Below are 288,358 nucleotides of genomic sequence, written 5' to 3' on the forward strand. Positions count from 1 at the left end.
GTTCCACAGAAGCTTTGCCGACCAAAAAATTTAGTCCGGTTTCTTTTGGGTACCCCCTCGTAGGTTGCACACCATGCGGAAAAAGCCGATGCCAAGTCTGCAAACACATGGAAACCACGGCACTGGCTAAAAGCACCCATTCAAATTTCAAGCATTCTATCCGGGAAGACCTATATTGCGATTCCAGCAACGTGATTTACATGCTCGCGTGTGGTGACTGTCGAATGCAATACATAGGCCAAACAGACAATTGCTTCCGATTCAGATTTAATAATCACCGCTCACATACCCAATCCCTCCCTAACCTCCCTCTTTCGCTACACCTCCGCGATAAAGGCCACGAGTTTGACGAACTTAAAGTAACAATACTACAGAGTGGCTTCAAAAACACTCGTGAGCGCGAGCAACAAGAATCATATTTTATTTTTAAATTTAACACAGTGCAAAATGGCATTAATGAAACTTACGGCACCCTCACCTCTCTTCCGAGGTCAGAGGCGTACGAAACTAAACAAAGCACATTGACCCTGTCGTCTGAGGTCATACCCCTTTCTGCATGCCACATTTGTGCCGTTCCTCCCCCCCGGGTCTACTCACCTTGTCGTCCCGCGAACGCCACATTCTTTTTTCTTTTTTTTTCTTTGTTAATTTTACTTTGTAAGTTTAAATTTTTGACATTCCTTCCGATATTTTCGCTCAACCGGGGGTGGCTGCATTATTGCTGAGTGCGAAGAAAAAGCACTGCTTTAAAGTTTTTTTCTTTCCTGTTTCATTTTTTTTCTTTCTTTCGATGTTTCTTCCCTGCTCTTTTTCTTTTCTCGTTTTCTTTCTCTTCATTGCACACACTGTTGGAGAGTTAGGTTCTCTTTTTCCCTCGCGACCAGGAGAAGGAACTAGTTCCCGTATTTTTCTACGAAAATTACTGTACGGCCACGCACCCTGTCGAGCATCTCGGAGCTGGACACGCCTGTCAATCAAGCTGTGGTGCTTAACAAAGCAGAGGCCGCATCTGGACGTGGTATTTTCTTACTGAGTACCTGTACCTCGCACTTTTTTTTCGTGTGGGTCGCACGTTCTGTAATAATTTTTTATGCGTATTTTTCTGCTATGTGCTTTGTGTTTCTCACTTACCTGTTCTGTGCCCAACCCTATGAAAGGGGATGCATATAACAAACTAAAATCACTCCTGAAGAAGATCGGTCTCCCGATGGAAACGTCGAGTCGAATAAATATGTTTCCTTTAACGAAGCGTATACTTCGCTATATACTCTTGTATGCAGTCAAGTACTTCATGCTTTCGCAGCCTATACATATATATACATATACATGTGTGTGTTTGTAATCTTCCTCGTTACGCTATATTAGAGTTTTGGAAAGTGAAAGCAACTTGAAGAAATAAGCACGAAGAAACCAAGACAAGGTCTAAGCAACTAGGTTCAGGTCTCAAAGGAAGCTGTCCTATGTAGGTCCAAAAAAACAGATGGCTTGATAATGCAAGACGCCCGTTGTGCCCGATAATTTATAGGCCTAGGAAAGTCTGCGTTCCCTCAAATAAGTGTTATCTTTGAAGATAGCTTTTTGAACAAAACGGCAGTACACTCACACGGCATGCATCGCAGTTCCTGGCTGCCTTATACGACGCTACTCCGAGAAGAAAGAGGGCCTCTGAGGAGATACATCGCTGCATCTGACCAGTTACCAAGCCCCGCCCGAAAGCAGGGCACCATGGACATCTTGCTTCGTTCTGCGGTCCCAGTGAGGAGCTTCAATATTCGGCCTTTCCCACGATCGATTAAGACAGTGTCGAGCGGAAAACACTTGGGCTCGGACATCTCTGGAGCACTGCCGCGGTGTTCTTACTCTGATCTTCCAGTGCCGGGCTGGTAAGAATTGCGGCAACCATCCAGCAACTTTCGGGAAAGCTCAGCATTGGCGATTCGGGAAAACCGTTTACAGACAGGCTGCGCCTGATATTTTTCTTACGTCGACGCACCTAGCCGATGGCGCCCCTGTGTTCTTCAGAGATAATGGTGTTATCGAACGCCACCAGGAGGACTCTTCATTAGGTAGGTGCCAGTTTCGTTGATGCACCAGGGGGTGTGCTGTTCTACACAGCTGAGCTGAAGGTCAGCGCTGCCCACACTTGGCTCTTTATATTGTTGTTTATTTCCTCTGTTGGTGTGATAGCTTTCGCGAGGATTTAGAACGGGCTGAAGCGATAGATGTATCAATTTGAGTCAGTGCTCATGTGCTGTAATAATAATAATAATGTTTCTTGCCGAATTCCGTTTCAAATTTCAAGTTATTATGGTTACCGAAACGTGGTATTCTTCTACAGCTGATGTTTTGAATCTCCCAGGATACGAGAGTTTTTTTCTGAATAGGTCCCACCGACGTAGTGGCGGTGTACTACAGCTGGTATCAAAACAGTTTGCATGTGCTGTACAGCCAGACTTTTCTGAAATTAATGCTGATTACGAGGTTATAACGACTCAAAGTGAAAATAAGTTGTTTGCTGTCATTTACCGACCACCTAATGGGAACATAAACCGCTTTTTTAAGTTTTTAGAATCGCTCTTGAATTTCACAATTACAAATAAGCTGCAAATCATTATAGGTGGTGACTGTAACATTAATCTGTTGGGTAACACTGCTGCCTCGCGTGAATTTCAAATTTTGCTTACTTCTTTATCTTGTGGCAATGTTATAAAAGAGCCAACACGAATCACCGATCATTCAGAGAGCCTTTTAGATGTATTTGTGACTAATAATATGAGTGACTGTGTTAAGTCGGGCCGAATAATTACGGGACTAAGTGATCACTTTCCTATATACATGATCTACAAATGTAATACATTTCTTAAGAGAAAGATTAGCCACTCCGATTCGTACACTGTCAGAGATATAAGTTCCAGGACCCTAGAGGTGTTTAGGAATGAAATAAGCAGTTTAAACTGGAGTCCGGTTTTTGCGTGCAAAACTGCTCAGCAAGCATATGAAATATTTCTCTCATTATTTAAGTCATGCTATCACACATGTTTTAGGCTGAAAACTGTAAACAAATCTAAAAAGTTACGCAAGCCTTGGATGACAGATGAGTGCTTTAAAATGATTAAGAGAAAGGAACAACTACACGCAAAGTTCGTGAAGACAAGGAGCTTAGATGACCTCTCAGCTTTCAAAAAATACAGAAATTCTGTCACAACCACTTTGCGTAAAACAAAAAATCCATATTTTGAAAACTTATTTAACAATTCAACTAGTCAGACTGATGTTCTATGGCGCGAACTTAACAAACTATTCAATACTGGCACACGTAACAATCAAGTACTTCAACTAACAGTAAATGCTAAAACACTAGAAGGGAAGGACCTAGCGGACAAGTTTAACAAACACTTTACAAATCTTTCCTCGGGAACACTTGTACAAGACAGCGCTGAAATTAAAAAATATTTAGGTGCACCCAATCCTAAATCTGCCTTTTTTGAACCGACTACTGGTGAGGAAATTTACTCTACCTTTATGTCCTTAAAGAATAGTAAAGCCCGGGACATTGATGATCTTGAAATTAAACCCGTTAAATACGTCTTAGACCTGCTGACTCCAGCTCTTTGTCACATTTACAATACGTGTTTACATACTGGTACCTTTCCAGATATTATGCAGTGTGCAAGAGTAGGAGTGATATATAAATCAGGCGATCAAAATAACTTTTCAAATTATCGACCGATCTCAGTGTTACCCGTTTTTTCCAAAGGTCTAGAAAAAATAATATGCAAGCGAATCACCGGTTTCTGTGATAAGCACAAGCTTTTATCTCCACAGCAATTCGGGTTCCGTCGAGGTATGTCCACTGAATTTGCTTTGTTGACGCAGAAGGAATTAATACTTAGAGGGTTTGAAAATAACAAAATGACCCTAGGTATTCTGATCGATTTCTCGAAAGCATTCGACAGAATTGACCACAAAATTTTATCTACAAAGTTAGAGCATTATGGATTTCGAGGAGTTTCTGGTAACCTTCTCAAGTCATATTTAAACCACCGTAAACAATGCGTCGTGATTAACAAAGCTCACTCTTCCCTATTAAATGTCACTTTAGGTGTGCCGCAAGGCAGTATACTCGGACCGGTTTTATTTAATATTTACATAAATGATATAGTAAACACCAGCACACTTGCATCTTACATCATTTATGCAGACGACACAAGCATTTTTTTCCAGTCAGCCAGTATTGAAGAACTCACTGATTTCGCAAATGTTACACTTGAAAAATTCTCTCAATGGACTCAAATAAATAGTTTACAAATTAACGTTGCTAAAACAAGAGCCCTATTATTTACTCCTGTACAGAAGGTTATCAGTCGGGATATCGACATAAAACTCGGTTCCGAACAAATAAAAGTCGTTAAAGAAATAAAAACATTGGGTGTGACGTTCAATCAACATCTAAACTGGAATGCCCACGTGGAACGCGTGGCGGGAAACCTGGCAAGAGCTTGTGGCGTACTGTGTAAGTTTAGAACGATGCTTCCGACTAAAATTAAGTTAATCCTTTATAATTCAATTTTCGCTCCCCATATTAACTACTGCAGTCTTGTATGGACAGACACAACTCAATCCAACCTTACCAAATTGATGCTATTACAAAAGAAAGCAATTCGTCATGTAGCAAATGCCTCATATGACGCCCATACAAGAGAACTTTTTGCTTCGTTTAATGTACTCCCCATACACCACATACATAAACTTAACCTCGTTATGAAGTACAAACACAGTATTCAAACTAACAACGAAGCTTTCCTCAACTTATGTAATTTACATCGACCTTTAGAAGTGCCCTACATATTCAGAAACAGAGAACACTGGTCTATACCTTCTTCCCGCACTAATCAGGGTCGGCACATGCTGCAGTACCACATGCCTACATATTTGAATTTCCTACAAAATAAAAATATAGATATACATAACCTTAGCAAATACAAGTGGCAGAAATACCTTATTCTTGAAGACATATGAGTTTAATTATGTTTTTCCGACACAAACTGCTTTTGTACTGCGGATGTATTGTATCTTTTTATCATCGTCTATTTTCCTGCTTCTATTATGTGAACTTGTGTACACCCGATTATATTTGACCCTTTGGAGCTGCTGACGCGATTTTTTTTTTGTTTGTTTTCCTGCTAGATATGTTTCTTTCATTTTCTGTGCGTTGAATTGTAATCTTAATATGTATAAATAGTCTGCGACGAGTTAACACAGATACATGTTCATTTCTCACATCAAAACTATTTCAGATATAGCACCTGTCTTACTGCACATTCCATTGCATACTTTTTTTCTCACTGGTTGTAAGTCCTGCATGTATATATATATATATATATATATATATATATATATATATATATGTGTGTATGTGTGTCTGTATATATATATGTAATAACGTGACAGTCTGTTGGCCTTGTCAGTTAGGGGTGGGAGCCTCGTCAAGCTACTGAGTTTGTGGCTTTTTGCTCCTACCCTAGCATTTCTTTTCTGTTTCAGGACAAAAATGCTGAATAAAGTTGATTGATTGATTGATTGAATTGTTCGCACACGTTTCTGCTATTTTTTGCTGCGTTTGGTCGGCATATTGGGCTAAAAACCGTCCCAGCAACGTTCAACCTTCACTTAAGGCGTGCTTAAGTACCGCATAAGAGAGCACTTATGGCATCCCTAGAGACGAAAATGACATATACTCGAAGGCAAAGTTCCGTCTCGCCAAAGAAAGAGTTAGTATCAATGTGAGGGCTGCCATAGGTCACCAATAACGCCCCTGAATGGAAGCCTCTCTGCCCTGTACACCTTTCTCTAGTGATGTACCAAGGGCACAAAATTAACTAACCACCCCTTCCAAGATCTGTACTCCATGCGGGGCCACCTGACCATGAAGTCCTAGTGTTGAGACCAGCCCACTGTTGAGAGGGATCAGTTACTTCTGTCTCCGATAGCACTTCTATGTCATAGCACTATTGTTGCGGAAGAAACACAACGCTACGTGTGGGCGATTTCGCGGAGCCCTGGTGAGCCCTAACTGCGCATGCGCGAGGAGCGAGCGTGAGACAGTTCCTGCGTAATTTCCTTTCATTAAATACAATTTTCTTTTTTTTCATTGCGACCCTCTTCTTTCACTCCGACTTCTTACCCTCCTGTACCGTGTAGTTCAGGTGTCCACCGAGGTGACCAAACTCCCAGCAAAATGAAGCGGGGCACTGCATCCGGGCGCGACAAGGTTACGGTCAAGCTCTTGGCCAACCTTCCCGACGCAGCCTACGCCGCGCTCCTGAAATACATCAATAGCATTTGGGACGGAGAGACTCCTCTCCCTCTCGATTGGAAATCGGCTCTCGTGACCTTTATTCCGAAGGCCGGAAAACCTATTGATGTGGAGAACCTTCGCCCCATCTCACTCACGTCTTGTGTCGGCAAGCTGATGGAGACGATGGTGCGCGACAGACTCTCCGATTTTCACGAAACACAGCACACTTTCGCGGACACCATATTCGGTTTTCGCCCTCACAAGTCAGCACAGGATATACTTCTGCAACTTCACCACGACATCTTAGATCCTGTCGAATGTCCCCACAACGACAAGGTGGTCCTGGCCTTGGATCTTAAAGGCGCATTCGACAACGTCAAACGCGAAGTAATCCTGGACCACCTCAGTAACACCAACTGTGGCCACAAAACATTCAACTACATAAATAATTTCTTACAGACCGTCAAGCCTACATACGCATACAAGATGCGGAACACGGGCCATACACCATCGGCTCGAGGGGAACACCTCAAGGCGCGGTCCTGTCTCCCCTCCTCTTCAATTTGGCAATGCTTCATCTTCCCTCCAAATTGTCTTCTTTGCCCGGGATACATCACGCTCTTTATGCGGATGACATTAAAATCTGGGCCACGCAAGGTAACCTGGGCCACATGGAATCCTGCCTGCAAGCAGCGGCGACCCTAGTCGACGACTACGCGGCCTACTGCGGACTCCAGTGCGCCCCATCTAAATCAGAATTTGTGCACATACGTCCCTCCCCTCGGGACACAACTCCGCTTTGCATCAGTCTCCCCTCGGGACCGATCCGGGAGTCCAAGGAGATCCGCGTCCTTGGTCTCTTCATACACCATCAACGCAGGGTCGACACTACCCTAGCAAACTTCGCACAGTGGGAGACCAGGTGGGCCGCATGGTCCGCCGAGTCTCCAACAAGCGGGGCGGATTACGAAGCAAGGATGCACTGCGGCTTGCCCATGCTTTCGTGACGAGTAGAATCCTCTACTCAACCCCCTACTTGCACCTGCGCAAACATGATGATGACCAACTGGAGGTCATCCACCGGAAAGTCATCAAGCGGGCTCTCGACCTACCGGTCACCACGTCCACCCAGCGACTTCTGGCCTTGGGCGTGGTAAACACATTCCGGGAGCTTCGAGAAGCCCACTTAGTCAACCAATACACGCGTCTTGCACAGACCACGTCCGGTCGCCGCCTCTTGGACCGGCTATACATCAAACATGACTACCATATTGAGGAAAGGGAGAGAGTGCCAGAACCCTGGAGACGCGCCCTCCGGGTCCGACCCCTTCCCCGCAACTTGTCCAGAGAAGACCATAGCGGTCGTCGCCAGGCGCGCGCGGAAGCGTTGGCGCGATACTATGGCAACCAACAACATGTGTATTAGGTGGACGTTGCCGGCCCACACCACGGGGTGTGGTACACGGCCGCAGTCGTACACAACACAAACACAAATAACGGGCTCACTTTCAAAGCCTACAGCGCAACACATGCGGAGGAGATTGACATTCCTCTGGCTCTCACTACTCCCAAGTCGAAACACATCATCACCGACTCGCGAGGGGCCTGTCGGAACTATGAGTTGGGCTGGGCTCCCCCGCTTGCCTGGCGCATATTGGAATATAGCTGCCGATGCGAAGATCCAACTCCACGCAACCTGATTTGGGTCCCCGGTCACCAGGGCCTACAGTGAAACGAACAGGCTGATCAGGCCGCCCGCGCACTCCCTCCCCGGGCTATCTCCCTGTCCTTGGAAGCCTACTCCCAATCAGACAATCTGGCCCTTACATTCAAACACATCACCGATTACTACAAGGAGGAGCACCGGCGCTACCCGGCCCCTTGTAAGGGACTGGATCGCGCTGACGAGCGCCCCAATCCCCAACCCAACCCGGGAGGACTGGGAGGCGACCCTGCTCGGCTGCCACGACTTACAGGCCCAACAAGCCTTAGTCGGGCGCGCCCGGGCGGCGGCTACCGCCACTGGGGTCCCGAACTAGGGACCTCCACCTAGTGTTTGTAAGAATCGGTCCCTTACGGGCCGATCCAAACACCTCCTGTCCGTTCTGAATAAATGTTTTCACCACCACCACCACCTCATCAAAATTCTTACTAACACTTTACTGTGCCCGGCGGTACTTAAACATTTCAACGCATCCTTTGATGGCACGTGCCAGTTCTGTGGGGAGGTGGCTGGCACCTTCCACATGGTTTGGGCGTGTCAATTCAACCCATCTATCAACCCCAACCCCAACCCCACCAGAGAGGACTGGGAGGCGGCCCTGCTCGGCTGTGACGACCTAAAGACCCAGAAGGCCTTGGTTCACCGGACGCGGGCGGCGTTGCTTGCCAATGGGGCCCCGGAATAGGGGCTCCACCTAGTATTGTTAGGGGAAAGGGCCAATAGGGCCTACCCCAATCACCTCTCTAAAAATTTATTGCACTATAATTGTTTTTCACCACCACCACCACCCCAGTTGTAAATAAAGTTTTCACCACCACCACCAGAGAATTTCTGCACCATTTCCTTTCCTGAAAAAGCGTTGCGTTCAAAGGGCAAGGCATCGCGCCAAACGGATGGTGGCGTTCCAGTTCCGTGGACTCCTTGGCAGCGCTACAACACGCTGTCGCGTTCCACTCCTAAAGGCGAAGCTTAAGCGTCTTTAATGGGCAGTTAATGTGTATTTAGTCATTACTCAGTAATTTCTTAGTAATTTACATAACTTAGCAATTAGTGCTTATGTGTGACAGCATCCAGTGGTGACGTCACCAGTGCCATAAAGGCAGTCAAAGTGGTGCGGAGAACGCTTCCACCTCTACGCACTTTGGACAGTCAAAGTGACCCCTTTGATGCCGCCGCTGCGATTGCCGCACCGTTGCTTCCGCAATTCTACTCGGGATGGCCATTGGTCAAACCACAGCCAATTTTCTTTTACCGTATTTCGTTTCGTTTACTGCGTCAAGACTGTGGTCCTCTTTCAGCCATATAGACGTGGAGCATGCATGAGAACGTATCTGTCACGAGCCTCCACATCTCGGAAGCACCCACTTGACGAAGCCTTCACCTACCCATTACCCTGCAGAAACTCCTTAAACCCTCAAGATGGCATCCGCCCACCAGAAGCCCACGCAGCAGCCAAGCAAAAAGCGACGCTGAAATAAAATTCAAAGATGCAGTTGTAGCCGCTCACCACAAAAGCGAAAATGAAATGGCGAGCTGTTTAATCAGAACGGCTAACAGATAAATATCAGCTCTCATAATACACCGCCAGCCAATTCTTTTTCCTTTTATTGTTCCAATTACAAGCAATATTTTCATAACTTTTTTATAAGCACGTCTCTAGGAATTCGCCCTCGGCACTTCGGCGAACCATTCACAAAAGAAGGGGGGAGGGGATCAGTGATGCATCAACCAGAGTGGTGTGAGCCGCACTTATTATTGGTCCTGTTCGAAATATTTACAGGGGTGTTATAGGCGTATAGCTCAAGAGAGTAGCCAGAAGACTGAATGTGTAGCGAGAGCTTCCTCCTCGCTGCAGGATAAAAAAAATGGCTGAGGCTTAACTTGGTTAACCCTGGTCAGATGCGAAGCATATTGATGGCTAGGCTTGTTAATACATGGCTTTCCTTGGTTAAATACTTGATCATTTTAATACAACCACTAGAAGCCTTCGTCGTGGGGGAAGACAACGGCATGGCTACAGCGGAACGCCGACTAACCCCGAGACGCGCGTAGGGTGTGCGCCTGGATTGCCACGGAAGCCGCGTCCGCCTGCCCGGTGGAGCGAGCGTTTCACCTACACCGAGTGTGAACGCGCATTCGAAATGCGCGGGAATGCCGCTCGAGGACATTCCGGTGTCTGGGCGATGGCATCGTTCTCCCTCTCCCAGCGCGTGACGGCGATCTGTCGTGACGTCATGTGTCACGTGGTATGTCACGTGGTGTGTCGCCACTGTACCACGTGGTCTGCACGGCGTGCAACCACAGCGACGGCGCGAGGTGGACCCTCATCTTCCTCTGTCGTGACGTCATGTGTCACGTGGTGTGCACGGCGCGTAACCACGGCGAAGGGCTGTAGTGTACCTCTAGTAATATGCTTCGCATAAAAGAAACGTGCCGACAGTGCGGAGGCAATGAGAGGGAAAGGGAGCAGCGCGACTAGATTTGTTGATAAATTACGCGGGTCTTAGGGAAACTTCCATATCCGCTTGCTTCAGGGGGTCGAGGGCGACGATTTCCTGCCGCGCTCCCACATAACGGTTGCTGCTTTACCGCACAGCCGCAGCAGCCGAAACGGCCCTTCAAAGGCCGGGGTAAGTGGGTCTTTCACCATACCGCAGCGCCCAAACATGTGCTTTGCACTGCCCAGGGGGAGGGGGGGGGGGGGGGGCACGCGGTGCAGCGGGTGGTCATAACTGCTGTAGCCAAGATTGTGGTCGCTCTACCTGCTGTGCAGCGGTTGGCGTGGCGCAAGGCTCCTCTCTGAAACATTTTGTGGGCAGTCGTCGGACAGGTGATCCATGCAACATTCATATTGCACTCAATCGAAGGTCATCCTTTATTGTAAACCCTGAGGGGGTCTAAGAGCATGAGAGGGAGCTTTCAACCCAGTACTGCCCATCGATCTCTGCAGTCAAACCGGCTTTAAGCTGCCGGTGCAGACACCCCACCATGCATTTGCTTAATGGGTTGTCAGTGGTGGATTCTGGAATGAAAGTAAGTTGTAGAAGTTAACGGTCAGAGCGGCAAGAGCTGTTGTTTTCTTGCGAAAGCAACACTACGCTAGTCGCCAAGCCATTCCGCGGAGCTCTGGAAAGGTCAAGCTGCGCATGCCCGAGGACCGGGTGACGTCACACGGCGCACAGCTGGGCGCCGGGGCTGCCGCCGCCGCCGCAGCAGCCGCAACCGCACGCTCTCCATTGCCTCGCCGACAGTCTCCCTCTCTCTCCCTCTCTGATACGCAGTACTGATTGAACAGCGCCATCTGCGTGGTTTATGGTGTATATGGTTGGTTGGTTATGGGGTTTAAAGTCCCAAAGCGACTCAGGCTATGAGAGACGCCGTAGTGGAGCGCTCCGGAAATTTGGACCACCTGGGGTTCTTTAACGTGCACTGACATCGCACAGTACACGGGCCTCTCGCATTTCTCCTCCAAAGTAATTGAACCGCCGCGGCCGGGATCGAGCCCGCGTCTTTCGGGTCAGCAGCCGAGCACCATAACCACTGAGCCACCGCGGCGGCGTTTATGGCGTATATAAAATTGGCAGTGGCTTAACTCCGCTAGCCAGGATGTAGGTAGCGTGAGGTGAGAGGGAGGTGTCCACATCTCGGTGGACACCTGAACCAGAGGGGAGGCGCATAATTGCTCTCTTGGAACAGTGGACACCGCAACCATGCTTTAAGCTAAGATTGTAGTGACAGGTGTGCGCTGCATGCGTTGGCATTGACAATGTTATGCCAGAAGCACGGCGCTGAAGCCATAGGCCGTCGACGTTCACTATGTGCACTGGCGTTGGCGTTGACCACGTTTTACAGTACGATCATTTTAAGGAAAGGAAGTGCGCATAATGGCTCCCTGGGTCAGTGGGCGCTTCAGTCATGCATATAGGCACGTGGGGTGATGATAGAGAGATGTATACGGGCTACAGGCATTGACAAGGTTTTGCCAGAAACGCGGCGCTGAAGCCATAGGCCATCGGTGTTCATTGTGTTCATTGGTATTGGTGTTGTCAACGTTTTACACTCCGGTCATTTTAAGGAAAGGAAGGCGTACGCGCACGGCGAGGCACGACTGCTGTGCGTAGTGACGTCACTTGCTCCACGCGCATGAGCACGCTAAACGGGGAGGCTGTGGGCAGTGTAGCTCACGCAACAATATATGGCTACCCGAAGATGTTGCTTTCGCAATCCTCCTGGTTTAACGAGAGCTAAACCAAAGCCAATTTTTTTTAACACGAAGGGCAGAGGCTTGTGACCGGTTAGAGAAGAAAGCTACTGGTTTCTACGCACAGCCGTTGTACTGCTAAGGAGAGCCTCTAATGCCGTTGTTGAAGCGTCTGCCATAAGGCATCGCAAGTGGGTGCATCAGGAGTGTTTCGCCGGCCAACGGGTGCTTTGCTCTGAGAAAAGCGTCGGCGTGCTCCTGTCTCCAGCAGAAATCTTAGGTCTTCTTTGAGTCACCGCGGAGGAGATCACTGAGTGGTTAGAGAATTTGGCCACAGGTCAATAGAAGTTGGTGAGGCCGAGAAACTTCCGAAGCTTGCGGAAGGAAGTTCAGGCTGGAAAGTCCTTGTTTACTTGTACTCGTGAATCCAGGGACAGCATGCCTTGATAAGTGAGGGGATGGCTGAGGAAGTCTAGGCTTTCCACGCCGAAGGTGCATTTTTGAAGTTTTAACAGTAGTCTGTGTCCATCGACACGTTTAAGATGAGCCGAAGGTGGCTCTCGTGTAGAGCCGGTTTGTTGCTGGCCAACAAAATTTCGTCCAGATAAATGAGCACAAAATGCAGCCTGCAAGTTACATCGTTCATGAAGCGTTTTAATCTTTGTGCCGCATTTTTGAAGCCGTATGGGATGCGCACAAACTCAAAGAAGCATAAAGTAATCGTTCAGCCGTCTTGGGGATGTCACTAGGTTCGACGGGAGTTTGGCGCGAGGCGGTCATCAAAGCAATTTTGGTATAGATTTTGGTTCTGGCGTGTCCGTAACTGAAGTAATGGATGTGAGGCAGTGGATACTTATCGGCTCTAGTCCTAGCGTTTAAGGCACGGTACTCAACATAAGGCCGCCAGTCTTCCGAGTCCCTTTTTGGCACCATATCTAGCGCAGATGACCAGCTCGTGGAAGAAGACCGAAATATGTTGAGCTGGAGCTTATGTTCGAACTCTCGGTGAGATATTTTGAGCATCTATTCCGCAAGCCGTCCGCGTCAGGCTGCGCAGATGGCGACAAAGCGGTGCGTCACCTTCTGCCTCACGGGGAGCTCTCGGTTGCACGGCTTCTTGAGTGCGAGGCATACGGCCAGAATCTTTTCATACGTTGAGGTGGGATGGAACGAGCAGTTGTCAGAAGAGGACAATTTTGACTTCTGTCCGAGGACTGCGAGCGATGTGATATTGTCTTTCAGTCGACCGTCCCGAACGCTTACGTCCATGTTGAAGTAGCTCAGGAAGTCTGTCTCAAAGTATAGCAAACCTGACGTCGGCCACCGCGAACACCCATCTACACAGGCGCCCGAGTCTAGTGTCCACCGCCATTGACCGAATGCCATATCATGCCATCCTGACTTTGCTGACCACGTGCAAAGCAGATGCGGACTTGCCGCGTTGGCGATCTCCTGCCGTTGGAAGAACGATTGACAGCTTTCCCCGGTGTCGAACAGAAGGCGGTGCAAGTGATGCTGGCCGATGTCACATGCGTCCGTTGGTTACTGGCCGCACCGTTTTCCGTCCAGCAGCAAGAATGAGTGCAGCGGGCCGCTCGTTACCCAAAAAGTTAGTGGTACCAGCAGACGCGGCGATCAGCTTCGCTGGACTGGCTGTGCGACTGCGTTCTCTCCCCATGTGATGGTTGAGATGGTTTAGAACATTGGAGCACTAATGGAGGTTGTTGGCTTCTCAAATGTTGAGGGTAGCTGATTAATGCTTGCCTTCAGATGCACCAGTCGGCCTGTTTTCGCAGCAACCCGTGCGGAGGCGATGGGCAGCGTGGCTGACGAACTATAGTCAGCTATACAGTGAGCCATTTGAGCGAGCCGGTCGTGTGTCACATCGTCCGAGCAAGCTGAGAAAGCTGTATAGCTTTCCTTTGTAGCCGTATGGCTGCGCTCGGGTGGACGTCATTGAGTAATTACTCCCTTATTAAAAATCTACTCCACCTTGGGGGATTCCCCTAAAACATTTGGTCAAACAAGACACCTTGTTCATTCAAGATGCTTAACCAACTAGCCCGCCAATACGTGTTAACGCAACTTAGTTTTTGGCCGGCCTTTGGACGCACATGCATTTTCGTCTTTTTATTCTGTGCGCTCGCTTCTATACAGGCTGAAACCTATGGGCGATAATAAACTAGGCTGGAAACTAAAAACAACAGAGCTCCTCACAAGCAAATTAAAATCTTGTGTATATCAACAGCCATTTTTGGAACTGATTTACTAGGCTGTTCATTTTGTAATCCTGTAAAACAATCGTTGGCGCTACAAGAAAATTAAGTGTTCATAGCAGGAAGCCTCACTTCCTTGTCAGTTGAAAATTCACAGGTGTTTGCAAAAGCGTCGAAGTCGTAGACGTTTTGTCAACAATATATTTTTTGTACACCTCCTTTACATAGAAAAAAGCAATCTTTTGTTAAAATATATTTGATTCGTTTTGTGATATTTTTGAAGCCATCAATGGGTTTTACCACAGAAAAGAAGCACGCTTGAGCTTCTCGGCATTTACCCACCGAGCTTCGCTGCAAGCTTTCGAAGAACCGTACAAATGACTAGTAAGGAGGCCTCATTCCAGTATTTGACTTCAGGACCTCCTTCTGCATGATATGCTGTACTTATGAAATGTATATGCAAATAAATACTGATTCTGGTTCTGAAATATCGGCACCATTGCCACACCATCCTGAAGAGCCGGCGAGTGTCCGCTCCACGCCATGCGGGGCTGGAGTGGACTAGATTGCTTGGAAACATCGCCGAATTTGAGGCAAGGGCTGATATTGGGAAGTACTCTCATATCGCCCAGCAGATCCGCTTCGTTGCACAGCAACCGATAGCGGATGCTGCGTGCACCCGGACACCCACTGGCGCAATAAACATTCGCCCAATCTCTTCTTGATCTGTCACCGCGCGCTTGTATATGCACAGGCAACTGTGAAGACAGAAGCAAATTCAACTTACGCAGTGTCTGAAAGTTGAATAAGAAGAAGCGGTAGGGTAAATTTGAAAGGAGCAAAAGTTGCAACGAAAAAAAGAAGACTGATTCGCGTATCTCAGCAATAGGTAAGCATGACTTACCGGCCGTGGACACCTCTGTGACAAAAAAAAAAGAAGCGACAAGTGAATTGAGGTTAGCAGAAACGACGCGGAATTCTATTTCGCGGTATATCCTAATTATATTATTCACACGGGTTCTTCTGACACTTCATTTTAAGAGCACCTACACGTATTACACACATTTATAAAGACGGCAGTCACTTAAGTTTCCCCATTTCCCACCTCAATGCGCAAAATCTCGTAGGAGCGTTAGGCTGTTATTGTGACTAGGTAGAGAAATAAGCTTCAGAGCTTAATGCACGTGTGATAATAGCCATTGATATCGGAAATCGATGAGTATTCTTCCACAAAGCCGCTCTAACCTGCTTCTTCATCACTCTCATTAAATATTACAAGCCAATAATCACAATAAAGGTCACGTACATTCACTGTTTTATAAGCTTTGGGCTGCCGGAACACGCTTGTGTGTCTAAGTGAGCGTGACTGTGCATTGCTTGTTCAGTAGGCATGCAAGGGGAGGCGCCATCCGCAACTAAAGTATATGAAGGAACAGGGATGGGATATGCATACAGATTTCAAGGAACCGCGTCCGCCTCAGCCGAGCAAGCTTAGTGAGACTGGAAATCAGGGAGGAAATAGGAGCGAGAAAGCCAAGAGTCAATAATTGCTCAAGGTGAAGAATCAATACACGAAAAAACTATGAGAGCACATACGCTCCGCCTCAAATCTCACCGACTCCACTTGATATCGTTAGCATATTGCCCGATAACGTGCTCTGGTAAAGTTACGAGATAATATTACACACTAATGTTATGTGACAATAATATACAGACGGTTGCGTATACTCACCCATCTCCAACACGAACCTTGCTACTCGTTTAATCACTAGTAATTATTTGGTGAATCTCTAGCTGCGTACATAGTCATTAGAATGCAGTCGTAAGCTACCATATTATGTTAAAGTATGCACGGCATACATATACAAATTCCCGCTTTAAAAGGTAGAGTCGCAGTAAAAAAAAATAGATAGCACTGCAGGGACCCGCACTGGGAGAATGCGAAAGCATTGAGGTCTCCTCGGCACTCCTAGCCTCTCTTTGCCCCTCTTTTATCATTTTCTTTTTGTTTGTTATCTAAATCAACTTCTGAATTAGCGTAATTATCTCATGCTTTAATTAAATTTGGGTTTATTCACTCTGATTATACCTTCTTTTATCTCAATCAACCATTTTGGTTTTTTGACGCCGTGGTTGCTTTCTCGTCCACTTACAATATCCCCGTCCAGCCTATTCAAATTAACTAAATATTCCGTGTCAATTAAACTTTTGTTCGATTAATTATCTCGCATGAAATACATTTCAATTCATTCCGAACTTGAGTTTCACTCCCTTACCTGTTTTTCACTCTTTTGCCATCCACGGCTGTTTTCCCGTCCACTCACTATATCGAAGTCCGCGCTATTTCGACGTTTTTTCGACATTTTTGGCTTTAATTAACTAATCATCCTATCGGCATAATTTTTTTCGCAACATCCTCACACCGTCCTCTATCGATCACAACCATCCGTTCGATGATACCTCTTTTCAAAACGTCACAACTGCTGTGGACACGTTTTGCGGAGAAGTTTCGGTGACATGACCCTGCCGACATAGCCTAGAAATACTTTCGCATTAAAAAATTAGCACTAGTGACATGCCGCCGGTGCGGAATATAGCGACGCTAGGCGCTGGGGTTAAAAATACATCGATAACGAAAGTGCCAGGTCTGTTCGCAAGCACGGCGCCGCGACAGCCGCACGGTGCGATTTTCGCCCCTCCAGTGACGTCATTTTGGTTATCTTTCTTCTACAAGGGCTCTACAAGGGCTACAAGGGCTACAAGGTTCTACAAGGGCTAGATGGTGTAACAATACCTTGGTAAAGAAGTTTGTGCGCTTCTTAGGAATTTACAAAGCAGCGCAGAACCTTGCTGAACGCTATCTGCTCATCAGCTTCCCTTAGTTCTATCTCATTTTAGTCTTCTAAAAACCAGTTGTTCCTTTGGAGCTAATAACATCAGAGGTTGAAGCAGTGAAAGCTGCAAGTGACATTACCGCACTTTTGTTGTCACGTATACGTAATCAAATGCTAAAAGGTACGTTTCCAGAGCAGTTGAACATAGCCAGATTTTGCGGGATACATGAGAGAGGAAACTATAACGACCCTAATAATTGTCACTCAATATCTACGTTGCCGGTGTTCTAAAAAACTGGTGAACAGCCTCGTTAAGACGGTAGCTATTGAGAAAGTAAATGTGCATTTCAGAAAGATAAATCTGCGCGCAAAGCTTTACTTCACATTAAGGACAAAATAATCAACAACATAGGAAACAAAATTTCTACACTTGGACTATTTTTACACTTCATAAATGCCTTCGACTCGGTCTGCCAAGGATTACAGCTCTACAGGAAGCGAGGTTCCGCCCTGAGTCTTTTCAAATAACTTCTCGTCCAGAATGCGATTCACAATCATACCCTCCAGCCACAGCCTTACACGCGCTGGTTTGCCACAGGGCTCAAAGCAGGTCCCATTGTACTAATTGAACACATAAATGATATTGTCAATATTTCTCCCTTCTCCGAATATGCCTTACACGCAACCGAAACAGATGTTTTCTTTAATAACCCCAGTTTACATGATATTGAAAACTGAGCAAATCTGTGGTTAGAAACGACATAATGGCTTAGTGCCAACAGTTTACAATTAAACAGCACAATGCGAAGTATGTAATATTCAGACATAAAATAAAGTCATAAAAGGCGAGCGAATGATATAAACATCTGAAATATTATACGACTGTAGCCAATAACATTCCTTGGAGTAATATTTTATGATCAGCTGTTGTGGACTGACCATGTTAATTAAAGAAAATTTCGCGATCAGTGAGCCTCCTAATGATATTTAGGTTTTTATTACCCATATAGCTTAAAAACAACTTCAATTGGATCTTCATTATTGATTCTGATATGGACGATACCGCACGCAATAAATAATGTATTTTTTTATGCTACAGAAAAAACATACATCAACTGCTAACTTGGGTTACTTAGAAAGCTCGTACCCGTCGCGGAATAGTTTGCGGCGATTAACCATAATTGACTTAAAAAATCTTGGGCTATCTCTTGAGACATAACGCAATTCATCATGAACCACAGTTTCAGAAATATACACGAGAAAAGTTATTGCAGTGCTGACTGCATGGTTGTTTGGTACATCCTGTGATATACTGTAAAATATCAGAGAATGAACAAATGTTATGTTATGCTAAGCTATAGTTGTGTTATGATATGCTACAGCTACAGCTTGCATATGCTTAACAAATCTGCAGCTACTGTAACAAGTACTGCACAGTTTTCATTTTTATACGTTTATCGTAGCCGGCTGTTTCGGTGCTTGTGGTATGCGACGGTTCTGTATTTTTGTTTCCCTAAGTTCAGGTATTGTTCAGTTTCTTCAGCGAATTTTCTTTCTTGGTTTGTTTTCGTGGATTTCACTGACTTTGGTTTCACTGTGGTTCGGTTTGGATTTCTCTATGGTAACAAATGTCGACGTGAATGCTACTCTAATTGTATTTGTTTCATTTGTATATATGCGCCAAATGCAGCCTGTATACGAAAGGGAGAAACGCCTTCATCAGGCATCGTGGCTTTTGGCTCCCTTCCTAAAGTGTATGCAAATGCACTTTATAAAGTTCCAAGTTCCAAGAGATGTCTTTGCCGTCGCGCCAGCGTTGCCTTCGGACTACTCTAAAGTTTGGCTTCGTAAAACACCTGTCGCCAAAAACTGAGGCCTTCACTGCCGCAGCGTGTCCTATCATTTTTTATTAAACGTGCTTTCTACAAGAAACGCGCATGGTCATACTAAGCTTTTTTAACAAATTCTAGCGCCTTGAAACAATGCAAGAGAATGGCAAGAGCAGATATGCATGCGCTTCGCCATGTTAACTTTCAGCATGCGTTTAATAGCCACATGTATCACACATCGAAAGTGACCAAACTTTGCACCTGTCGCAGCGGTCACACTTGCGTATCGTCGCGGCGGCCCTAGGCCTAACGCCTACGCTGACGCTCGGCCGTGAGTGAGTCGCTCACACACGGCAAGATGGTTTCCCGAAGCCTACAACGTGGCTACGCCCCGGACGCCATGGCCTGGTCCGAGGTTCCTGCAAATCCAACGCCCGGGTTCTGCGCCCATTGAGAACTTGAAGTACTTAAAGATAGTGGAACGCCGCTACCGCAAGCGGAACGCAACCTCCAAGAAAGCGGACGCCTCGTCGGCAGGTCGCTCAACACGGCACAACGCTGTTATCAAGCGGGCTCTCGACCTTCCGGTCACCACGTCCAACCAGTGACTTCTGGCCTTGGGCGTGGTAAACACATTCTCGGAGCTTCGAGAAGCCCACTTAGTCAACCAAAACACGCGTCTTCCACAGACCACATCCGGTCGCCGCCTCTTAGAACAGCTACACATCAAACATGACTACCATATTGAGGAAAGGCAGAGAGAGCCAGAACCCTGGACACGCGCACTCTGGGTCTGACCCCTTCCTCGCAACATGACCACAGAAGACCATAGCGGTCGTCGCCAGGCGCGCGCGGAAGCGTTGGCGCGATACTATGGTAACCAACAACATATGTATTACGTGGACGTTGCCGGTCCACACCACGAGGGGTGGCACACGGCCGCAGTCGTACACAACACGAACGCAGTTAACAGGCTCACTTTCAAAGCCTACAGCGCAACACACGCGAAGCAGATGCCGTTGCTCTGGCTCTCACTAATCCAGGTCGAAACTCATCATCACCGAGTAGCGAGGGTCCTGTCGGAACTATGAGTTTGGCTGGGCTCCCCTGCTTGCTTGGCGCATACTGGAATATCGCTGCCGATGCGAAGATCCCACTCCACGTAACCTGATTCGGGCCCCTGGTCACCAGGGACTCCAAGGAAACGGTCAGGCCGCCCGAACACTCTCTCCCCGGGCTGTCTTCCTCTCCTTGGAGCCTACTCCGAATCAGATAATCTGGCCCTTACATTCAATCACACCAGCGATTACTAGAAGGATGAGCACCGGCGCTACTCGGCCCCTTGTAAGGGACTGGTTCGCGCTCACGAGCAACTCCTCATGAAAATTCTCGCTAACCCGGCGATGCTTAAACATTTCAACACATCCTTTGATGGCGCGTGGCACTTCTGTAGGGAGGCGGCTGACACCTTCCACATGGTTTGGGCATGTCAAGCAAACGCATCTATCCCCCCAACACCAACCCCAGCAGAGAGGACTGGGAGGCGGCCCTGCTCGGCTGTCACGAACTAAAGACCCAAAAGGCCTTGATTCACCGGACGCGGGCGGCGTTGCTTGCCAATGAGGCCCCGGAATAGGGGCTCCACCTAGTATTGTGAGGGGAAAGGACCAATAAGGCCTACACCAAACACCTATCTGTAAAAAAAAAAATTCATACACGATAAATGTTTTCCACCACCCACTAACACGTTGTATCGCTTCACGGCGGGCCCCAATGTAAGACCAGACCCTGTTGGAAGCCAAAGCCACATCCGCGGCTTAATCCCGAAGACATCCTACCACTCTGCCGCAGGGACCCGCCGTTGCATATACTCAACGTGTAGTGCTCTCCCAGCCTCAAGCGAGTGTCTTTTGCGGACGTCTTTAGCCGCGCGTTAAGAGTAGCGGGTCTCGGTCTCCTGCTGATTGTGGACGACTTTAACGCTCCCTGTCAGCTGTGGACGTATCGCAAGGAGGAGTCACGCGAACGCAAGCTGGCGGAACTTGCATCCACGTTGGGCCTCACCCTCCACACGGACCCCGTCCACTCAACACAGCTAGGGAATTCCGTGACAGGGGATACGTGTCCGGACTTCACCTTCACTCGCAACATAGGACGCGCAGACTGGATCAACACCGAGGAGACCCTCGGTAACGACCACTCCATCCTTAACACTACACTACGCACACGCCCCCTCACGCGTCTCAGAACAAAAGCCCGTACCCCAGATAGGACGAAATTCAGGCAAAATTTTCGATCACTTGATAATACACCCATTTCCGAGAAAGGACATCTAGCATGGTCCCAACAGCTGCCGACACACCTTTGCTTGCATGAAGCTCAGATCCAGCTCTCAGAGGCGGTCACGGACGTGGATAACCACCTTCTACATCTCTGGGAAGCCCGTCTCCGCCTCGTCCGCCGTTGGCGACGCCCAAAACGTAACAGAAAGCTTAAAGCTCGAATGACCGAGCTTACCCAGAAAGCGGCAGAGTACGCGGCCCAACTCGCCGACTCCAGCTGGGTAGATAGATGCAACACGGCCGCGCGACAAGTGTCCAGCCGCAACACGTGGCGTCTCTTTCGAGCCCTAATCGACCTAACTCAAACACGAACCGAAGCACAAAACATTTGCAGCGAGCCATGCAAGGTTTCCCTAGCAACATGCAGGGTTTGTTCTGAAAGTGGTAGGCCTGTTTTTTTCCTGGGCGAACGGGCGGACGAGATGCGGTCTGTGCGTGCAGGGTCGTTGAAGGGGGATATTGGAAATACCGGGGAAAATGGGCAGTCGACTGTCGGCCGTTTAAGACAGCAGGTTGTTTGTACAGTGAACCCCTGTCGAAACGTCTCGTCACGCAGAATCTTAGAGCGTTTACAGGATCAGCGATACGCGATCAAATTTTGTGTGAATCTTGGTAAAACGGGCAAAGAGACTGACTATATTATTAAGGATGCCTACAGCGAAGCTTCCATAGGTAGATCAGGTGTTTTTTGAGTGGCACAAGCTGTTCCGAGAAGGTCAGAAAAGAGTGGCAGTCGACGACTGCTCCGGACGCCCTTCGACCAGCAAGACCAACAAAAATGTGTTCCGAGTGAAACATTTACTGAAGAGTGATTGTAGGATGAGTATCAGAATGATTGCTGATGACTTGAGCATTCTTCAAACCCAATTTTTTGATATCGTGACAGAAAAAATTAGCCATGAGGAAAGTGTGCGCGAAGTTGGTGCCGGGAGTGTTGTCAGAGGAGCAAAAGCCCAACCGGAAAGTGATCTGCCAGGACCATCATCATGTGAATGAGGACCCCGATTTTTTGCCCAGCACAAGGCGGCAACGCTGCCTCAGGCCCCCTACAGCCCCGACTTGGCCGCGCCAGACTTTTTTATGTTCCAGAGAATAAAATCGACGCTCAGTGGGAAGCATCACGGATCGATGGAGGCGGTTCAACAGGCCGTGACGAGGGAGCTAAACAGCATTCCGGTCCAGGCGTTCCTGGAGGCGTACGGAAACTGGGAAACTCATTGGCAGCAGCGTGTAGGTGCGGAAGGGTACTACTTTGAAAAATTCTAATCGTTTGTCCTACTACTTTCAGAACAGACCCTGTAACTCAACTGGCAGAGAAACTTCGGTACCAGTATCTGTGTACTGCCCAAGACCCCCGTGGATCTGCGTACTCTTATGCAGGCAAAGAAAACACGGAGCTGGATCAACCTTTCCAGCTCCATGATCTGCGGGCGGCTCTGGCCAAAATAAAACGGTGCACTGCGCCAGGAAGGGATGAATCACCGTCAAGCTTTTGACGAGCCTGGCCGACCTAGCATACCAGTCCCTCCTCGACTACATGAATGCAATTTGGCGCGGGGACACAACCCTGCCAATCGACTGCAAAGCGCCTCTGGTCACTTTTATTCCTAAAGCAGGCAAACCAATTGACACAGATAACCTTATCCCCTTATCTCTCACCTACTGTGTGGGCAAATTAATGGAAACGACGTGCGGGATCGGTTAACTGCATACCTTGAACATAACATATCTTTGCAAGCACCATGTTCGGATTCCGCCCACACAGATCCGCACAGGATGTCCTCCTGCAACTCAATCGGAAAGTCCTTGACCCCCTCGAATGCCCCCATAATGACCGGGTAGTACTCGCCTTGGATCTTTAACGGGCATCTGATAATATAACACATGAGATCATACTCACTAACCAAAGACAGACCGACTGTGGCCTCAACACATTCCGATACATATGCCAATTTTTGATGGATCGTCAATCATACATACGCATCAAAGATAGATAGCATGGTCCTTAACTACTAGGCACGCGGGAAACCCCCCAAGGGTACTTTCCGTGCTGATCTTGAATCTGGCTATGATGCACCTGCCGGCCCAGCTGGGTGGGGTCGCCCTGGACGCCGATGACATCATCCTATGAGCCACGGCGGGCAGCACAGGACATATTGAAACCAGCCTGCAAACAGCGGCGACGATAGTAGACCGCTACGCCCGCCACTGCGGTATTCAATGTTCCCCTTAAAAATCGGATTTTGCGCACCTCCGCCCTCACAGAAGTGCACAACTAAAATCTCTCTTTCTCTTGAGAATGGTTCCATGTGCGAAAATGACGAGATACGGGTACTCGGACTCTACATCCACAAACACAGACGGCCACACACTACATTGGCTGAACTCCGTAAGGTGGGAGACCAGGTGGACCGCATGGTCCGCCGAGGTTTCAACAAACGTGGGGGATTATGAAGTAAGGATGCCTTGAGGCTGGCAAACGCCTTTGTAACCAGTCGAATTCTCTATTCGACTCCTTATCTCCACCTACGGAAACAAGAGGAGGATGTGCTTGAGGTCATCCTTCGCAAAATTATTAAGCGCGTCCTTGACCTCCCCATCACTACTTCAAACAGCCGGCTTATGGCTCTTGGCGTAGTGAATACTTTCCGAGAGCTCCGGGAGGCGCACCTTACAAACTAGTACACGCGCTTGTCGCTAACAGAGTCGAGTCGCCGCCTTCTTGCTCGACTCCATATCCAGCACTCCACTCCCATGGACGACAGGTTTCACATCCCAGAATTGTGGAGACGTGCCCTCCTCGTGCGGCCTCTTCCAGCCAACATGTTGCACGAAGACCATAATGGTCGGCGCTTGGTAGGAGCGGAAGCCCTAGCCCGATATTATGGCAACAAAACAGGTGTATACTACGTGGACGCCTCCTGTCCTCACCACGGCGGATGGTACACGGTCGGGGTAGTTCACGACAGCAAAACAATTAACGGCCTCACCTTCAGAGCCCACAGTGCAACACAAGCAGAAGAGGTCGCGATTGCTCTCACGGCCTCACATTCCGATTCAAAATACATAATCAATGACTCGCGAGGGGCCTGTGGGAACGTCGAGCAAGGCGGCACTCCCTTGCTAGCCTTTCGAACCTACCAAAATTGCATACGGGATAAGGACCCCGCACACCGTTCCCTTATATGTGCCTCTGCTCATCAGGGGTTGGCAGGAAACGAGGCACCAGACACAGCCGCTCGCGCGCTCTCTCACCGAGCTGTTTTCTCCTCCCCACCCGATCAGGAACCCGACCCTAATCCGATCTATACCTTCAAAGATGTCAGAACCTACTATCAAGACAGTCATCGCCTTCACCCTCGCCCATGTAAAGGCTTGAAGAAGGTGGATGAGCGGCTCCTTCTCCACCTTCTCACCAATACATTGCTGTGCCCGGCCGCACTAAAACATTTTGACCTCTCCTTAAGCGGCAGCTGCCCGTACTAAAGTGTGGTGTCTTCTGACACCTATCACATGGTGTGGGCCTGCTCCTCCAGCCCGGCTATTCCCCCCATCCCCAACCCAACCCGGGAGGACTGGGAGGCGACCCTGTCCGGCTGCCGCGACTTACAGGCCTAACAAGCCTTAGTCTGGCGCACCCGGGCGTCGGCCACCACCACTAGGGTCCCATACTAGGGCCCTCCACCTAGTGCTTGTAAGGATCGGTCCCTTACGGGCTGATTCAAACATACCTCCTGTCCCTTCTTAATAAATGTTTTCACCACCAGCCCCTCTGGTTCTTGAAGTGCCATGCATTATGACAACACTTTGAAGCGGTCCGGACACCTGAACCGTGCATCGGCTATGCACGTTGTGTTCGTCCAGGAAAATTTTGCTGCATTTTAGTTTTTACTGAGAGGGATGGCTAGGCGTAATCAGTTTTGATGTGCTTTTGGTGTGGCGGGGCGAGTGGGCTACAGAAGGCGCATCCTTTTGTTGGGTGTGGCTTGGCGTTTGTTGTCGTGTTTGGCTCACCTTCCAGAGAAATTCCGAGAGCTGGACACCGACAGCCGATGCAGAGATGCCTGGAGGAGCGCAGAACGAGAGCGCCTTCTCGCACATCCAGTCAGCCGAGCTGTGTAGGAGCGTCTCATCTTCCGGACGCATTGTCTGGCGGCGGGGGTACTGTTATGCTTGGGGTGCCTTCCCCCCCCCTCTCTTGCCTAAGTGGGTTAAGGCAGCGGACGCCCTTACCGGGGTGACCACGGCAGCGGCGGCGAAGGCCAAGTACTGGCGAAGGTCGACGACGGCAACGGCCGAAGGAGAACGCACACCCCTCGGGCAACGACCTGCAGACCCGCGGAGCCTATGCGCAGCCGTCTTTGACTGAAAGGGACGTCGGGCCGAAGTTTCGGGTACAAAAGCGCGCAATTTCCTGTGTCGCCCCACGTGCCGACAGCCACCGCGGTGAGCATTCGGGCGTTATCTTCCCCAATGACCGCGGTCAGGTTTGAGAAGAAGGTCTTGTTTCGGGTGTTGCCCTCCTGCGTGTCTGCCCCACGAGTCGGGTGTTATTAAGCATAGGTTTCGGCAACCAGTGCCTTCCATCAGCTGGTCATGGAACAACCCGTGCTGACCTACCACAGCCTACGCGACCTCGCCGGCATTCTCCTCACTCATGCTCTATCATGTGACAGAGGCGTGGCTACAAGTGAGAGAAATTGTGAGATTGTGCGCGAAAGTGAACGTTCAGGCCACTCCCTCCTGGGCGAGGCCGTCCTCTGTTTAGGGACTCTAGGGAATGAGAGCCCTATTTAACTCGGCTGTGTGTGTGGCCGAGAGACTGCCGTTGGCGAAGCTCCCTTACACTGAGAGTCATTCTCAGTTGCTCTTTTTGTAAATCATGTAAACAGCCTGTATAAAGTTTTCCTTTTCTCCTCGTAACACCGTCTCCCGCCTTCCTCGTCGCCTTCTCCAGCCCGACCACGCTACCCGATCCTAATAGCACTAAACCATGCGTAAGTGCAGAGGGGGGATAAAGGTCGTCTTGTGGACTTTTTTGGCCGAAAAGGCGTGTGGACGGGACCAGTGCGAAAACAGGAGCCGTGAGAAGAAGACGTGTGTAACATTTTTTGAATACACCCACCGTTTTTGTTATCGTTATTCAGTTTTTGTCCCCGTGTGGTTTTTCCGCTGTCATCTGAAACCTAAAATTTACAGTTCAATGTTGTAGTATCGTTATGGCTAAATTAAGACGCAACTGCAATGGTGCCGAAACGCGGCAGGAGAAGACAGCGGTAACATCCGAACGGAAGAAACGACGACATGGAAACAGCCACATAATCAAAGAGGCCACAGCAGCACTGCCGACAGCCGACGTTAAACAACTGACAGCTCTGCTGCACAGACTACAAGTAAGCAGTGATGAACTACGGAAGTTAAACGACGACTTGGAGGACGATCTACCAGAGGAAGCTTTCAAGACCGACTTCACAGAGGCCATTCAATACGACGATCGGGCCGTAAATACCATCGGTCAACTCAAGGATCGGATAGCAGCCTCGCAACCGACAACGTCTGCAGTACACAGCGCCGAATCGACGCACACGTCACTGCCGATTCCAAGGCGCAATGGATTAAAGCTCCCGAAGCTGCATCTAGAATCACTCAACGGTGAGCTTGCCAATTGGCAGACTTTTTGGGAATGCTTCCGCAAGAAAATCGGGAATGAAAATCGGGGCTTACCGAAACCGGGGAAGTTCCATTATTTAAAGAGCTCCCTCATCGGGCCCGCCTCATCGCTAATAAGAGGATTGCAGGCAACAGAGGTCAGAGGCCTGCTATGACGACGCAGTACAGATAATGCAGCACCGTTTCGGTGACAAGGGAGGAATAGAGCAGGAACACCTTGCCAAGTTAAGGATGCAGCGGTCTGTATGGTCTTCAGGAGATGTGAGGGGACTCCGCCGGTTTTACGACCATGTGCAAACACACAATTGCGGACTCACGCGACTGGGAGTGACCACGCATGTTTACTCTACAATGCTTTGCGACATCCTACTAACAGCGCTGCCGCGACACATGGTAATAATAATTTCATCGCCTGACAAGCAGAGATACAAAGGGGTGTGCGTCGGCACCAGCCGATAGCAGCCCCGCCTCGCCAGCGCAGCAGTCCGCCTCTACGCACAAAGCAGACAGATCCGACAGCGGGTTCAAGGAGACAGAGTTCCTGCAAGTAGAGACCGAGTGCAGAGAAAGGTGCAAACAAGATAACGGCTTTGCGACAGAAAGAAAGCCATATCACAAGGACCGTTTTGGTAAAGGCCCAAGTGATTATACCATAGTGCCGCTGTTCTCTAAGCGCAATCGGGAAAGACTGAGAAATGCGTTTTTAGGATACGCGCCAGCACGGCAATGAGTTTTCCACAACTGCGCTGACAAACGAAGAAAGGACATAGAAGCTAGCCAGGGCTAAAAGGTGCTTTCGGTGCACGAAGTGGGGGCACCGATTATTAACTACCGGAGGAGAATAAGCTGCGTACACTGCGAAAGACGACATGCCACCTCAGTGTGCAATCTCAATTAGACTGTAGACAAAGCGAACGCACCAACTGAGGTCACCGACACGAACGTGCATGCAGCCGGCAACAGAAAATAAAATCAATAGACGGCACTGCAAACTTTCCGCGCCCATGTTGTGGGGACACAAAATACGGCTACATCCGAGGTGTAATGGATGGCGGAAGGCAAAAAACAATCAACCAAGAGGATTTCTCAAAACCCTTGATCTGAAGACTTTTGGACGAAGCAACTTCCATTTCAGCACCTTTGGGAAAGCTCCCGCGCAAATGCAAAGATGCCGGCTCGTAGTACTTCGCCTTCGGAGCCAGTATAGCGGCCAAGAAACCACAATAGAGGCTATTGATGAGCCCTTTATATGCAGGAACGTGCGGCAAGTGCCAGGCGATCAGTTTTGCGCAAAAGATGGAAGCACGAGGAGCATTAATTGCTGACGAATTCATCAATCCAGTCATCTCTCCCAGGAATTGGAACAATGGCGACCAAATCTGGAAATTTCAAACTGGTGAAGTGCAACGAAACGACGAAAACGAAGGGTTGCTAGCTGTTAACACCACTCTTGGTTGGATCATTCAACGGCCGTTCAATGTGACCTCCAATTCACATTAGCAAACAATGTTTGCATATTACGAATAGGTTAGGAAACCGCTGACAAAGTCCACTCGACACTGCAGAACTCTTGCAGCTGGACACAATTGCTGCAAAAGAGTCCCAAAAGACGCCGAATGCACGCGATATGGAGAAAATACAAATTGAAAAGAAAGGTCAGCGTTATGAAGTTGCACTACCGTGGAAAGACTCATCTTGAGAACTCAGTGACAACAGAAACATGGCAATGCAACGGCTAAAAAGCTTGACGAAGCGAGTTGGGTGTAACAAAGAACTTTTGGAACAGTATGTCAAGGATCTTCGGTGAACACACGGGACGAGAGGATAGACTAGGCGACATGTGTACCCACACAGGCACACATTTAATAAACGCTACGTGACACAAACACCAGCACACAAAACTAACACAAAACACAATGACTACTAATACAAACGACCCGGGAACACGCAGTCTACTAGCGTCCGGCGTTCGGCCTCACGGTTCGGTGCTGATGAAGCGTTGCATGGGTCCAGTCAGTGGCATCCAGGTAGCCGGCGTCGAGGCGGTGTTCGAACTGCTCAGGCTGGCGTCGCTGGCGGCGTCGTATGCGGCGTCGCACGGGCCCCCGGTCTAGGTGGTCTAAGTGCCCGTGGAGGCGAAGTTGACGCTGTGGGCGCCACCCGGATGAGTGGCAACAAACAGCACTGGAGGCACCCCTGGCCATAGCAGGTTATTACGTCAGCCACTGACTTTCTAAAACAGGCTCAAGAACGGCAGGAAGTATACTGTGCGACGCCGTAGAACTCAAGATCACCGGGGCAGTAGCCGGCCTTGCTCTCTTCAAGTCGAGGTGTTCCTGATCCGCCGGAATCTCCGTTCCTCTGCCCTCCCCCCCCCCACCCCCCTGGCCACGCTATCCCTGGCGCTTTTATAACTTTAGCGTTGGTTTCACGTCATCCTTGACGACGTCGTCTTCGTGTTCTCTTCTCCACCAATCATCTGTTCCCACCTCATTAATACTTCATCATCTTTTTTAGTCTTGGGCAAATAAACGTCATGATTCCTCGTCCTCGTGCTTCCTCGTGATCCTCGTCGTCTTGTCCCAATTTCTTGAGTTCATTCTTCGCTTTCAAACTTCCTATTACATGTGACAAGGGCCCCCTCTCTCAAGAGCTTTTTCCATAAAAACTGCTCACATCATCCCCATCTTCAAGCCTTTTAGCCAACCGACTATCTCATGTGGCGATCCTCGACCCATCCCACAACACACCGCAGATGTCAAGCACACACGTAAAGCGCACCACTGACACAGCACACCAAATTGCATTTACGGAACTTTAACACACCACTGCCGTTGTCCGTACGGTGTCAAGAATAAACATATTATTGTCTGCAACACACTTCCTTGTATAAGCTCACATCAACAACAAAAATATACATCCTAGAGATAGCTAAAGCAGTTTACTTGGAAATCTTTCTTCGTATTTTTTCAACATATTTGCATGGAAAACCTTCTTGGTATTATTTATCAATAATTCTTAATTCTTGTCATTTTCCTTCTGCGTCACAAGGTAAGGGCCCTTCCATTGCATCAGTTACTTATTATGATCCATGGGTAGCAGGATGAGAGCCCTGTCGCCCGGATTCAGATTTCTGTGAGTGGTTTTCTTGTCATAGTAGCCCTTATAGCGTTCGCGCGCCTTTTGCAGGCCTTGATACGCAAGCCTGCATGTTTTCTCCAACTTGTCCCGCAATTCATGAACGTATGTATATGCTGTGTTGAGATCTGAAGCGTTCTTTTTATTAGCCCACAGCTCCTTGAGTTTGTAAGTGGACCTCCAACGGTTCTCCCATACAAGATCTCGAAGGGGGAGAAACCAATACTCATTCGCTGTACTTCGCTGTAAGCGAACAAAAGAGCTGGGATGTTTCTACCACAATCAGTAGGCCTCTCCTGGCAAATTTTCCTGATCATATTTTTTGGAGGTGCCGTTGAACAGCTCTACAAGCCCATTACACATGGGATGGTATGGCGTTGTTAATAACTGCCTTACTGACAAAATCTGTTAACCTCCTTCATTAGTTCCGAGGTGACGTTCGAGCCCCGGTCACTCAAAATTTCCCTCAGGAACCCGAGGCAGCAAATGGCAGCAAATGGTATTAAACATCTCCTTGTCAGACGCAAGGTAGCCCGCCTATCCTTCGCTCACCAACTAATTCATGGAAAACTAGACATCTCTCCAGCCCCCCATGTGCAGTTTTCTGAAACGCGTAGAACTCGTCGTCATCATAATCACACTTTAGCACCATGCATCACGCATACTAACGCTTTTAACTTTTTTTTTTCCCGAGAACTATTGAGGAATGGAACACCCTGCCTTACAGGTGCTATCGACTGTTGATTTTGACAACGCACTTTGTGAGATTATTTTAGATTGTATATGTGCTACAATAGACAATTTTATTATTCTGTGTTTTAGGATGCAGCTGTATTTAGTGAATGTATTTTTCTGCCCTCCCTGCCTGGACCCTAATGAGGGTCTGCATTATTGTGAAAATAAAAATAAATAACTAACGCGACAACACCTGTGTAGAACCCTCCGCCACTTGGATACTGTCAATAGTCTTCAATGGAATATCGTCAGCATAAAGAGTTCACACGTCGACCAAGGTAAGCACATATGTATTGCCTGTGGCAGATACTGGAGATATTGGCCACACAATGTCAATAGCCATTCTTTGAAACGGTAGGTCGATGGCTGGCATCTTGTCCAGAGGTACGGGACCAACCCTTCGCTTTAGAAGTGTGCGCTGGCACACGTCACACGAGCGAACAAAGCATTTAACATCACTCTGGACACCTGACCAGAAGAGCGCATTTTATCATTGAGCAGTCACACCTCCAGATAATGCTGCATCTGGTTTCCCCAACGGGGACTTCGGGGCTGGTCTCAACCTGGGGAACTGTAGCGATGCGGAGATGGTGATCGCGAGAAGCGGGGCTGTACTGAGCCCGCTTGTGAGATGTAATCCGCGATCTCTGGCGGTCGTTGTCCCAACATCGGGCGGGGACAACCGACGGGGAATCCTCGAAGGCCCTTCTCCTTGTATGGCCAGCGGCGCCAAACATATCCAGCCTCACCGCCGTGGTAGTACAGCGGCTGACTGTCTGGCGCTCTCCATACATTCGTTCTGCGTCGTCCCAGGCGCTGTGGAGAATTGAACTGGAGAGGTTGACTACATGCAGCCGCGGAGGCAGGTGCGTCGTAACGTGAGCGCGGCTGGGACGGAATGAAACGACGTGTGACGGCGGCGTACCTGAGATTGGGGTTCTGTGGCTAAACAGGGAGAGGTAGAGGTGTACTCGTATCTAAAGCTTGTTGCTCCTCCTCGCAAACAACATCAGCCAGTTTGGTAACCTGAGGCTGTACCTTAGCTGGAAAGAGCTTCGCCAGTTGTTCTCGCATGATAAATAGAATTCAGCGCAAAAAAAAACGGACAAGGGACGAAGGGACACAGAAACGTTCACGAGCGCTAACTACCAACTGTTTACTCATGGTGAAGTACAGGGGATATATAGGAAGGGAATGGAGATCATGCGCGTAGAAATGTACAGAAAATGCACATCCGTCAAGCAAACAAGTTAATCAAAAAACGAATCTAAAAAAGCACATTCAGCTGAGTATATGTGTACAGACATGTCACGCACACAACGTTCGGACAGCTTTCTGATATAACAAGATTCTAAACCGAGCCTTGCCCTGTCTCTGCAGCTCTTTCCAAGAATCGTGGTCTTCTCTAATCCCGCCCTACATTTACACGAAGCAAGGTGCCGCACAAGATTCACATTACTGTCGTTATTTTCTATGTTTTTGGCATGCTCCCGTAGCCGGTCATGAATACAGCGGCCAGATTGGCCAACGTATGAAGCCCCACATGAGAGGGGGATGCAGTACACCACACCTATTGAACGTTTGGTGTAGGCGATCCCATGTTTTTTATTGCTGCCCCTGCCAGAACAACCAGTGATGCGTGGACATAGCTTGGACAGCTTGTTAGGCGCTGAGAACACCAAGGGCACGTGGTGCCTGCCAGCCACCTTTTTGATGTTGTGAGAGAGTTGGTGTACATAAGGGACCATCACCGGTTTAGAAGAAGGGGTATCATATCTTTTCTGGGCGCCTTTATGCTTCTGCAGGAGGGTTTCAGCAACAGCTGAAATGACCGGGCCAGGGAAGTCTGCTGCTGAAAGTCGCAAAACCTGTTCATTCAAACTCTAGCATTTTGTGTGTACAGGACTATCGAACCGCAGATTCCAGGCAAAGCGGCACAATAGCTCGCTTTACCACTTTGGAATGAGCGGAATCATAGCTGAGAAACTCTTTGTTGGTTCGGGGGGAGTACTATCCCGCTCAATATGAGTTGCAACGCGCGGTCATCGACCGGGGCTCGTTCCGTGGTGTGCCTCCTCCAAACAGTCACTCGGAAATCTGGGAGAAACTTTTTCCTTAGCGGGGGTGCTGTTCTTTCCTGGAACAGCAGTTTCGCCCAGTATTCCGAGCGACTGTTTGGAGGAGGCACACCACGGAACGAGCCCCGGTCGATGACCGCGCGTTGCAACTCATATTGAGCGCGATAGTACATCCAGCAAATATGGCCTCGGCAGAACATGAGCTTAAGGTCTAAAAAACGCAGAGTCTGACTTTCAGGTAGTCTGACTTTCAGGATGGAATAATCTCACGTAGAGATTTTGCCGAATTGATTGTGGCTCCCTCTGCAGCCGCCGTGCGCATCGATGCTCTTGTGCGGTAGTACTGCGGGGCCTTCATGTCAAGAGTCTTTTTGATGGAGCTCGCCTCCTTCACGAAGTCAGCTACAGTAACTAGAGGACTTCGAACCAGGCTGGCGAACAGCTGCTCCTTAACCCCTTTCATCAGGAAGCTCACCTTGCTCTCCTTCGACATTCTTGGGTCCGCCCGTCGGAAGAGTCTCTTCATTTCCTCGACATACATCATCACATTCGTTGGGGAGTTGGTGCCAAACCTGCGAAAGCAGGTCAGCCTTCCCCTTGCGTAACATGCTGTCCTCGAAGACTTGGAGGAACATGGTTTTGAACGTATCCCATGTGCGAAGGCCAGATTCATTGTTTAAAAACCAGGCCTTCGCGTAATCAGCCAGGTCGAAATAAACATGACGCGTCTTGCAGTCAGCGTTCCAGCCATTGCAGACGGCAATCTGGTCGTACTGGTCCAGCCAGTTTTCGGCGTTTTTGTGCGGTTGGCCTTGGGAATGGGGCAGCTCCCGCTGGTGATGGAGAAGGACCGGCGGGACTGTAGCTGTAGGATTCATTGTGGTAGCACTGGCCCTTCGTGATGGAGAAGGGGGCTGATAAATTCGGGAGGTAGGCATTGCTATCGGCGACTGTCCTGGTAGACTGGCGTGTCTAGCTTAGGTATTTGTACGCGCTTTAATTGCGGATTGAATTGCGCGTATGGTACATTAACAACGTACCCGGCACCAGCACCACATGTCTCGTTGGTGTTAAGCGGGCGCAGATTAAAAGCGGCGTATTCCTGGACGTGCGCTTCCAACGCACTTCTGACGTCGCACATTACGTCCACACTTGCCGCGAATGCCAGCGCAGTAAGGTTCCGCCAGTGCAGCTATCTGGATAGCTCAAGCTCATAGACCCGCCTTTGCAAGCATTTCAACAGGTAGGCATCTACATCCGCCGACCCTTTCCTACATCAGGCTCCGGAAAAAGTGGGTAATAGTCGCCACTGATTCTCTCACGAGTTATGCGGAGGCAGCATCTCTTTAAAGCAGCAGCGCCGTCGATGTAGCCTAGTTCTTTGTTCATCAAACCGTCTTACGTCGTGGTGCTCCGCAAATTTTGATTACAGACAGAGGGGCTGCCCTTTTCCTCGGAGCTCCTGCATCATATTACAATTTTCAGTCACACCAGTAAGCGTGCTAAAGTGGCTGTTTGGGCTTGTTGCTCAGTGATGATGGTTAAAGAATGCAGCGCGAAAAGACAAGGGCAAACGAAGAAGTGCACGGGACTGGCGCTGACTACGAACGCATGTATTCAGAGAAACGAGCAGCTTTTATAATTTCAAGGCAAGTACAAGGCAAAGATGCAGGCAAGCCCCAGCAGGCTAAACGGCCTCACCTGGCCGTAATCCCATATCTACACAAGCTGTCCCATAACTTAAAAAAGTCGCAAAAAGAAACAATGTTTCAGAGAATTTGTTCGTGCTCCCACTGGCGCGAACAAATTCTCTGTAATGGTCATTAATGCTAGAAGCGTTGCAAATAAAACAGATGATCTTGAAGGGCTACTTATTGCATATGATCCAGATGTCACCGTTCTTTCCGAAACATGGCTGCATGATGGAATTCCCGATGAAGAGGTAATACCGAACTGGCATGAATTAATTCGCCGCGATCGTAATTCCAGAGGTGGTGGTGTCGCAATTGTACTCAAGCAAGGCATCAAATACTCATTGATACCGCATACCACCAATGTTGAAATGCTTTGGATACTTGTTCATTTATGTACTCGCAGTGTTTTAATTGGTGCAGTGTACACGCCACCAAATGCTGATCTTTCTGTATTACAATCGTTGCATGATTTTATGGTGGCGCACTGCAAGCGTGACTCCCATATTATTCTGTGTGGGGATTTCAATGTGCCCAAAATCGACTGGAGCGCGCTTTAAGCGTCGCCGTCTTGTCTACATTCTCAACAAATGCTAGAGATTGCATTTTCTCTTAATTTACCACAAGTCGTCGATACACCGACACGCGTGACTTCCAAAGCCAGTTCACTACTTGATCTCGTTTTGATTTCCGACAAAATGTCTGGATTGGGCTACTCGATAGCTACTATAGCTGGAATATTGGATCATAAAACTGTTCTTTTCACAAGCCACATGGCGCATTCTGTGACCCGCAAGACTTCCAAGTCATTCTTCAATTTCAAAGACTCCCAAGATGAAAGCATTCTCGATTGCTTAGAAAGAAATTTCGATACTTTTGAGCACAAACAAGCAGATGGAACTGCGAATGTTAATCAGCTGTGGCTTTTCTTTAAGAGCGTCGTACACGAGTGCCTTGAAAGATATGTACCAATGAAACACAGAAAGCAGACAAGGCATAAACCGTGGATTACGCGTGAAATCCTTCGCTTGAAACGCCGCGTAAAACGTCTATCACGTTTGGGCAATAAAAATGGCAGCGATAACATCCAGCACCTGCGCAGTGAACTGCGCTCGAAGATTAAACTATCTAAATACTCTTTTTTTAACATTCGAATGCACAATTTCCTCAAAGCTGACCCGAGAAAATTTTGGAGGTATTTAACTCAGAAAAAGGATCGTGTATCTAAACTAACAATTAACGCCTCTGAAGAAACTGACAACTATTCAATAGCTGCTGCGTTTAACGACTATTTTTCGTCTGTGTATCTTCCTTGTAATCACAACGTCAATGTATTTGATCACACTGGTTTTGAAATACCGAATCTCATCATCACTGAGGAAGGTGCATTTTCAGCCCTACTTAACCTGAACACTAAGAAGTCTTCAGGCCCAGATGGCATACCAAATATGTTCCTTTACAGATACGCAGTGTGGTGCGCGAAGTATCTTTTTGTTATATTTAACGAAAGTCTGCGGAAAGCAGAAATTCCCACAGACTGTAAAACTGCTAAAATAGTACCGATTCATAAATCAGGCGACAAACTCAGTGTAACGAATTATAGACCAGTCTGCTTATTGTGTTCTTGTAGCGCAAAATTATGGAACAAATTCTTTTCAAGCACTTATCTTCGTTTCTGGAAGCTAATGACTTCTTTTCTAGCGCTCAGCATGAGTTTCGCCGCGGTCTGTCGACGGTAACTCAACTTATTCACACGACAAATGAACTGATGGAGCTACTAGATAAAGATGAGCAAATTGACATGGTTTTCCTCGACTTCGAAAAAGCTTTAGACCGAGTCTCCCATAGTAACTTATTGTCAAAGGTACGCAGTCTCCTAAAAAATGACCAAATCATGAACTGGATCCAGGCGTACGCCACCATTATGTTGAGATAAATAATATTCCTTCGCATCTAGCATCAGTTATTTCCGGGGTTCCTCAAGGTTCGGTACTTGGCCCGCTACTCTTTCTTATCTACCTTAATGACCTGCAGTTTAATTCATCAGTTCGCTGTCAATTTTTCGCCGACGACTGTCTAGTGTACCTTAGGATACAGACTCCGGCTTACCAACTCGTCCTGAATGACTTCTTGGACTTAATTAATAGTTGGTGTGCTACGTGGCACATGAAACTAAATATCTACAAATGCACTCAAATGACCTTAACTCGCAAAAAGAACCCGCTAGCCTATACTTACAAAATAAACCATGTCGCAGTTAAAACCGTCACTGAGTTCAAATATCTGGGAATCCATATTACGTCAACGCTAAACTGGAGAAGCCACATTAAGCATATTGTTTCGGCGGCGACTAAGATGCTCTGGCTGTTGAAACGTCGCCTGAAACATTGCACATCTGAAACCAAGTAAGCGGCCTACATATCACTAATAAGACCTTTATTGGAATATGGCGATATTATTTGGGACCCACACACTAAATCAGATATCAATGCCATTGAAAGTGTCCAGAGAAGAGCGATAAGATTCATCTATAACGCGTATGGCAGGCATATATCTGTTAGTAATTTTAGGGACAGAAACGGTATTCCAACACTCGAAACAAGACGTAGGATTCATCGGTTGCAGATGCTTCATAACATAATCAACAATAGAACAAAAATGGATGTTAACACCTACATACAGTTTAACAGAACCAGATTAACCAGATGGAAACATGAGAAAACAATTGTTATGCCACTAACTAGAACTAACGCGCACCGCTTCTCCTTCTTTCCGCGAACCATAGCAGAATGGAATGCACTGCCACCTGAAATAGTGAACATGCCATCAATCGACTCATTTTCAACTGCTCTAAAAAATCATGTCACATAACGCGTCATATCGTAGCTTCATTTTTCGCGCACATAAGCATTTCAGAAAGTGTTCCTTCCGTTAGCTGGCAAAGCGATGCCTATCACTCTACAGTAAATTTTGTCTTTTTTTTGTGCATGTGTTTTCTTCGTGCGTCATCACAATTCTTGCTGCTCATATCTGCTCTCCGCACAGCATATCTGCCATGTACTGCTTAACTTCTTTTGATGTTGTTCTTTTGATTATGCAGTGTTCATTTTGTAACTTCATGTGAACGCCAAGAGTGTATTTCTTATTATCTTTTGTTGGTACTCCCTCCTGCCTTGGCCACCGAAGGGCAGCCGGCAGTATTTGAGAAATAATAAAAAAATGTTAATCTTGTCTTTTCAGCCCCGTGCAAACTATCACAAGTTTGTACCTTGCTGGCAAAGCAGAAGAAATAGGTTTGCCCTGTAAGACATGTTTATCTATTTACGCAATGTGCTACATGTGTCGTCTATAAGTGTGGGAGCGTGTATATCGGGCAAACCGACAGGTGCCTCAGCAGGAGACTGCTTGAGCACCGCCGGAAGGTACGCAACAAAAGCGGCGGGCACCTGGACAACCATTGCAAGATCTGCAAAGGGTGCGAACCATTCTTCAAGCGCACGGATATCAGAGCACGTACGAGGACCGAAATATAAAGGGACATTATTGAGGAACGGTTGATCGCCAAAGCAGGAGGCAAGTGCGTCAGCATTCCTTCAATTTTACTTTCTGACAAGGAGTTGAGTTTTCTAGGTCCGCTATAATTACGTCTGTCTTTTACTTGACATTTATTTAGTTAGTTTATGAGGTTTAACGTCCCAAAGCGACTAAGGCTATGAGAGACGCCGTAGTGGAGGGCTCCGGAAATTTCGACCACCTGGGGCTCTTTAACGTGCACTGACATCGCACAGTACACGGGCCTCTAGAATTTCTCCTCCAAAGAAATTCAACCGCCGCGGCCGGATCGAACCCGCGTCTTTCGGGTCAGCAGCCGAGCACCATAACCACTGAGCCACCGCGGCGGCTTTTACTTGACATTTGCTGCAACTGTTGTTCTAAATAACATTTTAACCTGTTCTTTAGAACTTTTTATCTTTCTTTTTGACTCTGTATGGCTTTCAGCATTTGACACAGCTTTGGCGTCGCGTTCTGTTTTGTGGCGTTTACTTCTTTGACTCTGCTTTGCTTCGATTTTTAACACAGTTTTGCGGTATTGCTTTTGTTTTGGCTTTTGTTTTTTGTTCTTTGTTTCTACCAATTGCCTCACGCTGAGTGGACAGCAAGTGTCGATAATCCATTATTTTGTTCCTGGTATCTTTTGCATGTGCCTGGTCATTTTGTAATTTAGTTTTTTTGGTACGGGGGTGACGTTGCGTCGCCTCGATTTGCTGTTTCTTCGATGTTGTGTTCAACGATGTGTATCTGTGTTAGATAGTTTTCCCACGCCTGCTGCTTTATCTGGTCAAGTGGGTCTTGGATGGCATTATAGAAGTTGCTCGTTTCTCTGAATAAATGTGATGGTAGTCAGCGCCAGTCCTGTACACCTCTTCGTTTGTCCATGTCTTTTCGCGCTGCTTTCTTTAACCAGTAACCGTAGGATTACTTTTTATCATCCCCAAACTAACGGACTGACGGAACGTCTAAACAAGATGCTTGCAGGCATGCTTTCACCGTATGTGGACGTGGAACATAAGACCTTGGACGACGTTCTGCCCTACGTCGCGTTCACGTACAATACAGCCCTACAGCAAGCCACCACCATCACACCGTTAGCCTCGTTTACCGACGACAGGTAACGACAACACTATACCATGCTGTCTCATGTCGATGACCACCAATGCAACGACGACGTGCATCCTTCTTATAACGCTGCGAAGCTGCTAACCAACTCGCACGGCTTCGAATTCGGGACCAACATGGCCAGGACGCACAACGTTACATCCTACGGAGGCGCTCTGTTGAATATCCCCAGGTAATCTTGTCTTGGTTTGGTTCCCAATACTACGAGGCGGAAAGCTCTTGCGCCGCTATTTCGGTCCCTAACGAATTGTGCGACGCCTTGGATCTTTGAATTATGAAGTCGTCCATAACGAGACTCAACAATCTAGACGCTGTCATCCCCCGAGGTGGTCCACGCGGTTCGCCTGAAGCCTCACAACGCAAGGACACCCTGACTCCTATCGAGACTCCCTGCTTTCGTTATTAAGTCGGGTCGATGATTCCGAGGAGGGAGGCTACTGACGCCAGCACTCGTGCAGACGAAAGCGCCAATCAAGAAGAGAAAGAAGTGTGTCGTGGGTGCCATTTTCTTATGGTGAAGAAGAAGAAGAAGAAGAAGAAGCTCACGTCCATGAATACGCTGCTTTTGACCCTCGACCGCTTAACACCAACGAGACAATATCTTCAGAACGTTTAAGAAACAACTGTGGACATGTTTAAACTAAAAACTTCGTGTTTTCATTGGAGTTTTGTGCACTCGAAATTGGTCAAGAGCGCCATTGTTTCATCATTTATCCAAGCTGCGCTAATAAAAGGTTGTCCGCACACAATGCAGAGCCGTGTGGAAAGACAGCTCCAACGACTCCATAGAGCAGGTTACCCTGAAGAGCTTGTGCGTAGCGTCTCGGAGACCCTGCCAAAGGTCAAAGGGAAAGTCGGTAACAAGCAAAAGCAAGCCAATAGGCGGCGTCTGGCTGTAGTATGTACAAAAGCGAGGTAAATCATCAGTGACTCCAAAGCCATTCTAAATTACAGCAGGGGCCGGGTCTCCCCTCTAACGAATACAATTCTAAGCCGTCATGTAATAGACAGGAAAATTACACTAGTCTGGACACCAGCACATGCATCCCTGCCAGGTAATGAGACAGCCCACGAGTTCTCCCGAGGCTTTTCCTTCCGGGCGGACCCGAGTGAGGTGGTCTTTACAGATAGGGATCGCATGGTGACCTACAGAGAAATTACACAGCCCTATCGTTTGCAACGAGCTAGACTTCCTCCAGCGGATAGATCCTTGACCAGATACCAAGCCATCAACTGGCGCCGGTCACAAACTTACACCTTTCCTAACCCGGCCCTCTGTAGTCTTATGTATACCCAGGGCAATTTTCAGAGAAATGCGCAAACTGCGAACTTAGGGCCACCTTGGACCACATACTATGGGAATGTCCTCATGTTCCCCGGGAGGGACGAGGTATAAACACAAAAGATCACTGGGAGACCTTACTACTGAGCTCCCACCCGGCGACTCAGTTACAACTCGTCCGACTGGCCGAAGCCGCCGCCGAGAGTCAAGACCTTTCGGCCGTCGTCTAGGCGGGTAGTCCTCTGGCTACCCTCTGTCAGACATTAAAAGTTTTCCTATCCTATCTTATCAAGCACTTTCATAAGTTGTTCCACACTCTAAAGAAGTCGATGCTTTTACTGAAGGTCCCACTTGTGTCATCTATGAAATTACGCTGAGGTGAGGCCACGTTGTAGGTTGTAGGTACGAATTGCACACAAAAGACACACACAGGAAAACACGAGGGAGACTGAAAGAGCCAGAAAAAAAGTAAATCGGCCAAATGGGCAGGTGCCTCAACGAGAGATTGAACAACGAGGGCTTATGCGTAACAAAGTCGGCGGCCATCTGGATGGGCACTGCAAAACGTGCGAAGTGATTAATAAGAAGTGTGAGCCTCTGCTTGCGAAAACAATAATCATAGTACAGGCTCGGACCGAAGTCGAAAGAGTCATCAATCAGGCACTGCTGATTGCTAAAGCCGGAGACCAGTGTGTCAGCGCCCCTTCATTTTTACTGATTGATAACGAGCTAGGTTTTTTAGAACAATTTTAAATTGTGGCTCTGCTTTTGTTTCGATGTATTGACACTGCTTTTGATTTAATGGTTGTTTTTGTTTTGTTTTGGTTGGATCTGCACCGTCTCCGTTGATCCGGCGTCCACACGTTAGACTCAGCTTTTGCTCCAACTTGGTTTCCTTTGTTGTCAATGTTGTTCTTAACTTTTACTTATGACTCTGCTTTTGCTAAGTTTGTCCTGACTTTGCTGTTGCTGCTGTTTTAGTTTTCCGTTTGTTTTTGTTGTCTCCTTCATTGTTTTCTTGCATCCTTCTGTTCAATGGCTCCAGTTACGTTTGGCTGTGCGGCGCTTTCATATTTCTTGCAGATAAGGTTTCAGCGTGCTTTTAGGACAATAGTTGGATGACGTTTTGTGTGTTAATTTCTGTTATGCTACTCTCGGTCTCGTGAGGTCACGTGGCTTGTGTATTGCGTAAGAAGCTTCTCCACTCCTGTTGTCGTCTGTTCCTGCTTGCCTTTTCGCGCTGCGGCTTTTCATCATGCATTCTGACCAAAAAGGCTGAATCAAGACTCTAGTTAAAGAAAGTGGGCCTTTCGCTCCTAGATAAAATCAAGATTGCATTACGTCACAGGGAGCTGTGTACAAGGGAGTTATTTGAAGCGTATATTGTAAGGTAGAAAACGTGCGTGTGTTAGTGATCCGTAGGTTGTACATGCTCATTGTAAGGTACGATTTCTGTGCACGAGGTCGTGACGGCAGCGTTAATTAGAAGTCCACTGACCACTGAGCATGATGGTGTGTATTTTTTTTACTGTATATCTGTCATCTTTAATCCGATAAAATTCATTTGTGAGTCTGCGCGCGTCCTGTCGTCTTCTGCTGTGGTTCTTGTTTGTTAGCACAGTACCCGTTTTCCAAGATGACCATTATTACTAACCCACGAGCTGTCATCTGACGAGGAAATCCGCTTTCTGAAAATTAAGCGTTTTTGGTAACCGCAACCTGGAGCAACAAAACCCATGCTTATAAAAGCCTTTGAGTGCAAGGCAGCGCTCACTCTAAACTGGTAAGGCGATGTCAAGATCAAGCAGCTTTCAGACAAACATCGGCGAAATCGAATTAAGCTTCGTTTCAGGCACGATACGATAGAGCCCATGGGTTAAAGCCCACATTGCGGGATTAGTTATTTTCTTCTTAACATTCATGGACCGCAGAGGGTCCACATTCAACTCCTTGCGCAATGATGCAACGGTTAAGCGATGCGCCACTGCCCATGCTATGGCAGCGGCTGCCATCGATGGGGCTTCTGAGACCCAGGTTCCTCTTCTTGAACAAGCTCTCGCAGCCAATCATTTAGCTACACCTGCCGCAGTGGGCAGTTTGTTCACAATCCGGTGGGAAATTTGCGATGACGTCAAAGGGTCATGTGACCTAGATGGCGCACCTAGGCGAGTTTACTCACAACCGTGTGCAATATTTTTTGCGCGAAATTACAAAAAAAAAACACAAAACGCAGAACACAAATTTCTGACGACGAGGTAAAAAACAAGCATTACTGATAGTGTTTTCACTGGCCACATGCTACTCAGTACATCTCAGCGTTCAGAAGCGTCGAAAATATGTGACAATATACCAGGTGTTTCAGGGAACACTCAGACATTTTCAAAAATGGGCTTTTTGGGGTAAAAATATGACTTTTGAGGCAGAGTATTAACAGTGTTGGCGGACACCAGAAAGCCGGTGAATCGCCTCAAGTAGTAAGCTGGCTAACTATTTATTAGTGAAGAACTTTTGACTAGTACACTTAGCCGCCTAATTGATATTAGAGATATGAAGCCGGCCGTTGGTAATACCCATACAAGTTTTCAGAATTTCGAAAACGAGATTACTCTTGGGGCTCGTAGCTCAACGAAATTTCGCTACATAGTGCCAGAATACATGCGCTTTAGAAAAGCATGCAAGCTAGGCAACCTTTCCAGTGCATGTACCTATTAAAGTACAAATTTTGTCGAGCCACACAGCCACGAGCAATCTCGTTTTCGAAATTCTAAAAACTTACATGGCTATTATTAACGACCGGCTAAAAATCTTGAATTGCGTCTAGGCGCCTAATAGTTCAAAAGCTAAATATTAAAATTTAGTTCACAAGCTTACCAAAGATATTTCAGCGGCTTTCCGGTGTCCGCCACCACTGATAATACTATGACGGAAAAGCAAGATTTTGATAACAAAAGCTGACTTTTGAAAACGTTTGGCAGACTTCCGTGAAACCCCTGGTATCGGCGCTGTAGCAGTCACACCCCTCCAATAAAACCATTGCGCAGGGCTGGGCGCAACATGTGGCTCTGAGGAGATTCCCGGCCTGCCACTTCTGTCGACCGCTTTCAGAGGATCGTTCATGCTCTCGCTAAATTGTGAGGCGCGCACTGCGTACGCTGCGCTCGGCTTGGAAACCGTTGCTTCCTTGCGCTTTCAGCGCACCTTAAGAAAGCACAATTCTCTGGCAGCGTGCACTTAGGCTCCAGGTGAGTTTACAGCAGGAGTACGGTTCACTCACTCGGGAATTAAAAACATAAAAAAAGGTAAACGAATGCTAAATGTCGAGGCTTTAATGCTTCACTGGTGTGGTCATTTTTTTCAAGCAGTGTAGCGTAGTCACGTGTCAAAGAAAACAATAACGAGCTTCACCTGATTGCTTCTATGAATGATTCTGCCAAGAAAGTGCGATGAAATTGCACCATAACAGGTGGGAAGCTAAGGCGTATATAAACACTTGCAAAGAAGGAGCATTGACACTGAGTGGCAGAAGACGACTACAAATCTAAGTAGCAAGCATACTTGAAACCAGAACGGAGACGCAGCGGTCTTTAAAGAACAGGTCAAAAATCCCTAGGTTAAGACGGGACTACGTGAGAAAAGAAGATTTTATACCTAGCTGTATAGAAAACGAAGGACAGATCAGGAAGGAATCGATTTTTGCTGACTGAAGATACAGTGCCCTGCAGTTTGAAGGAAGACCATAATTTGTAGATAGTATCGATAAGTTTAACAGATTGCTATAGGAAAATGTGACGAAGAAAAATGCCGATCACGGTTGCACCTGCCGCCATCCCGTTTTAAAGGCGACACTGCTAACTGTACTATCCGATGACGTCCATAAAATAATGATGTATAGAATGCGGGAAATACTGCACTCCAACTTCTTGGGCTATGTCTGGAGAAGACACAAGGTAATGCTCACCACTAACAATTCGAATGCGCTCGGAACGGGAGCTCTCTATGCCACTTTGGCTTTGCTGAAAGCTGCATTTTTTCTTCCCGATGAGATTCAGACCTACCACTTGCACACAAAAAACAAGTGTCAATATTCTTACGTGCATCCACGATGAGAAAATCTCCGCACAGTTTCGGGATTGTCTGCGACGGTTTGCGCCACGACTGCTACCACGCATGCTTTGTTCTGGGGATCTAGGGAAATTAAGAGTGGTTGTACTCCGAACTGGATATATGTGAGTATATCAGAGCGCCGATACACTGAACAATATGTGGCCAAAGATTAAAATATAAAATTACATTTTTAAAATTGTCGTTAGAAGCTTGTGTTGTGTGTTTTTTTTAAGTCTGCACGACTATATCTCTTATTCATAAGCCGTACAAAACCGAACTTCGGCTGTTTTGTAGACATGTTTGTGTAGGAACCAATGCATAATTATGGCAGCTCCGGAAGACGCCATTCTTCGGGTGAAGGCCATCAAAGCAGACAAAACAAAGTTTTTGGGCCGCGTTTGAAAAATTTTACAAAAAATTTGGCAGTGGTTTCGGTCTGGTTAAACCTGGAGGATTGCGAAAGCAACGAGGAGAGAGAAGCGATGGAGAGCGCGCGGCAGCGGCGGCGGCCCCGGCACGCTAGCTATGAGCCGCTACTGCGCATGCGCAACTGATGATCGCTGCGGCGTGATTGGTCTTTTATGCTCCTATGTTCCCGGCGTGCGCCAGCGCGGCGGTTGTGGTCGGACACGTCACGTTGGCGACGCTGCGCCGGGCTGAAATTCGCCCCCTATACTCCAGCCGCGTCGACGCGAGACAGCGCTATGGACCCCTTCTAGCCACCATAACAGCGCCGAGCGACAAACGGCGCGCATGCGCAGTAATCCATTCATCCGGCCTGCTGCCTCCGAGTAGCGGCTACGCGCTCCGCAGACGACGCGCGCGGTGCATTCTGGGTTCGCGGCTTCGACGCGCCAGCCGCAGAATGGGCATATGTTCCGTTCCGACGCCAGCGCCGTCAGAGCGCGCCGAAGACGTTGGTGGTCAAGGGGCGTCGGAGTATACTGGAGGGTCCCGCTTTGGCCAACGGGACGTGGCAGTGCCGCGCGCGCGTAACTTCGGAGGAGAGAGCAAGCGGACGTCACGCGTCTCCATAGCAACGGAGAGGCTTACGTCACACCATCCGTTCGGCGCGGCGGCGGCTCCTCGAGGAGCAGGGGGGTCCGCGGACTACGCGACGAGCGGTTAGGCCTGGCGTGGTATTGCTTTCGCAATAAACTCTCATTGGATGAGCTGTTGTTGAGAGGCATATTTCAGCGAAGATATGTGCTCTCGGTGGGGGGTTTCTGTGCTGTTCGAGCCCTGCATAAGGCCGCGGCTTCCATGAGTGTGTAAGGATGCACTGCCTTCATCGGACGGAAATAGTTTGAAGGGGAGGGAAGAACGACAGTCACCCATAATAAAGTGAGTACATTGGGTTTAAACGACGGCCAAGAGCCTTTACTGCAACAATATCGCTTGATTTAGAACAGCGCTCACATGGTAACAGGACTATTTAGGTTCTCAAACAAACAGATGCGCTTAGCGGAGTGAGCCGCTCTTCAATCTCACCCCACATCCTCTTCGTAGCAGGTTCTATATCGTATCATACACCAGGTGCAACGCTGTGAAGAGTACGGAAGTAGACCGCATGAAAAAAACAACAAAAATCAAAGGAAGGTGTGTTACTCTGCGCTTTTTCTATGGCCGAATGGTCGGTGGCACGAGAAAGGGACAGCATGTTGCCAATAAAAGCGCGTTTATTCCACCTCATGATATATCTGTCGCGTAAAAACCCAGCAGAGGAAGTATTCACTTTTTCGCGCTCATCATAATCAGCGCACTGCTTTTTTTTAGCGTGGTTGTAGGCAGCGCAAACGAAAGCGCCAACTTCAAGAGCGTTTGCACATGAAGCATGAAACGGAGAATAGGAACGTCCTCTTGAAACCGGCCGCCAGCGGTGTCCACGAGTCGATAGAAAATGAGCTGCAATGGCAACCGCAGAGCAACGCGCAAGGTGTTTGCTGCTCCTCACCGAGGCCGCCTTTTCCTCCTGAGTTCGCCCTTTCGGAGGAGATTGGCAGGGGAGGAAGAGGGAGTACTCCGAAACGAAGGCACGAAAACATACAAGTATCCCGCGGGAGGTGGACGGGGAGCAGCGAGGCGGGGGGGGGGGGGGGGGGGGAGAGGGTTTTGCTCAAGTGCCTGTCCATTACGACGACTGCGGATAATTTGTGGCCAAAGCCTGCGTCGGGGTTCATTTCCTCTCATTAGCCCCTTTTCGCTGTAGAAAACGGCTTTTGTAAAAGGCCGAATAACAAGGCGAAATATTACAGCATTCATAATTGTGCTCCAGAATTTTTCAGGTACAGAGTATTATTCTTTAATTTATTCACAACCGAATTTCACCAGAGCAGCACAGCATAAGCATGGCAGTCAAATTTTTCCCTTGCTTCGAAATAACCTTGAATGACAAAATTGATTGCAGATCTCCGAAATTTTAATCATATGATAAAGAGATATACAAATGTCGAGTACATTTAGGAGACCAACCAAACACTCTTTATCATCATCATCAGTCTGACTGCGCGCACTGCGGGGCAAAGGTCTCCCCATGTCTCTCCAATTAACTCTTTGGGTGACCTTATGTGGAATCAGCTCGCGGCCAGTATGCCTGTGGCTTTTGTTGGTTACATAAAGTAATAAATCCGATACACTAGCACCAGAACGGGCAGATGAACAGGAATGCGTAATCCAGGTTTCTATTGCGACGTTCTAGAGGCTTGGCGCCTGCTCGAATCAGCGTAGACCTCTAGAAGTTGGCCAGTTGCTTGCAGCTAAATGCGAGTACTGTTGCGCCGTGTGTATGTTTACGACGCTGAATGCCACCACGCGAGATGCGCTTGCATTTCAGGAGAATCGCGCGGGGGATCAGTTACAGGAAAGAATGAAGAAGCTTACCGGACATGGAGCTCATCTCAGAAGCCTCTCCTGCGAACGAAAGAAAAAAACAATCAGTCGCCACTAATTGTTTAAAATCTCATTCCGAGCAAGTGTGTGCGATATAGATGATATTCGTCACAATACTACGGAAATGCAAACAACTTCTAGCCTCGGTGATGCTTTTTTCCCTGAAATAAGGCTTTGCCCATGCCGGCAACGCGCATGCCCACGTGCATACGTGGTCTACGCGCTCGCGAACTTTCCAATCCCAAGCAGCAACAACAAGTCCGTCAACAACTGTGTGTGTGTGTGCGTGTGTGTGTGTGTGTGCGTGCGTGCGTGCGTGTGTGTGTCTGTGTGTGTGTGCGTGCGTGCGTGTGTGTGTGTGTGTGTGTGTGCGTGTGTGCGTGTGTGCGTGCGTGCGTGTGTGTGAGTGTGTGTGTGTGTGTGTGTGTGTGTGCGCGCGCGTGTGTGTGTGTGTGTGTGTGTGTATGTGTGTGTGTGTGTGTGTACACACACACATATATATACCGGGTGTCCCAGCTTAACCAAACTTTTAAAAAAGGCGAAGTGTCGTAGTGCAGTGAAACCAACTGAGGGTTTTTCATAGTCGCGTGGCCTAGTCTTTAGTATTTTTTTCGCTCTGCAATGTTAATTACTTGTTAAGTCTAAGTAGCTAACTTTTTAATTATTGAATTCAGGACGAAAGAGTAAATGAAAAAGTTTTAGATCGCCTCGATAAACCGCTAGTACTGCTGTTTCCGTCAAGTTACGATTTACGTAGCTTCAATTATTGGCCTTAAAAGAAAGTTGTCACGTGACCAGCTGCTCGCTCACTTCTCTGCCCCAATGTGCACCCAAAGTCTCATCGAGGAGAGGAGTTCAGAAAAATCGGATTTTATTCTTTAAGGCGTGTCTTGGGACGTTGAAGTGGCACAGTTGTCATGTGGAAGCTTTTTCTTATTGCGCCGGTTATGGTTAAAGGCCGGTAAAAAAACTACTTTACGTAAATATTACTTTGCTGCAAATGTCTTAGTAAGCTGTTTCTCAAAACGATCTACAACTTTTCCATTAACAGTTTGTTCAAGTCCATAATTAAAAAGTTAGTTAATTAAGCTTATCTAATTATTCAACCTTGAAGAACGAAAAAATACTGCAGGCTAGGTCACGCGACTCTAAACAACCCTCATTTGGTTTCGGATGGCTAGGACAATCCGTGTTTTTTAAAAGTTTGGTTATATTTAGCTGGGACACCTGGTCTATATACTTTCTGTACAAAACCATGTAAATAAATACCATGAAAGAAAAAGACAGAAGCTGGCATGGCGGAGCGGTTAACGTGCTCGTCTCGCACTCCGGAGGTCCTGGTTCGATTCCTGAACTCTACTACTCGTTTTTTTTAAATTTATTTTACTAAGAGCATCACTATACCATCCCTTTAATGGGTTGCATGGTTTCTACTCAAAGTACAATTGGCCCCGTTTGAAATTCGCGCATTGTGACGTCACCACCAGTTCGACCAATTGAAAAGCCTGACATTTCTGTCGACAACTCCTGCTTACAACGATGAGGCATTAAAGGCTCCCGCCTTAAAAAACAAACATCTTTGTGATATTAAACGACCGAAGAAACGCTAAAACACACGACAACAAGAAAGGGACACTTGCAAGCCCTTTGTTGGCGCTTCTTCGGTCTGGAATATGTACCGACCAGCCCAGCAAAAAATTCAGAGGGGCACTTTGTTGAACTAAAGTGCGGTGAGGCGAAAGCCTTAAGCGCAGTGTTGCTACTTGTGTCACTGATGCGTTGTTAAGATGTTAGCCTTCGCCTCTAAGAGTTAAAAGCGACAGCGTCTTGCAACGCTGTCAGGGAGTCCATAGAACGCCATCGCCCATTCGGCTCTACGCCTTGCTCGTCGGTAAATTGGTTTTTGAGGAAAGGAGATTTATCTGTCTCCCATTTCTGGGTGGACACCTAATTCTCGCCGTAAGAGAAAGGGAGGAAGATGGGAGTGAACAAAGACACTGCATTCACTAGACGCGCCTTTGTCCATTCCAAACCATCGAGCTGGCATGGCGTGCAATAAAGACAAAAAAAAGCTAGCATGGCGTAGTGGTTAGCATGCTCGTCTCGCACTCCGGAGACCGGGGTTCGATTCCCCAACTCGACCAATTTCCTACTCCGTTTTATTTATTTATCTGGCCTGACTAGAAAGGTTAATTAGGCTAATTGGGTGATTAAGCAATTAACTAAACCCAGTGCCGCTTACTTGGAGCGTCACTATACGGTCCCTTTAATTGGTTGCATGGTTAGTAGCCAAAGTGCAATTGGCCCGTTTGAAATTAGTGCACTGAGACGTCACGACCACTTCGACAAACTGAAAAGCGTGACATGTTATTTGTTTTTACTAATGTATTTACCCACTCCTGCCATGTCTCTCCTCAGAGACAGCAGTATTTGTAAATAAATAAATAAATAAATATCTGTCGACAACTCCTGCTTACAACGATAAGTTCTGCTTGTGAGATCGATTTCTCCGGACTTCAGGTGCATCTGAAATTGCTTGACACATGTTGATTTTGCATTGTTCTCTGCTCCTGTTTTCTTTCCGCATTTTCTCTTCTTAATCGGTCTCCATTATTGCACCTTATTTTAGCCTTACAATCCTATTCCCAAACTGCAGTAGTTTAGCGGGAATTTTCCCCAAATGCTCCATAATGTTTGTCCATTATTTTTGCATAAGAGGATTTTGTCCTTAACCCCAGCAGTTTGCTTCTTCCTTTTTCCCCGAGTTGTTTTGTTATTATTTCGGTTTCATCGTATTTCGTCTTCTAACACTTGCCACTCTGCCACATAACTAAATCACGAATCGAAGCTAGCACATCCCCTAGCTGCTCCAGGGGCGTTGCTTGAAGAGGCTGCCGACTCCGAGCATACCACCGAGGCCTCTAAAGTGAATTGAATGCAAACGTTTTATTTCTGCACTGTTGCAGAGGCTCGCTGGTTGTAATCAACATAAGAAACACTCAGAACCAGTCTTCTCACGCTGTTCTTGGCTGATGTTAGCCATGTGCATGGCTGATGTTAAATGACGCCTTGAGAGGCCAACGCTAAGGCAGAGGCTACGACAGACGTATAAACAGCCTCCTGCGGCAGCAGCCACTTACAAGCTGCGGATCACGCCGACCATTGGGTTCCAGCTGCTACTCAAACCCTTAGGGTACGATGCCGGTGCCCCTAACTTTTTTTGTGAAAATTTGTCGTTTTGTCTCGTTCCTGTGTCTAGCAGCTTCTTTTGCACTCTGCAGCCATTTATAGCAATGTAAAGCATGCTGTGACACACTGCGCCAGGTCGGGTGGTGATCGCTTCTTCCTGGCATGGAGGATTGTGCCACGAAGTCGCTCCATGGAGGCAGGCTTTTAGGAGATTCTGTTCCTCCGAGCAATCCCATTATGGTGCATTACCCCCCCCCCCCCCCCCTTCGACTTCAGGTTTCATATCACGTTTTGTCTCGGGGGTACTCCAAAAGGGCCATTTTGGCGCAAAGATATCTGAACATCTGGCTCAAAGTGTAACACACATGCTCAGGAAGGTCCACGGCTGCTGTTAACTTTCTGTTTATGAAGCACGATGACAAGTTCCGTCAGAACTAGGTGTTTTGTACACCAATCATGCACGTTTCGACTTCCAGTTCTATTCTGCTGCGCCACCTAAGCGATGAAAGCGTCCGTATTCAATTGTGTTCTCATAAGTTCGCGTAAAGTATTTTTCAATTTACCGCTTGGTGGCGCTGCTTAACCTAAAGCCCTCATAAAATCCTTCTGACCAATTACGATAATATCTCTTATATACAGGCTGACAATGCAGGAGGTGAAACTAAAAACGCAGGTATGGGCAGAAAGTGAGAAGACCTTCAGAGAACTTCAGAACGGGTTCAGAAAAAGTAGGTGCTTAGATGATAGCCTGTTCGTGCATACTCAATCCATAGAACTAGCTAAGGTGGAAAACAGACCTCTGTATTCAGCCTTTCTGGACATAACCGGTGCATACGACAAAGTTAACAGCGAACTCCTGTGAAACATATTGAAAGATGAAGACATCGGAAATATACTGGAAATATACAGAGATATTAAAGTTTAAATTATATGGGAATGGATAAACGTATGACAACTGTGAAGTACACAAGACATTAAGCCAAGGTTATCCTCTATCCCCGCTGCTGTTCATGTCTTATATGATAAATGTGGAAAGAATGCTACAAAGAAGTAATCTAGCTTATAATCTAATGTCTTTGAGCAACAGCTCCCGGGTTTAATGTATGCCGACGCCATTTTACTGTTCGCAAATAGCAAGGAAGATTAGCAAACTTTGTGGAATTGTTGTAGAGAAGAAGGAGGATTCTGGTGGGGGCTAGCTGGTTCATACCTTAAGAAACAGATGAACACAGCGCAACGGAACGAGGACGACACAGAAGAAACCGAAACACAGAAAGGGTGCTGTACGCAGGCAGCGCCGATCCTGTGTTTCGTGTTTCTCCTATCTTTTCCTCGTTCCGTTGCGCTGTGTTGAAGGAGAGGCTCCAGATTTAAGTTTCAGCGCATCTAAGTCTGGAGTGATGATTTTCAGCGACACAACTAATCAAGTGCTTGCAATGCGAGGCCGCGAGATACCCAGAGTGGCCGAGTAAAATATATTGGGATATTCTTAAACGAAGCGCAGATATAAACGGAAAATTACGAACAGACTCTTGCGCAAAAGGGCGAAGAGATGACAGGATAATGAAGCATAGGGCATTAGAGGGTACCACAAATATTATGCACGGAGGGGTATAACTCAAAAGGCAGTGCCCTACTCTTTGAATCTAGGCGTAGGCGTCATAGAACGCGCAGATAGAAAAAATTTAACGAATAAGACGAATAAGCTCTTTCGTCTGGCCGAGTTGGTTCATAACAGCAAATAAAGGAATCAAATTGCGCAAAGGGATTGAAGAAGAAAAACGCAAGAGGCGTGAGGACTGGACAGAGCGCCTGTCCCTCGCCCAAAGTCGAAGTGGGTGTCAACAAAATCCGTCCGTCCAATTGTGGGATCGTGCCTGCAAGAATCACGCACTCCTGTGCCCCTGTTCTAATGATGGTGGCGCTACCGGAACAGGAGCTCCAGCAAACATCATCAGCGAACCGATTGCACTGCGCAAACTGTCCCGCACATTGCTTGATTTCAAGGAGGAAAGTGAAGTAACGTGAACGAGTTACCATCCCACGTTTGATCGCCATATTCACCTCGCAGCTTTCAACGCCATCAGCCTGACTGCGTCCAGTGTCGTTCAAAGGCTGCTGCCATATTTTTGCAATTAACCCTGTTATGTGCCAGATGCGGCTGTTTTATCGCTGCGAAATTCCCACGCTCATCTGCCCACCGGACTTCCTGAAGCAACGGTTCGCTTTCCGTCGTTTGAATCCACTCCGTTACGGGAAAACACCATTGGTTGTCTTGACTTCGCAGTAGACGCATTGCGCATGCTCATTTATTCATCATTATATTCACTAGAACACCATTTTCCGTGGTCAAGCTGAAACAAGAGATGCACCTAGGAAAGTCGCCCCCCGCTTTACGCTCCATTATTTGGTTGCCGGTCGTGTCCAACTTAAGCTTCATGTTACTGGCACTTACCTATGGGGCAGAAACGTTTAGGCTAATGAAAAGGGTTCAGCTCAAGTTAAGCACAACGCATCGAGCTGTGGAAAAAAATGATAGGTGTGACGTTAAGAGACCGGAGGCAGGCAGAGGTTAAAAGAAGCAGGCAGAGTGGGTGAGGGAACAAACGCGGGTTAATGATATCCTAATCGAAATCGATCGGAATAAATAGGTTGGGCAGGGCATGTATTGGGAAGGCAAGGCAGCCACTGGTTCTCAAGGGTAACGAAGCGGCTTCCGAGAGAAGACAAGCTTAACAGGGTGCGGCAGAAATTAGGTAGATGGATGAGATTACGAAGCTTACGGGATACGGTGGCCGCAACTGGCAAAGGACAGGGGGGCATTGGTGAGACATGGGAAAGGCCTTCTCCCTGCAGTGGGCGTAGTCAGGCTGATTTTGATGAACCATAGCAGGTCGCAGCTGGCTCTTACGTGTACCACCCGTGTAGATTGCGGGTAGTAAAGTGTGCTACCGCCGGTGGGTACACGGGACTTTTATGCCATCGCATAAAAAGGGAATTATGGGCGACGCAACAGCAGGTCGCTGGTGGTCTGCGCGGATCTCTCGAAGCCACACTAGGTCAGGCGCCTGTTCCGACAAATTGGAGCATCCCTTTTAGTTCTTCGTTCCCACTACGAGTTCATAGACCGACTATGTAGCAACAGAAGGACGGAATAAGCTTGAAATAGATACATAATACGCGAGGCGCGTGCGGTTTTCTTCTATTCCTTGGTCCACGCACGAAACACTAGTCTGTCTATATAACAACACATTTTCAAGGAGTCGAAGCTTTCATGCGACGGGAGGGTGTTAAAATATGAACGAGACTATGAAAGCGGTTAAAGGTTGGGAACAAATACGCTAGACAGCAGCGCGATAATTCGTACCGTTTCGCACTAAGCGTTGGCTGTGTTTGTGGTTCCGTCCTAATGCCACTAATGCCAACGCGCTTGGGTACGATGCTGCAGGGCCATCCCGCAGCCTCGCCAAGCCGCATGCTGACGCTGCTGGCACCTGGGCCGGCGGGCACCGAACACACGAGAGTACCGCGCGCAAGTCATGCCCAGGGACACGCATAAAAGACAGCACTCACCCATTGTGCCCCGCTTGTCGCTGGCCGGCTAAGGGAAGAACTGCCTCTTGTCGATGGGCTCTGTCGCAGGGAAGAAGCGCTTGCTGGCGTGAACGGCCCCACACAAAGCACGCGCCCTGTCTCGCTTCTGCTTCTTCCACAACACTGCTCTTTTTCACTTTTGTTGTTTGCGTTCAATAAGATTCATTTGTTTGCCTGAGCAACGAAACACGACAAAAAGTGCCAGTCTAACATAATCGAGGCATTGTAGAATACAAGAACACTCCGAACTTTGATAGCGCCAGGAGTGTTTCCCTGCATAACAGCGCCGCATAACAATCAATTTATTGGAGCGTCCTATCAGACTTGGTCGACAGGCGGAGAAACATCCGAAAGCCATAATTATGCCTTCAGATAAGAATGCAAACCATCGTCTTAGCTTAAACGGAACGAAGCACGTGATTATATTGCCATGCTTCCTTACCAAAAAGGCCGTAAAAAGTCCAGCACGAGCTTGAAACTACGCGAATATCTTAAGAACAGAGTTGGTCAAGCTTTTTTAAAGCAAAAGTTGATTTGTGCACCAGAAGCAACGAAAGAGAAGCACGCTTAAAGTTGGTTTTAATAACCCAGGTGTTGCATTAATCCTGAGGGGTAATAAAAAAATCTCGCTTGTAGACTGCTGGCCTATTCGCGCCAAAATTCGCGCCAAAAGGAGGGGATTACATCTTGTGTAGTTGGACCAATGATTTACCTCAATTACCTCTATAATCTTGCCCCTACCGTGTAGGAGTGTCCCTCGCTCCGGCCATTCTACTCTGTTCTACTACATTCCCTCAAAAGATACTTTAACGACAGTGAAGGAAATGACAAAGCCTATAAGGACTGTAGGTTTTCAAAATGACGTTGGAATTTCTGTGGACCATTTTTTATGGCCATGAGAGTATTATCTTTCTAGTACCATTGTAAATTTCTTGAGCGGGAAGTTTGGCGTGAGGGCATCTGCATAGGTGCGTGCATCGCCTCGTTGCTTAGTGACCTGTTTTTACCGGGTTTGGAGAAACGCATTGAAGAGCGCCCTAAAGGCAAGACTTTCAAGATATTTTTGATAAATAGATAATTTTCTTGTAGTGTTAATGCTCAAGAAGCCAGAAATGAGGATTTACTGCGTCATAGTCCTGTTATAGTACGTCATATGCTGAATTCCAATGGCAGATCGAGACCGCTCCGTCGGATCGCGTACGGAGTGCGTCGGAGCGCGTAGATTTGCCACCTCCCAGTTTGCGATTGGAATGCCAGTGCTCCCTCGGGAGCGCGACGCCAGTGCCGCAGCGGCGAGCCGCGGAAACTAGGCGCGCCGCCGGAGCGGACGCCCTGCTAGCTTCGTGTTCGAGTGCGACAGGAGTTGCGCGAGGCGCGATCTCCGCGTTGACAGACGCCGTCTCGGCGAAACAAAACGGAGGTAGTACGAAGGCCGTAATGTAAAACCAAAACCAAAGCGTATGTACAGGATGGTCCACTCTCCGTCAACACGCGAGTATGCGGCCGCGGTCTTCGGAGAGCCAGTGAGCCTGTCCCTACCGTTCATGAAAGAAGTGGCGGACGACGCGCAGGCAAGTTGCTCGCTGCTCGATTTTCCAGCCTTGCGACTACGAGACGCAAGCCGCTGAACCAGTCAGCGAGACAGTCGAGCTTTCGGCAACGACGCCGCCCGCGGACACGCCGAGCGACGAACTGCGCTGCCCCCCGGCCAACGTTCTCCCTGGCTGCCGTAGTCGTCGCTAAGCCTAACTGTTTTTCATCGATGCCGCAGCTGAGGGCGCTTCGGAATTGGCCAGCGCTGTAGTAAAGGTGCTACTCGCGTCACCGTTTTACTGTGTTCCTCGTCTCATAATAAAATAAAGCCATGATCGATTTCTGCGACGCCTCCAACAGCGGAGCTAGCAGACAGCAGGCCAGCCGCACTGGGCATCAGGAAGAAATTTGCTTGTATCGCAGTTATCACTTCTACCAGCAACTCGGTATTGGCCAACGATCCTCAAAAATGATTCATTTTTTACATTCCTCTACTCCAGGGCTTGTATGAACGCGAACAAAGAATATTAGCACATTTTTCTGACGCCGGCGGCAGGCATATACAGGCCGGCAGCTCCACACTCGCTGTCCGTTTCAGACGAATCTTCACTGCTGGACTCTGAGCTTTCAGTGCCCGAGTCGGAACTGTCACTTCCATGAAGCAAAATTAGTGCCGCACGGCTCGAAACAAGATCATTGCCGTCCACTGTTGACTGGAAAGTGCCCGTCTGTCCCGGCTCGCCCGGCTCACCACGTAGCGACGACAGGAACGAAGCGGCTGCTGCCGGTCGCGACAGGAAGCAGACGCGGCGGAAAAGAAAACGTCACGCGAGGTTCCGGTCAAATCCGCCGATTTCGGCAGATCAAGAATCGCTGCTCCACGGAGCGATCCGGGATTTACGCCTGATCCCGATCTGCCATTGGAACATACAACTCGCTCCCATTTTACCATTGGAATACGACAATAGTCCTGTGCCCATTTTCTGAAATTCGCTCATGAAAGAGATATTAATGGTAGCTCACAGTTTCTGGATATTCATTTTGTCTTTTGTGATTCGCACGGTTGCGACATTTACCAGTCAAGGTAAAAAATAGGAGTTTTTAATTTTGATTTGGTCCACAGGAAATTGGTAAAAAGAGGCATTGGTAGTACATGGCTTCTTGCTGCTCTGGAAAGTCCTACTCGCATAAGATGCAAGGAGATTTACAAAAAGAGGCTGCTCGCATCACAAACGCAGGTTATGTTCTGGAACTGGTGGTATCGATCGCGTAGAGCCTGATAATCAAGATAAAAACTGGGGAACGAACGCAGACGACTAAACGAGAAGCTCATGAACATGCCAGATGCGTAGCACTGCCCTACTTTTACCATCTCACGCACCGCCTTAAAAAGGTGGCGATGGAAGGGAACATCACATTTATGCTTACTGCACAGTACAAACTAATCAATGACTCGAAGGTGCTGTTTTTGTCAACATTATTCTGATTTCGAGTTATTGATCAATTCGCTCTCGCCCTACCATACGCTAGCCGTGCGATTGGCTCAGTTGGTGCAGTGACTGCTGCGATTAAGCGGTGGTCCTGGATTAGAACCCCTGACCAGGACGAGTTTTTTTTCTACTGCGAAGTTTCTGTGGAAGCTGTACAGATTTACTCTGTAGATGTGTGGTTGCGCTTGGGTGGATGACAGTAAGTAATTAAGCCCGTATTGCTAAATATTTCTAAAAGGGGAGAAAGACGAAGGTGAAGGTGAAGATAAAGGCGCCTGGCAGTTTATTTATCCTCCCATAACCCAGAAATAGTGCTCTTACAAGAAAATTCACTCATTCCTGTTAAGTCATTTCCATTAAATAGGTTTCGTGTTTTTCCAGCGGACCGCATAAGTGCACGGGCGGCGGGTTAGTGACCCTGATGTCTTCGAAACTGTGTCACCGGGCATTAATGAATAAAAGTGTAATGCTTCCTGCCGGCGAGCTTCTGAAGAGAGCGCTTCACATCGGGACCTGATGCTTCGATCGCCGGGTGCCTAGTTCTGCCCTTCAGCTCAGTTAGAGGTCAAACCATGGGAAAGAAAAAAAATGGCAGTGGCTTAGCTCTGCTATGCCGGGAAAAGCAGCGTGAGGTGAGAGCGAGGTGTCCACATCTCGGTGGACACCTGAACCAGAGGGAAGGCGCATAACGGCCCTCTTGGAAAAGTAGACACCTTAACCGGGCTTTAAGCTAAGTGGAGGTAGTGACAGGTGTGCGCTGCATGCGTTGGCTTCGGCAACGTTGTAGCAGAAACGCGGCGCTGAAGGCGTAGGCCGTCGGGGTTCGTTGTGTTCATTGGCGTTGGCGTTGACCATGTTTTACACTCCGATCATTTTAAGGAAAGAAAGTGCGCATAATGGCTGCCTGGGTAAGTGGACGCCTGTATCGTGCTTATAGGTACGTGGTTTGATGAGAGATTTGGGCTGCAGGCATTGACAAGGTTGTGCCAGAAACGCGGCGCTGAAGCCATACGCCGTCAGCGTTCATTGTGTTCATTGACGTTGGCGTTATCAACGTTTTACACTCCGATCATCTTAAGGAAAGGGAGGGGAGCGCGCGCGGGGACGCACGCCAGCTGTTCGTAGTGACGTCACTTTTTCCTCGCGCATGCGCAGCACGGCTTTCCAGGAGCCACGCGGAACTGCTCAACCTCGGTTAGTGTAGCTCACGCTACAAAGGAAATTGAATCAATATTCATGACTGGGAGTCGAACTCGCGGCTGCGCGAACTGGTCTCCTTTAAAGGCCTCTAAGCGAGACTACTAGGCTATCTCTGCTTTTTTTTGAACAAGGTATTTATTGCAATAATGTAATGTTTTATGTAAATGAGCTATCTACAAACAGTCGCACATCAATTCACAGGCACGAGAAGGGAGTCAATTCGGAGCACACACCGAATGCATCATAATACGACACATCTAAGCGACAAAGAAAGAGAAAGAAGGCAGTGAACAACACAGCACTAAGAATGAGTACCGCTCTTGTTCATACTCGGTCTGGGTATACAATTCTTTTAGGTGTACAATCATTATACAGAAATGGTCTTTGGCAGAAACAACTGATTCACAATCAATCATGCGTGTTTTCGACAGGCTGTGTAATCCAACTAAACATAGCATATCTAAAAGGTCATCAACAAATGGTAGTGCAGTGAGAAATCGTACAGAATGCGGCGTCAAATCAAGTCTTTTTTTCAATGTCCGTTCAGGGACATCATTGTCCCAGAAGAGTACTGCATCCTTACAATGAATGAAACAATGCTCAATCGTTTCAGGGCATCACAAAGGCTACAGTTCACCGTATTCTCTAGCCATGTTTTAACTGTTACTGTCCCAGTATGTAGCTTAAAGAAAAGGTTTGTGCACGTGCCGAGAGGGGCATTTTACGTACTCTCTTGAGTATGTCATGTCCCGGTAAACTAAAATGCACAGAGAGATACAGTGGCGGAGGAAAAAGCATAGAGATTAAGTCCTTGTACAACCGTTTCTCCGGCGCCGAAAAAAGAAACTCAGAGGAAAAACGAACAAATAGGAAACGAACAGACAAATACATCTCATGCTTGAATCCCCATAAACACGGACGATCAGAAGGATTAGAAGACACCGTGATGGTCGGCAAAGCATGAACTAAACTTGCAGGAATGCCCGCATTATTTGGTGCGAAGTGTCCCTGAAAAACATGAAACATGAAACCACCTGTCGAACATAGAGATGGACTAGACCGAGGCCACAAGCGCTTACAGGCCGGAATAGGTTATCACGTCTCGTTGATTCAAAATACGAACCCCACACAAAAGTTGCGAAAACTCTGTGTAAATGTTGGATATAAATTCTTGTGGAATGAATAGTTCGCGGTACATGATAAATTATAGTGGCGAGAAAGAGATTGCATGCTGTCGCCCTGCCGAAAATCCAGAGACCTTGGGGCACAAAAGTCTCAGTATAGCGCTGAAGAGTTGGCACGCGGTCTTTCCAGTAATGTGCACTGTGCTTATAGGCACTTAAAGGAACGCCAAAGTATTTTGTTGGTGTACGTGTCCATTGTATACCAGCATATTTGGCAGGTGTCATTCCCTACATAAGAAACCAGAGACCGCAACTCTTAAAACGATTAATTCGAGCTCCTGATATTGAACCGAAGTCTTGCGTTAAAAGAATAGCCTCATCGATGCTTGGCTTATCAGAGCAGAAAAACGCGAGGTCATCCGCATAGGATAGCACCTTCAGTTCGTGGCCCATAATAAGAAAAACATGGACAGCTGCACTGTTTATAACACTTAGACAAAGTGGTCCCAAGAATAATGCGAACAGAAGCGGTGACAGCGGGCAGCCCTCTTACACAGAGGACTGAATTTGAGCTGGTTGTGAGAGACAGCCATTGACAATCAAGCGCGTTGAATAGTTTTTGTAACAAAGGCGTATCATAGTAGAAAGAACTGAACCAAGATTGACGTGATTTAGTAGAGAAAAAAGAAACGAATGGGACACCCGATGGAACGCCTTTGCCATGTCAATTTGCAGCAATGCTCATTATTCATGAGCGTCACTGCAATACTGCAGCACTGTGCGCGCTATATGTGGATTAGATTTTATGAACCGACCCCTCCAGTCTCATGTTTGATGAGGTGCAATCAAAGTAGCCATTGCAAGTTATCGCCGACTTGAGACGCCAACACGCCTCGTGCTAAACTGCACCACTCTCTCGCGCTGCGCATTGGAGAGCGTCGTTTTCATCAACTTCCATCTGCTCCGTCCCGCGGCTACTAACGTTTAGAAATCAAGGATGAACCTAGTTTGCGCGAGATGTGAGTTCGAGGTCGAACATAGAAAAAAAATTAATCAGTACCCATGACTGGGAGCCGACAACGCGGCTGCGCGTACAGAACTCCTTTAAGGGCCGCTCAGCGAGACCACTAAGCTATCGCCGCATTTTTTGTTTATTGCATAGAAATACTGCCTAAAAGAAAAATCTAAGCATGCTTGCGCCACAGAATACCAGGCCACTATACCCGACTAGACTATCGCCGCAGCCAACACGGCTTGTGTTGCTGTTGTTGTTGCCTTAGCGTCATGGCACATACCCACGGCGGGCGTTAGGACAGGGTGCAGTGAAGAGAACCAAAAGACGGTAAACTGGTGCCAAGCTAAGGATTAACTTAACTGCTCCGGCGAAGCGGTGATCCTGGGTTCGAACTCCGGACCGTTACGAATTTTCCTTTAACTACGAAGTTTCTGAGAAAGCTGTATACCTTTCCTTTGTAGCCGCATGGCTGCGCTCGGGTGGATGTCAGTGAGTAATTACTCCCTTATTACAGATCTAGTCCATCTTGGGGGATTCCCCTAAACATTTGACCAACTTTGGGTAAAAACTGAACGTAATAAAGAGGAAATTGAAAAACAGAAACCAAAAAGGAAATAGAACAAATAAACAGGTGAAAAGATTAGAGAATTGAATACAAGAAAAATTGCTGAGAGATTTATAAATGCGCTGTGCTTTGGAGAGCGTCGTCTCCATCAACTTCTAGCTGCTCCGTCCCGCGGCACTGCCTGCTCACCGTCGTATTCTACGTGGCACAAATCCGTGCTTTCGCTTCAATTCTAATGTAGCAAACATGCTCTGTAGTTTAGCTGTCGATCTCACTTTACCACAACGTACCACTGTCACAGTTCTTAATGGCTGTTTTCTAGCAGGAGTATGCTGAACAGACTATCCAGACGGCTTACGCGAAGACTCTGATAGGTAAATATTTCAGGGCACTTCAACTCTCATCACGATGTCGGGGTAACTACTTTGACTCAGAAGTAATGGACAGATGTAATGGGCGTGGATGTCGGTAAATAATGTGCGCTTCTCCAATTCTCGGGCCGTAACCTTCATCCGTAGGAATTCGCGTTCAGTTATCGATGTGTCCTTCGCAGCCGGAGGGGTAGGTATAGGGGCATGGTTCACAGGTGACTGTGGTAGATCTAGCGACCATTTTCCAATTACTTTCACCATCTTGGTGAGCCCACTCTGAGATCATGGTTCTGCCCGAAAAGTAGTTAATATTGGAGCCTACAAATCTTCTTTGCTCGCCTCTCTTACATCCAATCCTTGCTCATGTAGGACCGACAGGGCTCAGCGAGTGTTTTCTTCAGTTTCGAAGGCTACGGAGAGTTCCCAGTTCTCTTTGCGGTCTGCTGTTTGTAATAAATCACTGTCCCCACGGTGGAATGATGTGGGTGAGACAGACTTTCGTCACGGGAAAGCAGCATGGAGGATATTTTCGCATAGCCAGATCCGGAAAACTGGATAATCTGCAAATTTTTCTCGGCCTCAGTTAATTAAAAAACTGCTGCAATAGCAAAGGATGACTACGATCAAAATTTGAATGCATATTTGTCAAACGCAGGCAATAGGAAGGTTTTGTATCCTTTTATGCAACGGAATATGAACTCGTCAGCCATGAATTTAAGAAGCTCGGTTGTGCTGTCTCCTCATGTGGCGAAAGGTAAGTTAGAGTGAATTGCATAGGGCTCGCATTACCTTTTCAGGAGCAGCGTATAGTCCTTCTGTTCGCCCCCCACCTCTGATCAGGTATGTAGCGGTTTAGATGTCACAGCTAATAACTATGGTTTCTTCGAAGCAATCCTCGGCTCCGGGTTGGGACGATGTCATGGTCAGTATGCTGAAAATCTTAGCTCAAGAGCACTCAAGACCTCCTCGATCTGTTCAATGAATCATTGAAAACTGCATGGCTGCCCCACTCCTGGAAGGTGGCGAAAATAATATTACTCTTCAAAGATTTGAAGAAAGGTTTCCACAGTGATAATATTCGGCCGATAGCTCTAACATCCAATTAGGTAAAGCGCATAGAAAGAGCTGCGCATAGCCGCCTATCGAAGCATGTTTCAGAAATCAACGCATTGAGTTATGCCCAGGTCGACTTTAGCTGCGGACGCTCAATATGATCTGCCAACATTGATCTAGACAGAAGAAGCCGCCTTGCGATGCGCTACAACGAAGTATCAGCGTTAGTGACCCTTAACATTGCTAAAGCATGCGACAGTGCTGAACGTCGCTCCATTTCACCAAATTGTCATTGCTACACCCGCCGTTCTATCTACATTTATGCGTGGATGTCTGAATTTTTAGCAGGGCAGCAGTTGTTTTGCGCTGACGGCTGCTTCTCTTCAGACACCTATACCCGGACTAGAGGTGTGCCACAAGGCTTTGTGCTTTTGCCACTTCTTTTCAATATGCTGCTGTGTGACATTCGCGGACACCCTGACGACATGGTTTATGTTTACGCAGACGACATAGCCTTCTTTGCCTCTGCAACAGACATTCATGCCCTATTTCTTGCTCTCCAGGCTCACCTCATGCACTGGAGTCTTGGAAAGGTGACATAAATTTTTGTATTAAATATGCACAAACGTAGTATGTTGGTTTTTCTATCCACCATGCCTTTATATATCTCTCTACACTATCGCTCGTACGACATACCACAGGTAGGATCCTTCAGGCATATAGGCGTTCTTTATGATGCTAGTATGGACTGCAAGCCCCGCATCAGCACTAACATTGAGAAAAGGGACCGTGACCTCGGTAGGCTACTACGAATAAGTAATAGGAAATTTGGCATGCGTCGGGGAACGCGCCTACTTCTTTAGAAAGCCCATGTCTGACCCATTCGAGAATTTGGCTGCATACTCTTTTCTGGCTCCCTTAAATACAAGCTTCATCCGTTGGTGCTGTTAGAAAGGCGCGCACAGAGTCTCTGCCTAGGTCTCCCTTAATTTCTACCGCAGTGCTGTACCTGGAGGCTCGTATTCTCGACTTTTTCGACGTTTTAGCTGCCAGTACTTTCTTGCGGCAATTTCAATCTGCTTCTGGTGTGCCTACACATATTTTTTCTCCCGCCCAGTCTTCTTTCTCACTCATCATTGCCCAAGGTTTTTATCAGAACTATGCATCGAACATTGGTATGGATCTCAATTTTGCACGTAGAGTAGGTTACGCAACTTCACCTGTGAATATTGCTTTTGATTAAATTTTTCCGAAATAATGAGAAGTATCTGCCTGCCAGGGCACTAACGGCTCTCCTCTCTGACCACCTTAACAAAATTCCCACACCACACTGTGGTTGCTCAGGATTCAACTGAGGCCGCAAATGAAGCGGCGGTTGGTATTTTTGTTGAGAGAACAACACTCCGCCAGCCAAAGCGAGACCTCGGGGTGGCCGCCGTCGCGCCGTAGCTACCCTGACCTTGAGCCGCCGCCGCGCCTAGCAGACGGCGCACCGTTGCCCAGCAACGCGATAGCGCGCGCTCGCTCCGCCCCCTGGCCGACGCCTAGCATCGCGATAGAGGGCGCTAGCTCCTCCCTCTCGCTTGGATAAAGCTGAGAGGGCAAGAAGACAGACGGAGGCGAGGAAGCAACGTGCTTTCGCATTAGTTTTGGTCAACCAGAGTTAAACCACAGCCAATTTTTTCACTATCTCTCTCAGGAGCTTTAAGGTTCGACTCTCGGTTTACACACCCATATTAATGTCGGAGTTTACGGCTCTTAGGCTGGCTGCTTTGAGAATTCCCACCACTCTTTCCCAAGTGATATTCCTCTGAGATTGTCTCTCTGTTTTGTGGTCTCTGGAGCCCGCACGGGACGTTCTTTTGAACCGCTCAAGAAAGTCTTTTATTCCTGGACGGGTGAATGAGGTGCGGTTCGCTTGAATTCCAAGTCACTGCGGTATTTTGCAAGATGATGCAGCAGATTTCTTGGAAAAATCAGCTCTCAATGAGCCTCTTGCCTGTAGGGTCGCTAATCTCATCCTTTTCGGAATGTCTCGTTTCCAGCGTTATCAGTACGTAACCGCCACGTTCAACGATCCCTCGCTCTCTACCGCTGACTACCAACATCTCAAGTACACATGGAAGGCTCGTGCGTGAAAACCACAGCAGTGTGAGGTAGCGATGACGCTCATGCGGTGCGGAATGCCCCGCTTAAATTTTTACTTATCTAAAAGCAGGTTCAGTCCCACAAACCTTTGCGCGGCTTGTGAAGAAGTAGAAACACTGGAGCATTTTCTACTCTCTTGCCGGAGGTTTGTGCATCAGAGAAGGACGCATCAAGAAATTCCCATTACCAAGTTGGGACTCACTTTGTCGGTCCCGCTTCTTCTCTCCTTCGGTGCAAGCGCCAGAGGTTTTGCGTTGCATCAAGTTTGAGTATGAGTTTATTTATTCTACCACAGTCACAAAAAATTTACATGCTAGAAACATACACGGGACAAACGTTTTACAGGCAACTGATAAGGAAAGCACGAAAAAGGCACGCTGTTGTGGCTTGGCAGTCCCCACCTCTCGTAAAAGAAAACATCCATATCGACAGCGGCAGCAGGGTAAAGGGGAATTTCACCAACAGCACATCACCACCAAACAAAAATCCTTTAGAGGCCGAAAATAAAAAGACAAGGAAAACAAAGTAAATACTTTCTTTTAACTTGAAAAATTATACACTCAAAGAAACATGAATCGCAGTTTCCTGATTTGATCACAATGACCAACTTTTTTTTTTGTAATGCACGCAGGTTTTCTGCGGTAAGCTGTAGTTTTTGTAGTGTTTGTGGGAGACAAACAAATCATATGCATGACGTAATTTGTGCGAGGTGTCGGCACGAACCAAATTTATGGATATCGATTAAGGCGAGACGAACTGTTTTCTCTTAATTTTGTTATTTTTGCAGTGTTGTGCCCCTTTTATGCATTTTTGATTTCAGAGCTACCAGAAGCTTGTACAAACCGAACATACTGACTTGAATTGCTTGATATTTTGCGAAATGTGAACGAAAGAGGGAGTGACTAGACTGATTTTCAAGTGCATGTGGGGAATTTCTCTGCATAATGACCAGGTTTTGGAGAGCTCTTTTAGTGCTGTTCCCCCAGACTAGATGGCAATAATGCAGCTGTGAGTCATAAAGTGCGTTGTAGAGTAAGCGTATGAGATGTGCTGGAAGCAAATGTCGACATTTTCTGAGCATAACTAACTCGAGAGAAAGTTTAGTGCGGAGAAAATTAGTATTATGGTCCCACAGCATGAACTGAAGGAAGAAAATTCCGAGTGATTTAACAGTGAAAGAAAATTTGATTACAGAGTCATTTATACGGAAGACAGTGGAGATATTACATAACGTTGATTTCGAACGGAAAAGAACAGGTTTGATTTTGGCATTATTGATTAGTAATGAATTCTCGAGTGACCACGATGTGTGATTTACTGTGTGTTCTGTTTAACTTTTCACGAGGTTGTGTGCATTGCTTCCAGTAAAAAACAAAAGGCTACTGTCAGAAATTTCACGAGGCCACTCTACGACTTCAAATGCACGGATGAACAACTCGCGGACTAACTCAAAGCAAGATACTTTGTACGACTGTAGACGATTATGAGGAGATTAGGTCATAACCGGAGAGGAAAATTCAAAGTTGGATGCAAAATTTACCATCGAGGAAATCGAAGCCACACTGATGAAGATAAGGCGAAGGACGGCACCGGGAGATGACAAGACAACGATCGGCCTTCTGGCCAGCCTCAACGATCCAGCTCTAGAAGATTTTACGCACTACGTCCACTAATAGTGGGACTTGAGGGAGTTACCAAGCAGCTGGAAAACATCGGTAGTGAAGTTCATCGCCAAGCACGGTAAAAAGATAAGTAGAAAATTTTAGGCAATATATCTCACGTCCTGCGGCGACAAGCTTATTGAGGCGGCAGTGAGGCTAAGGCTCTCGAACTGTTCTGCTTGAGACCGCATTTATCAGCGCAGTACGTGCTGCTCCAAATTAATAAAGAAGTTATCGGCCCCCTTTCGGGAATCCGGCAGAGAGCACTATTTTGGCTCTGGACCTGAAGAAGGCTTGGGACAAAGTTAAACGTAGTAAATTTTTGGAGAATTTGAATGCCATCAATTGCGGCGAGAAAAGATTGCAATGTATAAAAATTATTTTAGAAAAGAGGAAAGCTTACATCAGACTTGACAACGAAAAATTCGGGCCTATCAAGGCCTCGAAGAGCAATTATCTCTCCGCTGCTTTTTAACGTTGCCCTCCTGGGCCTCCCCGATTGGCTCAACTCCGTGGATAGCTTACGCCTCGCCATCTACGCAGACTACTTTATTATCTGGTCGTCCAGGGGAAGCGTGGAGCAGATGGAGGGGACCTCCAAGAGGCCGCCTCGGTAGTACAAGATTACGCAGGAGAGTGTGGTCTGGAATGCGCTCGGAACAAATCTGAACTCCTACACATTAAAACGGATAAAAACTTAGGTGAGAACATGCAAATTTACTTTAACGACTCCCAGATACCAGTGGTGGAGACGCTGCGCGTATTGGGATTACTAATTAATGACAGGGGTAACAATGCGACGGCCTTGCAAAAAATCAAGCCCACCTGAGAACTAATTAGTAGGATGATTGGCAAGATATCCGGCAAGCATGGTGGACTTCTCGAATAAGAAACCGTTCGCCTGGTTCAGACGTTCATTGTCAGTCGCGTGGTGTATGCGGCGCCCTACCTCTAGTTGAGAACACCGACGCGATGGCTCGGGTGGCGGTTTAAAAGGCTCTAGGACACCCTGCCAAAGCGTCTACTGAGCGCCTGCTTCAACCTGGTGTCCATAACTCGATGGAGGAGCTGACTGAGGCGCACAGAAGAAGTCATATTGCCTGGATGTCGGTGAGCAGCGCCGGCAGACAAGTCATCCGGGAATTCAGCCTCGCGCAGCTCACCACCACCGAACGCAGAGTCGACATCCCGGAGGCATGGAAAAACACCTTTACAGTTAAATCGCACCCCAAAAATGTGAATTGAGAGTATAATCAGGGGAGGCGTGAAGCCAGGCCAAAATTTATTCAAAATTACTGGGGGATTAAGACAGGCATATACCACGTGAATGCAGCGGGTCCAATTGAGGAGGGCATCTCCACCCCTGTGCTGGTGCACGAAGGGAAGGAGGTGAGCGAGCTCTCGGTAGAAAGTAGCGACGCGCTAATTTTGGAGAAGTGGCGATTGCACTGGGCGCACCCACTCCGACGCAGCGTACATACTGTGGACTCGCAGCAAGCCTGCCGAAATTACGTGCGGGGTAGGATAGCGCCATTCGCCCGCAGAATACTATTGGCATATGAGAGCAATTCGGATTTGGCTATGAGTAAAAAAACATAGAATGGCTGCCCGGTCACCAGGGGGTTGAGGGGAAAGAGGCCGCTGAGGCGGCTGCCCGAGCGTTCCTTCGCCTGGATTCCGCTTATTCCCCCGGTCCTGCCGCAGCAATCATATCGATTCCGCTAATCTCTTGCGCGGATATTACAAACCATTTACGCCTCTGCAGGAGGGTACTCCCGGGTCCCGCCAAGGGTCTCCACAGAACCGAGGAGTTCCACCTTACACGGCTCCGAACCGGGTCTTTCTTAAATTCCGCTGTACTAAAACACCAGGGCACGGCATTCACGGGCAGGTGCTAATTTTGCGGGGAGTATGCTGACCCATACCTCAACGTGTGGGCCTGCCAGTACAGTACACATATATAGAAGTCGGCCTTCTAGGGAGGGCTGGGAGGCGTCCCTGTCTAGCTCGAACCTGGAGGCCCAGCGGGCCCTGGTCCAAAGAGCTTGGGCAGCGGCCGCGACCAATGGCGTCACGGAATAGGGACTGGCACCCAGCGCAACGAACATGCCCACCTCCCTTTCGCAATTCTGTACAGTGCTCTGTTAAGTGCTTTCTCCTCCTGCTATTCAATTCTGTGATCTTATCTCCGTTTTTTGTTTTTTTTCTTTAAATTCTTTAATTATTCTCCGACTTATTTCCCAGAGCTTGGCACCAGCTTACCTCTTCTGTTCGCCCCCCTCTCTTAACCCTGGCCAATCCCCCGTCATTGAATTGTGCCATGCTATTTTTTTCCGCCATTAAAGCAAGATCTATGAATGAAGCTCTTGGTCGGGTTCGTTTTAATTCTAACAAACGCTGATTCTAACGAACAGGATTCTCACAAACGCCGAAGCACAAGACACTGGCTCAGAGCAGCAGAGAAGAGAGCGGAGAGGAGCAGCGGAGCTACATGGAGGAAGCAAGGAGGCCGACCATGCAGAGTAAAGCCCGAAAAGAGAACAGAGCTGGGAAACAGTGAGGGAGTCCCTTTCACAATTTCTGTCATGAACAAGGACTTATTCGTATCAACGAGAAATGTGTTACGAACGCAGATTACGTAGCTTGTCACAACGCAAGTGCCGATCGTTGGAATAGCACAGTCTTAAAGTCAATCAGCAAATGGAAGAGCACCTGACAGAAGAGGCTGCTAAGGCGAAGTTTCAGAGATTCATTGACTATGACATCAAATATGCTTCACACTCTCACAGCTGTCCATGCATTTTGAGGAGCCGGGTGAACGCCATGCAGCATTGTCAACAGAGCGAATGAAAGTGACGAAGAGCGCTAGTCAGGCTGGAAATGAATTGGTGAAGCTACCTAAAATTGAGGTGATAATATTTGATGGAGACATACTGAAGTGGCAAAGGTTTTGGACTGAGTATGAAAGAGCTGTCCACCTGAGAGCGAACATGAGTAATGAAAAAATTCAATTATTTAATGGAGTCAATCACGGGGACAGCAGCTTCTGCTGTTGAAGGCCTTCAGTTTTCTGCCAACTACGAACAGGACATGATGATTTTGAAGAAAACATTTGGGAACCGGGAGGAATCGGTGGACCCACACATGAACGAAGGGCTTCGGCTTGAGCAAATTCGTTCGAAAAAAAATAAAGAGGGACTTAAGCGTATCATGCAGCAAATGCCAGTCCACACTTTAGCACCAGTATCACTGCAGGTAAAAGAAGACTGCTATACACCAATGTTTATGCCCGTGCTGAGAAGATTTATTCCTTCGGATTGGATAGTGGAGTTCAAATTAAAAGAAGATCTTCAAAAGGCCAAGAAAACAAGCATCGTTGAAGCGCTTTCTAGAGTTTCTTAAAGCGGAAGAGAAGAGCCGCGAAGAAACATAATGGCAACCAGGACTAACGACAGGGTTAATTGGAGAGACATGGGAGAGAGAGGCCTTTGCCCTGCAGTGGACGTAGTCAGGCTGATGATGATAAGCTAATATTTTGTCTGATTCGCTGTATGTTTTCTCACATCATGTGCCTAATCTTCAAGGCAGGCAACTTTTCTAGCAAACTAAAAAAACTAAACTATTACCTCTCTTTAAAAGAGGCAAAAAACAAAATTATCAGCCCTTTTCTGTTCTTTTCTTCAGCAAATTGAAAAAATTTTTGTCTTCCGTCTTACAAATTAGCTTACATAAAATAACATAATATTCTTATCACTTCGGTTTCCAGTCTGGTTTTTCAGCTATTTTAGCGGTTGCGGTAATTTTAGTGGGACATTATTGATTGATCTCTCAAATGAGCTGAGAAATAAAATGCCGAGACGCTGGTCATGCCTTGTTTTCGCTTTGCTCTTTGTCTCAATTTTCCATATGCCGTGATTCCCGCACTTTCCTTTTGCATAGTGCTCAATTTGATCATTGGTTTATACATCTTCCTGCTTCCAGCTGCTCCAAGGAAACGAAATCCACCTAGAGACAGAACGCAGCCTGTGCCCACATCCGCCAATGAAGAGGTGAAGAACCCCGCTGAAGGACGCATCAGAGGCAGATTTGCTCCCCGATTAAACTCAAATGGTGTCCCGAGATACGTCATCGGCCAACCTTCAAGTCAGCAGCTTAGATGTAGGATCTTCGAACGTCAGAAGTCCAAGCTCGACCGATGAAACACCTACAGCTAGTCACGCACACACGGATTGTGCTGAGTTGAGAAAGCGGTTCGTAGCCATGGAAAGAAAATACGCCACGCTTCAAGAACATCACACAATTGCTAAGAACACAATCCAAAAGCTCAAAGAGCAAGTTCAAAAGCATGACAGCAAGGCTGATAATTTCGCAAAAAATACACGGTTCTTGAATGCAGACCAAATTTCTCCTCTTTCTAAATATAGCACTCAGGGTCGCACGTGGTCTGCGGAGACGGTTAAGCAAGGGTTGCAAATTAAGTTTGCTTGCGGAGCGACCGGATATGAGTCATTGAGGAAGTTGGGTTACCCTATTCCGTCCAGCAGGACGTTAGCACGGAGGATCCAGGGACTGAGGTTCCTTCCAGGTATTCTTCAAGAAGTTTTTGACGTCATGAAGTGCAAGACTGACACAATGAAAAACGTGGAAAAAAGACTCTGTGCTGTTTCTAGACGAGATGGAAATTGATACAGCGTTTGAACTGGATCGAGGTGGAGACGTTCTCCTTGGAAGTACAGCACTTCCTTCGAAGCCAGAGGAGCCTGCCAATCACGCTTTGGTATTCATGCTGGGAGGAATCAATCAGCGGTGGAAGCAGGTCATCGGGTATGAATTCACTGGTCAACACATGGAAAGTGCCCTGCTTAAAGACTATAAAGACTGGCCAGATTTCCCTGAGAGTCCGTGCTGTCACATGTGACATGGGATCAGCAAATCGAGCGATGTGGCGACAATTAGGATTTTCAAGCCACAGAAATTCTACCAAATGTGCTCAATACCGCATCCATGCTTGGACGGGAAAGAGCTTTTTTTTCATTGCTGATGCACACATGTGTTGAAAAACCTACGAGGGCAACTTTTAAGCTCGAAAGTCTTTGCACTGAGCGATGCCACCGTGCTCGACAACAACCTCCCGTCACCAAACGTGAAATTGGAGCACATCCAGGCAGTGGTGGACTACGACGCAGAGAGGGAACTTAAAGTAGCCCCTCCCCTATCGGAAGTTTAGGTCAGCTCTGGGCACTTTACAAAAATGAAGGTTGGAGTAGCTCTTCAATTCTTCAGAGAGGCTGCACCGGCTGTCCAATTTTTGGTGAAAGAAGAGCTGCTTGACCCATCTGCCGAAACGACAGCATGGTTCTTCGATCTGGTGTCAAAGTGGAATGCCCTGACGTCATCACGCCATCCCACTTTAGCTTTAAGCCACCGAAAAATGGAGAAATATTACGCTGCTGTGAAAACCTTGCGCCTTGCAGCAGAAACAATACAAGGGATGAATATGGACGCCACCTCTCAGTGGAAACCATCCCAAGCTGGGCTGCTTATTTCTACGACAGTTGTCCTTCGCCTCCAAGAAGTTTTCCTGGGCAATGAACGCTACGAGTTTTTCTTAATAAGCAGGCTACTTCAAGACTGCCTCGAAAATCTTTTTCGGTAAGCCAGTGCCGACGGCATATGATTTAAAATGTGCTCTGAGGCTTGTTAGTGTCAGCCAATTTCTACATACGCCACGAACAACAAGCTATGAGCTTGATGATCGAGAGTACATCGTCGATCTGCTTACTCAAGCAAAGAAGCAGCACTCAGAAAATTTGCCTGAAGAAGTAGACGACTCTGAGATTTTGTTCATTGAAGAACTGACGTCAACGGAATGTTCCATTTTATACTACCTTGGAGGGTTCATCCTGAAAAGCGTCTTAAAGTCCGTATCTTGCTCCCAGTGCAAAGATGCTCTCATCGGAACAGCAAGTAATGAATATGCCTCTTTGACAATTCTCAAGGAGTATGTGAGGGATGGAGGCAACTTCATTTATCCGAGCAGTGAAGTGATACGCACTCTCAAGAACTATGAGGGGTACTTCACAGGCGCTGTCGCGCGGTGTACAAACAAAATACACGCGATGCAGTCCCCGCTGAAATCGCTCACAGAATACTTTGCGAATATAGACCGGCCAGGCCTGAACACATGTGCAGGCCACAAGGAGGCAATAACGAAAATGCTGATAGCCACCCACACAAGACTGCGGCTACGTATCCATTAAGCGTAGAAATTTGGGCTAGTTGGTTGGTAGTACTATTGTGAGACATTCCAGCGGCTAAAAAGACAGGGACGAAGGTAGACGAGACAGGACGAGACAGTTGAAGTCCGGCGTTCGTCCTGTCTCGTTTACCTTCGTCCCTGTCTTTTTAGCCGCTGGAATGTCTCACAATAGTACGTATCCATCTACGTCAGTACCCAGCCACACGTGCTGGTGGTCACGGAAGCAGAACTTGTGCTGGTGTTTTTCTTCCTTAAAGACGCTGTAATAAGTGTGAACTTTTCGGGTACATGCACATAAGCGTGAGACAAATCAAAGCGTAAGACACATAAGCTGCATAACGCTTGCAGTGAATCGTCGTTCGCAATCATTTTGTATATAATGTATTTGTGCATTAAGTTATTAAATCATTGTTCTTGCGTTTGCCTAAGCCTTTAAGTTTTGATTGCAAAATGTATGCATGCCACAGTTTGCCACCATTGCATAATAGTGTAAGTGGATGTAAGTATGCCATGCGTTTGTACTTGAATATGCACTGTTCACTTGGCGTACTTCACCTTCTTTCCGCTATATCCACTCGTAAGCGTAATGATAGCAGCTCCGTAGCGCCGGTATTGACACGACGGCGAGCAGCTACCCGCCGTGATCACCTATCGCAAAAAAAAAGAAAGATATCCGCTATACTTTCGCTAATGTTCTCGAAATAGCGAATGCATCGCCGAATCTTTAACTAGAAAGGAATGATTATCAAGGGTAAAGTCAAATTCAAGCTCCCAATGCAAGCGGGGCCACCTCTTTCTAGGCGCGCCATGCAGCAAACGAGCGCCTCGCGACCAGCGGATGCAAGAAAATGGCGGTCGCGCTAGCAGACGACGCGGTTGTCCTCACCCTAAGCGGAGAGCGGGCGCGCATCGAGGCACCCTAGTCCCAAAGCGATTCAGGCTATAAAGAAGGTCGTAGTGGAGGACTCCCGAAATTCAGACCATGTGGGTTTTTTTAGCGTGCTCTGACGTCGCGCGGTACACGGGCCTATAGCATTTCGCATTCATCGAAATGCGACCGTCGCGAACGGAATCGAACCTGCGTCCTTCGGGTCAGCAGCCGCGCACCCGAACCACTGAGCCACCGCGAGGCCAAAGAAGTAGAAAGAGTACACCTAGAGAATACACATATCTCAGCCCAAACAAATACCTAATCAAGCCCGATATATACATAGTTAATCTCAATAACTAGTGCCGCACCTCAACTGCAGGCCCATAACATCCTCGGGGTCTCATCCATGACTCATTATTTCATTGGCATTCTCATCATCCTGTTCACGAAAGGATCACTACCCATTCCAAAAATTAATTGTACCCAGTTTCCTCGACAAAGTTTCACTCGCTTCTCATCCAGTGTAATTTTCTACTACTTACTACGGCAAACTCACAGTAAATTTTTCTGCCTCAATTTTCTTGAATTCATTACTATTTTGTACAAGGCACTTACTGGAATTGTTTTGCTCTATCTATGCATTTATAAACCTTTACCCAAATCATGTTTCGTATAGAGTTTCATTATTTTGTATTCTTGTGTGTTTTACTAAATATATTATGCAGTCAGTTTGTGTTATCCGCTGTTGTTTGTAAATAATCATTTTGCAAGTTTAACAGGAGCTTTTCCCTGTACAGCCATTCCCTGTCTGATCTCCTCCTATATTTCTGAAATATTTGCTCGCAATTCACTGAGCGCTTGAAATAAACTTGCTGATTTTGGGCTTTATTGTCGTGTTGCGCAGTCGTGAATATTTGTTGTATAGCGACCATTTAGCTTAGTGCTATCTTTTTGCTGCTTTAAGTCACATTTATTCACTCACTGCGCTCTCTAATGCCCTTGGGCCTCGAGGGTAAAGAAAAAAAATGAATGATGCTAATTATAAACGATCCTCTTTAATATGCATTTCATCTCAGATACAGGAACTCATAATGGTAATTACACATGTTATCACGTCGAAATAAAAGGCTTTTTCGCCACCTATCAAAAGGTCTTTTTAAAAAATGTGCCCACCATTACGCAGATTTTATTTGTATTTCATGAATTAGCTTCGGCCGTTAATTGTGGCGAGCAGGTCGACGCCATATTTCTTGACATACCAACATTGCTGTTCGAGATTATCAAAAAATTGAGATTCCTGACAATCCGAACGGCTGGTTACAACCCTACTCATGCCTCCCGCCGATACAGATGTATTACTCGGAGTGCCACAAGGTTCTGGGTTCGGTCATTCGGTTTTTGATTTACATCAGCAGCATTGCACTACAGCATCGTCGGCAGTGCGAAAGTGAGATTGTCAACAACTGTACCATGTACAGTCTTATAAACAATGCTATACAACAAACATTATAGAATGGACATCATTGCAAACTTCGTGACACTGGTGTTAGGCTTTCTATATCAATAACAAGAGAGGAAAACTGCTGTGATTACGATTATAACATACGGGTCCAAATCATTAACTCTTGGCTAATAAATATTTTTACGTGACAGCCAGCCGAGCAATGAGACGCGTTTGCAGATGGCTATGAGATCATTTAATGGCCGCTGGCCTAGCGCGAGTGCTCCGTCCCGCGCCACTGCCAGCTTCGTATTCTTCGTCACAATATCTAGGGATAATTATTACAGACAACCTCAAATGCGACATGCATATTGGCAACGTTAGCAATAAAGCATTTACTACGCTGGACTCCGTTAAGCTTCAAGCGCTCCGTTCTGTAGTAATACCTGTTCTTCAGTACGCTTCGACAAAGTGAGACCTGTACTATGTCGACAAGATTGTTAAACTAAGGTGCATCCATTGCCTTTGTGCCAGATTTCTTGTCGGATTATCGTGCAACTGCATCGGTACTAATATGGATGGAAAGCTGTACTTTAGAACGCCTTATTGACGCCGCGAATTTTCCAGTCTGAAATTCTTCTATGTGCTGTATGACAAATCTGGTTGGCCACGCGATACATAATTAGACCGTCTAGACTGAACCATTCCAATGTAATACACAAATAGTTTCCCAGGAGCCCACTCTGCCCACACCACCTACTAGTGGAATTGTTTGCCACCGTTGATTGTTGAATAATCGGGTGAAAAAAGGTTCGCCAAATTGTTCCTACCCACATGTAACTCTCTTCTGCTTTGGCAGTGCTGCTGCTTCCGGTATTTTCTAATAAATAAAAACGATAGATTGCAAGAAGCTTCCCGCTCCTGGCATCCTGTCACATAACGCCATCCAGAACTTTCATATTTGTGTCGGCTTTACGTATTCAATTTTGCTCCCAATGCACCCATCGAGTTTTGTTTAAGCTCTTCCAGCTTGGTCTCTGACCTTACTGAGCTGAAAAACAGCGCGAGGTCAGAAAAAAAAAAAAAAATTGGCCGTGGCTTAGCTAAAGTTAAGCCTGGACATCTCGAAGCGAAAAGCTCTCGCTGCTTTTCAGCCAACTCCCAAGCTACCTCTTCTGGATCGGTGTTTCGGCGCCGTCCGACAGTGTTGCTTCTTCTGGACCTTCCATGGCGAGTGTCTGCGCCTGTTCTATGGGCAAGCGCACCTTGTATACTCCTCCTTTCAAATGTGCAGTGCGCACGGCTGCGGTGAAAGGTAAAACGGTGGCGAAGGGGAGAAGCGGCGGCGCACATGCGCAGTAGCCTGCGCCGTGCGTGACGTCACTCGTGCTGGGACATACGCCGGCTCACGCGAAGCGCGGGGTTGACTAACGTAGTGAAGCTTTTCGCTTGAAAATCTAATCTGTTGCACTCACCCTGACACTGCAGCGCCGAGGGGGCGAGTGGCGTAGCGTCGTCTTCTCGAAGCAGACAACGCGGCTCTTTGCGTTCGCAAATGAAGGTATTTCAAAAGTAAGCAATAAGGGTGCTTCTACTTGGTCAGAATTAGGTGCCTGAATAACGAAAACTGGCCTATCTCAAGGTTGTGGTCTTGGAATGTTTATTTATTTATTTATTTATTGATTTATTTATTTACAATACCCCTAAGGGCCCTCGTGCGAGGGTATTACATAGGGGGGGGGGCGATACAAGCATAAAGATATGGCACAGGCACTTGAAACAAAATACTCGTGATAATGAATTAAAGCTAGTAATGTACACAAATAACAAAATAAACAACGCAGAATAAAAAAGTAAATGCAAATAATACAACAAAAATACCAAATCTGTTAGTCCATGGTTTGCTTTAACGAATGCTGAAACGATTGTAGGTTAACCTCAGTAGCTATGTGCGATGGCGAGTTATTCCAATCTATTATAGTGCGAGGAATGAATGATTTCGCGTAGAGCAATCAACGGCATGTGGTGCGTTTTATTTTTATTTATTTACAGATTTACAGCTTATTACAGATTATTTACAGATTATTTATTGACCAAGATCCATAACTAAGCTGATCCATTCGGTTTTGAACTACGATGAAATCTACGTAATATAATTTCTCTTATAGAATTAGTCATCTTTCTTGCTTCTCAACTTTATGTATGTTAATATAGTGCTTGCTCTCCGTTTCTTTTTTATGCTGTATGTTTTTATTTTTATAATGGGTGCATTTTTTAATTTTGTTATTTTAGGATAGGTATACAAATTGCTTTTTAGCACATCCCAAGTGCTTGCATTTAAATACTTGGTGGTATGTGTGGTGCATTTGATGACTTCTTTCTGTGCATAGCTGTGCACTTTATCGTATAGGTTGTTCCCGCACAATATATTTTTTGTTTAATAGGTTGCCTTACTTTATACGTGTCATATGTAGAGGGTGCTGGGACCTCCGTCAGGCACTCATATACCATTAGTTCCAGCCTCTCCACGTATATCGAAAATAATGGTACCAAATATGTATATATTCAAATTTTCTGTGCTCGTGGCGGTGCTCCACAGGGTGCTGCTCCAAGCTGCGGCGCACTCCTCCGGTCAGAGTAAGTCGCCGCCCTATTCAGCTTTTCACATTGCCAGCGGTGGGTGAGCAGGGCTTCTCGGACGTAAGCCGACGCTTCGGCCTTTACGGAGTGCCGTCCTTGGCTGGGGCCGTTCTGTCATCATGGCTGTGTTCCTGCTTGCGTACATCGGCGCCGTCTTGATTGCAGAAAGAGAGAAAGAGAGAACAGAGGGAAAGGGAATGTATTGAAAACGTAAAAAAAATGAAACTACGTCGCAGTAAAGCCCCCCTCCCCTCAAACTTTGTAATGTAATGCCAACCATTAAAGAGTGCCGCCCCGCAGTCACCCTTCCCTCTTCTATTCTCTCCCTCGCTGGGTGCGGCCGTCGTGCGCCTAAAACTGTGCCTCACCAGGCATGCGTTGCACGCCATTTTCGATGTATGCATAGAAGTTTCTGCATTAAAACGAGAGGAGGAAGCGGAGGAGGGGAGGCGATATGTCGCTACGTTACGAAGCTTGCGGGGCTTTACGTCGCAGGGGGTGTTAGCACAAAGTCTCTGCGCTAGCTGCAATTTCCTGCATTTTGTGCCTGCCGTTGCATGGAATCTGCAGCCTATGTGCTACCTGTTGCCCGTGTTTTTTTCTCACAATTCTAGACTGTGACCTCTGCATGCAAGCAACTTTTTATGATGCTGAGCCTATAGTTCATCATGCCATCTAATACACCATTTCGTTTTTCCTCTCCTCGGGCTGCAATTACCCAGCGCAGTGTGTCACGCTAGATGTCTCGATGGCTTCGCTCCAACGCGCACTTGCTTTCTCACATCACACACCACCGCTCCTGCCCGTTACCGCTTTTTTTTTTTTTTTTCAGAACACTATTTGCTGCCAAGCGTTTTTTTAAGCTGAACTGATTCATCTCAGGGCATTCTCATTAGTAATGTAATCTCTGTGCACCTATTTTTCGGAACTTTTAAATACCCCCTCCCTTTAGTGTAATGCGATATGGTCCTGTGGTACACTGATAAATAAATAAAGCTTGGACCGCTCTGTTCCGCGGAGCCACGAAATTTTGCACGTTCAGGCTACACTTTGGCAGCGGAGGCAGATGTGTTTGGACGACGGAGTTTTTGTCTTTAAAGTTTGTTTGTTTATTGGGGTTTAACGTCCCAAAGCAACTCAGGCTATGAGGGACGACCACCTGGGGTTCTTTAACGTGCACTGACATCGCACAATACACGGGCCTCTAGAATTTCGCCTTCATTGAAATTCGGCCACAGCGGCCGGGATCGATCCCGCGTCTTTCGAGTCAGCAGCCGAGCGCTGTAACCACTGAGCCACCGCGGCGGGGCTCAGTGGTTTTCTCCCTCCTTTCCTCTTATTGTTCGTTCCGGAGAGTTCCTTTCAATGTGCCTGAAATTAATTAAAATTCCACGCCTCACGAGGGCGCACCAATGCATGTCATTTTTTTTTGTGACCGTCATCACTACTGCTGCTGAAAACACCTGCAGTCATGATTGCTTTCATGTTCCTGTACAGCCCTGAGATGTCTGGCCGCTCTAACGGAGTAACCCTTGCGGGCCAAAAAGGTGGTACTGCATTGTGAACAGAGCGAAAAACTGACTACCATGACTATTGAAGAAATGTGCGCATACACACGACTAGGCAGAGACAAACACAAGGACGAGCGCTACCATGCATGCGAATGCTCAGGGCTTACTGTACCGGACTTAAGAAGCGATCAGTAGCTGCATACGAAAGCCTTCGTTGCGTTAAGTGCACTGCCGTAGCGAAGCACAACGGTCAGAACGTAGCATGTGGGCTGCCTAGAACACGCAAGGAGCTCGGCGAGGTCATGAACTTCTCATTTCTAAAGAAGCTGGAACGGTCCATGCAACACAGGAATAACCAATAACTTGCCTGAAGTCGACAAGGACGATATAGAGATTTGCAAATTAGGAGGGTGTTTAGCGCATTTTGATGATACAGTCTTGGATACTCAAATATATGAGAGAAAGGCACCTCAACTTACTTCAGAAGCGTGGCATAGCCAAGAATAACCTTACTGTCCTAGCATGAAGACAAATCTGGCAATTCATAGTTCGCACTTGCTTTCTTTCCCGAAAAAAAAAAACACCAATAATATTGCCATCGTCGGTGTTGCGGCTGTTTAATAAATTTAGTTGGGTGTGCTGTAGTGTCTCTCCTAGTGGGCTCCCAAATACAATGCGTCCATGAAGTTACTTTTTCATCAGGTTGCTGGGAGTAGCTGCGAGTTATTGGGTGACATGTTGCTTTTTTACTGTTTTCCAAATAACGATATAAATGCTTCCTTACATCATTTCACATTTTTTAATTTTGTTACAGCTAACAATTACTTTGTAGCTATGGGCGGAGGTGGTGGTTTATAATAATATTAGTAAGGTTGAAGACACCACATTAATGGAAGTGCTACTGTGCCCTCATATCGTTACCGCGAGTTAATGAAGTTTACACGACTAACGCGTCTGACTAGTTGTCACTGCATACCAAAAAAAGAAAGCCATGTACTACAGCGACTCCCACGCCCTTACGTGAGAGGCGTGAGGGAGACGCTGGCTCGCATTCTCGGAAAAGAAGGGGTGCTGGCAACGCACAAACCGACCAGCACTATCGGTCGCCTTCTCACCCGCCCAAAAAACCGAGAGCCCAGAGAAAAGGCCCAAGACGTCGTGTACAAAATTCCGTGTTCCGTCTGCCCGGCGTCGTACATAGGGGAAACGAAGAACTTCGCGGAAAGGATGAGCCAACACAAAGCGGACGTCCGTCGTCAACTGTAGAAGAACTGCAGATTGGGCTAGTTGGTGTAGATTCATAGCGATGGTTCAACAGCGCAAACACACACAGACTAAGAAGGAGGCAAGACACACACAGCGCTGTGTGTGTCTTGTCTCCTTCTTGGTCTGTGTGTGTTTGCGCTGTTGAACCATCGCTATGAATCGTCAACGCAGCGCCGTGGCCGATCACTGCGAAGGGTGCGCCCATCCAATTGACTTCGACAGCACCATTGTATTGGAAACGGAAGCTAACCCACGCAGGAGGCTTCTACTCGAGTCGTGGCACATTCAGCCAACACGAGAGAATGTTAATCGTTCCCTGGGGACACTCCCCTCATCCTACGTCCATGGGCTGCGACCATTGACACGGAGGTTCTCCACGCAGGGCCTTAAAAAGCCAAGCTGCGCTCGCCCGTAGTTACACCGTGAAGAAGGGGCCGAGCCGGTCCCGAAACGTCGTGTTTTTCCTGTATTTTACTTGGTTGGCGTCAATTACCTTCTCCTAACATTAAATTTCCCAACCATACAGACTTCTGTAGAATGTTTTTTTAGTATATTTAATATTGAACTTAAACTTAAGAAAAACCAGCCAAAAAGAGTTTTTTCAATAAAGCACAGTTGATAGTCCAGTCGTTGTGTGTGCCTCGTCTCTGCTTTGTCCCCGTCTTTTTGGCTGGTTTTTCTTAAGTATAATGTACCAACTAACCCAGATTTCAACTCTTCTGCTAATACTGAACGTTTAGCCGTTTAGCACCTAAAAAAAGTATTTCTACCTCCAAAGGGTGTTGAGAACCATCGCTGATTTTTCTGTTATGGAGCCGTATCCGTTGTGTGTACAAGATATCTACGTAATTTCCTCGAAGAAAAACCTTGATGTCCTGGGAATGTAGAAAAATTACCCTACGGACAGCTCGTAAATCGGAGCAACGAACACACGGTGCTTCATTTACACTTTTAAACGCTGCAATGATCATAGTTAAGTTTTCTGAGAAACACTTCCTAACGTTCGAAACACTAGAAATTTACTGAAATTTGAAGACAACTTAGATTTAACTGACGTTTAATTCAGTGCATAAACGCTTCCTCCGGCTGATTTCCAGCTCCTGTCTGGACCGAAGCTTTCTAAGTTCATGAAGCTTAAAGGTGCACTGAAGAGGAACCTGAACTCGTCTTTTTGACGCGGGAACTCGATCTACACGTTCCCAGCATTCCTAGAAACTTCGACTTATTGCCCAGTGTGGGCGACTTCTCTAATTAAATCGAAATAACGTCCAGCTTCCGCATTTATTTTTGAATTCTCCCTCGTACGGTGGGCGGAGTCGACCAACGCGTGGAGTGCCTTTCAGCCAGCTCCGTGGAGGCTTTGCTTTGGCTTTATGTTGTTTTTTAGGTTTCCGTGAATAAAGAGTGTCATTCGCTGATAATATAGCCGCAAAATAAGCCCGCAGAAATAAAAATACACGCGGATTATTTGCTTCTGCGGATTACTACGTAGTACTCCGCCGATGGCAGAGCGGCAAGCCTCCACGGAGCTGGCTGAAAGGCACTCCACGCGTTGGTCGACTCCGCCCACCGTACGGGGAGAATTCAAAAAATAAAGGCGGGAGCCGGAGGTTAATTCGATTTAATTAGAGAAGTCGCCCACACTGGGCAATAAGTCGAAGTTTCTACGAATGCTCGGAACGTGTAGATCGAGTTCCCGCGGCAAAAAGGCGAGTTCAGATTCCTCTTCAGTGCACCTTTAAGCACATATCTAGTCTATTTCTTGCATGTGGAAAGCAAATGAACTCAACGCTATTTCTGCAACTTTAACCCTTCCTCTAAAGTGGGAGGTGCACAGGTACCACAGTTCAAGCATGTTATCAATTTGATTGCCTCCATTGTTCTGTCGTGAATACTAGTTTAGTAAAAAGCTCTCAACCTCACTTTTTCGTCCGTAGAATTTTCAAGAAGTGGTCTGGAGTCTCCAAGAAAGGGAATCAAAAGCAGGAAAATGTGAAAATCCAATCCCATCTACACTGTAAACAAAAATAAACCTAGAAGGGAGTAAAAATTGTGGCGGCCACCCTTTTTACTCCATTTGTGAAAACATTTACTCCATGAGTGGGGAGTAAAAAGGTGGACTGCCCTCCATTTTATTCCCATGAGGAAATAATGGAGTTAAAATGAGGATTTACCAGCATTTACTCCAGTCGAGAAAGAGTGTTAATTGTGCCAGATACTCCACCAGTGCCGCAATGAAGTAAAAAAACATCATTTTGTGCAATCCGCCCCGCCACCTAGCGTCTCGTCTGTTTCTGGTCAGTCGTCTGATAATAGCGGTGAGTGAAAACTGCTTGGTTACCATCGTCGCTGGATCTCCGTTCACTTCTCCTCCTTCACGGGCGCCTGCCGCGGTACAAGATATCGGCTGGTCGCCGTTTTCCGCTACATTACGGTACATAACTGAATTGCTCCTGTGAAGCCTCCAGTTCCCTAATCATACCTAACTTTCCTTTGTTAGTGTCGCCACCCCGTTACAGCCCCCGCTTAGGCCCAATTCTCACAGTCTTTTTTCAGTGTGGTCCTCGCAATATATTGCAGCAGATTATGTGTTTCATGAACATAGAACTGTGATAAAACATAGTGTAAACCCTGACCTCTTGATTGAGCTCATGAGGCTAAATTTTTCCTGAGTCATATTGAAAAGCCAAGCCTTAATGAAGTGAATATGGAAGCAAACACTGCCATTCGAAACTAACATCAGGGGTGTTTTCAACATCTCTGCTTTGGTTTTTAGTCAAATATAGCGTGGTGCATGACCATGAAAACTACCCACGACTCCTTCTCAGTTTTGAACTGCTGATTATAATGTTACATCTCTTTATCTACAAACACGGCCAACCACACGAGCTCGTATAGCAAAGGGAGACGACAAGCAGACGATTCCTGCCGCCTACGCCGCCGCTGGGCTTACAGACGGCGAATAGAATGCGGGACGCGGAGTTACATTAGGGCAGCGCAGTTTCCGAAGTTGGGTTACCGGCGGCCCGCAGAACTACTGTCCGTTTCCACCGCTGTCACTGTAAGAATGAGCCTGAATGAGGATAAAAAAAAATTAAACGTCACGCCATTTTCGGGCTCCATTTCTATAAGGGAGTAAAAAAATTACTCCCTTTTCACTCCTTAATAACTCCCTTATATAAGGGAGTAAATAAAAAACACCATACATATGGAGTAAAAAAATCTCTGCCTCTCCCGTAAACGAGAGTAGAGTAAGCATGAAATGTTTACGGGCCTAATGTCATCTCGGTGGACAACCGAACCGCACCGTACAGGAAGGGAGGAAAGCCACCACCCGTTCAGCGCGATTCCTTGCCATTTGAACGCAAGGTTTTTTGAGGAAAGGAAATGGCGCAGTAATTCTCTGCCATTTCGGTGGACACCCGAACCGCACCGTACAGGAAGGGAGGAACGCCACCACCCGTTCGGCGCGATGCCTTGCCCTTTGAACGCAGCGCTTCTCCCCCGGATCACGTATGAGAACGAAGTGTAACGTGGCATTTATGTGCTTTTTGCACGCGTTATTAGAAATCGGAAATTATAATTCCGTGCATTATCAAACCCACAGCTCCACTGATATCTTGATAAACATTGAGAAGGCACTGGCAGCAGTTATTTTTTGTCTCGTTTGGAGACCAACCGGCGCTTGCATGCCGGTCGCGTAGGAGGGCTTAGAGAGTCTCGTTAAATCTCGTTAAGTCTCGTACGGTGCCCGGATGTTCTCGTTTCAGAGCCCGGATTACTGGAATTCAGAGCCCGGATGACTGGAATTCAGTGCCCGGATGACTGGAATTCAGTGCCCGGATGAGTGGATTTCAGTGCCCGGATGAGTGGATTTCAGTGCCCGGATGATGGCTCTCGGTCTCGGCGTGACGTCACCACACTGCCGACAACGGGAGCTAAAAGCATTTCATGCTTAAAAACCTCCTTTTGCGTGTGCGTTGGAGGACAAGCCATTTACTCCCTTTTGGGTGTTTTCTTTGCTAACAGTGTACGGCTTCTGGAAAATTACAATAGGCTGGCATTAATGTGCTTGACATAACTATCATTAAATTGAAGGAGGTGCCCAAAATCTGATGTACTATCTCGTGTTGCGCGAAAGCGTATACAGCTCGTTAGGTCGAAAAGCTGCCGGCGTGGTAATAATAGTAGTTGTAGTTTTCGACATCGCATGTCGGAAATATTCGGTGGCGGCGCAAAAATTTGATGGCACGCACATTCAATGAATAATAAAAAAGGCGTCTAGGCCAGGAATCGAAAGAGGGCCTTCGGCGTTCGAGAGGGGGACGCTTCCCTCCGCCACGATTGTTGGACGTTTGAATATGAATAAAAGCGCGTCTGGAAAACGTACGGGTTCCTTAGAAACGTATCTTCGAGATCTGTACTTAGTGTACGTGAGTAGTTATGGGCATGTAAATTGATTATGGGGGGGTTTAAGCGAGTACCATGCGTTTTCTGTTAATTTCCTCCGTCCGTGGCGTGCAGTCATAGCGCCATCATGTCGCACCCAGTGAAATCCCCCATTCCATGCTGGGCGCTGGCCCGGCACATGGCGCGCGCGTAGCCAACCTTTCTGTGTCGAAGTAGTGTCGTTCGTTTCTGAATAGGTCTGATGGAACAGCAGCCGTCTACGAGTGCTAGTGTGGAGAAGCGTCCGTGCTTGAAATCCGGATATTTTTCATCGGAGTAGTGTCGTTCCCTTCTGAACAGGTGTGATGGAACAGCAGCCGTCTACGAGTGCTAGCTCGAGCAGTGTCCGCGCTTGAAATGCGGATATACTCTGGCGTAGTAGTGTCGTTCTTTTCTGAACAGATATGACGGAACCGAACCCGTCTACGAGGGCCAGGGTGGAGCAGCGCATGTGTTGCAACTGCGAATATACTGCGTCCGAATAGTGCCGTTCGCTTCTGAACAGATCGGATTGAACCGAAGCCGTCTACGAGTGCTAGTGTGGAGCAGCGTGTGTGTTGCAACTGCGAATATACTGCGTCCGAATAGTGCCGTTCGCTTCTGAACAGATCGGATTGAACCGAAGCCGTCTACGAGTGCTAGTGTGGAGCAGCGCATGTGTTGCAACTGCGAATATACTGCGTCCCAATAGTGCCGTTCGCTTCTGAACAGATCGGATTGAACCGAAGCCGTCTACGAGTGCTAGTGTGGAGCAGCGTGTGTGTTGCAACTGCGAATATACTGCGTCCGAATAGTGCCGTTCGCTTCTCAACAGATCTGATGGAACCGAAGCCGTCTACGAGGGCTAGTGTGGAGCAGCGTGCGTGTTGCAACTGCAAGTATACTGCGTCCGAATAGTGCCCTTCGCTTCTGAACAGATCGGATAGAACCGAAGCCGTCTACGAGTGCTAGTGTGGAGCAGCGTGTGTGTTGCAACTGCGAGTATACTGCGTCCGAATAGTGCCGTTCGCTTCTGAACAGATCTGATGGAACCGAAGCCGTCTACGAGGGCTAGTGTGGAACAGCGTGTGTGTTGCTACTGCGAGTATACTGCGTCCGAATAGTGCCGTTCGCTTCTGAACAGATCGGATTGAACCGAAGCCGTCTACGAGAGCTAGTGTGGAGCAGCGTGTGTGTTGCAACTGCGAATATACTGCGTCCGAATAGTGCCGTTCGCTTCTCGATTTTCCTCGGCCTCGATTTTCCTAGAATGTCGGAGTCGTTTCTACGCGATGTTGACGGAAAGGGCGTAGCCTTGTGTGCGCTAAGACATCTCCCCCTCCTCTTCACTCGCATGTCGGCGGTGGCGGCACGCTAGATATCTCGAGGTTGTCCTGGAGGCGACTCCCGGCTTTTGACTAATGAGTTCGCGCGGCCAGCGCGAAGGAAAAGGAGACTGCATGGCCGATTCTGTGTGTAGATGCGCGCGTACTTTGGGGCGTAGAACAAAACGACGCGGACCAAGCCTATATAAGAATAGCGTTGACCGCTGTCAGTGTAGTCCGAGCCGCCGTTTAAGCTTCAGAGAAGCGCGCCCGTTCGACTCCCGGGAGAACACCGCTCGCCCAGCCACGGACAAACGAGGCAGTGTGCGCCAGTCTGCGGGACGGCATCGTCGTGGACGTCTGGTCGTCGGACTGTCGCAGTGCCCGGTGTACAAATTGTGTTTTGTTTATTAATCTCTCTATTGTGTTAGTGCACTTTAGGTGCAATAATTCTTTTGTGTTTTAGTCTCTCTCTCGAGGTTAACTTTGCACGAGTTGCATTGTTTTGTTAATCACTTTGTATGTGTGCGTACTAGTGATTTTAAAATTCTATGTATCGTCTCATTGCTGTATAAACTTTGTTTTGTTTGTGAACCTTTGGCTCCGACCCATTCTCTGACTTCCGACCGGCGAAAGCTGGGCACCAAGCGACCAAAAACCTCTTGTCACTTGGTAGCTTGTCTCCGCTGAGCTTTCCACGCTGAGTCGAGGGCATCTCCTTTGTGTCCGAGACCGCTACCCCTACACGCTCTAAGGGTGTCACGCTTAAAAGTGCGGGAAGTTGGGTGACAACAACGCTTAGGTAGGGTAAACATGGGAATGCCGCCCGGTCACAATGAGCCGAAAACAAGTGACTTAAAACTGGAGTTATACAGCGGCTGGTACAAATGCCCTGCTTTAGGACGTAGATACCAATACCAATTCCAAAATTTACGAACTTCGAAGTGACGTACAAAGCCCCTAGAATTCTAACAAAGCACCACAGTTTACACCTCACGCACCAGAGGCAGGCCACCACGCATGATAGTTGTTCATTGAGCGGCAAGCAATAATAAAAATCTTTGGTGTCCACAGAAAGGTCATATATCTGCCTTCTGTCAATTGCCTTAAGAAACTCAGGAACATCATCATAATCTGTCGCTCTTACTGGGTTAGGTAGTGCTAATGTTTTGAAAAAAAAAAAAAACGGGCATTCTACTTTGTGTGGCTTTGCGCTTAAAATCATATCGGCCCCGCCGCGGTGGGTCAGTGGTTACAGCGCTCGGTTGCTGGCCCGAAAGACGCGGGTTGGATCCCGGCTGCGGCGGCTAAATTTCGACGGAGGCGGAATTGTAGATGGCCGTGTACTGTGCGATGTCAGTGCAAGATAAAAGATCCCCAGGTGGTCGAAATTTCCCGAGCCCTTAACTACAGCGTCACTCATGGCATGAGTCACTTTGGGACGTTAAACCCCAGTAAATTAAACCAGCAAATCCTATCGAGGCTGTCTTTCTTACTTTCCTCAATGCTCTGGGCAAGCCTGTAAATTTCAAGCTGCTTGCTTAGTTTCTTTTCTCTGAATTTAACTTTTGGAACCGACACTTTGTTGATTCGGTCGAACAATGTTTCAGCTGCACATTTCGCCTTTGGCAAGAACTATTCATGGCTGAAAATGGCAGATCCACCTTCCTTCTTCGAATTTACAAGACATAGGTTGTGTGATTTCTACTTATCTGCCCATTTTAAAAGCGAGGCATCACTTCGTGACGGCCTACACCACGCTAGGACATCTACAGCCTGCGACACGCCACCCTTACTTGAGATAATCGCACACACCTGGAAACTTGCCCTTTACTCTCAGCAGTTCCGGTGAATTCTTTCTTGGCTCGACGGCGTACATCGGTATAAGGCTGAGGGTGCGGCGAATTGTTTCAGGCAGGCTTATTCCTTCATGGGTTGTGAAGCGTGCCTTCGGCGTGGGACTTCCTCTCCAGCTTCATACTCCTCATCGCTGTTAACATTTGCTGCCAGACAGCTTCAATGCAGCCCTCGAATAGGCACAAAAATTCCAATCTCAAGTGAAGATGGCATGTCGCAGGCTGTAGATGTGACAGCGTCTTGTAAGCAGTCACGGAGTTATGCCGCAGTTTTGAAATCGGCAGCTACGTTGAAATCACACATCATATAATTTTCAAATTGGAAGCAAGAAGGCGGTTATGCCATTTTCAGCCACAAATAGTTCTTGCCATAGGCGAAATGCGCAGATGAAACATTGTTAAGCCGAGTCAACACAATGTCTGTAGCAAAACGAAATCCAGGGCAACGATTTTTGCAAGCAGTTTGAAATTAGCAGGCTAGCACAGAGTATTGAGAAAAGTGAGAAAGGTCGTCTCGTTATGATTTTAACCGCAAAGACAAACAAGTTAGGATACCCGTTTCGTGCAGCAGTATCCGAAGCCGGAACCTGGCGAAAGTTCGTCGCTTTGTTTTTGCTAGGAAATTTGAAAAGCTTAGAACTACATAACTCAGTAAGGGCGAGAAATTATGATGCTCTTATGAGTTTCTTCAGAAGAATAACAAAAGGCAGTTATATGACCTTTCAGTATACACCAAAGATCTTTATTATTGCTTGCCCCAAAATGAACTACTGTTGTCCGTGGCCGCGCCTCTATTGTTTCGTTGTCAACACCTTGTAGGAGCCCTGGTGCGTTCTGAGAATTATTGACTGTGTACTTGACTTCCGCGTTTGTAACTTTTCACAATGGTATTGGTGTTTATTTGTAAAAACAGGGCATTTTTATTGCCACTGTATAACTCCTCTTTTAAGTACATAGTTTTCAACACATTGTGACAGAGCCGTATTCCCAAGTTTACCTGAAATAAGCGTTTAAGATTATTTTGTTTTGTTGGCGATTTTGAGTTGATTTATAGGGAACTTTTAAGAACACTGTCGCACAGATAGGAAGTATTTTAACACGTTTCAAAAGTTGCCTTGAGCAGTTGTCTTTAATTCACGAGGGCTCGAGCACAACAGCCTTGTTTCTTAATCTCAGAATTGTTTCTTGAGCCAAATCACTATTGCTGAATATATGAACCCCGAGGAAGCAAGCCTTTGTCGGTATATCCATCTGCACATTACACACTTGTAAAAGGAAGTATAGCGTAATCCCGCTCCGCCAAACCGCTTGACAAGTCACGCCATCATTTAATGCGCGAAAGGCTTCATTTGCACGTTTCGCGTTTCGAAGGAGCAGGCGCAGCCGCAGGTAGAAGCAGACAAAAGGGAAACTGAGGCAAAGATGAGTGAAGAGCAAGCCGCGGATCTGAGAAAAAAACTGAAGCCAGAATGAAGCAAAAAATGGCTGTCATACCATGCATTCACACAAACCTCAAACAGGTGGGATCTCGGTGCTGTGGTAAAGGCCTGTTCTCGTCCCCGAGGAACCTTGCAATGTTGTGCAAAACGAGCTGCCCAATAAATCATGCGACTGGAAGATGCACGATAAGCCATCAAATGTTCGATTACGCGTGTACAGCGCGCTTAGTGTATGACCGTATGTGCTGCATGTGTAGCTGCAGAATCAATATTTGTGATCAGCGCGCGCGTTCGCCGTCTTCTTGTTTAGCAAGAGTTGTTTTTGGGCTAATTTGTCAGATTCTTCATTTGCCATAACTTTTTCGCGCAAAAAGACGACACATTGACAAGACGAAAGTTTGCATTCGTACTGTCGTCTTTTTGTGCAAATAATTTATAGCGAATGAAGGGTCTTGTTGTTCTTCGTTTGCGCTATATAGGGCATTTCCCCTAAGACTTTTTGAGTTACAAGGGGCTTTTTTCGGCATAGCATTGTGAGAGATTTAGCACATCAGAATGCAGTTAAGACGTGCTAACTAGCAGGTTAGTTAAGTAATAATGAAGAGTTAACTTTTAGGTATTTCTGTTAGGCTCCTTAGTTACTGAGAGGCGTGCACACTCTGTGTAAGTTTCTTGAACTTGAAAAACGTGGTTAGCCTTGGCGCTGTGGCCTAGAGAGTGTGGCTATATCATGCGAAAATACACGCACTTTCGAGTGGCTAGCAGGCAAAGCAGCCTCTCCAGTACACGTATCTAGTCGAAACAGGCAAAATTGTTTGGACAATAGCGGCGAGGGTAACCGGGTGTTCGAAATTCTAGGACTGGTGTGAATTCTAAAACTGCTTTGCATATTGTTTATGGCGGGCTACACTCCTCTAAGAAATTAGGTTTGGTTTATGGGGTTTAACGTCCCAAAGCGACTAAGGCTATGAGAGACGCCGTAATGGAGGGCTCCGGAAATTTCGACCACCTGAGGTTCTTTAACGTAGCACCCTAGCAGTAATTGTCACAAAGTTAACTATTCAATATTAGTCAACCAGCCTCCTAGTTAGCACGCCTTAGCTGTACTCTAAGCACTGAACCGCTGAGAGCGCTATTCCGAAAAAAGCGCTCAACTCACTCAGAAATGTTGGGCATGGTTTAATCACGGTTAAACCGAAAGGTCGAGCGATACCTTTGGCATGGCTACACAGACGGTCCCGACTCCTTTTATTGTTAATGAGGAAAGCGCAGCTGCATGTCGTTTATATATGCGCCATATACGTTCACATAACATCGCGTGACGTGACTCTAGCGCCACCTGGACGAAACACGTTTAAAGTGAAATGTGGAAGGTGAAATCAAAGGTCAAGGGGTTGATGAGCAAGCCAACATGGTGTACCTTTCGTAGAAATGATAGAGAAGTGTTGGTCAGGTAGTTCTTGATAACCACAAAATGAGCAAGGGAGGGGAAAGCGCGAGGGTGTTTGCCAACGCTTCGTCTTCTGCATTGAACACTCTAGGGTTTTAATTAGGGTTAGCCTATTGTAGTTCGAAAGATATCCTAAAAGGCCAAGGCCAATGTTTGGCCATGGCGCGGGACAAATTTGAAGGTCGCCATGTATCATGGCACGCTAAATTATCGTTCCACGATGATTTGGGTCCAAATCGGTCAAGATAAAATTTTGGAGGCTGGCCGGGACAAATCTGGGAAATGACCTGGAACAAATTCAGAGGTCGCCATCTTGCTGGGCATGGTCAGTTATGGTTGGACATCGATATTTGTCCTAATAGGTAATGGTCAACTGTTCAGGAACTAGGACTAGTTTTTCAAGGGTTAGGTTCCTTTATAACTCGGGCAGTCATTCGCAACGACTGGCATTGAACATGCTCACTGTTTGGGTAAATATAATAAAAACACCGCAGGAAATGCTTAAAATTCGCGCATTCAAGTACAACGAGCTTGTCTTGTCGTCTGGCGAGAAACTTCAAGGAAATCCATTTTCCAACCGAGAAATCTGAGTCCGTCTGTGCAGTCCAACCCTGTTCCTCATGCGCGCTCACTTGACACACCCTTCAAGTTGCGTTTCAAAAAGTTATACGTCAAGAATCAACGATTCGTCTATGAGGCCCCCTCAGAAAAGGTTGTCCACACTGAAAGATAGCTGGTCGTTGATCGGCACCGGCACGTGTGTTTACGACCCCTAGGCCTAGTCGATGGAATCCGGCAACCGATGAGCTCGCTTTCCACGTTTTCTATTGCTGGAGCCTAAAAATGAAATTGGTTATTTTCCCACTTTTGCATCCACATTACAGCCGGACGTCGTACTTGGAACCGAATCCTGGTTACATGATTCCATTGGTGACGCTAAGGAGTGACAAGGACCGTCACGGGCTGGTGTTTCCGCGCTTAGAAGGGCTTGCTTCCGTTCGAAGCCCATAGCAGCGGCTCCATCGTGCAGGAACTCGGTGTGGTAGAATATCCAAAAACGCAGTGGTGGAACCTGAACAGTGGGGTCCTTCTACCATCAACCTGGCCTAAATAGTGCTAAGTGCTGCAAAGAGCTGTCAAAGTTCCTTTCAGCGCTGAACCATGATGTTATATTCGGGGGGATTTTAATGGCACAACGTTACATAGAAGGATGGAAAACCTTTTTTCCGGAGAAAGCCTTGAGGAACTTGAGGCCACGTCAAACGCATGGCTGCATGAGCTCAGTTTATGGGTATCAACACACAAGCTTCAAATAAATACAAAGAAAACAAAATACACGATATTTTCTTCAAAATATAAGCCCAATGCCTTCATTATAAACCTGAACTTTAATGATGCATTGCTTGAGCGCGTAGATTGTCATTCCTTTTTAGGTGATCACAAAATGAACACGGGAGGGTAAAACCTCAGGTTGCTTGAGCCAACGTTTCGACAAGGGGACTTGTCTTCGTCTGGGCAAAGCGTTCATCATTGGCAGGGATTAAATAGGGCCTTCGCTCCGAGGAGGAAGGCCCCGGGGGTGGGGAAGGAAAATGGTGTGAGAGGGGATGCGTGTCAGGAAGGGGAGGGAGGTGAACCTTGATTCGTTAAGCTGCAATGGTGGAAAAACTTATATCCGGGGGGTGTGTAATGAACAAAGGCTTTGAAGGGGCTGCGACGGGGGGGGGGGGGGGGGGGGACACGCTGTAGGACCTGAAAAACTCAGATAACAGGATTAGTCAGCGTGGTACAGGAAAATGAGAAGAAGGTAAACAACATAGGCGGGCACTGGAAGGAGGGGCATTTCCAAGGAAGGGGAGGGGGCATTTCCAAGGAAGGACAAGGCAAGGGGGGGGGGGGGGGGGAATGGCTCGAGTTCAGAGAAAGCCAAAAAGGTGGGGCGGAGGGGGTAACAGGAATGTCATGGTTTCCGAGAACTGATAGTAGGGAATTAGGAGAAAAAAAAAAGGGTGAACAAAGGAAGAGGGTGAGACGGTCGGAAATGGGGTGGAAGATATGACGTGGGAAGAGTGCAAAGAGCGATAATATACTTATGCGAGGTTCTAGGAAATGGTCAGTTTTCAGTCGAACCTAACATGGCCCTATCATGTAGAAAATATAAAAATGCAAGTAGCGAGATGTATTGGAATGTTATGCTGCCTTCGAAATATTGTCCCTGCCAAGCTCAAAAAGCAGCTTTATTTTTCACTTGTACACTCACACTTTAATTACTGTGCCTTAGTATGGGGAACCGGAACTAAGACCGATAGCAATAGACTATCTGCACTGCAGCGGAGGACGAAAGGCAAACAAAACTTTAGGTGTCCGGATCATGGAAAAAAAAAATGTAGTGCACAAAGCTGGCTAAGTATAAAAAATGCACGGCACGAAAGTGAAGGGAAGAAAAAACGAGAACAAAATAACGCACATCTCTGTAACCGTGCTTATTTCACAAACAAAAGATGCGACAAGAAAAAACGAGAACAAAATAACACATCTCTGTAACAGTGCTTTCTTCACAAACAAAAACAAAGAAGTTCACTTTATCGCCACGTACAATTTTTTTTATTACAGAAACATGCTGCGTAGATCCCTGAACGATTTGTTGAGGACGTCTCGGTTATCATCACCGGAGAGTTCGTTCAGGATAGCTGGCAGACGATGTTTCAACATTTGTTTCCCATAATTTGTGCGGCATACATCAACTTTCCATTTTTCCGGATTTCGTGTACAATACACAGCATAGTTCGCAGCAAGTGCGGCTAGCACTGCTAAAGAATTGTCGTGTTTAATTATTTCTGATTTGTAGTGACGGATTAGTCTATAGGAATATAAAGACTCTATACTGATTATGTTAAATTTCTTAAACAATTCGGCTGTGTGTGAATAACGAGGGACTTTTGCAATAATGCGGATAACACGTTTCTGTAAACGCAAAAGTTTATTAATATTATCAAGCGTTGTGGTTCCCCAGACAAGCGCGCCATAATTCATAACCGAGGAAAAAAGGGAATTGTATAACATTACGTTAACTGATGTAGGAAAAGATGAAGAGTAGCGACGCAAGTAGCCAGTCGTACGCGAGAGCTTCCCGGAAAGGAAGGTAATGTGGTCGTCCCACGACATATTTTCTGAAAAAATGACCCCTAATGTTTTAAAATGGGGAACCACTTCAATTGTAGTGTTGTTTATTGCAAGGGATGGAATAGAAATATCTTTTTGACGTGGATGAAAGATCACTGCTTTTGTCTTTGCAACGTTGATCTTTAAATCATTCTCCGTCGCCCAAGTATTTATATGTCCCAGTGTCCTGTTTGCACGATCGGCTAAACTGATGCTCGATTGTCCAGAAAAAAACACACTTGTGTCGTCGGCGTATATAATATAGTTAGCAGATTTGTCAATATTAACAATTTCATTGACATAAATTAGAAACAGGAAGGGCCCTAAAATACTCCCCTGAGGGACACCCGAAACTACTGGTTTAATAGCTGAGCGTTGTCTATGAATATCGACAAATTGTGTGCGATGCTGTAAGTAAGAAGATATTAAAGAAAAAACTTTGCCGCGAAAACCGTAGTATTCCATCTTTTTAAGCAGGATGCGGTGATTGATGAGATCAAAGGCTTTCGTGAAATCTAAAAAGAGGCCCAACACGATATTTTTATTTTCAAAATTCTGTAATATCAGCTCCTTTTGAGCAAGCAAAGCTAACTCGGTTGATTTATTTTTTCGGAAACCGTACTGAGCCGGAGTTAAAATGTTATATTTGTCAGAAAAAGCCATCAAGCGTTGCAGAATTAATTTTTCGAATCCTTTGGAAATGACAGGAAGAATAGAAATAGGACGATAATTTGCCTAGTGGGCAGCTGCGTTTTCTGCGTTTTCTGCAAATTCACTGCCTGTATTTTAAACATTCTGCGTATTCCACTGTATGCCTTGTAAGGGGCACGGACCTCGTCAAGCCACCATTGGCTTTTTGTCCGTGCCCCTAAGCATCTCAGGATGTTTGAATAAATTTGATTTGATTTGATTTGATTTGAACACTATATAAAGAAAATCTACACCCTGTAACCTTAATGAGAACACAAAATATTCGACCTTTTCATGAAATACACAAACAGAAATTACCTGCGTACATATTCCCTGAAGTGTCAAGCAATTAAAGTCGTTTTGTTTGTCACTACCTAAATAGAGATACTGGTCACAATTGGCGTAGGACTTTCATTGTGATAGAAAACCCAAGGACAAATTATGCTAAACAGACAATTGGTCATCAAATTATGAAACTATGCAATAATTATCCAGAAATTCTCGACATAGCAAAATCATGTAGAAGTCTGGTAACTTTCAAACGCAGAATACAACTTCTGTTCAGTCCAAATAGCAGGCCAAACACATTTGTATAATGATTTCTAATTGCAGTTATTGTATTCTGGTTTCTATGTTTGTGTACAAAGTGTTAACAGTAACATGTGTTTCTTTTTGAACTTGCTTCATGTCCATTTTTGCACGGTGACGATTGTTATATCTATTTGTATGTGTACTGTGTACATGCATTCTGTAACCACTGCTGTTGCACCCAGTGGGGCCAGGGGCTCGTCAGGAGACTAATTACCTCCTTTTCTCCTGCCCCCACGGGCAGTACCATGTATTTCCCATCCAATAAATAAATAAATAACAAGTAAATACTCACCCGCCAGCCTACGCTGGCATTAGCGTTTGCGGCGCGCTCATTGCAGTCAACAATCTAACTCACCGCGTAAATGAGCCTACAATACAGCACCACTCGATATCTGCTATTTCGGATTCAGTTTTTTTCGAACATAACTCCGCCAGCAGATAAATATTAATAATAGCTGATCTAAGTGATCATGCCTACGTCTATGCGCGTTTTACGCTGTCGCTTGCACGGACTACGCACAAATAATAATCATCATCATCAACCTCACTACGCCCACTGCAGGATGAAGGCCTCTCCCATGTATCTCCCTCTGCCAGTAGCGGCCACCGTATCCCTGCAAACTTCTTAATCTCATCCGCCCACTCAACTTTCGGCCACCCCCTGCTACGCTTGCTTTCTCTTGGAATTCATTCCGTTACCCTTAAAGACCAGCGCTTATCTTGCCTTCACATTACATGCCCTGCCCAATCCCATTTCTTCCTGTTGATTTCGGCTGGAATGCCATTAACCCGAGTTTGTTTCCTCCCCCACACCGCCCGCTTCCGATCTCTTAACCTTACACCCATTCTTTTTCTTTCCACAGCTCGCTGCAATGCCCTTAGCTAAAGCTTAATTCTCTTTGTTAGCCTCCACTTTCTTGCCCCATAGGTGAGTACTGGTGAGATAAACAATCAAGGAAAGTATTTACAACAAGGCTCACTACTGATCCCTATCACGTGATCTTACTTTCTTCTTGCCTCATATTTAAAAAGCAGTCGGCGATCAGACTTTGAAAAGCACTTGGATGCTAATTAATAACAGCTTTGATTATCTTGCTAATATACATGTACTGTCAAAAGCGCTGTCTTGCATACAAAGAAACGATAAGTCTTGATTCAATCGGGATACCCTTGCAGTGCTCAACAAGCTGCGCCGTCTTCTCTCCCCATGCTCAAAAAACGGCTGCTTGCGTATGCTCCAAGCAATTAAGGCTCTCTCGCGTGATTCAAAAGCTAATGTAAAGAAATATTTCGCTTGTTTGGGTCAAACAACAGCGTAATCTTAAGGAACCATGGAAAATTTTAAAATTGCATGGTGAACAAGTTGTCACTCCACACCTATCACTTGACGGAGTTGACTTCACTGATTATGGCAAGCCTTGTTATTTTAACCGCTTTTTTTCTATCTGTTTTTTGCGTGCCTTTTATGCAGAACTCCCTGAAACCACCCATGTGATTTCTGTGTCTATACACCTATTATTGTTAAATTCGATGGCATTTTGAAAGAACGGAAAAAGCTTAGTGTTCAAGCTGTTAATGGTCCTGATTTTACCTCGTCTTATGCTTGGAAGCATGGGCTGAGGTGGCAGGTTATACTGTATAGAAAATAGTTTGACTCGGCGTTTCTGCCGGCGCAATGGAAAATAGCAAACATAGACCCAATCTACAAAAGTGGCTTGAAAGCTGAAGTCTCAAATTACCGTCCAATTTTCCTTACAACCACAAACTGCAAAATGCCCGAACATATTACAGTGCCCTAATAAAACATTTGGAACATAATTATTTATTTGCGAATGTATAGCATTGTGTCAGCTCTAGTATTTCATATACCACGATATTGCTAGAATTCATTGATAAAATTTTTACTCGTTACGACCGTGGAAATCAACTAGTCTGCACATTTTTGGATTTCAAGAGCGCATTAGACTGCATACCACATGCTCCTTTATTACAATAATGAGCTTTCATTAGGGTGCACCCAACTGAGGATAAATGGTTATGTGAATGCCTGCCTGGTGGATCTGAGTACGTCGTAATTATTGGTACTACATTCCGCCCTGATGATCTTACACCGGGTCTACCTTAGGGTTCTGTTTTGGCACCGTCATTGTTTTTAATTTATATTAAAGTCATCGTTTAGAAAATTCTATGCAGAAACTGCATGTGCGCAGACGACTGCGTCGTGTATAGCGCGATAGTGAATACGACGTTCGCGCTTTACAACAAAATCTAGACAGCATCCACCAATGGTGCATCACGGTGAAAATGACGCTGAATTTAAATAAACCCAAACATAGTTCTTTTACTCGAAAACGCAACCCGATAAACTCGGTGTGCTGTTTAAAATCTACTCCTTTACAAAACTTTTCCGAATTTAAGTACCTGGGTGTCTATTTCCAGGACCTTTCACGGCGAACTCATGTTGAATATGTAACTGTCAAAGCATCTAGGATTTTTGAATTTCTTGAGACGAAATTTTCACGAGGACTCAGCTAAAGTAACATAACTGCCCTAGCTCACGCACACTAGACCCATCCTTGAATATGGCAGCACGGTGTGGGACACACATATGGCTCTATTATCAGATCTCTTAGAATGCGTACAGGACCGTGCAGCCCGCTTTGTCGCCAATTACAATAATTCCCAACGCAGCGTTTCAGTAATGAAGGAATTTTTGGTTGAGAACCTTGTAGCACTAGGTGCGCGCGCAATATATTACATAATCCACTGCATTTATTTCGACAAAACCGGGATTGTTGAAGATGTGTACGTCCTCCTGTCACATTTTGTATCTGCATGCTGTGGTCACACTTTAAGGTACAAGAAATCAGATGTCGAAATAAAGCTTAGGAGAGCTCCTGTTTTCCGCATCTGATATCTAGGTAAAACAAATTGCCTAAAAACATGGTTGACGGCACATTTGTGATAGCGTTTCATGCATTTATTCATAATTTGATTTTATCCTAAGGCTTCAAAATTCAATGTACACCAGTGTGGGCATGTTTTTGTTGTTTGCATGGCTGTTTCATGTGGTGTTCGAATAGTCCCATCATCTGACTATGGCACTTGTAATGCTTGATTTTGTAGTACGTCCCCCTGCAATAAGCCTTCGGGCACTGCAGGAATCCTTGAGTAAGCAAAAGAATAAATAGAAATCAGTTTTGAGGGCATCCCAGCCCAAATATGGAAAACCGACACCAAATTTTGAGGTCACTATTGTGTCGGGCACGCTCAATCATGGCTCGACAGCGATTTCGGTACAAATCGGCCCATGTTAAATTTCGGGGGTGGACCGAGCCAAATTTTGGCAATGGGCCAGGATATATTACAAAGTAGCCATTGTGTGGTTACGGCCAAATATGGTTCGCCATCTGAAGTTTAACTTAGGGCTTATCAAGGTCAGTCATGGTCAACGGTCGCACAGACACGGCGATCGACTTTTGCATCTAATATAGCTATCACTATAGAAGCCTATTTTTGCAAATCGATATTCTTAGATGAAGCATGCAGTAAATATGAACGCCTTTCAACCCATACAAAATAGCTTTGTATCTTTAAGATGCGCAATAATTGAACGGAAGAGCCTAAATAGGCATTGAACACTTCACTTTTTAATTTAAACAAGCGAAAATTAAATTAGTTCTGCTTAGGGGAATCTCCGTCAAGAATAAGAGCAGCTGACAACAAATATCAAATATTTCGTGCTCGCCTCGTTTCCAGGGTTGGCAGGCAGTCACTGACCCATCGTGTAGGCGGGATCCTTGCGGACGACAGACTTTATCACCTTGCCGGTATCGGTGTGGGGCAGCGTAGAGGGAAAGAACACGCCCCCGAGGAGGTGTTTGTGTTTGGCCAGGTTATCTGCGAAGTAATCCCGATGAGAGAGTCAGGATGGGCTCGTGCGATTGATCGCAAAGCTAGCGAGAGTAGCATAGGCTATTACATGCGTAGTCATACGGCTGCCTCCTGTAGACCGCAGGAAAGCCCCGCACGCCCAAGGAAACTGCACTGTGAATACCCTCAGCGTCGCGCCGAGCTACATTGCCCAAATTCTTGCCGTTGCGCATGCTCTTGCACGACCATACTGCGCATGCGCGAGGAGCAAGTGACGTCACTACGCACATCTGGCGTGCCTCGCCCTCGCGCGCTCGCCTTCCTTTCCTTAAAATGATCGGAGCGTAAAACGTTGCCAACGCCAGTGAACACAATGCACGCCGATGGCCTATGGCTTCAGCGCCGGGTTTCAGGCACAACCTTGTCAATGCATGCAGCTCACATCTCTTTCTCATCACTCCACGTACCTACAAGCCCGACTCAGGCGTTCACTGACCCAGGGTGCCATTATGCGCACTTCCTTTACTTAAAAAGAACTGAGTATAATACCTTTGTCACACGGGCGTTTGGAAGGCCCTCGAACCGATAGTCTATCGACTCAAAGGCGATCGAGCGCTGCTACACGGCCAGTTTGAATGGCCATCGAGTCAATAGTCTATCGAGTCAGCGGAGCAGCCCGGAACTCTATCGAGATTTCGAGGGCCTTCAAGCGTTGCCCAGTGTTGCTAGCATTGCTTCGACCGACAAACATCACGGTGCCCTTCAAAGCCGGACTCCTCGCTTCGGACTGAATTCTCGTTGTTGCTGCCTTTCTCAGTCTGCTCGCTGGTCATAAATGGGGCACCGGTCTTTCGCTTCGTCTCACCTTGCCTATAAGAAAACGTATAAGTGATAAATTTGCTTTATTTTTTATTTAGAGTGATGATTCTGCCGCTGCTAGGCTTAAGAGGAGAGTCGGTTTGTTGACAGTAATCGTTCCCGTCCTGACAACCAGATGGCACCACTATAGGCTGCGTTTATTTTTGCGTCTGTGCTAGCATACGCTGAATTAAAAGTGGGAATGCGCCTGCGTTTAGCGTACGTAAGCATGCATACGCGTGTGGCACGTAAACAGCGTAAATTTGTGCTCTTTTCTCACAGTATCCGTGTACGCCGCGAGCGGCGACGCGGCGTGCAGAAGCGAGAAACAGCAGCGGCGCGGCGGTTCCACCTCCTCCGGGTGTCAACACATGAGAACAAGTCCTAGTTTTCGCGACTAGAGAATCCGCTTCGCTCGCCGGCTATTTGGACAAGTGTGAACGCGCCTTATGACTTCAAAAAAGTGTATTTGAATATTTGGTTAGGTTTTATAAAAATATTTTTGTTATTTGCTCGAAACCGAACGTAGCGATTGTGGTGCCACACGGCTCGGCGTAAGACACGAGAGCTATTTCAATGGCTATTGAGATTTGCCGAGTAGCAGTACCACAACTCCTTCGAGTTCGATGGCGATCGAAAACCTCGAAGGCCCTCGACTCGATGGCCATTGAAACTGGCCGTGTGACAGGGGTATAAAACGTGGTCATCACCACGCCATTGAACACAACGAATGCCAGTAGCCTATGGCTTCAGCGCCGCGTTTCTGCAGCAACGTTGTCAATGCCAACGCATGCAGCGCACACCTGTCATTAGCGCCACTAAGCTTAAAGCATAGTTTAGGTGTCAACTGTTCCAATAGTTTAGTTATGACTCTTCCCATTGATTCAGGTGTCCACCGAGGTGTGGACACCTCGCCCTCACCTCATGCTACGTATATCCTGGCATATCAGAGCTAAGCCACTGCCAATTTTATATACATCACAAACCACGCAGAAGGCGATGGACAATCGTTACTGCGCATCAGACAGAGAGGGAGGGAAACTGTCGGCGAGGCGATGGAGAGCGGGCGCCCCCGCGGCCCCGGCGCGCCAGTTGTGCGCCGTGCGACGTCACCCGCTCCTCGCGCATGCGCAGCTTGGATTTTCCAGAGCTCCGCGAAATTGCTCGGCGACTAGCGTAGTGATGCTTTCGCAGCAAAATTACAGGCCAGTATATACCATAACGCCAGAAAAACACGGCGACCGTCAAACAGTTGGCAACTAGTACGCAGCAGATAACGAGTATGCTCAGCCGCATCTGCAACAAGCACCACCGTATAAAAGATAGGGAGCAATTCACCTTGTGCAAGCTTTGGTTGTCACACGAATGATGTACGGGACTGCCTACCTCCACCTCACCCACACTGAAATAGCAAAACTGAATCACTAACAAGGGTAGCCTACAAAACGGCACGTGGCCTCCCAAAAACACCTTAAACATCGCTCGTCATTTCTTTCGTCATCTACAACACGCTCCAAGAAACCTGGGAGGCAGAAAGATTGTCACAGCTCAACCGTCTAGCCATCACTAGGACAGGCCAGACCCTCCTGAGAGCGGCACCTCAGGGTACCCTACACAGTCGTCCAAAGGGCAGAACTTCCTCTATCCATCCACAGGAATATCTATGTCCTTTAAATACCCAAAAATATGCATACGACATTTATCGCAGACAGAACACCAGAGCCGAAAGCCTGCGCAAGATATGGGATGGTCGCCCGGACACGTTCTACGTGGACGCAACCGTTCCGATCTAAGGTCGGATGACTATCGCCGTAACGAATCCTGAGGGTAATCTGACCAACTGCGCGTCAGTGCGCACGTCCAGCCTCAATCACGCATAGAAGGCAGCCATTGCGCTAGCTCTAGCTACCGATCCAAATGCTAATGTGCTGAAAGATTCACAAAATTATTGCAGACATATAAAAAAATGACTAATCCAGGTTTCACATTCCTAGCCAAACATCCTCCTAATAAAGCCTCAATCATCTGGTTTCCATGGCACATGGAACACGCGTGAGAAAATAATGCCACCCACCGGCACGCCCGAACCGGGATTCCCTCTTAGCCAACGAGGCAGAGGAACACGTTACACAGCATATAATCTGTTTTGCCGAAAACCTAGAGGCCTACAGATATTCCATTCAAACATACCGCACACCTCAGAAAACTCTTGCAAGGCAGAACACACCCTTCGCCGACTAGAGACACTATCCTAACACCGCTTACACTCCACCAATGGTACCCCTCACTGTACGAGCCACAGTTTCCACAATGGGGAGAAATTGGTACGGCAATTTTCATGGTACGGCCATTCCAGTTCAATACTGCTATTGACAGACTTCTTAATCCCGATTTGGAGCAGCGGGAGGCCATTCTGTACATCGGGGACCCCCACCAGCCACAAGGAGTCGTTCACAGGGCCCACGCTACGGCGCAGTCCAATGGTCTGCCGGAAAGGCTGATCACACAACGGTCCGATAATTGCTGTTCTTTAAATAAAGGTTATAATCAAGGAATTAATTAATGCTTTTCACAGCTAGTGTGCAACGCTTTCAAACCTAGCGCGCCACTCTTCAACTCATCCCTGGCCCCCTTCTCTCGCCGCACTTTTGAGTTCAGTTTTGGTGTCCACCGAGAAGTGAGGCAGTTACTTCGCCTTACTGTTCCCCAAAATCAATTCTCTTGTTTGTGCTGCCTACATCCGCGATCGGAAAATAGCGATTTTCTTGTAGTTAGTGAAAAATATTAAGTGCTTTGTCTGGTGACTTATTTGATACATTTGCCTTGAGTTTGACTAAAGCGACTTGATTGAGTTTCATTAAATGCACTGAAAATGCCGACGACGCGCTGCCGTTTTCTCGTGCCTTAGAACACTCGGCCGCAAAGCAAGCGCGGAGGAACACGCCACCCTTTTTTTTGTTGGGCTGGCCAGTTCCATACTTTCACAGCGTTGCGCGCTATGCATGATCGCGTTTACATGAATGCGACCAAAGCCGACTCCAGGCCACTTTTTAAGGCAAAAATCTTTATAGACTCATCACTCACCAGCGTGTCCATCCGTTAGCGTGAACCTGTGAATCAAGCATGTGACGTCTAAAGTCGACATCATGTGAAGTCACGCGACCTGTCAATCAAACCTAGTTAAACAGCGCGGCAGCCCGCATATGGTAGTACACCTCGGAGTTCAAGGCGGGCATTGGATGGTACCATCATCATCATACCTGCCTCACTACACCAACTGCAGGGTAAAGGACCTTCCCATGTCGCTCCAATTAACCCGGTCCTTTGCCAGTTGCAGCTGCTATATCCCCGCAAATTTCTTAATCTCATGCGCCCACCTAACTTTCTGGCGCCCCCTGCAACGCTTGTCTTCGCTTGGAATCCGCTCCTTTACCATTAAGGACCAGCTCCTCTTTCCTTCCCAATACATGCCTTGCGCCAGCCCATTTCTTCCTCTTGATTTCACCAAGGATTTCATTAATCCGCGTTTGTTTTCTCACCCTCTCTACTCACTTGCGGCCTTAATGTTACACCTATCATTTTCCATTCCATAGCTCGCTCTGCTGTCCTTAACTTAACCCGAACCCTCTTCGTTTGCCTCCACATTTCTGCCCATCCAACTGCCGCCTCTCCGGCGCCAGTGATCCTTAACGCCCTCCGATGAGTCACAGGTCTAAGCGCCGCCCCGCTCAGTTGCTCTGCGGCTGCTGGTGACTGAGGGACGAGGGTTAATTGGTTCGTTCATTGAAGACTGTGGAGAAGTACTACTCCAGGGGAGCCAAATTATGCTCTGATCAGGGAGTGCGTTGTCGGTTCTGGTTACCGAGATGAGGCTGCACCTCAGGCATGGTCGTGCAATTGCATCGACGTGCGGCGTTTTCTTTTTATTAATGCGAAAGTATTTCTAGGCTATGTCAGCGGGGTCGTGTCACCAAAACGTGTCCGCAGCCGTTGTGACGTTCTCAAAAGAGATTACCATCAAACGAACGTTTGTGGTCGACAGAGGAGGATGTGAGGATAATGTGCAAAAATTGTCACTGAGATAATAAGGTAATTAATTAGAGCCAATAATAAAAGTTCGAAATGGATTGAAACGGGTTTGGTGCATGAAATCCAAAGTGATAGGTTAAAAAGGCTTCATAATTTGCAGTAATTAAATAATTAGAAGCAAGAGCAATGGAAGGTTCAATGGTTTGCACGGGTGTATAGCAACTGGTGTATAGCAGCGATGGCGTCGAGGTAGAGCATCCGCCTCGCGTGCAAGATGACCGGGGTTCGAATCCCGGTGCCACGCAATTCTCCACCGGATAAAAAAAAAACTCCGCGTGTCGATGGAATTGCATAACCAGGCTTGGAGTGCGGCCTGATTTCGGTGACCAGAACCGACAACGCACTTCCTCATCAGAACAGGATTTGGCCACCCTGGTGTAGTACTTGGCCACAACCTTCTATGAACAAACCAATTAACCCTCGGCCCTCAGTCCCCAGCGGCTGCGGAGCAACTGACCAAAGCGGCGGTCAGATCTGTGACGCAGCCGAGGGTGCTAAGAATCTCTGGCTCCGGACAGGCCGCCATTGGAAACTGAACCTGGCAACGTTTAACGCAAGAACCTTATCAAGTGAGGCTAGCTTAGCAGTGCTGCTGGAGGAATTAGCCGGTATTAAATGGGATGTCATAGGGCTTAGTGAGGTTAGGAGGACAGATGAGGCGTATACAGTACTAAAGGGCGGGCATGTACTGTGCTATCGTGGATTAGCAGATAGGCGAGAACTAGGTGTGGGATTTCTCATCAATCAGGATATAGCTGGCAACATCGAGGAGTTTTACAGTATTAACGAGAGAGTGGCAGCTATCGTAATTAGGTTTAATAAGAGGTACAAGCTGAAGGTGGTGCAGGCCTACGCGCCTACATCAAGCCATGATGACCAGATAGTAGAAAGCTTCTATGAGGATGTGGAATCGGCAATGACCAAAGTAATATCACAGGACACTGTACTGATGGGCGACTTTAATGCAAAGGTAGGTAAAAAGCAGGCTGCAGATAAGGCGGTAGCTGACTATGGCATATGTTCTAGGAACAGTAGGGGAGAGTTATTAGTAGAGTTCGCAGATAGAAACAATTTACGGATTATGAATACCTTCTTCCGCAAACGAGCAAACAGGAAGTGGACGTGGAAGAGCCCCAATGGTGAGAATAAAAATGAAATAGACTTCATACTGTGTGCACACCCTGGCATCGTAGAGGATGTGGATGTCCTCGGTAATGTCCGTTGCAGCGACCACAGAATGGTAAGGTCTCGTATTAGCTCAGATTTGAAGAGGGAACGGAGGAAACTGGTGAAGCAAAAGACTATTAACGAGTTAGCATTAAGAGGGAAGGTAGAGGAATTCAGAATGTCGCTGCAAAACAGATTTTCTGCTTTAACTGAAGAAGATGACCGTAGTGTTGAAACAATGAATGATAATCTTACAGCTATCGTTACAGAGTGCGCCGCAGAAGTAGGTGGTAGGATGGTTCGACAGGATACCAACAAGCTATCTCAGGAGACTAAAGATCTGATTAAGAAACATCAAAGCATGAGGACGTCTAACTCCACAGACAGGATAGAACTAGCAGAGCTATCTAAGTTAATAAATAAGCGCAAGGTAGCCGACATAAGAAAGTTTAACATGGAGAAAATCGAGCATGCTCTAAGGAACGGAGGTAGCCTAAAATCAGTGAGGAGAAAACTGGGCATAGGTGAAAACCAGATGTATGCGTTAAAAGACAAACAGGGCAATGTCATCAGCAATATGGATACGATAGTTGAATTAGCCGAAGAGTTCTACACAAATCTATACAGTAGCGAATGTAATCATCAAGTTACTGAGGGAGGCTGTCGAGCACAGCAATGGGACATCCCGCCAGTAACGAAGGAGGAAGTAAAGAAAGCCTTAGGAGCAATGCAAAGAAGGAAAGCAACTGGTGGGGATCAGGTAACAGCAGATTTGCTGAAGGACGGAGGAGAGATTGTTCTACAAAAACTAGCCACCCTGTATACGCAATGCCTTCTGACCTCGAGAGTACCAGAAGCTTGGAAGAACGCTAACGTTATCTTAATTCATAAGAAAGGAGACGTCAAGAGCTTGAAGAATTACAGACCGATCAGCTTATTGTCCGTTGCCTACAAGGTATTTACTAAGGTATTTACTAAGGTAATAGAGTCAGGACAACCTTGGACTTTAGTCAACCAAATGATCAGGCAGGCTTTCGTAAAGGATACTCGACAATAGACCACATTCACACTATCAATCAGGTGATAGAGAAATGCGCAGAATATAACCAACCCCTATATATAGCCTTCATTGATTACGAGAAAGCATTCGACTCAGTGGTAACCTCAGCTATCATGCAGGCATTGCGGAATAAGGGTGTGGAAGAGTGCTATGTGAAAATATTGGAAGATATTTATAACGATTGCACAGCTACTATAGTTCTCCATAAAGTCAGCAACAAAATTCCAATACGGAAAGGTGTCAGGCAGGGAGACACGATCTCGCCAATGCTCTTCACTGCCTGCCTACAGGAGGTATTCCGGTGACTGGAATGGGAAGAGTAGGGGATAAGAGTTAATGGAGAATACCTGAGTAATTTGCGATTCGCTGATGACATTGCCTCGCTAAGCACTCAGGACAAGAACTGCAAAGCATGATCAATCAGCTAGACAGGCAGAGTAGAACGGTGGGGCTAAGAATCAACATGCAGAAAACCAAAATGATGTTCAATAGCCTTGCAAGGGAACAGCAGTTCGCAGTTGGTAGCGAGGTGCTGGAAGTAGTAAGAGAATATGTCTACTTAGGGCAGGTAGTGACCGCAGATCCGGATCATGAGAGGGAAATAACTAGAAGAATAGGAATTGGGTGGAGCGCATATGGCAGGTTCTCTCAGATCATGAATGGTAGCTTACCAATATCCCTGAAGAGAAAAGTATACAACAGCTGTATCCTACCGGTACTCACCTATGGGGCAGAAACGTGGAGGCTAACAAAGAGGGTTCAGCTTAAGTTAAGAACAACGCAGCGAGCTATGGAAAGGAAAATGATAGGTGTAACGTTAAGAGATCGGAAGAGGGCGGAGTGGGTGAGGGAACAAACGCGAGTTAATGACACCCTAGTTGGAATCAAGAGGAAGAAGTGGGCTTGGGCAGGGCATGTAATGCGAAGGCAAGGTAACCGCTGGTCCTTAAGGGTAACAGAGTGGATTCCAAGAGAAAGCAAACGTAGCAGGGGACGGCAGAAAGTTAGGTGGGCGGATGAGATTAAGAAGTTTGCGGGGATACAGTGGCGGCCACTAGCAAAGGACAGGGTTAATTGGAGAGACATGGGAAAGGCCTTTGCCCTGCAGTGGGTGTAGTCAGGCTGATGATGATGATGATGATGATGATGATAGCAACTGGACGAAAAATCAATCAAGGCGTAGAATGTGAATAATTAAATTAGCAATCAATCATCGACCGATAAGAACAAATATCAATAATTCGTTAAAAAATCAGAAAAAAGCAATGGAGGGTTGAGAGGTTTAGACGGCTATATAGTAAGTGGATGGCAAAGCAATTAAGGCGTTGAACTTTAACAGCGAAAGTGGGTAATCAACCATCGACCAATAAGGTTAAAAAATCTATAATGAAGCACTTTACCTATAATTAATCAATTAACCGATAAATAATGAGTTCGCCGACGAGTAATCGAACGATAATTAATCAATTCAATGATAATAATCAAGTCATCCATAATTAATAAAGAGAGGAAAAGAGAAGCGACGAGTACCGAGGAGGCATCAGTGCTTTCGCATTCTCCCATTGGGCGTCGCCGCAGTGATCTCTCGTTTTTTTTTAAACCGGTGAGAAATTACGTGGCAATGGGATTCGAACCCCGGTCCTCTTGCACGCCAGGCGCATCCATCCATCCATCCATCCATCCATCCATCCGTCCATCCATCCATCCATCCATCCATCCATCCATCCATCCATCCATCCATCCATCCATCCATCCATCCATCCATCCATCCATCCATCCATCCATCCATCCATCCATCCATCCATCCATCCGTCCATCCATCCGTCCATCCGTCCGTCCATCCATCCGTCCATCCATCCATCCGTCCGTCCGTCCATCCATCCATCCATCCATCCATCCATCCATCCATCCATCCATCCATCCATCCATCCATCCATCCATCCATCCATCCATCCATCCATCCATCCATCCATCCATCCATCCATCCATCCGTCCGTCCGTCCGTCCGTCCGTCCGTCCGTCCGTCCGTCCGTCCGTCCGTCCGTCCGTCCATTCATCCATCCAATGGTTCAATATGTGTGCCATTCGTCAACAGATCCTGTACCACCTAATTAGCGTGGGATGTTCGGAGTGGTATGAAACGATTCAGCGTGGTATAGAACATACGATTACACGTATAATCAAAGCGCAACTTATCATAGGAATTCGCACCGACCACCTTTGGTTCCCCAAACCGGGACTTCTTCAAAATTCAATGTCCATTACGGCCAAACTAATTCAAGTAGGACATTCGAAGTGATGTCAGACGATTTGTCTTCTTGCGCTGAATACGATGGCAATCAAGGTGCAGTATGTCATAACTTGAAATGCGTTATAATGAACACACCGGATATAACGAAGGTGTAGTATGTCGTTACTCGAAATCGGTTATAATAAAAACACCTGGTATAACGAAGGTGCCACCTGCCAACCATGGCAAATGAAAATTTCATTTAATTAACCTAAAATGCAGTACAGTAATCACGTTAAGGTATTTTACTAAGCAATAAATGTCTTTCGGCCTACGCTGTAGATCCCATGTGTAATGCGGGGCTATATGGCTTAACCAGCTACAATTAGCCAACATAGCTATGCATTCTACAAGCCCTAATCGCTGGACCTCACAGAAATATCAGGTACCCTGAAGCCCATGCTAGTTACCCTTCGTGGTAGAGCAGTGGTTATGAGACGAGGCGCGCATGTACGGACTACTATATGAAGAGAGTCTGCCAGATATATAGGGATCAAAGCTGCTCTGGCAAAAGATCAATCACTAAATGCAAAAGGAAGCTGTTGCAGAAATCAATGAAATTCAATCTATTAAATTTTGCACTGGTTAACCAGCCCACTAATTATCACGTCTTAGCTATATTGTGACATACTACACCACCGACAATACTGTGGAGAAAACTCAATTTTCTAACCAAAAAGACTATTTAAAGCAATTGTCTAAAATTTTAGGTTAAACACTCTGTATGCTCGCTGCCGGTTTGGCGCTCCTTATCAGAGTTTTCCAGTTGTTCTCGATTGTGCATATTCCATCAGGTACGGTTGATGCGTGCAGAGCTCGCAGTATGTTACTCGAATCTCGTTCAGTTGATGGTTAGCGGCAGAATCGGCAGCTGGCTCAGGCAGTGTGATCGCTGGGATGCTGCCGCCACCCACTACGAAAAAAACAGAAATTTCAGTCAATAGCATACAGTACCACGTGTCTCTAACTTAACAGTAAAGTGTAGCCTGTTTGATACTAATGTACGAAAGTTGATGCGCACTGCACATCATGTCTAGCTGCCTAATCTGTTGAAGGAGTAAAGTTAATGAGGCTGATTTTGCACTTTTAGGATGTGAACAATTGAGTTATCACAATGGCAGCATCTCAGTATATGCTGTGGAATCTTGTGATTGCCTGATAGTTTCTATTGTAAAGAAAAAAGTAGCAAGTTTGCTACTTCACATATGTTAGATATGCCTGATTCATCGTCATCATCAGAAGGACTAAGCGCAGTGCAGGAGAAACGACTGTCCAATATCTCTCCAATTAACCTTCCCTTATGCGAGGTGCGGCCACCCTATCCCGGCAATCTCGGCAATGGATTCTGAATCTCATCCGCAGACCTAACTTTCTGTCGTCCTCCGCTACGCTTGCCATCTCTTGGAATACAGCCCATTACGCCGTCGGTTATCTTGGCTTTGCATTAAATACCCTGTCGAAGTCATTCCTTCCACTTCATTATGACTTGCGTGCCATTAACCAGCGTTTGATCCCTCATTCACTCTGCTCTCTTCAGGTCTCTCAACGCTACACCTATCATTTCTCTTTCCATAGCTCGCTACGTTGTGCTAACTTAAGCTGAACCCTCTTTGTTAGCCTCCATGTTTCTGCCCCATAGGTGAGTACCGGTAAGATACAGCTTTTGTATACGTTTCTCTTGAGGTATATTGGTAAATTGACATTCATAATCTAAGAGGACCTGCCAAAAGGCGGTCAACCCAAATCTTATTCTTCTAGTCAATTCTCTCCCGTGACTCGGATCTGCCGTCACTACCTGCCTCATTGAATAGTTATTCCCTTACCACTCCCAGCACTTCGCCACATGAATACGGCAAAATGAAAGTGTAACGTATTTTTTGGGCTCCGTAAGGAAATTATCTACACAAGATTGCTAGGACGCGCATCTAAAAGATTCCCTGTATTAAGTACCCTCTCTTTAGTGAAATTGACAACAAAGGTTCGCTTACACTCGTTTATGCTGGGTAGTTGTGGTTGTGCAAAATGCGCCCGGAAGGTCCCCCAAATAGGTAAATATTGCACATAGCTTGTTTTGTCCCCGCTGACGCGTTGATCCCGCCGACCCCCGTTACCCTGTCCTACAACTCTGAGATCGAGGAGGAGCTTGCAGGCATTGGACTGCAGTCAGGATCAAAAGAGCGAGGCGTTGAGCTGAGAAGACGGGTAAAAAACTATAACGCAGCCAGGCACTACCAGGACTACCGTCTGGATACTCGTGGCTGTTTTTCCGTCTACCGTGGCAATAATGTGGGAATGTAGGGATTGGAATGGACAGTTTAGACCAGCGAGCGACGAGCAAGCAGTCCACCTGAGACGATCTTCTTGATGTCGTCCACGGAGACCTTTCCCTTGTAGCCCTCGTGGAGAATAACGAAAGCGGTGGCCACTTCTCCGTACTCCGGGTGCGGCATACCCACGACGCTCACTTCGGCCACGCCAGGGCAGCTGCGCGATATCAGGTCCTCTAGCTCGGCCGGAACCACCTGGTTGTCCATGCACTTGATCATGTCCTTGAGCCGCTCCACGTAGTGGATGCGCCCGTTTTCATCGTAGAAACCCATGTCACCTGCGCCGGACAGCGCGTGAAAAGAGGTGCTGCTAGAGAATTCATAGTGCCATTCTCTGCGTCGCTTTTGTCACATTGCTTCTGGTTAAAGATAAGGTTGTATTGCGTCAACGATAGGCGGTGAGCCATCTTCAGTCTCCGAAATATATCATGCCTACGGGGCATAACCACAGAGCGATTCATATGACTGCAGGAAAACCAGGACTGCCATTAGAAAACTTCTTTTAAAGAGTGTGAAAAAAGGTGTGAAATGATTCAATACAATCTGTGAGGTTCATTTCTGCGCAAATTAAACTGGCTTCACATTTGCGGTGGATGTGATGAAATCATTATCGGCTACATAAAACGACGGCTCATTAAAAGATTCGGTGGAGGAGTAATTGACCGTACACCTCACGGTGGCAGCGGCTGCATAGCGATGACGCCACCTTCACGGTCCGCCTTTATAGGTGAATAAGTCGTGGTCATTGTGTGTGTCACCAGTGATCGGAGGCACTCATCAGGCCCGCAAGGTAACGCTCAGAGTGGCCTCCGTATAACGGCTTTCGCCAAAAACAAGGACAGAAATAGAGCAATGACATGAGCAATATGGATAAAATTGTTAAAGTAGCTGAATAGTTCTACACAAATCTCTGCTGTAAACAATGTAATCAGTAATATAATGAGAGGCAGCAAGCAGCGCACAGTACTGGGACATCCCGCCAGAAGAAGGCTTTAGGAGCAATGAAAAGAAGGAAAGCAGCTGGTGAAGATCACGTAAGAGCAGATGTGCTGAAGGATGCCCGAGCAATGTCCTAGAAAAGCTAGCCACGCTGAATACGCGATAGCTTATGACCTCGAGGGTGCTAGAAGCTTACCAGAACGCTAATTTCATCTTAGTCCATAAGAAAATTACATACCGATTACCTTACTGTAAGCTGGCTATCAGGAATTTTGCTAAGGTAATCGGTAATACAGCGAGCACAACCTTAGACCTCAATCAATGAAATGATCAGGCAGGCTTTCGCAAAGGACACTCGACAATAGACCATATGCACATTACCAATCAGGTGATAAAGATACGCCCCTGGTGGCGGCCACATTTGTTGCGCTGAATGGTGCGCCCGTACGGTGAGGCCTTTCCAGCTGAGGAACCAAGCGTCCTAGCGGTTCGCCTACCACGAGAGCCTCGTTATCAAAATTCTCACTAAGACTGTACTCTGCCCGGCGGTGCTTAAGCATTAAAACCCTTCCTTCTATGGCGCATGCAAGTTCTGTGGGGAGGTGGCTGAAAGCACCCACATGGTTTGGGTGTGCCAATCGCAGCCATCTATCTGAACCCCACGAGAGAGGACTGGGAGGCGGCTCTGCTCGGTTGTCACGACCTGAAGGCCCAATAGGCTTTGTTTCAGCGGATGCGGGCGGCGTTGTTTGTCAATGGGGCCCCGGAACAGGGGCTCCACCTAGTATCGTGAGGGGAAAAGGACAGACTGTGCTACCCCAATCACCTCTCTGTAACAATTTATTCGATTGTAAATGTTTTAACCATCATCCCGACAGCTCTCTAGCGTTCGTTGCTCGCGCTCATCAGTGCTAAGCGTTCCAAGCTCGCGCTTGTCAGCTTGGAAGACACGGTGCCGCGGTGATGTACATGGACCCTCCCTGGAGACAACGCCCACTTTCAAACGAACACAGCACAAAAACAACACAAGAAGACGGGAGACGGGATACACAAGAGAGTTGTGTACAAGGCACGAGGTGAAAAAAAAAGTAAAAATTGGTTTCTCAGGAAAGGCAATAACGCAGTAACTGTCTCGCGCATACGTCGGCGGACACCCGAACCGCGCCGTAAGAGAAGGGACAAAGGAGAGAGTAAACGACGAAAGATAGAAAGAAAGAGGGGCCGCAGTGGTGGTCTCCGGAATAATTTCGAACACCTGGTGATCTTTAACGTGCACTTATGTCGCACAGCACACGGGCACATTTGGCGTTTCGCCAGTGCACCCTTTTTTTCGGAAAACAAGAAAAATTAAGGAAGTGGAAAGGGCGCCGTCATGAGCGCTACATCTTTAAGGGTGCAAATTATTTTACTGTGCGGAATTTTGGGCGACGTAGTTCATCGACTAAGCTGTGATTTTTGCTCTTTTAGGTACACCTTTTTAGTTTATCCTGACTTTTGCACTACAAACCGGTGCCGTTGATTCCCAGTAGACCGATGAGTATTTGCTTTTTCTGTTCCTCGTATGCAATTTAAAGGGGATCGATGTCTGTGCGTTGTAGGCTCGCGTCGGTAATTTTTTGTTCGTCAGCGTGGTAAACACACTCATATGTAGGCTGGAGTGAGGCATCCGGGCTAATCCCTATGTTTTGTCAAGGGCTCTCAGTGGTGCTGTTGTCACTTTTATCACTGCTACTACTTTGTTCGGGTGACGTTGCAGTAAATCCTGTGTCAAAGATGAACGATGTTGGGGCAGTTTTCAGTGAATGCCGTTGTGAACCCACTGCCGCCCTAGGTGCCATTAAAGAAGGCCTAATAAGCACAAAAACTCGGGTAAATATCACTGAACCATGCATCGGGACCGTCACCGAAAATAGTAACAATGGCGAAGTAATGAAGTTGGACGCTTCGAAAGCAAATGAAGAACTTGCCGACTTTGCAGGCCATATTATTAATCGCATGAGGTGAAACAATCTCTTCAAAGGCCTCCTCGAAGAAGAACAGGAGGCTCTTGCTGAATGGGAACTCGTTTTAACGTATTTCTTCTCCGCTCATCTCGAAATAAACATCACCGACATTGAGCGTGCGCATCGTATAGGACAGCGCCGCTACGGCGGTCATCGGCTGTTACTTGTTAAATTTCTCAACTTTAAAACAAAAACAAAATTTTTCAGCATTGCACATAAACCGAAGGACTTGAAGTCGATAACAGTGTGGCTGGAGCAGTATTCGTCCCGCAAAATTCAGTTAGCGCGCAAGAAGCTGCTTGATATTGCGAAGGTTGACTGCAACGGAAAGGAACGTTTCAGCATACTTTTCAACAAACTGCGTCTCAGAGGGTGTATATTTATGTATGGCGCAGCTACCAGCAGCGTAGCTGCAGTGAACCAAACTGCGCCAAGCAAGCTAATCAAGCTTCTGCTACAACCAGCTAAAGCTGCACTGAGCCAAGCGAAGATCAGCCTGAAGAAGATCTAGAATGACTTTCCCCACCAAGGCACATCAAGTATTTTGATTCAAATGACGTTTCGGTTCTCTTGGCAAACTTTCGTAGCATACTAACCAAACTTCATTTTCTCCAATCCTCCACGCACAAATGCCCCCAGATGCAATTGCCGGCACCGAAACTTGCCTGTCGGGCGACATCCCTGATTGTGAATTATCTTTTCCACCATCGTTTCAAATTTTTCGTAAAGATAGGGTTGGTTCCCGTGGGTGAGCAGTAACCATAAAACCGAAGAAAGAATATCGTCCGACCATCGTATCCACTGACACAGCACTGGGAATGATTTGTTTATCGGCGCATCTTGGAAATAGGAAACTTATTATAGAAGCACTTTATCGACCACCTGAGTGCGCGTCTGATTTTATTGATTCCCCCAATGAAGTGTTGAAGAAGTTACCCTAAAATTTCCTCGCTAAAATATTGTCCTGTGCAGGGATTTAAACTATTCTTCTACAAACTGTATGAAATGTTCTGTCATCTCTTATAGTAACGGAGCAGAATGTATTTGGTAACGCCACCTATTGCAACTTTTCCAACTAACCCAAATGGTTCATGAACCCACGGGTGACGTTCAGGGGTACCTGCCCGGTGGCGAGATTGAAGACCGCCGGGTTTCCGCTCTCCTTCTTGTTGTAGGTACCCCTGAACAAGAACCAAAGAAAAACGAAAGTACGCAGTGGTGCCCTACGTCCATGGAGTGGAGCATCGTCTGGAAAACGTACGGTCACGATACAGAGTGGAAGTAGTGTTTTCCGTTCCAAGAAAGCTTGGCCAGATCTGCGCGTGGGCTCATACAAGGTTGGTTGGTTGGTTGGTTTATGGGGTTTCACGTCCCAAAGCGACTCAGGCTATGAGAGACGCCGTAGTGAAGGGCTCCGGAAATTTCGACCACCTGGGGTTCTTTAACGTGCACTGACATCGCACAGAAGAAAGGCTGAGTCACAAGCCAATACAGGCTGTAGCGTCCGGCACCAGTTTCGGTATGTAACGTGTGCCATTGGCGTAGTATACAGCATTCCGCTGAAGTGCGCAAGAACGTACATAGGTATAAAGGGCCGGTGCCTCAGTAAGCGATTACGGGAGCATTTCCGTTCCCTCTCACGTCGGCCTGTCAGAAACTTTTACGAGCATTGCAATGAATTCCAAGGATGTTCGCCCCTCCTCGACAGGGCGGTGGTGCTCTTCAAGCACCGAGGTAAAGTGGCCCGAGAGCTCGCAGAAGCGTATCATATAAGGAAAGGAGGAGGCTCATGCGTTAGCAGTACCACCTTGACTCTGCATGATAAGGAATTCATGTTTATGGACAGGTATTCTGATTGACCATTTCCACGTGATGTGCAACTGCTTGACGTACAGAAAAGCGATATTAAAGAGAGTTTTTCTCCGAATAAAATTCAGTTTATAGCACCTTGTTGTGTGTGTTTTCTTGTCCGTCGTATCTGCGCGCTGCCTCGTGGCAATGAAAGTAAACAGCATAGGCTCATCAGAGTAATTATGGTACAGTCGGATGCATAAGGAGTACGGGGCGGAGGGAAAAACTAAATGTAGTTTAACTCAGACGTGTTGGCAAAATGGCTATAGCCACAAATCTACTACACATATATTTGAGGCTATACTTCGAGTGAAATATAGGAAAGGGCAATCTTGTCACTGCAGTAAAGCTGGTTCAGAAGTGTACTTTGCAAAATTCAGTAATGTACGTTGCAAAATTCGTTGGCCATAGATTGTGCTGCATTTCTTAACATTGCGAGGCTTTCCTCTGTGGATGTACTGCATCGTTTTGCTTTGCTCTGACTCAGCAATTGTAATGAAGGTGTCATCTCTTCAATTATTGCAAGTCGATATTTCTGACGCAACCTGTAGTTGTACATGGACCTTATTTGTATATGCTTGTGTTTCTGGAAAAGCCTGGCAATGTGGAATACATTTGCACTGAACATGCGCCGCGTGCAATTTGTTTCTGTAAGACAGTGAGTTTATTAATATTTTTTGCTTTCTTGCCCATGCGGAATACCCGCAGCTATCTGCAAAAGCGAATAAAGAGTTGGAGTACACTGTTAACAAACCTAGGAAGATCTTACGGTTCCGCGGTCTCCTATTGTTTTTCAGTTTTTAATTTTTGCGCCGTGGTCACGTGACGTTGTGCCATAATCGCCCTTCTGACCAATCAGCATTTTCTGTGACTAACTTAGGACGCGAACTCACATGATGTCAGGAGCGTCACTGCCGCCTTAAAACCCTCATTTCGCTTCATAGCGACTGCTCTACAATCGCCCGTTCCTCGGTTTCTCTTTGTAGTAGTGTGTCGTTCTCTGACGCTGCCTGTCGCCATTGTCAGCGTAACTGGTGTGTGCGTTGTCATGGGTGCCACTCGGAGGTTGGCTACCGGACAAGGAGGAAGATGTCACGTGAGGGGACAAATGCGTAACTGATGGGTGGTTGCAGGAGGAACAGTGGGTGGAAGAGGTTATCGGGAGAGAGGGGGAATTCCCAACCAGAGGCCGGTTACCTAGGAAGCAAGAGGGTATGGCGATAGCGTAAGTACTTAGTTTGTGGGGCATAAAAAACCTTGTGGTGAAGAAGCGCGCACGCTTAATGCGAGGCTCTGTCCGCTTTTTCGCATACCTTCATGAGTTTGTATTGTATTATCATGTGATCAAGATAACAAAATAAAGTGCATAACACGCTGTTCATCGCTTTACGCGACATAATTCCTTCCTCGCACCGTAATAGACTGGAATGACCTGCCATCACACATAGGTACTGAGGTTAACTTACAATCGTTTCAGCATTCGTTAAAGCAAACCGTGGAATAACAGATTTTGTATTTTTTTCTTTGTTATGTACCTTTACTGAGTCTTTTATTCCGCGTTGTTTGTTGTGTTATTTGTGTACAATACCAGCTTTATTTCATACTTCGTTATTACATATATGTTGTTTCAAGTACCTGTGCCATATTTTCATGCTTGTGTCGCCCCTCCCTATGTAATACCATCGCACGAGGGACCTTAGGGGTATTGTAAATAAATAAATAAATCACATCTGCCATTTAAAGAGAAATGTTCAGAGCTTGCGCAGTAGCCTCATTCATCCGCTCGCGCGCTGGCGACATAACGGAGCGAAGTCACTGACCGGAAAAGCACCATCCTGCTGGGTCCACAACCTCGGCCGTGGCTTTGGCCTTCTTGTAGTAGCCGCGCATGATGGCTGGAGTTCGGAACACCAGCTCCCCGTTCTCCTTGGGTCCCACCTGCTCCCGAGTGTCCAGTGTGAGGAACTGCGCAGGGACCACGCGACGCTGTAACAGCTCGCGAACGCACAGGTGGCATGGAAAAAATCGTCAACAGGTCAACCCATCCAGTCACACCATGCCAACTCCCGAGCTGCACGCAACCTTTCAGGTCCACGATCGCTACCTCAACACGTACTACATCCCCAGATTCCTCTCTGCTGATCCTGCGGATTTCTTTATCACAGTTTTGCTGGACAACCGCTCAGTCCTCTTTAGCAGCCATCCTGCCTAGAGAAGATTTTCATAAACACGCTATCCCCCCCCCCCCCCCCCCAACATGAGACGATCCTCGCCTATAGGGGGCCTTTATCCTCGGAGTGAAGGCTTTATAACACCACATCAATGATAAACGGATTGCCCATTCGAAGGGAAATCCCTTTGCCGAAACGTTGACAAGCACCCTGAGGCACTTTTTGTGTGTCGAGAAAACACCCGCCTGCCCTCTTCGTGCCCTTCATTTTGTTTTAGTTTTTCCTTTAGTTTGGTAGTTTTTCTCTTCTTGGCAGCACATTCGAGAATTACTGGCGATTTCCAAAAAATCCGATGAATTTGTCAAACATAAATTCTTAAAGAATTAGCACTTTAATATTCGAAGTGAATAACGCTCCCTTGAGTAAACCACCGCTATAGTACCTCATCCATGCCGCTCGCACTGTGAATTAACGGCCTGTGATGATACGTGTGGGCCTTTTTTATCATTTTGTATACCTTCCATGAATCGGCGGCCATCTGTTTCGTCTTATACAGCAAAATGCCTCCTTTATGCCACCTGATACGCAGCCGCTTTTGTTCATTCCGCTAGAACTTATAGTGGCCATTATCCGCATTTGGGCGTTGTGTGTTTAATATTTGATACTGGTCCTTTAGGGACCCAAGATATTAAAAGTATTTTTAGAATTCGGGGGAGTGCTTGAAGCTTGTTTCACCTGCGCCACTGGTTGGCCCGGCATTGCACTGCCTTTATTGTGAAAAATCCAGGCGCTAACAAAAAAAACGACACAGAGGGGACACAGCGCTTACTCGCAACTACAACAATCTTTATTCTAAAATAAAGATTCGTGTTTTGTTAGCGCGTCGATTTTTCACAGTGAACGTATACCAACTAGTTTAGCCGCCGCGGTGGCTCAGTGGCTATGGTGCTCGGCTGCTGACGCAAAAGACGCGGGTTCGACCTCGGCCGCGGCGGCTAGAATTTCTTTGGAGGAGAAATTCTAGAGGCCCGTGTACTGTGCGATGTCAGTGCACATTAAAGAACCCCAGGTGGTCGAAATTTCCGGAGCCCTCCACTACGGCGTCTCTCATAGCCTTAGTCGCTTTGGGTGCGTTAAACCCCACAAAACCAAACCAACCATACCAACTAGCTCATCTTTCTGCCCATTTGCACTGCCTCTGGGATGGGCCCACGAACAAATAAAAAAGAAAAAAAGTGTTTGTCTGTTGGCCTGAAGCCGGTTTTGTGGCAGGCTCCTCTCCTGCCCACCAGGTGGAGGGCAACCTGCCCGCACTGTAAGGCGGCTGCCCATTCAAACCTAAGAGGCTGTTCGGGAAGAGCAACCTTAGTCGCAACCGCACCCAAGAAATCCAAGTCCACCGATGGAAAGACCTGCCAAGGCTCCTGCCTTGTACGACTGCACCCCTGCTCACCTGCCCATCGGGTGGTATACTTGCCAAGGTGTAGCCAGTGGTAACCAGACCGGAGTCTACGGCACTAATTAGACGTCACCACCCCTAAGCACACCGACCCACGTGAAATGAGCAGCAGCGGGGACGAGGGAAACGTCATTATAATGGGTCATTATAAAGTGTCTCAGGGTGCTTGTCAACGTTTCGGCAAAGGGATTTCCCTTCGAATGGGCAATCCGTTTATCATTGATGTGGTGTTATAAAGCCTTCACTCCGAGGAGAAAGGCCCCCTATAGGCGAGGATCGTCTCATGTGGGGGGGGGGGGGGGGATAGCGTGATTATGAAAATCTTCTCAAGGCAGGATGGCTGCTAAAGAGGACTGAGCGGTTGTCCAGCAAAACTGTGATAAAGAAATCCGCAGGATCAGCAGAGAGGAATCTGGGGATGTAGAACGTGTTGAGGTAGCGATCGTGGACCTGAAAGGTTGCGTGCAGCTCGGGAGTTGGCATGGTGTGACTGGATGGGTTGACCTGTTGACGATTTTTGGAATGGAATAAGAAGCTGGAAATGGAAAGAAAGAAATGGAATAAGAAGCTGGGGTTGTATTCGCGTGACAGCCTCTTACTACCTAGATGGTCCTAGCTCTAATCGACTAACTGCTGAAATCGACTAATATATTTTTTCTGCCCTTCAAACTAGTTTTAACTGCCGAATTTGTTTAGACCCTGGCACTGACGAATGCAATTTCCATGCGTGTCGCACTTCTTTGCTCTTTATTTGGTTGATTGCACGTCTAATGTTTTATGCTTTCCTTTTACTCCGAATACCATAATATGCCCCTGTGTGCCATGGGCTCCATGATACACATCATGGGCTCCAGGCCTAGAGTAATTGTATTCCAGGAAAAAGCCCAGAAAGCTCTGGTAGCATTAATGCGTACCAAAACAACTTATAAAACAGTGCGCCGGTGGCGTGAAAAAAAATAATAACCCCATGCTTCATTTCCACAGTGGCCTCATTGACCTTGTCAATACCGCCAAGCGTACCAGAAGCCTGGAAGAACGCCTGCATCATCTAAATTAATAAGAAAGGAGACGTCAAGGAGTTGAATTACAGACCGATTAGCTTACTGTCCGTTGCCTACAAGGTATTTACTAAGGTAATCGATAACAGAGTCAGGTCAACCTTAGACATCAATGAACCAAAAGATCCGGCAGGCTCGCATAAACGATACTCGATAATAGATCATATTCACGCTATCAGTCAAATGATAGAGAAATGCACAGAGTATCACGAACCCATATATATATAGCCTTCAATGATCACGAGAAAGCATTCGACTCAGTGGAAACCTCAGCTGTCATGCAGGCATAGCGGAATCAGGGTGTAGTAGTATATTCTGCGAAAATACTGCAAGATATTCATAACGACTGCACAGCTACCATATTACTTCATAAAGCCAGCAACAAAATTTCAATAAGGAAGGGTGTCAGGCAGGGAGACACGATCTCGCCAATGCTATTCACCGTCTGTTTACAGGAGGTGTTACGAGGTCTACATTGGGAATAGTTGGGGATTAGAGTCAATAGACAATACCTAAGTAATCTGCGATTCGCTGATGAGATTGCCTTTTTAAGTCGCTCAGGAGATGAGCTGCAAAGCACGATTAATCATGTTTTAAAATTAACATGCAGAAGGCCAGAGTAATGTTCAACAGTCTGGCAAGGAAACAGCTGTTCACAGTTGACAGCGAGGTGCTGGAAGTAGTAAGCGAATGTGCATACTTCGAGCAGGTAGTGGCTGCTTATCCAGATCAGCAGAGGGAAAAAAAACTAGAAGGATAAGAATGGGATGGAGCATATATGGCAAGCTCACTCAGACCATGAATGGGAATTAACCGGACTCCCTCAATAGATCAATAACGTGGAGGCTAACAAAAAGGGTTGAGATTAAGTCGCAGCGAGCTATCAAAAGAAAAATGATAGGTGTAACGTTAAGAGACCGCAAGCGGACAGATTAGGTCAGGGAACAAACGCAGATTAATGAAATCGTAGTCAAAATAAAGAGGACGGAATCGCCTTGGGCAGGGCATGGCATGCAGTGCTAAGGCAAGATAACCGCTCGTCCTATGAGTAACCGAGTGGATTCCAAGATAAGGCAAGCGTAGCAGGGGGCGAATGAGTTTAAGAAGTTTGCGAGGATACGGGGGCCACAATTGGCAAAGCGGAGGGTTCATTGGAAGGACTGGGAGAGGACTTTGCCCTGCAGTGGGCGCAGTCAGGATGATCATGGTGATAATTGCGAATTCGCCCGGCATTAGTAACTGATGCGTTGGCTTCGAAATTCAGCTAAAGTTTTTACAGATAAAAACGACCAAAATTAAGAAATACAGGTGCCGGCTCGAGCGTATGTATATTTTCTAACATGTGTCACATTTTGCTCGCAATCACTTAGATATGCGCAGCCAATATCGTCCAAAAGCAGCAGAAATGTAGGGACGTGGAAACTAAACCTTTATCTCGACATTTGGGCCGGGAACTCCAAGATCCTTGAAATCAATCTCGTCCTGTCCAGGGGTTGCCAAAAGGCTGCAACACTCTGTCAATCCGTAGAAGTTGCGGAAGTTGTATAGATTGGGAAACACGTCCATCGTAGCGCGGGCCAGCGACTCGTACACCAGGCTGCCGCCCACGGACACCTTGCGAACCTTGTCAAGCTTTACATTCATGCGCTGCATCTCGTGCACAAGGCTTCGCAGTCGCGTAGGGAAGCTGAACAGCGACGACACCTGTGAGAGAAGGCAAAAGAAACGCTATTTGGATGGATATTGGGCATGCTGTAGGTGCACGCGTGATTTTGGCGAGGTAGACACAAAGCACAGCCTGCTATACCGTCGACGGTAAGTTTCCCCCTTCACAGACACATACACACATGGATGTGCGTACACGCGCACAGACACACACACATGCATGTGCGCGCGCGCGCGCGCGCGCGCGCGTGTGTGTGTGTGTGTGTGTGTGTGTGTGTGCGCGTGTGCGCGTGTGCGCGTGCGTGCGTGCGTGCGTGTGTGCGTGTACAGGGTGTTAAAAGTTAGACTTTAATGATTTTTAAAAAATGCGAAGCGCCGTGCGCTAATGCCGCTTTTGCTGCTTAATAATGCGCGGCCAGGCCGACACAAATCAGGGAATAATTGCCTGCATAAATTCAGTAATTAGCTACAATTATTGATTAACTTTTTATTGCCTCTGATGTAAGCAAGCATATTTATATTGAGAACTTGGAGGCATCTGCTTTTCACGGCTATTCCATTTTGTGCAATTTTAGTAACACGGCTCTGCCCTGAGATACGCACGTCTAAAATTTCGTCACAGTTCCTCTAGTTACGTATGCGAGACCGCGGCTCTCGGCGTGAAGCACCTCCCTCATGTGACGCAGCTGTTGCGTGTGGCACTCTGCCTTGCGAGAGTGTGCAGCGAGCGGCGGCGCGGATGTCTTCTCGTTCTCGGCAGCGTTTTTACTTCGCGGCGCGCCAAACCGACCAATCACTGTGCTGGCGCATTAGATGACTTTCTAACATAGCGACTACACTTGGTGCCACCTGCTGTTAGACGGCACTGTGGCAGCGAGGATATTCGGCACACCCGTCTGTTTTGAGGGCCTTTCATTGTCTTCATATGAGGAACTGCTGGAAAATCGAAAAACGACTGTGAGGTAATGTGCGGAATGCGTTTTTTCTTGATATACAGGACGAACATTTGTACCTTCACGAAAGTGGTGAAAGCGAGGGTCCTCGTTTTATAACCACTAGTGGAAACTTCGAGTTTTTTTGTTTTGTGCGGCCTTTGCAAACGACTGCATCTGCTGCTGCCGTGCCATTGAAAGAACCAGAACCCGCGTTCGAGTCCTCTCCGTTGGAAAATAGCTGGGTAAAGGTACACAACTGCAGATAAGATCGATGTGCTATCGATTGGAGAGATGAATGGGAGCGCCTCATTGGCGATGAGCCTATACGCGTCTCACCATCGGAATCGGCAAGTTCCAACTAAGTCGACGTTTTACAGTATTTTCAGACGTTCTTGTCAATCAGACTCAGTTCACCAAAATAGACAGCGAAAAAAGAACATTATCAATGGGGCTTGCATATGTGAGTGCACGGCCAAATGCGAGTGTCAGGAAGATTTCTGAACAACGCAGGAAAAGTGTCACAATAGTGCTGAATGCCCTCAAAAAGCACTTAGGAGAGCAGAAAGTTAGGCAAGTTGGTTGATATGCCTACTGAAAAAATTGCGCAGAAAAAACGAGGACAAAGAAAAAACAAGACATGGGCGAGCGCTATCCTTGTCTTGTCTTTGCTTTGTCCTCGTTTTTTCTGCGCAATTTTTTCAGCACTCAAAAAGCACAACTATCATCCTTAGCATGTTAGCCTTTACCAGGAATTAGGTGAGGCTGATTTCCAGAAACGAGTAGATTTCGGTAACTGGGTCTTAATAAAACTTGACCAAGATGAACATTTACTGGAAAAAGTGATGTGGACTAACGAGGAACTGATGTGGACTGACGATGTGGACGAGGATGTGGACTGACGAGGCAGAAATGGAACTGTGAACATTCATAATGGTCCCAAGAAAATCCCCATTGGCTGCGGCAGCATAACCACCAAATCCGTTGGGGATAAATGTTTCGTGTGGCATACTTGGGGACGGGCTTATTAAGACGGAAGCCTTTAATGTCTCATCGTTGTAAGCAGCAGTTGTCGACAGAAAATGTCACGCTTTTCAATTGGTGGAAACGGTGGTGACGTCACAGTGCGCGAATTTCAAACGGGGCCAATCGCACTTTGGCTAGTAACCATGCAACCAATTGAAGGGATCGTATAGTGATGCTCCAAGTAAGTGGGACGGAGCTTAGTTAATTGCTTAATTACCCAATTAGCCTAATTAGCTGTACTAGGCAGGCCATATAAATAAATAAAACCGATTAAGAAATTGGTCGAGCTCAGGAATCGAACCCCGGTCTTCGGCATGAGAGACGAGCATGCTATCCACTCCGCCATGCCAGCTCGATGGTTTGGAATGAACAAAGGCGCGTCTAGTGAATACGGTGTCTTCACTCACTCTCATCCTCCTCCATTCCCTTCCGGCGAGGTTTAGGTGTCCACCGACAAATGAGAGACAGACACATTTCCTTTCCTCAAAAACCAATTTACCGACGAGCGAGGCGTAGAACCGAATGGGCGATGGCGTTCTATGGACTCCTTGGCAGCGTTGCAAGACGCTGTCGCATTCCACTCAGGGGCGAAGCTTAACATCTTAACCACACATCAGTGACCACACTTTAGGTCAAAAAAGTGCCCCCTGGATTTTGACGGGTGTCCACCGAGATATGTGAGACAGTTACTGCGTAATTTCCTTTCCTCAAACACAATTTTCATTTTCTTCATTACGGCTCCTCTTTATCTATATTCTTTCACTCCCACTTCCTCCCTTCCTCTACGGTGCGGTTCAGGTGTCCACCGAGATGACAGAGAATTACTGCGCCATTTCCTTTCCTCAAAAAGCGTTGCGTTCAAAGGGCAAGGCATCGCGCCGAACGGGTGGTGGCGTTCTGTGGACTCTCTGGCAGCGCTACAACGCGCTGTCGCGTTCCACTCCTAAAGGCGAAGCTTGAGCGTCATTAATTAGCAGTTAATTAGTATTCAGACATTAATCAGTAATTAACAATTAATTAGTGATTTGCCATCACTTAGTAATTATATGTGATGCCACCAGTGCCACAGAAACAGCGAAGGTGGTGCGGAAAACGCTTCCGCCTCTACCCACTTTAGAGAGTCAAAGTGCCCCCTGAACTTTTTGGCCATACTTCTTCGAAGACAACCTAAATAGAGAAAAGTATGCATGCGACATTCTTGCTGGAGTAGTCGATGAATTCACCTCCAGCGTCTCTCTTGGGGAACTACGGCAACTGTGGTTCCAGCACGACATGTGCCCCACTACATTTTGTCTTCTACTGCAAAGAAAAGGTTAAAAAAATTCAGGGCGCACTTTGACTGTCTAAAGTGCGTAGAGGCGAAAGCGCTCTCCGCCCCACTTTCAGTGCTTCTGTGGCACTGGTGGCGTCACATGTAATTGAGTACTAATTACTAAGTGATGACAAATGACTAATTAATGGTTAATTACTGATTAATGCCTGAATACTAATTAACTGCTAATTAAGCTTAAGCTTAAGCTTCGCCTTTAGGAGTGGAACGCGACAGCGTGTTGTAGCGCTGCCAGGGAGTCCACGGAACGCCACCACCCGTTCGGCGCGATGACTTGCCGTTTCAACGCAACGGTTTTTGAGGAAAGGAAATGGCGCAGTAAATCTCTGTCATCTCGGTGGACACCTCAACCGCACCGTAGAGGAACGGAGGAAGTGGGTGTGAAAGAAGAAAGACGAAGATGGACCGTAATGAAGAAAATGAAAATTGTATTTGAGGAAAGAAAATTACGCAGTAACTGTCTCACATATCTCGCTGGACACCCGTCAAAATTCAGGGGGGGGGGGGGGGGTGCACTTTTTTGACCTAAAGTGTGGTCACTGATGTGTGGTTAAGATGTTAAGCTTCGCCTCTAAGAGTGGAACGCGAGAGCGTCTTGCAACGCTGCCAGGGAGTCCATAGAACGCCATCGCCCATTCGGTTCTACGCCTCGCTCGTCGGTAAATTGGTTTTTGAGGAAAGGAAATGTATTTCTCTCTCATATCTCGGTGGGCACCTAAACCTCGCCGGAAGGGAAGGGAGGAGGATGGCAGTGAGCGAAGACACCGTATTCACTAGACGTGCCTTTGTTCATTCCGATTCCGAACCGTCGAGCTGGCATGGCGGAGTGCAATAAATAAAAAAAAAAAAAAGCTGGCATGGCGGAGTGGATAGCATGCTCGTCTCGCACTCCGAAGACCGGGGTTCGATTCCCGAGCTCGACCAATTTCTTACTAGGTTTTATTTATTTATATGGCCTGACAAGAGAAATTAGTTAGGCTAATTGGGTAATTAAGCAATTAACTAAGCTCAGTCTCACTTACTTGGAGCATCACTATATGGTCCCTTCAATTGGTTGCATGGTTACTAGCCAAAGTACAATTGGCCCCGTTTGAAATTGCCGCACTGTGACGTCACGACCGTTTCGACCAACTGAAAAGCGTGACATTCTCTGTCGACAACTTCTGCTTACAACGATGAGACATTAAAGGCTTTCGCCTTAATAAAGCTTTCCTCGGCAGTGGACTGGCAGAGAAGGAGAGATGTTTTGGCCTCCCAGATCACCTGATCTCTCTCCATTGCACTTCTTTCTGTGGGGCTATGTGAAAAATCAAGTGTACGCCGCGGAGCCCGCTGATATCAACGATATGAAGAACCGAATTGTTTGCGGCTGTAGGAGCATCGGACGAGAAGTACTCTGTAGTGTTAACTCGATGCGAGAGCGGCTCATGTGCTGTGTTGCCGTGGACGGCAGGCATTTCCAACATTTTTAACCGTGGGAGTCTCTCCAAAACTTCTCATTGAACACTACTGTAACAAGCATCGTAACTCATGGAATCTGACGAAGATTTGTGCTAAAATTTTTATTGAATGTTTATACGTAAAGCCTGGACTGGCACTACTCTTTTCTCGTGCTGTTTGTACCCCCTCCGCTACTATAATGACGTAAGTCTAGCCGCAGATAGATAAATACGTGGAATGCTTTTCTTGTCTGATGAGCGCTTGCAACTGCTGTTTTACTTCTAAAAAAAAAAAAACCGGTGCAATAAAGAAGACCAGTCCCTCATACTATGCATTACCAGGCAAAAAGCATGCAAAGCCGTCAGGTTAGTATTCCGCATGTGCCCGACGACCAGGAAACTTGAGCTAATAATTTGAGGTAGTGCTCTCTGGCATGTAATTCCCTTAATGTGGGCTGTACACTGAAAAAGTTCAAATAGGTCAAGGCCTTCGATAGCAACAAAAAAAGTGGGCAATGTGGTATGGCTGCGTTTGACTGCCTGCCAAATATAAAAAAGCGGAGCTGCATCGCGGCTTTCCACCATCTGTACAAGCAGTTGCTTAAAGAAGTAGCCTTCCTTCCTCGCGGAACGAACACTGATTCATTGGTTTCGCGCGCCAAGAAGGAAAACGCTGACGAGAACGAGAAGTCATCCGCGCCGCCGCTCGCTGCACACTCTCTCAAGGCAGAGTGCCACACGCAACAGCTGCGTCACACGAGGGAGGTGCTTCACGCCGAGAGCGGCGGTCTCGCATGCGTAACTAGACGAACTGGGCCGAAATTTTAGACATGTGCATCTCAGGGCAGAGGCGTGTTACTAAAATTGTACAAAATGGAATAGCCCTGAAAAGCAAATGCCCCCAAGTTCTCAATATTTAAAGCCCTCATGTAAAGCCCTCACCCGAGGGCCCTTGAGGTATCTGTAAGGCAATAAAAAGTGGATTTTTAGCTAATTAGTGAATTTATGCGGGCATTGATTACCCAAATTTGTGTCCGCCTGGCCGCATTACCAAGCAGCAAAAGCGGCGTTAGCGTACGGTATTTCGCATTTAAAAGAACCAGTAACGTCTAAGTTTTAACACCCGGAATATATATATATAAAAGTGGGGAAGTAACACTGAAACACTTATCAGATTTATTCAAAGTTCCCACCAGGGACTGGTCTTATTCAAGAATTATCATATACTGGACGCGTATTGTTATAGCATTGAACTTGACACACAGAGGGATTGAAAAATAAAATTAACAGGAAACAAAAAGAGAAAAAAGAGGAAAAAAATTAAAGGGGAAAGAGGAACAGAGCGGTGACACGAAACACAAACGCCAAGATGCGCCAGCAAAGACGCCACGTGAAAGAGGTAAGAGAGGGAGCGAGCGGGCACGCGTCTAGTCAGAGAGAAAGAAAAGCGTGAGGGTAGTTAGCAAGAGAAGGGAAGTTCCCGCCAATTGTGTGTGTCCGCATCGCCTTTAGCCGCGTCTGTGTGGCCAGGCGCAACTCCAGAAGGCAGCACGAGGACGCACAGGTTGCGGCTGCGCTAAGCGTCTCCCCACGGTGGCACTTGAGCCCCCAAAACCAGATGAGGTTCGCATATGAGGACCACATGGAAAGGCTCGTCCTTTATCGGAGTGAAAAAAAATAATATAGACAGAAAATGGCACTGCGATGGCCGAAAGAAACAAAAAATAAACACATACGCAGAGGCGGCATGAATACACAGAATACACACAAACTTGTGTCACTGTTGTAGCATTTTTAGCAGGGGATATGTGGGGCAATGCATAGAGCCCACAAATTAAGTTAAAGACGGCGGCAGAGTGTTAGAAAGTGTACCAGAAAGACAAATTTCACCGCCGCGGTGGCTCAGCGGTTATGGTGCTCGACCCAAAAGACGAGGGTTCGATCCCGGCCGCGGCGACTAGAATTTCTTTGGAGGAGAAATTCTAGAGGCCCGTGTACTGTGCGATGTTAGTGCACGTTAAAGAACCCCAGGTTGTCTAAATTTCCGGAGCCCTCCACTACGGCGTCTCTCATAGCCTCAGTCGCTTTGGGACGTGAAACCTCATAACCCAAACCAAACCAGAAATACAAATTTCATCCCAGGGAACACCGTTTAGCAACACAACAACATTAGAATAAATACAAATGGCCCACGAAATAATAGAGGCGCGCAAAAAAATCAGAATACAGTTCAGGAGTGTGAAAATTTTCCTAAGAAACAAGAATTCACCCAAGCGCAGCAATCGGCAACAACAAAATGATAATAATGCGATGAATAGAAATGAGAGACGAGCGTCACAGAATTCGTGCTTAACCACGACAAGAATAATTTCAACTGGCAACGAGTTCCAAAATTTTGCTCCTGTAAATTCTATTCGTCTTTCTTCGCACGCTTTATGGCAAAGAGGAAGATTAAAATTGCCGTTACTGGCTTGTCTAGTGTTGCGGACGGCAATACTGAATGTACCAAGAGGTAAGGGGCAGTTGGTATTCATAATATCATTAACCATAACAGCTATTTTGTAATCGCGTAAGGTTCTGAACGGCATGATTTGCATTGCGTCAAAAATGTTATTGTTAGAGCTATACGAAGAAGGTAATCCCCTTGTTTTCAAGGCACGTTTTTGTAGTCTCAGCAATAGTGATAAATATGTTTTGTATGCGATTCCCCACGATTCGCTGCAATAACTGAGATGACTGTGAGATACAGAAAAATACAGTAATCGAAGAATAGCTCGTGGAAAGTTCCGCCGTGCCTTTGCCAAGTGTAAAACAACCGTACGGAACCTTTTTGCACACACTTTTTGCACGCCGATGTAATCTGACGTATTCATGATGGCTATAGCGCGGCCTTTCTCTGCCGCCTTTAAAATCATTTCGGGGGATTCCGCCACACTTTCTATTTCTTCAGATTCGTCCGCGGATGAATTCTTCTTGAATGGAACTTTTTCTTTATATGCATATAGGATGTCGTAATTCGCCGCTTTAATATACATGTCCAGATATTTGTCACAATGCGCAGGCGTCTAGTGTTCGAATGCGGGCAACGCATTTTCGCCATGGCCCTCGGAAATTCATTGAAGTAATTCCGCAGTCAGATTGCGCGCAAACTTCTCGAACTCTTTTACATCAAATTCATTATAGCCAACGGATGCAGCACAAATTTTAGCCCACGCGAAAGAAGACTCATTTCAGCACTAAAAAGAGTAACATTTGATAATTTTAGCATACTGGTGGATATAGGGAGTAAGGCTTTTTTTAACAGTGTGAGTTGTCGGTGCGACGCCACAATCGGTGCTTCTTGCAGCAGTGCTGGCGAGGGAGTAAATTCATCGGGCTGAGATTTTTTTAAAATTTGAACTTTATTATCTCCTCCGTCTTTTTTCTTTTTGAACAGTTATTAGACAGGGATAATTCGTTTTCTTTCAGCACGCAAGAGGCATTAGCTGTCTTTGTTTCTAAAGAAATTTGCTGTACTAGTATGCAATCACGCCCTCTTAGAACCTCTTCCTATCTAGTCTTATCACGGACGGACATTTCTGAGGTTGCTATACTCCGTTTCATACACAGCAGGCAACGCAGCGAAAGCTAGGGCACCTGTTCGCGCAGGCTAAGTCCGCCCGCAAAAAGTAGTTCGCCACACAACGAAAGCGAACACATATACATATTTCGTAGCGACAAATCTTAAGTGCCGTGACTGGCACCTCCTAGATTTCGTTCTACCTCTTGCCACATTTTCGTCCTGCGTCTCGTCGAGATTTCTAGAAGCAAAAACTACACGTGGTGGTATAATACACGGTTTGCAAGGCGAATCCCTTCTACTAAATCCGCGTCCAAAAAGTAGTTCACGCTCCATGAAAATTATGCCCAGAGAACCCGAACACTGAGCGCCTCACCGCTTCGACCATGATTTTCAATGTTACTACATCGTATTATACCACTCTTTGTAATCGTCCAAACAATGACCGGAGTTTCGAGAAGAACGAATGATGCGTGGCGGAGTAATTCAGTTTTGCGGACGCACTACTTCATCAACCTCCGCAGCGTTGGCTGCTATGTATGAAACGGAGTATGGCTGCATAGAAATTCTCAGTCCTTTTTTCATACAAGAAGCATCCGCGTACGCTTCAAAAGAGGAAGCATCAATTTGGAACAGATGCCGTTTTCGAATACTTTCCTAATTCTAAGGAAGTTCCTAACAGCGTAAAGTCTACACCACCAGGTTGTCAGTCATGTGATCGCGCATGGGATGCATGTGACCATGAGTCATTACTGAGCGAAACAAAAGAAGCTATATTGAAAAACCAAACTAATTCATTCAAACTACCCTCCCTCTGCTGCCAAATTAGCCGGAATTGTAAGAAGAGCTCACAATATCAATCATTATATGATATTCATTATCTATCATATAATGATATTATATGAGAATGAATGATGCCCTATCATATAATGATATTATATGACAATGAATGATTAAAGGGCATCTTCATAGAGCCACCCCAAGCTGTATTCGGACGTGCTAATAATTTGTGATATGTTCTAACTTTTCCAAAGTAACGCGTCGAGTGGTTTCCGGGTGTGGACCATACAAATCTCACTGTAAAATTTGCCTACAGATGACGACGTCACAGATCCAACTTTGACGTCTTTGAGATCGCGCTTTAACACCCAAAAGGCTCACAGTGCAAGTCTACCCAACCTGCACTTACAAAGCATATAAATGTTTCAAGTAACTCAGTTCTTAATTTAACGCCACCTTTTTTGAATCTGGATTCCGATTGCACTACGACCGAGAATTCAGAGAATGATTTTTAATTGACAGTGCCATCCGGCCAGGTGTAAACCAAAGTGCAAGTAAGCTAACTTGCCTGTTTTAAGCGTCCTGTTCTTCAGACCAACTTGTTCGGAACAGCGGGGGCATGACTGCTATTTTTATTCTGTTTATAAAAGTCCTTTTACTTGACAATGTATGTGCATTGTGATTGCATGCCATTGTGAGTCCATGCCCTTTCGTAGGGTTTTATGTATTTTATTGAATGTGAACATATCGGAGGCTATGCACGTAAACCAGACTGTGACTTCGCATCAAGCCCCGTTTGTTTTTCTTTATTTTTTATTATTTTGCACCACACCCTTTTCGCTTGTGTGCGCTCCGCAGTATGCTGCATCTTGTAAGTTCGACACATGTCTATGTTTTCTTGGCGTTTTAGGTGACATCTCATATGTGACTTAAGCGTTTTTGCGATTGCATGATTTCGCTCGATTTTAGGTTTTTATATTAATAGTCAATGGCGCAAATAGTGATATTATCATCTAACTTTAAGAGACTGCCCGCAGCTTAGTTTCCAAAAAGGAAGGACGGCCCCGGCTCAATCCTAAGGAGTCAAGAAAACTAGTGTTTCTTCACCACGTCTTTCTTCCAGTTTGTACGCGCACGCCCGCGCATGTATGTGTGAAGGACGGTCCACCGTCCGAAACCGTCGGTAAATAAATGTTTCTCTAAGAAGTGTACTTCAACTCTTTCCTTATGTATGTATATATATATATATGAACACTGTCAAGGTTTTTTCGCTTGTAAACACAAATACCCCCAAAAGCAGAAGATCTGACAACCGTCGCCGTGGCTCAGTTGATAGAGCACCGGACGCGTAGTTCCGAGGTCGGGGGTTTGGTTCCCACCGGTGGCATGTGGTTGTTTTTTCTTGTTTTTCTAATCAATTATCTTCAAGCGATAACATATTCAGCAATATTCTCTTTTGATCAACAGTACAAAATAAATAAACACGAAAAATCCCCTGTGTCCTTGGTTTCTTTGGCTGTTGGCTTTTCTTAAATGTACTATCAGCAATGAATGAAACTCGAACAAGAAAACTGAGGTAGCAACACTAACACACCAACATATTAGCTCCTGGAGAGCAAATACAAGCGAGGTTGATTAACACTTCTGTAGAAGAGTCTTAGAGCTTTCGAAGTGACTCTACGCTCAGCGAGCACTTAGCTTGCTCTGCCTAAGAACTTCTTATTTTGCGGTTCCTGGCTCAGCTGTCTTGTTCGCGTTTCATTTCTTACTGATGTTACAACAAGCCCCTCATTCTCTTCCCTTGATTGCTTATATATATATATATATATATATATATATATATTAGAGAGAGAGAGAGAAAGATAGTGATTGGCATCGCAGCATGGGCAGGTGCATACAATACAAAGGCGGCGCGAGAACTGGTTTTCTGATAATTAGTTCGCGCAGCAACTCCTCTGTTGAGCTTTGCAATGAGACTTGAAAGTTAGAATTTTTCCCGACATACGAGAAAGGTGACGCAGGTACAGAAAAGTACAAAAAGTAGTTTCTGTCGGCCGCAGCTGTCAGTGCCCATAACACTTGAATTTTCGTCGTCGTCTGCTTCTTTTAAGCGCCTTGTGTAATTACAGGTCGAGCGTTACGCAGCAGAGCAGTCTTTTGCATGCCTGGAGATTCCATTTTAGGAGATGATTTAAGAGGTACAGTTTCTTCCGGTGCGTCTTAATGAACATTCGGCATGAGTGAAGTGAATGTGCAAAGAAAAGTGTCTGGTCCCACCTGGTATTTGGTGCAAACGTCGATGAACTGGTTGAACGTGAGGGCGGGCGACACGATGACGCACGTGGAACCGACGCAGACACCCAGCATCGTGAACAGGAACCCGGACATGTGTGTGATTGGGTTCCACGCGAGAAACACGTCCGTCTCGTCGGAAGCCGTGATGCTCCTGCACCGGACACACTTTGCGTTGAGAGATTTCTCCTTTAATTTCGTCATTCATCTATTGCAAGAGTGAACGAATACATAAACAGTAAAGAGAAAGATGATCATCCGCTGTAGCCGCACCGCCGACGCACAGCGTGAGGCAAGAGCGCAAACTGTTCGAGCCCCGCCCTGTTGAACCCTCTCAATCGAGCGTCTCCTGTCGATGAAGCTTGTTTTCTTTTGCTCGCAGCTGCACAATTACAGACTGAAGCTGGCCAGCCAGACCTTCGCTACCTGCCCTGGTGCCGTCCGACAGTGCGACCCTGCGATCTTCAGCAGCAAGAACACCCCCGACGAGCACGAGTGCCTGTGCTCGGCCGAAGGGGTAAGCTCAGTTACCTGAGCGACAACAGCATGACGTTCGCGAATGTCACCTTCAATTTAACCGGTTTTGACTACCTCCGGTAGGAGAACTACGAATCCCACATCCTCACCTGGTCCGTCTTCAAGACGAGCTTTACCGACTGGTTCGTTTGCCTTGTCATGCTCTGGAGGTCCCCCAGACAGTATTCACTTTGGGACTTCCTACTGTACTTTTTTATGAATGTTACAACTCATTTGTATTTTGTTTTAATAAACCTTCAAGCCTTCAAACCTTCGCGTGGAGCAGCGCCTGGGTACAGAACACCAATCTTGATGCAGGTTTGTAAAAGCTTTCAACTTCTGCTAACGCGTCAGTGATTCCATGACGAAGGTTGATAAAATCATGGGGTCAAAGGCATCGCGCACGACGTTTTTCACACACTTGTCGCCAAGGGCCTCAGCTCTATCAACCACATTTCAATCTTTGCCAGAGCTATGTTCGAGCGGCGCTAACTCGGTCGACCTCTGCGCCGCCCGAGCTGCTTATGACCCAAGCTGTGAGAAACGAGCAGAGCTCGCTCATACTCCTGATCAAGCAGTTTCTTTGTAAATTACTAGACAGTTTTCTCGCGTTCATTCTGTTCGAAGTAAGCCATCTGACCTGGCTCCACAATGCAGAATGTGATTCGAGAGCAAATGTCCGAGGCCCTGCAGTCTCTTTTCTGCCAGCACCCCGTTCCTGCGCCACTTTCCTACAGCGAACCCGCCCGGCCACCCCGAGAAGTAGCGTTTGTTCCGTTTCGGTCTCCCACGCGGCCGACCCTGTTTGCTCCTCCACGACCACCACCCTTACATTTGCACCCATAGCCAACACTGGACAACCTCTCTACCGGCTATGCCTTCGAAATTGCCGACGCATCTTGTCGCCTATTGGCGATGCCGACCCTCGATCTTAAGCCTAAAAACCCCCCAAGCCCTTTCCCTGTGCCTGACCACCAGAGAAGCTAGACTTACCCCATATTCGGCCGTCTGTTCGCCACTTTCCCATCCCCGCGTCGCCAGTCTGTTCTGCCGATGCGCTGTCTGCCCACTTCGCCACCCTAATAATAGTGACCGCTGTTTTAGAGCCAAGAAGAAGATTTTCGCAGAACATTTCAAGTGTTCAACTATCTGCGTCGAATGTGATTCAGGCGTCAGTGAAGGGCAACAATAGTTTGGGCCTTGTTGGTACCGGCGCTGCTGTGTCAGTCTTGAGCGAGGAACTGCGCTGGAATGTGCGAAAAGTGACGGCACCGCTATATGGGTTTTAGCGTTGTGCCGCTAATTCACAACTTATTCAGCCACTGGGAGCACATTAGGCCAGAGTCAGTACTCATGACACTCCGTACATCATTGAATTTATCGTCTTTTCATCGTGCTCTCGCGACGTCATTTTAAAGTGGGTCTTTCTCCTAGGACGTATCTACTGCACGTGCGCGAAACTGACTGTGGCTCACGACACCTTGGTTCCGCCGTGTCCTGATGTGCTGACCTCTGTTTCCTGCGACTCTAATAGCCAAGTCGTTCTCATCCCATCCGCTTCTCGCAACATCTACCCCAGCTTGTCGCCGCGCTTACACTCACATCTAGCTGGAGCGCGATACCCATCACATAAGTCTCGATGCTCTCTTAATGTGAGGAAAATCTCTTGCTAACTCGTTTAATTACTTTTTCGCTACTTCAGCACACAGTCCCCATGATTCAAGTAGATTACGTTATCTCGGAGATACCAATTGTGATAGCGCATTCCTAAGTGCTGATGAAATCCAAAGCACGTTTGTAATGTTCCGAAATAGGAGATCCCGAGATTCCGTCGGTGAAAAATTGGACCCGTTAAATACTTTATTCGCATTGTAACATACTAGAAGACGACAAAGGGGGCAGTGGCGCGGCACGGAGCGCTCGCGCTGGCCCACCGCCATTCAGTCATGCAATCGCCATATATCATATATCGATGTCTTCATCGTCTTGCAGTCCCGTAACATTGGGTGGAGTGCTGGGGAATCATCGCCATGCTTGTCTTGGAGCTTCGGCGTGCTGCTTCTGAGATGGTCGCCGGTCTTGTGCTCCTGGTCCACGCCGCCTGGCTGTGCGTCAGCCCGCTCGACCAGAACCGACCTTGCCGTTCGCCGCCGCCCGGTCCTCCGCCCCGACCACAAGACATGGCGAACTGATCCTACGGACTGGTGCGCCCATAGACCTCGGCCGTAGGCTCAAGGTTACCTGTAGCCCGGAAGCTTCTGGGAGCAGCGCTCAGGGATCATCATCTGCTCATCTCTTTCATCGTGGCGGCATGCCCTGCACCTTTTGTCTCCGTTCATCCCTCCTGTCACGCCCATCATCACGTCCTGTATTTCATCTTCACTGCCGTTCTTCTAGTTCGCGCCATCATGACGGTCTCTCAGTGGCCCCGTGTAGTGTCAGGGACTCGAAGACCACAAAGTGAGCAGTGCCGCGGCACAGAACGTTAGCGCTAGGCCCGCCGGCGTTAAATCATTCCATCGCCATATGCCACGTAGTGCTGTCATCATCGGCTTGCCGTCACGTAAGAATATTATAGCTCTTGTCTTTGAACACATCTATTATATCTGCTTTGCGGAAGGGATATTTCCTGAAGCAGTGCAACTAGCGAAACTAAGTGTCAAAACTGGCGATAACTATCGCCCAGAATGTATACCTCCAGTTTTTTTTCAAAAGGGATGAAAGGTTTACGAGAAAATGGCTACTTTCTGTGAGAAACATAAGATGCTGACAAAATCTCAATTTAGATGCCGTGAAGGTCGCTCGGCAGAGTTGGCATGTTTAACCCAAAAAGAACCAATCTTGAAGCACATAGATAACAATGTTTTATTCCTAGGTATTATCGCTGACTTTTCTAAAGCATTCAACAGCATTATTCTGGGTATCTTCGTTGACTTTTCTTAAGCATATAATAGCAATAAAACGAAACATTAATAAAGAAAAAAACCCTATGGTTTACAGGATTATTTCTAAATTTTTCTTAAGCGTGTCTTCAATATCGCCTCCAGAGGGTTGTCATCAAACCTCCCGCCTCTAAAATTATGGAAATTAATTCTCTGATTCTAAAAAGTAGTACACTTGAGCCCTTACTGCTTAATATCTACGAGTATATTAATGACCTCGCTGTCATTGACGCTACTGTTAAATTTATTATTTACGCTGATGGTGCCGGCCTATTTTTTTACATCTAATATATATGATCTGGTATTACGCTGCGAATATGCCCTCAGTAAATTACATAAAAGAAGCAACGCAATTACAATTAATAACAATAAAACTAAAGGCATCTTATTGCAAGGAAAAAATAAAGACGACAAAACTAACGGTGCCTTGTTATTAGTACTTCGGAAATTTAACTTGTTCCCTGTACACAGTGCCTTGGAGTTATATTTTATGAACACCTGACATGAAACTAAAAAAAGTTGCGCGAAGTGTTAGCATACTGGAGAGACTATGCTTGTTTTTGTCCCAAGCGATTGAAGTGCTGATGTGCCATTCACTATATCGCATAATAAGTATTGACACCTGTTTTGGGGTAGTTCCTACACAACTAATGTCCCTAAAAGAAGGCTATTCGTGCGATTTCTTACGCGCAGCTTCGAGCTACACACAACCACATCTTAGCAGCGTTCGCATAACCACCAAGAACTCCATTCACAATCATTTAGTTTTTAAGCGATAATTAGGAAGCACAAGAAACAGGTGAGCAGTTTGATTCAAGAGATATCCAGCCTCACAAGATATCCTAACGTGTACCGCACAGGGGATAATGATGAAACATGGCATGTTACAAAAACCCGAACTGCGGGACCAAGTCACTAAACTACAGACTATAATCTATTTATTTATTTATTACAGATACCTGCAGCGTCCGAGGGCATTATTGCAGAGGGGGAACACAATAACTTCTGCTCATTTGACTGAAAGTACACATAATAACAGAAATACAATCACGCAACCAATAGATGAGGAAAAGCATGCACTGAAGGAAGACAACCACGCTCCACAAATAAAATAACACTAATGAAATGAAAAAGACACGCGCAAGACAACTGCGCGCCACGTCATACATCAGATAAGAATGCGCGGAATTGACCTTCCGTGCAGCACTCAGTGACGCCGGCTGGTAGCCTGTTCAACTCATTGGTCGTCCGTGGAAAGAATGAGGTTCTGTACACATCTGTGCGACACTTAATCTCTCGGATCTTCCACTGATGATCAACTCGTCTAGAAAAAAAGTGAGGTTGAAGCAGATACCGGTCTTTCTCAGTGCTCAGCTTTCCAAAATAGATGCGAAGCATAATTTGTAATCTCAAATGTTTCCGACGGTTAGCTAAAGATCCCCAGCCAAGGTGGTTTTTAAGAGACGTGACTCTAGTTGAAAAGCTGTAATTATTGGATACAAATCTCGCAGCATTATTTTGGACGCGCTCGAGCATATGACATAAGTAAGCAAACTGGGGGTCCCATACAGGGCAGGCATATTCAGAAATTGGTCGGATGTAAGTGAAATACAGGAGTTTTTTGACATTAGACGGTGCTTTATTGAAATTTCTTATTAAGAAATTAAGCATTCTGTAGGCTTTGGGTTGTAGTGTACTCAACTTGCCTCGTCCATGTTAGGTTAGATGAAAAATAAACGCCGAGGTACTTATATTCAAGTACTTTTTGTTATGTTATGTTAATCATTGCTCAACTGGACATTGTTAATATGATTCGTTAGTTACCAACATTTATATTTTTATGTGGAAAACTTGCAGGCTGCTTATTATGTACTCTGGTTTTTGTATCATTTTTGCTGAACTGTCTTATGTTTTGTGTTCCGATTTCATATTACTCTGGTAAATTGAATTCTGTCCTATGCTTGTAAGTGTTACGTTTATAATGTGTGTTAATCGTTGCAATGCTAAATCGTTGTGTTAATTCAAATTCAGTAGCCTGTACTTAGAGTGAACACAGGCTTCCCCAAGCTTCACTTCTGTGGTGTTTTGCACTGACTTTGTGCACGCATGATGCCGAATATATCTGTCTGTCCGCCCGCCCGTCCGTCCGTCCGTCCGTCCGTCCGTCCGTCTGTCTGTCATTGTGTCTGCCTGTCTGCCTGTCCCTCAATTCTATTACTATGCATCTTTACGCTTCGTGGTGAATCATCTTGGTCTTGTCCAGCTTATTGCCTGCGTGGTCATTAGTCACCATTAGCACGATGACTCCTGTCCCCTCGCAGTGGCTTCATTCACTTACTCCTTGACGTCCCTCTATAGACCCAGCACGCGTGGACGTCTTCACAAACTTCACCGACGTTATTGTTGCACCGACGTAAAAGATTAAGGTTCTTATTCTACTAGACCGTTCCTCTCTCATTTGACTTCTACCACCACCGTTTGGGCAGAACATCGGCTGTCACCAATCAGATCGACACCGGTCCCGTTTGGCGTTACGCCAACCACTATGTCGTGTTCCGGGGGTCGAATGTCAGGTAATCAACGAACAGATGAATGACATGCTGCGGCGCGGCGTGATTCAAACATCGCAGTCTTTTTCGTCATTAAAGACGCCGCTGCCTGCTTTTGCGTCTACTGCCAGCGCTCAACGAGATAACCCGCAAAGCTATCTACCCCTGCCCCAAATTGATGACATCCTTCACTGTCCGCAAGAAGATAAATTTTTATCATCTTTATACCTACGTTCCGCGTATTGGAAAGTCTCAATGGCCACCGCTGACCTTGCCAAACGCCTGACGGGCTGTACGAATTCTACTTGATTTCGTTTGGGCTACATTATGCCCCTGCCACGTTTCAGCTGATGATGTACTACATCTTTTATTGTAACATTCTTTGTTTCATCAGTACGCACTGCAGACCCTTGTGAAAAAAGTAACAAGTGTTACTAAACTAGGAAGATTGAATAACATGATTCCGGTCGTATTTTTACCGCTGAAAAAAAAACGAAAGCTTAAAACAGTCAGCTTTCGGTAAATGTGGCTTAGTGAGTGAATATGATGACGCCGGGTATCTCGGGTGGATAAAGGGTGTAAGTACTCAGCAGGCTCCAAAGTTAACTTCTGGTGAAGCGAAGAATAAAGTTTCGCGCTTCAAGTGATTCAATAGTATCAGCCACTATAAGCCGAGGGGGAGGCTCGATGATTTTAAACTTTGCGTAAATAAACCGAACAGCTTTCCTCTGAACCCTCTCGATTTTGTTAACGTTATGTTTAGTACATGCATCCCCTACTACCGAAGCATATCGGAGCTTTGTCCCGATGTATGTGGTATATTTCAATGGTTTATGCTAAATTTCTAAGTTTATGCCTCAGCAAAGCTAGTTGTGTAAACGCGGACGAATATATGCTTTCTTTATGCGAATTCTAGGAACAATTCTTTGTTATTGTTACACCTAAATATTTGTATCTGTTAACCTGCTTTAGTGGTGGTCTAAGAGTATACGCGCGGTTTAGTGGATTATTTTTATGTGTTATTTGGAGCTAAACTATTTTTGCAGCGTTAACAACTATAGCAAACTCATTGCACCATTCAAGCAGATTTTTAGATTAAGATCAAATTCCTTTTGATCCCCAGTAGACAAAATTTGACAAAATACGAAACGATCATCAGCGAACAAGCATATATGTGTTCCTGGGGTAACCACATTACCAACGTCATTTATAAAAGTAGAAAAAGCATTTAATTCATTTTTATTTATACTTTCTATTGGGGATTTCACGGGGCGCAATCGATAGCGGGAGGAGAGGCACATTCATTGGCTAGAGGTGAACGAGACAAAGCGTCGGCGTCGTTATGCTTCCTGCCAGAGCGATAGATCACACGAATATCGTACTCTTGAAGGCGTAAGGCCCATCGGTCGAGGCAGCCATTTGGGTCTTTTAGGGAGGACAGCCAACATAGGGAATGATGGTCCGTGACGACCTCGAAAGGCCGGCCGTATACGTAAGGCCGAAATTTCCCGATCGCCCAAACAATTGCCAAGCACTCTTTTTCTGTGACTGAGTAGTTTTTCTCTGGCTTCGTCAGGGTGCGGCTCGCGTATGCAACAACATACTCCGCATACCCCGGTTTGCGTTGAGCAAGAACAGCACCGATACCAACGCCACTGGCATCTGTGTGGATTTCAGTTGGAGAAGCAGGGTCAAAGTGGCGCAGTATGGGCGGAGAGGTAAGTAGACGGCGCCACGTGATGAACGCTTTGTCACAGGCAGGACTCCAGCTTGATAGGTCGCTACTGCCACGAAGAAGGGAAGTCAGAGGTGCGATGATAGAAGCGAAATTTCGGATAAAGCGTCGAAGAGCATAAGCCGATGAAACTGCGTAGTTCCTTCATCGTAGAGGGCTTCGGGAACTCAGAGACAACACGAAGCTTTGCTGGGTCAGGAAGGAGACCCTATTTTGACACGACGTGGCCCAAAATTGTCAACTTGCGAGCGGAAAAGCGACATTTCTTTAAAAGCGTACGTTGTTGGGCTAGTCGGTCAATCATGGTGAATACAAGGGGGGTACTGCGCACAAAAAGGCAAGGACAAGAAGATAACACAACAAGATAACACAGTCGCGAGTCTGCGCTTGTTGTGTTATCTTCTTGTCCTTGTCTTTTTGTGCGCAGTACCCCCCTTGTATTCGACATTTCTTTAAATTGAGTTGAAGCCCGGCTGCCGCGAGGCATCTCAAAACGTGCTTCAGGCGAACGAGGTGCGTCTTGAAATCTGGGGAGAAAGCAACGATATCCTCCAAGTAACATAAGCGGTTTTCCATTTCAGGCCGCGCAGTATAGTGTCCATCATTCGCTCAAAAGTGGCAGGGGCATTGCATAGCCCGAAGGGCATGACGTTGAATTCATATAGCCCGTCAGGCGTCACAAAGGCTGTCTTTGGGCGGTCAGCGTCGGCCATCGGGACTTGCCAATACCCCGAATGTAGATCTAACGATGAAAAGAATTCAGCTCCCTGCAGGCAGTCAAGTGCGTCATCGATGCGGCGCAGCGGATAGACGCGTCTTTGCGGACGATTTTGTCGAGGCGCCGGTAGTCAACGCAAAAGCGGATAGAGCCGTCTTTCTTGGTTACAAGGACAACGGGAGAAGCCCAAGGACTCTGCGATGATTGTATGACTCCACACTGCAGCATGTCATTCACCTGGGCGTCGATAACCTGGCGGTCGGTGGCCGAGACGCGATATGGGCGTTCGCGCAACGGCTAATGGACGCCAGTGTCGATCCGATGGGTAACAGCTGAGGTGCTGCCCAAACGGTGGTGAGAGAAGTCAAACGATGACCGAAACTTATCTAGCAGGGCCACAAGCTGGGTCTTCTCCGGTGGCGAAAGATTCGCGTCGATTGAGCCCGCGAAGACGGCCTCGGGAGCGGGTGGGGAAGAAGTAAGTGAAGACACTTGCAGGCGGCAGGAGTCATCGTCAGAAGGGTCCCAGGCGACGACGGAGGCGAAAGGCTGTGCACATCCCAAGCATTCACCGCGAAGAAGAGTGGAGGGGCACAGGAATGGATTCATCAGGGGCAAGGCGCTGCAGCCGGCTGAGACGGTAAGCACGGCGAATGCAGGGGTAGACAGTGGCGAGAAGCGAAGGAATCTGACGGGATGAAGATGACAGGGCCGTTGGATGCAGAGTCGCAATGAACAGACACGAGCACAGCAGAGCACGGCGGGATCATGACGTCATCAGCCACAGTCAGCATGGAGCGCAAGTTATTGGAAGTGTCCACCGAGTCGGCGCCGAAGGGAATAAGGGCGACTTCGGAACGAGTGCAGTCGATGACTGCGTCATGTTGGGAGAGAAAGTCCCAGCCTAAGATGACATCATGAGGCGATGGGAAGACGATGGATTCAACAATGTACAGAACGTCCTGGATAGTAACTCGGGCTGTACATGCCCCCAAAGGCGCGATAAGTTGCGAATGAGCGGCGCGAAGCATACAACTATATAGCGGAGTCATCACTTTTCGTAACTGGCGGCACAATTTCTCGCTCAGTACCGATACAGCAGCACTGGTGTCAACAAGCGCGAAAGCATCGGTGCCCTCCACAGAAACCGTGATCAAATTGGCCGGAGAAAGTCGAGGTCTAGAGTTTGGCGACAAGCACGCAGTTCTTGTTTCCGGAACGGCGGGCACTAGTTTTCCGAAGGGGAAGAGGGACGACGGCGCATCGGGGAAACCGAGCGGCGACGCGGAGATGGAGAATGGCGGCGAATAGAGGGGCTGAGATCAGAGGAACCAGTGGTGTCAGAAGGCGAAGTTGGTGAAAAGGCTGGGGAGGGACGTAGGCGTAACCTCGAGGGTCGGTATCGGCAGCAGGGGACAGCACTTGACGGCGGCAGTGACGCATCACGTGGCCAGGAATGCCGCATGCATAACAATGGGGCATAACAATGGGCATAACGATGGGGGCGCGACATCGCATCGGCCATGCGCTTACCACTGTTTTTCGCCCAGGTCCTGTCCCACGCCCTTTTTTCTTGGTCGTCCGTGTATATATCGTCGTTGGATAAAGCACCGAAGCATGCGCCTGTCGAGTTCAACCTCAGCTCGACTGCTGCTGACGATGCCTCGATGACAAGCTGCTGCCTGCCACCTGCGCATCTGCCTCCCAGTTTGGCTTCGACCACACTGCTGATCTGGCAACAAGGACGCACTAGCAGCACTATCTCCTGAGGGGCGGATATTTATTCGCCAGTTGCAAGCCGGCCAGCTGGGGCGCGACATCGCATCGGCCATGCGCTTACCACTGTTTTTCGCCCAGGTTAGTTACCGGTCTCCCGCTGCATGCTATTGTAGTTCCAATCGATGTATTATTGCGGTGTCGTGCCCCGACAACTTGCTGTGTGTTATGAAAAAGTGTCTTGTTAAGTTGAAGTATGGTCGGGGTCTTTTATGTAAACTTTTACTGCTTCTATGCGGTGATGTGGAGAGCAACCCCGGTCTCGGTTGCGTGTTTATTTTTCAGCGCAAGCCCAGCCAGGCCACTGCTCATTGACTCGCTGTACTGTGCACGTCACTTCCGCTCCGATCAGTACGCAAGCATTAAAAGTAAATGGCTGTTCTACAAAACTATCTACACAAACGTTTCGTATGCATACAAAATATAATAAATCTTTGAGAAACTAGATTTCAACGTTTAGTTTGGTCACGTGACAAGGCGCACACGAGCAGACGACGCCCAAGAGCGCGATCACGTGATATGACGTCACTTTTTGTCAACAGTCAAAATGGCCGCTCGGTGTCTCGGTGTTTTCGGCGTGGTTTTCGGGCAGTTGTAAGCAAGTAGTTCCAAGGCTAGTGCAAGCCGCCTAGTTGAATCCAGGATACTTGCCTCTGAATGGTTAAAGTGCGCCGATTCCAAAGTGCTATGTAAGCCGCGCGGTTAGATGCTAGATATGCGTATCTTCAAACCGACGTAGGACCTACGCAGTGGCGATGTCACGAAGCGTTTGTGGCCGTGTTGCAAGCGTTTCTAATTCCTGTGAGTATCACCACGGACAGCGACGAGTAACAGCTGCTCACCTTGGAGAAAGGAGGCCGCTCATGGTGAATTTCCTGTGCGTGCATAAGCTACACAGCACAGTGACAGTGTCCGAGAAGTGAAAGTGATTGCGGTCGGAGCTAGTGCTTCTCCGCCGAGGCAGAGAAGTGCGCACGTGCGAAGGCTCACTACGCACGCAGTGTTTTCCGAATGCTGAAATGAACTTGGCGTTCTGCAGCTAGTCGTACTGGTTGCAGTGATTGCAACCGAAGCGAGCGTTGTTATACGACGTTGTTTCTGTTACGTATCCATCACCGATTTTGATCGCGCTTCGTGTAGGTACTGTGCTTCGAAACTGCTGTGTGTGCGACGTGACGCGATCCTGCTGGCTGCGCGGCCGTCGAACTGTTTTCTTCCGCGACAACAACAGCGTCGCCATTCTTCGGCGTGTTGCTGCTTCATGCAGTACATTTTGTGATTATGGATGCTCGGGTTACGACGTGCGAAAACATCGGTGTGTAGTGCAGTGGTCTCTTGTGGAGCGTCGTTTTTTTTTTACTTCCTGCCTGCTGTGTGGACTTATGTCTGCAAAAATATTTGCATGAAGAATTGGTGACAACACAAACTTCTCTGCATGATGGTGGGCTGAGCCAGAGGAGTAGTTCTCGGTTTAGGTTGTGACATGGTGCACTCCGTTTAAAAAGTGCTATAGCATTGTGGGCTGCGGAGAGGCATCTGTGAGCCTATAATGGAAGCTTGCGACTCTGTTCTTTATTGTTAAGCAGCTTAATTTATTTTGTGCAATGAGTAATCTGAGCCAGGATGTGAGTCGCCGAGCACTGACAATGCTTTTGACAGCAGAAAAAGAAGTGCTTTGGCATCCAGAAAGTGTTTGAGCAGGAGGAGTCGCTGGGCCTGGCAGTTCATGGGTTAACACAAAACTCTCTGCACACAGTGCGACAAGCAGTATGATGGCAATTACGGTGTGTAAAAAAGCATATGATTCAGGCTGTGCTTGACTTATCTACTCAAATTCAAGAAGTCTTAACAGTCTTTGCACTCTGCACAATTATGCGACAAAGAGCTGTATTTATTTTCACTCTGTCCACTGTGTTATGAGCGAGTTTTCATGTTATTGAGGTGTGAGTGCATTGAAAAAGTTTTGCCCCCAGAAATACTGTCCATAATTTGAATCCATAATGGGGTCTGTATTAACGAGGCATGACTGTATAAATGAAATTATAGTTATTTTTAGTCCTGATGATGACACAAGTTATTCAGCTGTGTTATTTGCCTAGACGACTTATGAAGTAAATTTGCCATTGCAAATTATGAAAGCTGATTAAAGTATGGGACAGCAGTTTGGTGGTTGTAGAGTAACAATTGGCTTTACCTGACACCACTTTGAAACAGCGGATAGGAAAACAAGGCCTCTGGAGCTAGTGAAACTACAAAGAACAAAGACGACAGGAAAGAACATCACCACCACCGCACCCAGTAGCCATTCTTGTTCTGTCATTCTCATCCTTAGTACATCGTCGACATGCCGTCTTTCCAGCAGTTTACCCGACAGCACACTTAAGCCCTGTGAATCTTGGAGAATGCAACAGCTGGACAGGACACAGTGTGCACATATATCTTGTGCATGCCATGAAGATAGCCTCCTTTCTCATCATAGCTTAGCCCCTGTATGTGTTGCCAATCATCACCCACCACCTATGACCCAATTTGTGCCGTTGGCATGTGCGCCCCATTGTAAACATAATTTATACTCTTGTGGTGCTACTATAATGTTATGACCAATTAAGTTGTTTCATCCAAATTGGCAAGGCTTTAGAAAGCATTCCTGCGATAGCCAACTTGCTCTCATTCTCCCTCAACGGCAACATCCCCCTTAATGCTTTTTTTTCTGGGCTTTGAAAGAGCGTGTGATAAAATCCCTCATTTATATAAATTAGGCGTAATTTCTCATGCTATACCTTGAATCCAGTTGCTATAAACTGATTCCAAGCTTTAACAGCCAGCCGTCAACAGAATTCCCATACGAATTCTGACGCGTCCTGCTTTTTTCCTGTAATCTCGGGTGTCCCCAAGGCATTGCCCTTGGGCCCGAGGTTTTATTAAATACAATATGAGCTTCCTTTCAGTGTTTCCTAACGTGCCTTCATTGACGACTATGGAGTCTGCCCTCTGCAATCAATAACAGTATTTCAGTTCTCAGAACAATATTTCAGATGCTCTCGACTAGCCTGTTTGCTAATGTTATTAAGAATGCACTAACGTTTTTTTACTTTCAGGATAATTACATCTTGCCTACTTAAGGCCTTACTGAGAAAGGCATATTCACTGCATACTGAAAAAAAAAATTGGTTTTTGAGGAAAGGAAATGACGTAGTAACTGTCACATATCTCGGTGGATACCCGAACTGGCTGACAATGTAACATGGTCTCACCTAACAATCCTTCATCATCATCATCATCATCATTTATTGACCCTTAAAGACCCCTGGAGGGGTATAACATAGGGGGGGGGCAACATCGAAACAAGTAATGACATTATTAGGTCAAAAAAAATATACAGTGAAACAGTCAAAAAAACAGTGATAAAAAAGAATACAGTGAAACATTCGTTGCTTGGGGAAGAGAAAAAAAGAAATACACGTTTATAAATCAGGCAGACAGGTGCAGTAGTAGATCAAACAATCATAACATCAAAATAAAACGCAAAGACAACAGTTACCCACATTGGGATTTCAAGTGAAATGACAGCAATTGGTGCAATTTAAGAGCATTGCGTTCAGTGACAATACATTCGAGTAGTGAATTCCATTCTTCAATGGCAAGAGGCAGAAATGGCTTGTTAAATGCGTTTGAGGAGCCATGGAGTCTTAGGATGCTCATGGAGTTGAAAAGACGGCGTGATGTTCGGAGGGGAGGGAGCAGAAGGGAGTCTCGAAGTGAGGGAAAACAATAGTACAATTTATGCAATAATGATAAACGGGCAATTTTACGCCTATGCGCGAGAGGCTCGATGTTGGCAGATAATTTTATTTTGGTAATGCTAGAGCGGGTGTCAGAGTTGGAGGAAATAAAGCGGGCTGCACGGTTTTGGACGGCTTCTAGGCTGGCTATTAAGTAGGCTTGATGTAGGTTCCATATTGGGGATGCGAATTCAAGTTTGCTACGGATGAAAGTTTTGTAGGCTTGGCTGCGAATGGAAGAAGGGGAGCAACTGAGGTGACGTCTGATAAAGCCGAGTGTTTTCGATGCATCAGCAGCAATCTTCGTGATGTGCTCGGACCAAGTGAGGTTGCTCGTGATATGGATTTCAAGATACCAGTATGATTCGGCTTTAGTGGGGATGGTTGAACTGAGTGAATACGTGTAGTTGATATTAGTGCGCTTGCGTGATACCTGCATGTATTTGCATTTTGTTACATTGAGCGTCATTAGCCATGTGGAACACCGGCTTTCAATCCTGTTTAGGTCGCTTTGGAGCAATTCCTGATACAACTACCTTATACAACTTATGCAACTACCCACAGCCCAGGATATTTACACCATAGCATGTCCTTATATGTCACCGTCTTCCATGTTGCTTGCATTCAAAACTCCTGTGCGGCATCAGCAGAATATTGTTATGCCACATGGCATAAATCTAATTCTTCTCAGATCCTGGGATGAATTCAGAACTGAGCTGCTTGTTTTATTCTCTCAGACTATTGTAGAAGCTCCAGCGTCACAGCACTAAAGATGAATCTTCTAATTTCTTCATCTCATGTAGAAACTTCAGGTTTTTTTTGCTCTTTACTGTCACATAACCAACTAATCTTTTCCTTCTCATGGTTCCTTCTGCACTAGCTGCACAAGCACTGTCCCTTCCTTAGCTTATGCCATTGCATTTCAAGATTCAATTTTGTTTTTGCCACGAAAGGCTAGAATGGTCTTCCATCTCACAAGGCTATGCTTGCTAACCTCTTGTCCTTCGAACTGGTCACTGTAGAAATCCATGCAGTTAATGACAATGCAAGTCCAATATTTTTGAGGAATCCCCCAGTGTGGAGAACGTTTGTAATAAGGGAGTAATTCATTATCACCCACCCAAGCGTAGCCATACGGCTACAAAAGAAAGCTACTCAGGTTCCACAGAAACTTAGTAGTTAGAGGAAAAGTTACCCTAGTCTGGGGTTGGAACCCGGGACTACTGCCTCACAGGGGCAGTTGCCCTACCAAGTGCGCGAACCGGGATGGCTAGCATATGATGGGGCGAGCTCGAAATGGGAGCGGTGTTGGTCCAATATTTTAGACGAATCCCTCAAGGTTGAAATGATTTCTAATAAGGCAGTCATTACTCATTGGCATCCACCCAAGCACGGCCATACGGCTACAAAAAGAGCTACAAAGCTTTTCTTTGCAGCTGTATGGCTGCGCTTGGATGCTAATGAGTAATTATTCCCTTATTAGTACGTTGCAAACTCATCAAGCTCCTACTTGCCTCACCATGTCAAAGTTCACCATTCAGGTATTGCCACTTAGGACCGTTGAGGTATAATAAATATTAAAATAAATTGATCTAATAAAGTGCCTACTGACTCGTTCACTCGGGCAAACGAATAAAATGCTCTATTATGCATAATGTGGTCATCGAGAACTTTCCTCTATTTCAGGTAATATCACGGCATATAAATATGTCCTTTTTACAGCTGCTTTTAGAAATGTTATCCTTTATTATGATACATGTAATGCCCCTCTGCTAAAGTTTTAACCAGAGGCTGGCAGTGTTCCAAATAAATAAATATATGCGCACAGTAGTTGCATTCAGGCTAACTTGCACACTGCACACGAATCCTCTATCGAGTCGAACACACTGAGTGGAACAAGCCAGGCTGCAGTACAAGCTGCTAACAACCGTCATAATTACTAAATCACATTTTTCAAATAGCTAAGGTTATATATTTTAAATTATTAGTGAGTTATTCAAAATAGCACAAAGCAGTGGTTTTACATTTGTGATAGAAAAAAAATTGGCCAGGGGAAGGCGCAAAAAAGGACGATCACGAGAGAAGAGACAGGATGGGACGAGCGTTTCCCTAGCAGTGCACAGTAGTTGTCACTGTAATATGTAAACAGGCTTCCTCCCTGCAGACAGTTATTGCAAAAGAGATATGCGTATAACAACGCTCGCTTCGGTCGCGATCACTGCAACCAGTACGACTAGCTGCACAACGCCAAATTCATTTCAGCATTCGGAACACACTGCATGCGTAGTGAGCCTTCGCACGTGCGCACTTCTCTGCCTCGGCGGAGAAGCACTTGCTCCGACCGCAACCACTTTCACTTCTCGGACACTGTCACTGTGCTGTGTAGCTTATGCTGCACGAACAGGAAATTCACCATGAGCAGCCTCCTTTCTCCAAGGTGAGCAGCTGCTACTCGTCGCTGTCCGTGGTGATACTCACAAGAATTATAAACGCTTGCAACACGGCCTCAAACGCTTCGTTACATCGCCACCGCGTACGTCCTACGAATGCAATACGCATATCTAGCATCCAACCGCGCGGCTTGCAAAGCACCTTGGAATCGGCGCACTTTAACCATTCAGAGGCAAGTATCCTGGATCCAGCTAGGCGGCTTGCACTGGTCTTGGAACCACTTGCGTACAACTGCCCGAAAACACCGTGATACAGTGCTCTAGAACCTGTAACCGTGGCACTCTACCGTGACTTGCCGCGACGACCTTTAAAGCGGCCATTTTGACTGTTGACAAAAGTCACGTCATGTCACGTGATTGCAATCTAGTCACGTGACCAAACTAAACGTTCAAATCTAGTTTCTCAAAGATTCATTATATTTTGTATGCATATGAAACGTTTGTGTAGATAGTTCTTTAGAACAGCCATTTACTTTTAATGCTTGCGTACTAATTGGAGCGGAAGTGACGTGCACAGTACAGCGAGCCAATGAGCAGTGGCCTGGCTGGGCTTGCGCTGAAAAATAAACACGCGTCCCGGTTTCGATACACACGAGATGAATTCGGATAATGAAGCCATTGATGGCATTCACGCTGCCATACAACGACTGGAACTTCGCCAGTCGCAGTTCCTTCAGGAACTGTATATGTTTAAACAGCAGCAGGACGCTACAAGTACGTCTTTAAAATGTTTACTGGGCAGGATCGCTACACTAGAGAACGACCTGCATTCCTCACGGCTGGCCTCAAGGGCTGGTGATTCAAACCCATCATCGTGTGTTGACGCCTTGACCAGAGAGGTTGCCCAACTTAAGGCCTGTTTTGAAGATGTTTCTAATAAGTCCCGCAGGAATAACTTGCTTATTCTAGGTCTAAATGATTCCGCAACAGAGGGTTGGTCTGAATCTGAAAAAAATGTGCGCGAATTCTTCTCGTCTTATCTTAACCAAAATGCTCCACCTGAAAGCATCGAAAGGGCTCATAGAATAGGTCGCTTTGGTTTAGGAAAGCACCGACCGATTGTCGTTAAATTTTGTAGTTATAAAGCCAAAGACAATATCTTATCGTGCGGCTTTAAGCTAAAGGACACTAAGTATGCCATACGCGAAGACTTCACGCCCGCAGTCAGAAAGGCACGCTTCATGCTTTCACAATACGCACGTGACCTGGCTTTTCCTTCCAAGTTACGATTTGATAAGCTTCTCGGCAACAAAAAGTGTTTTGTCTATGATTTTGAACATGACCGTGTCGTCGAGCTTCGAGAATGACAGAAAGGGAGGCAACTGCCCGCTCCGCTGCTCGTGCCCAACTTACAATCTGTGCCCTTGGCGTCATCAAATTTTGAATTGATAACTCTGGTCGTGAATTGCAGGAGTATCAAAAACAAAACTGATGAATTTGCTACTCGTTTCCTCTGTAAAACCTCATGTTATAATTGGCACTGAATCATGGCTGGATAATTCCGTTCTCAGCTCTGAAGTATTTCCCACCGGTTATGACGCGAACCGTAGTGATCGACACTTGCATGGTGGGGGGGGGGGGGGGGGTGTTCATACTTATTGACCAATGTTTTAGCTCTTCGTTAATAACAGCGCCTCTAGATGGTTGCGAGTCAGTATGGCGTAATCTTCGCCTAAACAATGGAAGAATTTGGCTATTGGCTCTGTCTACCGTCCTCCTTCCGCTACCAACCCTGACGCTTTCAGTTCGTTGTCTGAATTTATACTCAGCTTAAAAAATGACTTTCATTTTGGCGGGGACTTTAACATGCCTGATTTCAAATGGGTAGACTACAAACCTCTTCGTGCGAATCATTCTTCATTATCTTCATCCTTTTATGAATTAATTACTACTAATGACCTATATCAGTACGTCACTGAACCTACACGAGAAACTGAGCACTCATCTTCAGTGTTAGATTTACTGTTCTGCAACCGGCCTTCAGTAGTGCGTGACACTGTGGTCATACCGGGAATAAGCGACCACAGTTGTGTTGTCGCTAATGTTCGGCATTTTCCTTATTTAATTTCAAAAGTTGATCACGAAAGGTTTTCTTTTTTAATAAGGGAGACTATACGTCAATGAGGAACGAACTTGCGTCTTTCCTTCCTGAATTTATTGATCTTAACCAGAATTTAGATTGTAGTTCCCTTTGGGAAGTATTCAAGAATAAGCTGGAATGCCTAATTGATCAATATATCCCATCTAAAAGCCTTTCCGGAAAGCGCCGCCGCGACAAACCGTGGATCACACGGCAAACTAGACAGCTTATCAGGAAACAACATCGCCTTCTAGAATCATACAAAAAAAATCGATGCCCTGCAGTATTGCAATCGATTCGGGCTCTTGGCAGTACACTAAAAACTGAAATTAAAGCTCTTAAGGATAGCTTTTTAAATGACTTGGGATCAAAACTGCGTAATAATCCTAAGGAATTGTGGACGTTTTTGAAACACAATGGACGTGAACAAGTCGGAATACCGAATTTAGACCATGATGGTGAAGTTATTACTAATGATGGTGATAAGGCATGCTGCTTTAATGCTTTTTTTCAGTCTTCTTTTGCGCCAATGTGCTACATCGGAGAACTTCCGTTAACTCGTGAATCTGTCACTGAAACCATGTCTGAATTTGTTTTTACTCACCAAGGTGTGTCAAAATTGCTTAGTGATGTGAATTCATCTTCTGCCGGTGGTCCTGATGGTGTTCCTAACTTTATTTTAAAGTCTTGCGCGAATGAAATATCTTACTACTTAGTCATCTTGTTCCGATCATCACTTAAGTCGGCGTCTCTGCCAAATGACTGGAAAAATGCTAATGTGGTACCAGTGCATAAGAGTGGTTCAAAAAGCTCTGTTGTTAATTACCGACCGATTTCTTTAACGAGTGTGTGTTGTAAAACGTTGGAGCACATAATATATAGCGCAGTCATAAAACACCTTGACTGTCATGGGTATTTTACGGAAGTTCAGCATGGCTTTAGGTCAGGTTTTTCCTGTACTACTCAGTTGCTTGAGTTTAGTAATGATCTGGTTTCTTCCTTTGACCGTGGCTCTCAAATAGATTGCGTATTTCTAGATTTTAAGAAAGCCTTCGACTCTGTACCTCATTTACTATTGTTACATAAGTTACGTTGTCTTGGTCTGCACCCCAGTGTCATCGATTGGCTTCATTCGTATCTTCAGGGCCGCATGCAGCGTGTTTTGATTAATGGTTCGCAGTCAGATTATGTAAACGTTTCCTCAGGTGTACCGCAGGGGTCTGTTCTTGGACCCCTTCTTTTTCTGATTTATATCAATGATATTGTCTTGGATCTTACCTGCAAAGTTCGGCTCTATGCTGACGATTGTGTCGTTTACACTGTTGTGGAAAATTCCTCTGATGCGTTAAAACTACAGCGAAACTTGGATTCCATCCAGTCCTGGTGCTTAAAATGGCAAATGTCTTTGAATGCCACAAAATGCCAATTTGTCTCTTTCACTCGAAAGCGTTACCCATTACAAACAAATTACTCACTACATAATGTTCCCTTGCAAAAAGTACTTGAATACAAGTACCTCGGCGTTTATTTTTCATCTAACCTAACATGGACGAGGCAAGTCTAGTACACTACATCCAAAGCCTGCAGAATGCTTAATATCTTAAAAAGAAATTTCAAAAAAGCACCGTCTAATGTCAAACAACTCCTGTATTTCACTTACATCCGACCAATTCTTGAATACGCCTGTCCTGTATGGGACCCCCAGTTTGCTTACTTATGTGATATGCTCGAGCGCGTCCAAAATAATGCTGCGAGATTTGTGTCCAATAATTACAGCTTCTCAACTAGTGTCATGTCTCTTAAAAACCACCTTGGCTGGGGATCTTTAGCTAACCATAGGAAACATTTGAGATTACAAATCATGCATCGCATCTATTTTGGAAAGCTGAGCATTGACAAAGACCGGTATCTGCTTCAACCTCATTTTTTTTTCTAGACGAGTTGATCATCAGTGGAAGATCCGAGAGATTAAGTGTCGCACAGATGTTTATAAAACCTCGTTCTTTCCACGGACGATCAATGAGTGGAACAAGCTACCAGCCGGCGTCACTGAGTGCTGCACGGAAGGTCAATTCCGCGCATTTTTATCTGATGTGTGACGTGACGCGCAGTTGTCTTGCGCGTGACTTTTTCATTTCATTAGTGTTATTTTATTTCTGGAGCGTGGTTGTCTTCCTTCAGTGCATGTTTTTTCTCATCTATTAGTTGTGTGATTATATTTCTGTTATTACGTGTATCTTTCGGCCAAATGAGCAGAAGTTATTGTGTTTCCCCCCCTGCAATAATGCCCTTGGGCGCTGCAGGTATCTGTAATAAATAAATAAATAAAAAATGGGTAGGTTGTCCGGTGTTCGCCATGGACGGAAACGTTGCGGTGGTGGCCGGGCAGGACGAAATGGGGTCGACTGCGGTGGATGTTGGTACGAACGTGTCTGGGCGGGGACGCCTGACTGCTTCAGCGTAGGTAAATGGCGCAGCGACGGGAGGCAGAGAGGAAACCGATGGCAGGGCCTCGGACACTTGCACCCGAATCACGTGCTGAAGTGTCAGAGTTAGGTTAGAAGGACTCGGAACAGTAGGAAGAAGCGAAAGCTGCCGCGCAACTTCCTCACGGACAAACTGCTTGATCTGGAGTAGTTGCGAGCTGTCTTCTGTCGTCATGCTGAGGCCAGCGTCTGTCTGTGGAGACGGCTGCCGAGTGAAAACGCGCTGCCGGCGGAGCTCATCGTAGCTTTGGCAGTGGTCGAATATATCGGTGACAGAGGTGACTTTCTTGACCACAAGCATATTGTAAGCGTCGTCTTCGATTCCTTTCAGGATGTGTTTCACTTTATCGGCCTCCGCCATGGACGCACTGACACGCTTGCAGAGATTGACGACGTCTTCGATGTAGCTGGTGTTTGATTCACCGCTCTGCTGTGCACGAACGCGAAGACGCTGCTCGGCGCGAAGTTTGCCTACTGCTGGATGGCCGAAGATGTCGGAGAAGCTGGTTTTAAATTCGGTCCAAGTGGTGAAGTACGATTCGTGGTTCTGGTACCAAAGGTGGGCAACGCCGGTCAGGTAGAAGATGACGTTGGTAAGCTTCATACTGTCGTCCCATTGGTTATGAGCGCTCACACTGTCGTAAGATGACAGCCAGTTCTCCACGTCGTTGTCGTCCACGCCGCTGACGACGGCAGGGTCGAGCTGGCGGAGCGCATTATGGCAACCAACGGTTTCCGGCGAGGAGCCGGCTGGCTAGTTGGCGTTGGCAGGCATGGGGCAGCGATGGTCCGGTTGCGTACCTCCAGGACGGAATCCCGCAGCCTCCACCAAGACGTAACGGCCTTTATTGACAGTTGGGAAGGCCGGTTAGAGCGGGCAAAGACAGGTCCGGTCCCTGAACAGTTCACGCTCTCGTCTCGCGCCGCGCGTCGGCTCTGCTGCTCCGACTGTTGATCATCTTCCTCAAAACACATGTTATTTCTTGATTCCTCCAAGGCCAATTGAAATCACAGAAGGAACTGAGAAAATTCTGAACACATTACCATAACCTAGAAACACCGCCGAAAAAACAAGTAAAAGTTGTCAAGCTCTAAGTATATAATGTCAGCTAGGGCATTCTATAGAGGTTGACGGTCTTCAATGGCGGCTATGGTTCCGGGAAGGCGGAGCAATCCTGCGATATGCGGGGACCTATGGGGACGGCAAACAATAAAGCAAGAAGAAATTCCGACTTTATGGCAGTGATCTATGCAGCCAGAACGATAGGGCACATGCAAATACAAATACAAAGGAAAATGCAGCTTATTTCGTGTTTCTTTTACAAAACAAGGGGAAATGGCGCGGCGAAAGCCTTGGGCCCACATCGCTGACTATGCGTCTGATTCTTCTTATACAGGTTAGTTATAACAGCGCAATACGGTGTGATGATCGTTTTCTTGTTGTACTGCCGTGCCCACATCTGTGTTTAAGTATTGGGTATGAGTGTTTAAATTCTTGTAAGCTCCTCGCTTATGTGGACATTGAAGAAAATCCGGGACCGACTGTTGATGAAATCTTTGAGTCTATATTGAGTCGCCAGCAAACAATTAGAGCTGGCATCGCTTCATTGAAAGTACGCTTTGAATCCACGGAGACACCAATACACTGTTTCGAAAAGCGTTTGAACAGCTTGGAATGCAGTATGACCGAGGTTCGAGCAAACACCCATGAAAATGAAGAAACAAATGCAGTTGCAGCCGCAGCGCATGACCTACTTAAACATCATCATGAAAAACTGGTTGAGTTGGAAAACCGCAGCCGCCGTCCGATTTTGATTGTTTTTGGGATTACCGAACATCCTAATGAAACTGAAATAACCCTACGGGAGAACGCTATTCAAGACGTATTTGAGGATAAGGTGGGGGTGAATTGTGTTTCAGTAGCGAGAATAGACCCTTTAGAAAATTCAGTCTGGCAACTCGGCAGGCATCATCATCAGCAACTTTCGTCGGCGCCGGGCGCCATATTTTGGGCACCTTTGGCTGGAAGACGCGCAGCTATAGCGCTCTGCACAGCCTTTGCACTAGTTTCCACTTTGTGGCATGTCTGGTTGCGTTTGTGAAAGCGATGGCGGAAAATTTGCAGTGGTCGAGGGACCTGACTGTCATCCCGGGCGGACTTTCGGAAAGGCTTTTGGACTCCTATTGTCCGGCCGCACCTCTCAGCGAAGCTACAAGCCGGTATTACTGCGATCCGTTGACAGGCGGAAAATTTGCAGTGGTCGAGGGACCTGACTGTCATTCCGGGCGGATTTTCGGAAAGGCTTTTGGACTCCTATCGTCCGGCCGCACCTCTCAGCGAAGCTACAAGCCGGTATCACTGCGATCCGTCGACAGTGCGCGTTGCCGTGTCACCCTGCAGGTCGAATCTACTGTCGATAAAGGAGGGCTAACAACACTTGGACCGGACTCGACTGCGAGCAGGCGCACTGCAGGGCGAAATGCGTGTGGATCCGGATACGGGCGCTCGATCAGCAGTGCCGGTGCGCTAGCCGTCGGTGCGAAATATCAGTCGCGTTGTAGTTGTTCACCATCTAGGCGTAGCGACGACTAGGGCAGTCGGGGACCAGCGCGCAGTTCGTCGCCCGGCGTTGCCGAAAGCTCCACTCTAGCACAGGCATGCTGTCGTTGCTAGAATCTAGCAAGCATCCTTTCTGGTAGCATGGCTGTTTTGTGTTTTCTTGTGCGAACGTGAAGTAAGCCGAGTCTGCCGGCCGGCCAGCCTGGATCCCGTCTGCCGGCGTCATAAAAACGAGCTAATGAGTGTTCTCGACGTAAATAATAAACCCTAGGATAGGGAAATGAGAAAATATATAATTTTTCTGGGTCATTGGTCAATACCGAGTTGCTGCTAAAAGTGGCAACTGTGGTACGAGCGAATTTGTTGCGAGAACCGCCGCGAAGCTGCCGCTGACCCGACGCCGGGGTCCTGCTCGACTGGCTCCCGCTAGCTCCGCTGCTGAAGGCGCCGTATAAATTGACCATACTATTATTTTATTGTGAGATGATGCTGTTGACAGCAAAGCGGAGTGAAGAATAGGCCTTCAATCATAGTGCAGGCGACTTCCGAAGCGCCGGCCCCTGCCGCTTCGACGCGAAGCAGCCTATAGGCCTAGCGACGACCACGGCTGACAGGCAGCCACAGAGCTCTTCGCCCGGAGCGCCCGCGAGCGGTGCCGTTGCCGAAAGCTCGCAACATCAGCTGGCATGCTTTATCGCCGCTCGAGTATAGCTTGCAGTCTTTCTGATAACAAGGCGATGCCGTTTTTTCTTGCAATATTGGTACACCAAGCCAAGCAGCGCTCAGGCACTGCTGCGCTGCGGCGAAGTGCGACACCGGTTGTGGACGGAGCTTGGGCAGAGCGGCGCAGCATTGCTTGCCGCTGCGTGTGTCCCTGCTTGCTGTGGTGTGGCAGTTCGGAAGCGGCGACCGGAGCGTGTTGCCGGACATGTGTCTCCTGCCTTAGCCAGAGTGCATAGGCCCTGACCGAACGAAAACACAAAGCTGCTGCTGCTGCACTCCGCCTATGTCGCCGTCGTTTGCTGCATGCTAACGGAGAGAACGACGGCGCTCCTCGCCGCGCCGCATCGTCGTGCTCTTTTTCGCGCACACGGAACCCTCTATGAATGGACGCGGATGCTTGAAAATCCAAAACAAGCGCGTTTGAGCTGCGTTTTGATTTTGTGACGCGCCAAAACAGTCGCCAGCATCGGAATGCATGTCCTCGAGTGCGCCGAAGGTGGCACCTTTATTTTTGTGCTCACTATACAGCGGAGCGGCTACACGCTAGAAGGAACTTTTCGCTGCTCTTTCAATACTTACATCATTTATTTTAATGTGAAAACGAACAGGTCACGGACGAGAAGAAAGAAACATACAGCTACCCGGTGCGTGCGCTCCGTGCTCTGGAAACACAGCTTGTTTCCGTGCGCGTCTCTTCGCCGCGCTGGCTGCGGAAAGGCACACAGCAGCATGCCGGCATCGCGACTATAGCTTGGTGCAGAGAGCCAATGTCAAGGAACATGGCTAGGACACAGAAACAAGAAAATTGAGCTTATTGTGGCTTCGCCGGGCGCCGTACTTTTCAATCTGGCCCGAGCGCATACCGGCAGGCGTATGCCCAAGTAATGGCGGAGGTACCGCGGTTTGCGCACCACACACCAGATGGCGCTGAATTTTCTAAAGGGTCTATTCACAGACTCGGGAAAAGACCCACGGGAAGGCCAGTCATTATGTTTTTCCAGGATTACACTGAAAAACAAGCCCTTATGTAGAATGCTTACAAACTGAAAGGATCAAGAATTGCCTTGCAAAATGATTACTGCGAGACACTCTGCGCAAGCGCCGTCTACTTTGTAACAGCGCGAAAGAATAAAAAGATAGCGGCAAAAAGGTCTGGCTTGTTTACGATAAGATTTGCGTTGGTGACGACTTGTACATTTGGGACGATGTACATAACACACGAAAACTAGTTCCAAAAATGGATGACACAGAAATGAGATTAGAGCAGGCAGAATAGCAATCACGTTCTTTCCAGTTTCGGCTGCTTTCACTAAATGCCCAAAGCATTGTAAACAAAAAAGAAATGCTCTTTCATGAAATCTGTCAGGTGCTTGAGTGTCCGGGTAAGTCGATATGCTCTTTCATGAAATCTGTCAGGTGCTTGAGTATCCGGGTAAGTCGATATGCTCTTTCATGAAATCTGTCAGGTGCTTGAGTGTTCGGGCAAGTCGATATGCTCTTTCATGAAATCTGTCAGGTGCTTGAGTGTCCGGGCAAGTCGATATGCTCTTTCATGAAATCTGTCAGGTGCTTGAGTGTCCGGGTAAGTCGATATGCTCTTTCATGAAATCTGTCAGGTGCTTGAGTGTCCGGGCAAGTCGATATGCTCTTTCATGAAATCTGTCAGGTGCTTGAGTGTCCGGGTAAGTCGATATGCTCTTTCATGAAATCTGTCAGGTGCTTGAGTGTCCGGGTAAGTCGATATGCTCTTTCATGAAATCTGTCAGGTGCTTGAGTGTCCGGGCAAGTCGATATGCTCTTTCATGAAATCTGTCAGGTCCTTGAGTATCCGGGCAAGTCGATATGCTCTTTCATGAAATCTGTCAGGTGCTTGAGTGTCCGGGCAAGTCGATATGCTCTTTCATGAAATCTATCAGGTGCTTGAGTGTCCGGGTAAGTCGATATGCTCTTTCATGAAATCTGTCAGGTGCTTGAGTGTCCGGGCAAGTCGATATGCTCTTTCATGAAATCTGTCAGGTGCTTGAGTGTCCGGGCAAGTCGATATGCTCTTTCATGAAATCTGTCAGGTGCTTGAGTGTCCGGGCAAGTCGATATGCTCTTTTTTAATTTTAGTACAGCGCTCGATAAGGTTCCCCATGGGAAATTACTTCACAGATTGGAGCACATAGGTCTTCCTACAAATATTATAACATGGATCCAGGCCCATCTCCGTCACAAACAGCAATTCGTAGAAATAAACAAATGTTCTTCCAATACCGTCAGGTAATATCTGGTGTACACCAAGGCAGCGTATTAGGACCACTTTTATTTTGATCTATATTAATGATATAGTCGACGTAATTCCTGATGATGTCCGTGTCTATTTATTTGCGGATGAATGTGTCGTTTTTAGAAAAAAATTGTTTCCAGGAACGACAGCAATTACTTACAGAAATCAGTTAATGCTGTCCGTGATTGGTGTCAACTTTGGAGCATGGAAATCAATGTCAAGAAAACAGTTTTGCTGCGGGTCACACAGAAAAAAAAAACCTACTCTATTTTCTTATGTACTTAACAACACAATAATATCTGACGCTGAAAAATACAAGTATTTGGGTCTCACATTCAATAATAAACTGCCGCCGCGGTGGCTCAGTGGCTATGGTGCTCGGCTGCTGGCCCGAAAGACGCGGGTTCGATCCTGGCCGCGGCGGTTGAATTTCTTTGGAGGAGAAATTCGAGGCCCGTGTACTGTGCGATGTCAGTGCACGTTAAAGAACCCCAGGTGGTCGAAATTTCCGGAGCCCTCCACTACGGCGTCTCTCATAGCCTCAGTTGCTTTGGGACGTTAAACCCCATAAAACCAAAACCAATCAATAATAAACTGTATTGGTCAAACCATATTTCTATTACATGTTCAGCAGCAATGCGCAAGTTGTGGTTCTTGAAAAGGAAACTTAGAAACCCACCTGTAAATACCAAAATGTTAGTATACAACACATTTGTTAGTTCCAAATTGGAGTTTCCAGCAGTTGTATGGGATCCTCATACTAAAAAGGACATAATGAATTTGGAGCGTGTTCAAATGAAGGCTATCAGATTCATCTTTGGTAATTATAAGACAGGATTCCCCGTCTTTAATAATGCTTGCAAATAAAATCAGTACGCTCGAAAACAGGCGTGAAGTAAATCGTCTCCAATTTTTACACAACATTATAAATGAAAAAAAAACACACTTCAGCGGCCTCATTGCGTAAAACCTCTAATTTCACGCCAGACAAAACACAGACATAGCCTGTCACTTACACCAATATTTTCTAAAACAAAATCCCATATGAATAGTTTCTTTCCGCGTAATATACACGAATGGAATTCTATACCTGTTGAGGTACTGAAGTCACAAAACTTTGCAGAAGAGCTGGAAAATCAACTTTCTTCTATAAACTAACTGAAACAAAAGCAGTGTTCGCAAACTGCTATGTTCTTCTAACTTCTTCACTCTGTTATGCCTTTTTTTCCCCCCAAAACAGCTCTGTTGTTTAGAGTAAAAATTGCCCGCATGTTTGTTATTTCACAAGTGCGGCTCTTCATGTTTTTATTATTGTGCTGGTGCCAGAATGTACTTGATTGAGTAACACTGCTACACCCAGCATTATTTTTCTTTTGTATTCATTATTTTTTTGCACTGTCACACCTTTTACAGTATTTCCCCTCCTGCTAGGGCCAGTTCTTTGGCCTCCAGTGTCAATAAATAAATAAATAAATAAATAAATAAAATGAGAGAGAAAGGTGCTGAATATCACCAAGCTCCCGTTTCCCGTGGTTACATTGGGAACAGCAGAACGCACAGAATGCACATGTATACAATTCATCATGTACAGAAAATATGTAGCTAAGGACTATGTTAGCTTTAATTACATATTTGCTAATTTTTTGATCTGCTTTGCCTGTGTAGGTCCTCAATCACGTCCTGCAGTTTATCCCCTCAGTTACTTAGCAAGACAGTGTCTTCAAGAAATGAAAAATGAACCATGTGTTCAGGAATGAAACGTATGCCTAACTATTCTCAGTCCAGTTCCCTAAAATGTCCCTGTAAACAAGAACTGACTAGTAGATGAAAGTTTGTGTCTCGATTTCTCGCGCCGATCTTGGTTTTTTCACACTTTTTTCACACCTAAAGATATTTTATAGCACAGTTACATGCGCCTGTTTATACTCTGACTTTGCGGTGGCCGCATGAATGCTGCACTTTCTACTGCTTTCTTGAAACCCTTGGACAATGTAAATAGCCTTCTTAGAGGCACAAGGCACCAGCTTGCGCATGTTGGTTACTCATTTGTGACGGAACAGCGCAAAACACCATGACAAGAGACAAGCGCTGACAAGAGACAAGAGGCACAGCTACCATCTCTTCCTATTACTCGCCTTTCTCAATATTTAGCACTCCACATAGATTTCAGCGTCATTAAATTAAAAAGCTGATCGTTTTAGTTTGCCTAACATCGATACTCTGTGCAAAACGATCCAGTGCTTAGCTGCTTCATTCTTACTCACGGATGAAGGCATACGAATATTAAGAGGCTCTTGTTACATGAGAGGTGCCAGCCCATAGCCATTGGGTGTTCAACCGTGTCACGAATGTCTCACGCCTGGCGTCAGAATTTGGGCTGCGAGGGGCGTGAACAAGCAAATTCCCCCCTCGCATTGGGCTACTTCATAATTCAGAGTTCCGAAGAAAGAGATCAGGATTTCGCGGTTAGTATTGTTTCAATAACTATGGGCGATATTTTAGCGTAACGAGCGCTAAAAAAACTTTGGGTTGGGACACATTTCAAAAACGTATAGGAAAGTTCTGTGTTTAAAATTATTTCATGATATATTTTATTCATGATCTGGAATAGACAGAACCTAATATACTATAGTCAACTCTGATTATGTGTCTTTACCGAGAGATCATTCACTTAAAGTTAAAGAATACAGATGCCGGACGGATCTTTTCAAAATGTCTTTTTTCCCCAAAACAATTTCGGAATGGAACCAGCTGCCTGAGGAAGTATTGTCCATATCAAACGATTCATTTTCTTCCATGCTGTGACATTTTGTATGTATAATAACTCCGTATTCATTCTATCTCAATGTTATCTTTTTTTTGTAACCACCTGCACGCGGTGGCATTTGTATACTTTTTCTTTTTCAACCCCCCGCCCCACACACACTGTAATGCCAAACAATGTCGCTGTGGGTATGATGATAAATAAAATAAATAAAGCAACAGAGCCTCACTTGGACAGCACAATGTTGGCCACGAAGGAATAGTGGGTGATCTCGACACCCTTGGGGAGGCCTGTGGTGCCGGAGGTGTAGCTGAGGCCCGCCAGAGTGTTGCGTGGGTCGGTCACTGCCACCTCCCGGAACATCTTGGGGTCCAGCAGAGCGAAACCCAGGATGGAGATGAAGCCAGGAGCCTCGCCCAGAATGCAGCGGGCCTGTAATGTGGGAGCGCTGGCATTTCACACCAGTTGGCGACAGCTGTGGCCAGCAAACGCCCTGACTACACCCGTGATTGCTACTGCGAAAATGTGTCTGCCCGTGAGATTGCGATCTTCATCGTCATGAGCGAGAAAAGAATCGACTGGACAGGAAAACGCCCTTACCGGCAGCTGAACAAGTAAGCACAGGAACATGGTGCGATGATTGTTCGGAGCAGAGGGATGGATGGCATGCACGAAAATAGCTTTAAGCTTCACTGACACAGACGCACGCTCATGGGCAAGAACCGCTGTTTTCTTCAAAAACCCCGCGAAAAGCAAACTAAACGTGCACAGATTTCAAGTTTGGGAGACAGGTATTCTATAACCCCTATAGAGCTCTCCTTCTGCGCAATGTACATGAAGTTCTTTTTAGCTCATTTCCGCTTCAAGGATGTGGCGGCGTTTGGAAGGTTTTAAGCGATCGGCTCGACTTCCGGAGCCAAGTGAGAGCATCTGCGGAACATCAGGATGAGGAGGGGTAGAAATGTATATAACAAAGTTTGCAAATAAAGCGCACTTGCCGACGCGCAGGTGGAATGCCTCAGTGCACGTCAACCGGTGCGCGCAAAAACGTGCGTTGAGGCACGGCACGCACAGGTGTCGGTGTGCATATCGTCTTTTAAGGTTCAGTGTGACTAGGCGTTACGCACTCAACATACCACACTATTTGGCGAGTTGGTCGTATATCTAAGAAACTGCGGAAGAAGACATGGTCAAGACGGTGAACGGCAGACGGACGATATTTCTCGGATGCCGTTTCTGCGTTTTGAAAGTGCACATTCTACGGAAAAGCTTGAGTGCATGCTGACACCGTAAGCTTTGAATTACAGGTAGCAAGTAACAGTTGCGCACAGCAAGCTTGAACAGTTTCGGAAAGAATAAATTTCACCTCCACATATCTGATGAAAGCTGGATAATTGAAAGGGACCGTGGAGAGAACTAAATCTCATCATTGTTCTGAGAAATGTTTCATTCTCTTCCTCTTCGAGGGTGTGCTAACGTTTACCCCGAAAAAACGACATTCAGTTTATAGAGTTAAAGGTACCAGAGCGAAACAGGCTGCGCAAGAGACCGCAGTGAAGGGCTCCAGATAATGTTGACCACCTTGGTTTCTTGAACGTGCACTTACATCGCACAGTGCATGGGCCTCTGGAATGTCGTCTCCATTGAAACGCGACCGTCGCGGCCAGGATCAAATCGGTGTGTCTCGGGTCAGCAGCTGAGCACTATACGAAGCGAGCTGCCATGGCAGCTTAAAAAACTGGATTGAAAATTTTTCCCTCTCCTCGACACGAAATTGTGGCGTCCACAGCGAGGAGGATTGATTTTCGCCATACTGAAGTGAATGGCGGCGTAGCAGAGCATCTGGGACCGGCGCCCAAAATTGGGTGTCGATGCATGCGGCTTACTACCGAAATGGCCCAGTGATGGCGACATCTTCTCTGAAGCGTTTAGCGTTATGGCTCTTATTCGGCCGAAAATCTCGCGCCATCGGTGGTGCCGGCGATGATGGTGGCGGCATTGTCCACCGGCGACTGAGAGGCAGTGGTAGAACTAGCTCAGACCCGTGTGTCGCCGGTGGCGCGCATTTCTATATTCTCCGCTATTTTAACCTGTGTCTTGGTAAGTCGCTTTTCTCGTTCTTTTGGCGTTTCCGCAACTCGTTTTGCCTTGCCAGTCTCATTTTTTCGCTGACGAGCTCGCTCACTGTGAGTGATGCCTGACGGATATTAAGAAGCGGCATTCTGCAATGTTCGAAGGTGCAGTTCACTATACGTGCGCGCCTCAGCGCGCTCTGCTTCCTCCGTAGTGTCTTACTGAGTGAAGCCCACAGCTCTAGCTATATATAACCACATACCTGACGCCACAACTGTGAACTGAATCACATGATTACCACGTGGCTTTCTTACTGTCTCTGCCGACAATTTGCAAGGTTAAAGTTCAGTACCTGAAGACCAAAGTTCAAGGCCAAATGCTAAGTTCAATGTTCAAGGTCAATTGTAAAGATTAAAGGTCTGCTAAGTGGACCACACATGATTAGGTATATGCGCATGGCAACACTAGCCATTACTTCTCTCAAGGGCGTTTCAAGGTCATTCGGAGACTCGAGTCGAAGTACGTCCCAGCTACAGTAGCGTAGCCTTCGATAGAAAAGCCGGTAGCCCACCTTCTAAGTAGGTCACGTGATCGTGTGACAAAACAACTTGCCCATCACGTGCCAGTTAGGTCACTTCATTTTCCACGTCATACGATTTTCGAAGTCATACGCAAACAGGACTCAGCGTCGCTAAAGGGACACATTAGCCTATTGCGTCAAATGCTTGAGCCGAAGCTTCAGGTTCCCCTTATTGTTGTTCGTATCTTTGTATACTAAGTTCATTCAAGAAGCAACATTCTTGTTTAGAGTGATCTTTTTATTGTTAGAATGCCGTAATCTAATGCAAGCTAGCTGCAGCTTGTCCTAAATAACCCTTTAAGGTGGAGGACGAACCTTAATGAACAAAAGAAAAGATGAAACCTTCCCAGGAGGTCTCCTTTGTATAGAGCCCTCTGGCTTTCCGCTAAAGCTTAGCCCGGTCAGTTTCGTGTGCGTGGGAGGGGGGGGGGGCGGCTCCACAGGTGGCACAGTATGAAGAGAAGGTGTGGTGGAACGTGTGCAAACTGAGAGAACGGAAATGTGTTCAATTGGAGTTGTCGCCAATGTATGCTTTCTATGTGGCCTAGAGTGGAGTAGGGATGAGGATATATTGGAAATGAGTTCGATTGGAGTTGTCGCCAATGTATGCTTTCTATGTGGCTTAGAGTGGACTAGGGATGAGGATATATTATTTGGCTTTGCCTATAGTGCTGTATGACAGTGCGCTCGGCTAATGAGCCGGAGAAACCGGGTTCGTACCCTACCACGGCGACCATGTTTCGGTCAGTGCACGTTTAGAATCCCAGATGGTCGAAATTATTCGGAAACCGTCAACTATGGCACCCCTTTCACTCCTCTTTTATTCATAAATGTACCTCTCTCTGTCTTTCACTCCTACCTCCTTGTTTTTTGTAGGTTCAGCTGTCCACTGAGATGGGAGACAGTTACTGCGCAATTTCCGTTCCTCAAAAAAAAAAAAAAATCACCGGCGATTAAGACAGTCGATAATGCGAGATTTTAGCGCAGCTTTTCATGGTTGGCAGGGAGCGTGTTCCGCTGCCAGCCACCCTCCGGGATCTTGCCATGGCAGCCACCTTTCGGTTTTTCATGCCTCCGCTCTCACTGTGGCAGGTGGTGGTTCCCTCTGCTGCAGACATTGGTTTTTTAAACGCAGAAGGACAGCACAATGAAAACAAACTTGACAGGACAACTCAGGTTTTAGTGACAGACCAGTTCCTTTTATACATCAGGTATTATTAACAAAATAAATTCAGGGGGCGTATGGGCTCTCTAAAGTGCTGCAAGGCGAAAGCGTTTCCTGGCGCACTGTTTTTTTTATCTTATTTATTCATATATTTTATGTTTTTGTTTTTATTTTAGTTGTGTTTGTTTTGTAATTTTTATTTTGTATGTCATTTCTAATTTATGTCTGTTTCTCTTCTTTTTTTATTCTTTGATTTCCTTCATTTATGAAACCGATGCATTCACTAGATGCGCCTTTATTCATGCTCAAACTCTGAGCCTTCGTGGCGGAGTGGTAGTGTCACCACTTCAAATGCCAAAGGCCCTCGTTCTATTCTCAGCCACGACCCAGTTTATTTTAGTAGTGACACCGAAACGCGGACACACTTGCTAACATTCCTTGGTCACGACAGTGTAAGGCATTCAAGGCTTTCGCCTTAATAAAAGGAAAGAAATAACAGATATATCAAGTCAACTTAGAACCGAGTCCCCCTCGAGGTAGATTACATACTGACAGTGAAAACGCGCAAAAAGACAAGGAGGACAGAATAAGAGAGAAGTACAAAGCATTTCCTTGCAACTGATTTTATTTCATGTGAACAAAAATTTTATACTCTTGCTAACCACCTGCGCACGCTTACAAAACCATTACCAACGAGTGATAACTGGCACATTTTATCATGCAACCAATGTGCCCGATATAAGATATGACATCTCTTTTTCGGACTACAAAATTGATGAAACGCTTACGCAACCATCGTCCACTCGTGCTATCTCAGAAGCCTCCAGAATCTCTCGCGTTATATGACATTTGTTTTTAAAAAGTACTTCACATCTGTGAAACACGGGACGACAGCCTTCCTGGCTTGCTTTTGTCGTTGCACTTGAGACAATGGATACTCATGTTCACTCCTCTTTTGATTTCCAAGTTGTATGTATGCTCTCCTCATCTCTCATCTAGGACTCTTCCTGTCTGCCCTATATTGTCTCAAGTGCAACGACAAAAGCAGGAAAACCAAGGAAGGCTGTCGCCCGTTTTTCAACGATGTAAAATACATTTAAAAAGCAAATGTGAAATAAAGCGAGAGATTCAGGAGGTTTTTCAGATAGCACGAGCGGGCGATGGTTGCGTAAGCGCTCCATCAATTTTGTTGTGCGAGAAAGAGATGTCATATCTTTCATCGGGCACATGGGTTGCCTGATAAAATGCGCCTGTCATCACTCCTTGGTTATGGTCGTTTAATCATGTGCAGGTGATTACCAAGAATATAAACTTGTTTTTCGCATGAAATAAAATCAGTTCCAAGAAATCGCTTTTTATGACTTCTTATTCTGTCGTCCTTGTCTTTTTTAGCGCTTTCACTGTGAGAATGGAAAACCAACTCGCCCACTCTATTCTATTATTTAGATTACATTGCTGCGTAACATATTCCAGTTCTATTATTGAAGGCACAACAGGAGTTGCTGACACACGTGCTACCAGCTTTTTCAGTTTTATCAGCTTCGATTACCTCTCTTCCTAGTTGCGTCTTGCTCCTGCGTAATATTGTGGTGTTTGCAACGCTGGAAGTACAAGTGTTGCATGTTCGAATGCGATCAATCATTTCGCTCCGCAATTTTTTTTTCACGTCTCATGCGTGCGTCCTTAGCCTCTTCTTAAGACACCTCCCAGTCTGGCCAGCTTACCACGCACGTCAGGTCAGCGGTATGGAATATACGACGTTCTTCAAGCATCTCATGAAAAACAAGCGACAGGCGTTTCTTCTGGGTTCACTTTCCCGCATAGTTTTGAGTTTTTCGGCCGGAAAAGCTACTCTGACACAAGCCTTCGCACCGTAAAGGTACGCGATACCAACCGCAACTTTGTTTCGGTCGATTCGATCGGGCCTGCTAGCTTATTTGCTCAGCAGGTTTCCAGCCGCAGATGTCAAGAGGGCAGGCTGTGCTTGCAAGGCGCTGCACCAGGTTTAGCAAGCTGCATTCTACCAAATGCAGGAAGGCCTTGTTCCCAGCACTCAATAGCCAAGACATCACAATGCCTCTTTACTTAACTGAACTCGAGTGGGCCGAGAGGTAAGAGATAAAGGGCATGTAACCTGTGCGTTCAAAAGCTCAACAGACATGTCCACTTGAAAAATGAAGCCCTAGACCTAAAACCCTGATGAAATTCTCTCCCGGTAACATGTCCATCAATTCTAAGGGTTTTAGATATTTTAAAATTAGTAAGGGGATTTCTCACGTTAGAAGAAAAACATTCCTTGTCACAGTAAAAAAGAAATAAAGTCCTCAAAAAATCTAAAAACTCTCAAACCATCACCGTCTCCAATGCAGTCATGCATTATTTGTCACGCGTTGACAAAAAGATGTCATTGAGACATGGTGCTAGGCACGATACAGTGAATATTTATTGTTTTTGTTTGACTGTCACATGATTCCTCTGGGCATGTGTTGACCACAGGTACATAGCTTCCATGCACTTATCCATCGATAAGCCACATATATATTGGAAGCCTATATTGTCACAAAATTCGGCGCATATTAAAGAAAACGACGCCGCGCGGAAGGAATCTCAGCAGGGCGCGCTGCTACAACAGTGGAGAAACAAACCCGTAGAGCGCCTGATATTGTGTGCGTGTACACCTGCGCTGTCCACCTCGCTGGCCAGCGCGGCACCAAAGGAATCACGTGCGCGCGTGCTGTCGATTATTCGAGAAGGTTTGAGCAAATATTGCTGAATGCTGACGGAAAGGGCGTAGCCTTGAGCGTGCTGAGTGATTCCTTGTACTCTGCCCTCGCGCGTCGTCTGCGGCGCATCGTAAGAATTATCTGGAAGGCTCTCGAAGCCGGTCTCCGCGCCTGACGAATGGGGACGCGCACCCGGCACTAGAAAGAGAAGGAAATTGTACAGCTGATACTGCTTGTATGGGCGCTCATGGCTTGGCGCGAAAAACGAACAGACAGGAACGCGCCTGTATAAGAAGGGCGTTGACCGCTGTCTGTCAGCCCGACCCGCCGTTCAAGCTTCAGAGAAGTGCGCCCGCTCGACTCCCGGGTCAACACCACTCGCCCAGCCACGGACCAGTGAGGCAGCTTGCGCCTGCCTGCGGGACGGCTCTCTTGTGATCCTTTAGACACCGGACTCTCCCAGTGCCCGGTGAACGAATTGTGTTTCTTTAGTTTGTCTCTCTCTCTCTCTCTTGTGTTAGCGCACTTCAGGTGCACTCTCTCTCTTGTGTTGGAGTCTCTCTCGAGTGTTATTTTGCACAAGATCCATTGTATTGTATATCACTTTGTATGTGCTCATACGGGTGACTGTAAATCCTATGCATCGTCTGTTTGCTGTAAAAACTTTGTTTTGTTTGTAAACCTTTGTCCCCGACCAATTCTCTGGCTTAAGACCGGTGAAATCTGGACACCAAACGACAAACCCTCTTTTCACTTGGTAGCTAGTCTCCGCTGAGCTTGGCACAATTAGTCGAAGGCATCTCCTTTGTGACTGAGACTGCTACCCCCACGCGCTCTAAGCGTTTGTGGGAGGGCACGCATAAGTGCGCGAAAAAGGTGACATATAGCACTATGCCACTCAATACATTCGAGGACACTCAACCGAAGACAATTGTGGAGTATGGTCCTTAAATGCATTGAAGGATCTCGCAACCGTTTATTCCTGTTGTCTTTTAAGAATTGAATTATTTCAGAACATTTTTTTGCCCTGAAAGGCTCGTCAATCTCCAACACCTTCAACTTTTCCTGCAGGAACTTGGATACCACAAGATGCCAGGAACCCTGTTCCGAAAAAAAAAAATCACTCTGAAAAGGCAGGCGCCCTCGTTCCTCTTCGCAATAAAAATATTAAGGAGAACTTTCTAGCTTTGGCAGCAAACTGGAGCAGCCAAAACAATTTTATATGCTCATCAAACTTCATTCTTTTTATCCTAACTCTTTGCAACGAGACATTTTGGATTTTTAGAAATTTGTCGTAATCGCTTCTGAGGCCTTCTGTAGATACAGCGTTTTTTTTTTTTTTTGTATGGCGCAGAAGCCACCCTCTTTATCGGGTGGTACAACCTGCAAGGCATCATCTTTTAGGTAACGAGTAGTTTTCTCAACAATTAGGGCCCTAGTTGACAACCTGTTTCGCAGGAGGAAGTCAACGTCTTCGGAAGCAAACTTCTGGGCTTCAGCTTCTCAACGCCCTGAGACTTGCCCGGCCATCTCTAACTGTTCAACAGGGAATTTCGGCATAGGGGTGCTGCTCTTAGGTCTTGCTCTGAGGACCTGCTGGGCCTCTTCTAGAAGTTAAACATTCCTCGTGGCGTGGACCAAATCCCTAGGCTCAGCGGTCGCTACCAAACACATAGCCAACGAGAATGAATCATTGGATGCCACAAGAATTCTGTAGATAATCACGCACAATAGGCGCCACTGTGTAAAGGCTCGGCAGATCTATGAAAAATCTTTTAACCGGAGTGACAGCAATTCCTTGTACAACCTGAACTGCCTCTAGTGGTCAGAGTACAGAATTTAGCATAATCTGCGCCCGTTTCTGGGACGGGGTCTGCTGCCACCAAACAAAGCTAAAATATCGGCAAGGAGCACCTTCTTGCGGATACAAATACGAAGTTTTCTGTACATGCAGGTTACGTGGACAATGATGGGAACAAGTTGGAATGGTTTCAAAGTCCTCAGAGCGTAGCAGGGTCTCCCTATCCTCCCAGGCGGTGAGCTCATCCGAGCCAAGCTAGGGAGGATCCGCCGACCATTAGAATGGAATGTAGGGGAGGGTGGCGCGGGGGGGGGGGGGGGGGGGGGGGTGGAGGGTATGGTAGCGGGCTCTAATATGAGGGAATAGGAGGGTTCCCGACTTCTAGCGGTGTCATAGGGTTTAGTGGTAACTGTCAAGGGCGTTGAACAGCAATGGCGAGATCGTGTCTCCCTGCCTAACGCCCTTATTGGACAACTAAGGAAGAAATCTAGGCTAGTTGGTGTTTGGATTGAGGGAACATAGTAGTGGACATAGGAAAAGATGGGCTGAGAGGATTTGCTTCGGCAAAAACACATAAGCCGGATATTCCCCTGCGCGCCATTGTCACGGAAGTAGGATCTTGGCAGGGTGCCCTTTCCAGGTTTGTCCAAAAATTTTTCAAGCTCCTTGCAGTTATCGGTCCTATTAAAGTGTCTAATTCAAAGGAAGTAATTGAATTTTTCTCGCAAGAAGACCTATCTTTGGGGTCTAAGTTTGCATTCTCGATTGACGTTGAAAATCTGTTCTACTCAGTTCCCCCAAGAGATATTTAATGAGAGTGAAGAAGAGCATAGAAACTAAAGGCACTGAAGGGTTTCAAAATGAGATAGAAATTTTTGTGGCAAATTTCTTATCACTTTTAGAATGTTATCTTTTCAGTACCGGTGTTAAATTTGAGGGCAGGAAATTTGTTCAGAGTGAGGGCGTCTGCATGGGATCGTGCATCGCCCCGTTAGTTGGTGAACTGCTTTTAGCGACTTTGGACAAATGCATTGAAACGCACCTCAATGACAGCAATATTTCAATGGTTTTTAGATATGCAGACGATTTCCTTGTAGTAGTGAAACGTGAAGACCACAGAAATGAGCATCTAGCACATCATACTTCAGATCTTTTCAAGTCTTGTAGCCGGGTCCTGAATTTCACCCATGAAGTTGAAAATAACGGTAGCCAACAGTTTCTTAATCATTTTTTTTTCTGTGGAGAATCACTCGTTTGCCACATGTGCCAGCCAAGGTCCACAAAAGAAATTGTGAATTTTGATTCGACCCAATCCGAATTGGTTAAAACAGGCATTGCTAAGATATGCCTTCTTGCCGCTCTAGAAAAGTTCTGCTCGCAAAAGAAGCTTGAAGGTGCACAAAAGCTGGCGGGTCGCATGAATGAGGCAGGTTTTGCAATGGCACTGGTGGCATCCGTCGCTGAGAGCCTGATATTTGATTAAAAAGGCAGCGCAAAAAAAAAGACGACCTCATGAAGAAGAAACCACAAACACGAACGATTCCTCCTGTGCCATCTTCCTGTTATCGTCTTTTTTTTCACTACCTGATTATTCATGTATGTGTCACAAACTAGCCCAGCAACAAGTTTTTGAGACCCTGATATACAAGATAAAAGCTGGGGACTATACGCACATGACTGAGCGACAAGCTCAAGAACAGGCTAGATGCGTGGCACTGCGCTTTGTTCACCAGCTTACACACCGCCTTAAAAAGGTGGCCATTTACGGCAATATCAAGGTTGCGCTTTCTGTACCCAACAAACTCGAAAAACTGTGCAGAGTTGTTAATGATGTCTCCGACAGAAAATTGGCGTGCCCAATCAAGCATTGGAAGCTGTTTTTGGCCTCCAGGACGAATGTGCTCTATCGAATTCCGCTATCTTGCCGAAAATGCTATATCGGCTAAACTGGCCGTTGTTTCTATGTTCGCCTCATCGAGCACAAGAATCTGGCTGCGGCTATATTAGGCCCTGGGCACTTGGCGGCACACTGCAAACGATGTAAACATAATAAAAAACTTGTGCCCCATTTTTTGAGCAGAAAAGTGTGGTGATATATGTACATGCAGACTGCAGACCAGATATAGTGGGAGGTATTGGATGCCTTTCTGGTGCACGTGGAAAGGCAATCGTGCGTGAGCGAACCGAATGTTTATCTTTCAAATCAAATCAAGTTTATTTCATATTTACAGTACATGGTATGGGGTATATACATCAGGAGGCCCAAAAGTCGAGACTGCAAATAGGGCCTCCTATGGCTACATGAACAGAATACATAACCCGGCGCATGCACAACAATAAGAGGTAAAAAAAAAGGAAGGCAAATAAAGCGACAAAAAAGAAAGAAGTGTACAGCAAATGAATGTTACATAGTGATTGCAAACACAAAAACGTTATTAAGCATCTAAGGATTCAAACAAGTGGTGTTTTAACATTTTTTTGAATTTGTACAATGACATTGGGGTTTTCAGTGAAGGGAGCAAATTATTCCAAGTGGAGATGGCAAAGAACGATGTAGTTTGCTTTCCATAATTAGTCCGTACTTTTGGCAACAATAAATTGTTCGACAAAGCAAAACGCGTGATATTATTTGTAATTATATTTTCAGGGACAAAATTAACACATATGTACTTATTGATGACTTTGAAAAGAAATTGAAAATTTAAGTTCTTGCACCGCGGAGTGCCACCACGCATGTGATTTGATTGTTGATATTTTTGGCACCTGGTAGTCACCTCTAAATCCGAGGTATTTTTCGCGATTAAAGTCAGCTGATGTCTAGCTCCTATGCTGTCATCTTCTACCCTGTCATCCCTGTTTTTTAACGCTACTACTACGTCCTCTCAACCTTTGTTGAAATTTTATTCTTGGCTTTACGAAGGAGTATGGAAGCTGTGCAGTTATTACAGGTACCCAACAAACCACAAACCTCCCAGAGATATCCGGATTAAGTCCAAACATCTAGGTACCAAGCCATAATCTCTGAGACGTCTTGTACACCAACCTTCTTTCGTGGAAAACCTGGAAACGTACTCATGAGATCATATCTACCTTAACCTAGACTCCTCATAGATACTACTTGTGATGTCCTAGGAATGTGAGATATTATATAAGAATTCCGCTCTTTTCAATCATTTGATATTTCGTGTTGTCTTACTGCGTTTAGAGCTCGAAATTCTGTTGACTACAAATTAGAGGCATGACAAGCGCTGCTTGTATTTGTGTGTGTGTGTTCGTGTTCGCTTCACGGCAACTAATCCTAACTGAAAAGGGGCCGCCGCGTTGCCTAAGTGGTTATGGCGCTTGGCTTCTGACACAAAAGACGCGGGTGCAATTCCGGCCGCGGCGGTTGCATTTCGATGGAAGCGAAATTCTAAAGTCCGGCGTACTCTGCAATGTCAGCGCACGTTAGTTAAAGAGCCCCAGGTGGTCCAAATTACTGGAGCCCTTCACTACAGCGTCCCTCATAACCTGCGTCGCTTTAGGACGTCAAACCCGATAAACAAAACCAAGCCTACCTAAAAAGAATAAAAAATATTGGAAGTAGTAACGACAAATCTGAATGTGCAACCATCAGATTTTTGACTCAACTGGACAGAGTTGGTTTAAAATGCCACTCACTTTGGTCAGGCTTCTCATTGTTATTTCATTACTACTTTACCTCTAATTTATACCTTGCGCTGCAGCGCAAGCTATCTCAGCTTAAGGTGTGACGTCACAGTTTGAAAAACTTTTTTTAAATCAGCAGCCAGGACTATAATAACTATTTTTTTCTCATTAAGCATGTTTTATTCCACTTAACCAACCATTTAAACTACAAGAATTGGTGGAATTCAATTTCTGGGATTTATTTTTCTCAAAAATTTGTTAAACTGCTAGTAGCGCTAGCAATGATAACTAACTACTGGAATGCTGAACTGAGGAAAGCTTTGGCATTTGTGTAGCTGAATATTATCTGTCATATTATCTTTGTTATCTGGTAATGTTATCTTGCCTTCCCGTTGCATGCGCTGCCCATTCCTTTTTTGTTATTTCGACTAGAACGTTTTTAACGTAAGTTAATAATATCGTAGTTGAAGTAGCAAAGCCAAAATGGGTCAAGGAAAACACCCAACTGTTTTTTTCGTAAAGCATGCGTAACTGTGTAAAGCATGGGCTGCAAGCACCCATGCTTTACGTGCTGCATTACAAATTCACAGGGTCTTCACCCCACCGTTTCTTGGCCATTTCTTCCCTTGCTGGCATTGTGAACATAATGCTCTATGCATTATGTTAGAGTTATCATAACATGCTATAGCGTAAGCCTCTAGGCAAGACATAACCCAAGGAATAGAATGATGAGCACGTGAATAATTTTTGTAATGCAGAATTTTCCAGTTATTACAGCTACAGTATTTGAGACAAATTATTGGTCTATGTTAGAGATATTCTCTACATATTGATGTCCAGATGAAGTAGACTGGGCGCACTTAAACCGCACTTAAAATCTGATAAATATCAAGCTGGATGTCTGAATTATTCACTACACCTCGGACTGGACACTAATATTGGTGTTGTACTTAAGCAGGTTTTTGGTAAACGGTACGAAAATGAATGTCTGGTTAAGGTGTCTAATGCCCAGCGTAAATATATCGCTGACTTGCATGTAACGTTTTATGGTTTAATGGGTATCTTCCAGTATTTTCGCGCAAGAGAGACTCTTGCGCGCCCTGCTACCGCAACGCATGCATGACGGCTGAGGTTCGCACTGTGTCAAATGCTTTTTCGTAATTAATGACCGCTATATATAGGGGTTTGTTATATTCTGTGCATTTCTCTATCGCCTGATAGATAGCGTGAATATGGTCTATTGTCGAGTACCTTTTACGAAAGCCTCCCTGATCATCTCGTTGATTGAAGTCTAAGCGTGTTCTCATTCTATTTGCGATTACTTTAGTAAATGCCTTGTAGGCAACGGATAGTAAGATGATGGTTGTGCAACTTTTCAAGTCCTTGACGTCTATTTGCTTATGAATTAAGGTAAAGTCAGTCTTCCTCCAAGCTTCTGGCACGCTTGAGATACTACGGCATTGCGTGTACAGGCTGACCAGTTTTCCTAGCACAATCGCCCTTACGTTCTTGAAGAGATCTGGAGTTATCTGATCCTCAGCAGCTGCTTTCCCCCTTTGCATTGCTCTCAAGGCTTCATTTCCTTTCTCTCTCTAATGGCGGGATGTCGTATTGCTGGCCTCTGCTCTCTCTTTCATTAACGCGCCGGTTAAATTGGCGACTCTATAAATTTCTGTAGAACTCGTGGACTAATTTTTTTAAATGCTCTGTTTTTCGCTTAAATTTTTTTCTTCTTTGGAACATTTAGTTCTTTTTCATTTATTTTGAATTGGCGTTAAGCCTGGCAAAGCTTTCCTCGTCCAGGCATCCTCTCTCTTTCATCTTTTTTTACCTTTTTTTTTAGAGGACACCTTAACTATCTTATTCATGTTGCTGGTGGCATTCCTTTTTTGCTTCTTAGCGCATACAAATGTTTTTTTATCTATGCCTAGTTTCAAAATACGGTTTTTTGGTCTATGCTCGATTTTGCCCGCATTAAACTCCTTCATGTGGGCTATCTTGCGCCTAGTGGTCCATATGGTACAGTGTACTCAATTTTACTTTGTTCATTGCCAATTCCATGCCTTCACAGAATATTTCAACGACCTGGTTGTCATGGCTGGATGTGAGCACGTAGGCCTGCACAACCTTAAGCTTGATTACTCGCCCTCTCGTTAATACTCTAGAACTCCTCTATGTTACAGTCATATACTGATTGATAAGGAATCCCACACCCGGTTCTCGCCTCTCCCCTATTCCACGATAGCACAGTACTGCATACGCCTCATCTGTCGTCCTGACTTCAGTAAGCCGTATGACATCCCATTTAATATCTGCTAGTTCCTCGAACAGCACTGCCAGACTAGCCTCACTGGATAAGGGTTTTTATGGTATGGAGGCTTGTCCGGAGCCACAGATTCTTGGCACCCTCCGCTGTGTCACAGGTCTGACCGCCGCCTTGGTCACTTGCTCCGGGGCCGCTGGGAGTTGAGGGCCGAGGGTTAATTGGTTTGTTCATAGAAGGCTGTGGCCAAGTGCTGCACCAGGGCGGCCAAATCTTGCTCTGGTGAGGGAGTGCGTTGCACCGAGATTTGAACCGTGGTCCTTTTGCACGCGAGGCGGAGAGACACTACACTGATCTTCAGTGTCTCGAAAGAAGTGCGTCACCGCCGCCTCGCCTTCTCACGCGCGAAGTGTTCTCATTTTTATAGCGGGATATTGGTCTCTCCAGGAGGGAAGGACGGGCCAACTGGCACTCGTAATCGATTGTGGTACCTACGGTCCACTCATGCATGGGTGATTAACGAGCGCAAAAAGACGAAGACGAACAGAAGAAGACGACAACACGACACAAGCGCTGACCTACGGTATGTACCTCGCCAGGAAGTCCTGCAATCGTGCCAGAACGAGCTTTCTTCTTGGAACCTCGGTTTCCTCGAACGTTGATACGGATGCGTTACATGCAATTTTGGCCCAGGCTTTGTCAAGTCGTCAAAAGCGATGTTAAGACTAAGCGCGAGTGCAATAGTCGGAAGAAGTCACCTGTCAAGCGTTAGGACTACTGAAGCCAACTGAAGAGCCAATAGCACCTTTCCATGAGGTGATCATGAATATACTCGTCCAATTTCCGAATATTAGGTCTTCATAGGGCCATTCAGCCGAGTGTAGAAAGTTTTATGCAATGCCGCGAGCTCAGTGAGTATTTCGCAGAAATTGGGAACGCAGCCACACGTGATTGAATAATGCCTTCAAAGCTGGTTTTTTCATTTTCTTGTGTTGTATGTCGTTAAGCCTAGCCTCAGAAAAACTATTACTTGATTCCAAAATTCTGGCATTGACCTTAAGGCCCTTGCGAGTGATCAGCAGTGAGCGCTGATCTTTTACGCAGACTATTTGTGCAGGTTTGTGTAACAAGTGCCTTGGTTCAACTCAAGGGTAAAATTTTCTTTAGAGGGGACCTAGGTGCGCTCTGCATTGCGTATGTGCATTTTGCGAATGCCTAGCGTTCTTGTGCGTAATATCTTTGCTCCCTTGCTTTTTATTTTGCAACAATTAACTGAATTGGGCGACCGAAAGCTATACCCAAAGTGGTATAGCCGTATGTGGACCAGCTATATGGCTTTTTTGGGTATTTTTGGCGGAAACGCCGACGATGAAACCCTCGCGTCAATGAAACGATCAACTTTTCCTTGCCGATTACCTGGTCAGAAGGATGACCAGAATAATTACGCTTTTTTTTAATGATTCTAATCGCGGTTTGTCATTGGCTCAAAGACAGCGATGCTCTCATCACAACCCTGCTTAGCCACGTGGGTTGTAACGCCGCCGGTAATCAGATTTAATAGAATTGAATTGAATTGAGTTGATTTATTTCATGCAATACACATACATGTGGAGATGGGAGAAAAAGCCGCTATAATGCAGCTTGACTAGGCTCCCATCCCCTATAGAAGAGCAGAGCATCAGCAACAAATGTACATGCCTGTGAAGCAAACAAATACATGATTGAACTGCAATCAGTAAAAAAAAAGTTTACAATGACTAAAAAATAAAAAAATAAATAAAAAACAGGTATTAGCAAATGCCCATAGTGAAATTGTAAAAAATAAATGAAATAAAACAAAGTTTACAATTAAAAAAAAACTGGTAATAGCAAATGCACACCACATGTGTCAACACATGTGTCAAATGAATGAATACAGTTTTTATAATAAAATTTTCTTGCTTTTCTCCTTCTTAGTTGTTGGTATCGTTTTCTCACGGTTTCATTTCTATTTTTATGTGGCTTTTTTACAGCGAAAGCTAGTTCAGCTTCGATGTCGCCATTTAGAATTCCATTCCGCGTTGCCTCCTAGAGCCTGGACAGAGGTAGACCAACCGATTAACAGTAGAGCAAAGCGAGGAGGAAAGCCTCGGCGGTGCAGCTGGCCGTCGCAAGGGGCGTCGGCATCGCCCCCAGAGGATGAGAGATCCGCGTCAAAACACCCGATTGGTTGCTCTGGTGGGAGAGGAGGAAAAGAGGGCGCTGGGAATTCAATTCACAATGCGGAAAATTAGGCCGCAGCTAGGGGCGCTCGCGTCGCTCGGACAAAGGCGAAGTCGGCGGTGAAGTTCCAGCTGTCGGCTCACAGTCTCGCTTCAGAGAGGTTGCATAGAGTAAAACTCTTCGGGGTTTTTCAACTGAGCTGTTGCCATGCGTTTACAACGGGGTTTTATCAGTCGGTCGGCTGTTGTTTAGCAATAAATTCGCTGTGGTTTAGCTCCGATTAAGCCTAGTTGAACTGCGAAAGCAACTGAGCGCGTTGTCTCTTCTTCGCTTCGTTCTTTTGTTCGTGCTCTCCATAACGACTAGAATCCACTGAGGCGAAGCGAGGCGACACCTCCTCTCCTTCTACGCCAGCGGAGCACATCTGGTGGAGCGAGCGGCGACGGCAGTGGCGTCGCCGGCGGCGCCATCTGTTGGAGCGCGGCTGCGACGTTGCTAGGCAACGGCGGCTGAATGTCGTTTTTGGGGCACGGCATACGCCTGAAGTGCGACCACGCAACGAGCCGAGCTGGCTGGCGTAGTTCGGCGTGCTTCAACGCAAAGTGCTCACGAAATCTGAGCCAATATGCTAACGGATTCTCTATGCATTAATAGCACTGATCTCCCACTAATTTTTACTGGTCATTTCCGTCTATGTTATTAGAGACGAAAAGTAAGAAGATGCCCAATTTGGCTTTACTAGTGCCTTACCCTCTCCGCTTCCATTCAGTGCAGAAAGCAGTAACGCTACCCATATACCACGAGCAAGTGGCATCGGAAAAAGGAAGAATAACAAACAATTACTACAACTTTTGACATCACTACAACTTTTGACAAAACGCAACTAAAAATAAAACCTTCCTTCCAGGCAACATCTCAATAATAGCACTGCTTTTTCTGTGATATTTTGACTCTCCTTTATCTATGACATGTTATAAATAAGTTCATCATCACTTTTGCTCCTTGTGTGTTTGGTGTTCTGATGTGTGGTCATTTGTCACCTGCTCTACTGTGACCGCACCAGTTTTGATGTTGTTCCATGTGCTTCCAGCTCCCGTGTTTGGTGATGAGATGATGCCGTCTCGTATAACCTGAGGCCTACTTGCTCCAATTAGGCAGCGCTCGTCCTGTTCGCCCTATGTCTATACACTGGGTTTATTTATCGCTCTGCTTAATGCTTCAACACGAAGTGTACGCGCTCCTCTGTTTCGTTTGCAGAACAGCGCGGGCCTTGCTCTCACCTTCTCGGGCATCTTCATTTCGTCGCACACCTTGCGAACTTTGTCTGCGTTGGGCGGGTCGGTGACCACGTAAGTGGCGTCCCCGTCACTCATCTGATACAGCAGCTCTCCTGCGCCAAAAAGATGCTGTGAGTTGAGCAGCGAGGTCGCTGCTTCGTTCTTGTCCCATCTAAGATCGTTCTACCACTGGCGCATTCTGCTCCGACTGCTAAAGCCTTAGGTCTCTATTGCGATAGCACTTATGTTGGCGTCTTGCACAAACCACCGCGTTTCCCAGTAATGAAATTCTCTGATTGGTCGGAAATGTCATGTTGGCATCAGCGTCTCCAAATTTGAAAATCTGAGGACTAAAATTTTCGAGTACCTCCGGCTGAATTACCACAAGAGATAATATTCTGACTAAGTCTTCCATATTTTGATGCCCACTAAACGACACTAAACGACACTAATCCATCCGCTCATGCCCGTTATCCGTTTACTCGGGTGAGCCTACTTGCAAAATTCGCGGCGTTCAGCGAAATATATGGGGATGGGCCCACTTCCAAATAATGTCGTATTTTCTTCTTCAAGAATGCCGTTATAAAGTGCCCCAGGCTTTAAGCGGAGTTTCTCCAATGTGTAAATAAAGCTCTCACACACGCGCTAAGACTTCTTTCAGAGGAGACCAGAAAACTGCGCCGCAGCGGAGTGCGCTGCTCTGAGCGGCCCGACAGAAGACTCTCCCTGTCGCGCGCTCGAGGTTCAGCCACGCAGTGAGCAAGACACCCGTATTTCAGTGATCGGACCAATCTTTAAAACTTCATTTACAGTTGTCTGATCTTCCCTGTAGAACCGAGTTCGCTTTCTCTTTCGATCGAACCGAACTACCGGCCGGCGCCTTTTACTCACGACTCACGTTTTCAGGTAGCAATGGTAAGTACTTTGAACAAGAATTCAGTACACTGTGGTGCTCTTCGTTCTTCTAGAGCTTTAAATCTGTAACCTTCTATCCGCCGTTGCATATCTCGAGTTCGAGGTATCTGACAGCTCTCAAAGACTATCGACTCTTTTTCATTTCCCTGACCTGGCCGCTTGCATCGGCGTCAAAAAATTGCCTTCGGCACCCAATTCATACATGCCTACTACCATTTGTTCTTACTTTTCCTGTAACAGTGCTAATAATGTTAACTGTCGGAATGTTAGCCGAAAGGAAACAGTCTTTCGGCGTTCCTGTTCAGTTTGTGATTTTTTTCTTCTTAGCCTGACTGCTCGCTGTCTATCCAAGCTACTTTGTCGAATGCATACCAGTTGTCTTTGCTTTTTTTTGGCTGCAATGGAATGGAAGCGAAGGTGCTACAATGCGCTCAACTTCATTTGTCTTTGTTTGCACACTTTGTCGTAGTAAATCCAAACTATCCACAAGGCAAGTACTTTTCGCTAATTCCAGTAACGTCAATATGAATACACCGATATCCACTCTAGTACAGCGCTGTGAAAATACCTCTAAGCTTGTAGTTTTCAGTTATTTTTTTGTAGCATCCTTCTGTTTTAGCGCTTTTATGGGGGTCTAGTTTGTGTTCAGAGCGTTGTACCGAAATCTAGATTGTAAATGACGTGTACCTAGTGATATCTACTTTTTGAATTCGAGAAACGAGGAGACTTTTTCTTGCTAGCGAAGGCAGTCTTTTCTGTCATTTCGAAAGTTTCGCACGAATCCCAGTATGAACCGAGCCTGAGTTTAACGCAAGTTGGTAAGATGCGCTCACAATTTCAGAATAAACGGAGCGATTTTCCGCACATAAACGAAGGTTGGCGGATGTATCTAGAAACAAAAGGGGCCCTAACACGTCTCCGTGGAGCCCCAATAACACGTGAACTGATGACTGGCACCTCAGGTGAAGCAGTCATTAATCCAGCCAAGTAGGTAGGGTAATAAAAGTAATGCGCCTATATTGAGAAGGAAATTATTATGACTGCCCAATTCAAATGCGTTGGAGTAATCGGTAAACACTCCGCTGTTTTTAACCCTTTTTTATTGATGAGGCAGTGTCATAATAGAAACCCTCGGTCAATAGAAACCCAAGCAAAAAAAATAGTGCTGCTTAACTGACAACGCGTTCTTTGGCACCTACTGCTACAAAACTAAGAGTGGGGATAAAATTTAATCATAGCAAATCGAAACAAATCTACAAGAGCCCTGGAAATGACACAATAGTTTGCTATGAGCAGCGAGGCACTATACATGGAGAGTAATTGCAGCTGTCTACGACTTGCAGTGACCACTCATCAGGAGTCTTTACTGCCGCATATTCTGGCGAATTGCCTGAAACACAAGAAAAAGCCTATGAGAACATGCCCGCGGTTACTGTCACATGTAACGGTGTTCTCAAGTTGCTTACTAACCTAAAAAACAAACCAGCAAGCTGACCTGACACCATCTCGTCGTATGTATTGAAATCTTGCTCGCAAGAAATTGCGCACTTCTTAGCAGTCTTGCTTAACGAATCATTATACAGCACTTCTTTACCTGCAGAGTGGTAGGTAGCCAACGTCATTCCAGTCCACAAAAGTGGCCCCAAAAAGGTATTACAAAACTATAGATCCATCTCTCTTACATGCATATGCTGCAAAACTATGGAACACATTATTTACAGCTCTGTGATGAAACATCTTCAAAGCAATAATTTTTTCTCAAATGCTCAACATGGCTTCAGGCCTGGACTGTCGTGCACAACTCAACTGGTAGAATTTTCCCATGATCTCTTGCATCTTTTTGGATTTTCGTAAAGCCTTTGATACAGTTCCTCATGCTTTGTTGTTATATAAATTATCTTCTCTCTGTATACACCCTGCAATAGTAGACTGGACTAGAGATTACTTATCTGGGCGAACTCAAAATGTTTTAATCAATGGCACTAATTCATCGAATGTCACCGTAACCTCTGGCGTGCCGCAAGGGTCTCTTTTGGGGCCTTTGTTATTTCTAGTGTTTATAAATGACATTGTTGAAGGGCTTGAATGTAAAGTGAGATTATATGCCGACGATTGTGCCATTTACAGGAATAGACGAAACTACCATGATGTAAACAGTATACAGAGTGATCTGAACAAAATTCATTGTTGGTGCACTAAATGGGGCATGTCTTTAAACAGCGCTAAATGTCACTATGTGTCATTTTCTCGTAAACGTCTTCTCGTGAGATCAGTTTATAATTTGGAAGGGCTACCGCTTGAAAAGGTTCAACATTACAAGTATCTAGGGGTCTATTTTTCAGAAAATTTGACATGGAACCGACACATAGAATATTTAACCTTAAAGTCATCTAGAACGCTAAACCTCATTCGACGAAATTTTCATAAAGCCCCCCCCCCCCCCCCCCCCCCCCCCCCCCCAAGGAAAAGAACAGCTATACGTCACTATTGTTCGTCCAATACTCGAGTATGCTTGTGCGGCATGGGACCCTCAAAGCTCTTATCTCGTGAAAAAACTTGAACGCATCCAAAACCGCGCTGCCAGGTTTGTTTCTGGCAACTATAATTTCCGTAGTAGCATCACATTAGTTAAAGAAAACCTTAGGTGGAAAACGCTGGCTCACCGGAGACTAACCGCAAAATTAGAACTTTTTTTCCAGATATACTCTGATCTCAAAGGAATAAACAAGAGCTTGTACATTCTACCTCCACATTTTATCTCTGAACGCCGCGATCATAACTTGAAAGTTCTTGTACCGCGATGTCGAACTGGTGTGTTTCGTAATTCTTTTTTTCCTCATACTTCTTCACATTGGAATAGGCTTCCCAAGAGTACAGAAAATGTAAAACGGATAAACATTTTCACTCTTTCCTGGCGGCCAATCTGTCGTAGAAGCCTTCCACCTCTTCAGAACTTGTTTTCTCAGACCGCCATTTCAGTGATGCGTTACTTTTTTATTTTAGACAAATGTGCCTTATTATTTATTTTCAATATTTGTGACATGCTCATTTTATGTATATGTTTACTGTTATTGTCCCCCCTGCTATAATGCCCCCGGGCGCTGCAGGTACTTGTATAAATAAATAAATAAAGATACGACTAGAGCGACGTTCAGGACGGGGCTCAGGCTCTGTTTCGGTGGAACAGTGACAGACCTGTTCTTAGTGGAAAAGAAGAACAGAACATATTAGGGTGTTGGTGGGGCCAGAAGAAGAGCGCAGAGAGACAGGACTTCACAAGAAAGAGCTTAGGAGAGCCCACATCACGAGACCGCACGAGTCCACGCAACAGGGGTCCAGCCATTCGTCTATTAGGTACAGGCACTTTGTAGCGATGCTGCTCCTTCGTGCCCCTAGCAGTGTGTCTAAATTTCTGACACGCGCAGTCACACCGTCGTCCTCATTGGTGACCTGTCGTCGCCGTGTATGCTCAAATCAGATCATAGGAATCTTTATTTGCTCACTCAAGAAAGATTTGTGCACAAGATTTGGACCGATAGCTTACATGGCTAGTATTCGGTCCAATACAAAACAGGACATTTGGACAACCACAATATTAAATGTGCTAAGATCTAAACAAACCGCGTGAAGGAGGTGAGAAACAACATTTTAACGAATTGCACATATTGAATTGAAACAAAATACACAGAGTGAAATCACGTCCTTGCTTGGTAGTGCAAGAAAAACAACTTCGAAGAGAGCTTAACATTTGTCGCAAGCTTTATTAAGGCGAAAGCCTGTAATGTCCCATCGTTGTAAGCAGCAGTTGTCGACAGAAATATCACGCTTTTCAGTTGGTCGAAACGGTCGAGACGTCACAGTGCGCCAATTTCAAACGGGGCCAATTGTGCTTCGGCTAGTAACCATGCAACCAATTGAAGGGATCATAGAGTGATGCTCCAAGTAAGTGGGACAGAGCTTAGTTAATTGCTTAATTACCCAATTACCCTAATTAACTCTTCTAGTCAGGCCATATAAATAAATAAAACTGAGTAGGAAATTGGTCAAGCTCGGGAATCGAACCCCTGTCTTCGGAGTGCGAGACGAGCACGCTATCCACTCCGCCATGCCAGTTCGATGGCTTGGAATGAACAAAGGCGCGTCTAGTGAATACGGTGTCTTCGCTCACTGCCATCCTCCTCCCTACCCTTCCGGCGAGGTTTAGGTGTCCACCGAGATATGAGAGACAGATACATTTCCTTTCCTCAAAAACCAATTTACCGACGAGCGAGGCGTAGAACCGAATGAGCGATGGGGTTCTATGGACTCCCTGGCAACGTTGCAAGACGCTGTCGCGTTCCACTCTTAGAGGCGAAGCTTAACATCTTCACCACACATCAGTGACCGCACTTTAGGCCAGAAAAGTGCACCCCCCTCCCCCCCCCCCCCCCCCTTGAATTTCGACGGGTGTCCACCGAGATATGTGAGACAGTTACTGCGTAATTTCCTTTCCTCAAATACAATTTTCATTTTCTTCATTACAGGCCATCTTCGTCTTTCTTCTTTCACTACCCCTTCCTCCCTTCCTCTACGGTGAAGTTTAGGTGTCCATCGAGATGACAGAGAATTACTGCGTCATTTACTTTCCTCAAAAAATCGTTGCGTTCAGACGGCAAGGCATCGCGCCGAACGGGTGGTGGCTTTCTGTGGACTCCCTGGCAGCGCTACAACACGCTGTCGCGTTCCACTCCTAAAGGCGAAGCTTAAGCGTCATTAATTAGCGATTAATTAGAATTCAGGCATTGATCAGTAATTAACCATTAATTAGTGATTTGTCATCACTTTGTAATTAGTACCCAATTACATGCGACGCCAACGAAATTTTTCTTGTTGTGCCGTGCCCACGCACTTATATGAACTTGGTGTATGAATTTTACTTCATGTGCAAAATGCTACTCTGCGGCGATGTTGAGCAAAACCCTGGACCTTCAGTCGAAGATATGTTTCAGTGTATTTTGGAAGGTCAGACTCGAATATTTAAAGAGCTTGAATCCATTAAAACCTGTGTGTCAGAAAACGAGCAACTGTTGCGTGATGTCGATTCTCGGTTGCGTTCTTTAGATGGACAGCTGAAAGAAATGCATGTAAAGTCCCCTGAGATTGCTACTTTAGAAAATTCTACCGCTTCCCTTCAGAGCATTATTACTTGGCAAAAGGACAAATTAACGGATCTTGAGGACCGCAGTCGTCGCTCTAACGTTGTTGTGTATGGCATTGGTGAATCCCCGGATGAAAGTGAAGAAACACTGAGAACTAAGGTGATTTCGGATGTATTTGGTGTAAAACTGGGCGTCCAGTGCACGTCCGTCGCTCGCATTCACCGTCTTGGGCTCAGCGGAACTCGCAGACCAGTCATTGCGTACTTCCAAGATTTTAATGAAAAACAAGCCGTCTGGCGGAACGTAAGCAAGCTCAAAGGTAGCAATATATACCTGCAAAACGATTACAGCCAGCACACGCTGCGCAAACGCAAACTGCTTTGGGAAAGCTCGAAGGCAGAAAGAGATAATAAACAAAAGGTGTATCTTGTTTATGATAAGTTCAAGATTGACGGTAACCTGTTCGTTTGGGACGAAGTTAATAACACACGCGTCGCGCTTCCTTCTCGGAACGCCGTAGAGACATGACGGAATGCATCCACTGCGCCCAGAGTTACGGGTAGTGAACTTGAATGCACAGAGTATTGCCAATAAAGTTGACCAGCTTGCGTTCCTCATTTTGGCCCATGATCCCTACATAATGATAATTACCGAAACTTGGTTGCATGACGGCATCACTGACAGTGTTATTGTCCCCGCGTCACATAAAATGTTCTGAAGAGACCGACCTACCCGTGGTGGGGGCGTAGCCGTGATAATAAAAAACTGTTTGAATGGCACTGTTCTTAACCAGATAGATGACCATGAGAGTTTATTTGTTAGGGTAAACTGCTGGGGTAGTTTGTTCACAGTCTGCGCAGTGCACAGACCACCATCTGCCTCCCCCGATTTCTTGGTTGAGCTGTATGATCATATGTCTTTGTTCAAAGATGACCGCCTTATACTCGCTGGTGATTTCTACCTTCCTTTACTTGATTGGGCTAACCCTGATTGTGTTTTTAATGATTCAACCAACCCTCTTTTGAATATTATGCTGATGTGTGATTTAGTGCAGACTGTCTCTGATTTCACTAGAGAAGTGGGTAACGCTCGTTCAATTCTTGATTTGGTATTTGTCAGCGCTAGTTTATCTGAATACAGGGTGCATGTTGACACGGCTATCTGATCACAAAAGCGTTCATTTGTCTTTGCTGCTTGATGCCCAGAAAAAACCATAAGATAGCGAACAATAACACTGTAAAAAATTTTTCACTTGCCGATGATCTTGCGATCCTAGACAAACTCTGGTATTTATGTGATAACCTGCCTAGCGACGTCACAGCATTATGGACTACACTTAAGGACACTATTCACTTTTGCATTGAAAATTTTGTTCCCAACCAGCGTGTACGAACAAATAAGCGTAATCCGTGGATTACTAGAGAAATCATTCATTTGCATCGCAAAATTAAACGCGCTAAACGAAGTGGTCATAAAACTACCTGTTCTCGCACGCTGAAAACTCAGCTAGCTTCTAAGCTTTCCGAAGCAAAAAAAACTACTTTTCGCAGGCACTGCCCAACTTCTTAGGAGAGAGCCCTGAGAAGTTTTGGCGTTACCTACGTGATTCTAAAGATGAGGTAAATCAGCTATCTACTGACGGCATGGTCTCGGAGATTCCTGTGGATATTGCAAATCACTTCAATAGTTTCTTTCATTCTGTCTTTGCCTCGAGTGATCCAGATTTGGAACTTCAGGTATCCGGATCTGATATATCAGGTGACTTTATAAGCTATCAAGGCGTACTAAACATGCTGCTAAACTTAAAAACGAAATCGGCAGTGGGGCCTGATGATATCCCTAATGAGTTTCTGCGTCGTTATTCCGAACCATTAGCCCACATTTTAACTCGCCTCTTCGAACTTTCATTAAAAGATTCTGTTGTCCCTGATGACTGGCGCTTAGCTCGCGTTGTTCCAATTTTTAAGAAAGGTGATCGTTTGAACGTTAACAATTACCGTCCCATATCGCTAACTTCAGGTACCTGCAAGCTTATGGAGCATGTTATATCTAAATATCTTATGTCATTTCTGGAAAAAAATAACATCCTGTCTCCCTTTCAACATGGTTTTAGAAGAGGCTTATCTAAGGTTACTCAGCTCGCCACTACAGTTCATGAATTCGCTTCATCGATTGACAATGCTGGACAGGTTGACATCATTTTTTTAGATTTCAGCAAGGCGTTTGATCGCGTCATGCACAATAAGCTCATCTTTAAACTTCAGCATCTTGGTCTTCCAACAGCATTTGTCGAATGGATTAAAACCTATCTTTCCAACAGAAAACAGTTCGTCGATGTTAAAAAATCTCATTCAGGTATTTTACCCGTTACCTCTGGTGTACCTCAAGGCAGCGTACTTCGGCCTCTTTTATTCCTTATTTATATCAATGATTTGGTTAACTCCGTAAATACGTCCGAAGTCAGTATTAGACTATTCGCAGATGACTGCATTCTGTTTAAGAAAATTAGCAGCCCTACCGACCAAGAATGCCTGCAGTCAAATCTTAATAATGTCCTAGAGTGGTGCACCCTTTGGTCCATGAAAATAAATAGCGACAAATCGGTTCTTCTTCAGGTTACTAACAAGAAAGCGCCATACAGTTTTAATTACGCAATAAATAATCTTCCACTGCTACAGGTGAGCGAATACAAATATCTTGGAGTCACCATTACATATAGCCTTTCATGGTCCAGCCACATTAATAACATTTGCTCGTCTGCTTCAAGGAACCTCGGCCTTCTAAGACACAAACTAAAACACGCTCCCTCTGAACTTAAACAACTTGCCTTCAACACACTAATTCGTCCGAAACTTGAGTATGCTTCCGTCGTATGGGATCCGCACTTAAAAAAGGATATAAAGAAACTTCAAATGATCCAAAGAAAAGCCGTCCGTTTCATTTTTAACGCTTACCATAGCTCTATCTCGCCATCCGTTCTGATGTCTACGAAGAACATATCCACTCTAGAAAGAAGGAGAGCACTTGCAAGGCTTAAATTTCTGTACTCATTTTCCTCTAGTCAATTTAATATTAATGCTGCTCCCTATATATCCCCCCGTTCTACACGACAGACACGCAATAGCCACAACCATAACCTTACCCCGTACTTTGCACGCACAAATACGTTCAAAAACTCATTTTTTCCCCGAACAATCACAACATGGAACTCACTGCCAGCAAACGTCTTTTCGGCTCAGGATGCCGCTGCTTTTGAAAAGAGTATCTTATTGTATGTGTAAACTTAACAATATCATTGCCCTCTGTTTGGTTTTCTTTTTTTATTGTTGCCGGAACGCTGGATTTTCGTAGTGTTTGATATTATTTTTGCTTTTTGAATGTTGCCCCCCTGCTTGGTCTCTATGACTGCAGTATGTGTAAATAAATAAATAAAAAATAAATAAACCAGTGCCACAGAAGCAGTCAAAGTGGTGCGGAAAACGCTTTCGCCTCTACGCACTTTAGACAGCCAAAGTGCCCCCTGAATTTTTCTATCGGCAATGCATTCAAGACCTTCATTCTAATGAATTCAATTAATGTTTTACCTTATCTATTGTTATGGATTGGAAGGTTAAAGTTACCGTTAGCAGCATCTCTTGTCTTGCGAACAGACAAAATAAGGAAGCCGAATGGGAGATGAGAGTTAGTTGTTAATTTACTATTTAAAATGGGAAACCTGATAGTCGAACAAAGAAGAAAATTTTTATACTCGAACATTTTCAAACATGCTTGTTTGTTTGTTTGTTTGTTTGTTTGTTTGTTTGTTTGTTTGTTTGTTTATGGGGTTTAACGTCCCAAAGCGACTGAGGCTATGAGAGACGCCGTAGTGAAGGGCTCCGGAAATTTCGACCACCTGGGGTTCTTTAACGTGCACTGACATCGCACAGTACACGGGTCTCTAGAATTACTCCTCCAAAGAAATTCTAGCCGCCGCTGCCGGGATCGAACCCGCGTCTTTTGGGTCAGCAGCCGAGCACCATAACTGCTGAGCCACCGCGGCGGCGCATTTTTTCAAACATGCTGTTGCTAGGACGATTTAGAGAAGAAAAAGTTATTCTACTTAATGCTCATTTTATAAATGTTGAAGAGGTATTAGGTAAGTTGGATAAATGTGCCCCCATGGCTCACTGCAAATGACTTATGTGACAATGAATGAATGAAAAATACAAACTGCGTAATATGCTTTTAGGGAAGTGTTGTCTGGACTTAATGATAGGATAGCAGCCGAACGCTAATTTACTACAAGCACTGTTGACTTGATCATTCCGGTTTAAGTTACTATCAAAAATAATACTCAGATATTAGATTGCAGACACAGATTCAATTACATTGTTGTTTGAAGAATTATTGATTTTATTACACTCAACATTTTTTTTCCTCGAATGGAAAAGGACATATTTAGTTTTTGCCCCATTTAGTGTTAAGTGATTGTCAGAGAACCAGTTGGAGACGTCTTGTAAATCTTTCGTGATGTCAATTTGCATTGCAGAAACAGAACTACCTGTCCATATGATGGCAAAGTCATCTGCATACATGACAATTTAGGAATATGAAGCTGGTCGTGGAAGGTAAATGATATAAAAGAAAAACAGTATATAGAGCTCGGGAGAGGTCCTTGGACTACTGCGCATTTTATGGTGGTATATGTAGAGTCAATATTATTAATTAATACTTATTGCTGTCGAGATGATAAGTAACTAGACAGAAATCTGTGTGTCGGAAACACTCCCATAGGCGGCTAGTTTATTCAATAATATGGAATGCAATACAGTGTGGACTGCATTCTTTAGGTCTAAAAAAATCCAACTGCGAATTCGTTTATTATGTGGAGAGCTAAAGTTATCACTTGGGAGAGCTCTAGAACGGCTGCAGAGGTCGTCCTATTAAGAATGAAACCATGTTGCTGATGACAGATTATGTTATTCTGACCAAGAAATATTCGTATCTGGGCAGCGATTAGTTCGTCAAAAAGAATATTAATAATATTCAGCACTGATATTGACCGATAACAGCTGGTGTCGTTCTGGTCTCCACATTTGTATATGGGAACGATATTAGCTACTTAGAGAATATTTAGAGAGGAACTAGTCTGAAACGCGTGGTTAAATATATGACATTATGCACTGTACAGAATGTCAATGTTGTATTTTAATATTGCGCTGTGAAGACCATCGTCATCAGTTGCTTTCCTCGACAGTAATTCCACTTAGATTAGAGTTGTTGTCGACAGCTGTAGGTAGTTAATATTTGCGTTAACACGTTTGGGCGGGCTAGTTGGTTAAGCATCTTGAATAAACAGCGCGAACGACAGGGAATGCAGTACCGGAATGCAGGAAATGCAGTTCAGGGAATTCAGGGAATGCAGTACGGCATCTTTACAGAAGGCAAGGATCCGTGAAAAAAAAAATCCAACGATTACAACCTCACTAAGCCTGCTCAGGACATTGCGAATAGCGATAAACTAAGTCTTAATATGAAAGAAGCCAACATCCAGAGAAACCAAGGGGCACAGGGGATTTTTTTTTAATTTATTTATTTTGTGGTGTTGATCAATTTAGAATATTACTGAATATGTTACCGCTTAAAGCTAATTGATTAGAAAAGCAGAAGAAAAAACAACGACATGCTGCCGGTGGGATCCGAACCCACGACCTCCGAATTACGCGTCCGGTGCTCTACCTCTGAGCTACGGCGACGGCCGTCAAATCTTCTGTTTTCGGGGGTATTTATGTTTACAAGTAACCTAACCTTGAGACTGTTCATCAGCGCCACCCACGTTCATAAGCGGCGGACGTAGAACGTCCTGAGTTACCGCAGGTGTGACGTAGAACGTCATCGAACGGAGAGGGTGGAAGCTGCGTGAGAACCCTCTTATGCTTCCTATGGCGTAAAGGCTGCCAGAACCGAGGCCCTCGCTAAGCAATTGAGCAAACAAGGGAAGGGGGGAGGGGCTCGTTATAAATATGAAAGAAGCCAACAGCCACAGAAACCAAGGGGCACAGGGGATTTTTTTTTAATTTTTTGATTTATTTATTTTGTGGTGTTGATCAATTTAGAATATGACTGAATATGTTACCGCTTAAAGCTAATTGATTGGAAAAGCAGAAGAAAAAACAACCACATTAGCTTTAGCGGTAACATATTCAGTAATATTCTAAATTGATCAACACCACAAAATAAATAAATTTAAAAAAAAATCTCCTGTGCCCCTTGGTTTCTGTGGCTGTTGGCTTCTTTCATATTTATAACGAGCTCCTCCCCCCTTTCCTTGTTTGCTCAATTGCTTAGCGAGGGCCTCGGTTCTGGCAGCCTTGACGCCATAGGAAGCATAAGAGGGTTCGCACGCAGCTTCAACCCTCTCCGTTCGATTACGTTCTACGTCACACCTGCGGTAACTCAGGACGTTCTACGTCCGCCGCTTATGAACGTGGGTGGCGCTGATGAACACTCTTAAGGTTAGGTTACTTGTAAACATAAATACTCCCGAAAACAGAAGATTTGACAGCCGTCGCCGTAGCTCAGAGGTAGAGCACCGGACGCGTAATTCGGAGGTCATGGGTTCGGATCGCACCGGCGGCATGTGTTTGTTTTTTCTTCTACTTTTCTAATCAATTAGCTTTAAGCGGTAACATATTCAGTAATATTCTAAATTGATCAACACCACAAAATAAATAAATTATAAAAAAAGTCCCCTGTGCCCCTTGGTTTCTGTGGCTGTTGGCTTCTTTCATATTTATAACGAGCCCCTCCCCCCTTCCCTTGTTTGCTAAGTCTTAATATGTTCTTTTCTGCCAAAACGCACAAGCCTGACTGCCCGCTTCGTGTGATTGCCTCAGAGAGGGGTACTTGGTAGAAGTGCCTTGCTGAATCCATTAGGCGGCAACTCGCCGTAATCTCTGTTGACGATCCTTTCCAGGTAAAAAGTTCGGACCAAGTAACTGACTTCCTGACGACGCACAATGCTGATGAACTTTTAGATTTTTCTATTGACGTGAAAGACTTGTTCTATTCGATTCAATATGACGAACTGTTAACCAGTGTCAGTGAATGCATTGACCAACATGGCGTGGTTGCCTTTCAAAACGCGTCCGGTATCTCTGTAGCAAGATTTCCGCATCTGCTTTCCCTGTACCTGCAATCAACCTTCACTGAGTGGGACTTATCGATCTTCATTCACAAAAACGGCATATGCATAGGCTCTTGCATCACCCCATACTCAGTGACATTTATCTCACCAGATGCGAGTGTTCTCAAAGGATGCCTTCGGAAAACTATGGTCGTAAAAAAAACATTTCGATTTGTCGATGACTACCTTGTTTTTGTTAAGTGCTCAGGACTGGAGTTTGAAGCCGAGGTGTCTCGTAGTCTGTCCATTTTTTCTGACGCTCTCTCCCCTCTTGAGATCACTTATGAAACCCCTGTTCACAACCGCATCAAGTTTCTAGACCTTGGCCTGTACTTCACTCTTAGCCACGTTTGCTGGGCTTTCGAACCTCGAGGTAATAAGCCCCTTCTACCCTATGGTTCTTGCCATTCCAAGCTTATTAAGAGGGGTATCATAGGGTCCTGCTTGAACAGCTCACTAACAAAATACCGCTACCACAGACTGCACTCCAGCGTTTCACACCAGGTAAAAAAGCTGCTGTCGGCAGGGTACCCCCTAGAACTTATTACGTCAGTGGCTGAGTCGGCCCTAAAGAAGACAAAGTCAGAATCAGCTACACGGGACGGCCAGGAATCGGACAACAACCGCGAACGTGTCGCTGTGATTCCATATCTGCATGGAATTTCACACTCCCTGAAAAAAAGTGGCGAAAAAAGCATGTGTCGATGTTGTGTTTTCTGCGCCTGATCGTCGGTCTGGTTTCTGCCGATCTGTTAATGAGGTAAAAGGAAATGTGGCTAAGTGCACAACTAAGCACCAGTCATGCTTCGTCCCTTGTAATAAGAAGGTTGTTTATAACATCCCTCTGCCCTGTGGAGTGCAGTACGTTGGACAGACGGGACGGTGCATTAATAAAAGGCTGAGCGAACACAGCTATAAAGTCTCTAGAGTAGTTTCGGGTCACCTCGGCATTCATTGCCGGGATTGTGAATGGGCAAAGAATGAGAAAAACAGTGCGTACCGCTATATCGTGAAACTACAGTCATTGCCAAAAACCGGGAATATCTGCAAGAGAAACTATAGAGCCCTACAACATATTGAAGCACGGAAATGCATGTATCAGCACTCCTTTGCTAACACTACTGCAAAAAGAGCTGTCACTCCTGGGGGCTGATAATCTCTGCTGATTTCTAGCGTGCTTCTGTTTCTGTCGTCACATTTATGATTTTTTTTTTTGCACTTTGTATATCTTTGCACTCTGCCGACATCTTTGTATTTATACTTGTATGATCAGCAATGTACACTCACTTGTTAGTCAGCGTTGTGTTTGTCCGTTTCCTTGTCTTTTGTGCTTGTCGCAGTTCGCGCGGTTTATTCAAGATAATATTTGCGGAATTAGACAAAAACTGATTTGCAAGGGATTCACCACAATTGGGAAAGTAACATATAATCATTTACAACTTACACGGTAAGGTCATCAGGAGTAATGTGTTTCTTTTGTCCAAGTCCTGCGACGTCCTTACCAATTTTCCGCACATGTTTCTAGTCAATGCCGGGTTTCGTGACAAGATTGCTATAGTACGTTTTTTTAGCTCTCCTCATCGTTGCAACAGACTTTCTTCTATAAAAGTTGACTCGTACTGATAACAGCTGCTCGTTGTGTTTCGCTTCCACTACTGGTAAAAGGAATCTTTTATCTTTAGTACAAGAAGTATACTATCATTAATCCATGGGAACACAGCTCCTATATAGCTGCGACATGTGCATTCGCGTGTGGATTGGATTACAAGATTTGATACGTAATGGATGAAATTCTCGCATTCTATATTCACGTCATTGCCGTAGAATTTTTCAAAATGACTTCGGTGCAAGAGTTTTCGAGCACTTGCACAATTCAATCGTGTTCTTTTATCTCCAGAGTACATTTTGCAGTATGGATATAATCAACCGCGTGGTAAAAAACGTGTGAGTTGGACACGTGGCTTGTGTCGTTTGCGTTGATTTTTTCACAAGATGGTGGCCACAGCCTAGCGAGGCGGCGAGCTCGCGCTAGAGGAGGATGACGGGCTGACCCCGGCAAACGTTCAACGCTACGCTGCTCGCACACAGTCACACACAGCGCCAGCCAATTTCTGTTCCAGTACGCCTTACGCATTCAACAGTGGCACGGTGTTTTCCGTTCACTGTGCATATGGTGAATGGTTCTGCTCGTGCATCTCCGACAGGCGTGGGCATAACACTAACGAAATAAAAATGCGACGAAGAACATTTGACAGTTGCTCTAAGGTGATGAACAGGAGATTAACAATGTCCGTAAAAAAGCATGTCATGTCTCGCCAGTATCGTTTATGTCGCTGAAACTTGAAGGCTAATTAAAGCAGTTGAACCTTAAGGGCTACTGAAGAGCTCAAAGGGATCGAACCTGAAGCAGCTAGGTTCAGCATGCGACGCTGCCTTTTTGTGCCAGCATTTCAAGTGGTGTGCACGTCCCGCAGCGTCATTTAGACTACCGTGCAGTTGGGGATAGCAGTGAGCACGCTATCTACAGCGGCGGTACACTTTCAAAGCAAGAATGCTTCGCGAGGCGTTCCTGGGTGGCATAGAACGCTCTGCAGCAGGTTTTGTGCGAAAGCAGTACAATTCTGCAATCTCGGTGGAATGAGGTCATGAATGAGCTGCTTCGCATTTTCGCAACGCTGTGAGGTAATGCTTGAGCATTGTCGCTGTTTTAATGGATGATTACATCACGAAAACACTTTATATGCTGCCTCTGAAAGTTTCGTAAATTCCTTTCTCAACATCTCCTCGAATACTGAAAGAATCAGTTCAACCTCTCTTAAAACTGGGCACAGCACAGCCAGCTATTGAGATGAAAATCATGGACTAAACATTAAGAGAGAGGAAGAGCCCAGCATGGGTTAGGGAACAAAGGTGAGGTAATGATAGCTTTGTCAAAATCAAGGAGAAATTGGCGAGGTTAACGCGGCCGGTAGATAGCCGATGGCCCAAACTGCAATAAAAATCCATGAGAAGCGAAACGTAGCACACGGCGGCCGGCTCAGGTACGTACGGAAAGGAAATTAGGAAGTCTGCAGGAATTGCGGGGCTCTAGTTGGCGCAGAGCGGAGTTAAGGGGAGGTCAGTGGGATGGTAATTTTTCCTTCAGAGTGCGTAGTTAGGCCGGTTATTAAGACTGTCCAAAATCTTGCTCTTCTTTCACGGAAAAGCCGAAAATCGGAGATGCAAAGCTGTGTAGGTTGATCTAATTCACAGACAAAATGAAATACTAATTTGCAGATTCTTTTATATTTTTTACGCTACAGCAAGATAACTCAGCTATCTCTGAAGTTGGCTAAATAAAGGCGTTGCGAAAGACGTGAGTGCACTGTTCGCAACACAGATAATTTTTTGCTATGAACGCCAGGCAGAGCGAGAGGCCACAAGCACAGCCACGGACGCTTAATGGCGCCAAGTCACTCAGGGTGCAAGGCTGGTATCTCTCTCACGGTGCGTTAGCGAAGTCTTTGCGAGGATGACGGTGGCCCCGGCGAAGATGAGCCCGAAGACGACGACGAATCCGTCCACTGAGTTGCGCAGGTGGACGCAGACGTGGTCGCCTAGTTTGATTCCCAACGACTGGAAGCCCGCCGCGCATCGCTCCAGCGCCAGAAGGAGCTCCTGGCGCGTGTAGCTCGTCGTGTAGTCAACCTGGACACAGCAAAAAGAGTGTGATCATGGAAGACAGTTGGGCTAGTTGGTGTGTATTCAATAGTGACTGCGACATTGCAACTAGCGTGTAAAGCACAAGGACAGCGACAAAAGGAACCGACGGGACAGCACGCTAGACTTCAACTGACGTTTTAATGCACACATAACAGATTTTTACACTTGTATTCGGCGCATGCTCAGGAGACTGTACCACCGCCCCCTTCTCTTTATCACGAAGCAGGTTGTCATAACAAAGAGTAAACATTTAAACCAAATTGACGCGCAAGTTTTTTGACAGATAGCTTATCTCTTTTTTCGTGAGGGCTACTGAGGGTGTGCTCACGCACTTGTCCCCTGCCTTATCAATGCAAAATGCTTCAAATACCTCCCTATCACCCTGCCTATGAAGCCGCCTCAGCACTCTCGTGTGGCTAAAGAGTGGAACGCATTTTTCTTCATTACCGCCTGCTGTTTTTACTTTGCATTTGCGGCAATGTAATAATAATAATAATAGTTTTTACTTGCGCCAAATGAATACATGGCGCGGGAGACCCGCAGTAAAAGCTGTCACAAGCGACAGCTTGACAAAGCCGGAGGGCCCCCTATACACTTGACAGCATCATAGGCGCAATGAAACGGCATGTCTCATCCAAAAAGAAAATAGAACAAAACATGAAAACATCTGCAATTACAATCACTCATAAGAACTACATAAAATTATACAGAAAATGTGTTAGAATGAAGCTAGAAAGCACTTACAAAAGCAATGGAACATTCATGTGCGATGGGCGTCTCTCATAGCCTTAGTCGCTTTGGGACGTTAAACCCCATAAACCAAACCTAAACCAAACCATGTGCGATGGCAATGAGTTTAGCGAAAGTAACAGATAAATTAAGCACATTTTTGCTTCAAATAAAATTCAAATCAAAGTGAATACAGACAAGCGGTACAGTCAGGGTAAAACAACAACGTGATAGGGTAAACAGGAATGGCAAGCGAAGTGTCCTAGTACATGTTGAAATACCGGCGGAGTGTTTTAAACGTCACCTTTTCAAGTTGGATATGTTTATGATTTAAATCATTTAGTAACCGGGGTAGTTTATTCTGTAGTGTTTGTAGGCCGTATGTTGTGCGAAACGTCCTTACTTTCCAGAGCTCCGTGTAACGTGTCTGGCGTGTAGTAGCGTTTTGTTGTAACTTGGCTAGACGATGTAGAAATGAACTGTTGCTGGCGTTTTCATTCTTAATTGCCTTGCAAAGGATATAATCAAACAGCTTGGTAAAAGGAATTATGTTGTATTTGGGAAAGAGTGCGGCCAAATGGCCCCCCGCCATCAGAGCTGCGACTGTAGTCCGGTGTTTTCGTAGCCTTTCATTCAGGCACCGGCCTGTTTGGCCAATATTGTGACGAAGACGAATCTGGCAGTGGCGCGGGACGGATTGCCCGCGCTAGGCCAGCGGCCATTAAATCATCTCATAGCCATCGTTCACCACGCCTCATTCTTCGGCTGGCCGCCACGTTACATTTGGTGTGAGGTGCTGCGGTCCTTTCATCGCCATCCTGGTCATGGAGCTTCGTCGTCCTGGGCCTGCCGTGGACGTCGGCCGTGAGTACCTGGTGAGCGCCGCACGGCCGTGCCCCAGCCCCCCCGACCTGATCCGACCTCGCCGCTCACCCCAGCCCCGTCCCCCGCCCGGACCACACGACACGACGACCCAAGACCCGACGGACCCAAGACCCCACCGACTCAAGACCCCACCGACCCAAGACCCAACCGACCCAAGACCCCACCGACCAAAGACCCCACCGACCCAAGACCCAACCAACCCAAGACCCCACTGACCCAAGACCCAAACGTGAAGGCACCGCCCCCCTGCCCCCGCCGTTCGGTGAGTCCAGAGACCTCGGCCGTCAGCTCCTGGCACCCTACGGCGCGGATGCTTCGTGGACCGGGACTCATTCTCTCATATTTCTCATCGTGGCGGCCAGCACTTCACCATCTTCTACATATTGTTCGATCCTTCAGTCAAGACCATCGCCATTTCGCCGTCTGTTTGTCACCGATCGGGACGATCGCTCGGAGGCCCCGGGTAGTGTGACGAAGACGAATCTGGCAGTGGCGCGGGACGGATTGCCCGCGCTAGGCCAGCGGCCATTAAATCATCTCATAACCATCGTTCACCACGCCTCATTCTTCGGCTGGCCGCCGCGTTACAATATAACACTTACCACTGGTAAGTGGGATAAGATACACCACACCGATGGTGCAGTTCACAAACCGCGTGGCGTGTTTTGTTGCGCAGGTTTTTGCCTGGTAAGCATTGTTCACCATTCGGCACATCCTAGACAGCTTTTGTGGGGCTGTCAAAACGACAGGGATGCCGTCCGTCCGTCCGTCCGTCCGTCCGTCCGTCCGTCCGTCCGTCCGTCCGTCCGTCTGTCCATCCATCCACTCACCCACGCATCCACCCACCCACCCACCCATCCACGCATCCACGCACCCACCCACCTGCCCGCCGCTTTTAGGGTAACCTGCCAATGTATTGATATATAACTCAGCAGGAAGCGAGAGCGCTTCCGTATAGAACGTTTACTGGGCTGACTCGCGCGCACGAAGAACTGAATGACGTGGCGGCGGCAATAACTCGGACGCCTTCGAACCGAATGCGGGCAGCTCTCAAACTAAATGAGTGGTGAAATGGTTTCTGACGACTTTGAACGATGTGTGCATTTGGAATTCTCACCCTTCATTCTATAGCATACCTTAGTTCGTTTCATCGTCTGGGTTAACGGAAGAGCGAAACAAAAACAAGTTTCTTTCCCAGCGCAGGTCCCTCTCAAACCTACAGCAAATGTCATCTTAAGCAGCCAGTCACAGACTGCTGCCGTCAACACAACATGCGGCAAGTGTAGTCAAAACGATGACACTCGAACAAGCCACCGTAATGTTGATCTTGCCGAGCTGCAGTGTCCCCTGCTTGTACGGAGTCCGTTTTGGGGGCTTTGAAGCGTACGACGACCCAGTTTTAAGCAGGAGACACATGTATGAAAACATTTATGAGACACATGTACGCCACATCGGTCAGCGCTTGCGCACTCCAGCCCCACTGCAAGCAGGCCCACACGGAGCCGCAAACACCGGTGCGCTGCTTGACTCAAGCTCCGCTCACACCCGGGGCCATATTTCATCATCTTTCTGAGCCCAACTATGCCTTAGCGCTGCTTGATGTACTCGAGTTTCGCGCTAGAAAACAAACAGCGATGTTATCAGAGACGGTCACGTGGCATGCACCGCTTAGCGAGTCGGCTCTCGACAACCTTTTCTGCTTCTGTGAGCAGACTGACTGCAGGCTACATTTAACACGCACGTACGCTGCGCTTCCTTTCTCTCTATATCTTTGCAGCTTCATCGACCGTCCGAGATGAGAAAAAGAGGCACACCTACCACCAGTTGCCGCGGGCGAGTTGAGTGCGATAATGCCGTTGGACCTAAACCAGGTCCTCCATAGCGAAGGTCTCCGCGAGGGGCACGTGGCTGCTCTGGAGAGCTTTGCACGCACAGTGTTAAGGTACGCAGGTGCGCATAACGAACTGTGTGAATTCTTAATCGCCGCTGCAATGTGCCTTTGTATTTCCGCTGTAAGATAGGAAGTCCAGTTGCTACAACCTTCGGATACAACGAAAGGAAGACCCGCGACCCGCGTTCGGATCAAGTGTGCTCGACTCTACAAATAAAACGTACAGATTCAGTAAACATAAAAATGTCACTGAAAAATGGAAAGAGCACAGAGGCATCCATTGCATTCATGACATGTAAAAATTAATTCTCAGAAAAACGCCATCACTATGGAGGCAAGAGCGGGATGAAGGATCAGTAAATGGAAAAAGCGCATATTGATTCGAAATTACAAGAGTGAAACTTTTCGGCGGCAAAACACATGGAAGCAATGTTTTTCATAAGATTTCAGCATTTATCTGAGTTTGAACAAGTTTTCTACGAATACACTGAAAAAGGCTGTTTCGGCATTTCGTTCTTCGAATAAAGAACAGCTGCGTAAATCTTTGTCTCTGGGCACGGTACGTCACCTCTAGACAAATGCTTGTAACGATCTCAAAACAGTTCGGGTTTGAAACGAAGCTGTTTGGAAAAAGTTAATACAGAAGATATGAAAAGGGCTAAGGAGTATAATTTTCACGATGATTTAGTGAGGGTAGGTTGGCTGGGTTGTTTAGTTAAGTCATAATATCTTACGATGAATAAAATCAGTGCTCAAATCTAAAAATGCTTTAGAGAAGTACTGCTGGTGTCGATGCCAAAAAAAAGCTGAATCTTCTCATTCATGGCATAAGAATGGGATGTACGCTAGCAGTTTTACGTCCGCGGGGATTAGCTTACAGCGCGTAAACATAGACTAGGGACCAGTTCACTGCAGAAATAACGTATATAATTTGCGCATTCACCGCATAAGATCACTGCACAAGTGTAACCCGAGATATGTGTGTTTTTGTAGCCTCTAAAGAAGAGCCGAAGGGGGGTAGCTGCACAATATTAACTCAGAGCGCCTTAGACTCAGCGCTGCTTATATCGACTTATTTTTCTTCCACCATTATTTTCCAAATAAGTAGAGTTGCAAAGTATAAGAGCAGCAACATTATTAGTTTTTTCTGCATATATTATCACAGTCGTCTGCAGAAAAGCGTAGGCCATTTTTTCCTCACTCACCCGCCGCGGTGGCTCAGTGGTTACGGCGCTCGGCTGCTGACACGAAAGACGCGGACTCGATCCCGGCCGCGGCGGCCGAATTTCGATGAAGGCGAAATTCTAGAGGCCCGTGTGCTGTGTGGTGTCAGTGCACGTTAAAAAACCCCAGGTGGTCGAAATTTCCGGAGCCCTTCACTACGGCGTCCCTCATAACCTGAGTGGCTTCGGGACGTTAAAACCTAATAAACCAAACCAATTTTTTCCTCATTCATGAGACCGCAAGCGAAGGTGGAAAAAAGTTGAAGGTGGATCACCGATCACTGGGGAGCGCGGCGAAGAATGGAGGCAGTATTACGTGCTGCGGAGCTAATTACGGCACACTGCTTTCTCTCGTTAAGGATATTGCCACCAGGTGGTCTCAGGCAGCACCAAAAGACAAGGAGTTTGAGGCTTGCACACACACCCTCGGAGCTGTTCTGGGAACGTTCCCTGTCAATGGAGTCTTGGTCCTTTGATCGCGACATAAGTTGGGTGGAGTGCGCTGGGTACTTGTGGCATATGCCACACACTTAAAAAGGGTTTAAGATTTTATATTTAACGAAGTTCCGTAGGAAGTGTCGGGATGATGTTACCCGCTGAACTATTTGGTCTCGATAAGCGTTTCACGGGGCATTTTAAATGCTTGATATTTTGTGTTATCCAAGGATATGGTTTTTTTTATTCCTATTAGCTTCAGTGGCACATACCCATTGATACATTCATGTACGGTGCTCCTGAAGTATAACCACAACTCATTTGCACCTGCACTGCCACCTTTTTCTAGGAAAGCAGTCATACCTCAGCTCAAGCAAATACAGAATGCTTTCATCAAGAGCATCATTAGCTAACTGATGACAGCACGGAGGACGACAGCCGTTTCCTTGTAGTGGTTAGCTACCCAGCGTAATGGCGAGGCAGCAAGATGACATGAACTTACGATCTGTCACTGGCCATTTGGAGGGCTGCACTGCTACCCTGCCGCCCGACCTCCGTGCCGATGTCGTTTTTGCCCGTCACGACGAGCCCACAGTTGAAATTTACACGCAACCTTGCTCAAGTGCGCCACACTTATTATTAGCCAAAACTTCCTGCCATCATCCGTCGCTACGTTCGAGGTTCCTGTGAATGACAGCGCCGCAAGTCACCTCCACTAAAGCACGCGGGTTTGCTCCAACCAATTGCATCACTTCGCACTGCCTTTCACCAAGCCGGCACCGATCTTCTGTGCCCATTTCCTGCATCATCGGCCGGCAATAAGTGGATAGTTTTCTTGACTATCTAGCACGCTATGCGGAAACCGAAGCGGTGCCGCGTGGCGAATCTTCTGAAATTGTGCAGTTCCTCGAGCACTGCATTGTCCTACGACATGGCGCCCCGTCCTATGTGATCACAGATTGAGGAACGACTTTCAAAGCGCAGCTCATGCACGAGGCATTCAAGTTGAGCCATGCCAGTCATCGCAAGACTACTGCATACAATCCGCTGTAAACCGGGCTCACCTTGCGACTAAGGAAAACCATGACGGGTATGCACGCAGTATACATTGACGTCCAGCCTAAGGCCTGGGACGAGATCCTCCCTTACGTGACTTTCGCGTACAACACGGCTGTACAAAACTAACCCAGGTTACGTCATTTCGCCACGCTTGTGGGCATGGTGTGCACACAATGTTGGATGCCATATTTCGTGCACTACTGATGACAGGGCGCTCAGGCCACACGCGGAGGAATTTGTCCAAAAAACTGAGGAAACCCAGCAACCAGCCCGCACGCATTTCAGGCAGCAACACAAACAAACTCACTCCGCTACAAACAATGACACCGCCGCGTCGAGCACCAACCCGGCGACCAAGGTTAGGTGTGGACCACTGTGTGTCGCCCACCTTTGTCGGAGAAACTCCTAAGGCGCTACTTTGGACCCTAAAGTGTGTTTCGCCGCATCACGGATGTGACTTATGAAGTTCTGACCGACAGTTCTGTGCAGGGTACGCGCCGTCGACCTTAGCGTGAAGTTATGCATGTACACCGTTTAAGCGATTATTCACGCAGTAACTGACAGCCCTTCCGCATTTTTTTTTTTTTGCATGGAGCCCGTTTGCCTCCTGCCATTTTCCCAGTTCTTTTGTTATACAGTTGCCAATTCGTTTGTCGTTCAGTTGCCCTCCCCAGTTAGCTCGTAGCACCCTAATGGTTGTAAGCTTTTTTTTTCCGGGAGGTCGGAATAACACCACCAGGTGGCCATAGGTAGCATCAAAAGACAAGAAGGTTTAAGGGTATGCACACGTGCCCTGGAAGCTTTTCTGGGAATGCTGCCTGTGAACGTCGTCCTGGTCCTTGTTCCGTGACAAAATTCGCAATAGATTCAAGAACAAATCGGCTAATAGCTGAAAGCGATAATATGTGCACAAGCCAGCGATGAACTCAATCAATCAATCAATCAATCAATCAATCAATCAATCAATCAATCAATCAATCAATCAATCAATCAATCAATCAATCCATAAATCAATCAATCATTCAAAGAATCTTTATTGGCTCATCCAAGGAAACTTCGTACAAACTATTTGGACCAATAGCCTACATGGCTAGTAGCCGGTCCGATACAAAACAGCATATTTGGGTGACCTCATAGGAAATATGTGAATAATTTTTGAACGCAAAACAGTGACCAAAATAAGGAAATTGCCTGGTCTTATTTCAAATAAAAACAAAGCATTTGGACAAACGCATGAATAAAATTCAAACTGATATTTCCACAAAATGCACACAAAGAATTCAACAAAATACAAACATTCAATTAAAGTAGCGAAATCACATCATTACTTGTTGAGAAAGTTGTCAAAAGCTTTTTCAGGCTTAAGGAAGTTACCTTCTGTTTCTCATGGCTTATCAAGGTTAAAGTGCCGGCCTTGAGGAATTGCAGCGGGTTATTTTTGCAGCAAGTCCTATGAGAAATCTGTGCCGCGTTCCGTGTACAACACACTTGCGCTGCAGGCGGGTAATATAACGTGCATTAATATTAGACGAAACGCTGGTGAATAACAAGGGCTTAAATGTAGGCTGATTCCTTCTACATCCTCCATTACCTAGGCACACAGCCGAGTAAACTGACTTAATGAAAATTGATAGCCGGAATTCACAAATTTGTGTTTTTTTATTAATTGCTCATTTATATTATCTGTGCGGGCAGCTGATGAGAGTTTCGAATTATAGAATGTAGTATATTACCAGTAGTAGTAAATGATATTGCTACCTTTGATTCAATGATTACCAAGTTAGAGGAATTGGGGCACCTAAGGCTGCGCTCCACTGTTAAGATTAAGTTAACGTCCTCGCAGATGGCTTCTGCGAATTCGGTGTCATTGAATGGCTCTCAAAGTTATTAGTGATAATTACCGGAGTTATCGGTTACAAATTTATTGCTTTCCACAAATATGCTGGCTTTGTACTGATCAGATTTGGTCATTTTTGTGTCAAAAATTTCGATCGCCTTGCTACGGAATTTTCAATATCTTCATCTCCGGACTATACGCCCCCACGGGCACGAACATTTTTTTCAAGCTCTGTACAGGTGTTTATTTTTACAAGTTCTTCTTTATTCAGACATGTGGCTGTTGCTTTGTTTTTTCTGCTTGAACTGATTACAGACATAGTAACAAGGTCGCTATTTGAGAAGTAGGTTCTTCCGCAATAAGACAAGGGATGACACGCATGCGACTTAAGAATGTTTATTTTCTTGAAAACCGGCCACATTTATACCACTCAGATCGATGACACACGGTCAGGAAACAGTCACGTGCTCCCATGGAAAAGCAATCATCTGCCGAGGAGAACTGCAGCCTGGTATCAGCAATCTACATCTGATATCAGTCGAAGCAAATTCGAAGCTTGTTTGAAAAGAGATGAATAGAGGTAGGTGAAGGCTCACTCGCAATCAACTCCTCGTAACAAAGGAGATTAGAGATTTACACAAAACAAAACACAGAAATATGACACAAAATGGGCTGCCAAGGGTGACAGTGGAACATGCTAAAACTCATCGTCGTAAAAACAGTGTCAAGAATAGACCGAAAACGAACAACACACAAAGCTATGAGAATAGGGGGCGGTAGGGGACGATGGATCACGAAAAACATATCGTAGTAAAAGCAGTGCCAGGGATAAAACCCGAATGCAATATAACAAAATAAGAATCTGAGACAACCCGTCAACAGAGTTCCAAGCGCCAGCATGCTCACATTAAGGACCACAAGACTACGTTAACCGTAAAAGCAAGTCAGTGAAATCATGTTGCATAGCAAGATCACACGTGTCCACCCGAGCAGGTTAATTCTTTGTCGAGAACTAAAACAGATGCAGCACTAGTACATTTTTCACCAGATTTAGAATTGTAAAAGGCCTCTGTTGTTTCATTCCGAATTTTTTGTTATTTTTTGGCACGTACCAGAATTGTGGTCCCTCTGAACAAAGGTTTGCAGCTGTAATTCATGTTGTGCTCCGGATAGCGGTTTCTTTCGTTGTTTTTTTATTTTCTCCTTCTGTTCACGAAGTCTTTCATTAAAGCACTTGCCCGTCTGTTCATTGTATATGCTTGAACATGTGAAAGAATGCTATACACAACAGTGGTGTTGCCTTCTATGTAGTGCTTTTCATGCCTCTCGTTTCTTAGAGCAGTACAAATGGTAGGCAGCTTACTGGGCGCGGGAAACGACACTTAACGTCGTAGCGATTGCTAATCTTCTTCAAATGGTGGGCGAGTTTGTGAAGACAAGGGATCACTTCAACACGCCGTCTAGGAACTGCCAAACTCGAAGCCTTCTTATTCCCATAGTTCAAGTCCTTTAGAAGACTTCCCGGGACGCTGCTCATGACATTGGTGGAATAGCCAGGTTGCTCGAGACGCTTGACATGGTTATCAAAGATGCTGTTCGTATAGCTCGGGCAGCTTTTTGGAAGCGCTATCTGAAGAAGACCGTTAACTATGCCACGTTTTATCAGGTTTGGATGTGCGCTTCCGTAAGGAAGAAGGCTTATTTTCGATAGGGAATTGCATTCATCTCTCGAATTGCATCCGAGTTACAAAATGTGAAGAGCAGGGCAAGGAACTGCATGGAGTTGCCCTGAAGTATTTCCCAGGTGAACCTCGAGCGATGGACTGAGCAGTAAAGAACCGTACAATGCTAGAAACCAAGTTATAAAAGTAGCAATCTGATGGGACTTCGGTTATGAGTGGGTAGTCGTCAGCATACCTCATGAGTTTGAGTACATTCATATCTTCCAGGTAGGTGCGGTTATCCGTGGCAGCAAGGTCGATGTCCGAGAGCACAGCTGCAACAGATCATTCTATACAAATGCCAACTTTATGCACATAGAATTTTCCTTTGAAGGATATTGCGGTAGAATTCAAATCGTACTCAAGGAGGGTGATGAATTCCTCTGTTCTAAAACCGGCGGTATTCTGGAAGTCAACTTTGTCCGTGCTGGTAATCTTTTCCCGGACAGCTTCTACATGCGCCACAAAGTAATATAGAATTTCAACTTCTATAGAGAAGGTTGAGGGGGATGAAGTGGCAGAGTTCCGGCCTTCGAGTGCTGTAACAGCTTGAACAGAGCTTTTTATCAGAAAAGGTTGTTCAGCGGGTAGGCGCTTAAGCTGCCTCTGTAGGTACTTAACAAGAATCCCTTTCTGATACTACGGTCTGAAGTGGACATTCTGGTTTGTGGGTTTCACCCGAAAAAAACACTTCCAAGAAGTAGTTCCTAGATTTTCCTGCTTTATTTATTTATTTTGTTACTATAAGGACCGTTGAGGTGTTACAGATAGGAGTGATAAGTATATTTACACAAAATCAAATACAATAAGGAGAGTTGTTAACATAGGTGATGAAGAAGCGCAGATTTGAAACCTTCTCGTTCAGTGATGGAGACGATGCAGGCGGGCAGGGTTCCAGTCTGAGCTAGTCAAGGGCAGGAAAGAATAGAATTACTGGTTTGTTCTGCAAGTTGGAACACTCACTTTGAGTCGATGATCAATACGAGATGATACATAACTTGAAGCAGTGAAAATACTCTGTTTTAGGGATTGATTGGTGTAATAAATTTTGTGAAAAGCGAAAAGTCTAAAAAGATGACGCCGCAGTGAAAGATCTGGAAGGTCTAGAGTTTTCTTCATGAGTGTGACGCTTGACGAACGTGAGTAGTTAGACAAGATAAAACGGGCTGGACGATTCTGAATTGATTCTAAAGTATTTTGAATAAACAGCGCGAACGACGACAAGCACAAGAGGCAAGGAAACGGACGACACAGCGCTGTGTCGTGCGTTTCTTTGTCTCTTGTGCTTGTGGTCGTTCGCGCTGTTTATTCAAGATGCTTAACCAACTGGCCCGCCAAAACGTGTTAACGCATCTAAAGTATTGATGTTAGGGTCCCATGCTGAAGACGCATATTCTATTTTAGATGAGACGACCGTTTTGTGCAGTAGTTTTAAACTAACCGGAGCAAGTGAAAAGTTACGACGAAGGAAACCAAGCATGCTATTAGCATTGTTAGTTATGTATTCGATATCCGTTTTCGATGAGAGGTCATTGGTAAGCATACGCCAAGAGAATTATGTGCAGAAACCAAAGCTAAGGCGGAGCCATTTCGAATACATGGATGCGGGTTAGCTTTGTAAGGTATCCGGGTTACTTTTATTGCTTTCGCTCGGCTGCTGTCCCGAAAGACGCGGGTTCGATCCCGGCCGTGGCGGCTGAATTTCGATGAAGGCGAAATTCTAGAGGCCCGTGTGCTGTGCGATGTCAGTGCACCTTAAAGAACCCCAGATGGTCGAAATTTCCGGAGCCCTTCACTACGGCGTCTCTCATAGCCTCAGTCGCATTGGGACGTTATACCCCAATAAACCAACCAACCATCTTTCATTGCTTTACATTTAGATACATTAAGCTTCATTAACCGAGTGTCGCACCAAACAGAAATGTTATTAATGTCAGATTAAAGAACGAACGTGTCAGATGGATTGGAAATTTCTTTTTATATATCACACAGTTGTCAGCAAACAGCCTGATAAATGATGTTATGAGATCATGAAGACAAATAAAATAGATTAGGAAAAAGAGATGTCCTAGAACAGATCCTTGAGGAACGCCCGATGTTACTGAAAATTTTAGAATCATAGTCATTCACTGTTACATACTGAGTACGAACGGCCAGAAAACATTCAACCGATTTTATTACATCACAATTTATGTTTAGTTTACTGAGTTTGAAAAATAGAAAAGGATGAGACACGGTATCGAAGGCTTCAGCCAAGTCAATGAACTTTAAACTTTAAACTTTCAAAGCAAAATTCCTGTAGCAGTCGCGTCATTGATGATTTCTGCTGATTGGATCGAAACTTCACCACATTAAAATTCTTCTTCAACGCTGCTTGTGCTTTCTCTTCGAAAATTAGTGCAGGCGGCACCATCTCCCTTCCTTGTAAGCCTGGAGTACAGTTTCCCCACATCACTGAAACGTCTTGCCTGTCTTCAGAATGGAAGGTTTTCTTCTTTACGTGGCGGTTCAAGCAAGCGGACGCGCGTCGCATCGGTTCCGCACATTTTGAGCAAATTTGACCGGACCAAATCATTCTCGCCACCGGATTTTATTCGGAACGGAAAGATATCAAGTGCTGGATCGCCAAGATAGAAATTTCAAGAGGTAGGACCAGTTTTCGGCTTTCTACCGGACTTGAAAGTTATAAAGCGGGCGCCGGCCCGCTAACCCTAACGGGCCACCCAGCTCGACATCGTGAGAGCATGGGCCGCTAACCTTGTCGACGACGCCGACGCCTAGCATCGACGCCGTTTCAAAGACGGACCATATGGCGGGGCCCAGCCAAGACAACGATGTGCCACCACAATCATCAAACGTCCTTCTCAACGAATTCCAAGAGATGGATGAAGACGACTTCGGAGACGCCGACTTGTGAAGTGAGGACGAGATCCCGTCCGACTCCTCGTCGAAGCCAACCGGGTACAACAACGATGCCAGCTGGGAGCTTGCACAATCCAAGCGCCAGAGAAAACTTCAAAGGCGAAAAGAACGCAAAGGCACGGGAACCGGCCCGGACGCCGATCCTCACGACGGAAAATTACCGGGTGATGCGACCGGCTGCAACAAGTATGGATCAAGGGAGCAGAGCAGGCCTAGGCGAAGAATGCCGCCACTCCCCAGAAGCGACTACAAGATCATTATTCGACCCAAGAAAGGACTCATGGTGAAGTCCCTCACCACCCACCAAGTAGCGCGCGCAATTGTCATGGCGTGCGGCCAGCAATATAAGGACGAGGACATACTTGTAAGGCATCGCACCGGATCCAATATCATTATCGTTAGCACCCCGCACGAGCAAACGGCTCAGCTAGTGCGGCACATTACCCGTCTCAAATTCGACGGAAAGACTTATGATGTAAACGCTTACGTGGCAGCACCGGAAGACGTCCTGCGCGGTGTGATCCACGGTGTAGAGCCAGGTACCCCTCCCGAAGAACTCAAAGCACACCTACGGGTCAGAACTCAAGGAGTGACTATACTTCAGGCAAGGATACTCGGAAAATCCAAGACGGCAGTGCTCACGTTCGACGGCCCAGTCTTGCCGAAATTCGTCATTTATTACGGAGGTGAAGTACCATGCTACCAGGACCGCCCCACTAGGCAAGTGTGTTACGTCTGCTTCCAGCAAGGACACCGTTCCGACGTGTGCCCCACACCGAACATTATTGTGTGCGGACTGTGTGGCGTTTCAAACCCACCCGCCGACCACGAGTGCACGCCCAAGTGCATAATCTGTGGCGAGGCACACCGGACCGGATCCAAGGAATGCCGAGAGAGATTGAAAAAAGCCAGGCCAAAACCCACAGGAGAAAGAGGACGGAGCGACCAACGCGGGCGACCACCCAAGCGATGGCTCAGCTCAGAGGGAGAGACATCGAGGAGCCGATCGAAGTCCAACTCCTTCCCGCCTCTACCACCAGCCGGCCCACAGGAGGGGGAGAAGCAAGAGAAAAAGAAAAAGAAGAAGCTTTCCCAGACAAGCGGCAGCAAGGTGAGCTGGGCTTCTACCACTGCTTCGCACTCGGTAGGAAAGGGTAGTAACATAGACAATACAAACAACAAAGACAGTCGCGTCACAGAACCGAAGGACGCGAACAGCGATGCGCTCAGACGCGAGCTAGAACTCGCTCGAATCAAACAAAACGAGCTCGAACGCAAAGTTGAGGAACTCACAAAAACACTAAAGGAACAACAGCGAGAACTCGACACGACTAGAGCCCTTCCAAAACAAGAACCACAGGCATCGAATGAAGGAGACCTTGAAACACGAATGCAACAGATGATGCAGCAGATGATGCAGGATATGATGCAGCAAATCCAATCGCAATTGCAACAGATGCAAGTACAATTCCAAGGGCAGATCGCAGAGATCAGAAGCGCTTTTCGAAAACAAAAACATACCGAAAACATTAGGGAAAGAGCGTACAACCGTCCAGCGCTAACAGCTTTCGCAAGCGAACAAGGCAACAGCAGTAACGCGTAAACATGATGAATACGTATCTGCAAGAACAAGAACACTTAGATATTTGGCAATGGAACTGCAGAGGCTACCGCAAAAAGCAGGCCCTTTTAAAACAATATATAAACACACAACTGACACCTCCTGATGTAATTGCGCTCCAAGAGACTGGAATCAAGCCTACCTTACAAGGGTACTAGGTTTACGAGAGTCAAAACGAAGGTAAAGCGGCCGTCCTAGTCAGCAAAACCATTACCGCCATCAGGCACGATACCATCGCCGACACCGACATCGAGCACGCGCTTGTTGAAATTATTCCGAAAAAGCGAAAGGGAAGCAGCACGTTCTTACTGAACGAGTATCGCCCGCCGAGACAAAGAAAAGCAAACTCTTCGAACTGTTCTATGGAGCGCACAAGCTGGCCAAAGAAAATGCACTCATCATCGTAGGAGATTTCAACGCTATGGACAGGAGTTGGGGATACCAGAAACAAGACATCAAGGTAAGAACATTAGTAGAAGTAGCGGAATACTTTGGCTGCACTCTAATCACAGATCCTGCGACCCCCACGAGAATCGGGAATAGCGTGAGCACGGACACATGCCCGGACCTCACTTTCGTAAGGAAGAGCAGGGAGTCACAGTGGGAAAACATGATGAAAATTTAGGCAGCGATCACTTTATCCTCCGGACACGAATAGCATCCGACACCATAAGACGCCAGATTGGACAGGCGAAAATCACTGACTGGAACGCGTTTCGCGGGGCTTGCAACAAATATGAAGGCGGTATCCAATCACTGGAGGAATGGAGCGGCATGCTGAGAGAAACGCGACAACGATGCACAAAAAGTCTAAGGAGAACGACAGCAACGCCCGAAGTAGACGCCCACCTCCTCAGACTATGGGAAGCGAGACGCAGTCTCACCAAAAGATGGCGGAAGCAAAAACAAAACAGGAAACTAAAACTAAAGAAAGCAGAAATTACGGCAAAGACGGAAGAATACGCGATGCAACTCGCGAAACAAAATTGGGAACAACTCAGCGACTCGCTTAAGGCAACTCTAGGCACGGCCAGAACCTGGAATCTCTTAAGAGCACTAATCGATCCGACCAAAATAAAATCAGAAAACAATAAAGCCATCCACAGGTTCATCCACTCCTTCGAGGGATCAGACATCACCCTACTGGAGAAGGCACGAGAAAAATGTTTCGGCGATCACAACCCCCCGCGATACCAAGGAACGTATCGAGGAGCCGAAAACGAGAAACTCGACCGCCCCATAACTGTGGAAGAGGTTTACGCGGCCATAAGAAAAACCACCAGAAACACGGCAGCCGGAGCGGACAGAATCGACAACGCCCTAATCCGCAACCTGAGCGACGACCTCATACAAGAGCTCGTCAGCTTTCTTAACAAACATTGGGAGGCGGAGACGGTTCCCGAAGATTGGAAACACGCCGAAGTAATAATGATACCTAAACCTGGTAAAAAGCTACAAATTGAAAACCTCAGGCCCATATCACTCACGTCGTGCCTTGGCAAACTTTACGAACGGGTGGTAACTTTAAGACTGCAAAATTACATGGAAGATAACGACTGTGTACCACATACCATGTTCGGCTTCAGAGCAAAGCTCTCGACGCAGGACGTTCTCCTCCAAATACAAGAAGATGTCCTGCGAAACGTACCTCGGACGGGAGAAAATGTCATAATGGCCCTGGACATCAAGGGGGCATTCGATAACGTCAGCCACGAAGCGATCCTTACGGGCCTAGACAAGCTGGATTGCGGACGCAGAATCCACGGCTTCGTCAAAGCCTTCCTGTCCGACAGAACTGCCACCATCGGCATAGGAGACCTTCGATCGGACAAAATTCGCACTCCAAACAAGGGAACACCCCAAGGGTCAGTTATCTCCCCCCCCCCTACTCTTCAACATAGCTATGATAGGCCTAGCTCGAAAACTAGAGAACATCGAAGGCGTCAGGCATGCAATGTATGCTGACGATATAACAGTCTGGACAAACACGGGCTGTCTCGGAGAGAAGGAAGAAAGGCTACAACAAGCGGCCTCTTGTGTAGAGCAATACCTCGCAGAAAGAGGACTCGCATGCTCGACCGAGAAATCGGAACTGCTGAGAGTCTGGAGAGGCAAGCAAAACCGGACCGTCCCAACCAACGAGGACCTAAAACTCAACGTCTACCTAGACGGGACACCCATACCCGAAAAGACAACAATAAAAATTTTAGGCATGTCGGTTCAATCTAACCAGCTCAGTACTCACACTTTTACCCTGCTCAAAGCAACAACACCAAGTCTCACGCATGATCACCCGCATCACCAACAGGCGACATGGCATGCGTGAAGAGGACACACTCAAACTAGTCAGAAGCCTTGTAGTTAGTAGAATCACGTACAGCCTACCCTATCAGTGCCTCAACAAAAACGAAATACAACAAGCGGATGCCCTCCTACGCAAAGCGTATAAGACAGCGCTCCGACTTCCGCGCAACACGTCAACAGAAACACTCATGGCCCTGGGATTACATAACACCTTTGAGGAGCTACGAGAGGTACAGCTTGAGGCGCAAAAACTCAGACTGTTGCAGACAACGACTGGAAGAGCGCTCCTGCAGAGGCTCGGATACCGCGAGCAGATGCGAGAAATGACGAGGACGGCAACGATCCCCGACGAGCTTCGCAAGACCCTCAAGGTAGCGCCAATACCAAAAAACATGGATCCCAACCTCCATCGAGGCAGAAGAGAAGCGAGGGCCGAATTCATCGAAAAAACATACGCTCCTCAAGCCACGACCGTGTATGCAGACGAGTCTTGGAGAGGAGGAGACACCAAAATCGCTGTGGCGGCGGTGGTCGATTCGTCTTTACGCGAAATGACCAGCGCGTCTCTCCGAGGCTGCAAAGCTGCAGAGTCCGAGGAAGTAGTCGTTGCTCTAGCGGTGGCGGAGGGCTATAGAACCGGGCGGTCGCTAACAATACTCACCGACTCTCAAACAGCCCGCCGAAATTACATGAATGGCAGGATAAGTCGTCACGCGCTCCGTATACTCCTCGCAGCGAGCGACAGAATTAAAAACCAGGAAGAACATAGCGACAAGATCCCGCACAAAATTGTGTGGGTACCGGGGCACACGGGGGTGGCAGGGAACCAAGAGGCCGACAGGATAGCTCGAGGAAACATTACTTTCCGAGCATCCGACGAGACCGCGGAACTCGCGCCAGCACCCAGGGATTACTCGGCCATACTACAAAACTACAGAGGCAGAAGATTGCGATATCCCCCACCGCACAAATCTCTCAGCAGAGAGGAAGCTGTCACTTGGAGACAATTACAAACAGGCTCTTTCCCAAACCTACATATACTAAACAAAATGCACCCTACCATATACGCGGACAAATGTACCTGGTGCCACGAAAAACCTACTCTCTATCACATCACATGGGCCTGCCAAAACATATACGTTGTTCCGAAAATACAAAACCCGAGTGCGGAGGGCTGTCCAGCTGTCCAGCGACCGCTGTGAAGACCAAGAAGGTCTGGTACAGCGAGCTCAACGGGCAGCAGTGGCCAGCGGAGCCCTGGACTGAGGGCAACCGACCACTGAATAGAGGCGGGCGACTTCGACAGAGAAGACTCCTGGGGGTAGAACCAAGACGTCTCTGAAGATGCCCCGAAACCGCAGGAAAAAGGACTAGAGTAAAATAAAGTTTCTCCTTCCTTCCTTCTCTGGCACGAATCAACATTTCGCGGGAGGCACTTCCTCTCACATGTGGAAGCATATGGATTGGACACACTGACATGTGCTTTAATGAAAGACTTCATGAACAAAACAGGAAAAAAAACAACGAAAGACGTTGCCTCCCAGTGCGCACTATGAATCTCATCTGCAAACCTTTCTTCAGGAAGACCACAGTTCTGACACGTGCCAAAAAAAAAGCTTTAATAAAGGCCTTTGATTTCTAAATTTGTTGTATTAACTCTGCGTCGGTTTTACTTCTCAGCAAAGAATTAACCTGCTGGGTTGAACACGTGTGAACTTGCTGTGCTACATGCTTTCACTGCTATGCTTTTACGGTTAACATAGTAATGTGGTCCTTTGAGCATGCTAGCGCTTGTGGCACTGTTGACCGGATGCGTTTGATTCTTATCTTATTGTTCTCCATTCGAGTTTTATCACTGGCACTACTGTTGATACACGTTTTTCGTGATCCATCGTCACTTACCGCCCCCTATTGGCACAAATTTGTTAGTGTTGTTTGTTTTCGGTCTATTCTTGACACTGCTATCATGTTCAATTTTCACCTTTGGCAGCCCATTCTGTGTCGTCAGTTTTTTTTTGTTTTGTTTAATTCTTGAATCTACTTTTGTCACGAGGAGTTGATTGCAAGTGAGGCTTCACCTACCTCCACTGATCTCTTTTCGAACACACTTTGAATTTGCTTCGAGGGATATCAGATACAGATTAGTGATGCCAGGTTGTGGTTCCCGTCGGCGGATTCTCGCCGTTTCGATGACTACAAGTGATTGTTTCTTGACCATCCGTTACCTATCTCAGTGGTACAAATGTAGCCGTTCTTCAAGAATATAAACACTTAGAAGTTGCCCTCTGTACATGTCGTATGTGTTCCGTCCGTTGTCTTTTTGCACAAGAACGCCCTATTGAAAAATCCGGTATCGCGGCAAACCGGATTTTACCGGAACATATCGGTTTCATACCGGTCCGGTATGACTCTCATACCGGCGAGACCCGTCCGGTTAGATGGCTATACCGGTTCATACCGGTCCGGTATCGATCCCAAACCGGACAGACCGTTCCGGTACGGAGCTCATACCGGGCAGTCCATTCCCGGTTCGAAGCTCAAATCGGACAGACCAGTCCGGTACGGAGCTCAAACAGGACAGACTAGTCCGGTACGGAGCTCAAACCGGACATACCAGCCTGTATTCAGAGCAGGGTGTCGAACCGGAATTTTTTTGGGTTCGGTTCAGGTTCGGGTTCACGCCTTTCGGGTTCAGTTCCGGGTTCGGCTCCGGAGCGACATTCCGTTCCGGTTCGAACCGCTCCGGATAGCGTCGAACCGGTTCAAACGGGTTCAAACGGGTTCAGACTATAAAAAATTCTGAACGTAGGTTTTTATTCAACCTTGTTTTGCTGTTTACTTTTCTTTGTGAAATCAGCATATAAAACAACACTGCGAAATTTGTTCAAGGCGAGATGTTTTACTGTCCGCGGCTAAAGGATTTAAATTTACTCAAGAGCCGCGAAATAAATTAAATCAGAATTAGTGTACACCGGCTATGTGAACTAGACTCTATCTGATGAGATACATAAAAAAAAGCTGATGGATTTTTCATCTACGAAACTTTTAAGCTTCAGCAGTTTCGGAGTCCCCGTCAGGCGAGTAATAGGTCTCTCTTGAAGCTCGTGTCAATTGGGAATTTCTCCGCCGCAAAATGCTTAAGCGGGCGCCGTCAGGACCGCTGCATGCGCCCACTATGAGCGGAAGTTGCCTTGTATATGCAGGTATATACAGCCAAGACATCATTTTGTCACCCCAAAAGCGGCTTGCCAGTCACCCCCCACTCTGGCACACCTGCAGCATACATCTAGAGAGTTTACCAAAAATATTTTATTTTCATCACCTGCCTTCCCTTCAACTAAGGCATTGTGGCTTTAAATAAACGTTTTCATCATCATCATCATCACCTGCTCTACATCGCCTTTGTAACTCGCATTATATATCTCGACCACCTATAGCTCAGTTTCTTCAAAAACACAGCTAATCGTGGCTTGTCGCTAGTACAGTGTAAAATTAAGATTTTGGCCTGTGCTGATGTCGTCGCCGTCTCTTGCTCTGATGAAAGGAATATGATAAAAAAGCAGGCTTGCATTGGTTGAGGGCACTTCGTGTCTGTACGGACACAAACATGCGATGTCTCCAATGCGACGTTGCGTTGTGACAATGCTGCAATTGGTGCATTGCGAGAGGAGGACCGTAAATTCGTTAAAATAGAATTTTTGTTACTTTTCTGGGACGTTTTCAAAGGCAGCCCATGCGTGGACAGAATTCTATGCTACCTTGGTACAGATGGTGAGTGTTTCGTGGAGTTTTTGTCCACTAACCGTTTTCATGATTTTTATTTTCCGAAACCGAAAACCACCGCTTCCTGACAGCTATGCTTATTAGTTGACTAAATGCTCATCTGTCTTTTATGTACATAGTCGTGAGGGAATTCTGTGCTGACGCACTCGATTTCCTAAATATTCGCTTTTCTTTACAATACCTGCACGGCTTCTGCAGAATACAGCTGACAAAGCTCCTGATCGGTCATTACTTCCTCTACGTGCAGCCTTACCTAGCCTTTCTGACGGCCTTATATTAAGGCGAGTTCAGAGGATGTACATTCAATAGGCCCCAAGAACCTTTCTTAGACTTCAAACGTCGACCATACGTGTTAGCACATGTCATCGAGCCAAGGGGACATTTGTGCCATGATCAGAGAATTGCTACATCTGCAAGCAAGGAGGAACAATTGAACAACGAAATTATTTGTAACGCTATGTTCGTTTCAGACATAGCTCACTTCAGCAGCCTCTTAAAAAGGACATTGAGGTCATGCCTTACACTATAAGATTTGTGGCAGTAATGAAGGACACCGGAATTCCGTGTGAACTTTTCCTGTTAATAAGACTGCTTATCGTGTGAATAAGCTGTATGCTTGATAAACACGCACAATTGCCACTTTCGGCCAAGTCACTGTTCAGAGAACAGTTCATTTCAGCTCAGAACGTACATGCTGCGAAAGTTCAACCTCCTGACTGGTAGCCCTTTCTTGACGTGTGCGCATTTAGGAATTTTTATGTGCAGGCAGAGCAAGGGAGTGATAGTGGCATGAGGCCGTACGCCGAGGTCGCGGAATTCGACCCAGTCAAGTAAGGCAAGACGAGGTCAGGGAGGTTCCGATATTCTATGCGGCAACAATAAAAAGAATCTTCAAACATGGCCGAGTAGCCTAAGGCATCAGTAAACGAAGCTTCTCTGTTGCGGCCGCCGCCACTGGCTTGATTCCCACTTAGCGTTAGAGTATTGTATGTAGTTGGTTTCTTTACTGCGTTAGCAGTTTAGTCTCCTTTCTCAAAAATTCAAAAATTTCCGTGGTGTGTGTGTGCGTGCGTGGGTGCGTTCATGCATGTGTGCGCTTAAGCAAGTGTATGCACACGCGTGCACAGTTTGGTGGGCGCACATCCGGGCACTCACTGGCAAAAAATTGACAGACGGTTGCACTTGTCGGTAATGCGAAGTTTAAGCGCAACTCAACACACGCTACCTGGCATGTGGCGTATTATGCTGCTAGCCACTCTTGGGGTCTTCCCGTGGCTCTGCTACTTGGACAACCGGCTACGCCGACTACGCCGACTACGCCGACTACGACGCGCAACTGGGGAATGGACGCATAATAGCTGCGGTCTAAAATGCCCCATTTACCTGCAGCCGATCTACCTGAGGTGGAATGCTGTGAATGCTGCACGTGTGCCGTCGCAAAGCGTTCCACAAAAGAACGCGAAAACGCTAGCGAATCCTGCATCTGTGGTGCAAAAACTTGTCTTTGAGTCGTCGCGGTGGTGAGCGGCGAGATTCCAATAATTTGGAAATTTTCGCTGGGACGCGCCGCTCACTTGCCCATTCGCTTGCATGTGAACCAACCTTAAGCCTCTCTCCTCAGACACAAACAAGCCGAAGCAGAGGTCTCGCAGAGCTGCCGCCCTCACCGTTCGACCACGTTTTTTATGTGGCACTCTCGGTAAAAGAAGACGCATTGCGTTCGCTGCTATTGACGAGGGTGGCGCTGGTGAACACTTTCATGGTTCGGTTGCACTGCACGTAAGTACCCCCGAAAGCCAAAAATATAAGACAATCGCCGCCGCAGCGCGGAGGTAGGCAGACAACTTAAATTTCCTCACTGTGCGCTTTTCTGTACAGCCTCCACAGAAGAAGGCAGACGACTCATGTACTTACAGGGTATTTGTTTCCTCTACTGTTGTACCGGCAACCTTTTCAGGAGTTCCTTAACACCAGTGCTTTAAAACGTGTTAAGCGAATGTACATTTATTTCTTCTGCTGCAAAAACGTTCTTGTCTAAGCTTCACACACCGACGCTGCCTGTCAAGGCATTACTTCCTGCTGAGGAGATGTTTGTGTCATGGACGGTAAATTGCCGCCTGCTCAATGCGACAAAGACCATTGACCATTGTTTTATTGTGCGCAGTGATGCTACGTTCTTCTGGGACATAATTACGGCGAACGTACACTTGAGAAGGGCATTGAAATCGCACGGATTGGTACCCGTTTTTTGCCAGTGGAGAAAAACTGTGTTTTGCCGTGTGATTGACTATTTAGTCTCAAGAACCGTATGATTGATCGCCGCCGAATCACCGCGGTCATCGAAATCTTTGTTCCGTGAGCAGTGCGCTTTGGTGAGGGGAGTATATGTTGCCCTGGAAGGGCCGCTTTTCTGGCGCTCCTATCTATATGCATGGGTGTGCCTCTCAGACTTCTGATGTTTAGGGAGGTGGGGACGTGCAGCGGTGTGGTAGGCTCGTTTTACACAGCCTGGCGTTTTCTGGCATGGGCTTACCCCGATTTTCCTTTTCGGCACTATTTCCATGCAATAAATAAAAAAATCGTCGCCGTAGCTCAGTTGGCAGAGCACCTGACGCAAATTTCGGAGGTCAGGGGTTGGGATCCTATTGGCGGCATGTTTTTTTCAGTTTAATCAGTTATCGTTAAAAATAATTACTCTTTAAGCTCCTATTGATGAACACCACCAATTATTTTTAAAAAAGTACATCCCCTATGCTCCTTGGTTTCGGTTATTGTTGGCTTCCCTCATGTGCTACAGAGATGCAGATATAAGCCGCACGTCAGAGAATTCAAGATACAGCAGTCTGAGGACAGCGTGACGAAGCTGCCCGCTAGCGATTGACATTTTTTTTTATATAAGCAGAAGAATTTCAATGCATCGACATAACAGAAAATCACTTCATCACAGTTACATTTCATTTCAGTAGCCCCTTTCTGGGCGTTTATCACATCTCAGCGAGGAGCATGTATTTCCGCATTGCCTCTTTGTGTAATCACTATTTTCTTTTTCTAAGTATCGTACCGCTGCTACATGCCCAGCTTTAATTGCTTATTTCCGTCGCGTGCGACAAAGAATGTTTGGATTCTTTAAAAAGAAAGCGCATATGTATATTTCTTTGTTTTGTAATAATAGTATTGTGTGTGTTCTAACGAGTCAAAGCGGCGCGGAGTCTATCAGGAACACTGTAGTGGAGGACTCCAGATTAGCGTAGACCAGCTGGGATTCCTCAAAGTGCACTCACATCGCACAGCACACACGCATTTTTGCATTTCGTCGCTATCAAAATGCGACTTCGCCACCGGTATCGAACTCGCGACCTTGACATTAGCAGCCGAGCACCACAGCCACTGAGCCATCGTGAGGGGTCTTATTCATTATCTGCTATCTGAGACAAGGAATGCCTCAGAAAGTCAATGTTGCACAACGTGATTGGGTCATTGCGCCTATGCTTCACATATTTATGGTACTCGACACAAAGAAAAGGAAACCATTCTCACTCAGTGCTTTACGAGTTAAAGCTGTGCTAACAGTTCGAGTAAAGCTGTACGTAAGCATGTGAAAGGGGGATACTATAAAATCCAACATCTCACGTCAATCTGGCGTAAAATACTTTAGAATTACCAAAAGCACATTGCGGAAACGCCAATTAGCTTTCTTCCTAGACACGAGACTTCTTTCAGTTTTTTTGTCGAACTGGATGCAATTTCGACTGGATGCCATTTTCTCACTCCATAGCGCCGACAGCTTTCGCTGAGTAAATCTGCGCGCTGGCATATGCCGTTGGGTCTGAAAAAAAAAAGAAAAAAGTATGCCGTGTTGCACAAAATGTGCGGCTGAACCGAGTCCCGAACCGGTTCGGAACGGTTCCTTTCAATCGTTCCGGTTCGGGTTCAGTTCCAAGATGGCGAAAAAAATTTGGGTTCGGTTCGGTTCCAGTTCCGGGCAAAAATTCGGGTTCGGTTCCGGTTTCGGGTTCAGGTTCGGTTCCGGTTCGACACCCTGATTCAGAGCGATATGTGCTGCGGTTTTGGTGCTTGGTCTGCAGATTGACTGTTGTACGCCAGCAGATATTTTTTAGGGGAAGGGGGGTGGGGGGGCAGCGTGCGCATAAGTGCGATAATCAACACACACACGGTTTTGCTGAAAGGGCTAGCAAAAGAAAAGGGCTAAGCGTGAGCTTCGCAGTGGCAAAACATGCAGTTTGTGCATGAAAGGCGGGGGCTGCATGAAGGGGAATTGCGGGCAAATGCCATATTGGCTTCCTGTGCAGCACCCTGACAAAGCCAGAGCGGCTGTGTGCGGGCAAACGGCTAGTATATATCCGCCAGCAGCCTTCGTAAGTCCTTTGAAGATTACTCTGGATTTCACAGTGCAGAACTTCAAGACTGGCTGATAAACATGGCGAGCCTCCGGTGACTGTGCCAGAGGCTCAAAAAGGTTTGTTACTGTCGCGTTCATTGCAGCAGCTTTCTTAATGTTCGCTAGCGGCAGCCTCTAGCGACGCACCGATGAAGAAAGAAAATTCTTGGTTTTCGTGCAGGAATTCTTTGCACTTCTTCTTCAAGTGATCGCCCACTGATAACGCAACTCGTCCAAGCGTCATCGCCAGCGGCCCCACCCTTCACTCTATCAGGAACACATACTAATCACAAATCGCCCAGAACATTTCTATCGACAAACAAGAAAAGGTTAATTCAACGGAGCCGGCAGCTTGGGGTGTTCCCTTAAGGGCGACGCTTCGTGCTAGCTAAAAGATACAGCGCTCGAGAGAACAAAATAAAAACAAAAACCACCTGTAGAAACCTTACACGAGTAACCCGTCTTTGCGCAATTTTTTTTAAAGCTTTTTTCTTTTCTCTCCTCACCGCGCTGCCTTTTCCTGGGTCCGGTCGCAAAAAAAAAAAAAAACCTGCGCATTCCTGGCTTTTCTATCGGCCTTTGTTCCTTCCCCTTGGGCTCCTCTGTGTCTGTCATGTCCCTTCCAGTGCCGTTCCCCGAAGCGGCGCGGAGGCGCTCACTCTACAACCCACGACCGAGCATTTTAAGCCGCCCTCCCGACCACGCTCCCCGCGAGGCTTCCATGAAGTGACGAGGAGGTTCCGATTCTGCTTGTTCACTGTGCCAGGTCGCAGCGCGGTGACTTTATGCAGAAGTCCTCCCCCACCTTTCCTGATTTTGTTTGGAACAGGTTTTTCTCTCCTGCGGCTGGTTGAGTGTCAATCGATGAAGGTAGCTGCGAAAACACGCTGGCACTCGCTCGTTGGCGTTGAATTTGTTATACAATTTTTTGCGCCTTTCTTCGTGTTGCCTTGATCAATCCATGATCAAAGATGACATCGCCTTCAATGCGTACGTCCAGTGCAAATATGGTGGAACCCTATCATCCTTGTCTCAGTGATGAATGACTTCGCTCCGAAAGACGTGAGTGGTGAACATTTGACCGGTGGAGGCCACGGCGGTGAAGGCGGATTTTATGACGGCGACGTCGTGCTGCTAGGACGTAAGTACGCATTTTAAATCACTCTGTTCTTTAAGTACTGCCTCCGTTTCGGGTATATGCTCGGCGTCAACAGAAACGTTCTAACTGTCCAGTGTCTTTTTAACTAAAACTTTGTAGATTGCACAGCGTAGAGGGACGAAATAGCGCAAAATTTTCTTTCAGTTACATACCGAAATTGCTTGTCCTTCATGATAACACGACTAAAATTAGTTATATAGTTTGCATTCTTTCTTTACAGAGGCATGTGGTGTACACGTGCGGGAGCAATCATCGATAAGCGTCCTGAGGGGGAGCGGCTCAAGCCCTTGAACAAACATCAAGCACCATCGCATCGATGCTGCGGTATGTGCCGTAAATAATGGAGGTTGACGACGCAAGCATCGGAATCGTCCGAGCAACCTGTTTACACACCAACAATGTTACGACGCAGAGTTTCAATACATTATTGATTCAAATATGGAATGCGTGAGGTGCATTCACGATACTGAGCATTGCCAATGCTCAGGGCCTGGCGTCTTGAGACGCCTTGCTTGTCTGTGGCTTGTCTGGGCCCACGAGGGCCCGCAATTCAGAGCCCTGTTTGTGCTGCTGGGGTACGCATTTGTAATTATTGCATACAGGTGTACCTCGGGAATGGAATTTTTATTCCTTCGGCAACGTGGGCAACAGTTATGGTGACACCCAAAGATTCGCGTTTCTGCAAGGACGCAGCCTTTGGACGACTCCACAACTCCTGTAAAGGCGCGTTACAGGGCAAGCTTGCCATCGGAACCTGAAGTCAGAAGCCTCGACAGTGGGCAGGAAGCCAATGACCCCTGAAAAGCTACAAGCCATTGGCCGTAAGTTGCATGTCACAGTGCTCAATGCATTATGTTGTGTGTCAGTGCCCAATTAAATGATAAGGTGGGGGCATTATGTACTACCAATCATATTTTCTTTTCTGCAGGTGCTTTTCACTACTTCATTGGCCAGCACCCTGTAGAGACCCCAGCGCCGGTAGATCGTCGCAAAGAGTTAAATTATTACCTCAGTGAGCTGGTTCAAGACATGCAAAAAAAATAAACATCTTTTGGAGTTTTTGATGCATTATAATACTCACCAAGCTACCAATACTTGGTAAAAGCTGGGAGCAAATAACACAATTGCACATCGACTGCAATACGAGTCGCTGATAATCGCAGATTACCAGTGTCTGAGGCTCTGTATATTGCAGCATTTGGCATGTACACTTATGGCCCCAGTTTTTGGGCAGATTTAGTCCAAGTGGAATATATTGAAGCATTTTATTCCTGCCTTTGTCCTGTGATACAGGGCCCTCCTGTATAATACGGGCCTAGCCTGTAGAATACAGGACTGTCCTGTAATCCGGTATGAATTTTAAACCGGAACCGCATACCGGGTTATTGTACAGGATTTGCGATACCGGATTACCGGAGTATCCTGTACAAAACAGGAGAGTCCTGTATTATACAGGACTGTCCTATTCTATACAGGATATTCCGGTAATCCGGTATCGCAAATCCTGTACAATAACCCGGTATGCGGTTCCGGTTTAAAATTCATACGGGATTTTTCAGTAGGGGTACTTTTCAAACTATGAACCAACTTACCCAGATGGTATTACTAATTTGGGTCATTATGCTCACTTTGCGTGCAGGTATGGTCTCTTAAGTCGTTTAGGCAATCAAGCGAGTCCCGAGTACAAGGGCGAATATCTTTGCTTAGATTGTAACTTTCCTAGTGCCCCTGCGATGAGTGAGTCCCGCAGGTACTAAGGAAAATGAGTGAATTGTTCAGCAGCTGTAAATGAATTTTGAAATCAATCTAGGTTATGGTAGTCAAAATCAACACAGTGAAATAACTTAGCGGGTCGGTGCTACTTATGAACATATTTTTTAAAGCCTCATTGAAGTATTCCATGAAATCTGAATTCAGCTTAAGGGGACGGTGGCACAAGCCAAATACGATAAGGAAGCACAAGCAATTGGAGGTGACCCATAGCATATCTAAGGAAGCGCCAACTTGAATCTTAGAGAGGGAGATACTTTATTTGTCGCACTCATGACATCAGAGCCTCGAATGAGTATCCGGTCAAATCGAGGATGTCTGCGTATTGGCAAATGCAACCGTCAATTCATCGTTTCGAAGAAAGAACACGAAGGCATAAATCAGAAATTCATACTGTTACAAACCAAAAGAACGGCGGTCAAAGATAAACACAGGAATCTCAGAGCGGTTTGGTTTGGTCGCAGAACCCTAGAATAGCCCGCGCGCTCGTCACGCAACTGTGTCCGCCTCATCGCTGATCGTAGAGGTCAGGCGGGTCGCGTCGCGTTAGTGCTACGTGAAAGCAAGAGCATGGTCCGAGTGCGAAGGGAAGTATGTGCGAAGAAAGAAAAAATGGAAGGGAATGATGAGGTACGCAGTCGCTGAGGGTCGGAAGCGCAGAAAAATAGTCACGGGGAAGGCGAATGCAGCTTAAAACCCAGCGTGGTGAGCGCTGCAGTTAATTCGACCACATGGACAATTTGTGTTCATGATCGCCGTCGGCTTCTGCCATAATTTTATCACTAGGAATGACTTCATTATTGACGCTGTTGACGCAGCGAAGGACATTATGCGGTCTTAAATAACACTGAAATAATTTCTCAGAAACTACTTTCGTTGGCGGATGGGAGCCCACACTTCCCATTAGCGGAGGTTGCAATCCCGGAAGACCGCGCTTTTCTGATTGTTCGTGCTTAATCACACCAATTGAAAGGATTTCTCGGCTCGTTCGACGAAGGAGCCCGGGTATCGTGTGACGTCGTCATCCCAGCACGGGAGAATCGCGCCCAGCATTTCTCGGACAGCTGTTCCGTGGACAGGAGGGAACGGGTAAACCGGGTCGTTTCCTGAGTCGCACTGTTTAAGCGAAACCAGAAAATCTGGCTGCGCGTTTTGTGTACTACATCCACGTACTATGAAATCATATCCGCCAGCGTCTTCATGAGCAGTTCTGTGAGCCCTTTGTCTGGGGATGGCATGCTATCCCAAGAATTTAGCACACAAGATGAGACGACAAGACAGACGACAACAAGAGGACTACTAGCAACTCAATAAGAGCGCTACTAGCAACAAGATTGGTTTATTGGTTTATTAGGGTTTCAAGTCGCAAAGCGACTCAGGCTACGAGGGACGCCGCAGTGAAGGACTTCGGAAATTTAGACCACGTGGGCACTGATATCGCACAGCACACGGGCCTCTAGATTTTCGCCTCCATCAAAATTCAGCCACCGCGGCCGGGATCGAAGCCGCGTCTTTAGGGTCGGCAGGCGAACGCTATCACCACTGAGCCACCGCGGCGGGGCTAGCAACAAGAGTTGTTACTAGCGCTCGTGTTGTCGCCTCTCTTCTCATCCCTTCTTGGGCGTTGAATTTTTACAATGCACAAGGAACCAGCCAACTTACTTCATGCATTGATGGTATGCTATTGTTCGATGGGCTGAGTGGTTCAGCTTCAAAATGTTGCGTAGGGGCTGCACTCTAAAAACTTTGACGAGGTAAGGGCATAAAGAAGTGCTCGACTTTGGAAGCAGTTGCTTTCGGAGTAGCATGCTTTTCGGCGCAACGAGACAAATAGCCGGTAGCGATCTCTATCCCTTTGTTTTGTGTCCACGATAAAGGAAATATTTAAAGACCCTTGCTTACGTGCTCCAGTTATGCATGGGGGCTCGATTGACTGCAACATGTCATATGGTTTGAGTGGCATTTTGTTCCCACGCTGGCATTTGGGGTAAATCCACAGGTAACGCTTTGCGCACAGGGCAGTTTGGGGCCAGCAATATTGTTACGTGAGGGCAAGTCGATGAAAACAGGACATTACGGATGGTACCGGCATGGTTTAATGGCTATGAGCCTAGCGAGAGCGCGCCTGCTCGCGCCACTGCCCGCGCCGTCTTCTCCTGGTCGGTGGCAGTATGTTCACCGTACAGCGAAGGGCGAAACTTAGTGGCAGCTCATACTGCCGCCAGTTGCTCCTTTTTATTCCTAAAATAGTGGCATTCAGGTCATGAGAACGCGATCTTTTTCCTCGGGCAGCCAGTTAGTACTCATTGTCAATGTTAAGGGCATTTTTCACTCCTTTTCTTGTGCTTTGTCTATAATGTGGCACTTTGTCAACTTGTTTAGCTAGTGGACAGCAATCTAATGTCTTTATTTTTGGTGACCGGTGCAGTGATGCACGGTCACCAAAAATAAAGCCGCCATTACTTCCTTTACTTCGCGACTCAAAAAAAAAATCTAAACAATGATTCTAACCCAACATTCTTAGTCCGTAAATAGCCTCTACGTTGAGAACCAACAGATGCAGGGACGGTAGCCATTTCACGATGGTGTCTTTCCGGGGCGTTACGCCAAGAGCGATGCCGAATATGCACTCACCGCGGCAAGCTTGCTTCCAGCGACGCTGAGGAATGACTTGACTACCGTGTACACGGAACACACGGGGATGCTGAGCTTCGGGTGGGGTGAGTAAACCACCTTGTTCTCTATGCGTCCCTTCAGCATTGTGACGCCTGCGAGAGAAACGAAAGCCACTAGAGCCATTCTTGAGCGCAGAATGCAAGAAAGGCTCCATTAATGCATTCCAGAGAAAGAAATTGCCACTGCTCGCACCGGTACACTCAGGATTAAAACTTGGGACGGTTGCCAGAGTAGCACGTCCTTGAGCTATCGAGGCGCTTAATCGATACGTTAGGGTTGACGTTACGTGAGTACATTGAAGAAGGATGGATAGCTGGGCGAGTTTGTAATAATACATCGTGGGAGGGAACAGCGCGAACAACGTCGTCTCTTCAGCGCCAAACAAGCTTTCCGCACTATGCCCGAAGGTGAACAAACCTCTGATCGCCCGTGGGTGTGGGCAGACTCATTCGGAACAACTCGTCCCCTGCAAAACCGGCGTCTACTCTCTGCCCGTATCCTGTGGGAAGAGAAACATTAGCCAAACAGGCAGGTGCCTCAGCATTAGGCTTCAAGAGCACAGGAACAATGTAGACAGTATTGCAATTTCTGGGCACCTTGCCAAGCACTGCAAAAAGAGCAAATGTAAGGATGATGATTCGGACGAAACCTGTTACCCAGATTTCAATCGCTACAGAATTCTTGCTAGAGGACGGGATAGGATATCCAGGAAAATCGCAGAAGCATTCGAAATCCACAAAGCAAAGGAACAATGTGTGAGTACACCCTCCCTGTGCTTGTCGCAAAAAGAATTGGATTTTCTTAGAGCCAGGGTAAATGTTTAATCCTTTTCTTAAAATGCCCCCCTCTGACATTTTTGTTAATCACCTTGTGCCGCGATTTTAGTCCCGTTTATCACCGTTAGTTTAACGCTGTTTTTTTGCCTTTTGGCTATGTGTATATCTGTTTTCATCGCTTTCACTTTCCGTCCCGGCCTCTTACACCGTGGTTTTATCGCTTTTTGTCTTTTTTTCGGCCTTTTCACCTTTTTATCGTTTTTACCCTTGGAAGTGACTACACTGTTTCGGTGATTGTGCAGGATCGCCTTGGACACACCCGCTCTTTGTACTTTATATATGTGTCCTGCACCCATCGAAATATAATTTCAGTTGTTAGTCAGCGCCCGTGTCTGTGTTTTGCTCCTTCGTGTTTCGTCCCGTTCCTTGCGCTGTTTTATTTCATCATGCGAACAAGACGACAGACGAAGCAAGAGGACACAAAGACGAGCGCGGACTCGAAGCTGAATTTTTTATTGAAAAAAGAAAACATATATACATCATAATCACGTGAACAAACAGAGCAACGAGCATTGGTCTAGCGGAATCAAGATCACCAAACGCACAATATGCCAAGTGGTGAACTCCGAACAAAGGCACCCCTGAGAACCGAAATGAACCAAGTCACGAATTATCTAAAAACGATACTTCTTTGTCAAGTAATGCCAAAGAAGGCTGGCTGATACACTGTGATTCTTTCTTCCGTATGAAATAAGCTTCCAAAATCTCCCTGGTCAATTTATCCCGGTGTCTAAACAAAATTTTACTTTTTGTGACCAAAGGGCGGCACTTTTTCTGTTTCTTTTTAGCGCGAACCAAAGTATGCCAACGAACAGCTAATGTCACCGGTGGAAAGGTTGGCCCTGTCAAGAACCGTTTCCAGGGGAGTCGTTGAAGGGGTGCGCCCGAGATTCCTTGAAGAGATCGTCAACGCCTTGGTTGTGTCCCCAGGGGCGCCTCGACGACGTAAAGACTTACGGTCTTTAGTGGATATTTTCGAGTGCAATAATTTGCGTCTTGTTTTATCCGATAAAGAAGGTCATTTTGTTGTCATACCCGAAGGAATTTTTGCTGAAAAGGCTTCACAGGCTGTAAGTAAGTGCTTTAATCGTGTCGATGTAGATTCCCAGAGTGTTAAGGAACAGGCCATTTCGTTACTGAACCAATGTAATCTTGTACCGCTGGCGGCGGCTGTTAGAAAAGCACAAGGCGATAAGTTAGATCTGTTTTTCTCCGCCAAGACTCATAAAGTTAACATTCCTTTCAGAGCTATCATTTCGAAAACTGGCACTTGGCAGCACTGTGTATCTAGTTATCTACAAAAGCACCTTTCGTATCTAGTTGTGGATGATCCTTTCCTGGTTAGTAATACAGACAAGGTAACCCTTTTCATAAAGCATAACAACCCAGGTTGCTGTACAGGCTTCAGTATTGACATTGAAGATCTTTACTATTCACTTCCTCACAATGGGATTATGAAAGCAGTAAAAAAGTGCATCATTGATGACAATGATGAAGTAGGCTTTATGGGTCAGTGCGGGGTTCCTCTTGACGCCTTTCTTGAACTGTTATCGTTTTATTTAAGGTCAACTCATGTAGGCTGGCAAGGCGGCGTCTATGTGCAAAAAAGGGGATCTGTATCGGGTCTAGGGTAGCGCCTGTTTTGAGCAATATTTTCTTAGGTGAGATTGATAAACAATTTAGTAGACACAGTGATGGAGGGGTGGTGAAGATTTTCAGATATGTGGATGATTTTTTGGTACTGACTAAAAGAGACAACTTCAATAGGACGATGATAGACATTTTGAAGATGTTTCGGGAGTGCGCAGATGGTCTGTCGTTTACCTCTGAAGTGCCCTTGAAGGATTCTCTCCAGTTTCTTAGTATTAAGTTTTTTTTCAAGAACGACCATGTTTGTTGGCTTTACTCCCCATGATCCCAGAAACAGGTACTGCACTATTCTTCCGGACATTCAAAAAATGTAAAAAAATGAAATAGCTGTGTCTGCCCTCTGCTCGGGCTTACAGAATTCTTGTTTTCACCGGATCGAAGAGAGTGTATTGTTACAGGTGAGCAGGCTGAAAACCGCAGGGTTTTAATTAATTAATTTTAAACATTAAAATTAATTAAACACTAATTTTCTTTCCATTCATTTGGCCCCCTGCCATCGGTGGGTTCTCCCAGAGACATAGACCGCATGAGAACGCGCCACGCTAGTCGCGGCAGAAGTACGCCCATGATGCGGCTTGCATCAACACTTCCCGCACCCACATCGCACTCGTGGACCTGCACCGATGCCTTCGATTGACATGCCTGCTCATTCAAACAGCACGTTGTCTGTGAGATGAACCGGTGCAGCATGGTCGTCCGCTTTAAAGAGGATGGCTAACGCGGCGCCTGCACCTCACCTGCCTCGTCTGTTATTGAGAGTTTGCTTTCCCATATGTTCTTCGTTTTATCGCCATTGAGGCCATGGTCAAATCGAATGGAATGTTGATGTAACGTTGATCCCTGTGGGCCTAGATATCACAATACGCTCACATTCGTCTGGTATATCGAAGAAAATTAATCGCATGAAAATGATAACTCGTGTGATTATTTTGCTGCCTTCGGGAGCAAGGTGCCGTACAGACTTTGCGACAGTCGGAATCTAGCGATCTTCAGATACGCCGACGACTTTCTCATTTTTCCAGCAAGAAACTGACATATGAATTGTGAGACTCTAAAGACATCATATTGGAGGCCTTCCGAAGCAGGTGTCCGTCCAGACCTGGCCTTTAATTGTAAGCGTGAACAGGAACGAAGTTCCGGTTTCTCGATCTGGCGATGAGATTCAGCGCCAGTCTCGTGCATCGGAGCGATCTGTGTGGCGTCTCATTTAGGTTTGCATGAACCCTCTAGCACCGAGGATAGCAATGCAGCTGTCAGCCCTCACTTAACTATCTTCGAGTGGCTTTAGTAATACGGCAGAAATTGCTTCCCTCTACAGATTTCCTATCTCCGATGCTCGAGACTGGCGCTGAATCTCATCGCCAGATCGAGAAACCGGAACTCCGTTCCTGTTCACGCTTACAATTAAAGGCCAGGTCTGGACGGCATCTTTCTCGATGCCGTCCAGATTACAGAAGCGGAAACAAAACAGAACATCAACTTCGGCAAATTGATTCTTGCCTTGGAGTCGCTGGCGGCAGTAGGATAAATCCCTCGCAAATATAACGAATCTTGGGGCTGTGGAGGGTAGGCAACTCCATCCACGAAAATGAAGAACTACCAGACGCTAAGGCAGACAAGGACTTTCAAGACGACAAAGCACAGAACTTCGGCTATAAGTGAAAAAGTGGACAGGGACATCTTCGCATTCATGATTACGAATCTTCACACAAGCGTTTCTGACTTAAGTGCTGACGCAATGGTGTCGAAATGACCTGCCTGGAGAATCATGAAGGAGGCAAAGCTTCACCCGTACCCTATTCAACTCCACAAAAAGTTGGAAGAGAATTATTTCCAAAGCCGTCTTGACTTCAGCAAATACATTTCGATAAAGTGCGGCGATGAGCCATGCTTCCTTAACGACGTGCTTTAGACTGACGAACAAAGCTTTTCCAGAAACGCCTCAGTGCCGGTGGTCCTCCTATGTCTGGTGCGGAATTTTCGACGGCACGAATATTGGTCCCATCTTCTTCGGCCACACGCTTAACGGGCAGCGCTACATAGAGGGAATCTTGAATGGTCCAGTAACTAATTTCTCCAATGACCGTAACCTGAAGCGTCTTCGGTATGCATGGTTCCAGCATGATGGTGCGCCCCCCATCAGCACTACTGCAGCTCGAAGCTGGCTTGGCGGGGTCTCCAAAAGCAATAGATCGGGCGGCGCGGACCAGTGTGCTGGTGTGCAAGGTCACCGGACATGACCCCACTCGACTTCTTTTTGAGGGATACGTGAAAGACCCGGTATATTGAAGAGAGACAACCACGCCAGCCGCACTGAAAAGGAAAATTGGCTATGTTTGCAGCGAAATTCCAGATGTGGTCAGTAGAGCAGCCGTGTAGGCAGACGTGTTGAATAGGTGCCAATTGTGCATCTTTCCAGAAGACGACTTGTTTTTCTAATTTGCGAAACTCAACCGAGGCACAAGTCGAGAGGTTTTCGAAGAGCGGACTTAAAACGAAGATAGAGTTTCATAACACGTTCTCGCGCTTTACTGTTATCTTCGCCGGAGACAGCAGCGATCCTCAAGAACCACGGACGCCATTCCTCCTGCAATTTTTATTGTCTTTTGCCAGAATGCACTCTGCCTATTTTATTTATTTCTTTAAACAATCTTTTAGGCCATTTTTCCGTCTGGTAACTTTGAAATTGAGGAATGAAATAGTATTCTATTCGTTCGCACTGACAATTTAACCGCTGGGCGGCATGGAGCCTTTTGCGATCACGGCGCGTGAAATGCATGAGCCACAGCCATGGGCGCTACGGCGACTGCTTCTTCTGTGCGTGTCAGTGCAAGTTCACCGGCATGGCGACACGCGTGGCAAGCACGCCGAGGTTTCGCGTGAAAAAACGCTCCTTGCGAACCGCTCTTCACTGCCTTGAAAAGGAACACTCGCTTACTTTCCATGACGCGCAAGAGTTCCTAGCTCATATCTCTATCCGCCACCTCAAAGGCCGCACGCCGTTCGGGAGAGCGTTGCGAACATGAGCGGATGTCACTGCTTGACAGGTCGTTTGGTAGCGCTGAAACCGCTTCCCTATACAACTGCGACGTCCTGCTTATATATATACTTAATTCTCGGCAGGTGGCGTGCCCTCACCGCGCCACTGAACGCTGCCATTGTCGAAGTGTTTTGGCGGGAAAGTGAAGAAGTTAATTTTCAAAACGATGCGCAGATGTCACCACCAGTAGTTCAATGTATTGGACAACCCGGTGTTTTGAAGAAGAATGCTTTGGTGTAGGAGTACTGGCTCAATAACCTATGTCCAATATACTCAAGAAATTGGCATAGACGGGTCTCAGGAGGGTAGATAAGAGAAGCCAACAGCCACAGAAACCAAGGAACACAGAGTGTTTATTTATATTTATTTATTTTGTGGTGTTGATCAGGTGAGAATATTACTGAATGTGTTATCCCTTAAAGATAATAGATTAGAAAAGCAGTACAAAAAACAACCACATGCCGCTGGTGGTAACCGAGCCTACGACCTCCAAATTACTCACCCGGTGCTCTATCAACTGAGCTACGGCGACTGCTGGCAGATATTTTGCTTTCGGGGGCATTTATGTTTGTAACCAACCCAACCTTGAGAGTGTTTATCAGCGCCACCCACGTTCGCATCTTCCTCCAAGGCTCTCATAATGTAGAAGTTTCAAGAAAAGATTCACCCATAGCATAGGAACCCAAACTGTGCCTTCCTGAATAAGTAAAGTAATTTTCAGCAGTCTGCTGATTCAGTCCTAATAGTTGTAAAGCTGATTTCCAGAGGCTACTTTCCGAAACTCCCTTGGGGCATGCAAAACTTTCTCACAGTACCCAGTACCATTTCCTTCAAGAATGAATACATATATTCCCATAGCAGCAAACAAAAAAATCTTTATGCGGAAATAACCTATGTGCTTCCTTTTGACGGGAGTCCCATCAAATAATGCGCTACTGTGCAAGTACTTTTGTGCCCATCTGGATATCTTCTTGATTAAAGTGTAGGCTCTATGTGTTTGTGAGCGCTTTCCCTACGCCCGCCGGACGATTCTTCGGGCTCTTTCCAATGATATTATTTCTAGTTGTTTGTGTAGCTTTTCATCTGCAAAAGCCTTCAAAATTTATTGCACCTGGATGTTTTCTGTGCACAGAACAATCTGCTTCGCGTTGTTCTTGCTATGCGCTACCCTGCTCTCACTGTATTGTCAGGGTGCGCTGTCATATACAGGTACAGTCTTTGTCAAAAGTTTAGAGCCCAGGGGGCTTGCTTCTAAGCCTCGCAGTGGGACTCCTGAAGCATTCGTGGCAGCGCTACCCATTACAGGAGGCAGAAAGAGAATTCATCTTACCTTCAGGAAATTTGTAGCGCTGGCGATGCATTACGAACTACACAGTGTGGCTCAGACACAAACCCCCTGGGCTCCAAACTTTTGACAAAGGCTGTAGTAATGGATGTAACGTCTAAACGAGCAAGCGTGTATAGTGCATGCTGGATGTCTCCTCATGATGGCTTTCGTGCGCTTGTTCATTCGATACGTTTTCTCTATTGTGTTTAAGCTCTGCGGTAGCGAACTTCACTCCGCCCTATCAGGTGAAGATCGTGTGCCCTATGATGCTTCATAATGTCATAAACTCGTGACAGGACACGTGTTCTTTTTGAGTACTAAATGCACGCCGCGTCTATGACCAGTGCCCAATGTGTGACGTGCAATCCTGGTGCTCACTGGAGCAAGGAACACTCTATGGAAGGTTTCTATCGCTGATGTTAAGGTCATATTCTCCCTGCCCAAGTCAACGCTTTTCATGCAATAAGGCTAAACGTGTCAGGAAAGTCAACCCGCTCGCGTTTCGTGGTAGCACGCGCTGCAGTACTCTCGACGTTCAGGCAAGTGGCGAGGAACGAAACATTTCCTCAGAACTCGCAGTGATAGTCGGTAATCGCTGGCATGCGCGAATTGCGCGCAGCAACAAGGGATGAAAAACTGTTTTCAGAGCCTGTCATAATGAGACTAAGTACGTGCAATGCAGGACAAAGGCCTTTCCCGCCTGCCCCCTCCGGCACCTGCTGTGCACTCCTTATCACCGGCAACTTCTTAATCTCATCCGGATCATGCTACGCTTCCCTTGCCTTGGAATTCAGCCTGTTTCTCCCGAGAAACGGTCGGTTCCGGTCTAAGCTTCTCGTGCCCGTTTATTTTCTTGCTGCCAAATCAAACGTCATTTAGTCATGTTTGTTCGATCACCGACTATGAGCTCCCACTGTCTCTTAACGTTGCAGCTACCATTTGCGTTTCCATAGCCGGCTGGGCTGCAGTTGATTTAATTGGAAGCATTTTCTTTGGCCACATATATCTGCGCCGTAGGTGAGTACTGTCAATGTTCAACTTTTGAATGCTTTCCGCTTGAGGGATACGAGTGCAGAGGCCGTTCACGATCTGAAAGAAACGGCTGCCAAATGCACGACTCCCCGTTCTTATTCACTCTCGCTATTGGCGCCTGCGGTCGCTGCCTGCTCAAGCAGATACACTCTTTCGCCGCTACCAAAGCACTACAGCCGCCGCATTAGCTACGCCGGACATTGCTGACTGAAACCGGAAGGCGTACGCACGTGGGTGTGGAGGCCGCCGCCGCTGGTGCAAGCCCCGGCTGCGCCCCCGCCCTGGCCGCTGTCCGCAAGCGACGCGCGTCCTCTTCTTCCACTGCACAGCGACGTGCGTTGCACGAGCCGGAATCCAGGCGGCGCTGTTGCTCTTGACGTCGAGATTGGAAGCAGTGATTGTAGGTACGCTGGAGTAGATAACGCCTACAACTTCCAGCACATGACGCATTCGCTGTAGAGCATCTCGCAATGCTAACTACGAGGCAACACAGTAAGTGTAAATCATACATGATTCACGCGCTCTTAAGTCTTGGATTGTTTCATTTTTGAAAGGTTAGAAAACAACTACTTATAACAGGGAAACTCGAACTTCAATTTTCTGCTACTCTATTTTCTCTTTCTTTTTTTATCCCCTCACTCCTTTCCCCCCGTGTAGGGTAGCAAACCGATTATTCTTCCTGTTGACCTCCCTGCCTTTCCTCTTCTACCTCCTCCTCCTTCGAACTGTTGTCATACGCGTTCAAAGGCGCAGCGCTAATCCGCTACCCTACAGAAGCCGACGAAAACGAGTACTTTTAAACGGGATCCTGTCCTTAAGACAACAATTCTCCTACATTTAGTTAGGTGTCACTGCACATTGTTTTTTTTGTTTACTCTTAATTCAGTACGCACTGCCATGGGCCCTTATAATCATTTGTTCACACCAGCGTCAGAGGTACAAACTCCAGTTACATTCGGTTTCAAGTACTTCATCGAACTTGGTATCGAGGAGAACTGATGTTTGAACACGAATCATTCCTCCCCATCTATGCAGCGGAAGAGACTGCGGCGGTGGCTAATGGTCTGAGGCACCGGAGAGAAAGCTTGGTTTGTTATCGGTGGCGGATCGAATCTCGATCGGGGGTGCAATTTTCTTCAAACAGATACCTTTGCCATGGCAACAATGACGCTCCAGTTGGCTTCCTTCTAGCAACTATGGGAGTAATCGGCTCGTTTCCGGATTAGCTGGACAGTGGTATACCGGGTTTTTCACCAAGGATGTCCTGCAATTATTAATAAAAAATAGGCTTTTTGAGATCGAAAAGCGCATTTTTCAGCATACCATTGTCAGCAATCAGGGAGTAATTACTGATATCCACCCAAGCGGGTCATACGGCTACACAGGAAAGCCATACAGCTTTCTCCTGGACTGAGGGCAACCGACCACTGATTAGAGGCGGACGACTTCGACATAGAAGGCTCCTGGGGGTAGAACCAAGACGTCTCTGAAGATGCCCCCAAACCGCAGAAAAAACCATTAGTGTAAATAAAGTTTTCCCTTCCTTCAGGAACATCGCAGTTAAAAGAAAATTCGTCCAAGTCCAGGGTTCGAACTCGGAACCACCGCATCACTGGAGCAGTCGTTCTATCAACTGAGCTAACCGGGATGGCAAGCTTAAAGTAGGGTAATGCGAATTGATCAATAACTCGAAGTGGAAACTGTGCTGGTCAAATGTTTAGGGGAATCCCCCATGGTGTACTAGATTTGTAATAAAGTAGTTATCACTCATTCACTTCTACCAAAGTGGAGCCATATGGCTACAGAGGGTATACAGCTTTCTCAGAAACTTTACAGTTAAAGAAAAATTCGTCCTGGCCTTGGGTTCGAACCCGGGACTACCACTTCACCGGAGCAGTCGCTCTACCAACTCAGTTAACTGAGACGCCATTTGACAACACTGTTCCGATTTCGAGTTATTGATCAACTCGCTCTCACCCTACCATAAGGTTGCCGTCCCGGTTAGCTTATTTGGTAGAGTGACTGCCCCAGGGAAGCGGTGGTCCCGGGTTCGAACCCCCTACCACAGAGCTGTATAGCTTTCCTTTATACCTGTATGGTTACACTCGGGTGGATGTCAGAGAATAATTACTCCCTTATTACAAGTCTCCTCCGCCATGGGAGATTCCTTTAAACATTTGACCGCCACATTTTCAGCAGTGTATAGCGCAACAGACTACAGCTAAGACTCGTAGAGCCGCCGCGTTGGCTCAGTGGTTATGGTTCTCGGCTGCTGACCCGAAAGACGCGGGTTCGATCCCGGTCGCGGCGGTTGAATTTGTTTGGAGGAGAAATTGTAGAGGCCCGTGTACTGTGCGTTGTCAGTGCACGTTAAAGAACCCCAGTTGGTTTTAATCTCCGGAGCCCTCCACTACGGCGTCTCTCCTAGCCTAAGTCGCTTTGGGACGTTAAACCCCATAAACCAACCAACCAGCAATCGCTAACTAGTAGACTGATTTGCGAATATGGTTAACTTTTTCACTATTAAATCTATTATTTCCGTAAGTAATATACATATCGGTTTTTAGAATTTAAATAGCGCCGTTACGCTCGACTCTGTGCCCCAAAAATGTTTTTGCTTTTCCGACAAGTTACGTGCACTGAAGTGTTTGCTTTAGCTGCAAGCTTTTCGAAAGCGCATGTATTTTGGCGCGACGCAGGCAAACTGTGTTCGGCCGCAGCGCCGCCGGCAACTGCGCTTAAGAAATCCTAAAAATTGATGTGGATATTACTCATGGTGGGCAACACGACTCCCAGTAAATAAGGAGCCTAAGAGTAACATTAAAAGTAATGTCAGTGCACGTTAAAGAACCCCAGGTGGTGGAAATTTCCGGAGCCCTCCACTACGGCGTCCCTCATAGCCTGAGCTGCTTTGGGACGTTAAACCACAATAAACCAATAAACCAATTTAGTTGCCGCAGTTGGCGAAAGACAGGGTTTATTGGAGAGACGTGGGAAAGGCATTTGCCATGCCGTGGGCGTAGTCAGGCTGATAATGACGACGATTGAGTATTAGTCAACCAGGGTAGCAGTTAGCGTAGCTTAGCTGTTTTATGACGCGCTACAGCGCTGGCAATATTAAGCCGAAATACGCGCTCTTCTGACACCAAAAGCCCGTTTAAAAAAAAAAAAAACATTTGAGGTGATACAACCAGAAGCTATGAGCCCCTGGTGGCGTGATAAAACAGAGGCCGTGCACTTATCCCCGCAACGAACACGCCGGCGGAAGTGATCCCGCTTCTAAGGGGACGTCTGCTCGATTGCGCCCACGGTGTGGCAATACGCGCACCAGACGGGAAGGGCCCGGTTTTGGCGCCCAGCCCCGAATGAAGGAATACATACTTGTTGAATGTGAATGTGCTATAAAAAACTTAAGGAAGCGAAATTTAGAGCTTTATAGAGGATAAAAATCAAAGACAGGGACCGCATTTCTTACAAATTTTGAAAGGACAAAAAATAGTTTCAAATATTTGTTCTAACGTTCTCTCCGATTCTGGGGCGCAAGACTTTTCACTTTTTTGGGCCAAATGGGTGCCCGAAAATTCGGCTGTATTCTGAATAAGTAGGCAGGCATGCGCATGCATAAGTACTGACGTCGAGAGGAAGCCTACCCAAACAAAAATTCAGGGGGCACTTTGGCTCTCTAAAGTGCTGCAAGGCGAAAGCGGTTCTGGTGGTGTTTTTATTTTTTTCCTTTTTTCATTCTTTTTTTTCTGTTTTCCTTTTTTGATTTCTTTTGTTTCATTCATGAAACTAATGCATTCACTAGATGCGCCTTTATTCATGCCCAGAACCTGAGCCTTCGTGGCAGAGTGGTAGAGTCTCCGCTTCAAATGCCAAAGGCCGTAGTTCGATTTCCAGCCTGGACACTTTTTCTTTTTAAGTAGTGACGCCGAAACCCGGGCACATTTGCTAACAATCCTTGGTCACGAAATTATTAATGTAATGATTTTGTCGCTGAAGGATAATTGATTACAAAGTTGAAAAATTACCAATGCCGCCGAAGGAGTTCGAGCCCGTGACCTCCAGAATCCAGACGGCTCCCGAAATGCCTTAAACCATTCCTTAAGTTTGACAGTGACTGCTCATCTTTATTTGCTGCATTAATGGCCGTTTCACAGAGCAATGCATAGAAACTGTCAATAATTGTACAAGACACTTTATTGAACATTGTGTGCAATGTCTCATTGCGATATGCGAAACGTCCCAGAGCATATACCGACCAACCGCCGATTGTTTGAAAAAAATTTAGTCCAGTTGGCGGCTGCATGGATAGAGTTTTAACCTGGCTTTTTCCTTGGCGTTGAAAATGTTGGAATCAAAAACTTTAAAAAGGGCTAATGACCGATGTTATTTTCAAATATTCTTTTGCCTGACTTGAGTAATGAAGCCAGGCCAGAATTTTTTTCACTTTTCTTGTTTCAGTAAAAAATAAAAAAAATGCCCTTTGAGGTTTTTTTTTTGTCTATAAATGTCTTTATTATTTTCCAGTGACAATGAATGGCCACCATTTTGTCCGACGCGGTGAGAGGAGAATCACACGGGCATTTCTCACCTGTATCACTCAAAAACGAAAATCGCGCTTGAAAGGGCCCAGGGACACTCACAGCAGAAAGCAAGCTGAAAATTTCTAGACATTTATCTCTTTTTCTTTCTGCTCACGCTCAGCTCTTAAACGCTTGCTGGTTACGCGTCAGATTAAGGCCACAGATAAGTAATCATGGCCTTTTCATTACATGATTTGACGGTTGACTTTCCAGAGCAGCGTATGATAGCGGCTCTAAAAAGGATAAACTGTTGCGCTCCTTTTACTGCGAGTGCCAAGGCAAATGTCGAACCCATTTCTGTTATTTTTATAGCAACAGCTGCGAAGGGCCCGTTCCAGTGTTCCGCGTCGTAATAGTCTGTCGTAGTCGTCGGGGTAACCGGTCGGTTTGTTCTCATGTGAACCACTCGGAGGTGGTTAGGAGGATACATGGTGGAACAACAGCGCAAACAGACAGAGAACACTGAACAAGACGGGAGACACTACTAGCGCTGACTCGCAACTAAGGTTTATTAGAGAAACAGAACAGAATGTATACAGTAACCAGCTAAGACTGCTTACGTCATAACCACGGGGAAACAGATTACGTGCATGGAGAGAGAGAGAGAAATAACATTTATTGACACCCCTCAAAAGGTTGACCCGGATCCGAGTCGCAGCTCGGTCCCAGCCATGTCCTCCCCCTTAACCGTCGACCGGAATCTCATGGATCTCGGCAGCGGCCAGGGCGAGACGGATGACAGTGCGTTGTTCTTTTTCCTCCTCTTTCAGAAGCAGTGCCTCCCAGGACTCAGCAGTTCTGTAAGGCTCTCCAAAGCTAGGACATGTCCATATCATATGGACCATGTCCGCTATGCCCTCGCAACGCTTGCACCTGGGGCTGAAAATCTCCGGGTGCCACTTACTATAGAGCTGCGGGTTCGGGAAAACTCCAGTTTGAAGCTTGCGCCACACGACGTCTTCGCTTTTAGTGAGTTGTCTATTCGGTTTTGTAAATGGAGTGATAGAGATATCTAAACAAGAGCGGCGCGCGTGTGCACCCGGTTGTTCAAGTATCTGAATTCCATATCTGACAGGGCAACTGAAGGTTCGCAGACGAACCGTTAGGAGGATAGCATGGTATGAGCGGAGAAATGCGTAGCCAGCGAGTGGTTACAACAGGAACCATCCGGAGAGTGGTTGCCATGGAAGGAGAAGGGTACCGTGAAAGCGGAGGAATCCCCAACCAGGGGATGGTTACTCTGGAAGGAGGAGGGATTGTATGGCGAGAGCGGGGCGCCTGTGTGTGTTTCTCTGTGTGTCTTCGTTGCGGATCGTACCGTGCTGGCGCAACCTTCACCTTAACGCTAACATATACCAACTAATCCCCAACCGAATTTTTATTGACAGCGGAGGAATATAGCACAGTCCATCTGTGGCAGCCGCTGCGAAACGTGCCGCCCAAGGTGAGGATCATCGGCGTCGCTGAGTTTGTAGAGCGGTGGACGGGGGAGACGACCTAGACGAAAAGCGACTACGTGCGGAAAAACTAAAGAGCGTTCAGAACTGTAGATATGTGAGGCCACTCTCATATCCCCTACCACAACAAATCTTAAAGTCATCATCATCATCAGCCTGACTGACCCACTTCCGGACAAAAGCCTCTCCATATCTCTTAAATGAACCCTGTACTGCTCACTGTGCGAGCTACGGCCACTATATCCCGCAAACTTGATTTTAGATTTCCTGATTACACACAACGAAGTTGATGTGTTACATGCCGGCTCACATATTTTTCGCTGGAAGGCCTTGATCCTTAATTTAAGGTATTATTGTCAGTAAATAGTAACTTTTTCCGAAATTTGGAACTCATTTTCCTAAAAAGTATTGAGTTCAGTAATTTAAAATTATCTTTAGAATCCACTCCTGTAACCGCCATGCCTCCGCGGCTCAGTGGTTACGGCGCTCGGCTGGTGGTCCGAAAGACGTGGGTTCAATCCCGACCCCGGCGGCTGAATTTCGATGGAGGCGAAATTCTAGAGGCCCGTGTACTGTGCGATGTCCTTGCACGTTGAAGAAACCCAAGTGGTCGAAATTTCTGGAGCCCTTCACTACGGCGTCCCTCATAGCCTAAGTCACTTTGGGACGTTAAACCCCAATAAACGAAACCAACCCACCACTGCTGTAACCGATGAAAGCAAGAAAAAGTTATCATGGCTGAAACGTTAACGATTTTCTGTGATATATTTTTAATGCGTAGCATTTATGACTTCTTTTACTGAACCAATAGTACACGTAAAATTCCTACATGGCTTCATTAATTAAGCCAAGTCGAAAACAACGCCAAGTCAGATATTCCAAATAAAGATTTGTCATTACAATCGGTGGTGATCACTTTTGAGGTCTGGGTAGAATGATCCTGTTGCTGGTCCAAACGAGCTTCTAACCTTCTTCTGAACGTTAGACGAAGCTCGCACAATTTCGGTGCGCAGTCAAGGCGGAAGATTTAAGTAGTCATTTGCATTCTCATCCAAAGGGATTACAACGCCAGTCAAAGAAGTCACGGATAGACCGTATAAAAGCGTCTGTCTTAAGTGCACTTTGAAGTTTCATGCTGTTTTATTACCCCCAAGCGCAGAAGCATTACAGACTGGAGAGATAGAGAGGTGGTCAAAAATGGCTGGGGTTTAACTCAAAAAGAGTAGGAAACTAAGCTAGTTGGTTCATACTTCTGGGTAGACACAGCCGGAACAACAAAACGCGGACGCAGAAAGAAACACACAGAACGTGAACGAAACGTGGACGCCAGCCGGGTTGTGGCTGAAGGTGTGGACATCTTGGCCCGATCGAGGGAACGCGAACAGCATAAGCAGAGTTTTGAAAAGAATGTCAATGAGCTGAAGAAGAAAACTTGAAGTTATGTCTTTCGAATAAAGAGGGGGGCTTTGTAGCGCTCAATTACAGCAGCTACAACACCAGACCATAAGAAGCCATCAACAAAAATTTCCCCAAGGTCGAGAAGAAAGAACTGAAGGAAGCTAAACGAAGACTCAAGCCGCTTCTTGAACAGAGTAATATGAGCCAATTGTGTAGCATGGTAAACTCTACAAAGAATGGCATCCTGTCTGTGTTTTTCAACGCAAAACGCATAAAATCGGTACCCCCTTCTGCGCCATCGTGTCTGAAGCAGACACGTTGCAGACATTGGTTTCAGCGCACCTTTACAGGCAACATTCCCGTTGAGGGTAGAAGATCCTATTAGAATCTCGAAGTCGGGAGAAGTAACGTCTGAGATAAAAGAGTAGAAAACGACCGAACTATACGGGTTCTCGATTGAAATCGGAGAAATGTATTATTCAATTCTGCACAAGAAACTGAAGACCATACTTACAGAAACCATTGAAGAGCAGGGAGTCCTTTTCTATCAAAACTCTGCCGGAGTCTCGGTGGACGGTTTTCTAGAGCTGTTGAGCGCCTATCTGAGCTCTACCATCATCGCTCATGAGGATTCCCTGTTCGTCCAAAAAAAAGGGGCTCAGCAACGGCTCTAAAGTAGCACCACTTCTCAGCGTCCTGTACCTGACTGCATACAAGAGAATAGAAAAGTGTGTGAAAGAAAATCGCATCACAAGGATCTTTCGTTACGTGGATGATTTCTTGGTGCTTTGCAGAACAGAGGATTCAACAGACTTTGTGTGACTCAAGGATAGCGTACTGGAGACCTTTCGCACTACTTGCAACAGGGCAGAAAGCTGAGCTAGTTGGTATACGTTCATTGTGAAAATCCAGGCGCTAACAAAAAAACGACACAGAGGGGAACACAGCGCTTACTCGCAACTACAAGAATTTTTATTCGGAAGCTTCTATATATACAACAAAAACCCAGAGTAATCAAAGGCCACATGCCGACCGATGTGCAAGAAAAGATTACCTCGCTGTTTTCAATCGCTCTTTCAAAAAACCTATTTCTCTGCTAGACAAGCCAACCGACGGGTCACTAACACATGTATGCCCCATTTCCGCGATATGATTGGCTTCAACTATTTCTCGCGTTCCGCGATCTCGGTGACGAAAAAGAATACCCGTTTTGGAAAAAATTGTAAAACATTTCTTCTTGTTCTTGCTGCAGCTTCGACAATATAGAACCATATTGTTTGAAGTGTCACCTTTTTCCATATCTCCGGCATGTTCCATCAACCGCACATTCAAACATCGCCCACTCTGGCCTACGTACACTTTTCTGCACGACAGGGGGACCTTGTACACTGTGTCCACTTTGCACGCTACGTACGGGGTTCTGTGTGTGACAACACAACCGCCATTTCTTTTCTTCGCGCCCTGCTTTGCCTTAGTTTCAATCGCATGGAATAACGTTGACAGTTTTTTTGGAGCCGAAAACATGACACGAATTCCATACCTGCCAGCAACTTTCTTAATCCCATGTGAAAGTCGATGGACATACGGTACACTCACGGGTTTGCTGTCTTCTTCTTTCTTGTCGTTTTTCCGCTGGCCCTTTACCCAGCGGATAACCTTCTCGCTGGCTCTGCCCATCACGTGGCGTGGATATCCGCTGTTTCCCAGTCTTTCCACCTGATATTCGACGCTTTCCTTGATGCGATGGTGGCACGACTTTGATGCAGCTGACTTTAAACACGAGACCGCGATTCCATCCTTGATGATCTTCGAATATGCTGACGCAAAATTCGACAAGCTTTTCGCGGAACACGGATGGTCATTCCAACAAATATGGTCCGGGTTCTTAATCAATCGAAGGTCCAGAAACTGCCGCTCTCCCCCACTTGGAGCCTCGTGCGTGAACTTGAGGCTAATACACCGACTTGTCTGGCCGATGAATGACCTACCACACTTGAGGGGGACTTCATAAACCACCCCCGTATCACTTGGCAGCATGTCATTTCAGGGTTCCTACAGCGACAATTGGGTTCACGTACGCTTTCGGACCCTTTCTTGGTGAAGAATTCTGCAAGTGTTGTCAAGTTTCTTTCCGAGCTCGAAGAAAAAAAGTACTTTGCCTTCAGCATAGACGTGGAGGACTTATTTTATTCTCTACCCCACGCTCAGCTCATGAAGAAAGTGAAAGACTGCATCGTCTTGGACAACGACGAGGGGGCTTTTGTGGCCAAATGTGGCATATCGGTGGAAAGTTTCCTTGAGCTGCTTTCTTTTTACCTAGATTCTACTTTCGTTGAGTGGGGTGGGAAAGTCTGTCCAGAGGTCGGGAGTGTGCATAAGCTCTAGAGGTGCGCCCATTTTGAGTGACATTTTCAGTGGGCACGGCGGACCTGGGCCCAACATGTCACTTACGAGGACGCTCTTCTACGTTCTTCAGGTTATCCTGGGCTCCGCCGCGTTGCGAACTGGACACGTGTGGCCTGATGACATCTGCGGCTGCGATGGAAATCAGCTTCACATCGACAACGCATCGCACTCGGTGTCGTCACTTGATGACACTGTTCTTCCAGCGACTGCATTCATCCATCGCACCGTGACGTCATTGGAGCTCATGAGTATAAAAGAATCGACACAGGAATTCACCTTCAGTGGGCACGGCGGACCTGGGCCCAACATGTCACTTACGAGGACGCTCTTCTACGTTCTGCAGGTTGGTAGCTATTCTAGCGCCATTTGTAGCGATTGCCGAGGTATCGTGGTCTTGCCGTGCCCCCACCGTTGTCTTGCCTTGGCATATGAATGTTTTATTGCTTGCAAGTTGATCCTTTGTGGCGACATCGAAACGATTCCTGGCCCGACTCAAAAGGAAGTTATTGAACAAATTTTAGACGGCCAGTTGTCTCTTCAAGCCGAAATCAGTGAAATGAAAGCAGAGCTAGTTAAGACTGTAAATATGGTAAGTGATCTGCAGAGCCTAATACAAAAAATGGAGAAAAAGCTGAACGAAACATCAACCTTCACGGAGCAGCCTCAGGAAATACGAACAACCTTGAAATCAATTGAGAATGTGATGGGTTTTCAAGCCAAAAAACTGATCGATCTCGAAGATCGAAGCAGACGGTCCAACCTAATCATTCACGGTGTTACTGAGGAACCTGACGAAACAGAAGCTACGCTGAAAGATAAACTAATCAAAGAAGTTTTCGAGGACAAGCTTCAAGTCAGTTGCCAATCTATCGGGCGCATTCATAGGTTGGGGCGTCGGAGCGACAAACGCCCTGTTATTCTCTATTTACAGAATTTTGCAGAAAAAAAGACAATAATGGAAAATGTTACAAAGCTGAAAGGCTCAGGAATATCAATTCAGAACGATTATTCCCAATCTACGCTGCTGACAAGAAAACTACTTTGGGATAGCGCGAAAGAAGAGAGGGATCAAAAAAAGAAGGTCATCCTTATTCATGACAAGCTAAAAGTGGATAAAGATATGTTATTCTGGGATAAATCGCAAAATAAACGCGTTAAGATAGTCTACTCGGATAAGAGAGTAGATCAGCAGGACAAGGCATGACGTGATATGCAAGATCAGAGCAAACATTTGCGCATAATAAACATTAACTCGCGTAGTTTAGTTAATAAAACAGACTTGCTTGAAATAGCGCTATTACACCATGATCCGCACGTTGCAGTGATTACTGAGACATGGCTTTACAGTGATGTAAATGATGAGGACGTTTTCCCTCCTTCTTACACTGTATTTCGAAAAGACGGAATCTAGGGGTGGTGGAGTGGCTGTCCTAATTAAGAAACAAATTGAAGGTGTTTTGCAAGATGACGTACATGATATCGAATGCCTATGTGTGAAACTCTCCTGTTGGGGACAAAACGTTGTTTTATATGCTGTTTATAGACCCCCTAGTTCTGGAACCGACTTCTTAACTAAACTAGAAAATCATCTCTTACAGTACCAAAACTAAAATTTTATTGATCGGCGACTTCAACTTGCCAGGTGTGGATTGGGAACTTCTTGAGTGTCTCGGTGCTTCCACAAAGCAAGCCAATATATTGTTTAAAATAATGCTTACCCACAACCTGACGCAAATAGTTCAGGAACCAACGCGTAAAGTCGGTTCCACGAATTCGTTGTTAGATTTACTGTTCGTACCTCGCGACATTATGAATTTCACTGTTTCTGTGGAACAGGGCCTGTCTGACCATCACTTGGTTAGTGCTCCATTTCCCCTAGCATGGCAAAAAAAAAGAAACCCTCATCTTCACGTTACTTTAAAGATTATTCGCGTGCCAATGACGCGTCTGTCATTGAACATCTGGAAACTTGCCTTGTTGATTTCGATGACGCCGATGTCTGCGTACTTTGGGACAGTTTCAAAAAAATCTGTTCGTATTGCATCAATACTTTTGTACCAAATAGGCACAAAAAAGAAAGAAATGAAACACCATGGATGACACGCAATATAATTCAAATGAGGCGAAGGGTAAAACGACACAGGAAGAAACGCGCAGATCCTGATGTGCTCAAGGAATTACTGGACAACCTAGCACGTGCGTTACGTGATTCAAAAGATTATTTCTTCAACACATCCCTTCAAAATTTTATAAAAACCTAGCCAAGTAAGTTTTGGAATTATATTAGTGAAAAAAAGAAAGCAGTCACACAAATTTTGGTGGACAACACTACGGTATGCGATCCAAAAGCTATTGCTCAGCATTTTAATAGTTATTTTCAAAGTGTATTTTCTGCCCCGAGCACATGTTCCGACAATAGCCGAGTGTATTATCCCGCCGAAGTGAATTTTATTACTTACCCTGGTGTCTTTTCCATGTTGCTGAACCTAAAAACCAAAACATCATGTGGCCCTGACAACATTCCAAACGCATTTCTGCGACGCTATGCCGAAACTCTGGCTAAATTTCTTGTCATAATTTTTCGCGCTTCAGTGTCAATAGGTAAAATACCCGATGACTGGAGGACAGCCCGGATTGTTCCCGTTTATAAAAGAGGAGACCGTCTTCTCTTGCAGAACTACCGTCCCATATCATTGACGTCCCCATGCTGTAAGCTATTAGAACATATAGTTGCACACTGTATGAATGAATTTTTAGAAAAAAATCGCGTACTAACAAGCTTCCAGCACGGGTTCAGAAAAGGATTCTCGACGGTAACACCGCTAATTACAGTAATAAATTCATTTGCTTCCAGTATAGATAATAAAGGCCAAATCGCTGCAATATTTCTGGATTTTAGCAAGGCATTTGATAAAGTTCCTCATGATAAACTAATTTTTAAAATGAAAGAAATTGGCATTCCTGATATTTTAGTGACATGGATTACTGCATACTTAAAAGACCGCAAACAGTTTGTTGAAGTGGGTGGACGACGTTCGGGCTCTCTTCCAGTTTCATCCGGTGCTCCCCAAGGAAGTGTTTTGGGCCCTCTGCTTTTTCTTTTGTATGTGAATGATATTGTTCAAGTTGTTAACCCACCAGTGCATATTCGATTGTTCACAGACGATTGCGTTCTATACCGAGAAGTTACAAATAAGGAAGATCAATGTGACCTGGATAGAGCTTTGAACAATGTTTTCGAATGGTGCGACCGATGGGGCATGATTCTGAATGCTGATAAATGTTTTTATATGCCGATAACCCGAAAAACCGTACGTCATAGCCACACATATAAATTAGGCTCTCTCCCTCTTAAACAAGTATCCAACTACAAATACCTAGGAGTAACCATAAGTAGCAACCTATCGTGGAACTTGCACATAAACAATATCTGCTCAGCTGCATTTCGACAACTGTGTTGCTTAAGGCATAAGCTAAAAAACGCTCCTTCTAACATTAAGCTACTTTGTTATTCTTCAATAATTAGACCTAAACTGAAATATGCATGCATAGTGTGGGACCCGTATACTAAATTTAACTTAAAAAATCTGGAAAGAATACAGAGAAGAGCCGTCAGGTTTATTTTTAATAAACATGCAAGGACTGACTCCCCAACCACTTTAATGGAGATTAATAAAATTGAACTACTTGAACATCGGAGAAGAAAGCTTAGGTTAGAATTTATTTCTCTCTTATTACATAACAAACTTGGTTTGGATCCCTCATCATACTTAACGCCGGCACCAACCAGACAAACTCGTCAACACCATCCCACTTCTCTAACCCCTATATTCGCTAGAATAGACACTTACAAGTTTTCGTTCTTTCCACGCACAATAACAGATTGGAATCAGATAGTTAAATCATTGTCTCATGAGTTTTAACCAATTATTGCTGTATTGTGTTGTTCTCTTTTTTTTTGAACTGTTGCGTTTTTTGCCGTTTGATTGACTTGTTCGCCCACCCTGCTTGGACTCAGTGTCCGCAGTATTTTGTAAATAAATAATAAATAAATAAGTAGAATGGATCAGGAACTGGCGGAAGATCTTGTTGCAAAGCTATTCCGTTATGTGGATGATTTTTTGGTTTTCCCGCTATCGTGGTCTCCTACGGTGGTTCCGGACGTCGTCAAAATTTTCAGGGAAAGGGGCGACGGCTTGAAGTTCACCTTTAAACTACCAAGCCTCAGTACTCTTCAGTTCCTAGACCTGAGTATCGAGTGCCTTGAAAAAGGAGTGTGTTGGGAGTACCACCCTCGGACGGCAAACCAATCCTGAAATATGTGTCTTGGGCACTCGAAACTGATTAAGGCTGGCATAGTGACCTCCTGTCTGAAAGCTTCCCGGGAAAAATCCTGTGAGCATAGGGTTCAGGCCAGCTTCCAAGCACAAATAAAGAGATTGAAAGAAGCCGGCTGTCCTGAGCTTGTTCTTGACCAGATCACTGAAAGGATCTTAGCCGAGACAGGGAGGGCGGGTGGTGTTCAAAAAGAGAACATGAAAGGACGAATTGTAGGGATTCCATACTTTCATGGAATTACGCACCAGATAAAAAAAGTGGGGGCTACAGACGGAGAAACCGTCATTTTCACCACAAGGAATAAGCTGACGGGGGTCTGTAGCGCTGTACTCAACAAGCTTGAGCCGGAGGGCAACAGAGGGAAGGGAGGGGGGTGCACTATAGCGCATAGAAAGGAAAACAGATTCGCGGATTGTGACACAGGGGTGGTTTATGAAGTCCCCCTCAAGTGTGGTAGGTCATACATCGGCCAGACAAGTCGGTGTATTAATCAGCGGATGGCGGAGCACCGCAGGTCTTTGAAGGGCGCGGTCTCGTCTAACCTTGCTTTGCACTGCAGGAATTGCCATGGATGCTTTCCACATCTGAATAAGACCGCAATCTTATTCAGACACCAAGACCAGATATGCAGGGAGATAGTGGAAGCATATCTCATCAAGAAAAAAGCCGATACATGCGTCGCTTCGCCTTCCGTCGGCCTGCTGGATGAGGAGATACCTTTCCTACGCAAGTATCTTTGCACGAGTAGGAAATACGGAACGTTGGCGTGACCGGATGCTTATCATCTTCACTCATAGGTCATGACGAAAACTTAGAACTTACATGGATGCGTATCGGCAATGCGCCTCCCAAGGCGATCTTTGGCATATGTTATCGGCCACCTGATTTCATCCCATCCTTCTGTGATCTCTTAGATCAGGCCCTAACCGATATTGAAAATACATTTCCTGGCATACCTATATTTTTGTTTGGCGACTTCAATTACCCTAACATCAATTGGTCTCTCATGTCTACCTCAAATGGTTCGTCAGCCGACTCCAGACAATTTATCGACCTAGTGCTAGATCATTACCTCCAGCAAATGGTATCATGGCCTACTAGAGGCGATAACACTCTAGACCTCCTGCTCACGTCATTCCCCGATAGTGTAACATGTATAAAACTCCTGCCCGGTATCAGCGATCACAACCTGCTTCACATTACCATTTCATTAGCTATCAAAAAGCGATCATCCGCAAGAAAACTAATCACGGATTACAAAAGAGCAAACTTTGAAAGCATTAATCACAGACTTGATGAGTTTTTGGAAACTTTCCACAGTTCTTATCTAACTCGCACGATAAATGCTAATTGCGAGTTGTTTAAGAACACATTAGTCAACTTAAAAAACCAATATATTCCTACAGTTCTCGTAAAATCTGACAATTACAACCCCTGGTTTAATAAACGCCTCAAATCACTACTAAATCGATAAAAAACGACTTTACAGGACTGCAAAGGAGAGCAACAATCCTGAAAAATGGAACCGGTACCACTTATGCGTAAAACAGTACCTAAAGGAGCTAGCTGAGGCTAAGAAGAAATTCCAAACATCTGACTTGCTTTTAATTCTGAGATCCAACCCGAACTAATTCTGGCGTCTTCTATCGAACTAATCCCGTCCTAGCCAAATCGAACTCGCAGATCCGGGTGGCGACACTATTGACCCTGAGAAATGCGCAACCGCACTAAACGACTACTTCGTTTCTGTTTTCACGCCCGCTAACATCACCCCTGTCAATCACACACCTATCATTCGTTCACACCCCATGACAGATATAGAAATTAATGCACAGGGCATATCAAACCTCATTAGCTCACTTCCGCTGTCAGTATCAGGTGGCATCGACGAAATCAACAGCAAATTGTTAAAAAACACTGCATCATTGTCGAGCCGCATACTCTGCCTAATCTTTTCTCAATCACTGGACACTGGGAACATACCTGACGACTCGAAAAAAGCCCGAATAATACCGGTTTTTAAATCAGGTGACCGTTCAAGCCCATTTAACTATCGCCCAATATCCCTGACTAGTATTCCTTCAAAACTCTTTGAACATATTATAGCATCTAACCTTATGGCACACCTTGAATCAATTAACTTCTTCTATCCACAACAGCATGGTTTCAGGAAACTATATTCATGTGAAACGCAACTAGCCCAATTTACTCATGATCTATTGCAGTACATGGATGACCATTACCAGATCGATTCCATATTTTTAGATTTTTCGAAGGCGTTTGATCGTGTCCCTCATAATCACTTGTTGCTAAAATTGTCCGGCCTTGGTTTAACACAAAAACTGTTATCATGGATTGAACACTACTTGAAAGGACGTGTTCAGTGCACATGTGCTAACAATTACACATCTCCTCTCTCGAGCGTGACATCCGGTGTTCCTCAGGGCGCCGTGTTGTCCCCATTACTGTTCCTAATTTACATCATTGATCTGCCCTCCAACATTAAATCTAAACTGAGATTGTTCGCCGATGATTGCATCGTATACCGCGCCATAACTAACCAAGACGACACGTGCACCCTCCAACAAGACCTAAACGCTATCTCACTTTGGTGTGAAACATGGCTCATGCCTTTAAACACGACTAAATGTAAAGTCATGACATTTTCCCGCCTTCGCAACCAGATTAAGACTACCTACTACCTCAACTCTACACCCGTTGCCTACACATCATCATACAAATACCTTGGCCTGCACATGACACCATCGCTATCATGGATAACACATATTGAAACTATTTGCTCCGAAGCCTCACGCGTTCTCGGCTACATGTGGCGTAGTATCTCCGACTCATCCTCAGACATTAAAAAGCTAGCATATCTCACATTCGTCCGACCAAAGCTTGAATACGCATCAGCCATCTGGAACCCGTCACAATCATACCTCGCCACTAACCTCGAAGCCATTCCAAACCGTGCAACACGATTTATCACCTCGAACTACTCAAGAAATTCCCGCGTCACCTCAATGAAAAGAGACCTCGACTTGCCGTCCCTCGCATCACGCCGCATCATATCTCGTTTGTGCCTTCTTCACGCATTCTATTATCACCCACGGTCCAGACATGAGCTACTAACAACACCACTACGAAGATCTTCCCGTTTAAGCCACAGCCAGTCTTTATCACAAATTTCCACCCGCACCCTTGCAATGAGTAGCTCATTTTTCCCTCATGCAATAGTCTTATGGAATTCCTTACCCGAAAACATAGCCGAATGCACAGACAGAAAACAATTCCGTAATAAGCTAAAACTTCAGCCATCCTGAATAGACTGTCCCCTTTGTACTCTTTTGTTACTTAGTTTAGTTGTATTTCTGCGCCTTAGCGTAATGTTGTTTCTCTTCCGCTTGCTTGGTTGCTGTTATTTGACTTAGATGTATGTCTGCATTTTTTACTGTATTTTTTTCTTGCTTTTGTTTTTGCTTGCCTTCATTGTATTTTGTATTTTGCTCTTCACATTTTTCCACGTTCAAGATTTTTTTACATCATGTTAATAAGCCTCCCTCTTATGTAATGCCCTCGGGCCCTTAAGGAGAAAATAAATGAAATGAAAAAAACTGTTGGTTTTTCCCTTGTTTTTGGGTTTTGTTTTGTTGAATGAATTAACAGTGCACGCGCCATAGTTCGTGATTGTGTTTCGTTTGTTTCTATGCGCCTGTGCCCTGGGTTATTTTTGAGCGTTTATAAGCACCGGATTGCTGAAATAAAAATTTATTTGATAGTCAGCGCTCGTGCAGAGCCTTCTACCTTGTGTCCATGTTTTTTTTTTGTGCAGTAGAAAGTATGATTCCTTGCAATTTTAACACATACGCCTTGAATTCCAACCTGGACGCTTATGTTGGGGGTACAAGCCTAGGCTGAAAAAACAGTTTCTCCTTTTTGCGTCAAGCCATTCAAAGACCGTAAAAAGGAGGGTATCGAGTGCTGCGCTCTTGTCAGCCATGAAGAAATCGTGTGAGCATCAGATGGAAAAATGTTTTCAGCGGCAGATAAATAGGCTAAAAAATGCAGACTACCCCGTTTCGATGCTTAGCAGCATAGCCGAAGGTTTGCTGCGAAAAGTAAAACGAGTGCAGGGAAGAAAAACTGGTCCCGAAGAAGCCAATGGAAGGGAAAAATTTGGAGTAGTTTCGTACGTTCATGGATTGGCCCACAACCGCATGAAGACTGGCAACAGACACGAGGTCTTGGTTGTATGCTTCGCACCGAACAAGGCAATTAGCATGTGTGATCGAGTCAACAGGCAAAAGAAGCAGCAATGCCAGATCGCACACCGAACAAGATATAGCGAGTGTGTTAAAGGTGTGGTTTATACTATGCCCCTGGCCTGTGGCAAACAGTATATAGGGCAGACGGGAAGGTGCCTGAATGATAGGACAAGAGAGCATGCATCATCGCTATCAGGTGCCCCAAGCCGCAATCTAGCCCTGTTTTGCAGAGATTGTAAAAGAAACAAAAAGGGCAAACAGAAGAAAGAAGCAGGCAAGTGCGAGCCCAAGTTGCACAAAGTTCAAGTCACGGAAAGGTATGCAGGCCAAGTAACACATGAAATCCTTGAAGCATGGATGATACGGGAAACAGAACAGCAGTGCGTTAGTGCGCCATCAATACCTCTATCAAGAGAAGAAATTTCTTTTTGAGTGAACCCCACGGGAGATTAAATCAAGATAATTTTGAAAATGAAACACAAAGCGCAGGATTTTCCAATAAATTTTTAGTTGACAGTCGGCTTCGTCCACGTTCTGTGTGTTTCTTTCTGTTTATTTTATTTATTTATACAAGTACCTGCAAATCCCAGGGGCATTATAGCAGGGGGGACAATAACAGTAAACATATACATAAAATGAGCATGTCACAAATATTGAAAATAAACAATGAGACACATTTGTCTAAAATAAATTAGTAACGCATCACTGAAATAGCGGTGTGAGAAAACAAGTCCTGAAAAGGTGGAAAGCTTCTACGACAGATTGGCCGCCAGGAAAAAGTGAAAATGTTTATCCGTTTTACATTGTTCTGTGCTCTTGGGAAGCCTATTCCAATGTGAAGAAGTATGAGGAAAAAAAGAATTACGAAACACATCAGTTCGACATCGCGGTAGAAGAACTTTCAAGTTATGGTCGCGGCGTTCAGAGATAAAATCTGCGTCCACGTTTTGTTTTGTTGTTCCTGCTGTACCCACCCAGAATGATTAACTCACTTATGCTTAATGAGACGAGCGAAAAACTGGGCTCGATCGCTCCGCTGAGTCGAGCTCCTAACTGCTCCGAAAAGCGAGAGCGGAGAAGCACGCGCTGTATCGTTCTAATCACGTGACATGTCACGTGGCATGACGGATGCTCGGTGCTCGGCGCAGCGGCAAGGCGCAGGCGGAGGTCAGCTCCAGTTGTGGCCAATCACGTGGTATGACGTCAGGCATGTGAAGTCTGTCTCAAGGTTAAAGAGAAACCTTGTTCACCTTGAAAAGTTGCACCTCAGAGAAGGAAACTTACTCTTCAAAAGTTCCCAGAACGAGTCTGGAGCTGCTGCTTTCCGCTGGCGCGCCTCGACTTCGAGGGTGCGCGCGGAGAGGGCGTCGATCCTCCCTCTCGCTCTCCTTGATAACAAAACTGGCAAAAGGCTAGTGTGGCTCCCTTGGATTTGCGCTGCGACAGAGAGCGCGGCCGCCACCATGGTGTGTTACTTTACGGAAAACTGTATACACTTTTTCGGAAAGTAACGCACCATGCAGGTGGTCATTTTTACGGGCGACAGCAAAAGAGCGTTTCGCGCTCGGTCAGCTTCATACGCTCGTCCTTCTTTCCTCCTAAATGTAAGCTGACTAATGCGTTGGTGCCTCAGTGTGCTGATCGAGCCGCCTAAAACCGAAATTTATCCCATTATTAGCCGACAGATACTCAGCAGCAGTGAGAGTGGGTGCTGAAGCGGCGGTTTCGCGTATATTCGCGTGGCCGCCATTCACAGACTGCAGTGGACATTTAACCATTACGGATTTATTCTCGAGTGCCACGGCTAACGAAAATGCAGCTATGTGACCTGCTCAGAAAAAAATGCGAGTTGCTTTGCTACAATCTGTCTGCACTGCTAGAAACTGTCCGGCTCCCAAAAGCAATGACCCCATAATTACGAAAGCCGAGTGAATCATAAAAGACGGATGCTTCTTTGCAACACTGTTACTCTGGAGCCTGGAGGTTTCTAAAGCATATGAGTGGCTATACTAAAAGCGTCCTGCACTTAATACTACTTTGCGCGGTGTGATATTGCCACGTATCATTGTAATGTTCGTTCGTTCGCGCAAGGCTTTGTTTGTGACGCGAGAAGCGACCGGACTAATCTCGATTGATCACAGCCACGAAGAGCGGCATCTACGTGTTTCCAGATTATTCTAGATAATCTCGACCTGTTATCTCGAAGTTTCCTTGCCGGCTTTAAATTGAACGATGCCGCGAGCAGCGGGCATTCGTAGTTCGACGACCGACGAGCACGTTTGTTGCTTACGCCGCCACCGAGTATATCAGTTCTTTTGGGGGCGCAAGTCAGCCCACATAAAGAGCTTCGCTTCCAAGTAGAACGTTAAGTTGGGCGAGTTGGTATAGGTTCATGGTTGAAAAACAGCGCACAAAAGACTCACAACTCACAACTGAACTCACAACTAAGTTGTGAGTTCAGCGCTTGTCCTGTCGTCTCCTTTACTCTTGTGTCTAGTCTTTTGTGCGCTGTTTTTCAAATATGTCGCTTCCAAGACTGGTTGGTGTCTTCCTGACCGCTGGACTGACGTCACTACAACGTGACATCATTTAGTACGCCGACCTCGGCGACACTTGCATGCGCTACGATGAAGTATTGTGCGAGAAACTTCTTTATCTGCTTAATGCTGCCACGTATTCTGCAGGTCTCACCGGGAACAACAGAATGCACCTTTCACTACAGAGAAACATGTTTGCATAAGATGTTTACATAAGATAAGATAAGCATTTACGCGGTTTTTGTGTTAGGAAAAATCTCCACGCAACAGCAAATGCAGCCCATTTTCATATCTACTCGATCCTATTGTCACGCTCCCCACCCCGCACCGACGGACACTAAAGAAATGCTCCGCGCGCTACAAATTTGGCCCACGTTCTTGATTGCGCGGCTGCGCGTCGTACATGGGCTAAATTAGGCTACGTGTGCTACAGCAAAAGACGGCAAGCGCAAATACCTTAGGAGCACAGACCTTTGTACTAGTTGGTTCATAGCAGACACGTACAAAGCGCTCGTGTTGTCCAAGTCTCTTCTCTGTCCGTGTTTTTTTGCGCTTGTACGTGTCTGCAAATACCTTAACCGGCAAAGTAGGTGCAGCTCCAATGCCTGCAAGTAACCCAGGCAGCACACACCGTTGGCCCAATATTGGGAGAGAGTTGGCTAAGTCTGGCCCTATATAGGACCAGTGCTGACTTCATTGTCGCCATATTGGCATTGACATTCAGTATCATATCCAAAAATGGCCTTACTGAATCGCTGTTCTCCACATATTGGCTATCCCCTTTATGTCATCCCCAACAATGGCCCTAAATCTTCGCTGTTGTCCCCATATTGGCAATGCCGCTTCGTTGCACAAACAACGATGGCCGTACTTGTGCGCTGTGGCCCCGATATTGGCAATGCCACTTCAATACACCGTCAACGATGGCCCTATTTGTGCACTGCAGCCCCCCTATTGGCAATGCCGATTCACTAGACCGACCTCCAACAATGGCCCCTTCTTGTGTGCATTTATCCCCATATTGGAAGTGCCACCTCTTTAAACCTACAGTGATGTCCTGCATTCGCAATGCCACTCCGCCATGACACATCCAATGATCTCCCTGGTTTTTTCAATGATGATTTTCGTCAAACAATCCCCTTTTTATATTTGCGCATGATTGCTTATTTACAATAGTTGCCTTGTCTCATGAACAATAACAGCGCCAAACATTGATGTGACCTTACTCAAAACAGCGGTGTAAACAAGCCAAGTGATCAAAAAGTGTGCAATGCTCAGATTCATTCAGCAAGGCAACAATTCTCAAACGCGGCGTCTTTTGTAATTGGGGTATGTGGTGTGGGGGGGGGGGGGGGGCAAAGAAACTTACTTTAGCAACAGAAATTGATTGAGCCGACAATTGCAAAAGAGTGCCTGAAATTGGCATGAATATTTTTCCTTGATCGGCATTTGAGCAATCCGCGACTTTTTCCACCAATGGCCCTTCATTCATGCCAAGATTGGGCCTATACTCCCCAGTCAAGCTACCAGCAATGACCCTTCAATCTCGCCTGGGTTGGGCCTATGTTCAGCCAGTCTATCCACAAAGGCCCAATGTTCGTGCCAAGACTATGCCCATATTCAGCCAATCTATTAATTATGGCCCGACATTCGTGCCAAGACTATGCCCATATTCAGGCAATCTATGAATTATGTCCCGACATTCACGCGAATAGTATGCCCACATTCAGCCGGTCTGTCAATAATGGCCGTACGTTCGCGCCAATAGTATGCTCACATTCAGCCGGTCTGTCAATAACGGCCTGACGTTCGCGCCAGGACTAGGCTGATTTTCAGCCAGTATCAATAATGGCTCTAGGTTCGCTCTTACTAGTGTCCGCTTTAAATATACGCGATCGGGGGTCCCACCTAGTTTTATACCACATCTCTTGCTGGACAACAACAATGCAGACATATTCCGCTTGTTTTCCACCAGCCGGAGCTTGTATACGTAACATTTTACATATAAGCAGTCAGCGGACATACAAAAAAGAAAAAAAACGGAATCAAGGAACGAAATTTATTGCATCTACGGTACCAGTACATCTTGAGATGCACTGTGCCCGGAGCAAATGAATCGATGAGTCATATCGGCACTAATAGTTTCACTCCTCTTGTAAGAGAACTTTTGCAGTGCCTCGAAACAACTTCCTCGCCAAGCTCTTGCACGATGACCTCCCAATACATCGAAGCTGCAAAGAGATGCATGATGTGATCATCAGTGTAAGTGCAACAATCGTAGAAAAAGGGAAAGAAATAAAATAAAAATTTAGTGGCGCGCAGTGTGTGAGAAGGTACACGCAATACATGTTAATAGTATAATTTCTAAATGATGCTTAGTATAAATCCGCACAGTAATTGCAAAATGTGGAATTGATTTTACCGAATTCTTTTTCCGCCGTATGGCTACGTTCTAATCCTCATTAGCCGTGTCACACCCTGAAATACATATTCAAAGTCACAGAAAGAGATAAATATAGTCTTTAATGCAAATAAACCTATTTTTATATTTCCTATCGAAATTACGTGTCTATTGCGAGCTGGTTGTTTGCCTTTTTGTTCCAGCAAAATATGGCAGAGGTGGTAGCATCTCCTCCCCATTGAACAGATTTGAGGAATTTTTTTTTGTATGGAATATAAAACTCCATGCAAAAACGGCTTGCACAGTTTTGCGAAATGCGCTGAACGCAGCAGACCGAATACACTTTTTTTTTTTAAGTAAGCAGATTATCGATGTCGCTTCGCACGCATGTAAAAGGGGAGACGGAACTCTTACTTGAAAACCACACGAAATCACTCTTCAGATAGTTCATGGGTGATTAATTCAGAGAAAACATGGATAAAGTTCGCTGAGACCAGGAATGAGTAACGTGTTGTCTCAGTGTGTCTCTCTTTGTCCCTTGTCTGTTTTTTTTGCGCTGAATTCAATTTAACAGGAATGAGTGAAAGTGATGGAAATGAGTGAAAGTGAGTGAAAATGAGTGAAAGGATTCCTGAATGTCCGGAGGATGCGCCATAGGCAGTTGAGCACGTGAAAAGCGGCAAGGAAACGACAACGCGGAGATGTTGGTAGTGGAAACGTGGAGCTTGGGCACGGATTTCGTCAAAACGGCCCAAACATTGGCGTAATCTCGTCGATCGTGTGCCTCTTTGGTTGAAGCTGAGATAAATGTGTTACGATGACAATACAGAAAGTATAACACAGTAACTAAAATTAGCAGGCACAATGCGTGTTCTTTGTGTGTTTCGTATATGACACTTGTGGCGAACAAAGTAGGATGACACACGTCCAAGCAACACCATTCATCAATGCAATCCAATGATTCCCCTTGTAGAGCGAAGAATACCCTACGTTTTATGCGCACCAATGTAGGCAGGTCGGTCTGAGCCATGGCCATGCGGCCCACCCGTGCTTGTGTGCGCTAGCTCGAAACGACCCGACGCGCTACTCAGCAATGCACCAGTTCCGGCTCATTGGTATTAAAGATTGGGGCAAAGAAAAGGCAAAAAAAACAGTGGAATTGCGAGTGGCAAAAAGTTCGAATCTTTAATTTGATAAACGTGATATTTGTAAAGAAAAACGTTCGCAAGAGCCGTCGATATAGAATACCTAAAAAGCACAGCAGAATTACAAAACAATTTACAACATTAAAAAAATTTCACCACCATCCCGTAACCGAGAGTAGAGTAAGCATGAAATGTTTACGGGCCTAATGTCATCTCGGTGGACACCCGAACCGCACCGTACAGGAAGGGAGGAACGCCACCACCCGTTCAGCGCGATGACTTGCCATTTGAACGCAAGGTTTTTTTGAGGAAAGGAAATGGCGCAGTAATTCTCTGCCATCTCGGTGGACACCCGAACCGCACCGTAAAGGAAGGGAGGAACTCCACCACCCGTTCGGCGCGATGCCTTGCCCTTTGAACGCAGCGCTTCTCCCCCGGGCCCCTGTGCGCCTGCGCGGCTTTGCTTCGATGCGCGAAGCCCCTAAGAGATCACGTATGACAACGAAATGTATCGTGGAATTTATGTGCTTTTTGCACGCGTTATTAGAAATCGGAAATTATAATTCCGTGCATTATCAAACGCACAGATCGACTGATATCTTGTGTGACGATTCGTGCGCGTACACCAGTGGCCGCACAAACCCGGTCAGTGACTCCCGGGAGGCGGCAGACCGCGCCAACCTGGCGGCGTGTCGCCACGGAGCGAGAAGGCCACATAGCTCATAGGATGGCCGCCGACGACTCCTACGGTGGGGATTAAGCCTGCCACGAAGATTCCAGGGAAGAGCTGCGCGGAGTGGACCCGGTCAGTGACTTTCCCGGGAAGCGGCAGGCTGGCGTCGTGTCGCCACGGAGGGGGGCTCGACGCTGTCACGAAATTCCAGGGGAGATCTGCGCGGAGGGAACAAAGGGAAGCGGCGAGCGGGCGGCGCCGCGGGGGCGGCGTGGGGCAGCCGGCGGCTACGGCGAAGGTGGAGGCTGCAGAAAGAAAGAAGCAAAAGGCTTAAAAAGGGGGAGCCGACTGGAGGAACGGGCAGACAGGGACCATTCGAGCGAGCGGACGAGACGGAGGAAGGCAGAAGACCGGGGCCGGGCATTGACCAGGGAGCCCGGGGTCTAGCCTTCGCCCACGTTCGACCTCCTACAGCACGCTTCCACACCAGCAGCTCCTCCAACGCCTGGCCGAGAACGAGAGCTGCACAGCCGCGAAAAGTCCCCAGCCTGGCGGCAGAAGACATCCAGCCACTCGTCGAGCCCGTGCCACAACAAGCTGACCGAGCCCCGACGTGGACGAGCCCTACTACATTTCCCGTAAGCGGCATCAAGCCAGATCCATTTAATTAAATCATATTCTAAAATCATTCTTGGAGTCCGTGTATCAATCTCCTCGTGCCCAGTGTGGACCCAGGGCCAATTTAAGAAACCGGTCCATCACATTGGTGTCAGAAGTGGGGTCCACACTTAAATCATTGGGCAAAAGCTGGATTGCACCCCCAGCGAGAGGAGCTTGAGGCACTGACTATTCGGTCTAAAATGGATGCGGCCCACTCGAGTGCACAGCCCTTTGGGGCAAGCGTATTTGCTTTGTCAAGCATGGTGGAGAAATTCACTGGCGACGGTCAGGGGCCGTCTATTGTGGAATATTTTGACATGTTAGAGCAGGTGTGCAAAATGGGCGGTTTAAAGGATGCACAGCAGCTGGGAATGGCGAAATGTCGCATGTCTGGGGCAGCACATAATTTTGCCTGGAGAGATGAGGAAGTCAGGAAGGCTGGCACGTTGGCTGAATTCAATACCCTGGCGTTTAAATATTTCGACAGGGAACTTCCCAGTGTAAAACTCAGGCGGTTCCTCGACGCTCGACAGGGGCCAAAGGAAGATGCACGCGCGTTTGCCTCCCGCCTTCGCTTCCTGGGGAATGAAACCCTAGCGCGAGAACCGGGACCTGATAGTGCGAGGCAAAAGTACGCTAAAGAGCTGCTGCTGGAGCAAATGAAGTCCCAGTTCCTCATTGGCCTGAGGGATCCAGTGCGCAGGTTTGTCTTGTCTAGAGCACCATCGACTCTTGAAGGAGCGATAGAGGCAGCCGTAGAAGAGGAGCGTAATGAGCTGCTGGTCTCTAGTGAGGAAAGGGTGCGGCTCGTAACGGAGCCAAAAAGCGCAAGAGCCGACGCGGGCGTTATTCAGTTGACTGATAGGCTAGATCGGCTGGAGGCGCTCCTTGCTGAAAGCGCACAGCCGAATAGCAGGAGCAATTTTAGGGACCGTGAACGGAGGCAGGTTCGCTGTTATGCTTGCAAAAGGTACGGTCACATTACTAGATTTTGTCCCGAGCTAAACCGCGAATCGGGTGTATCAAATGGGCAGCAGCGTGCACAGACCGACACGGAGAGGGAACAAAGAGCCACCGCTCCAAAGAAACTCGTAGAGTCCCCCGCAGCCGAGCCGGTTGGGGGAGGTGACGGTAGTTGTGCTATTGTAAGCGTTTTTGGAGAGTCCTGTCCGATTGCCAAATTCGTGGTAAACGGGGTCACTTGCAAACTTTTGGTTGACACTGGCTCCCGGATAACGCTCCTCAAGGAAAAGTTTTTCGATTTACTGACAAGGAGGGGAGACAGGCAGGTGCAAGAGGCCCGAGAATCTCCGAAAGTGCGCTTCGTGGGGATTACTGGAACTGATCTCGGCCCAGGAGGATTGTACCTTTTGCGCTTCGCGATTGGGAACAGTAGCTTTGACCATCCAAGCTACATTTGTTCAGACGCGGTGTCGCTGCCGGATGACATATCGGGCCTCGTTGGTCAGGACCTGTTGCGGCAACACGGCATCGATGTCATACTGAGCCAAAACTGCCTTTCCTGTCGCGGAACTTTGGTCCCATTAGCAAACCGAGAGGCTGAGTACGTTGCACGAGTGGACTGTGGGGAACAGAGCGCGGAACAATGCTCGCCAACACATGCAAGTGTTAGTGTTAGGGCAAGGAGAGAGACGGTAGTGCCGCCTCGGTCTGAGATAGAACACAAGCCAGGCAGGGCGCACACAAATGCGGACGCATTAAGTGGAGCTAATTTGGTGCGCACTGTGAATGAGCTTCTTCCAGCTATAGATACAGACGACCTCCGCACCGAGCAGCGGAAGGACAAGGCGCTAGAGAAAATATTTCATGCTGTTTCGGGGGGGATCGCCCGAGACCCCGACAACTGTTACTTTGTTGACAACGAGGGGACACTCCGGAAGCGCACCCGGCCCACGCGGTCAGGAGGGCAGGCTGGCCAAGTATGGGAAAGAGTGGCGGTGCCACGGTCAATGGTGACGCACATCTTGAGAGTTTTTCACGATGCCCCGTACGCGGGCCATCTGGGAGTAATGAAGACGCAACGGAGGTTGGAGCGTTACTATTACTGGCAGGGCATGCGTTCCGACGTTAAAGAGTACTGCGCTAACTGCCGTTCTTGCCTGGAAAGAAAAACTCCGCTGGCGTCTCCATTGCAAGTGGCCCATGACGTAACAGTCGAAACATTATGGGATGCAGCCGACAAAAGGAAAAGGCGGTTCGACTCTAGGGCTAGGGCGGTTCCTTTCAAGGTGGGAGACAGCGTATATCTTGAGTGCGTGCAGGTCAAGGCAGGACTCGCCCGTAAGTTGACGCCCAAATGGAAAGGACCTTACCGCGTAGTAGAGCAGCTATCGCCGGTTAATTTTCGGATTCGGCATATCGCAGGGGCATCGACAGCTGTAGTTCACGCTAACAGGTTAAAGCAAGCACCAGCATGCTCGCCTCTTTCTGAAACGGCTGCCTCAAGGGGACAGGAGGGGGAGGACGATCTTCGCACGGAGCCCGCCATTATAAACAACCCTGCATTGCAGAAAAGCGGTCAGAGCAGCCAGCACAAAAAGTTCAGTCCCTGTGATGAACTGGAACAGTTCATGAAGTCGCAGCTCGGAAGCGCCCTCCTTGAGGAGGAGGCAGCCCAATCTGGCAGCCTGATTCCACGGACAGCAGCCGAACAAGCTAGGTCAGCTGAACCAGTTCCTGCTCCCTCTCTCATTCCAGCAGCCAGGTACTACCTACGTAGCAGAGTAGTGGACAGGGGGGTACCTCACTAAGTCTGTATTCCCTTTTGTTTTGTTAGGTACAGTACAAGTGCGATTCTTTTAGTTTAGTTTTGTTTGTTTTCTTGTTTTAAATCTGGTAAATACTGTTAATTATTATTTCATTGTGTGCACTCGAGTGGTATCTCCGTGAAAGAATTGTTCTTAAACTTCGGTCTGGCTCGATGCTCGTTGGGAAGGAGGGCGTGATTTTCGTGCAGTCCTGAACAGCGTGCGCGCCCGTGTGTGTGTGTGAGTGTGCGGTGAACTCCTAATGTTCGATGAACATTCTTTTTAAGAAGGAGCGGATGTGACGATTCGTGCGCGTACACCAGTGGCCGCACAAACCCGGTCAGTGACTCCCGGGAGGCGGCAGACCGCGCCAACCTGGCGGCGTGTCGCCACGGAGCGACAAGGCCACATAGCTCATAGGATGGCCGCCGACGACTCCTACGGTGGGGATTAAGCCTGCCACGAAGATTCCAGGGAAGAGCTGCGCGGAGTGGACCCGGTCAGTGACTTTCCCGGGAAGCGGCAGGCTGGCGTCGTGTCGCCACGGAGGGGGGCTCGACGCTGTCACGAAGATTCCAGGGGAGATCTGCGCGGAGGGAACAAAGGGAAGCGGCGAGCGGGCGGCGCCGCGGGGGCGGCGTGGGGCAGCCGGCGGCTACGGCGAAGGTGGAGGCTGCAGAAAGAAAGAAGCAAAAGGCTTAAAAAGGGGGAGCCGACTGGAGGAACGGGCAGACAGGGACCATTCGAGCGAGCGGACGAGACGGAGGAAGGCAGAAGACCGGGGCCGGGCATTGACCAGGGAGCCCGGGGTCTAGCCTTCGCCCACGTTCGACCTCCGACAGCACGCTTCCACACCAGCAGCTCCTCCAACGCCTGGCCGAGAACGAGAGCTGCACAGCCGCGAAAAGTCCCCAGCCTGGCGGCAGAAGACATCCAGCCACTCGTCGAGCCCGTGCCACAACAAGCTGACTGAGCCCCGACGTGGACGAGCCCTACTACATTTCCCGTAAGCGGCATCAAGCCAGATCCATTTAATTAAATCATATTCTAAAATCATTCTTGGAGTCTGTGTATCAATCTCCTCGTGCCCAGTGTGGACCCAGGGCCAATTTAAGAATCCGGTCCATCACACTTGATAAACATTGAGAAGGCACTGGCAGCAGTTATTTTTTGTGACTCCTTTGGAGACCAACCGGCGCTTGCATGCCGGTCGCGTAGGAGGGCTTAGAGAGTCTCGTTAAATCTCGTTAAGTCTCGTACGGTGCCCGGATGTTCTCGTTTCAGTGCCCGGATGACCGGAATTCAGTGCCCGGATGACTGGATTTCAGTGCCCGGATGACTGGATTTCAGTGCCCGGATGACTGGTTTTCAGTGCCCGGATGATGGCTCTCGGTCTCGGCGTGACGTCACCACACTGCCGACAACGGGAGCTAAAAGCATTTCATGCTTAAAACATACCCACCTTAGCTTCGCGGCTACAGGAACCAGAGCCGTTTGTTCGCTTGTTTTATTTTTAATCTAACCTATATCTACATTTTCGTTCTCGTCTCCTGCTCTTCGCGCTGTAAATGTGCAGGAAATTATTGTTCACGTGTACTGTATTTTTGCGAGAAAACCAAAATCCCGCTTTACTCAGATATTTTCTTCTCTCCAAATGCGCCAGGCATAATTTTGTGACCTAGTTAAATTGTAGCAAACGAAAAAGCGATTTACTTGCTCTTTCTAGGTAAACATTCTGTGGGTGAGACATTGTATCGCGATGATGTTCGTCTCTGCGTTTGCCGAGAGCGGGAGCTGACAGCATATTTCATATCTTCTCAGGTTGTGAATAAGTAAGCGCTGTCAACACTCTACGCAGCAATCTTTTAAAAGACTATGAGCGATTGAACTTCGGTATGGGCTGCCGACGACATCTAGAAATTTTGCAGTGAACTGCGGCTGGCTGAAGGTAGTAACATCGCATCATATTTTATGATAATAGATTTAAGCTGCTAACGAGACAGTGTAAGGAGCGCTGTTTCTTTTGACAGCCTTTTTTTTTCTGTACCTTGCAATCCCAGACGATGGAGTTGAAAAATATCCTCGGTGGGAAGTTGACCGCATTTTCAGTTGCACGAAAGTATTATACACGCCAAAAAAGTCAGAATTGGTCTATATCTAACTGTCAAAGTTAGTGGGTAGAAGCAATAAATAAACTGAAAGGAAGCGCATAGCACTAGAGCGGCTGATAAGCCGCGTCTACATGAATGTGAGGGCATCGCAGCACATCAACTTTCTGGTGTGCCACACTCATGTAAACAGAGAAACTGCGCCAGGAAAATGCACTAATCGCTCAGGCAGTGGGCAGATCGACAAGTGCAAGTCCATTGCAGGCGTCTGCTGGGGTGAGCAGAAACAACTTTCCATAGAGAGCCTAGATGTGTGCCTCCCCCCTCCCCCTCCCATTCCTGCGCATCCAGACACCCTCGCTTTCACGGCCCCCCTCCTCCTCCCTGAGAGCCTACGCAATAACCCCTCAGAGGGATAACAAAGCATGCAGACCAGGCTGAAGATGCGAGCGGCTGCCCTCCCCCGCCGCATGTCCTGCACAAGAGGTCAGCTGTTCTCGCTTGACTTGATGTGCTACATGCAAGCATGGCGTATCCCCTTAGCATGATGCACTAGGAAATACGATGCACTGCTGTGGTATTCATTTAAACGTGGAGCCCTTGTTAGCTTGCCTTCGTTGTCGCCCACCTAAATCTCTTAAATCTACAGCAGTGCTAACGCTCCTTAATCTCCTTATTTCGGAAAAGTTTGCAAACTTAGCTTCGCGGCTCCAGAACGGAAATGATTCATTTTTATTTTTGGTTAGGCAATACGCCCTTTTTTCAGCTCCTGGACTGCTCTCAGTGCCGTAGGCAGTGTCACTCGACCTTGCAAGCATCAAGTAATGAATTTGGTTGTCTCCGCTTCTTCGTGGTAAAACGATATACCCGCTTCGATCACACCGCATTATTTATAGTAGTAGCGAAACACTGAGCTTGGATGAAGGAAAACAAAGAATGAAACATAGGGATGCGCAGCTTGCAGGCAGACGCTAAAGATCCTTTCTCTGTTTTTTTTTTTCCTGAGCCCTGTCGGATTAAGATTCAAAGCAAAAACTTTCTTTGCCCCCTACACCACATACCATAGTGACAAAAGAAGCCGCCTTTCAAAACTGTTGCCTTGGGGAATGAATCTGATCATTGCTCATTTTTTGATCACTTGGCTTGTTTACACGGCTGTGAGCTTCAGCCGTGAAAGCAGTCTCGGAACAGTACAGAAATATTAGATAATCGTCAACGTACTTGAAGATTTTCAGCATATCAAATCTTTGACATTTTCGTTTATCGCTCTGTCGTGCATGGCCTAGAAAAGGTCGCTCAAGACGGGGGAAATACAGGAACCAATACATATGCTCTGCTTCTGGATAAAAATAGAGCAATTCCACTCAGCGTAAGTGGACCTTATATAGACAGAAAGCAATACTAAAAATGCAGCAACAGAAGTGCCGCAGGCGTTTTGAAAGGCGACAACTCCGTGCTTATCTATACAATCACTTACACAGCGGAGCAGATCGTCATGAGGTATTGAGTAGTGTAAGTCCTTGACATCAACAGAGAAACCAAGGAAGGCCCTTTTGCTATGTTCTTGTACGAACTTTCTTTTTTTTTCATAACCGTGCTCCGCTAGTGGCCGCACACCTAAGCATCTACGTTTTGTTTTTCCTGTGCGTCTTTTTGCGTTTTGGTCCCACAGGCTTACCTGTTTCTATGCTTTTTTAACCTTTTAGCTCTTTGTTATGTTCAGGTGCGTCCATGGCAATTCAGGTTTTTTATACTTTTAAAATTGTAGCTTTTCGCCATGTCACGGTTTTCAGTGGTTGGCTGATTGTCCACGGTTTTCGCCACGTTGTTGGTTTTAATGTTTTTATGTTTTTCCTCTTTCATTGCCATCTTTTTAGCCGTGTTGTTCGTTGGCATTCTTCGGGATCTTTTTAGACTTGGTTTAGATACGCGTCACGTTATTAATTTTTGTTTTTCTTTTGTGTGTGTTTATGCTCCGGTCCATGTCTTCAGCCTCCCGATTTATCCACCCCTGTGGGGGACTATTAGAATGGGATGATTAGAATAACGCCTGCCATCTTAGGCGTGTGCCACGGGTTCCTCATGCGCATGCGCCCCACTCCCTACTTCCTCTTCCCTATATAGGGCACGGATCGGCCTTCGGACAATAAAAGCTGATAGTCAGCGCATTGTGTGTCTCCTGTGTGCCTTCATTCCCTTCCGTTGTCCGCCAGCGCTGTGTTTCATATATAGAATTGCGATCGGTAAAAAAAGTTCTGATATTTAATTTGATAAAAGTGATATTTATAAGCAAAAGCGTATGCAAGAGCCATCTATATAGAACGCCCAAAAGCACAGCAGAATAGCAACACAATTTACGACATCAAAAAAGCTGGCCCCCCCTAGCTTTGCGGCTTCAGGAAACAGCAGTTTCTTTGTTCATTTTTTTTTTAAATCTAGCCTTCATCTACATTTTCTTCCTCGTCCCCTGCTTCTTCACGCCGTAAATGGCTGCAAGTTTTTCACGTGTACTGTTTATTTGGGATAAAACAGGAATCCGGCTTTAATCAGATCTTTTCTTCTCTCCAAATGTGTCTTGCATATATTTGTGACCTAGCTAAATTGTAGTAAAGGTAGAAGCGCTTAATTTCTTTTTTTTTTAAGGTGAGCATCCTGTGTATGAGGCATTTTATCGCGACGATGTTCGTCTTTGTGCTTGACGAGAGCGGGAGCTGACAGCGTATTTCATATATTCTCAGGCTGTGAATAAGTATGCGCTCTCAACACTCTACGCAGTAATCTTTTAAAAGACTATGAGCGATTAAACTTCGGTATGGGCTGCCGACGGCATCTAGAACTTTTGCAGGGAACTGCGGCTGGCTCGCATCGTATTTTATGATAGCAGGTTTAATCTGCGGGCGAGACCGTGTAAGGAGCGCTGTTTCTTTTGACAGCCTTTTTTTTTCTGTAGCTTGCAATCCCAGACGATGGAGTTGAAAAAGAAACTCGGTGGGAAGTTGACAGCATTTTAGGTTGCGCGAAAGTATTTACACGCCAAAAAAGTTAGAATTGGTCTATATCTAGTTGTCAAAATTAGAGGGTAGAAGCAATAAATAAACTGAAAGAAAGCGCATAGCACTAGAGCGGCTGATAAGCCGCGTCTACATGAATGTGAGGGCATCGCAGCATATCAACTTTCTGGTGTGCCGCACCCATGTAAACAGAGAAACTGCGCCAGGAAAATGCACTAATCGCTGAGGCAGTGGGCAGATCGACAAGTGCAAGTTCAATGCAAGCGTCTGCTGGGGTGAGTAGAAACAACTTTCCAGAGGGAGCCTAGATGTGTGCCTCCCCCCTCCCTCTCACGCATCAAATGTGCATGAAGTAATGAATTTGGTTTTCTCCCCTTGTTTGTGGTAAAACTATATACCCGCTTCGATCACACCGCATAACTTGTAGTAATAGCGAAGCACTGAGCTTGCATGAAAACGAACAAAAAACGAAAAATAGTGATGCGCAGCTTCCAGGCACGCGCAAAAGATAATTTATGTGTATTTTTCCTGAGCCCTGTCGGATGAAGATTCCTAGGCAGCACATACCGTTTGCCCAATATTGGGAGAGAGTTGGCTATGTCTGGCCCTATATAAGACCAGTGCTGACTTCATTGTCCACATATTGGCATTGCCATTCAGTATCATATCGAACAATGGCCGCACTTATCCGCTGTTCTCCCGATATTGGCTATGCCCCGTTACCCAGGCAGCACAAGAACATTGGCCGAACGTCGGGCAAGTGTTGGCAAAACTTGGCACGAACATCGGTCCTACACTGGCATTTGGGCCGAGCGCTACCACTTTACACATTGGCCCTACTTTCATGCCAGTTTTGGGCCAACGCTCGGCCGATCAAGCGGCCAACGCAGTCCCGATGTTCGTTCTGCAGCATGGGCCAGCAAAGGTCTCATAGTGGCATCCAACTTTCAAACATTGGTAGCCAGCTTTCGAATAATGGCATTCAGCATTCGAATAATGGTTTCCAGCTTTAGAATAATGGTATCCAGCTTTCGAACGCTGGCACATGCAATTAATCCACTCGCCAATGACCGGCACTGTGGATGGATGTACATACATACCATTCTACCTAGCAAATATTCATAAATGAGGGTGCGAAAGAATTCCAGAAAAAAGACCCGTTTATTGCTTTGAGTTACAAGAATCACGCTTCTAGCGCACACAGGATGGTTTGCGCTACCACCAGCCACCGTGGGGAGTAAAGAAAGGGGGCCCAAGAGCATGGTGGCAGAGGTTGTGGGAAACAATTTATTTTCAAGTTTGGTGCGTGCCGATCAGGTTGGACAAAGCATCTCGGCAAGCTGCTGCGGCACGGCTAAGGCATCCATAAAGCGCTCAACGGAGCTGTCCTCCAGTGAACTGATCAGTCATATCCGAAGTAATCGTTGCACTCCACTTGCAAGGGGGCTGTTGGACTGCATTCAAACAAATTCCTCGTTCAGCTCTTGCACGATGGCCTCACGAAGCGCCAAGGCTGCAAAGAGATGTCACGGTAAGTTGAATTATGGCCATCACAGAACAAAAACAAAAATGATTAACTAACACCAAATTTTGTGAAACACAGTCATCGTGAAGACACTAGCAACATATTTTACAGGATAATTTTTAATTTATTCTTAAGAACCAGCACCACATTAGTTGCACAAAGTGGAATTTAATTTACTGAACTTCCTTTATACCAAATGGTTTAATTTAGTTTAATGCGTCGTGTCGCACTCCCAGTAAATATATTCAATGCGAGATAAGCAAATTAATGTGATATTGAAAACAGATTAATGTATTATTTTGTTTTAATATCATAACTCGTATCTCTAAATTGCGAACTAATTTTTTATTCAAGTAAATATGCACAGGTTGTAGCGTCTCTTCCACAAAGACGTCAAAACAACATTTTTGATTAGTTTTATTTAATGGGGTTAAAAATGCGGCTTGCGATTTTTGACGAAATACGCTGAACGCAAGGAACTCAGGGCACCTTTGTTTTACATTAGTTGCTTCGCATGCATGATATAATTGGATTCGAAACTGCAACTTGAAAACCACACAAATATACTAGTCTGATAGCCCAGAGTAATGCCCTTTTTTATTACGAGAGAACTTGGGCAAAAGCTTTAACAAGAAATTGCGGATTTTCTATTGAGTCTGCAAGTGTAGAAGGCAAAAAGAAACACTACGGAAGTATTACACATATCCTTACCAACTACTCTGCAGTGGAAAATTAATTAAGCGGTTCTGATTTCCGTCGTGCATAAGCGGTAAAGGACATATTCCCGAATGCATCCTGTCTCAAGTCATATGAGTTCAAACCCGCTGTTAGCCAAAGTAGTGAATCTTTAGTGAGTTCATCTCACCAAAGACGAAAAATTAAATTCTCACCATTCGGCCACAATTCCACTGCGCACGACGTCAAGCAAGCCATTTCGCAATGAGAGTGGGTACACAGAAGTCGTCCTCGTGCTTTTTGGCTCGCTCTCTTCTCCTGCCGAAAAAATAAAGGCGCATGTAGTCAAAGCAACATTTACTACAAAAACCACTTTAACTTCCAGACGTATATCAAGATAAAAGAGTTTTAGTACTTACAAATAAGATCTTGCAGGCGGTACGAACAGCGTCGGAGCTCTCCTAATATATGAGTGGCTTTTCGCGTGGACAGACTATGAACGGTGGTACCTCGAGTGTGCATGCATTTTCGTCTCGTTGGTTGTGCATGTGGTTGAGCTCCGCCGTGCAGTCAAGAATGTCTTATTGTGATGAGTCGCGCGGTTCCAAGACGAGCAGTGGAGACGATGGTGGGGGGGGGGGGGGGGGGGGGGGGGTTGGCTGAAGGGGAAAGAGTCATTTTCCTTTACACAGGTTTTGTGGTTCCGAGAAAAGTCCTCGAGCTGAAAGGTGGAGACAGGGAGGTGGAGGAACAGCTAAGCGCGTAGCTGCGCGCGAGGGAAAACAGCTTTGAGAAAGTGACAACCAAAAAGAAAATATAGCGCTTCGCGGGGTAGGGGGTTAGCCCGCTACCTGGAAAAGGGCACGGCCGGGAGAACAGGTGGGGAGATATTGCACTTGAAGACTTGAAAGAGAGAGGGAAAGAGGCCAAAACACGTGAAAAGGGTTTGGAATTTTTGGAGAATGAGTCACGTGGCCACAGGCAATACAGAAAGCAATATCTACAAGAGAGAAGTGGATGGGAAACACGGAAGAGTCAAAGTATTGCTACAAAGCTGCAGCAAAAGCCTGCAAATTTTGAAGTGAAAAACTTGGAGCTTCAAGAAGCATTTCACCAAAACGACTTGAGACACTCGCGTATTTTGTGGGGCCGTATGATGTGGCTTCTGTTAGTTCAAGATAGCTTAAAATGTTACCACATAATAACAAAAATATACAGCAAAAAAAATATCCAAGCAGAATGCGCGCTCTTTCATAGTTTCATGTACTGTACATACGCCAAACAAGCTAGGTTAACATGCGTCTAACGCCAGTTGTCAGTCCATTTATTCAGTGGTCGTCGAAGAATCCTCAATTTGTTTGTTGGTGTGGAAGTTTCGCGCAAAAAAGCAAAAACAAACAAAGGCATGTTGAATTGTGGTTCGCAACTACTTTCGATGGTTTTCATCAATAAAGGTGATGTTCGAAAGAAAAAAAAAACTTGCGAGTAAATATGCAAAGACGTGAGCAAGAGCTATATAGCCCCCAATGCAAATTACGCAACAGAAGAATAAAATGGTCACAAACAACAATTTCCAACACTACGAATTGCAGAAAAGGAAGGAAATAGCAAATCAGAAAACACGGGAAAGGCGCGATCACAGGGCACGACGTAGGGAAGCGTAGGAATCGCTTAGCACGTGTCCGCGTGCGTTTATGAAGCACCCGCCTAATATTTCACGAGCGCGACGCATAATTCGAAATTACGAGGCGACTGCTTCGTTTCTGGACGTTGCCAAAACTCAGCACAATTTCGGTTTAGCTAATGCACTTGCGCTAATCTATTACGTTTGTATCGCGACCTCCTTGAAGCAGACACCAGCTGCGCACTGCGGCAGTGAATTCCTAGAGCGAATAAAAAAAAGTGATTTTTTTATTCCAAAAATTTAATCAAATGAAACTTATTTTTGTTGAAGGCGCCTGTTGACAATTTTTGTTGAAGGCGTCTCGGGTGTAATCAGAACGTTAATTCTGATCAACAGGACTTCGATCGCAATTCTCCTAAACGTATTATTGCTGCTCACTGCGCAACCAGAGTGCAGCTTTTCCAACGGAATCATGGGTAGCTTTGCTCACAAACTGCAAAAGTGTTCGGTTAAAATATAATAATCAATAAAACCAAATCTTTGAACTCGCATGTTGTAGCGCGTTCGAAAGCGCGCGTCCCTGTCTGTTCCCTCTGCGTCCTTGTTATTTTAGCGCTTCTGAAAATGTCAAATCTGCACCAACTAGCTCGATCCGCTACCCTTCTGAAAATTATGAACTGCCGATATGGTACTCGACAATAAAATTAATTTTGAACCCATTTTAATGGATGACACAATGTTTACGAACGTTTGCCAGTATACTTTGAACACTGGATAAACGGTGGCAATCCTAGGCAGCCAGCTCCCGGAAATGGCATAGCCAATTCTGGCAAAGAGTGGATCAACACTGGCTAACATGGCCCATGATAGCCAGGATTCGATGATGGCACAGCCAGCAATGGCAAACAGTGGGGCAATCCTGGCTAACCTGGCCCATGATAGCCAGGATCTAATGACGGCTCAGCCAATACTGGTAAAGCGACGGACAACCAGGGCCATTGTTGGATGTGCTAAGGAGTGGCACAACCAATATCGGATGCTCACTGGCAACTCTGGGTCTAGTTAGGGCCATGCTTTGCCAATGGATTTCCAATATTGGCCCGCTGTCGTGTGCTACCTGGGTATATCATCTCCAACGATGGCCCTACTTTTGCGCTGTGGCCCCCATATTGCCAATGCCGCTTCATAACACCTGTAATGATGGCCTTACTCTTCCACTGTAGCCCCCATAATGGCGAATGCAACTTCACTAGACCTCCAACAATGGCCCTTCTTGTATGCTTTTATCCCATATTGGCAGTGCCACCTCTTTAAACGTGAAATGATGGTCCTACTTGTACCCTATTCTCGCTGCATTCGCAATGCCACTCCGCCATGACGCATCCAATGCTCTCCTTGCTTTCTTTCAATGAAGATTTTCGTCAAACGTTGTTTTTGATAATCGCCCATGTTTGGTTATTTGCATTTAGTTGCCTTGTTTTATAAACTACAACAGCATCAAACGCTGATGAGAAAAAGGTTCTGTGTTCAATTTTAACGACAGTTAATGAGTGTTGTTTTCACATTGCTTCTTGTCGTCCGCCCAGAGCAACAGCAATTAACGCCAGCATCAAGCTTGTATACAATGTTGCAGGATTCTTGTCCAGTGCACAATGCAGACTAACATGGAAGACAGCCAAGGCAGTTGTTAATTGTCTATCCTAAACTCCTGAACTGAGTAAATGATGCAGTGCAGCTAATTTCTCAGCGGAATTTCTGACGTTGTCCACAGGATGAATTTTGCATCGCCTTATGAACGCTCCATTACACGAGGTATCTGGCCGACGTGTCATATCATAAAGCGAAAAAAATATTTGCATGACACGTTGCTCAGTGTATTCTTTCCTTTCGGATGGTTGTGTAAGCCTTTCATCTATTTTATTTTGTGCCACCTAGGTAGTATATTTCGGTACACAGAGCCACAAGACGCAAACCTGCCGTTCACAGAAATCGCTTTCTGTTTCCATCCCGCTCTTTCATCCGTTCAACTCCTTAAAATCGGGGCTTTACTAAACCGACAGCATTGAAAGAAAATGCACTGTTGTAGCCAAACTGCCTTTTGCTGCGTATTTGTAATCTTTTCCAAACATGCACAGTAGCCATGAGGCCTAGCACTAACATGAGCGGCACGAGGTGCTTTCATCATTGTAATACACAATCCTCATAGCGGTAATCCCGCAGAGACTACACAAGCTGATGGCTTGTGCATATTTCACCGGGCACCACTTTAAAACCTGCGAGGCCAATACCGATCTGTAGAATTCGACGCATCAACTTATGCGTGAGTCGCGGATTGCGCCGGCATAGCATATACGAAGAAAGTTAATGCAGAGATGAGAAAGCCGGCTGCACACCCATACTGTCGCTTTCTCATCCGAAGCGGACGCGCTGGCGCGGGACCCGCGCCAGCGCGGGTCCCGCGCCCGCCTCTGTTCCGCGACCGCCTCTGTTAACTAGGCCTTTGGTGACAAACAACATAGAACCTCCATGCGGAAGCAAAGCGAGGTTTTAAATGTCTCACGCACGAGACGGGACGCTGAACAATTGCCGAGTTTTCTTTCTTTTTTTTGAGATACGTGTAACAACGACGTCCGGCATCTTAGATAGGCTGCTACAAAAGCAGTTTTTTCAAGAATTTTTTTAGTCCCTTCAGCGCTCTTTTAAAGGCGGGTAGGTTGAGTAAAACTAGCTGTACGGTTGAAATTTGCCGTAAAATACTTCATGTTTATTAGCACCCTTATATAAATTTTTATTTATTCATTTTAAAACCCAGCTTTGTCAACTCTAAGACATTGCAAGGGGGGCTTCGTGACAACGCAAATGATAATAGAAAAACACGCCATTACAAAGGCATACAAGTCTAAATAACGAAGTAACTGGTTGAAGGTTCACTTCTTTTTTTTTTTCATTTGATTACCGCAAAGGCCTAGAAGGGCATTGTATAGGGGGAACCACACGAAATATCATCAAAACCTTGCAGTATACATCATACGTATAAAAATATCAACCGTTAAAGAAAAAGAAAAATACAGTATTGTCACGTTGTAGTGACGGCAGTCCAGCGGTCAGGAAGACACCAAACAGTCTTGGAAACGAAGCTCTTAATTTGGGCTGACTTGCGCCCGCAAAAGAACTGAATCACTCGGCGGCGGCGTGAGCAACAAACGTGCTCGTCAGACGTCGAACTACGAATGCCCGCCGCTCGTGGCATCGTTCAATTTAAACCCGGCAAGGAAACTTCGAGATAACAGGTCGAGATCATCTAGAGTAATCTGGAAACACGTAGATGCCGCTCTTCATGGCTGTGATCAATCGAGATTAGTCCGGTCGCTTCTCGCGTCACGAACTAAAATGATAACACCCCTTTTCTGCGGCCTTGCACGAACAATGACACGTGGCATTACCCCCCTCCCAAATAAGCATCGTCTCGATGCTTTAAAATGAAAATAAACACGGAGAATGCAAACTTCGAGTCCTTTAGCGTTCATAATATGGCTTCAGGCGTACGACATGTACGACTTCCGGGCGTGTGCGGCGTCGCTGAGATGCTGTCGTGCCGTCGGGGATGACTTCATAGTCGAGGTCACCGATGCGTCGGAGAACCCTGTACGGGCCAAAGTGCGTCGCAGCAACTTTTCACTCAATCCACGGCGGCGAACTGGCGTCCATATCCAAACACGATCACCTGGCTTGTAATGCGTGTCTCGTCGGCGCAGATTGTAGCGTCGGGCGTCGGTGTGCTGCTGGTCTTGAATGCGAAGCCGGGAAAGTCTTCGGGCTTCCTCGGCGCGATGAAGGTAGGCGGCGACGTCGAGGTTGTCTTCGTCGGAAACGTGCGAAAGCATTGCGTCGAGTGTTCTCGTGGGATTCCTGCCGTATACCAGCTGGAATGGGGTAAACCTAGTTGTCTCCTGGACGGCAGTATTATAGGCGAAGACCACGTAGGGCAGTATGGAGTCTAACGTCTTGAGTTCGGCGTCGATGTACATTGTTAGTCGATGTACATGGAGAGCATGTCTGCGATGGTCTTGTTTAGACGCTCTGTGAGTCCGTTGGTTTGCGGATGATAGGCAGTTGTCCTCCGATGACTTGTCTGGCTGTAGTTTAAAACGGCTTGCGTCAGCTCAGCTGTGAATGCCGTTCCTCTGTCTGTTATGACCACTTCGGGGGCGCCGTGTCGCAGGAGAATTTGTTCGACAAAAAAGTGTGCTACTTCTCTTGCGGTACCACTAGGCAACGCTTTTGCTTCGGCGTAGCGGGTCATGTAGTAGGTAGCCACGATGATCAACTTGTTACCTGATGATGATGTCGGAAAGGGGCCGAGGAGGTCCATCCCTATTTGTTCAAAGGGCTCAGTTGGGGGTGGTATGAGGTTCAGGAGTCCAGCTGGTCTAATCGGAGGCGTTTTCCGTCGCTGACAGTCACGGCACGTTTTCACGTAATGGGAAACATCGGTAGCTAGCCGCGGCCAATAGTACTTCTCCTGGATGCGGTGCACCGTGCAAGCAATCCAGAGATTCCCTGCAGTCGGCTCATCATGACATGCCTGCATAATTTCCTGCCTAAGATTCTTGCGCACAGCAAGATGTACTGTCCTGTTGGACGCGAAGTTCTACATCAGGAGGACATTATTGTGAACGACGAAGGACGACAGTTGGCGCTTGAACCCTAGGGGAGGCGATGTGGTCTTGCCTTTCAGGTAATCGACTAGGCTTTGCAACTCAGGATCCGAGTGCTGCTGCTGCGCGAAACTGCTAGCGCTTACCGGTCCTAAGGAAGCGTCGTCGTCGTCTTTTCCGCTTGCTGCGCGGACGGGGTCTCGCGACAAGCAGTCTGCGTCGGAATGCTTGCGGCCAGATTTGTAGACTACAGTTATGTCGAATTCATGAAGAAGCAGGCTCCAGCGAGCTAGGCGGCCGGAGGGATCTTTCAAATTGGATAGCCAGCACAGAGCATGGTGATCGCTCACAACCTTGAATGGTCGTCCGTACAGGTAGGGGCGAAATTTCGACGCGGCCCAAATAATGGCGAGTCATTCTTTCTCCGTCGTCGAATAGTTGGCTTCGGCATTCGAGAGTGAACGGCTAGCGTAGGCGATAACTTTTTCCTCTCCACCACTTTTCTGTAGGAGCACAGCTCCTAAGCCCACACTGCTTGCATCGGTATGAATTTCGGTTTCGTCATTTTCATCAAAGTGCCCGAGCACAGGAGGGGACTGTAAGCGGCGCTTCAGCTCTTGGAAAGCTTCTTCTTGCGGCCTATCCCATTTAAAAGACACGTCCGCCTTGGTAACTTGGGTCAAAGGTTCAGCGATGCGCGAAAAGTTCTTGACGAATCGCCGGTAATAAGCGCACAAACCAAGGAAACTGCACATAGCTTTCTTGTCATTAGGCTGTGGAAGCTCCGCGATCGCAGCCGTCTTCTGATGGTCTGGGCGAACTCCATCCTTGCTTACGACGTGACCAAGGAACAGCAGCTCCTCGTAAGCGAAGTGGCACTTCTCTGGTTTCAGTGTTAGGCCTGAAGACTTGATTGTTTCCAGCACTATCCGAAGCCTTCTGAGGTGGTCTTCAAAGCTTGAGGAGAAGACAACAACGTCATCTAAGTAGACTAGGCAAATTTGCCACTTCGAGTCTGCGAGCAGCGTATCCATTACTCGCTGGAACGTCGCTGGGGCAGAGCAGAGGCCGAATGGCATCACCTTGAACCCGAAGAGTCCGTCTGGTGTGATGAACGCAGTCTTCTCGCGATCTCTTTCGTCGACTTCAATTTGCCAGTAGCCGCTCTTCAGGTCTGTCAATGAGAAGTACTTAGCGTTGCACAGCCGGTCCAATGTAACGTCGATGCGGGGGAGGGGGTAGACATCCTTCTTCGTAATGGTGTTCAGGCGACGGTAATCGACGCAAAAGCGAAGGGTGCCGTCTTTCTTTTTAACTAGGACGACTGGTGCTGCCCAGGGGCTCCTCGATGGCTGTATGACTGTGAGGATCGTGGGAGATTGCAGGTTGTATTTTACACAAACACAAAAGTACAAACAATAAACGAGGCGGCTTTTATCGGAAAGGAAACCAATTTCAGTATGAGCGTGAAAAAAGGAAAGGACCGAGAGAGCAACGCAAAAACACACGGGAAAAACACACGGGGGAACAGAACAAAATGCTTACGAAAAATACAGGAAAAAGAAAGTCAAAGAGGAAAGTCACACTACTTGTCTCTTATTCGAGCAACGAGCGGGGAGGACTGGCTGGGTGTCGGGCAGTCAGGGAGTCTCTGGGCGTTCCAATGTCGATGCAACGCTACCGCCGCGTCAGCGTCTGTAGGCTCCCAGCACGGTTCCCAGGTCTGGTATCCCGGAAAGGCCACGTAGGCACCAGACGCGGCCTGTGTGGAGCAGCTGACGGATGGACGGAGAAGAGTGGCGTCTGGGCCTGGTGGTTGAGGCTCTCGACGATGGATGTCCAGGTCTGGTGGCCCGGACGTCTGCGGCTGAGGCCCAAGCCCGGAACTCGGGGAGCCAGCAGAACTCGTCCACGTCCGTCGCCCACCGCGCTCTTCTCTTCTCTGCCACGTAATCCTCTTCTACCTGTCCCGGCGTTCCCCTCCGCACGCGCTCCTCGTGCTTTTTCTTCTTCTCCTCACAAACGACGCTGGGTGGCGCTATCTCCTTACAGAAGGCCCCCTCTTCGGAAGGTTTTTCCAAGGTTTGGTTTACGGGGTTTAACGTCCCAAAGCGACTGAGGCTATGAGAGACGCCGTAGTGGAGGGCTCCGGAAATTTCGACCACCTGGGGTTCTTTAACGTGCACTGACATCGCACAGTACACGGGCCTCTAGAATTTCTCCTTCAAAGAAATTCTAGGGGAAAGAACTCAACTTCAGGAGAGCGACCCCAGACGCGTTCGACGATCGCACCACAGAACACCACACCACAGCGCGCACACTACACGCCACACATAATCCGATGGTCGTCAATGCTCGAAGCATCCACAGACATTCGCACACACAGCACAGAGAGTATATGAAATGTCAACGTAAAGCGTCCATAGAAGGCGAAGAAACACGGAAGGCATAAAAAATAGATAGCCCACACTCAAAAACAAACATGAACAAACAAAAACAATTCCAACAAGAACAGGTGCGGGCTCCATTCTTCTGTATTCCATTGTTCACATCTAACCACTTCACCATCGGGAGAACTCTTTCAGCTAGTACTTCCGTTTTCTTTTGTGAAACCGTTTTCTCCAAACCGACCTCGGTCTCCACCATGATTTTACATGTTCCCGTCCTACGATGTTATTCATTCTGTTCTCCCTTGCCTTCGACACAGTCCGTTGACACATATCACACGATCTGACATAACTCTTAATGTCAGCCTGTACACCGGGCCAGTAAAACTCACTGAGCACCCTTGCTATTGTTTTCCGTATTCCTTGATGGCCGGACAATGCACTCTTATGCGCCAACATAAGGACTTGCGTGCGTAAGCCCTTCGGTACCACCGCTTGCTCAACGACTTGGCCGGGACACGCTTGGTATGTCCGGAAAAGAACACCGTCATCTGTATCAAAAGAGTGGGCGGTGTGTCCCTTGCCACGAGATATTTGCCCCAACTTCCTGCGACACACCTCTAAGGTCGGGTCTTCTTCCCGTTTGAGGCGAAACTCCGGCCGTGACAAGTGTAGTGTGTTAAGAGTGGGGCTTTTGCTACTCTCTGAAACCTTTGCTTTCACCGTAAGGGAAGGAACATCGACCGCACCCGTAATGGCAAGGGAAACTGCCTGATCAGTGAGAACTGGCGGGTCAACCGAGAATAGAGGTTTAGCGCCAGGGACATTGCCTATTATGATGTCGTACAGGGGTGTAGACAAGCACCGCGCGATGGCCTTACCCGAAAAATATGGTGAAGAAATCACCACCTCCGCTTCCGGAACTTCTACACGGGTCCCATTGGCCAAGAATAATGTAGCCTGTTTCCCTGTAAGTGCCGCTGCCGGTACAAGGGACTCACGCACAACAATGCCGGTGCTGCCCGTATCCCGTAATACCTAACCAGGCTGGCCGAACACCTCACCGTGCCCCACTGGCATAGCAGTTTCCACCGGGTTGGAAGGACAGACCATCTCCCCTAACTGGCCCTCTACGCGCGTTACCACTGCAGGGTTGTCGGGATGTGAATATCGAGGTGTCATGCAACAGGCGGACTCCTCACGGTCTCCTGGTCTCTTCGCTCTGCATGACTGGGCATCATGTCCTACCTCGCGGCACCAGGTGCAATACAATTGCTTCGGCTTCGTCCGACAATCCGACGCCTTGTGCCCAGTCTTCTCGCACAGAAGACACCGAAGGCGGGATTGTGAACCCGAAACCTCGTCCTTGGCCTTATTTAACGTATGCTCCCCCTGCTCTTTAAAGAACAACAAGTTATTTTGCCGCTGTGCTTCGAGAAAATGATCAGCAGCCTCCGCCAGCTTGCAAACTGTCTTGTCCTCCCGCTCACGTAAGAAAAGGGCTAAACCGGAATGACAGTTGTTCAGGAATTGCTAGGTCACGACCATCTCGCGAACTACCTCAAAAGTGCGGCCTTCTCCCCGCATCTCGACCCAACGGTCAAAGAAGCTAAACAACCTGGCAGCATATTGCGAGGCCGTTTCGCCATCCTGGGGCTTGCTCTGGCGAAACTTTTCCCGGTACCCTTCCGCAGTAAACCTAAACCTCTGATGCAAGGCAAGCTTCGCTTTGTCATAGTCCACGGAATCCTCAGGCGAGAGCCGACCGAAGACCCTAAGTGCTTCGCCGCCAAGGCACAAGCTCAACGCCGTTGCCCACTATTCTTTTGGCCAACCCTGACCCGTGGCCACATGCTCAAACCTCTTTAAGTAGGCATCGAGGTCATCCCGCGCTTCATTGAACTGTGGTATGAGGCTTTGCGGGTTAATGGAGCTAGCCGGTGCGACGCTAAGCTCTCCACAGTCACTCGGAGGATTTGCGCCACCCTCCTTGAGCCTTATTTGTAGCTGCAAGTTTTGCGCCTCTAACTCCAAACGTTCCTTCGCAGCTTCACGCCCCGTCTCCAAATTCCGTGCCTCTAACTCCAAATTCCGTGCCTCTAACTCCAGTTTCTGCTTCGCAGCTTCACGCTCAGCGGCTCTCTCTTCCCGTGCCTTGCGAAGCTCGTCCTCCACCCACGCTCGTAACTCCGCGCCGCACAAGCCCATGCGCTCGCCTAAAGCAACCAAATCTGACGCGCTCATACTGTGCCTAAATTAACACACCAGGCAAAGAAATAAAAACCGACCTCGTCCTGTCGTAGTGGACGCCAAATTTGTGAGGATCGTGGGAGATTGCAGGTTGTATTTTACACAAACACAAAAGTACAAACAATAAACGAGGCGGTTTTTATCGGAAAGGAAACCAATTTCAGTATGAGCGTGAAAAAAGGAAAGGAACGAGAGAGCAACGCAACAACACACGGGAAAAACACACGGGGGAACAGAACAAAATGCTTACGAAAAATACAGGAAAAAGAAAGTCAAACAGGAAAGTCACACTACTTGTCTCTTATTCGAGCAACGAGCGGGGAGGACTGGCTGGGTGTCGGGCAGTCAGGGAGTCTCTGGGCGCTCCAATGTCGATGCAACGCTACCGCAGCGTCAGCGTCTGTGGGCTCCCAGCACGCTTCCCAGGTCTGGTATCCCGGAAAGGCCACGTAGGCACCAGAGGCGGCCTGTGTGGAGCAGCTGACGGATGGACTGAGAAGAGTGGCGTCTGGGCCTGGTGGTTGAGGCTCTCGACGATGGATGTCCAGGTCTGGTGGCCCGGACGTCTGCGGCTGAGGCCCAAGCCCGGAACTCGGGGAGCCAGCAGAACTCGTCCACGTCCGTCGCCCACCGCGCTCTTCTCTTCTCTGCCACGTAATCCTCTTCTACCTGTCCCGGCGTTCCCCTCCGCACGCGCTCCTCGTGCTTTTTCTTCTTATCCTCACAAACGACGCTGGGTGGCGCTATCTCCTTACAATGACGTCGTCGCGAAGCATTTCCTCAACTTGCTTGCGGATAGCTTGGCGTTCTAGCGGCGATACGCGGTAGGGGCTCTGTCTTAGTGGTCGGGCGTGTTCGTCTGTGACAATGCGGTGCTTGGCAAGCCGGGTTCGTCGCACATTCGATGCTGATGAGAAGTAATCGCTGTACTTTTGAAGAAGACTGCGCATTTGGTCTTGTCTGCTCGGTGGTAATCCTGGGTTGATATCAAACGTTGGTTGATGGCCTTGGTCAGGTGGTTCTACGTGTTGGTCGGGTAGGGCAAATATTTCTCTGATGTCTGCCAGCTCGTCGTGGAAAGCGATTGTCGTACCCTTGTTTAGATGCCGGTATTCTTCGGTGAAGTTGGTTAGCAACACCTGCGCTTGGCTGTTTCGGATTTGGGCGACTCCCCTTGCGACGCCCTGTCCTCGATCCAGGATTAGCTGGGTGTTCCCCTCGATGACGCCTTCGGCAGTTTCGATGTCTCCAGTACCTATGCAGGCGAGGACACTTGATCGGGGCGGCACGCTCAATGCTTCGCCGAGGACGTTTAAGGCAACGTGATGAGTTGCGCTCGTCGCAGCAGGTATGGCTTTGTCCGTGGAAAGCTTGATCGACTTGGATCGAAGGTCGATGATCGCCCGATGTTCATTCAGGAAGTCCATTCCCAAAATCACGTCTCACGAGCATTGCTGTAGGACCAGGAAGGTTGTAGCATAGGTTTGCCCATTTACAGTAACTTGCGGTGCAGCGTCCTGAAGGCGTAATCAGGTTACCACCTGCGGTGCGGATCAGCGGCCCGTCCCAAGTTGTTACTTTCTTGAGTCGGACAGCGAGTGGCTCACTCATGACGGAGTAGTCAGCTGCGGTGTCCACCAAGGCAGTAACCGCGTGACCGTCGACCATAACTTCAAGGTCACTTGTTCACGTTTTCGTATTGCACGTTGTCTTCGGTGTACGATCTCGGCTTCGTCGGGCAGTGAGACTGCGGTGGGCGTACTCCGACGATAATATTGCTGCCATAACATGTTCATCATCATTTTCAAGCACTGTTGATTCCTGCATTTTGTAAACCCCACCCCTTATGTAACACCCTGGAAAAGGGTCTTTAAGGAAAATAAAGTGAAGTGAAGTGAAGTTACTTCTCTGGACGGTGGTATAAGGTTCAAGACTGGCCCCGTCGTCGTCGTCGTCGTCGTCGGTGTTGTCGTCGTAGTTGAGGCATGGTCTTGCGTTTTCGTCGATGGAGGATATTTGTTCTTGCGCTCAGAAGCAACCTCACCACCAGAGGCTGCTTTATTCAGTTTAACCTTCGGGGGCTGGGACAGCGTCCACGCATCACGTATCCTCGGTTAGGAGATACAAATCGCGGTGAAGATGGCGACGGGGAACGTGATAGGCGGCTCTGCGATGAGCATCCTTCCCGACGCAAAAACTCCTCGATTTCGGCTGGTCGCTGGCCGGGTCGGGGTCGTGGAGTGTCTTAAGAGAACCCTCGGATGCCCAGTCTTCTGTATGGGCAGTGTCGGAGGACGTGACTGGCTTCGCCACAGTGGAAGCATAGTGGGCGGCGCTGGTCGGGAGTTCTCCACTCGTCGCATTTCCTCGGCTGTGTGCGACGCTCGTAGGACGGGAGGGTTGGGGCTAGAGGGCGGCTGTCCAACGCAGCTGGCTGGGGGCGATAGGGCTTGGGTCCCGTCGTCGAGGTGGGCGCACTGCTGCGGCGTAAGTCATGGCTGGGTGCTCCATAGGCTGCGTGGTGGTCGGCGACACACCCAAGGCCTGTTGAACCTCGTCCCAGATGACACCACTGAGCGATGAAATTTAAACTGTAGAAGAACTGCAGATTGGGCTAGTTGGTGTCGATTCATAGTGATGGTTCAACAGCGCAAACACACACAGACCAAGAAGGAGACAAGACACACACAGGGCTGAACTTACAACTGATTTTTTATTAGGAAGAAGCATGTCATAATATACACACACGACAACACACATGAAAACAGCGCACATGCGCAATGTCAACAATCTCATATTACTAAAAAAGGTAAAAACCGCTTTAAAAGCACGTGTGTATCCACAGAAGCACTAACCACTGTGTAGCATTTTCATTTCCCTTACAGATAATGTTAGAGATGGCGCACTCACGCACCCTTTATCTTTCCTGTTAATGTGAAAGGCTTCAGCAATTTCTCTAGTGCGCTGGTCAGAATGACGAAACAACACGTCAGTATCACCAAAAAAACGGCGTGCATTTGCATGTGAAACAATGCTTAGCTAGGTTTGTTTCCTTGTTCTTTAAAGAATTAGCGTGCTCCATGAGCCGCACGTTAATACAGCGGCCAGTCTGGCCGATGTAGGTTAGGCCGCAGGACAACGGGATCTGATAAACTACGCCAGTCTTACAGGGAACATATCTTGTCACATGATTGATGTTGCAAGCATCTCTTCTGCGCCCCTCATGCCTTCTTTGAACCGCCGCTCCCACTCTTTCTAGCTTGTTAGGAGCAGAAAACAGAACTTCTACCCCATGCTTGCTCCCCACTTTCTTAATCCGGTGCGACAGCGCGTGGACATACGGCATAACCACTATCTTTCTTCTTCCTTCTTCCGATCCCTTCTGCTGCCCAGACGTGTTTGCAGGCGATTTCAGTGCACGGAGGACTTTGCCTGCACTCGAGACTAGCACTGAATCCGGGAAACCAGCTTCCCTACATCTGTTTGCCTGGGCTAAAAGACTAGACATCATTTTATGACCACAAGATTTCTTCACTGCCATGCCTAAGCATCCCGTAACAATACCACTTTTTACGATCTTAGAATGAAAGGACTTGTAATTTAAGAGGGGCTTTTCACTCCTAGGCGAATACTGCCAACAGACATGATTGGGTTCGAAAGACAACTTTAAATCAAGGAATTGCAAGTCTGTTTCTTGAGGGACTTCATGTGTGAACGTCAGTCCCGACCCATTACGTGCAAAAACATTACGGGCAAAGACATTGCGCATGTGCGCTGTTTTCATGTGTGTTGTCGTGTGTGTATATTATGACATGCTTCTTCCTAATAAAAAATCAGTTGTAAGTTCAGCGCTGTGTGTGTCTTGTCTCCTTCTTGGTCTGTGTGTGTTTGCGCTGTTGAACCATCACGATGAAATTTGCGGCTCCGTTCCCGTTGGCAGCAATGGTCGGAGCTCTTCTCGCATAACTTGACGTATAACCTCCCGCAGGTTATCGTTGTTAGCGGTGTCCAGGGAGCTTGCTGAGAAAACACGCTGCTGGCGGTCATACTGGCGGGCTCGAGCATCAAGAGTTTTATTCATAGTGTATGCCTCTTCTACGAATTCCGCGACGGTTTTCGGTGGGTTGCGGACGAGGCCGGCAAAGAGTTGCTCTTTAACTCCTCGCATAAGCAACTTCACCTTCTCTTCTTCCTTCATGTTCGTGTCGGCACGCCGGAAGAGACGCTTCATCTCCTCAGTATACACTGCAACGGTCTCGTTTGGGTGTTGTATGCGAGAATGTAGCAGCTGCTGGGCTGTCTCCTTTCGCACGACGTTTGTGAAGGTCTTCAGAAGCTGCTCCTTGAAGGTTTCCCAGTTCGTGAGACTAGCTTCCCCATTTTCAAACCAGATTTTTGCTGGTCCGTCGAAGGCGAAGAAGACGTACCTTAATTTCGTGGCATCGTCCCATTGGCTAAAAATAGGCACACGGTCGAACTGTTCTAGGCATTTTTCGGGGTCGGCGCCAGGCGAAGCGTCGAAGGTTGGTGGCACCCGGGGCTGCTAAAGAATGACTGGAGTCGTCGTCTGGGGCAAGCTCATGGTGGACGTTGCTACTGGTTTTCGCTTCCGAAAAGGGTCCGGCAGAGTCCCGAACTCAGGTGCGTCCCTTATCAAACGTCGGCTTGCGCGGCGGACTGTAGTCCCGTCCACCGGTGAATGGCTCAAAGGGCTGGCGTCACGACTTGCAGGGGGTGTCCGGTACATGGAAGGCAACCCCGCACCTCCACCAGATGCCATGTTGTAGTGACGGCAGTCCAGTGGTCAGGAAGACACCAGCCAGTCTTGGAAACGAAGCTGTTTATTTGGGCTGACTTGCGCCCGCAAAAGAACTGAACCACTCGGCGGCGGCGTAGAAAGAGAAGTTTATTTTTTCTGTTTTTAACATAGAAAATACAAAACAAAACAGATGAACTTAATGCTCTGATCAGTCAAGCACATGCTCAGTGACGCAGCACTGAGCACGTCAGTAATGCAGTAGAAATGCCGATACTCGACCGCCGCGCAGGACGATAAAGTATGTCGACCATTTGCGCAAGAACTCAGCCTCGCTCATTGACAGAGCGTCCATGCATGCTTGTTCAAAGAGGCGCGTGCGCAGGCGCTGCAACATTGGGAACATTGTGCTTTGCGGACGCCCATTTAAGGATGCCACTCCACGCTGCCGCCACAAAACGAACATGCCGACACACAAGAGCATATTTTGAAACACTTCGGGAGAACTAGTGCGCGCTTCCAGGCGGGTTAAAAACATGCGTGACACTAATGTCCAAAAGGTGCGCGCAACTACACACTCAAACATTGCGTGCTGCAAAGTTTCAAGCAGACCGCACTGCGGGCATCGGGCGGAGGGCGCCACGCCCCACGCCGCAAGGCGGTCTCTTGTGGGCAGGAC

General features: G+C 46.6%; 1 protein-coding gene and 1 pseudogene across 1 annotated transcript; one reads left to right on the forward strand and one right to left on the reverse strand.

Moving 5' to 3' along the window:
- Window positions 1-99,351: 99,351 nt before the first annotated feature.
- Window positions 99,352-235,672, reverse strand: LOC149325087 (putative 4-coumarate--CoA ligase 2). The gene is made up of 10 exons (XM_089562569.1): window positions 235,654-235,672; window positions 228,122-228,255; window positions 197,533-197,734; window positions 180,833-180,942; window positions 163,327-163,529; window positions 133,733-133,901; window positions 122,153-122,428; window positions 117,857-118,001; window positions 111,264-111,521; window positions 99,352-99,479 (listed from the first exon to the last, which is right to left on the reverse strand). The coding sequence occupies exons 1-10, from the start codon at window positions 235,670-235,672 to the stop codon at window positions 99,352-99,354; spliced, it is 1,644 nt and encodes a 547-aa protein (XP_089418695.1).
- LOC149325088 (uncharacterized) lies at window positions 133,998-159,340 on the forward strand (annotated as a pseudogene).
- Window positions 235,673-288,358: the final 52,686 nt, after the last annotated feature.

This window comes from Amblyomma mixtum, chromosome 10, assembly GCF_055824585.1.
Source record: "Amblyomma mixtum isolate Tamu chromosome 10, ASM5582458v1, whole genome shotgun sequence".
Classification (NCBI taxonomy): Eukaryota; Metazoa; Arthropoda; class Arachnida; order Ixodida; family Ixodidae; genus Amblyomma; species Amblyomma mixtum.

Excerpts from the sequence above, each read along its gene's own strand:
- LOC149325087 (XM_089562569.1), bottom strand. Across the intron at positions 197,735-228,121 it reads CTGGAAGCAAGCTTGCCGCG|GTTGACTACACGACGAGCTA; the intron begins GTGAGTGCATAT and ends TGCTGTGTCCAG. Across the intron at positions 122,429-133,732 it reads ACGTTTGCACCAAATACCAG|GTGTCGTCGCTGTTCAGCTT; the intron begins GTGGGACCAGAC and ends CTTCTCTCACAG.